The sequence below is a fragment of the Anabrus simplex genome, chromosome 3 (assembly GCF_040414725.1).
Source record: "Anabrus simplex isolate iqAnaSimp1 chromosome 3, ASM4041472v1, whole genome shotgun sequence".
Classification (NCBI taxonomy): Eukaryota; Metazoa; Arthropoda; class Insecta; order Orthoptera; family Tettigoniidae; genus Anabrus; species Anabrus simplex.
Genome location: NC_090267.1, coordinates 261,099,791 through 261,328,612, shown reverse-complemented (window position 1 = coordinate 261,328,612; position 228,822 = coordinate 261,099,791). Strand labels below are relative to the sequence as shown.

Sequence of the window (228,822 nt, the reverse complement as noted above, 5' to 3'; positions counted from 1 at the left end):
TTGTCAGTAAAAACCAAAGATATTATGAGAATTTATTTCCGTGCACATCATATTTATGAAATTAATATTATCTTTGAATGTATTTTTCATGCATGCGCAAGAGAACGGCGCGATGGTTCATTAAATCAAGCACAGCACTGATGGGCTCCAGCCGACATCACCCGCAGATAAGAGCTCATTTACCGAGATTCCCAGATGACCAAGCCGTTAACCAACGGAGAACCTGTCCACAGAAGGATGTAGCAGAACAAGCAGCGATCCCGGCAGCAGACAGACACAGAATAAGATAACTTTCACAATTTATTTTAAGATCATTTATATTTTTCTTTGTTAAAGATAGTTGTTGAATGATAATGTTCGGATGGAATAGGTCGTTATATCTTCGTGATTTGTTTAATAACATTTAGTTTCTACGCGAGTGATTCAATAGTGATGCATTAAGTAAGGTTATTATCAGTAGTCTTCAGTAAGATTTAAATACATCCTAAGGTAGGAAAGTGAACATATGTCAGTGAAGTGTTACGTTAGTGATATTTCAGTTATTTTTCAATAAGCCATGCCAAAGATAGGAAGTTTTGATGAGAATGAAGTGTGATACATGTTAATATCAAGTTGTAGGTTACCAAGTTCGTAAATATTGACTACTTATTGCCAAATTTAAGCCAGTATAGGTTAAATATGAATATATATGGAAAAGTAAAATGTGTAGTGCTACGCATTTGATTAGCTGTTGATCCATGAAGTGGTAATTTAAGTAAGTATGAAGTGAACTGATTTGTGCCTTACACAGAATCAAATAAATAATACTGGCATATGGTGCAGTATAAATATATGAAGAAAATATGAGAACAGGAGTATGAGATGATGGAATAATGTTGTATAAAAGAAAGTAGTTGATTGCTTTCTCCATAAACTAGATTTTTATGACTGTTTTATCTTGTATTAAAGCATGTATTTTATTTTAATGAGGAACCCAGTTCAGGACCCTGACTTAGCTTTAGATTAAGTATGGCTGAAGATGCTTACAAAGCCTAAGAGAAACATGCCCCATTTTAACATATATGTAATATTTGTATCTTAAACTTAAAGACTGTAAAGTATTGGAATGGGTTTTTTTAATAAATTTGTTTGAAACTTTTACATTCTGTACTCCAATACGGCTATCATAATGAGACTCATTCCATTTAGTAATTAGAAATTTATTTTGTGTTGAGAGGTACAGCGAAGTGTAGCAAATACAGTATTTGTCGCGTGATAACAATAGCCTGTATCTGGATTAGGAATATATAAACATACATATCCCATCATATATTTTTGCTATTACTGCTTAGTATGAATAAGATCACATTTCTCTTAGCCCTGAAAATGTTATCTGTCATCCCTTATGGTAGAAATATGATTTCCAATTTGGGTCAGAGCCATCGCCACAGTTGCATGATTACAGGAAAAGACCTTGAATTCCTGAAGTTCACAGGATAACTTGTACCTTCGGGGAGCAAGCCTCAGGAATGTTCAGTTTTGTTGCCGGTTAGCAGCGAGATTGCTGAATAACATAGTGAGCCTATTTGCATTTCGCATTCCATTCATAAGTTAGAAATGTATTTTGTGTTGCATGGTACAATGAAGTGTAGTGAATATTTGTCACATGATATAGTAGCCTTTATCTGGATTAGGAACATAATCGTGTGAAATTGACCACCATGGTGCATAGCCTAGTTATGGATATGGAAAAAGTCATGAAATTCCTTACTAATGAAGACAAAATAAAAACTGTCAGAAAGTGGACTAGCGTCCGCATCTTGAAGAGCGTAGAGGACCCGAATGTTGAAATTGCGCCTTTGAGTTTTGGCTCGATCATTTGAGTTTGTCGAAGTTTATTGAAAATGGTGTCCAAAGTCATTTCTGCCAATTGCACATGGTTGAGTGTAACCAGAAAATAATGCTTAATAACCCACTGGTCCAAAATAAAAGGTTTCTACTAACATTTTTTTAGAAAGAGTACGATCTGCTATAATACTTGGATATTTTTATTGGCTCCCGTGATCTTGTTTTCATATTTTTTGTTTGGTGTTTTTCACAACTTTCAGTGCACTTATTTTATAACCCCACTGGAAAAGGTTTTCATATTTGTTCTCTTGTGTTTTTCACACCTTTAAATACTTTCCTCTCATCTTTAGAAATGGTAGATATAGTTTACACTGTACCTGTGGATACACGATGTAAAATGCCCTCATGCTGGAAAAAAAAATGTATTTACCATATCCCTGTTGGACAGATTTTATTCGTATATTCAGCAGTACGTTTTCTCACTTAAGATGTTCCTTTTTGTTGTCTCCTGCAGAAATGTCTTAATGAGGTTTCATTGTATGTACACAGGCTAGGCTTTATTTGTTAAAGTAAGTTAACAGAATAAAATTTTTCCAAGCATTCTTCTTTTGATGTGTGTAATAAGTGTTTTCAGCAGAAGTTTCATGTTTCTTGTACATATGTAAAAATAAAATATGTTTTACTGCAAATCAAATGCCTTTTGCTTTACCTTTTACTGCCAAAAAGAGGAAATGAAATGTAGCTAATGTATTGACAAAATAAAAATAGCAAAAATATACTGAAATCACTTTTTTAAATGACAAAATTAGGCAATATTTATTTACCACAAACAGGCACCTCTACTCATTGATCCTCTCAACAACATTTATACAGAATACAAGTTTCAACAAATGCTGGCTATTTCACCTCCAGTTAGGCAACCTCAAAGCACGATCATGAAAGTAATTAGTTTTCTCAAACGTTTTGTAACTCCATAATATGCTATTTGATATTCAACAACTATTACCAACAAGGAAAGGAAGGAAAGATCAAATCAATTCAGATGCAATGTTGGCATAAATTTAATTTAGGCTACATCATTTCTTCTGTAAAGTCATGTTCACATCACATTCTTGCGAGGACCACCATCTAACACAGCACTATAAACATTGTTCCAACACACCATCTGCCTTCACTTCACCATATCGGGAGAAGTATCACTAGCAGAAAAGTCAATTCAGCTATAAATAGTACGAGTTTGAATGAGCAAAACAGAGTATGTTCAGGTGAAATGGTTATGTACACAATGAAGATAAAATGTCCCCTATAGCCACCTTCCATGTTAGACAAGACCAGAAAAAAAGTCAGATGGGTTCTTGTACTTCGATGATGGAAGATTGTGACTCATGTCCTTCCTTTTCTTTGACTTCTCCTTCTCATTGACTTCCACATCTTCAAAGTATTTGATATTCCAGAACTTTATTGTGTTGTCATGTGAAAATGATGATATCAGATAACCATCATTTGATATGTCCATAGACTCAATGGAGAACTGGTGCTGGCCAACAATCCCCAGATGGCGATGAGGAAACAAGTGAGTAGCACTGAAACATTGGAATATTAATTATTACCTAATAAATAATATACAGGTTTAGTGAAGACACAAAAAGTGTAAAATCATCTTAGGAAAGAGTCTTAATGCAAAGAAACAGAAGTCCTCCTTCAGGTACACATGATCAAACAACACTCCAAATATAACAAAACTCCACTACCATATGACAATTTATCAATAAAAGACAGTAGTTCTGAGAAACTGCATGCTCACAATTACAAAGAATGGCGAATCAATGCCTGTTATTATGTACTTGTTTCGACCTTCACAGAGGTCATCCTCAGCTGGTCATAAGATCTAAAGCTAACTTAACATATAATTTAAAAACATTACTAAATCTAATGAAGCATGTCCTATGATATGAATTATGATATTAAAATATACAATGTTATTAAGTGTCCTCTGGTTTAAAAAAACAAGTGTCGATGTTTATGTGACATGTATATGCTACTTAAAATTCTGTTTGTACTGTTTGTGAGTAACACATAATTTGTTAAAATACAATTTCTACAACTTAAAATGTTTATAGTATTCTTGAGGTACACTTGGGAGTTTAATTAATGTTGGTAAAGCGTTGCATACGTTCACAGGTCTGTTTGTACCCAGCATTCTAGAAAATTCAATGATGTGAATTGTTCGTCTTGTACATTCATACAGTTAGGTTAAATGATTTACATTGAAATATTGTAGTGTGTTATTAGTTTCTTTAATACTAATCTTGTTATATGATAAGAGATGCTCCCTCTTTGTGTGTTGTTGGACATGCTAGTAATCAGCTAGAACAGAAGAGAAACAAAGAATAAGAATTTTTTCGATAGAATGTCTACTGAACGAGTGGAAAGATGCGTGCTTACATACATAGTGCTGTTGACCAGTTGATGTGTACTGTTAGGGAACACGTCGTGCACTGCTCCGTGTACATCTAGGGCTGGTACTTGTGGTTACGGAGAGGGAAGAGGAGGGGCAGGAGGGGTAATGATTGGGGAAGGTAAGGTAGAGTGGGGCGTGTCTTCTGGAGGTTCCTTGATATGTATCGGATTCTGTTTCTTAACTATTTTTAAGCAGGTGTTTTTTAAAAATGGGATAACTGCATTAAAGAGGATATTAACTCTATCTGTAATTTCATTTAAGTTAAAATTTTAGTTAGCATTTTGATCCATACTAATGTAAAATTCTCCCGTTATATTAATTAGGTGGAAGGTACCCATTCTTTTAACTGTGAATACCAAGTATCAATACAGACATGAAACTGATAGATTATAAAACTGCGTGCTGTTTAGGTTACTTTCTCAAATGTAAGAAATGCCCTTCAGTGAACAGTTTCCACTGTGCCTCAAGCTGCCTCTTATTGCTTTCCCCTCGCCCCCGTGATGTATATTCGGGGATGAATGCTCTCATGTAAGAAAAATAATAAGGGTACCGTAGATCTAACAAAATAGTGAAGACTACGATAAGTTCTTTCTCACCTACATGTCATAGCCAGTGCTGAAAGTGATTTAAAAAAAGTCACTGAGGCACACCTGCAACCTTCAAAGAAAGTATCGTATGACACTTCTGTAAAGTCACTGAGCACTCTTCTGATTTCATTTTCCAGGTCCTTAAGCAATTTTCAGAATGTTTCAATATATTTTCTGTTAAAGATTTCCTCACAATTAAATGACATTTTATGAAACTGTGGAAACAAATTGGTCCTAGGCACTCTTGTCACATAATACACTCCTAATTACTTGCATGAAGTATACAGCAACATAGATCAATTGGAGAAGTAGTGACAGTGGATATTATTTTAAGGGGAGATGATGGCTGAAAAGTTTGAAAAAATGTTATTTAAAAATATACCTTTTTTATGAAAGATCTATGCTGTGAGAAAATAATTCCAAAATTTCATACCTGAAATAGAATTATCAATGGGTTAATTATAATTAATCTAAACTTCCAAAGTCTTGCAGGAGCTATGCACCCTGTTCTTTCATATGTCAGTGCAGTAAAATCCCACTTTGCTGAAACCTGGCTTAACCAAAACATTGCAAAAAGTTTATTTTATGATGGTCCCTCCATATATAATGTGTAAATGACAGAATGTCTGCCCTTCTCAGTGCACGAACATGAATGGCCATTTTAGGAATGCAGTAAATCTCCATGCCCACGGTGTTTTGTGACAAGATAGTGTGCGTTGAATGCATGTTATTTTTGCACCTGTTTGATCCTCTTCTCCACCTATCCTCTACAAATTTTTACCTAGAATTCTGAAAGCAGACTTGCAGGCAAATTTAACATGGAAATGATTCTGCATTTGCCTGTTTAACCACTTCTGGGGTGCTTTGTATAGTGCTTCTTAATTTTTACAAGATTTTGTGAATACAGTACAGTTAAATTGAAACAAGAAATAAAGTGGTTCAACCTATTCAATACAAGTAAGTAAGAAATGTAGTGATACATTCTTATTTGGTTAAAAGTGGTACCAGTATCGACCACCAATCTGGGTCATCATCAGCTGATTAAAAATACAAAATCAGTGCATAGGAAAACCAAAAATTAGAGGATAAGTCTTTCATAAAACGAGTTCAAGAAGCAATATAAGACAATAGGGCTGATGACCCAGTTTGGTTGTCGAAACCGGTACAGCTTTTAACTAAATAAGAATGTAACATTTCATTTCTTATTTACTTGTATTGAATAGGTTGAACCACTTTATTTCTTGTTTCAATTTAATTGTGATACAGTTCAATACAGAACATTACGAAATTTTTATCTTTAAATACAGTTCAGTGTCAACGGAAAAAAAAAAATGGGTGGTAAAAGGAAAACTCAAAGTTGTGAGATGATCAGACAGTGGTGTGATTTTACAAAACATTGCAAATGATTATGGAGTACATATATCAACAGTTTCTTATTGCGTAAAATGAAAGTCGTAACCAGAAATAGTTCCCGTGAATTGTTTTAAAAATTTATCCAAAATAGTTCCACCCCCCCCCCCCCTTTATTTTATGTAAATGGGATTCCAATGTACCTATGTTCTTTTTTTAGAAGAATTCTGATAGACGATCTGGTATGAAACAGATCCAAGACAGCTGTACCATCGTCCTCTACTATACCTTTAGGCTCCCCACTTCTCTCAGCTTGCGTTTCTTTGCGAATATCACGTGGGGGCCGCTGTGGCGCTAGCAGCATGCAGCAGACCCCCGCTGGGGGCAATTACGGACAACAAGAAAGAGGGAGTAAATAAACAATATGTTGAGTGTTGTTTATTTCTGCAATTTAGTTACCGAGATTGTGTTGTGATATTAGCGGAAGTAAGGACGACTTATTTCTTCACAAGAAGGTATGTAATGGCAGTAATTTATTAAAAGAAGTAATTACAGGATATGCTTAAATTTCACGCACCATTCAACTTTCACATTCCCTTTTCATCTAATTTCCTACTTCACGGAAGACTACCATGACATATTTGCTTTAATTAGTTATTGCTTATGATCATGCCATAGGCTACATTAACTTGGCATATAAATGTCTTAGGCCTATTACAGGTTTCAATCTATCAATAGCAATGGTACCTTGCTTCACAAGCCAGAGTAGTAAAGTGAGAGGGGTATCATTTCACGAATTTCCCAACCAAACTGATCTTAGAGAACAATGGCTTAAAGCAATAAATATCAAGAGCAGATTTCAGACCCAATTTAAATTCTAAATCTTCTATTGTATGCAACCTTCATTTTTGTGAGTCCAGCTATCAACCTGGATTGAAAATTATGAAACTGCAGGATGCTGCTGTTCCATCTTATCATTCCTACAAAGTTCAACAGATCAAACAAGAATGTAGACCTAATTCAGTCAATGCCACAGTCAAGAAATGGAAATCTGAGCCAGCTGTGAAGAAAGCAATACCTCCGATGTCTCCCAGCACGAGTATACTGGAAATGATGTCTGTCATCATTCCGTTGATATTCAATGTGATGTTTTAGATGAGAAGATGCTCAAAATGGAAAAAATAAATTGCAACTGAAATTGTGGAGAGCGCGGGCTAAACTTTCACGTCTTGAAAACGAACTCAATAACTATCCAGGAATTAGAGACTTATAACAATAACTATCGTAAAGCCTTGTCATGAATAACTTAAATAGCCAAGCAAGATCCCTCAAATGCCAAGTCTTCATTTCTTCTTGAGCAAATAGCAAATTTTGAGCAATGCTCTTCCAGATGGACAGAATATACTGTAAAATACAGTGTAGAGTGGGAATGCCTATGAACCAAAAGTTACAGGTATGCTAGAAAAAATATACTAAAGTTGCCTTCTAAGAGCACACTGTCCAGGTATTTGGGTGATACTTCACACGACACAGGAGTTACAAACCTTGTGAAAGAGGGATTAACCCTAGAATCTGAAAGAATATGTTTCCTGAAAGTGAATGAAATGGAAATAAAACAAAACCAAATTTGTTCCAGATAATACAAGTATTATATCTAAAATTAAGAATGTGAGCGAATCTAAAATTCTCGCCAATAATGTGCTTTGTTTTATGATAGTGGGATTATGCACTAAGTACAGACTACCAGCCACGTACTTCTTTGCCAAATGAATCTCAGACGACGAACTGTATAATTTGACACTATCTGTAATCGCAGAGATTGAGGTTTGTGGATTTCTTATAGTGCATCTTTTTTTCCGATAATCATAAGACTAATGTTAATGTGATGAGACGACTTTCCAATATCAAGATTTTGAAGCGGCATATTCACCCAAATGACCAGAACCGAGCCTTATTTCGTGCATTTAACAAATGTCACATTTTAATGAATGTAAGAAACGCATTTTCAGAGAAAACTATGTTTAACACAGAGGACACAATAAGTTGCTCTCACGAGAAGAATTTATATGATTGCAAGCAGATCAAGTGGTAAAACCTGTCCGCTTTCTGACTCAAAAAACATGTAAGAACATTTTACAAAGGAAATTTAATATGTCCTCCTATTCAATATACACATCTCCAACATTAGAGTCCCGCTCCATGGCTAAATAGTTAGCGTGCTGGCCTTTGGTCACAGGGGTCCCAGGTTCGTTTCCTGGCAGGGTCGGGAATTTTAACCTTAATTGGTTAATTTCGCTGGCATGGGGGCTGGGTGTATGTGTCGTCTTCATCATCATATCATCCTCATCACGATGCGCAGGTCGCCTACGGGAGTCAAATAAAATAACCTGCCTCTGGCGAGCCAAACTTGTCCTCGGACACTCTCGGCACTAAAAGCCATGCACCATTTCATTTTTCCATTATTATTATTTTTTATTTATTTTATGAAATGCTTCCTCTCATACAGAGGCTGCCTTGTGACAAAGTATACTTTTACATTTATTTTTAGAAGAGAAATAGATATACTTGAGAAATTTTGAAGGTAACCTAATTAATTGTAACAATAATTTCTTAGAATTATCAGTGAGCCCCTTAAAGCTATGATGGCAATCTCCCGTAACACTGTAACTGGCAGAGGCATCTGTTTCCAGAAATTAGCGGCAAAATCGGGAATTGTTCCCCTCGCTCCAATCATCAGACCCACTATGTCGATTTCCTCTAGCTGATATTTCTCCCTGTATAAGGAATTGTTGGTAAGTAAATATTCCTCTTCTTGAGGTTAACATCTGAGGGCTGCAACTTATGGCTTTCAAGGCGAATTGTGAGGTCTATGATACATGGTGTGTGGCCTCTAGGGAGGCCTGGTGCAGGTCTTTCAGTTGGATGCCTTATGTGCGACCTGCGTGTCTGTGAGGATGGGGCCCTGCTATGATGATTTCTAATGATGAAGATGGCACACACATCCAGTCCCTGAGCCATTGGAATTAACCAATTAAAATTAAAATCCCAGACCCGGCCAGGAATCGAACCTGGTACCCTCTGGACCAAAAGCCAGTGCGCTAACCATTTAGCCATGGAGCCGGACGGGTTGGTGATGTAACCTCACTTCTTAATCTTGAAAGCAATGATGTCGATCCTTCTGTGGCTTCCGTTGTCCGCAAAGCCATGAACCTCTTCAAATACCTGGAAATCATGGTCTTTCAGCGTTGTCGCAATTAATAAGCAGATGTTATGATGACGCGTATTCCTTAAAAGTTCACCATGAGGACAAGATCCCAGAAGGTCAGGCCATTAGTGAGGACAACTATTTAACAAATTTGAACTTCACTGGCAGTTTCCACTATGTGTCACATACATTTTACCTGGCATTTGTTATCTTCTCAAACATAGTTTCTCAATTTTTCGCTGCCTTCTTGACTATTTAAAAATAAGGCAAACACAGCTGTGCCAACATTAGTCACGATCAGTGAAAATGGGACCACTAAATTTGAGAAGGTCGGGCCTTTCGAGAGGGCAACTATTTAATAAATTTGAACTTCATTGGCGGCTTCCACTATGTCACATAAATTTTACCAGGCACTTGTTTTCTTCTCAAACATAGTTTCTCAAGTTTTCGCTGCCCTCTTAACTATTTGTGATGATGACTCAATGAAGACAGACTGTCATTTTAAATTTTAGCACAGTGAATTCGTCCTCGTTTTTTAACTGTAACACACTGCACGTTTTAGACTAAGAGATCCACAACCTCGCCATAATCACTTACTGTTTTAATTCTGCCATGTCTCATTTGTTTTCATTCTTTTCTTCATTATGTTTTAACACATTTTTAGCATCAATTATGTAAAAAACTTTAACCTTTTTTTCACTGAAGATGGCTCAAATGAGTTGAAACATGCATCACTATTATTACTCCATCTAATGATGGAGATGTGTATGTACTGAATAGGAGGACATATTCAATTTCCTTTGTAAAGTAAAAACCGTCAATACAGAATAATTCTAATATCTTTTAATGTAAGAACATGAAAGAAAAAAAAAAATGTATGTGAAACGACTGAAGAACATATTTTAATGTCTCCACACAGACGCACACGAGATACCGTCAGTTAGTACAATTAATTTTATTCATATATATTCACAAATTAGCACACACACAACCTTAATCACAGCATCAAAACACTTCACTTCGAGAATATCAACAAAGCCGCCATTATTAACAACAACTGCCAGCACTTCAATATGGAGGTTACAACTTTGAAACACACTTGAAAACAGATGACTGTGTAATTCAATATGGAGACTGCAAATATTGCATGTCAGCCCGGGATTTATACTTGCTACACCATAACTCGACTAAACAACAACAAAGTTTCACAGTCAAGATCGTCCCCTTATATATGTACCTGGACAGGCTTCTAGAAAGTTGCATTACAAAATATATCTTCGTGAAAATTCTAGAGTGCGTAATACACAGTTTAGAATGGATGAAATATTCTCGATTATTCTCGTCATCTATTACCATTCTGGACTTTACAATTTATATATACAGGTAAGAATAAATTATGATATTAATTCACAGGTATTTACATTAACTGAACTGTTATAAATGTTTATATACAGTGTTTGTTTCATGACATAACCTCAAAAACAATGCGATCATATTGCATGTACACATGGTGTAATAATAATAATAATAATAATAATAATAATAATAATAATAATAATAATAATAATAATAATAATAATAATCATAAAATTATTATTATTATTCGAGCATTAGTCTGCATTAGTTACCCATGGGTGAGAGAATATTGTTTTCAAGTTACACCTGTTATTGCACTTGCGTCAATTTCCACCAATAATAACAGCTTTGGAATATCTCCAAAAGCCCTCTCATTCCAAGACTGCACAGCAACCATATACTTCACGAAAATGATTCAGGACGTTTCAATATCCATGATGTTAGCAGTTACAACTCTAAGTTTCGCCCTGACAAAGTCAATTTTTTTCAACACAGATGATGACAGACTTCACTGGCTGGAGAGTGATTTCCTGGTATATTGTGAGGATGTGTAGGAACCATGACATGACCAAGGAATGAGTTTTCTCACAATGAAATTTACGAGGGAAATCGGCTGACTAATGCGTTCTACAGTTCTCTGTGTCCGATACGTGTAGCCGCCAGGCGTTCATTTTGTGCTAACTAGAGTATTTAAACAGCGATTCTCTAGAAATGATCTTTAGCATTTTGAGGAGAACTTAAGGCAACAATGAAATGCTGGATTAAAGGGCTACAGTACTTGCCTTCAACAGAAGTTAGAAGATAGGAATTACTTTGAAAAAGTGAAATCTACATACTTATGAGATGAATGTTATTAGCCATATCAAGTCATCTCGATCAGTCCCGTCGGAATACATCCCTAAAATTCCAGAAACAATGACAAAAATCCTGCAAAATCTTCACAAGCCCCAGTGTACATATAGTCGCTTTACAATATGTATTTACTGTTGGTTGTTAGATAATTTATAAATAATAACCATACTGTTATTATGGAGTAAACCTAATACCCTTATTTCTTTTACAACTCTGGAGGTAGTGTCTATTAAACTTGCAACACCTGCTTTCCTCAGTGGTTTCGCTGTGAAAGAAATAAGAGTAACTTGTGAATAATGCTATAGGCTAATTCAACGAGAAAAATCCAGTTTTTCGCTAGTTGACATTATTTTTAAGCAAGGTTGGTGTGATGTATTTATCTATCAGTATGGTTAGTGTGGGTTATACAGATCGTAAATGATTTTGTATGTGAAGCAGCAAAATTTGTTAATACAGGAGCTTGTACAACTTTAACTACTGCAAATCCCCCTGTTTTGAAGAGTTGGGAGGAAGTGCGACTCAAGTAACAGTTCAAATCATGCTTAAAAAATTAGGTCTCGTAATCTGCAAAACTCTTTATCCCAATTATCTTTTTAAAAAAAGACACTGGAGATGAAGTGACTGAACGTTTCAAGAGTGTGAATTATTTAAATAGCAAACCAATCAATAGGAAAATCATCTGAATGCAACAGCTGTGATAACTGCGTGCCGCTTGTTCTGAATATTGCACGCTAGCAACACTCCGGTGGAGAAAGTGAGTACTTCTTGATGTTCACATTTATTCTTAAAGTGGGGAGGCGTTATGTATACTACAGGGTGATGGCTGTACTTATTCAATAGGTTTGTTTCAATCAGTGTACTACAAGTCAGGTGCCAACTGTAGAGGCCTGTTGTTCAGTTTGTTTATAGATGTTTGGTAATTATTTCTTGAGAAAACAGTGACATAATCTTCATTTGTCTGTTTAATAGTAAGTTACCCACTGATGTAGAAATAAGGAAAAGAAGACGGGGATGTATAGGACACACATTAAGAAAACAGAATGGGGTAGTTGAAAAGTCAGTTTTGGAATGGAACCCAACGGGAAAGAGGAACTGTGGAGGCCCTAGGAACACTTAGAGAGGAACTGATTGGGTTGGGAAGACATCATGGGCACCCATAGGATAGTTTGTAGGGGAGGGGGGCTAGAATGTAGTATTTTTAATATTTTGGAAGATGAATGTCGACTTGTATTCCACGGTAGAATAGCACACACGGTATCCCCTATCACTTCTACGTAATACCGATTTTTAAACCATTTTCTTGAAAGAAAAACAGCTGACTATATTAGATTTTTTCCTTTCCCCGAGAGCTAGGGGGGGAGGGGGGCGTCCCTACGTTGCCCCTGGGTATGGGCGCCCTTGGAAGACATGGGACAAGGACCTAGCTGCAGAAAGTACCAAATGGAGAGCTTTCATGGATGCCCTTTGCTTCAAATGGAGAAATAAGAATTAGATTAGATTAGATAGTTCAGAACGGCAAGGTATACAAGTGTGCAAGAAAGTAAAACAAAATGTCATTGCTGAGTGAAGTGATTGCTATTGTGTGGGAACAATGCAAAGAAAGAGAGAAAGAAAAAATTACATCAACTTGCCAGTGCAAAGTTTGTAGGAAGGGATGTTAATTGCATTCCTCCTCTTTCTTATGATCATCCGCACTTCTCTTATTTTTGTTTCACGTTCATACCTTTTTCTCTCGAAAACTACTCACAGAAGTTTGGTGAAACAAGGCACCCTCTTTCTGCATTAAATAATATAAATTTTACTGGAAGTTTTCTTTAATATATTTGTTATGTTCATAACTGCAGTCTTACGAAGAAACAAAAATGAACAGTAACTTCTAAAATCTATTAAAATGAATTTAATAAAAATATAAAGAAACTTAGTGCCTCCATGGTTCAGCCGACAGTGTGCTGGCTTCTCACCACTGGGTTCCAATCCAGTCACTCCATGTGAGACATGGCAGAGGCAGGGCAGGTTTACCTCCAGGCACTCTGGATTTCCCTGTCACCTTACATTCCAGCAACATTCTCCAATATCATTTCATTTTCATCTTCAGCCATTAATCATTACCCCAGAAGAGTGTGACAGTGTTCAGGAGCATGCACAGTTCCTATCCTTGCCACTAGATGGGAGCTTCATTAATTCAATTCCTGACCCAGTTAAAACCATAAACAGGTTGTGGATTTTCATTTTCATAAAGATACTTACGTCATAAACTAAGCTTACATATTTTCTAAGCGATGTCTCTGGGTTCTTGACAAAAAAAAAAAAAAAAAAAAAAAAAAAAAAAAAAAAAAAAAAAAAAAAAAAACTATATGAGTGGTGTGATAAGTAACTCAAATAAAAATTGGCTGGAATTAAAGAAATGCCAGAAAGTATCACCAACAGTGCTTAACCTATTGAGAATGTGTATACAAAATTTTGTTGGTCTATCTAATACTATATTTACTTGCAACATCATATTTTTCCTTTTAACCCTTGAAGTGGCAGTCATTTATCCTGTAGTGGCAGGGATATTTTACCGGTGTTGCAGACTCTTAGTATAAATTGTGCCAAAATTTGTTGACATGTTATACATTGATAAAACAATACACCCTTTAATTCACAAAAATACAAGGATAAGATGATGATGATACTAAAACAGTTATTTATTACCCAAAACACATATGACCAAAAATATATTTACACTGACTGACAGAGCAAATGCAACACCAAGAAGGAGTGGTTCGAAAGGGATGAAAGTTGGGGAAATAACAGAGACGGCACGGACGAATAATTGATGTTTATTTCAAACCGATATGCAGGTTACACAATGCGCACGGCATCGACTCAGTAGGATGTAGGACCACCGCGAGCGGCGATGCAGGCAGAAACACGTCGAGGTACAGAGTCAATAAGAGTGCGGATGGTGTCCTGAGGGATGGTTCTCCATTCTCTGTCAACCATTTGCCACAGTTGGTCGTCCGTACGAGGCTGGGGCAGAGTTTGCAAACGGCGTCCAATGAGATCCCACACGTGTTCGATTGGTGGGAGATCCGGAGAGTACGCTGGCCACGGAAGCATCTGTACACCTCGTAGAGCCTGTTGGGAGATGCGAGCAGTGTGTGGGCGGGCAATATCCTGCTGAAACAGAGCATTGGGCAGCCCCTGAAGGTACGGGAGTGCCACCGGCCGCAGCACATGCTGCACGTGGCGGTGGGCATTTAACGTGCCTTGAATACGCACTAGAGGTGATGTGGAATCATACGCAATAGCACCCCAAACCATGATGCCGCGTTGTCTAGCGGTAGGGCGCTCCACAGTTACTGCCGGATTTGACCTTTCTCCATGCCGACGCCACACTCGTCTGCGGTGACTATCACTGACAGAACAGAAGCGTGACTCATCGGAGAACACGACGTTCCGCCATTCCCTAATCCAAGTCGCTCTAGCCCGGCACCATGCCAGGCGTGCACGTCTATGCTGTGGAGTCAATGGTAGTCTTCTGAGCGGACGCCGGGAGTGCAGGCCTCCTTCAACCAATCGACGGGAAATTGTTCTGGTCGATAATGGAACAGCCAGGGTGTCTTGCACATGCTGAAGAATGGCGGTTGACGTGGCGTGCGGGGCTGCCACCGCTTGGCGGCGTATGCGCCGATCCTCGCGTGCTGACGTCACTCGGGCTGCGCCTGGACCCCTCGCACGTGCCACATGTCCCTGCGCCAACCATCTTCGCCACAGGCGCTGCACCGTGGACACATCCCTATGGGTCTCGGCTGCGATTTGACGAAGCAACCAACCTGCCCTTCTCAGCCCGATCACCATACCCCTCGTAAAGTCGTCTGTCTGCTGGAAATGCCTCCGTTGACGGCGGCCTGGCATTCTTAGCTATACACGTGTCCTGTGGCACACGACAACACGTTCTACAATGACTGTCGGCTGAGAAATCACGGTACGAAGTGGGCCATTCGCCAACGCCGTGTCCCATTTATCGTTTGCTACGTGCGCAGCACAGCGGCGCATTTCACATCATGAGCATACCTCAGTGACGTCAGCCTACCCTGCAATTGGCATAAAGTTCTGACCACTCCTTCTTGGTGTTGCATTTGCTCTGTCAGTTAGTGTAATTTGTTTATATACCTCAGTGACGTCAGTCTACCCTGCAATTGGCATAAAGTTCTGACCACTCCTTCTTGGTGTTGCATTTGCTCTGTCAGTTAGTGTAATTTGTTTATATTATTTATTTTTGCAAAACATTTGCTATATATGTTTAAATTTAGGTAATTTTTAAAAAATGAGATATACAAAAGAAGTACCAATTCATAGTAAATAATTACGTACTGGTTTATACACAGTACTGCCATAAGTTGTCAGTATTTTCAATGCATGTAACTACTAAATAAAACTATGCAAACCCATGAATATACATAATTCTGAAGAAGAAAAAAAAAAAGCTTCAGATTGAAGTACTCTTATTCAAAATGATCACCATGTGTGACAACACAGCGGCGACGATGTTGAGGCCATTCATCAAGAGCTGCACGAATCCTGTCTAATGGATTTTTTGACAGCTGATGTGATTGATTTTTTTTAACATTACAATATTGTGATACCGTTTTTGATATGCTATCACCTCAAGCTTCTGCCACAGAGAATAATCCAATGGACTGAGGTCCAGACTTCCACTAGGCCATCAACAGCAGCGAAGAACCATGGGACATTGGTTGCCAACCATCGTTTTTGCTTTGTGGGCAGGAGTGCTATCCTGCTGAAAAATCCACTATTTCCCTTCAAACAACTTTGAATTGATATCTTTTCCAACACTACAGAAGTCTTTACTCCAACTTAGCAAAAATGAACCTCTGATGTCCATACTGCACACATGGAACTTTTTCTCTTTCTTCCTTGGAGGACAGTGCATACACATAATCATTTTGCTTGTTAAACAACTCTTGCACAGTGAATATTTTTTCATCTGTGAATAGTATGCCCCGATACTGGCACTCTACGTCATTAACAAAGCCTAGATCGAACCCAGCATATCTCCTTTAATATTTCAGTTAGTAAATGCCGTGTGTATCTTTTATATGCACCAACACATAAATCATCCTTCGAAATACGTGACATAGTGTGTGGAGATATATTCATTTCACGAGACAAAACTGTTTGTTTACACAAAAGATTGAGTCGGGCTTGCACGAATAGCGTTCACAACTTCTTTTCTGTGTACACACTTAGGACGGCCCGATCTGCCGTGAATAACAGTTGCACCTATTTGTTCAAACCACGCTATTGTCCAAAACACAAATTGTTCATTGATACTGCGAGGTTTCAGCACAGAAAAAATTCCTTAGCTCGTTTTCCGCAACAAAATAATGTCAACAAAGCAATATGATTCTCATACACTCCCGGGCACTCCAACTTTCACTCCTAGATTTTACTGACAGAACTTATGGCAGTACTGTGTAGTTTATAGTACTATTCTCAGCTGGTAAAAATATTGAGGGTGACATGAGTCATATCTAATGCTAGTAGCCGTTTGAGTTGGTTTTCTGTAAATACTATAAGTAAAATAGGAGGGATGTTTATTAATTGTTAAATCCAGAAAATTGATTGATCTATTAGTTTCTGATTCCAGGGTGAATTTGATGTGCTGATCTATGCTATTAAGGTTTTTTAGGGTAGAATGTGCGTCAACAGAACGTTCATCTATGATTACAAACGCACAAGAGCGCCACATATTATACTCTGGTAAATCACGCTTTCCAGATTCCCATGTCCAAAACTGATTTGAATAGAGAATTAAAAATCATCCGTTCTATAGCTAAAGCTAATGGCTTCAAAGAGGCCTTTATTGAAAGAATTAACAAATTTAGATATCGTTCTAAAACCACCTTACCAAGAAACAAACCAAATCTTGTTGTTTTCAACATTTACCTTTAACAAAGATGTACGTAAAGTCACAAATATTTTCAAATAACACAATGTTAAGATTTCTTTTCGTACTACCAACAGAAATTTGGATACTTTGCACAGCCCCCTCTATTAATAAGGGAAACTCTTTTACAAAATCAGGAGACTATAGGTTTAGCTGTAATGACTCTTCTTGCTCATATGTAGGTCAAACAGGTCGTTGCTTCAAAACCAGGTATGCCGAATACATTAATGCAATAAAATATAACAGGTTTTCTGCAGTAGGCCAACATATGAAGGATTCTAATCATACCTTTACTGAATTCGATCAAGGTCATAAACAAAGGTCCCTTGCTTGATGCTACAGAAAATTGTTACATTCACTTGGACCAATATATTTATGCAGGCCTAAATTTAAATGACATCTCCAAAAAAACAAAAATTCTGTTTTTCTTATTTTACTTCTTACCAATAACAAAACTCCTAACTGCAGCTCTATCTTTCGTATTATGCATAACACTTTCTTACGTTACGCATAGCCATTGCTATACCTGACGCAAGTGTGATAAACAGATATAAGCTGAAAACAATATTCACTCACCCATGGGTAAATAATGCAAGAACGAGGTTGAATAATAATAATAATAATAATAATAATAATAATAATAATAATAATAATAATAATAATAATAATAATTGTTATTATTGTTATTTTACAATTATCATCATTACTTGCATGTATAGCTAAGAAGTGTTACATCCAGTTAGTATTTGTATTATTATTACGATAAGATCACGTTGTTTGTGAGGTTATGTCATGAAACATGTGCTGTACATAAATATTTATATGAGTTCAGTTAACGTAAATACCTGTAAATTAATATTATAATTTATTCTTACCTGTATATATAATTTTTAATCCATAATTGTGAAACACACTGTAACTTCCAGAATGGTAATAGGTAGACAAGAACGATGGAGAATATTCTGTATATTATAATCTATGTATTAGGCACTCTCGAATTTTCGAGAAGGTATATTTTGTAACGTAGCTTTCTAGAAGCCTGGTCAGGTACATATATAAGGAGGTGGTCTTGATGGTAACGACGAGTTATTGGTTGTGAGAGTTATTGTTCAGTCGAGTTATGGTGTAGCAAGAATATTTATCTTGTGTTGACATGCAATAGTTGCAGTCTCCATACAGAAAGGTCAGGCAGTTGTTTTTTAAAATGGCGGCTTTGTTGATATTCTCGGAGTGAAGTGTTTTTTGTTGTGATACTGTGATTAAGGTTATTTGCGTGTTAATTTGTAAATAGATGTGAATAAAATAATTGTATCAACTGACAGCATCTCGTGTGCGTCTTTGTGGATACGTTATACTCTTCATAGTTCCGTTCTCTCTCTTACCTGTCTCACATCTTCTTGTCACCCTACGTTCTCTTTCCTTTTCAACCTGACAATTTACTTAATTTTATTTTCAACTTTTACTTCCCCTTGTTTCTTTCTGCATTATTTTCTTCTCTTTATTCTTCTTTTTACTCTTTTGACCCAACATTGAACCGAGATAAATTCCCTTGAAGTTCTTATTAATGTTACAACTTCCACCTTTTTAAATAGATTTCAATATTCAAATTAAAGGAAACTATCCACAGCTGTAATACAGTTTCCATAGAAACAATTTACAACATTTAAAACAGGCAACTGTTCACAGTTTGTTTCTCAAGAATAATTTTAACGTTTATAAAGGAACGTTATACACGTTTCACTCTTTGTACTTCTGATCAATTGTGACAAGACCTTTTATTTAAATTGAGAATCTTCCTATTCTAAGTAGAACTCAGAACTTTCAAGATTCTATCTTGAGTTAAACAATTGTGTTATGTTAAAGTGTCGTTCTAATTGCGACTGTCATATTTACAGAGAAATGCTATATGCGGTTCGACCTTTGTATAACATTTCATCTATGACAAGACTTTTTATTCATTTGAGAATCTTACAGTTCTAAGTCGAACTCAATACTTTCTGTCGCCTATGGTGGGACGGAGAACTGGAAATAAGCATTGCGTTTCGTGAAATTATATTATTGAATTCAAATGTAAACTACTATTTACCTTTTATTTTAAAATCATTGATTATAGTATTTCTTAATATGTTGTTTTACCATTGTATTTTTTTTGGACAGATCAAGATATTATTTGGAACTGTAAATGAACATTGCAAGAAGCGAGAATTATTTTTGAAGTGATTTTTGTATTTAAATCTAGTTGTGTTTTATGTGTATTATTTAATTTTTTTAAAATGACTGTATGAAGAAGAAGTACGAAAGGTATTATTATATATTATGTATATCAAGAATTGTAATTTTTTAAAGGTACTTTATTTTTGAGGCATCCAATACCGCACTCGCGGTTTCCACTGTTTTTCACAACTGAAATGTTCGAGAACTTGTGAAATTGCTAACTATCTTAAGCTGACCATATATGGTCATGTAATTGGATTGGTCAGAATAACAACCTTTCCAATTGACGAAAAATGGGAATCTAGAGGAATTCGGTGTCCTATTGGTTAATTGTGATTTGATCATTTCTGGCCCTCTGCCGGCTTTGCGTGCGTGATGGGATTCATCCGCGTCATTTCCATCCGACCGCTCTCGAGGGCTCCCCTTGGGGAACCCTTCTCCTTCTTGGTAAGTGCTATTTCCACATTTTTCTATCTGCTTGATGTTATTTAATTCTTTCTAGTGTTTCGGTATTTCCTCATTTAATGTAATTTTCAATGTTTTAAATTCAACGCGTCGGAGTTTGCCCTAGATTCCCGTCGCCACTAATTCCACTTTCTGAATGACTCTGTTTTCTGCAGACAGTCACCAGCATTTTGTTTTTGACAATACATTGTAATTCAGGATCACCTTTCTATGTTAAAGCGTGTGTTTTACAAATTTATTTAGAGTATCCTGATTATGTCTTTATTTTGGTTTCGTGGATCTGTATCTTTTGTTAAAGTCTATTTAAACATTCTTTGCTTTGATATGTTAAGTATCAGCTAATCTGCAATTATTTTATTTGTTTCTTTTGAAGTTTTATTTTGTTAATGTTAATAAGTAAGAGTTTGAGGGTAATAATCGTGACCCTTTCCTTCCCAATAACGTCATACCTTCCCATGGACCTCATAGGGCTCCAACACGTTCCACAATCCTTCCTTAGTTGTCGTTTATTAGGCCTGTATGTTGTTTCCCTTGCATATGGTTTGATTTTGCGCATTTATAAGTTATCTGTCACGTTTCCAAGCTTAGATGTTCATTTTCATTATTATTATTATTATTATTATTATTATTATTATTATTTGGTGTATGTGCCTGAAAGATTTTGAAATTGTGATTATTTGAAGTTTTCTCCAGATACTTTTAGGGGCATCATAAGTTCCATATTAAGAGTGTTTATATGTGCACTGATATAATTATACATTTATTTACAATTGCCTGTTCTCATATTTGGCTGAAGATGACGCTCACCAGCATCGAAACTTTTTTTTTTTTTTTGCTAGGGGCTTTACGTCGCACTGACACAGATAGGTCTTATGGCGACGATGGGATAGGAAAGGCCTAGGAGTTGGAAGGAAGCGGCCGTGGCCTTAATTAAGGTACAGCCCCAGCATTTGCCTGGTGTGAAAATGGGAAACCACGGAAAACCATCTTCAGGGCTGCCGATAGTGGGATTCGAACCTACTATCTCCCGGATGCAAGCTCACAGCCGCGCGCCTCTAGCATCGAAACTAGTTCCAAGTAAATGTTATAACTTATTTAGTTTAATATTAGTATTTAAACGGTGGATTTTTAATTTTACTTATCTATTATTCTCGGTTCAATACAGACTTAAAAATTAAATTCTTAAATTTAAATATTTCAGAGTTACAGTTGCATGTCTGGGGGATTGAGATTTAAATTCTATTAATTTGATGATTTTGAGACTTACTAGAACATCACTACCAAATTATGGGCATTATTTCACGACTCATTTTCCCAGATTTCCTTTATAAAATCGGTATCCTTGTGATTCCATGGATTCTTGATCGCTGTTTCTAATTTCTTGCAGTTTCACAATTAGAATTGTATGTTTGTTCATGATGTCAGTGATGATCTTTAATTTTCTAGTTTGACCCAGGGAGTTAATATTGTGTGCCGAGAAGTAGAGATTTGTTTAGGTTTAAATTTTTATAATTTATAGTTGCAGATGGTGGAATTCTTCTTCAACACACATTTCATGATTGACTGTCTAAAGTGCATTTTGAGAACAGGATAAATCCTCAAATTACAATTCTGAATGTTATTCAGGAAGGTGAATTATACTAGGCCACACCTAACATAAGAGTACAGATGCCTGTTGCAGCCGCTCCTTACATGGAGTACATAATGTATTTCAGTGGCATTTATTTCCTCCACCATGGGGACCATCATCCCAGCCAAAAGAACTCATCTGCCCAAAGCTTATATGTAGAATGGTTACAAAAATAATATTAATTTGCATTTACCTTGCAAACTAACCTAGACATAAAAAATGATGAAGGTGATTATGGTGATGATAGCTGTGGAATTTCCTACCCCTGAACAACCAAATATATCAAGCTAATTAACAAAAAAATTGAAATGGGATATTTCACAATTTTTCTTACCGTATCAAGCCATCCTCACAACCAGTAATTACAATATTCTCCGTAATGGGTATCAGCATATTTATTGCTTGTTTTGGACCTGGGAATTCATCACTGTGGTACCCAAATTCACCCCAGTTAAATAAGTACATCTTCCCTTTAGAAGATCCTGTGACCACCTTCGTATCACTTCGTACTAACGCCATGCTGGTTAGTTCTGCATCATAAGGTTCTGACTGCAACAAGTAAAGCAATGTACAAAATTATTTTAACAGTTTAGTGTAAATGACATGTCATTGTGTTTCCCCCTAGGTGCATTCCTATCTGCTGCTGTGAATTATTATTAGAGTTTTTATGTTAAACTCTTGAGGAGAAGAAATATACATACCTCACTGATGTTGCAGGTAATGGTGGGAGCACTAATCTAGCAAACTCATAGCACAAGGGTGAAGAGCGAGTGGAACGTACATTGTGTGCGCTACCTAGTCATATAAGTATGTTGCAAAAACCATCAGCACAATGCCTAAATATCATGCATCTTAGTTGCTGTACAACAATGGAGCCAGATGGTTGCACAAGGAAGTCAAATTAAGTGACTGACAGCAGGAAGAAAGACATTATTGGAGGAGTATTATTGATAAATGTAATAAGGAAACCAAAAGTAAGTTTTAGCAAGTAACAACTTTGATGGTAATTCCCTGCTATCCATGTCAGATGAACAACAGGTTGACTGCAACTCTCTGCTGTCTTCGTCAGAGCATGCAACAGCCTTGAGAACTCCCTAGATTAGAAGTAATGAACTTCATTTCAGTTCCATAATGACTTTAAATATCTAAGATAAAATTCTAAAAGGATTTAATTGTATAAAGTCCACCTATTCAATACAAGTTTGCCGTTTAATAAATGGTCTGTCAAACACGCTACATACTGGGCGAGTTGGCCGTGCGGTTGCATCGGGGAGATAGTAAGTTTGAACCCCACTGTTGGCAGCCCTGAAGATGGTTTTCTGTGGTTTCCCATTTTAACACACCAGGCAAATGCTGGAGATGTACATTAATGAAGGACATGGCCGTTTCCTTCCCATTCCTAGGCCTTTCCTAACCCACTGTCGCCATAAGACCTATCTGTGTCGGTGCGATGTACAGCAAATAAAAAAAATAAGCTACATAGGACATGTTTTGACCTAGCCTAGAGGTCATCTTCAGCTTAAAATAACACAAAGATAAAAAACATAACAAGAACAGTGATACATAGACAACTTAATAAGATAAAATACAATCAACAAGTGCAATGAAAATCTATGTTTAAAATGTTCATAGCTTCAATCTTGTTGTAGACTAATCTAGTTGTAACAGGTGTGGGTTCAGCCATGTTTACCACAACTATTGGTTGGCTGAAAGAATACTTTGAAATTATACTGTCAAATGTTATGTTTGTTATGCTTCTGGAATGGAGTGAAGTTTTGAAGTCTGCTATAAAGAGTATGGCATATAGCAAGCAATGTGCTGTAATAACAGTTTTTTTCTGTCCCTTGAAAATTCCTGTATTAAACTGTGTATTATCCTTTGGTTACAGCGAGAACCCTATCACTGTCGCATCCAATACGGTATTACGAGCAATTAAGCATTGTTATGACTTCTGTTATCAATATTTATTCACTCCAGTGATTATACTGAATGCGATTGATCATCTTCGGTATAGTTTTCTAGCTATGTACACTAGTGAACTCTATCATTGACATTCAAATTCGAAGGCGATGTCGGAGTCCATTAGTAATACTCAACCACAATTTGAAATGAAAGAGAACATGATTTTGTAACAAATGCATAAATAAGATGGCTGGTAGAAGTAGTTAAGTCATTAGATATAAAGGCTGAAGGGAACGATGGCTTAATTTTGATTGATGATTGATGTTTGTTGTTTAAAAGGGCCTAACATCGAGGTCATCGGCCCCTAATGATATGAAATGAAACAAAATGAAATGACAACTTAGAAGTACAAAATCCTCCACTGACCAGAATTCAAAGCGTGAGGACGAAGAATGAATGGATGGACGGATATGAATTCAAAATGATCAGTGGATACGACCCACAGTGCCTCACATGCACAGAAGCTGGCACAAAACAATATTATTACTGATCAAGGGACTGCTTCTATAGCATGATGTGGAATCGATTATGCTTATAGTCGAAACGGGTCCAAAATCCAGTTCATTGGCCCCTCATAATGGTATTTATCGTTAGGAAAGTAGAACCATGCTATGTGCAATATTGTGATACTAATCAAAAGTAGCAGAGACTCGCGGTATTCCACACATTATGGTACTATGCACAGGTAGTGCGATGTGCACATGTAACACACATCTATGGTGTTTCACACATTGCAGCGCTATTTACAGGCAACACAAACCTATAAAGGCAACACATAAGTGCACTAACCACACAGACTCGTACTATCCCGTGGAATTACTCACATAGTGGAACTGAGCATAGGTAAGGCAGAACAATGGTGTCTCTAATCCCATGGTGTCGCTCATATACGGGGCATGAATCACAGGTACTGTAGGACCTACCTCCTGATTCACACACTGTCGCTACTAATCACAAACCTATTACGTACCCAACATAGTGGTACTACACGCAAGTAAATGCGACCCATGGTATTTCATGCGTGATGGTACTAATTACAAGTAGTCTCATGGTTCTAATTGGATTGTCCCTTGGTCGCCCCTTTTAGTCGCCTCTTATGACAGGCAGGGGATACCGTGGGTGTATTCTTCCTCTGTGTCCCCCACCCACAGGGAGGTCTTGTGTTTGGTCCACGAGAGGTAGTTTTATTTCCCTCAAGTCCCCCGGCAAGCCGGTTAGGACCCCCCTATCCGCCACCTGGGACGTGCCACGTGGGAGTATCACCTCTCCCCCTACTACGCCAGCGTAGTAGGTTCATGGGGCTTAATTTTAATGCTACTGTATGTACTGAAATTAAGTAAAAATGTGATACACCTCAAAATACGGCATACAGTGGATGACTGATTTCAGAGGCTTGTTTATTCAGTAAAGCCTCGTTAGGACATTTCTGCAGGAGACAAGGAAAGAGAATGTGTTAAGCAAGAAAACATACTATTGAATATATGAATAAAAACTATCCAACAGGGATATATAAACACTTGATATGTTTTTTTCGTCGTATATGTATGGGTACAGTGAAAGATATAGAATCTCTACCATTTGTAAAGATCAGATAAGAGTAATGAAAGGCATGGGAAATGACAGAACAAATATGATAACCTTTTCCACGGGGGCTTAAATAATAACAGTGGTGTGTAAAACATTAAGCAACAAATATAAAAACATTTTCACTGGGGCCCATAAAGGTATCAGCGCATTATTGCAGATAACACTCTTTCTAAAACAAACGTCAGCTGAAGCCTTATATTAAGGACCAGTGGATTATTAAACATTGTTTTCTGGTCACACTCTTCAACCATGAATTATGTGGAGGTAAAACTCGGTCCTGGGCGAGATAATGACTGTTATCTTGATGCGACATCACTTTGATCGACTCAAGTCGAAAGTTAACAAATGAAAAAGGTTCCAACTGATCGATGCTTTCCTTTTCTTTTTTTCTTTTTTTCTTCTTCTTATTATTATTATTTAGCCTTTGGCTAAATTTTTTGTCATTAAAACTTACAGTACATGTTTCGATTGCTGGTTACAGGTCATATTCCAAACTATCCAACTTAACGAAACCTGAATAATTCGACCAGCAATGAACATAATCTTTTCCACCGGACAGTAACGTGATACAAGAAAGGTCTAGCAAAAGACGGAACGGCATAAAACCAAAACAAGTTTGCAAGAGCACCATGCTAAAAACCGTCAAATTTAATAAATAACCAGTGCAAGAGACATAGAATGAAACCAAAGACTTTTTAATTTAAAATAGTTCTTTTAATTTGTATAAGTTTTTAAGCATTAACTAACAACTGCCTCCCCATCCACCCTTCACGTACTTCCCCCCTCCCCCACCACCTAACTGTCCCTTACTAACATATTTTTTAATTTTTAATCTTAATTATGGAATTGTTTTATGCTATTTTTCACCTAAGCATTATGTAAAACACCTGATGATGATTGCTAAGCAATTGAAACATGTACTGTAAGTTTTAATGACAAAAAATTTAGCCGAATGCTATTAAAAAAAAAAAGTATCAATCAGGTGGAACCTTTTTCATTTGTTAACTTGATTACAATATCGATACGGAATGAAGTGGATAGTATGTAATCAAGTCGAAACTTGAAGGTGCTAGTTTTAACATACGCGCCACCATTAAAAGAAGCAGATGCCTGTCCACTTCCTGGATTTTAAATTTGTCTTGAACTGTAAGCAATTTCACAACTTTTTTTCAGTATCCACGCCAGTCAACTTCACATGATTGTTCCTAATCCGTACGTACGCTATCACACAACAAATATTCACGACCCTTACTGTATCACTCAACACAGAATTAATTTCTAACTTCTGAATGGAATGCAAAATACAAGCACAAAAAAAAGAGAAAGGTTTACTGGGTTATTCAGCTATATCAATGAAAACTGGAGAGCAAAACTGAACTTTCCTGAGGCTAATGGCTTGCTTACCAAAGGTGTAATTTACCTTGTAAAGTTCAGGAATTTGAAGCCATTTCCACTTTTCGCATAACTTTGCCCGACCTGCCTCCTGTGGTGAGGGCTCTAACCTGTGTTGGTAAACATGTTCCTTTCACAAGGGATGACAAAGAGCATTTTCAGGGCTAGGAAAAATGTGATCGTACTAAGCAGTAATAGTGAATTTTTTGTGATGCAATAAGCGAGGTATTTTTTATATAGATTTAATACAACATGAATCGTGACTTTGAATTTACGATGTGCTAAACGAGAAATCATCTTAATGAGGAACACACTGACAGGGTTTCACAATTGTACAAATTTTCTTTCTTTCACTCTATTCTGGGTTTAATCTCTCTACCACTGCATTTTCTCCAAAAACATCAATCAGCATCACAATTAATGACCATTGTGAAACTGCAAATAACCTCAAGTCCTTGTGGGTGGGGTTAACTTCCAAAAAGTAACCAGGGGAACCTGACCCCTACAGAGCGCATTCCCATCTGAGGGATGGGGGCCCCTGCAGGTATGCAGGGCTGGTTTGAAATAACTAATACAACCCGTGGACCAACAGGTAGCTCAATTCCTGGGGGCTTTAGAATACTGGGACACCCTCCCTCCAGGGGTCATAAATATGGAGGGCCCTTGCCCTGGGTTAAGGGTGAAGACCTAAACGGCATTTTCAGCGAAGATGGACTTCAGTACAGTGGAGATGGCGGAAGAGGCAACTCATCCTTCTAGGGGTGTACAGATGGAACCTACTGCCTTGTAGGACGAGGAAGACATCCTCAAAGGCTAACAGAGTAAACACTGAAAGAAAATCCTCTTATGCATTAGGCCTAGCAAGTCAGCAGGAGAGTATTGAGTACAGTCGCTTTCAACAAGAAAAAGAGCCTCGGAAAGAAGATTATAGACCGGACTAACACGTCCTCTCAGACAACTGTAAAGTATGATAACCATAAGGCTGATGATATACAACGTTCTGAAAAGAAACCCAAAATAAATAAGAGACTCAAATACCGAACTGGAACTATGAACATTCTATCATTAACTGGAAAAGTAGAAGAACTCCTAGACATGATGGATAGAAGAAAAATATCAATATTGGGATTAAGTGAGACGAAATGGAAAGGGACTGGAAGTAAGACACTTCGTGGAGGATACAAAATTATACTGGAATGGACAGGAGAAGGTAGCGAAAAATGGTGTTGGATTCTTAATTAACGAAGTACTGATGCTTCAGCTGAAGTTATCTGCAAAAGTGATAGAATGATTAAAATATTCATGAAACTGGAGAACACTAAGTACACCCTCATACAAGTGTATGCCCCACAGACAGGCTGCAGTGACAAAGACAAAGATAAATTTCGGCAAGACATGGAAGATACAGTTAATGAGGACGTTATTATTATTATTATTATTATTATTATTATTATTATTATTATTGGAGATCTAAATGCGCAGGTTGGGGTAGACAGACTGGGGTAGGAGAACATCATTGGTCCACATGGATTTGGACAAAGGAACCCAGAAGGAGAACAACTATTATATCTGTGCAGAAGAAATAATCTTATAATCAAAAATACATTCTTTAAAAAAAGAGACAGTCACAGAATAACAAGGGACAGTTGGGATAGCCAGTATAGAACACTGATTGACTACGTAATCACGAATAAAGATGGTGGTAGATACATCACAGATATAAAGGTCATCCCTAGTGAAAGCATGGACAGTGACCATAGACTGCTGGTAGTAGATAGATAGATAGATAGATAGATAGATAGATAATGCCTTTATTGGTGGCGAAGTTAGGGCTCAAGGCCCTCTCTTACACTTAACCACTAGATGAGTATACATATACATAACTTATAATTTCGAATACAAATAAAACAAATAATACTAATAGCAATAATAATAATAATAATAATAATAATAATAATAATAATAATAATAATGAAAGAATCCTTAATTTTAAAATACACAAAATAACGTACACTTAAATTATGTAACTGCAGTAATCCATTCATTCATCCCATTCATTCCTTCATTCACTCAACAATTATCCAGCAAGTCAGCGGGATCTACCCAGCAAATGCTCCCGGCAAGCCACTTTAAACTTGCGATGAGAAGGATTTTCTCTAATGTTCGCAGGTAGCGAATTCCATGACCTAGACACAGAGATTATGAAGGAGCGGTTGTACACAGCAGTACAGTTTATAGGTATGGCAAGAGAGGAACCAGATCTTGTATTGTGTTCATGATAGGACGAGAGGTAAGAAAAAGATGAAGACAGATAGTCGGGAGTATTAGTGGAAAGAACTTTGTGCAGAAGCGATAGCATGTGAAGTTCACGGCGCTGGTGCACTCGAAGCCACGACAGCTCCTTATAATAAGGTGATATATGAGCATCATATCGCAGATTAAAGATATATCTTATGCAGCTGTTCAGGCTCCGGTCCAGTTTCTTGTTACTGTCCCAGGTTATTCCAGTCAACACAGTGTCACAGTAGTCAAATATAGGTAGTATAAGAGAGCGAATTATTTGTACTTTAAGTCGAACAGAGAATATATTAGCGAACCGTTTCAGGGGATATAAGCTTTTATGTACTTTATTGCATGTGCTTATCACCTGTTGAGTCCAGTTTAGAGTCTCAGTCATGATAATTCCTAAGTAGGTCACTGAAGTAGAGTAGGGTATGATTTTATTGTTTAAAATTATTGGGGGGATGTTCTGTTGCTTGAGGGAATAAAGGTTTTTACTGGTACCGATAATAATAACTTGAGTCTTATTTGGATTCATTAATAAACTGTTTTTATTTGCATAGTCACTAAGATGTTGAAGGTCAGAATTTATTTTAGTAATTGCAGTATCAATATCACTCGGTTTTGAATGATAGTAAATCTGTATATCATCCGCGTACACTTGCAATTTGCAGAATTTAAGAGCTTTTGATGTATCATTAATTTGGATGATAAATAGCAGTGGTCCAAGAACCGACCCCTGAGGGACGCCGAGGGTCTTCCTTTGCCATCCTGAACTCAAATTTCCAACTGTTACACGTTGCCGGCGATTTTCAAGATAAGATAAAAAGAAACGAAGTGATACACTGTTAAAATTTAGCTCTCGAAGTTTCTGCAGTAGTAACTGAGGATTAACAGTGCCGAAGGCACTACTGAGATCTAATAATGTCAATACAGTCACGTCCCGTTGGTCCAATGCACGTCTGATATCATCTGTCACTCGTAGTAAAGCTGTCGCAGTGCTATGTCCTTTCCTGAAGCCGGATTGAAAGGGATTCAAGAGGGAATGCTTGGTAAGGTATTCAGTAACTTGTGTATGAACTAGACGTTCAAGCACCTTGGATAAGGGTGGTAGAATGGATACTGGACGATAATCTGAAGGAGAATCCAACTTGGAGCTCTTCGGGATGGGTCTAATTAGTGCATCTTTCCAAACATCTGGGAAAACTCCGTTTGTCAGGCAGTAGTTAAATATATGAGTTAGTATTGGCAGAACAGCTCCTAAGATATCCTTAATAAGCGATATAGGAATGTCATCATTACCTGTGGCATTAGATGTTATAGCGTATATCACACGTTTAACTTCATTCGAGCTGACATTTCTAAAAGAGAATTGCTCATACACAGGCTGCTCTTGTAACAAGGGTAGTGAATTTTCTGGGAAGGAGGTAGAGGCTATTCTTGGCCGTGCGAAATGATCATTTAAAACATCTAGCGATATGCTTGGCACATGTTGCTCTACGGCTTTACCTATACCTAACGTGCGTAATTTATTCCATTTTTGTCTCGGGCTGTTATTGTTCATCAGTTCCTGATAGTATTTATATTTAGCATTCCTAATTAACTGCTTTGTTCTGTTTCTCAGAATCTTGTATTGCTGGTAATCATCTGTGTCATGCGTCTGTCTGTATTGTCTGTACAGTTTGTCACGACTGGCCATAGCAGATCTTATCTCAGCCGTTAGCCAAGCGGAAGAATGGCGGGTGATTCTTACCTGTTTCTTTGGTGCGTGCTTGTTTGTAGACTTCAAACATAAGACTAATGAAACGCAGACAATTATTATGAAAAAACCAAGGGTTAAAACTAGGAAGTTGCAAGAAGTCCAAATAAAGGAAGAATACAACAGGATTCAACAGAGTCTGCCGAAGGGTGAAGTAACCAACGTTAATGAAGAGTGGAAAACTGTCAAAGACACCTTTGTGGGAGAAGCCAAAAACCTATGTGGAGTTACAAGTTCCATCAAAATAAAAAAGGAGACACCACGGTGGAATGATAGAGTGAAAATAGTGGTGAAAGAAAGAAACCAAATAAAGAAGGCACTGGATAAGGAAAAACAAAAACAGGGACAAGAACGCAATGAACAAGAAATACAAAGACTCCAAGGAGTATACAGGAACAAGAAACTTGCTGTAAAGAATATTGTAAGGGAAGAAAAAGGAAAGAAATGGAATGAGTTTGCAGACAAACTGGAAGAGGACAATAGAGGAAATATGAAATTGCTATACAGAGTAGTGAAAAACAAGTGAAGGGATCACGAGACCATAAAAGCAATAGTACGTGATGATGGAACTCTGGCACAAGAAGAGGGAGAAACTAAACAGGAACTCAAAATCTATTACAAAAGGCTGCTGAATGGAGATACAGAAAACGTAACGGATAGGGGAGAGCCAAGTCGAGGAACCACAACTGAACCACCAATTACATGGCTTGAGGTTGAAAATGCGCTCAAGAACATGAAGAAAGGAAAGGCAGTAGGCATAGACAAACTAAGTGCAGATATGCTGAAAGCAGCAGGAATTCCAGGAATCCAATGGCTCTACAGACTGCTCAACAAGATATGGGAGGAAATACTATTCTTGAGGACTGGAAGATGGGCATCAATGTACCTCTGTTGAAGAAAGAAAACTGACGAAAATGTACTAATTATCGTTGTATTACACTACTGTCTCATGTCCTGAAAATATTGGAAGAAATAATAGAGACCTGAATCTGAGATATTGTTGAACCAATCTTGGAAGAAGAGCAGTATAACCATACTACAGACCTTATATTTGCAATTAGGATGCTAATGGAAAAATACTGGGAGAAGAACAATCCTTTATTTCTAATATTTTTGGACATCGAAAAAGCCTACGACAGTGTACCAGGTGAAACAATCTGGCAATGCATGAAAGAACTTCAAGTGCGAGACAGCCTCATAGACAAAGTGAAAATGTTGTATAGTGGGAATAAAGTTGTATTCAAGTAGGACATGTGTTGTCGGACTGGTTTGAAACAAAGAGAGGAATGCAGCAGGACAGCTCATTGTCACCACTTCTATTTATAATTGTGATGGATGTAGTAATGAAATCTATTTAAAGGAAAGAACACGGAGATATCACAGCCTTCACATTTGCAGATGATGTTGCGATCTGGAGTGACTCAGAAGAGGAAATGGGAGAGAGAATGCAATGCTGGAATGAGGAGTTTAAGAAATATGGTTTAAACATCAGTAACACCAAGACGGTGGTGATCAAAGTGTATGGGGAAGGAGCAGAACCAATAGTCATGTTAAATGAAGCTCAACTGGACAGCATTCCAGTTTTCAAATACTTGGGTAGCGTTCTATCAAATTACAACCTAGCAAAATATGAGGTGAACAATCGAATCAATAAGGCAACACAATTTTACCACCAGGTAAGACACCTGCTGTGGGATGAGCAATTACCTATGAAAACAAAAATGGCATTGTATGTCCTATTATACACCAATACTTACACAGTCTCAAAACCACAACACTGACCAATAGAGATAATTCCAAACTCCAGGCAGCTGAAATGAAATTCCTACGCACTACGATCCAGAAAACCAGGAAAGACAAGGTTAGGATTGAGAAAATTAGAGAAGTAGGAATAGCTGATTCTCTCCTCAATAAGATTCAGATATCAAGACGGAAGTGGTTTGGTCATATGAAGAGGATGCCAGTTAACAGAACTGCAAGGAAGGAATTTGACAGAAAAGTAGAAGGAAGAGGACTCGTGGGAAGGCCATGAAGGAAATGGATAGATTTAGTTAAGAACGATTTGCCGCAGACATGTCTATAACATCTTTTTTTTGTTATTTTAATTTTACTGTTTAACTTTCGTTCTTTGCCAGGCTGAAGATATCCCCAAGAGGGACGAAACATGTACTTATAACGTCACTTTAAGAATAAAAACTTTTGTAAGTATTGTAAAGGTGGAACTTTTAATGTTAATACCTTTAGATGGAAATAATAACACACATTTAATTGCTGGTAATAGCAGATGCAACAGTAATAGGGTTCTCACTGTAACTGAAGGATAATACACAGTTTAATATAGGAATTTTCAAGGGAAAGAAAAAAAAACCTGTTGTTACAACGGAGTTCTTGCTATATGCCGTACTTGTTACAGTGGACTTCTCCTGTATTATAGTTTAAATTGGATGTCTTTTCTGTGTTCTCCTTGTCAGTCCAATCTTCCCCGTGCAGCTCTCCTTGACTTGGTTTAGTTAGTCCAGCCTTCTCTCTCTAATGACGCTGCTGCTGCTGCTGCTTGCCTCTACTTGCTGTTCTATCACGTCCTGCAAATTTTAGTGATTTATTATTCATCATATTATGTTCTTGATAGTACAGTATTTCGTAACTCCACGTATTCTGGGTAGTCTAGCAAACTACGCAACTCTACTTGTAGTATATTTTGAACGTCACCCCAAGTCAATCTAAGTGAGTTAAGCACTAGGATCCGCGACACAATACTAACCCTCTTACGCATGAATTATTTTTCGCTGGCATTTGGTGTCGAAAAAAAAAACACTCGTACATGACAGCATATGTTAACGAATTTTAATGAATAATATTCTAAGCTTTAAACATTCAAAGATAAATTATTACTGCCTACCGGCCATGGGTACATATTGCAAAGCGCAAGTATACTTGCAAGACCGTAGGTCTGTAATGTCTTTGAGGTTTAGCCAAAAGTACTCGTGAAGCCTGTGGTAACTGGATGGCGATGGTCCATGGGAATAAATGGGGGTTGGTACGTGTCGATATTGGCGGGGTGGAAGGAGTATCTTTGGATGTAGGGCTGTTTTGCCATCTGTTATGTAAGGGAAAAACAAGACATCGCTGGTATAGGTGTTAGATTGACTGTGAAATTGAATAGGTGATAGGGAAGATGTAGTACTGAGATTAAAAACAATAAATAATGCATAAAAATACATGAACTTCACAAGAGGTCCTCATGCACGAGAAGGCTAAAGGGTTAAATGCCGAGTTGCCGAGTAACCAAAAAATCCTCGATCACTCAGGGCTAAAGGGAACAGAGAAGGTGGCACATTACACAGGAATGAGCAATAACAATTGTAATGATGAAGATCTGTAGTGTGCCAATACTACAGACATAGAGACTGGTGATCTTGACCAACTGAGATAGGCCTATACAAGTACACAGAAACAAATATGAAGACAAAGTTGGAATTTAAGAGGACAAATTGGGGCAAACATTCGTTTATAGGAAGGGGAGTTAGGGATTGGAATAACTTACCAAAGGAGATGTTCAATAAATTTCCAACTGCTTTGAAATCATTTACGAAAAGGCTAGGAAAACAACATATAGGGAATCTGCCACCTGGCCGACTGCTCTAGAAGCAGATCAGTATTGATTGTTGAGAGGTCTTTGAGGAAGTAGCATGTGCTGCCAATGCAGGAAGTACTAGGCAGATTGATGTCACAACCACAGACAGAGAAAAGGGCTGTGCATTTGTACTTGACCTGACATATGGAGGTTTGAAGTCGGCAATGGTCAGCCTCAACAGACTGACAAATTGAAAAGGATGGTTTTTAAGCCTGTAATAAGGAAGATAGCAAAGCCAAGACGAATAGTGTGATACACTATCGTCTATGCATTACAACTGTATGCCGCTAAGAACGTAAATGCGCATCCAGGCCTGCATCCAATAATGCTATAACAACTATCAGTCCTTAGAAACACTTTAAAGGATTTCTATTAACAAAATTGCAGGAATTCTTATAGAGGCTAAGAGAATGACTGGAAAATTTCTTGTCTATTACATCAAACTGTTGGGATTTGCAAAATGCTTAGCAGTTTTAACAGTTACAGAATTATTTTATGGGAATATTTTACACAGGATGAGTCTCTCCTGTATGACAAGAATGAACTATATGCTGCTTAGAAAGCAACTGCGCATCAAAGCATGTATTTTATAATGCTATAGCAACTATCAGATCTTATCCTAACATATGCAATTTAAGTGTAAGTATGAATAGTGGATGTACGAGACCTTCTTGTACTGCAATCTGCAGACAGACTGCTGAAGAGTACGCCTCAAGTACCAGTCTACACTGGGCCAAGTGATAGCTTTCACAGTAGTTAACGTTGAGTAGACCTGCTTCGCTTGCTAGAGCCAATGCAACACAATGCATATTTTTCTCCAGGTTTGATTAACTGTAATTAACTATAGGGGAATCACACTTCTCTTCCATGGTCTGAAAATAATGGGAAAAATTATTGAAACCAGACTGTGAGCAGTGATAGAACCTGTCCTGGAAGAAGAATTAGAACCAATGAAAGAACAACAGACCTGGTCTTCACCCTTAGGATGTTAATGGAACAGCACTGGGAGAAAGGGAAAGATCTAATTTTAGTATTCTTAGACCTAGAAAAGGCATATGATAGGGTGCCTAGACCATGTATGGAAGTGCCTCAGAGAATTGGGAGTGCCTGAATATCTAATAGGCAAGGTTCAGATGATGTACCACAACTGTAGCACCTGCATACATGTTGGGGATGGCCATTCAGAATGGTTTAGAACCACACAGGGTGTCCAACAAGGGAGAGAACTCTCACCATTGCTATTCATTACTGTCATGGACAGCACTCTAAAAATACTGAAAAGAGAATGAGATGGAGAACTACACACATTGGTGTTTGTTGATGTACTGTCATGGACAGCACTCTAAAAATACTGAAAAGAGAATGAGATGGAGAACTACACACATTGGTGTTTGGTGATGATATAGCCATTTGAGGACAGACGGAGGTAGAGATACAAACTAGCTTGAAGGTGAAAACATTCAATGTGCACAGGTATTCAAATACATTGGGAGTATGATTTTCAGCAGGGGTACTGCAGATAAAGAAATAGTAAACAGAGTGTCTAGCAGTTCTAACGTCTACAACCTCGTAAAACATCTACTTTGGGATAACAAAGTGCCCATGAGAACCAAGATGACTGTGCAAGTCATACTTCGTGCCCATTCTCGCATACAGTCCAGAAAGAAGGCATTTCTGGACAGACACCGATGGCAAAGGCTCATTCAACACCACCCTACCCGGCATGGTGGAGGGGTTCTATGATGATGATGATGATGATGATAAACAGTGGTAGTGCCATACTTGTTGGCTTACTATCCTCGTTATCACCCCAGCCAACTCCCTGAGTTTCACCACAGAGGAGAGACTCTTCCTGTACAGTAATTTCAGCTAATCTTCATCGTGATGAATAGAACATTGCAATCAGCTTACATAATATTTTGAATCACACATGGTTCTTTTTTTTTTTTAAACTGTGGATAGATGGTTAGATACTTACCTGGAGATGCAGTTTTCTTGAGCCAATGTTGATGGATGTGAGAGTTCCATCTCCACTAGAGCACAGTAGATACCTCTGAGCCTCAGTTGTGAGCATACAACTTACAAAGTCATCTGTCTCTTTAATAGAGAAAATAGGGTCTTTCTTCCTTAAATCCCACACTAAAAACATAATACCAGGAGTTTAGCTTAAAATATTAAATAAAAATCGTGTAAAAAATAATAAATCAACGAGAACTTACGTTTAACTGTTCCTTCATCATCTCCAGATGCTATGAGATTTTCATCCATCACCAACATACAGTAGATTGGATGTCTAGAACATACAAAAATGAATCCACACATACTATATCTCCTTCAGTACGGGTACTTTTAAAACCTCAATCCACAAACTCACCCGATATTAGTAATAAACCTTGATCTGATAGATTTCAACAATATATTGTCTCAAAGTTTCCAGACTTACAGCTTAGCAATGCAGGATAAATGGACCTAAGCTATACCTGAAGCTCTGTCCTCCTATGCTACAAGGGGACAACCACAAGCAATGACTCATTACCAAATTATCTATGACATTTACATCTCATGTACTCCTAGCAACCTACCTAAACTACTAGGCTTATTATTATTATTATTATTATTATTATTATCATCTATATATATATCAAATAAGAGTTTGGTCTGTACATTGCTCAGAATTTAAAAAGGATGGTATTTCTGTATCGGTCGTGTCCACAGTAACAAGAAAATGTACTTTTTAATTTTCTGTAATTTCGGTTTTGTCTGTCTGTATGTACATGCATCACTAGAAAACGGCTAAAGAAAATTTAGTGAAAAATCGATATGCAAAGTCGGGGAATAAATCGCTACAATCTAGGCCATACATAATTTTATTCACGCTGAAAGAAACGGTAGTTTAGGGAAATGCCTAAAATTTAATTTTCAAATATTTATGTTATTACTGGTCCTATTTTAAAGAAAATTGGTCTGCAAAGTTGGGGAATAAGTTGCTACAATCCAGGTTATAAATAATTTTATTCACGCTGAGTGAAATGGTAGTTTAGAGGAAGGCCTAAAATTTGATTCTTAAATATTTATGTTATTAGTGGTCCTGTCGATAAATACTACATAACTAAAGTTATATAAAATTTCCAATCATTTATATCTTCAGTATTTTTACCGTACCGGCTATGATAACACAGATATTCATAAACTTGGATTTTTATTGCTTAAGTCCATATTAGCGCCACTTCATGAGAAAATGGGTGAACAGAATATAATGCAAATCGGTATGTAAAGTCGGGAAATAAGGAACTACGGTCTACGGTATAAATAATTTTATAAGACACCCTTATATCATATAGTCGAAAGAAACCTTAATGTGAAGGCCTACAATAAAGAAAGCTCATAAAATTGTACAATAATAACATTACATTGACCATTGTTTGTTGTGATATGCTTTGTGTCTTCTGTTGCCACTCATCTCCGATAGATGGGATTACTGCTGCGTACCAAGTAATTTTTAAAAATTTGCCTTATGTCGCAAAAACACAGATAGGTCTTGTGGCGACGATGGAATAGGAAAGGGCTAGGATTGGGAAGGAAGTGGCTGTGGGCTTAATTAAGGTACAGCCCCTGCATTTGCCTGGTGTGAAAATGGGAAACCACGGAAATCCATCTCCAGGACTGCCGACAGTGGGGTTCGAACCCACCTCCACCATCTCCTGGTAGCAAGCTCACAGCTGCGCACCCCGAACCACACAGCCAACTCGCCTGGTTGTACCGAGTATAACAGCCTGCCTGAATATTGGTGGGAAGTATAGTAATCGCCGCGTAAGGAAATACCCCAGAAAGTAAATATCGCCGCCCGATGCTCTTCTTTTCTCTTTTTTGTAATGGCTGATCACTGCTGCCAACCTGCCTGGTTTCATATTAAAATCACCAGACATAACCATAACAAACTAACCTCAATGTAAACACCGATAATGAATGTTACCCTACCCTAGTAAATGATAAAAGTTAAGATGAAATAAATCAAGATATTCATAATTAAGTCGGTTTCTACGCTCAATGAGGAATTAAGGAAATAAACACACTTTCTCACTCAAATTAATGTTACATGTAACTGTCTTTATTTTGATATACAGTAGGCGTACTAACCATATTCTTGAAAAGAGGGGCGTGTTAAACGATACAATTTATTTAATAAGTCTTTGCAGTGTGATTTTTGAAAGTTCCAGACATCCAATGACTTTTCTTTCTTTTGCGCGAACATTTCCTTCTCTCTTCAATACCGGTAACCAGTACGGAGAGAGATTACTGGGCATATTTTCAGCCTGCAGGCTGGTTATATCTTCAAGCTTACCAGGAAACATATAGGAATACTAATGTGCCAAGCTCCGTGAATGGAAATTAGGTCAGCTTTCAAGTTCACTACAGCTTTGAAAATAATAATGTAATAAGTTTTACTGCCAAATTTCGTCCCGCAAGAGTTATTTCATGTACCGGTAGATCTAGACATGACACTAGCGTATTTGAGCACTTTCAAATACCGCCGGACTCAAACCCACCATATAAGAACACTAATGTGCCAAGCTACGTGAACGGAAATTAGGTCAGCTTTCAAGCTCACTGCAGAATTGAATATTACTTCTACTATCTACTTCTATCGTTTTTATATACGCCGAGGTGCCAGTATTACGTCCCGCAAGAGTTCTTTATGTACCGGTAGATCTAGACATGAGGCTGGCGTATTTGAGCACTTTCAAATATCGCCTAATTCGAATCCGCCAACCTGAGCTAGTCATACATTCTCTCCTTTACTTGCTTAAATTAATTTTAAACATTTCCTGCCTTTATTCTGATGTACGCATTACTATAACTGCATTCTTAAAGGAAGGGGGGAGGGAGTATAGATTGTATAATTCATTGCGATTTCTGCAAGTTCAAGGACTTACCACATAAGACATATCTGTCCTTCCTTTTAATAATAATGCTAGCAGCTTTACATCCCACTAAGTACATTTACGGCATTTGGCATTTGAAACATATTTTCAGCTTACAAGTTGGTGTATCTCAAGCTTACAACATTACAGAAACCAATGTACAGGAGCACTATGAGTCAAACAACATTACCAGATTTTTACATATACATTGGCTTAAATCACATGAAGACAGGTTTTGAGGCAAGAATGGGATAGGAAAGAGGGCTAAGATTTAAAACGTTTAAAATGTACATAAGCGTACAGACACAGCGCTAGCCTGAAATGAAAATGACGGGCGAAAAAAAAACTTCAGACCTGCCGAGTGTGGGGTTCAAATCCATCACCATCTCCTGAAACCAAGCTCACAGCAATGTGATCAAACTGCACAGCCAGTTCACTCAGTTTCTTATGATGCGTAATAGGCCTACCACATGGGCGACCCACTTACCTGTATATGGATCTTCAGTTCTTCAATTATACACGTATGCAAAAACATTATGCACCTTAGTAAAAGGTACTTCCCTAGTTGGTTCTCTGATTGGTGCACGTATAACAAATATGTTTGGAAAGAAATACTTTTATTTATTTATTTATATCATAAAGAAGTCATGTCATAGCAAAAAGAATATGCAATGAAAAAATGAATCCAAAGAGATAAACGTTATTTACTGTATTAAATATTAGTTTATTTACATGTTAAGCGATATGTAGTTGTAATAATAATAACAACAAACATGTGCAATATGGAAAAAGGAAATAAATACAAGAGAATATAAATTACAACATTTAGAGCCATTCCATGGTCACTGAATTACAAAGCAGGGGTATGAATAAACAAACGTAATAAACATGAATACTAATATTTAAAAAGCAAAAAGCAAAGTCATCTCCGTACAAACCATGAAAGCCATTGGAAGGGTGGAGGGTGAAGGCTTCCACTATCCATAACGTTGGCACTTGGTGGGGTGGAGTGGTTAGCTCTACGCATGACCACCCTTGCCCCCCCAGTAGTTAACCTGGTACTCATTTATCATACGCAAAACTTTCCTTCCAAATTACGTTAAACCCCTGTCACTCATTATTATTATTATTATTATTATTATTATTATTATTATTATTATTATTATTATTATTATTATTAATAATAATAAATTGCAAATGGGAAATATCCCGGTGGCAACGGTCACTTACAGTAATGTAATAATAAAGTAAAGTTAACATAATTACCCAACAACAACAAACAAACAAACAAACAAACAAAGAACAAGAGTACAAGAAGCAGATATATGGAAGGAAAATATTACAAGCATTACTGCTGGTTTAATATTCTAAATCGAGCAACATCATATACAAATTCACACACAACTTAAGTATTTATAGTGCTTAACAATATAGCTTACAATATTATAGGTTGATCTTACTACTAGCTTAACATTATAAGTGATAATAAAGTGAAGTTAAACTGTAATTACCCTACAACAACAACATTACAACAAGCAAGAAATACTAGTAATTTAACTTTCTAAATCCAGTGTCATTATATACATATTTGCACACAACTTAAGTATTTCCAGTACTTAACACTACAAATTACAATACTACAGATTGAACTTGCTACTAGCTTAACACTACAAGTGATGATAAAGTTAAAACATACTACCGAACAACTACAACAACTCAAGTACCGGTACAAAAAGGAATTCCATAAAAAATATTACAAGAAATACTACTAGTCATTCTAAATCCAGCATCATGTACAGTTTCATACACAATTTAATTATTTCCAATACTTGACACTATGGCTTACAAAACTATCGATTGAGCTTACTACTAGCTTAACGTTACAAGTGATAATAAAATAAAGTTAAAAACATTGTTAATTAACCAAGAACAACAACAATTACAAAAACATGAGTACAGCAAGCAATTTCCTGGAAAGAGAATACCACAAGAAAAAACCTCCCAGTTTCACAATCGAATCCAAGCACAAAATCACAAATTCAGTGCCCATAATTTACAACTTTTACTTTTCACTTTACACAAACACTAATGGTCTTCTTAAATGACTTGATACCAGAAGGGAATCTATCAAAGACTGCTGCAGGTAATTTATTCCAATCCCTTACGGTCCTGTTGACGAAAGAAAACTTGCCCACATCCGTATGCTGGTTTTTATGCTTATGATAATTTCTCGATAAGTATGCGGGAGGTTCCAACCTATTCCTAATACAACTCCAAGCAGCCCTTTCCGTATAGCTCTTATAGAGACCACACAGGCGAGCTCTAGTTCTTCTAGATTCAAGACTTTCCCAATTAATGGTATTCCTCCTATTCCCAGTTACGAAACGCATCGCTCTTCTTTGAACTTTCTCTAGGGAATTTATTAAACCCATCCATCCTGTACGCATCCCAGCATGCAGATCTATATTCGAGAATGGGTCTTACGAAGCATTTATAAGGTTTATTTAAATCTACTAGGGTGGTGAACACATAAATAAGAATTCCAATGAAAGTATTTTCCTTCTGGACCTTCATGTCAGACAGATTTTTTTTTAAACAAATTTTTTTCACTATAATATGATTTATCTATAGAGCGAAACCGCTATGCAGTGTGCGTCTCATAGCTATCGAGATGGAATTGGTAATGTACTATGTATCTGTAGAGCCTATATACAAGACTTTTTACAATTACCTCTAAAGTGACATTTCAGCTGTGTGACAACGCTAAAAAGACTATGGACTTTGAGATTGGCATTCCTGAAGAGGGTTTTCTGCACTTTCCCATTTTCACACATTGATTCAAGAGTCTGTATTGGCTTGTGACAAAACCACTGTATTCTTTCGAAAACCACTGATAGGGACAGGTTTGGTTGTGATCCACCGAAAACAAATTAAAATGACCGGTTAGGTTGTGATCCACCGAAAACCACTGATTGTCGCAGGGTTAGGTTAGGTTCGACAGGAATTGTACTCGAGCGACTGTTGTCATCGAAAGCACTGCCGTGACGACTGAAGGCAATAAACATAAAACTGAATCCATTGATCTACAAAGTTTTCATTCAGTAGATACGCTAGGAACTGGCGAACCAACACCGTACATACAAAGTTTACAGGAATCAACAAAACGGGATATTAATTCGTGGTACTCATTGTTCTTTAAAGAGAAGAAATATCCAGTCAACAATAGCTGCAGTGAACGTGGTTTTTCACTATTCCTGTCCGGCCCCATGGCTAAATGGTTAGCGTGCTGGCCTTTGGTCACAGGATGCGGGTTCGATTCCCGACAGGGTCACGAATTTGAACCACCGTTGGTTAATTTCTCTGGCACGGGAGCTGGGTGTATGTCGTCTTCATCAACATTTCACTATTATTGTGTAAAATAGAAACTTACTAGTTTTGACAAGTACAGTATGTTCAACAGCGACTCATGAATGATGACGGGCAGGATGTCCAACCTCACTAATCTATGTTGACGATGTATTTCATGGTAAAGACAGCTGCCTCTGTGGATCAGTGGTAGAGTGACGGCCTCCGGATCCCAAGATAGTGGGTTCAAACCCGGCAGAGGTAGTCGGATTTTTGAAGGGCGGAAAAAAGTCCATTCGACACTCCATGCCGTACGATATCGGCATGTAAAAGATCTCTGGCAACACATTTGGTGTTTACCCGACAAAATTAATTAAATCTCTGCCATAGACGCCCAAGAGAGTTTCGGTTTACTCGGTCTGCCATCTAGTGGGCATAGAATAAAACAGAACGTCAAAATTGACGAGCAGACAGCCAGATGGCGTCAACTTGAAATGTCTACACACGGTAACTGAGGCCATACGATTATTATTATTATTATTATTATTATTATTATTATTATTATTATGATAAAGATGAATTACTTTGCAATGCTATCTGTCTTAATGGTAATGTACTATGTACCTGTACTAGTGTTGGCTACTGAGTGCATGATTCGAAGCAGTGTATCGATTCATTCAAGTGTCCGAGCGAATCGATTCACAGGAACGGCAAGCTCACGGCACACAAATCATGCACAATCACTGCTCAGTGAGCCACACGACACACACGGCTCCTTATCGGCACAATGGACACTGGCGGGGAGCCGAGGTTCCGTTGCAGGGAGACACAGTGAATCATGGCACACTGAAAGAATCGTACGCAGTCACGGATCAGTGAGACACAACACACACGCGGTTCATTATCGGTACACTGGACATTGGCGGGGAGCCAAACTTCCTCTGAAGCAATACATACAGAGTCATGGTACACTGAAAAAATCATATGCTACAATGGACTCTCGAGCTCAGCTCATTTGAAAATAATACCCACTCGCATTCACTGTCCTCTTCTTACAGGGAGTTTTAAATAACAGATGGATTTATTTCCAGTGTTAAAAAGATAGTCAGAACATAATTCCAAAGTACCTAGTTTGTAAGTAGGTAGGCAATTAGGTTATTCTAATTACCGTATTAGTTTAATCAATCAGTATTTTCATAACTAGTTGACGTTCGACAATTACTTAAACTCAGCTCTCTAGCCTCCACGCCTGGCTGAGTGGCTCAGACGGTTGAGGCGCTGGCCTTCTGAACCCAACTTGGCAGGGCAGAGCTCAGCGCGATGGCATTTGAAGGTGCTCAGCCTCGTGTCAGTAGATTTACTGGCACATAAAAGAGCTCCTGCAGGACTAAATTCCAGCACGTCGACATCTCAAAAAAACCATAAAAGTTGTTAGTGGGACATAAAGCCAATAACATTATTATTTGGCCTACCCTATGACTATGAGTTATGCTCATGACCACTCGAAATTGTCACAGTTTGTATGTCGCATCATTGCACAATGCTTCAATAATCGAATCACCAGGTTACCGGTATACGTGGACAGTGAGTATGTAAGTAGACTGATGCAATAGCTTAAATAAATGATGTTTAATCAGAAAACCAGTGGGCTACTGTACATCTCGCGTAGCCTATACAAAATATGACGATTTAAAAAAAGCCTCTGCTGATAGAAAAAGACATTTTCAAAGATGACCGAGTTAGTTGGCCGACTCGACAATCTTCTTCTCAGTGTGTTTCACTTCATTTCTCCACATCTCTGCTGTCACCTATAGGATATATTGAAGTATCACCACCTGACAAGTATGTTATAAACTCCACTTGCCTATATCCAATAAATAACATTTCCACACAGCTGTAGCTCTGTCCAATCCGTGACCAGGTCTTGAAGCCACTGTTTTGTTATAATACTGTTTTGCCACAGACCATGCAAATTCAAAGGCATTGAAAAATGAGTGGTATGGAGGAAGTTGTAGGACAGTATGGCCTTCACTGTGCAGCATCTCGTCAACAATGTACCTGGTTTTAAAGAAACAGAGAAATATTGTTATGCATAGGCCTACATGAAAGTCAACAACATGAATGTAAACATGTTTAGGTGCTTCTGTACCTCTTTAAGTGACTTTGATTCATATTACACAACCTTTGCAGCTCATCTTTTGTAGCATAATCTTGATTTCTCTTCAAGTTTGTAGCAAATATCAAATCAGCACCTGTAAGAATTTTAAGTTTTAGTATGAAGTTATTTCTTCTAAAAAAAAGTAGGCCTATTCCCTAAAAATATGAGATCACCCCTTTTCAAGGATAGGCCTATTAAATGATAAAAAATTTGATTTCTGTTGAATGATACAAAAAGATCTCTGATTTTAAGTGAAACCAACTACTGTGTAGCAAAGTCACCTGATGATGAAGTCAATGAATTACTACTTACACTACTTTATCCTAACATCTCTCATGAATGTATTTCCATTAGTAGGCCTATATCTGGATTAGAAGTCCACGATCACTTGCATTAAAGATATAAGTATAAACACCCATTTCAATACCTTAGAACAAATGTAATTGCTGCGAACACTGAACCTATATCAGGCAGTAAGAAATAAGAAGCTTGGAAGGTGTTCAACAGTCAGGTATCAAGCACTGATTCAGGTGGAGATTGTCGAATGCAGAATAAACATAATAAATAGGCCTGCAATACAAGTAATTTACTGATACAAATATCCAGTAATATTATATGAAAATACACTGGGGAAGTTTTGATTGAAGTACCTCTCTAAGGTTAATCATTGGCCTAAAGTGAATACCTGCTAGTCTTTTTAATAACCAAGAGATCCCTTGACAGTGGAGAAGTCAAAATCAAAAACCACGTACAGAACCCAATGAGCGGTAAGTTATAATGCCACTACCGATCTCGTGCCAGTCAATTTCAATCAATCGGGCACCACTCATCTGCACTTAGGACAGTCGCCCAGGTGGAAGATGTAGTTTCAAGGATAGGCCTAGTCTTTTCTTCAATAATTGCAAAGAATTTGGAAATTTATTGAAATCTCCCTTGGTAAATTACTCCAATCCCTAACTCCCTTCTTTAAAAAAAAAAAAAAAATTGCCCCACTTTTCATCCTCAACTTTATAATTGTACTGTGATCTTACCTACTTTTAAAATACCACTGAAACGTATTCGTCTACCAATGTCATTCCACACCACCTCTCCACCGACAGCTCGGAACACACCACTTAGTCCAGCAACTCGTCTCCTTTCACCCAAGTCTTCCCAGCCCAAACTCGACAAAATTTTTGTAACGCTACTCTTTTGTCAGAAATCACCCACAACAAATCGTGCTTCTTTCTTTTGAACTTTTCCAGTTCTCAAATCAAGTAATCCTAGTGAGGGTCTCATACACAGGAACTGTACTCAAGTTGGGGTCTTTTCAGAGACTTACATGCCCTCCCCCTTTACATCCGTACTACAAACCCTAAATACCCTCATAACTATGTAAAGAGAGATCACCTCACTATAATAAAATGAAGTAAAATAAAGTAAGAACATACCAGGTACAAAGCCATCTTTCGTTCCAGCATGAACAATAACCAGTCTTCCTCCATCTTTCGTTCCAGCATGAACAATAACCAGTCTTCCTCCCTCAGACACAGGTCGACGAATTACTCCTTGAACATCATGTCCAGATTTGTGTGGTTTATTTCAGGAGTATGTGGGTGACCCTGAAAGAGAAATGCACATTTGAAACCAAAGACACGTGATGAAGATAAATTATCCTAAGATTTTTAAATAAAATATAATATATAACATATATATTCACCACTACCCTGTAAGAATACACACACAAAAATATATTACATACACATATACCGTAAGTCAACAGGAATACACAAAGGTTAGGTCTACAAACCGTATCGAAGTAGACACAAGACATGGTATAGGCCTACATGATTAGGTTAGGTTAGGTTCAGAATGAAATACTGCTCCATTTGAACTGATTGTCATTATGTCAGAAACTTATCATAGAAACAAGATAAAAACGAACACTTACCCCAGTTAATAATAAAACTCTTGCCATTAGCTTCGTATCACTGCAACTGTTACCTTCTTCGTCATAGTTCGTGTTTCAATTGCTCGTAGCAATGTACAAGCATTTCTTGACCTGATGTTAGTAAAGGACGTAACGTTGCTTTCCTTTTCGGAGGAGTTCTTGCAGATTTTTCTTTCTTCTTAGACATCACAATCGAATTCTGTTCGTATAAGTATGGTACGAAATAGGAACGTAATTAATAAAATGTTGTGCTCATCATTTCACACAAACTATGTTATTAAATGAATTATCCGAACATGCCACAATTCTACTTACCTGGTATTAGCCAAATAGATTTACAATCCCACAGAAAAAGAAAATATGCTTTAAATATTCTCGCAAATGTATCATTAGTGACTTTAACACCAATGCGGTGGCAACACGCAATTCACGCTAGAACAGTGATTGAACGTTGCCAACGTGCCAGATTAACGGTAAATGTAAGACGTTGTATCGGCAAGTAGGGTCCCTAAACTGTATGGTTACCGACACTGAAAAAGACCCAACAGCAAGAAAAGTTACTATAAATCAATACTTTAATATTACAGGGGAGAAAGGGTAAGGTTGCACCCTTAGGGTACGTCCTTACATGGGGACGACTATAGCTCGGGATTTACATAACTTTCTTCTTTAGCATGCAATTCCTCTGGTTCATAAACTTTCTGATACTACTGGTATTAACACACTGGATCATCATAGCATTCGAGCTATTCAATCCCTACTCTGTGGCACTGACTGGAATGAGCAGTGTGCACACTTGCATAGATTTTGGCAGAGGTGTGTTCACGGCTATGTGCGTCCTTGTCATTCTAGCACTGGGACAATGTACTGTCAGATCAGCACTGTAGTACTGTTCATTAAAGTGAGAAAATGTGGGGGGTTTAATTTGGTCAAGTATTTTATATTATAACATTGCTTTTAATCGCTACATTCCTCCTGATGTTTTTGTAATGACCTATGCTGACTTCAGTTAGAAAACCACAAAGACAGTCTTTCTGAGAATCCTGTAGTGAAGCACGGGTACATCAGCTAGTTAATAATAATAATAATAATAATAATAATAATAATAATAATAATAATAATAATAATAATGCAAAGCCTGCCTGCGTGGCTCAGGCGACAGCGCACCGGCCTCCCACCGCTGGGGTCCATGGTTCAAATCCCGATCACTCCATGTGAGATTTGTGCTGGACAAAGCAGAGGCGGGACAGATTTTTCTCCGGGTACTCTGGTTTTCCCTGTCATCATTCATTCTGGCAAAACACTCCAATATCATTTCATTTCATCTGTCAGGCATTAATTATTACCCCAGGAGAGTGCAACAGGCTCCAGCAGTCGGTACGATTCCTATCCTCAACAATTAACAATATGCTTAACGTTGCACCAACACAACGATGGAACAGGAAGTGACTGGGAGTAGGAAGAAAGCGGCCGTGGCTTTAATTAAGGTACAGCCCCAGCAATTATCTGCTGTGAAAATCGGAAACCACGGAAAACCATATTTAGGGCTGCCGACAGTGGGTTTCGAACCCACAATCTCTCGAATACCGGACACTGGCCGCACTTAAGCGACTGCAGCTATCGAGCTCGGACTGTCAGATAGGGGCTTCATTCATTCCATTTCTGACCCAGACGAATGACTGGAAACAGGTTGGGGATTTTCATTTAATAATAATAATAATAATAATAATAATAATAATAATAATAATAATAATAATAATAATTGGACCTGTGTTTGTGGTATTTGATTAAAAGAAGAAAATTATTTATGTAACTTGAAGAAATTACGCGTATAAGATGGACATCGGACTTAAAGTTTACTATGCTGTTTAAAATATTATTTTTGATTTATTGTAGAAAAAAATACGTATGGTAATTTTGATTTTAAAATGGTTACGGTGAATTATGTGTTTGTTTGAAGAGATTTTGTATTGTGTAACAGAATGTTTTAATGAGGTAGGTAACTTGTGAGGCAGGGTGTACTGCCACATGTCATTTCTAGGGGTATTTTTCCAGTAGTTTCCTGTAAGTCTCTGGTTCATCAGAATGAATATTCTCGATAAGCTCTGTGATAGGTTAGAATAACAAACTTTCTTATTGGTGAATGTGAGAACTGCGAGTGTACTCCCATGCCCTAATTGTTTATCTCCTGATTGCCCCATTTCCAGCTCATGGCGATTTGGCCAGAGCCACTCTTGTTTCCGTCGTCATTAATATCTGACCGGCGAAGTCAGCAGAGGTCTTCTCCGTCTGTCCCGCGATGGGATTACCGGCCCTCAGGGTGAGCACTGTTCCTGTTTTTGGATTTTAACTTTAAATGTTCTTTTTAATTCGTGCACCGGAGTTTGCCCGCGGTATTTTGTATTCAACAATTTTTAACTTCAAAATGACTTAGCCCGTTCAGATAGTTATACCTATTTTATCTTCGGAGGCAATTCCCTTTTCTTGTTTTGAATATTCTAATTAAATGAAAATGTAACGCTGGTTTAAGGAAGTAATATGTAAGGTTTTAATTTCACATGGGGTTGTCTCCGGTAGTTCAGTTTCAATTTAATGTATACCAGTTGAAACTATGCACCTTTTACTTAAGTGCTTTAGAAAAGGCAGCAACTTAATTGGCCTCTGTTTAATATTTTTTTTATTCTTGCAACTATGGGTCTCTTAGTAAATGTTTCAACACGCCCCTTTCTTAATTTTGTTTTGTTATAGGGGATTAGCCCTTGGTAAACTGTATAATTTTCACATTGATTTAATTTTCTTTAAAGTAATTTCAAATGGCCATCGTCAGTAATTCCGATAACTGACTGTCACGATTTATTGTACACAATTGTAACAAGATATGCTTGTATTGAGGTTAAATACTGCTTCAAGAAGAGAGCAAGGTAGAAACGTCTTTCGCAATGGATGTGCGGCAGCACATACATTTGGAATATATAACTGTCTTTGATCTAAATGTTAATGATATGAACCTTGTGTTTTTTCTTTATGGAACAATTTATGGAACCCGTTTTCGTTTATTTTGGTTGTTTTGCTAGTTAATTTGTTTTGTACCTGAATCTTCTTTCATTAATTCAATAAAACTAAGTGTTCATAAAGGGATTACCGTTGATTTCTGTTTCACCGCAACGCACAATCTTCTCATGGACCTTGTAGGGTTTTCAGGCTGTTCCCCATTTCCTTTCTTATACTGTAGTTGTCGTGTTGGTAAACCTGGTATTTATTTCTCTACGCTGTTTCTGGAATATTAATGGTGTGTGTTTTATTTAATTTAATGTGTCCAAATCTTAATATCCTTGTTCTTGTGTCATGTCACCTGAAGCGGTTATAATAATAATAATAATAATAATAATAATAATAATAATAATAATAATAATAATAATAATAATAATAATAATAATAACAATAATAATAATCCCGTGTGGGGATTTACCGGTTACCTCCATCGGGCGCGTCCCATTGGAATTGGGGAAGCTAGCTGGCTCTGCCGCCAGCAGAGTCAGAGTGTAGTAGGGAAATAAAATACCACCGTGAAAAAAAACTGGTCCCTTGCCAGGGTTACGGCGAAGACTGGTAAATGACCAGAAGCCAGAAAACATCTTGAGGTAACCTATAGGGCTAACAACCCTAGTTGTAAAAGGATGGGTACCCATCCAAAGCAAAGTCAAGTCAAAAAGCATGATGGCACAACATTTCAAGAAACATACCCCAGGGGGTAAATCTTCGGATAAATCCCTCGTCGTGAACGCCACGGCGCACGAGTCTCGTGCGGATTCTGGGGGAGACTAGACATTATGCAAGAGACGAGTCGGAGCGTCTCGGTGTACCCCGAAGAGTCAAAAACTCAGGCCAAAATCTAAAACCTTTCTAGCAACTTTCAGTGGTGGTGGTGATTTTTAAGAGGAAGTACAACGAGGTAATCATCCTCTCTGAACAAATAAGTGGAAAAGAAATTTGAAATATAAAACAAAATTATTTATTCAACAAAGGAATTTGGAAACGCAGTACAAAATAAAACAAAAAACAATTATAGAACTAGGCCGAAAGGATTACTAACGTATCAAAAGGGAACGTACGTTCCCCGAGTAACAGTGCACTTGTAATTTATATACCCTTGATAAGTCCACTGTCACACATAAAGCGGATGACGAGATCAGCAGTAGTTGCGTCATCGGCTAGTATGCGTTCGAGTGTTTCCTGCAGGCCGAGGCTCCGTCTTAGGCCAGAGAGATCGGCGCACTCTGTGAGGATGTGGGTCACGGTGAAGTCGGCACCACAAGAACACACTGGGGGGTCTTCCCTCTTTAGGAGATAAGAGTGCGTGGATCGTAAATGGCCTATCCTCAGCCTGCATAGTACTATGGCCTCTCTCTGTGAAGGTCAGAAAGAGGACCGCCACACGGTAGTTGTCTTCTTATTTGTTCTCAGCTTGTTGGGAGTTCGGATATCTAGCCACTCCGATTCCCAGAACGCCAAGATGGTTCGACGTAGCTGAGAACAAATATCCTTAGCAGGTACATTGACTGGTCTTAGAGGTAAAAGTACAGCTTCCTCTGCAGCTTCATCCGCAAGTTCGTTTCCCGCAATCCCAACGTGGCTTGGAAGCCACGCGAAAGTGATTCTGGTGCCAGCATCCCATAACCTGGCTAGAAGGTCATGTATCTGCTGTACCAGTGGGTGTTGCGAGAAACAGGATTCAATAGACTGCAGAGAGCTTAACGAATCGGTACACATAAGAAAGTGGCTTCTTTCGTCACACAATGCAAACTGCAGAGCTTCTAAGATGGCATAAAGCTCTGCAGTATACATACTACATGCTTTAGGGAGCGAGATCTTCGTGCTCATATCATCAATGACGAAAGAGCAACCAACATTATCTCCGATTTTAGAACCATCCGTGAAGATAAGTTTCGCAGCTGGATATTGGTGAACGAAGTTCTGGAAATACCTCCGATAAACGGAGGAATCCGTGTTCACCTTGGGTCCACGGAGCAGATCTAGACGTACATCCGGTCGCGGAACCAACCACGGAGGTACCTCGCTAAGCGTTTGTTCAAGATAACCACCGATATTGATATTCAAATCATGACACAAGCTATCAATCCGAAACCCAACCAGCTGTGTGGCATTCAGCCGGTCTTGGCGCCTCTGGTGGTATTGGGTACGAAGAATGCATTGATAGCTTGGATGTAATGGCATTTCAAGAATTTTGGCAGCGTACGTGAGAAGTAACTGCTGCCTCCTTATCCGCAAAGGTGGAACTCCCGCTTCAGCGAATAAGCTGGGAATGGGGCTAGTACGGAAAGCTCCCGTTGCCAGCCTTACTCCACTATGGTGAATACTGTCCAAAAGGCTCAGCGTAGATTTTGATGCCGAGAAAATGCATTCCCTACTCGGACTCGAAAGAGACGGAGGGACATGAAGTTCTCAATAAAAGTTGGCAAATTTCCCCGAAATCCCCACTGGTGTAGTGTTGAGAGAATCCCATATCGCCAGGTAGTGTCGTAAGCTTTCTCCAGGTCAAAAAACATAGCGACTAGGTGTTCCTTCCGGAGAAAGGCCTCCTGAATGGCGCTCTCCAGTCTGACCAGATGATCAGTGGCAGACCGATGAGAGCGAAAACCACACTGGTAGTTAGACAAGAGACCTTCCTTTTCCATGGCCCACACAAGACGCTGGTTAACCATTCCTTTCAAATAGCTTACAGAGGCCATTTGTAAGGCATATTGGCCTATAACTATCCAGGAGTTTTGGATCTTTACCTGGCTTGGGAATTGATATCACAATTCCCACACGCCATTGAGATGGAAATACTCCCTCACTCCATATTCTGTTGAATAGGGTGAGGATATCCTTGAGACATCTGTCACTCCACTCAAATGCTTAAGCATCTGATTATGGATTTTGTCCGGTCCAGGTGCCGTATTCTTGCATAGCGCGAGTGCACTTCGCAACAATCACTCCGTGAAGGGCACGTTGTAGGGATGCGAAGCACTGGAGGCGAAAGAGAGATGGTGTGCCTCTGCTTCGCACTTAATTTGAAGAAATGCAGGGTCGTATCTCACAGAGCTGGACGTATCTGCAAAATGTGACGCGATGTGGTCAGCAATGACAGAAGGATTCGTAACTATATCTCCATTAATGGAGATTCCGGGTACTGAGGGCACATTCTGTACACCGACAATACGGCGGAGTTTCGTCCACACTTGTGATGACAGAGTATGTGCCGTCATAGAAGACACATACTTTTCCCACGTAGCTTTCTTACTTTCTCGAATCAAAACACGGGCCTTCGCACGCAGACGCTTAAATGTGATATGATTGGCCATCGTAGAATTCCGACGATAATGCTTAAAAGCCCATCGGCGATCACGTATTGCTGCTGCAATTTCGTCCGTCCACCATGGGACCTGTTTCCGGCGACGAATACTGGACGAGGAAGGAATTGTTTCCTCTGCAGCAGCCAAAATTTCCGTAGTAATGGAAGAGACGTGGTCGTCAACAGACTCCAACATATCATCGGCCATCACTGCGCGTTTTGAAAAATCTGGCCAGTTTGCCCGCCGAAGTAACCAGCGCTTGGGTACTTTGGACTGTCTTTGATTCAAGATAGATAGAATTATTGGGAAGTAGTCACTGTCACGGAGGTCATCGTGTACTTGCAATCATAGCTGGGGAACTAGCGCACGGCTGCACAACGTGACATCCAGGTGTGAGAATGTGCCATGTGCGCTGCTGAAGTGTGTCGGTTCCCCTGTATTAAGCACGCAAAGATCAAACAGATTGATCAGTCGCTCGAGCATCCTCCCCCTAGCACAGGAAGACGGAGAACCCCATAGTGTGTTACGGGCGTTCACATCTCCCAGCATGAGGAAAGGAGGAGGCAACTGAGCGATCAAATCTTGTAGTGCATGCGTTTCAAGATCGTAGTCCGGTGGAAAGTACACGTTGCACACGTTACTGGCACTAGCGAACTAGGGTACAAATGCCCCCAGTTGCCGCGCCATCCACAGTTAATCTATCTTTGCAATAAAGACGATATCCTCTCATAGTCATGTCGTGTCCAGGTCTCAAACGAGATTCCTGTAGACAGATTATGGAGGCCGCATAGACGGATATCAATTGATGTAACTCAGCTAGGCGACAGTGATAACTACTGCAGTTCCACTGCAATAGTGCCATTGTGTGGATAGGTAGCGTTAGGAAATTAGGACAATTGCTTGCCCTTCTTTCTATCAGCTACCTGCCAATTTCCGCCATCTCTGTCGGTGTCCGTTATGTCATCGTCACCATCTACAATAATAATGGCTTCAGCCTCCATTATGTCCCCAGCTGGGGGTGACTTGGAGGCTGAGCCCTCCGTTGATGGCGTGCTCTCAGATTTTGAACGGTGGGCCTTCTTCCTGGGAGAACTGAGTTCCCCAGAAAGGGATCGAACATGAGACCGTCGGGGCCTCACGTTTTTACCCGCCGTTTCCTTATTCTTTGAAGGAGAATCGGCAGATTGGTTGCCGGTCTTCTTCGGGGATCCTGTGACCCCCGATGGGGTTGGAGAAGACTTCTTCTCCAACTTCTTAGGGGAGCACTGTGGCTTCCCTTTCTCCTCCTTCTTGACCTGTGCTTTGGTAGGAAGGCTGGAAGAAGGTTTTCCAGCCATATTCAGGGAAGTCGTTCCCCCCGCACTTGAAGTAGAGGACTTTCCAGCTGAAGGTGTCTGAGAAGTGCTCTTTCCAGAATTTTTTGGCAATAACTTGCTTACCGATGCTTTTGTTGGGATTTGTTCTCTCTTTTCTTGGTTACTGGTGCTGTGAGGAACTGTCTGCTTGCTAGTTGATGGTTTCTCCGGAGCAGTTGCTACAAAACTTGTTGGTGTTATTGGTACTTTCGCTGCCTTCTCAGCAAAGGAGACGGAGAATTCCGGAGGGGCCATTGATTTAAATTTCCTCCGAGCATCTGGATAAGATAGTTTATCCAGTGTCTTAATCTCCTGGATCTTCTTTTCTTCCTTGAATATAGGACAATTCTTGGATCGCGGGGCATGCTCACCTGTGCAGTTTACACACACGGGTGGTTGTGTGCATTCTACACCGGTATGTGCCCCTTTTCCACATTCCCCACAAGTTGCTGAGCCTTGGCAGCGCGGTGATGTGTGACCAAACTGTTGGCAGTTGCAACAGCGCATAGGTGCTGGAATATACGGTCGAACTGTCAGCGTATACATTGAAACTTTGATTCGTTCGGGCAGTGTCTGTTTGTCAAAGGTGAGTATAAAAGCACCTGTGTCGTGAAGATTAGCTCAGACACGCCTCTTGAGCCTCTTGACGTCGGAAACTCCCCGACGTGCAAGGCTTCGGATGAGATCATCATCAGAGGCTTTGACTAAGTCCCTGTGAAAGATGACTCCTTTAATGGAGTTCAGGGACTTGTGCTTTTCCACCTTAACAGGCACTGGTCCGAACATTGCAGCTTCCAGTAACCTCTTACTCTGTACAACCGTATTAGTCTTGATAAGTACGGAGCCGTCTCGTAGCTTCCGCATCTCATCAACCTCTCCACTAACAATATCCTCCACAGCATTACTGATTAGAAACGGATTTTCTGGAAGGAAGCTCTGTCCATCGAATATGAAGGCAACCAGGAATCGAGGCAGATTTTCCTCAAACGTTTCCCTATTGAACAAATCATCGGCTCTGTTGAAGCGTTTACGTTTCTTTGCGGTACAATTTAAAGACGCAGTTTTAAGGCCTGCAGCCTTCGAAGAATTAAAACCAAAATCAAACTCAAAAACCATACATGTCCCACGAGTACCCGGGATATAAAAGGTCCACCTTCGGCAGAACCCTGACGTACCGAAGGCAAGGCTATATACTCCAGAGGGCGCCCGGTATCTGGAGGGGGGTCACTAGGAACTACTCTTCCAGTAGCCATTCATCACCTCGCCACGCCCCGAAACTTGTGATTGGGTTGGGCCGCTAAGAACTACTCTCCCAGGAGCCATGCATCACCTCGCCACGACCCGAAACTTGCGACTGGGGGAGGATAAAACCTCCATACTGGATAGTATGGATAGCTGACGACAGCTTTCTAGGCAGTTATGAAGTTCTAGAACATAGTCAATAATCATATCATTAAACTGACTATAAGTATTTCCTTTACCAATGGTTATAAAGCATTTTCCTCATTCCATATTTCTCACAACAAGTATGGCTACTTCAGCCTTCCTTCAGCAGAAATAGTTTTGATGAAGGCTTGAGAAGAAACAGAAAGTGAACTGAGAATGAAAAGGAGAGAGCCTTTCTCCTTCAGCATACTTATGTTTCTACCCTTTTCTCCTTTGTGTTTCTCCTTCTACCCAAAGGAAGAGAGGGAAGCGTAATCACAAGAACATTTTACTACCTAAGCACCTAAAACTACTAAAAATGAACTATACTTACTCATGAGCATTTTCATAAACATTCTTGAACTTGTCTTTCTCCACATCATATGAAACGATGGATAGATCCTTTGATGATGAAAACAGAGTACTCCCATCATCACTGAATTCAATGTCTCGACAAGCTTTCATATGGAGCTCAGCTGTATTTATAACAGAAGTATTTTCATTGGTATATTTGTAACTAAAGAGAGGACAGAGAATAATATTATCATTACAAAGTTTTAAAAAGACAAAGTCAAGAAGAGTCCAACACTAAGTGCATGCTCGATCACTCTACTTAAAATGAAAATTGGTCATAGTTTTATAAAAAATCATGAAATACACTGCCTGCCAAAAAAATGTTAAGCACCCAGGAGTGGTCCAATATTATCCCATTTCGGTATACATGCATACCACTGATGTGTGAGTAAATGGTTAGATGTACAAGGATCTGTAATGTGCACAATGCCCACCATAGTGTATTCGAGATGGCACTGTCCTGTTGTAGATAAGTTGTTACCAGTCAACTGCTGTGAGTCAGACAGTTAAGCAAAATGTGCAGAGAAGACTAAGTAGGAAGCACCCGAGATGCCTTGCAGACGCATTAGGCAGCCTATCCACCAATTGACAGCATTTGACAGAGGCCGCACTGTGGGACTGCATGAGGCTGGTTGGTCGTATCATGCAATTGCTAGACATGTGGGCCATTCAGTCGTCACAGTGGCCCGATGGTGAACTCAGTGGGTTCGTGAGGGCACCCAATCACGTCGTACAGTTTTGGGTCGATCAAGAAACACTACCCGGAGGGAGGTTCATCGAATTGGGAGATCGCCATCCGCGAATATGTACTGGAGACTCTACATCATCCTGTGAGTTCCCGCACAGTGTCTGGACGACTAGCATCTGCCAGATTGGGGCCCTACTGCCCCATGCGTCAGTTGCCATTGACACCAGAACACCGACACCTGCGTTTGGAGTAGTGCCTTGCCCAGGAGGCATGGGCAGAGGACGACTGGCATTGCATCATGTTCAATGATGAGTCCTGCTTCTCCATATCCTCTGATAACCATCATGTGCGGGTTTGGCGGCATCGCGGGCAGATCCTGCTCATATTGTGGAAAGACACACAAGCGTAATCTCTGGCATCACGGTGTGGGGAGCCATAGGATATGAGTTCAGGTCACCTCTAATAGTGCTTCGGCAGACTTTGATGGCACAGCGATACGTCACAGACATTCTGCGTTGGCACGTCCTACCCCTTATGGCACAGCACCCTGGGACAGTGTTCTACGGACTGCCCAGAGCATGCTGAGGACCTCCCGTTACCAGCAAGAACCCCGGACCTCTCCATCATTGAACACGTGTAGGATGACACTGGAAGGGGACTCCGTCCAAGTACCAACCTGTGGGATCTGGAGGGACAGCTGCAACAACTGTGCGCGAACTTGCCTCAGGAGAGGATCCAAAGACTGTTTGACACCATTCCGAACTCCGAACTGCATAAGGGCATGCAGAGAGAGAGAGAGAGAGAGTGTGTCTCTCTCTCTCTCTACTGACCTGGTGCCAACATTCCACCTGTAACTGCCAATGGCCTTGTCTCTTTCATCCTATAATTTAATCAGTTCAGTAAGGGCACATGGTCTTTCAACATATGTAGTTTCATTCACTTTCAACCACTCTTTCTGGGTGCTCAACTTTTGTCAGGCAGTGTATGTCTCCCATATATCTCACAAGAGATCATGAACAACCTACCAACACTTTTCATGAAAATAAGAGTTCTGGCAATCAAGCATACAACCCCACATACACGGATTCAAAAATATCACACATTCCATTATGTATTACTTTTGAACATGGAATGAAAGTTACATTATCTTACTTGGACCAATATTATCCCATGAGGACTGCATGAGGCTGGTTGGTCGTATCATGCAATTGCTAGACATGTAGTCGGCTAGGAAAATCAACACAGATTGTTATAATACATGTTACAGATCTGTGGAAAGCAGTTGGAAATATATGCTTCTCGGATGAAAATTATATTTAAAATTTTGAGCAAAGTTTTGACCTAGCTTACTACTGACTGCATTCTTACATGATATGCTGCAGTACAAAATCTGAATAATAATAATAATTATAATTATAATAATAATAATAATAATAATAATAATAATAATAATAATAATAATAATAATAATAACAACAATGATGATGGTGATGATAATAATAATAATAATAATAATAATAATAATAATAATAATAATAATAATAATAATAATAATAATAATAATAATAATAATAATAATAATAATAATAATTGTACCGGGCGATACACCTCCATGCCGCTTATTTAAAATTTGCGCCAGTTGAAACTCCTCTGCTGGAGGAAGTCTGAACTTTATCTACGGTATTAATTTTCTACTTTCTCAGAAGATGTCACTACCTGGAAATTTTGGAGTTTTTGAACTGTGTCATTTTCGAAGTATTTTTGTTTTGCTTGTAATAAGAAGTGTGAACTTTCTCTTCTAGAGGACACTACTGAAGATCAACAATAGTGCACCCTAGTGCGGAGTGAAAGAACTGTTTTTTTGGAGAAAATTTAATTTCAAAAGGTTGTTCTTTGCTAAATTTCTTTCAGTCATTGTTTAAGTTGGCAATATTTACCCTTTCTTTCCCCTTCTTTTGAATTTAGCCAATCCCGAATTTCTTGAATTAATTTTCCACCAATTATGTGTTTCTTCTTCATATTGTGTAGGGGTTTTCTTGGTTAGCCAATAAAGTTTTTGTGGGAGGGTGTTCTCATTCCCCAAACGCCTCGAACCTTCCGCGAGAGTATATAAACTGCTGATTTTGGGGTCTCCGGGCCACTTCTGTTCCATCTTTTCGTGTGTAAAGTACATAGCAGGGGGCGGGAAGCGCCTCTTTCTTCGGCGGCAGTCAACAACCAGGTAATGGCCGATTAATTACTTCTTTTCTTGCTTGCTCAGCAGTTTAACTCTCGGGGCGGGTCCGAAGTTTTTCCATTATGTAACCTTCCTTAAAATGTAAAGAAACTTGTACCTATTCTATCTTTTAAACTACATATTGGGATAGAGAGTGCTTAACCCTCTCGAGCTCCCACTCATATTGTTTTGAGGTGAACTTATTTTCTCAACCTATTCTTCCTTAACATTATGTAAATTTGCTTCTTTTCTAAAGTCACCTCCGTAGTATGGGATTAGCCCTTGCATCAGTGGCCTAGAGCCAAATTAGGTTTTGAAACAAATACATTAGGAGTGCAGATCGCCTCCTCTCAAACTGTTATTTTAGAGGTCATGTAATTACCCTTTTTCATTTAATAGACCTCAGTAGGTTGGGTATGTTACCCCTGTGTCTATGTCCTGAGAGGACAACTTGAAGGTGGAGTTTGGTGTGGCCTTTGAGAGGCTTAAAGTTTGAGAGCGTGTGGCTCTTTCTTGAAAATTAAGTGTTGTATGCCTCGAGGAGGCTTTTCTGTGTAATTTGGAGCAAGTGCTCTTGAACATGAATGGGGTTTTCGGCCCCTCTGGTAAAACTTATTTTGGAGTAAAGTTGGGCTAATTGCCCTAGAAGTGTGAATTCGGGGCTCGAAGCCCAAATACTGTAAATACTGTAATTGCACCTTTTGTTGCCTTGCTACTCTGTACCTGCCGTAATTGTTATTTATTAATTTTGAAAAGAAAATATAACCTTGTTAAATTTTAAATTAATTTTACTTTCGTAGCTTGAGACCTGTTCACCACCCCGCACCTTCTTTCACCTCTAACTACCACAAAAACACGGTAACAAGTGGTAGCAGAGCGTGGTTGAATGGGTCTCATTTTAGCCCCTTTTGACGGCTAAACATTGTTTTGATCCGAACTCTAACCATTTTCTCAGTTGCTGGAATTTTTTGAGTTTTTCAAAATTGTTCTGTCATCATGCCCGGCCCTCGCGATGTTCTCCATCTTAACTATTTGCGCAAGGAGGAGTTGATCTATGAATTGACTATTAGAAATGTGCAATCTGGAGGCACGGTTGCGGTAGACACAAACAAGCTTAGAGAGTCCCTTGATTTGCCCATTTCCATCCCCACCTTGGGAGAGAAAGAAATTGACGACTCTCTTCCCACGATCGTCGAGAATATTACTGGGCTAGCATCTGTAGTTAGTTTTTTTGATGAAAATGATCCTTCTCCTAATCAAATTAAGCGTGTGCAAGCCAGGCTGTTTCATTTTTCAAATAGAGTTAACGATCTGTTGTCTCTAAAGCTGAATGACGTTCAGAAGAAGGAAGCTAGTACGCTGCTTGAAAATATTTCTGAATTATCTAGCAAGGTCACTCAATTGTTAACTGGGGAGGTTCCTCCCAAAAGCGATCTACCCACTACAGTGAATGTAGGTAGCGAGGAAGAGCCTCCTAAGGGAGAAGTAAATAGGGAAACCATCGCTGCTCAAACAACCTCTGCCCCATTGGACGAGTCTGAACGCCGTAACTCATTAAATAATGTACGTTCTGAATTAACTTCCTTGCCACTGAAACCTTTACCTACTATGTCACCCGGATTCAGCAGTTTGCCTCATCCATTGGCAATGTTGCTCAGAGGTATCTCTAAGTTTTCCGTTAATACCACCAGTGAAGTAATTTCCTTTTTAAGATTTTTAGTTGAATTTCAGGATCATGCCCTTGTGTTTTCTCTTTCTCCATGTCAAATTTTGCAAATCATCTATCCTTATGCAATTGGTATTCTCTCTGACAAAATAGTAAGAGCCATAGCCGAACAGTCATCTATTGAAGATTTTCATGCACACTTGCTTGCAAATTTTATTCCCGCCCGCGCGAGGTCATCTCTGATTCAGAAGTACTATTATCGAGTACAGAGATTGGATGAAAATCTGGCTGATTTCATACAAGACATTAAGTTTTATACTAGGGTGTTTGCCCTTCATTTTCCTGAAGATCAGATTGTACAGGCTATTGTAGAAGGAATTTCACCACCCTATAGGTCATATTTGTGTTTCGCGGCGTGCCCGCAAACTTTCTCTGAACTTGAAGCGTTGGCCGTCTCAGCGGAAGGAGTGAGATACGCCGATTCCTTGCGTGTCGCGAAAGAACCCCCGCCTTCTTTTAGTAATACTCGGCATCCACCTCGCCGATCAGTCACACCTCATAAATGTTATGCTTGCGGGTCGCCTGACCATCTTCGCAATAAGTGTCCACTGATCAAGTCTAGTAGGGCAAATAATGGAGCTGGTTCATCACAAGGCTGTTTTAAATGTGGGGCTTTCTCACATATCGCCAAGAATTGCCCAAACTCAAATAGCACCCCCTCCTGCTCAACTTCTGGTGCAAATTCCACCAATGCCAATAATAAAATGTGACTAGCGGCTTCGGCTGAGTCGACTAATTCTGCTTCCCAAGGCTCAGCCCCTGGCAAAAAGGTCGTGAATTCAGGGAACGTTCAATTTGCAAATCCATCTTTCGAATGCCCCAAAGAATGTCTTAGGATTGCGGCGGATACCCCCGTACCTGTTCCTTTTCTTAAGATTGAGTTAAATAACGAGCCTATAACCGCTCTATTAGATTCAGGCAGTGTTTGTTCAATTATTTCGGACCAACGGTATTCAAAATTGAAGTCTGTTTGTAAATTATCTGACTATGGCTCATCTACTGTTCAATATGTTTCGGCTAATTCATCTCCATTAGAAATTCTAGGTTCTGTACAGGTCAAAATTCGTATTTTTAAATTTACATGGAAAACCAAACTGTTTGTGGCTAAGCACTTGTCTTGCCCCATCATACTGGGAGCGGACTTCATTTCTCACACTGGTCTTGTGCTCGATCTTCAGAGTAAGTCGTGCACATTCAAATTTGCGTCCAATTGTAAAATTCCCTTGTTAAAGTGTAATTCTGTATCATGTTCATCTATTTCGCCTACCCAGGATGAGATGTTGTTAGACCTTAGACATCTACCTGAGGAGCAGGCTGATAGTATTCGTAAATTATGTCAGTCATTTCCAGAGGTGTTCTCGGATACTCTTGGTGTTACTGACCTTATTGAATACAAAATTGAGGTCACAGATTCGATTCCTGTCCGTTTTCCACCTTATAGGCTATCTCCACCTAAAATGAAGGCTCTGAAAGAAATCATCGATCAGATGACGGTATTATTAGGCCCTCTAAGTCGGCGTATTCGTCACCTATTTTTCTAGTCCCGAAACCCCAAGGAGGCTTCAGGCCTGTCATTGATTATAGGGCTCTCAATCGGAAGGTGGTGTTGCAATCCGTGCCCCTTCCTGACCTTCATTCTTGTTTTTCATGGTTTCGTAAGGCCAAGTTCTTTACTATCTTGGACTTGAATCAGGCCTATAATCAAATTCCCCTTGCCGAAGAGTCTAAACATCTTACAGCGTTTGCCACGGACTGGAACTTGTATGAATACAACCGCGTGCCGTTCGGGCTCCCCACGGGAGCAGCTGTACTCACTAGGCTACTAGATAGGGTCTTCTCCGACATCAAATTTGAGTACTTATATCACTACTTGGATGATGTCGTCGTATTTTCAGAGACTTTTGAAGAACATCTAGATCATCTGCGAGAAGTTCTCGATCGCCTTCGTAAGGCTGGGTTAACTGTCAAGTTGTCCAAGGTTGCCTTTGCTAAGCCCTCTATGTCATTCCTAGGGCATATTGTGTCACCTGATGGTGTAGCAGTCGATCATTCTAGAACACAGGCCATCCGTGATTTTAAACCTCCCAAGGACATTAAAGGTATCGCCAGGTTCATTGGTATGGTGAATTTCTTCAGGAAGTTTATTCCTAACTTCGCTAATAGAGCGGCGCCCTTGAACCTTCTTCGTAGGAAAGGCATCAAATTCGAGTGGGGACCTTCTCAACAAGCCGCTTTTGAAGATCTTAAATTAGCTCTCTGCAATGCCCCTGTCCTTGCTATGCCTGATTTCTCAAAGAAATTCATTGTCCAAACCGACGCGTCGTCATCAGCAGTAGCTGCAGTCCTTCTTCAAGAGACTGAACTAGGGAGGTGACCCATCGCCTATGCATCTAGGACCTTGTCGGCTCAAGAAGCCAAGTATTCTATCTATGAGCTCGAAGGTTTGGCAGTCTTATTTGCCTTAGAAAAGTTCCGTCTCTATCTTGAACATGTCAAATTCGACCTGGAGACAGATAATCAAGCCTTAAGCTGGGTCTTAGGTAGGCCGCGTCGTACTGGCCGTATAGCCCGTTGGGCCATCCGTATTTCTGCCTTCCAATTCGATGTCAGGCATATCAGAGGCACCGAAAATGTTATTGCTGATGGACTCAGCCGTATGTTTTCCAACGACGTCGAGACCCATGAACCGGTCGACAGTTCATCACCTTCCGAGTCCATACTATCTGATGTTAATGCCATCTTAACAGATGCTCCCATGCTCTTTAGGGATATCGAGAAATACCAACGTGAAGATCCGACGCTGGCTCCGATAATGGAAACCCTTTCTTCTGGGCAACATGTGGTCCCTTATGTTCTGAGGAATGGTGTTTTATGTTGCCCATCGAGGCATGATAAGATGATGAAAGTTGTCGTTCCAGCTGTTCTTGTGCCTATGATCTTCAAGTACTATCATGAGACCCCATTAGGGGGGCATCTTGGAATCTTTAAAACTCGTGAAAAGATTCGTGAAAGGTTCATCTGGAAGGGTATGGACGGTGAAATCCGTGAACTAGTAAAAGCTTGTAAATCTTGTTTGCTCAGTAAACCCACCATGTCCACCAAGGTAGGCCTTTTGTCTTCGCATCAAGCGTCGCGCCCCATGGAATGCCTGTATATTGATTATGTAGGACCCTTCCCCCAGTCAAAGGGAAATGCCAACAAGTTCATCTTTGTATGCGTAGATGGCTTTACTAGATTTTCCTGGTTATTTCCGACTAAGCTGGCTACCGCTCAGTCCACCATTACTTGCCTAAATTCTATTTTTGCTTCTTTTGGTCCGTGCCAATATATTGTATCTGATAATGCTAAGGCTTTTACATCTAATTTATTTCGTAAATTCTGCTTTGACCTGTCCATCTCTCATGTGACAACTTCTGCTTATTACCCTCAACCATCTATGGCTGAACGGGTTAATCGTAATCTCAGGTCCGCGCTTATTGCCTATCATCATGAAGATCATTCCAGGTGGGACACGTCCCTGCATTGGTTAGCTTTTGCTTTGAATTCGGCGGTTCATGAATCTCACAAGTTTACTCCAGCTTCTTTGATGTTCAAGTTCGTTCCCAACACGCCGCTCTCTAACCTCTGGTCTCTGAGTGACATTCTACCCGAGACAATAGATCCGGATAACATTAAAGATCTTTGGAAGAAGGCTAAAGCCAATCTTAAAGTCTCTCATGAAAAGGTTAGGGAAAGATATGATCGTGGACGGAGACCCACCCATTTGAAGGTAGGTGACCAGGTGATGGTCAAGAATTTTGTTCCCGCGGGCAAGCTTGCCCCCAGATTTCATGGGCCGTGTATCATTCTAGATTTCCTTACGCCGGTCACATTATTATTAAGCAATCCAGCCACCGAGAGGATATTTAGGGTTCACCTGTCACAGGTGAAACCGGTGTAATTTCTGGGTTAACTTGCTTCATATAATCGTGAAAGGAATATGAAGGTTATATTTTTTTTGAGTTTTCACTTTTAAGGCATTCTGCCCCTTCTATAATATTTTGTTTCATATGTAAGTTTTTGTAAACCTTCCCCGCACGGTTAAACTGCCGTCCTATCCTTGCCACGGCCATTACCACGCTCCCGTCTCCTGCTCCACTACACACAGTGGCTCGCATCTGAAATGAATTTCTGCACGCCGCTGGCCCCTCAACCTCTCCACAAAGCCTATGCCCTCAAAAAATGATGATGGTCCAACAATTCTGCCGCCTAGCTTTAATGTTTCAGTGCCCCCGCAGCCGCGCGGCGCCGTGCTGCGACTGGGTTAGAGGAAGGGCCCCCTCTTCCCCAGCGAGGACCACATGTGCACGGCGAGCCGGAGCCCTCCTCCCGGCCAAGGCTGATGTGCGGCGCACGACCTGCTACTGGCCCGCAGCCTGTATATGTTCACCGCGGGCGCGGCGTGATTCAACACCTCTACTCCTCTCATAGTGCGGGCGAGCGGTATCTCAGGGTACTTGAGGGGTCCGAGCGGCCCCCTCTGGACACAAGCTGCAGCGGCCGGTCTGGCCATCCAATTTAATTAACTACATGGACAATTACTATCAGCAATTACTATACCTGAGAATTCAACAACAATATCTGGTGGACTTAAGAAAATTTTTCCTCAACTTTAAAACTAAAGTTTTCCTTCTCAATTCAACCTTCTACAAACATTAAGACAGTACTTCCGCTGTTACTAAAAGAAATTTTGAACCTGATTCAAACTAAATTTCAGCCATTTCGATAAATGCTTCTGCAATCAATCTTCATATCCACATCATAACTTGGACCATGTTTTCAAACAGATTTCATGTGTCACCCCTGGAGGAACCTTTGGGGGGGGAGGTCTGTACCGGGCGGTACACCTCCATGCCGCTTATTTAAAATTTGCGCCAGTTGAAACTCCTCTGCTGGAGGAAGTCTGAACTTTATCTACGGTATTAATTTTCTACTTTCTCAGAAGATGTCACTACCTGGAAATTTTGGAGTTTTTGAACTGTGTCATTTTCGACGTATTTTTGTTTTGCTTGTAATAAGAAGTGTGAACTTTCTCTTCTAGAGGACACTACTGAAGATCAACAATAGTGCACCCTAGTGCGGAGTGAAAGAACTGTTTTTTTGGAGAAAATTTAATTTCAAAAGGTTGTTCTTTGCTAAATTTCTTTCAGTCATTGTTTAAGTTGGCAATATTTACCCTTTCTTTCCCCTTCTTTTGAATTTAGCCAATCCCGAATTTCTTGAATTAATTTTCCACCAATTATGTGTTTCTTCTTCATATTGTGTAGGGGTTTTCTTGGTTAGCCAATAAAGTTTTTGTGGGAGGGTGTTCTCATTCCCCAAACGCCTCGAACCTTCCGCGAGAGTATATAAACTGCAGATTTTGGGGTCTCCGGGCCACTTCTGTTCCATCTTTTCGTGTGTAAAGTACATAGCAGGGGGCGGGAAGCGCCTCTTTCTTCGGCGGCAGTCAACAACCAGGTAATGGCCGATTAATTACTTCTTTTCTTGCTTGCTCAGCAGTTTAACTCTCGGGGCGGGTCCGAAGTTTTTCCATTATGTAACCTTCCTTAAAATGTAAAGAAACTTGTACCTATTCTATCTTTTAAACTACATATTGGGATAGAGAGTGCTTAACCCTCTCGAGCTCCCACTCATATTGTTTTGAGGTGAACTTATTTTCTCAACCTATTCTTCCTTAACATTATGTAAATTTGCTTCTTTTCTAAAGTCACCTCCGTAGTATGGGATTAGCCCTTGCATCAGTGGCCTAGAGCCAAATTAGGTTTTGAAACAAATACATTAGGAGTGCAGATCGCCTCCTCTCAAACTGTTATTTTAGAGGTCATGTAATTACCCTTTTTCATTTAATAGACCTCAGTAGGTTGGGTATGTTACCCCTGTGTCTATGTCCTGAGAGGACAACTTGAAGGTGGAGTTTGGTGTGGCCTTTGAGAGGCTTAAAGTTTGAGAGCGTGTGGCTCTTTCTTGAAAATTAAGTGTTGTATGCCTCGAGGAGGCTTTTCTGTGTAATTTGGAGCAAGTGCTCTTGAACATGAATGGGGTTTTCGGCCCCTCTGGTAAAACTTATTTTGGAGTAAAGTTGGGCTAATTGCCCTAGAAGTGTGAATTCGGGGCTCGAAGCCCAAATACTGTAAATACTGTAATTGCACCTTTTGTTGCCTTGCTACTCTGTACCTGCCGTAATTGTTATTTATTAATTTTGAAAAGAAAATATAACCTTGTTAAATTTTAAATTAATTTTACTTTCGTAGCTTGAGACCTGTTCACCACCCCGTACCTTCTTTCACCTCTAACTACCACAAAAACACGATAACAATAATAATAATGTTATTGGATTTACATCCCACTAACTACTTTTACGGTTTTCGGAAATGTAGAGGTGTCAGAATTTAGTGTTTTATGTGCCAATAAATCTACCGACAGGAAGCTGATGTATTTGAGCACCTTCAAATACCACTCATCCCGGCTACAAAATCTGGAATTCTCCATTCGTATTAAAATTAAATACACCTGCAGGTTTGGTAAGTATCTGAATTACATACTGTATATCCTATGAAGGTACTGCAATTCTGAATACAAAACAGTATTGAAGATAAACAATCAATGCAGAATATTCTTTTAATATCTATATAAATAAAATAAGAGTTCAGATCCTTTAATAATGTAAATAAAGTACTCCCATCCTCACTGATTTCAACGTCTTGACAAGCTTTCATACTGAGCTCAGGACTGAAGTTCCTCGAAACAGAGATAGGACGGATTGAGAGGGTCAAGAAGATCAAGTACCTTAATGAGATCATACAGGAGAATGGACTAGAAAAATCAGCACAGGAAGACTGGATCTCAAAAACAAAAAGAGCATATGGATTAACAAAAAAAAATCTGAAATGCCAAAATAAAACACTAAACAGACTGCCTCCATGCCAGTGAATGCCTGTCCATGAACTATAAGTTCTGAGAAGCTAGAGGTCTTAGAAAGAAGAATCCTCAGAAGTATTATGGGCACTGTACAGACTGAAAGCAGGTGGAAACTTCGGAGCGACAAAGAAGTTTACCAGAAGGTGGAGAGAATCTCAGAGACCATAAAAAGGAGAAGGCTGGCATTTCTAGGAGATGTGTTCAGAATGAAAGGAAATAGATTTACTAAACAAGTATTTGATTACTTCTGGAAGAAGACCACTACAGCATGAATTATGGAAATGCAGAAAGATATGGAGAGATTAAACATCTTGGAGGTCCAAATGTTAAGACAGAAATAAATTTAGGAACACAGTGAAAAATTTGTAAGGGTTTAAAGGCAAAAGAAGAACTAAGATTACCGGAAGAGCTTGGACAGAAGAACATAGGAAGCAGGCCACCAAACGCGTGAAGGAGTACTGGACAAAGAGGAAACTCCACACAAAGAGAAAGAAATGAGGTTGTAGTGAGATTCTAAGAGATCAATTCTCTAGTAAGAAGAAAAAAGTTCTGTCTCTACTTTCGTCAGTTGGTACTTGTGTCGTGTCCATAACAAGAAGGAAATGCAATTTTTAAATTTCTGTCATGTATGTATGTACGTACGTATGAGCATCACGAGAACATGAACCAAACCCCATGGTGCAACAGCCCCGAAGGGCCAAAGCCTACCAAGCGACCGCTGCTCAGCCCAAAGACCTACAGATTACAAGGTGTCATGTGGTCAGCACGACGGATCCTCTCGGCCGTTATTCTTGGCTTTCTAGACCGGGACCGCTACCTCACCGTCAGATAGCTCCTCAACTGTAATAACGTAGGCTGAGTGGACCTCGAACTAGCCCTCAGATGCATATAAAAATCCCTGATCTGGCTGGGAATCGAACCCGGGGCATCCGGGTAAGAGGCAGGCATGCTACCCCTACACAATAGGGCTGGCATCACGAGAATATGGCTGAACATAATTGAATGAAAATCGGTAATGAAGGTCAGGGGAGAAGACACAACAATCCAGGCTATAAATACAAAGGGCACTAGGAAAGTTTTGCAATACGCAAAAACAGTTTGCTGGACACCCGTTATGGTGGGGGATGGAAAGAGGGGTGAAAACCGGTCTAGAAGACAGCAAGGTGCGACCTTCACACCAATTGTTACAAAGCAGTGGGAATGAAAGCAAGTTAAGATGTCAGTGTGGTCTAAAGGTGAATATCGCGCAATTATCCACTACAATTTTGCTCGTGGATTAACTGTTGACCAGTGCCTGGAGGAAATAACCCCTGTGCTGGGGAAAGACTGTCCTCATTGGACAACAATTTTCTGCTGGTACAAAGAGTTCCAGAGGGGAAATCTTGGGGGTTGCAAATTAATTTTTTTTTTTTTTTTTTTTTTGCAATTCGCTTTACGTCGCACCGACACAGATATGTCTTATGGCGACGATGGGACAGGAAAGGGCTAGGACTGGGAAGGAAGCGGCCATGGCCTTAATTAAGGTACAGCCTCAGCATTTGCCTGGTGTGAAAATGGGGAAACCACGGAAAACCATCTTCAGGGCTGCCGACAGTGGGGTTCGAACCTACTATCTCCCGAATACTGGATACTGGTCGCACTTAAGCGACTGCAGCTACCGAGCTCGGCAATCTTGGGGTTGAAGACGATCCTTGTTCTGGGTGACCGTCTGAACCAGTGACTGAGGAAAACATTGAAGCTGTGAGGAAAATGTTGCAGCAAGAGGGGCGGTTGACATATCGGCAGGTAGAAGAGACCCTCCACATCCCTGCATCAGCTATTCATTCAATTCTACATGACCATCTCCATGTTAGAAAGGTTTGATCCCTTTGGGTGCCCTATTCACTTTCAGAGGAACAAAGGGCACATTGAGTGAAATGGTGCCGAAAAAAATGCTAAACCAGTTTGAAAATGGGACTTTGCGTAACATCAATAGCATCGTTACAGGTGACGAAACTTGGCTTTATTATTATGATGTCCCAACAAAATCCCACAACAAGGTGTGGCTGTTTGAATATGAGTGTATTCCTGTGACTGTGCAAAAGTCAAGGTCAGTGAAGTAAAGGATGATTGCAGTATTCTTCAGTAAACGGGGCATCCTGACTCGGGTTGTGCTAGAAACGCAAAGGACAGTTACTGCGAAGTGGTGCAGTGAGACTTGTCTGCCTCAGGTCATCCAGACTCTCAAGCAGCTCCCTCCAAGGTCACGGCTAAACACTTGGCTCTTGCATCACGACAATGCTCCAGCACATCGTGCTAATGTAACAATGGATTTTCTTGCAAGATGAGGGTTGACTGTGCTTGATCACCCTCCATACAGTCCTGATCTTGCCCCATGTGACTTCGCAACTCTTCCCAGAAGTCAAGATGAAGCTGAAAGGGCGGCGTTTTGCATCCGACAAGGAGTTTCTGGCAGCATGGGATCAAGAGTGTGAAAATGTAACTGAAGAAAAGCGGCAGAATTTGTTCAGTAACTGGTTTCAACGTATGGAGAAGTGTATTGAGTGTGATGGAAGTTATTTTGGAAAAAATCTAAAGCGTTCACTTACACTGCAAAACTTTCCTAGTGCCCTTGTACTTGTATTCATGCTGATTGATACAAGTTTAGGAGGAGGTCTAAAAATGATTTCTCAAACATCTCTGTTAACATTGGTCCTACCGATAAATGCTACATAACAAACATTGTAGAATATAAAATTTAACGAAGTGAAACAGGTGGAGATGAGCTGGAGAGCTAGGTGAATTTCCTTTTTTATCTTGCCATTCCTCTGGATCATACATATTCTGAAAACAACCTGTACCGACCCACTAAGCCATCATAGAATTTGAACTATTTGATCCATGCTATGAAGACGCTGGTGGCTGTTTACACATTGGATGGAACACTGCAGAACAGTCTTCACCACTGGATGCTATTTGACGCAGACTTCTGTTAAGACACTACTTATTGTAGCAAGTAGGACAAGAGTGGACTAAGTGCAAGCTTTACTGAAGAAATACTACCCGACTTAAGAGGCTTTTTCTCACAACCAACATATATATGCAACTTGGCAGTCAGGTAGAAGAGGAATTCAGCCAGATACTACTGAAAATCAAACATTACAGGGCTTTGGTAGTAATATTACCATTCCAGCATCATTGACTAACATCATTCAGTTTCAGGATAACTTAACTGATGGTACTTTTCAAAACATTCACATTATCCATGATGCTTGGAATATGTGGGTTTGTGATTGAGCTATTTTGGCTCTGAACAATGAATAGGTCATAGAAATAAATGGGGAGATCATGGTTCAAATTCTGGACAAAGAAAAAAAAAACATATGTTGGTTACCTTGGGTGTGAACAACAATGTGGTTTATTATCCAGTTGAATTACTCAATTCTATTACTGCATGGCACCTGCTGACATGACATTATGTTAAAGAAGATGGCTGTGTGTAGAGAAATGGAGTTAGTTCTTGTCCTTTTCTGTTTTCATGTTTCTTCTTGTGTCTTCCCTTGCTCCTGCTTCCACAAACTGACCTTCCTATCCTCCTTTCTTTGATGAATACATGAGAACTGTTTTAAGGACCAAGGCACCCGCTATCACAAGGACCAAAAGACTTAAATATTTAACATTTGCTTAAACAGGAATAATATAGCAAATCAAAGTGAGCACAATGATGATTAAGATTATCGTATTGCCCTGTTGAGTACAGAATATTAATAGATGAACAGATTCTTCCAAACAGCTAGATATGGTAAAATGCACAGTAAAGAACCTGCTCTCATTAAAGAATGTAAAAGCATGCTTTTCGACGGCTTCTCTCAGAGTAATACCAATATAATGGTCCGTTATTGGACATTATAAATTTTCCAGCTAACTCATTCTTGGTTGCCTGCGTTTCGCCCTCGTGTGCTAAGTTAGGCTCGTCAGTTGGGACTTAGCACACCACCCAAGACGCAAGGCTAGTGCATACCGTGGAGGCCACTGCATAGGCTATTTGAAGCCACCAGCAGTGCCAATGCACTATGAGAGCTATGTCTCATTTTCAAAAATAGATGCCTGCCTGGCCATCAAATGATGTAGATGTTGATTCCCATAGGGAACCTAAAATATTTGTCCTGAATGAGTAAATTTATAATACCAATATAATGGTCCGTTATTGGACATTATAAATTTTCCAGCTAACTCATTCTTGGTTGCCTGCGTTTCGCCCTCGTGTGCTAAGTTAGGCTCGTCAGTTGGGACTTAGCACACCACCCAAGACGCAAGGCTAGTGCATACCGTGGAGGCCACTGCATAGGCTATTTGAAGCCACCAGCAGTGCCAATGCACTATGAGAGCTATGTCTCATTTTCAAAAATAGATGCCTGCCTGGCCATCAAATGATGTAGATGTTGATTCCCATAGGGAACCTAAAATATTTGTCCTGAATGAGTAAATTTATAATACCAATATAATGGTCCGTTATTGGACATTATAAATTTTCCCTATGGGAATCAACATCTACATCATTTGATGGCCAGGCAGGCATCTATTTTTGAAAATGAGACATAGCTCTCATAGTGCATTGGCACTGCTGGTGGCTTCAAATAGCCTATGCAGTGGCCTCCACGGTATGCACTAGCCTTGCGTCTTGGGTGGTGTGCTAAGTCCCAACTGACGAGCCTAACTTAGCACACGAGGGCGAAACGCAGGCAACCAAGAATGAGTTAGCTGGAAAATTTATAATGTCCAATAACGGACCATTATATTGGTATTATAAATTTACTCATTCAGGACAAATATTTTAGGTTCCCTATGGGAATCAACATCTACATCATTCTCTCAGAGTGTCGAAATACACTTGTTCAAAGGTATACATTCTCATTGGAGAGTCCTCCTTACAAGACAATCTGAAAAAGAAGCTCAACCTTCCCTCTACACCTAGTTGGAAGAAAGGAAGAGAGAAAGAGAGATCTAGTTACAGTATTACTTGACAGAGGCTATGATGAATCAATCAAGGTTTGGTACAAACTAAGAGTTCCAAGACTTTGTGATCTCTGGTAGTGCATGGGTACTACCATAAAATTTGCAAGTCAAAAGTCCTTCCATGAACTGGATGGAATTTGTGTCTCTGTACTACGTAATGAAATCTGTGACCAGTATCACGTTACTAACTGCAAGATACACTAAAAGTCAGAGAATTCTTTTGAACAAGTTGAATCCTAATTATCTGCACAATTTGTGCACATCATTAACTCAATGTGGGTCAGGGCACAGGATATTTTTTCTCACGGGAAGTTCCACAGCAGTTATGACGCAATATATTGCATGTTGAACTTCCGAGTGTCATATCTTTATTTCTTTGAGCAATGATTAAAAAATATGTAAGCTGCCATATACTGATTACGTTACTGAAGCTTGCGCTTGTTCGTATCCTCATGGGAAGTGCTTTAGATTTAGTTTGTCTATGTGAATGTCTAACGTTTTTCAGAATCAACTGCTAGCTGACAAATATGGCCGCTCAAAGTCGAGCTGAAGTAGTACTAGATGGTGAGAAAGTGTTCAAAATTTTGATGAATGATGTAAGTGAGAATTCTAATTTTCCCATACAGATGAAGACATTGATGATGACTTTCTTTCCTGAAAATATCATAATCGAGGTTGAAGGAATAAGTGATAGTGACTAAGAAGAATTACAACCACCATCTGCAAAGAGGCGCAAAACTTGTATCGTGCACAGTTCGTGGAAAATAATTATCCAGGAGCTCCCCTTTCAGCCTAAGTACAAAATGGACTGATGTAATTGTAAAAGGACTGCGTTGATTTTTTAGGAATTATGCTGAGGGTCATGTACACAAATATACCATAGCTGTATAAGAATACCAGTCTAGTGATCCAATCATCCACACTCCTATATTTTCTCGGCTCATATTATGTAATCATTATAAAGCAATTTTACACTTCTTTCATTTTAATCATAACAGTTCCCAACCTCAAAATGACAAGATCATCCTAAAAAGAGAACCAAAGGACCATATTATATTAGTGCAAAGACTGTAACAACATGCAGTGTCCACCACCAGATTTTGTAATATACTACACAAAAAATATTATTAATCATGAAGATTGTACAATACAATACAATACAATACAATACAATACGATGGACTTATTTTGTCTAGCAAACTTAAGGCCATTAGGCCCTCTCTTCCATCTAACCAGAAAATACAGTATCTACATGTGCAAAATTAAAATAAATAGATTTACAATTGAAACATCTTGCAACTACTAAATAATACAATATTATGATGAAGAGCAAAAATAAAGAATAAAAAAATAGGAAAAAAACAGGAAAATGCTTATCACGATGAGGATGATGATGATTATTTACACAATTATGACATTACTACCTAATTTCTATTAACCTTGATAATAACAGTTAGATTATATAAAGTCTATAGTTTTAGGAAGGCTATATCTACAATATTTCCGTAACATACGAATAACAATTTAGGACTTCATCTATTACTTAGTAGGTATCGGTGACAAAGTTGCCTAAAACTAGCAGGTAAGGCTCCTCTGATAGAGACGGGTAGTGTATTCCATTGTCGCGCCGAAGAAATAACAAATGAGTTTGTGTATTGTGCGATGCGGTGAGGTGGAATAGATAAGACTGTATCAGATTTTGACCATGTTCCAAAACTGTGATTGGATATGTTCGTCTATCATAACACCAAGATCTTTGACAGATATATACAGATAAAAAAGGAATTCCACCTTATCAATACTGTTTATTGTAAAAATTTTATCTTACAGTACCGGTTTCGACCTAATCTGGTCATCATTAGCTGAACATAGTTTTGTACCTTTACATATATGTTAGGAGATGCCGTGAGGAAGCAATATATCAGAATATGTCCCAATCGGGCATGCTAAATGTGAACTGAATGTGTTGTTACTATTTAGATTTTCGGGTACGTGGGTGTAAAACTGTCTTCTTTAAGACTTAAAATTTGACTATGCAACCTATTCTAATGCTTAAATCTAAGTTGTATGTACAAATACAATAAACACATTAAAATACATTAAAACAACATGTGTAAAAACACTTCACAGATTTGAATGTGCGTGTCTTGCGTATATCTTCATTAGACTCCCGTGTTAGAGTTTTTATCCATAGTTTGCATCAATTGGTGCTTGTGATCATAGGCAATAATGTGAGTCTCTTAAAATGTCCTATTATTTGCTTAAAAGATGTCTTCATGTGTACATATGATAAAACACTTCTGTTGTTAACAAGATCCGGTTATGTGGATCGAGGTAGGTATGTGCAGCTCTGCTGTAAGTGGAGACTTGTTCCTTAAGTTAAAAGCAGATGATGTGGTCCTGGTCATTCATAAGTTGTTTAATATTAGACTATGGTGGAGCCTCCCTCCTCATCAATATCTGTGTGCTGGTGTTATAGTTATCTGTGAAAGATGAAATAAAGTGGAAACAATGAATTGTAAATTGAAGGAATGCCTGAGGATGTGTGCTGATATGAATGTGTACTTACTATTGTTGTCGTGGTTGGGTTGTGCTCGATCTGAGAGCTTGCCGTGTACTACTTTGCGTTCGCCTTGGGCTTATGTCAGCTGTTGTGAGGGGAGTGAGCGGAGGGGTAGGGAGAGTTGTTGTTGTTGTGGGGGTAGGGGTGGAGCTGGGCATGTCGTTCGAAGGTTCTATGGCACGTGTTACGTTCTGTTTATTAATTATTTTAAGGTAGTCATTTTTTAGGGCAGGGATGACTTTATTGAAGATAATATTAGTTTTTTTCTGTGATTTCATTTATATTGAAGTTGGGATTGGCGTATTGATCTAAGGATATATAAAACTCTTCTGTTATATTGAGCAGGGGGCCCTTGGGATTTACGTTTAGTATTTTCATGTCATTTTTGATATTCGTGAAACTGAGTTTATATTCTTCGATGTGCTGGCATATTGCAGAAAAATTATTATGCTCCATAGCATTTAAGTGTTCATTATATCGAATAGTACAGTTCCTGCCGGTGCATTCAATATAGCTGGTCTCACAATTGTTACACTTAATGCGGTATACTCCTGATTGGTTGTATTTGTTGTTGCTAATGATTGTCTTGAGATTGTTTGAGATTGTGTAAAATATTAGTTCAGTTATATGTGGTTTTAAATGCTATTTTTAAGTTATATTTTATGAAAACATTAAACTTAGTTATGGGATATATGTGTGCGTTTTTGAAAGTAAAAAGTATATTATCTTTCTTATGTTTGTCTGTTTTTGTCAATTTGGTTTTGGGTTCAAATTTGATTTTGTGAATAATTTTATTGACCATTTCTTTCCTGTATCCACTGTTTTTAGCTATGTCGTGTATTAGTTGTAATTCATTGTTTAAATCTTCTTTTGTTAACGGTATATTAAAAGCTCTATATATCATGCTGTAATAGGCTGCTTTTTTATGTGTATCGGGATGGATGGAATCTATTTTAATCTTGTCTGAAGGGTGTGTGGGTTTTCTATATGTTTTGCAGGGTAAGAGTTTTTTGTGTCTGGTTATTTTTATGTCTAAATAGTTTAGGGTAAGGTTGTTTTCAGTTTCTTTAGTGAATTGTATGTAGGGGTCTATTGCATTAAGTTTGTCCAATATGATGTTTTTATCAGTGGATCTGTTGTCGACGATGACAAAGATATCATCAAAAAATCTGCACCAAAAGAATATGTTATCTATTTTGCTGACTGATGTGTATTCTAAATAGTCTACATAAATTTTGGCCAGTATACCAGAAGCAGGAAATCCCATAGGTAGGCCCTGTTGTTGGTAGATAGTATCATAGAATTTAAAATAGTTGTTTCCAAAGGCAAATTCAAGTAATTTTATGAATTCTTCTATTTCTAAAGTTCTCAAATTGCTGTGGTTCCTTAGATTGGATTTGACTATTTCTATAGTTTTCTTGGTGGGAATGTTGGGATACATGTTTGTTATAATGAATGATGCGAGGATATGGTATTGCTCAATCTTTAGATCTTTGGTTTTATTACAAAAATCTATTGAATTCCATATAGTTTTGTTTGCTAAGAATGAGTATTGCTTCTTGAGGTATTTTTGAATGAATTGTGAGAGTTTATACGTTGGGCTTTCTCTGTACTTTATGATGGGTCTCATTGGTACATTTTCTTTGTGTATTTTGGGGTAGGCTTTGGCAGTCTATTGCTATAAGTTTAGTAGATTCTGTTTCAGTGGGAAGAAAATGTGTATTCTTTAGTAAAGATTTGAGATTTCTTTGGGTCTTTACGTATGATTTGAAAAGTGTTGTCTTGAAAATATTCTTTGTTTTTCATTATATATTCATCTTTGTCAATGATAACAGTGGTTTGCCTTTGTCAGCTTTCGTTATAAGTAGATTATTCTATTTTATCTTGTTTTTGAGTTTGTTTATATGCGATTTAATCCAAGGAAGGAGAGGCCGTGGACGACCATGAATGAGATGGAAGGATACCATCCAATGCAGCATTATAGACAGAAACCTGGACTAGGACACAGTGTTGGAGGAGGAGTGGTGGAAAGACCAAAGAAAGTGGAGAGGAACCATATTTGCCCTTACCCGGCTACAGCTGGCTAAAGGGAAATGATGATGATGATGATGATATATGTGATTTATTGACAATATTATTATTTAGGTTATTGTTGTGACTTTTATTAATGTATTATGAAAGCCTTTTCTTGGTTTCGTATCTGACTTCTTCGCGAAAATCGTATGGTATTTTTTGTATGGCATTCTCGGTTTCCGTGATGGTAATTGTAATGTTCTGGAAGGTTGATGTGTTACCCCAGTTATGTTTGGGACCAATATAGCAGTTTCTGTTTCGTTAAATGTGGTTTTTGTAAGATTTTTGACGGGTGGGTGGAATTTGTGTTCGATGACTTTGTTGGGATATGTTAGACTATTCATGTTCGGAATTCCAGCTGGTGATTTCGGTTTGGATGGTTGCTTTAATGCTTCCAATTTCTTGTTTAGTGTTTTTTGATAGCTAGATCTTTTATTTTTTCTTTAGAAATATGTTGAAAATAATCCCAGTGGCTAAATAATAACACATATTCAGTTCACATTTAGTATGCCCAATTTGGACACGATCTTTGACAGATTCACGTAGAAAATATTTCAGAGAATACAAGTAGAAAATAAATCTAAGGGACACGGGTCTAAAATATAAATAGAGAGGGCTTCAAAACGTTACCTCAGTAACAATAATATGATGCCTTTAAGTTGAGTTAGGACCTCTAGTGAAATGTACAGTATATCAGGCAATACATAAAGAGATTACTTCATTGCTTGCAGTCCTAACTCAACTTAAAGACATCATATTATGACAAGTAGATCACAACCATAATTTTTGTTATTATATGTGTTTTAATGTTATAATTATTCCTGTAACATTGTCTTTATCTGATACACATATGTTTTAGTTATCACATGATCTGTTTAATGTTTATTTTAGCTGAAGATGGCCAGTAAGTGGCTGAAACTAGTCCGAAGACTAATGTAATATTATTTACTTGATGTATTGTATTGAAAAGGTGGACCCAATTGTCATTATTTCTTATATACTGTGAGCATTCCTTCAGTAGGACCGAAGAGACAAGTAGGGCAATGGAAAACTGGGGTAAGTTGGTAAGTTATTTTTTGTTTTCTCATGCAGTAACAAATAGGAAGGAAGTGTATTGTATGAAATGAATTTAATTCATTCATCTAAAAGTATAAATATGTCAAATTACTAAAAAAGTACAATTTCCAATCACGAAAAATTGCACTGATTATTTGATTAAAATAAAAATGTCTAGATATACCTTTCAATACTCAAATTAAGCGGTTTATTTCCCTTGCATTTTTCACAACGATTCCCTTGCAGCTGTCCATTAAGAAACAGAGTTTACTGTTACAGTGTACGAATGCTTGTAAAATAAAAAAGCTAAGTTATTCATGTGAGGAAACCCAAGGATCATTCAGATAAGTGCAGTTGTTCGGCAAAGACTGGATGGGTCACGTGATTTCGCTCGTTCGTGAGCAACCCGGGCCTGCCTTTTTTGTTCCATTAAACCATAACTGATGAATGTTGCACCCTTCTTCTCACACTCTTACCCTTATAAAATATGAAGGTGAACATCAACTGATGCCAGGGATGTTTTTCAATGGATTGAAGGGAATGAGTCATTCCCCTTAAAAAGTTATCAAAAAAAAAAAAAAAAAAGCCTAACATCTTGCAAGACAAGAACTTCCTCTCAGAGCGCATGCAGAAGATAAAAATTCCTTAAACCGTAGAAATAACATAGAACTCATAACACTGCTGAGCATGTACGGCACACTGACAGTTATTATTGATGAAACTACTGATATTTTTCTCCATTCCCAACTTTCAACTGTTGTCAGTTACACGTCTGCTGATGGAGAAGTATGAGAAAGATTTCTTTGATTTTCTGAAGCAAGCACCGATCTCAACGCTCTTGCTCTTGCAGATCACGTGTTCCACATAACGGATGAGTACAAGTGTTCCACATAATGGACGAGAACAACTGAGGTTCTAAACTTGTCGCTCAATGTTACAATGGAACCCAGTGATGTCAAGAGAACTCAGTGTTTTACAGGAAAGAGTGAAAGACAAATATCCCGGCGCTTTATTCATACATTGCCTTGTTCACAGATTGAACCTTGTATTTGCACAGTCAATCTCTAATATAAAAAATGTAAAATATTCTTCATGACTGAGTACCTTGGATTCTTCCTTTTCTAATCTGACGAAAAGAATTACGGCATTAGCTAAGGAAATCAAGAGACGATTTCCTAAAGTGTGTCCAACATAATGGAATTCAATTGAAGACTTAATGAAACAGTTTGTAAAGTAATCAGTTATTCAAGAATACCCTTGATAATCTAGAGTAATGTAATAGTCAAATGTATCACGAAACTTGAGGTTTTAACAGTGTTCTCTCAGAATTCTAGTTCCAATTTCTTTATATTAGTTTTCATTGAAATATTTTGCATGACCGATCCTCTCTTTGAAGTTCTTGAAACAAAAGCAATCATGAAAAACAAAATTCAGTTGAAAGCGAGTGGAATAAATTTCAAGAGAGCTGCAAGCTCCCAAAGAAGAGGCAAAATCAAAGTGATATAAGTGACATAAATTCATGTTACCACTGCATATATTGCAAGATCTCAGAGTATGGTTCGAAGCACTTAAGAAATTAACATTTTTACCATTAGTTGATCAAAAGAACATGAAGAAAAGTTTTCCTGAAGCAGCATTCTGTTCTTTGAAATAAATTTATGGTCAACATTTTGGCTTCGCCTGTCTCAGAAGTGAGCTCAGTGTAGCTTATTCCTCAGATGAATACCTTACGATGTACAGTCTAGAACTCTTGTTTTAATTTCAATAATATTGGTTTGTTATCTTTTGTCTTTTTTTTTAATTGCTCACGTAATTTGCATCGATTTCAACCATCCCAGTGTTCAGTGCTACTGCCAAATGTTCATTTTCGGCACTTTGGATAATCCTCACCTACTGCAGGAACACCGAGGGACAGCAAAGGCTCTCGAACTTGTTTCTGCTGACGATTGAGAAGACATTGGCTAAAATTGACATCACCATAGAATGAAGAAGAATCTACAGCCTTGCCATAGTATTCCAATACCAGACCAATTATATAAGAAAAGACGGATGGAATTAACTTTCAAATAGGACAAGACAATGTGAATTAGAACATTTATTTTAATTTTATATCTTCTTATCTTTTGGTGTGTACCTCCCTTACTATTAACGAGCGAATGCGAGGGATGGCATTCTTGCACAACCATCTGCTGCAACTACTAGTGTGTGCTGTCACTGCAATAAAATCTGTGCATCCAGAATCGGACTGTTCAGCCATCTGAGACGACACAATTAATATGTCCAAATGACATTGTATTTATATACTACATATTCGTTGACGAATAAATGCCTATGATGATGTTCTTACTATTAAAGTAACGTGCTGCAGCTGACTAATACTCCAGACTAAGGAAGCACATTGCCTTAACTTAAGATCATCATTCTTTTTTTTTTTTTTTTTTCCCATTCTCTTGTATCTCCTATTACTTACCTCATAACAACATCTACTATCAAACAATGCTCACTTCCATCCTCCACTGAAGGCTGCAGCTGAAAATGTTAGCATTTGTTTTATCTACTTGTGCTTACATGGTAAGTCGCTGTTCTCCCTCTTTCTATGGATATATCTTTCATACTTGTTTGTCCTACCACAGCATTTATTATTCTACTTAAAATTAACCCAAAAATGAAAAGGAACAGAAATATTTTTTGGTAAAATTTATAACCACAACATTCACAGCCAAAGAGTTAACATTTGGTAGCAATTTACAGGTATTCATGTATTTAGGGAGTTCAGTAAGGCAACACAATTTTACCACCAGGTAAGACACCTGCTGTGGGATGAGCAAATACCCATGAAAACAAAAATGACATTGTACAAGTCCTATTATACACCAATTCTTACACACAGTCTCGAAATCACAACACTGACCAGTAGAGATAATTCCAAACTTCAGGCAACTGAAATGAAATTCCTACGCACTATGATCCAAAAAACCAGGAAAGACAAGATTAGGAATGAGAAAATCAGAGAAGAAGTAGGAATAGATGATTCCCTCCTCAATAAGATTCAGATATCAAGACTGAAGTGGTTTGGTCACATGAAGAGGATGCCAGTAAACAGAACTGCAAGGAAGGAATTTGACAGAAAGGTAGAAGGAAGACGACCCATGAGAAGGCCACGAAGGAAATGGATAGATTTAGTTAAGAGCGATGTACTGCTGAGAGGTCATGATTGGGACAAGTTGGTGGAGGAAGAATGGTACAAGGACAGGATGAGATGGAGGAGGCTCATATACCACAACCTGAAAACTGGAGATGGTTTAGGATGATGATGATGATGAGGGTGTAGTGTATAAGCTGATGAATACAGGTTTTTTTATGCAGTCTAGAGACTCAAATACAAGATTTAGTCACTGATTATTTAAGCATAATTATAATGATCGAAACAGACTTTCAACCTATTAGGTCGTGTTACGTACATTTAGTATGTGTAGAAGAGATGTTAAGTACAAAACAAAAATGGCCAACCGGACACCAGTGCAATCCGAACCCACAACCCACAATTTCTTCAACATCTGCTTGGACATCAATAAACGAGACCACAGCTCAAAACTGTTTCCTGTTTCCGCAAAGTGAGCTTCATTCTTTCAGCAACTGATGACTTTTCAACAGAAATAATGGAAGGCACTGATGATCTACATGAAGAATGTGACCAGCTTGGGACAGACGAAGAAGACGTGAATTTTGCTGCATATGTTAAATGTGATGACAATGTTGCCACCTGCAAACCCACAACCTCCCACTGGTGTCCGGTTGGCCAGTTTTGTTCTGTACTTAACATCTCTTCTGATGATGAAAACTTACAACCCGATTTTCCAGTCAAAGATCGGGTCAGGGATGGGATGAATGAAGCCCCCAAGTTAAAGCAAGGATAGGAATTGTGCCGGCTGCTGAGGCCTGTTGCACTTCTCTGGGGCAATGATTAATGACTGACAGATGAAATGAAATTATAATGGAGAGCGTTGCTGGAATGAAAGATGACAGGGAAAACCGGAGTACCCGGAGGAAAACCTCCCGCCTCCGCTTTGTCCAGTACAAATCTCACATGGAGTGACCAGGATTTGAACCACAGTATCCAGCGGTGAGAGGCTGGCGTGCTGCCGCCTCAGCCACTGAGGCTCACTTAACATCTCTTCTACACATACTAAATGTACGTTACACGACCTAATAGGTTGAAAGTCGGTTGCAATTACAATGCGGCCGTAAAAATCAATTTTCATAATTATAATGGGCATCTTCAATATAAACATTCTTGAACCTAACTCTCCTCAGACAACCCAACTTTTAACTTCTTTCAAAGCTTGCAACTTAATGTTTCTCCTTCTCAATGATGCACATAACACACCTTAATTGATCTCATTGCCACTAATCAACCTGAATAATATTCACCAGGGTCAAATAAGCGTCCAAGGTATATCGCAGCATGATGCCATATTTATCTGAATAATTTCATATTGAGATCTACGAAGAAGTGATAAGAATAAATTTTTACAAGACACAGATGCAGTGCCATGGCAGGATATACAGTTGAAACTGGTTAGGCCGTCCCTCTTTAGCGTGTTTCCCTGGTTATCACATCATTATTCCTAAGTCCTAGTTCATGTCCTATTAAATACATGCTAAAGAAACCTGGATAGCACATTTATGTCACTCTTTAGTACGTTAACTCCCACCATAAGGAATTTAAATTAGCGTTCCGGGCCACGTTGCATGCAGGTCGCTCCAGCCACAGCTGGTGTGCGTAAGAATTTGGCAAAGAACTTAATTTCACGACGGCAGACTACTCAGACAACACAGTGCACTAGCGTGTCGGCGTACGGCTAGTTGCCTTGGCTACAGGTAGCGTCAGTCCCAAGGCAGTCTTTACTGTGGTTGTTTCGATAGCGCAACAGTACTTTGTCTGAGTGTTGTTTCTTAATCTTGGTGCTTAATTTTCATTTGTACATGAACAGTGTAACGTATTAAATTAGGCCTACTGTACGAACGTATACAGCTGACGTGTAGCGCTTATCTCTACGTTCAATTAGGCCTATTGTACTTAAACATAGGACTAGTGATTTGCAAGACATTACCAACGAGGAAAAATCGAGAAAGTAGATGCTAATCCACACATGAAACGTGTGCAAATTGTCCGGATGTTCAACATTCCTACGACAACTTTAAATACACTAGTAAGCAATCGTGTTGTTCATGATCACTGTGCCGTGCACCCACTTGATACATCTTAGAAATGTATGTGTGGTGTTTCTTCCCGCGAACTGTACAAGCCATCTCCAACCAGTGGACCAGGACATGGTCCAGTGTGTGAAGCAGAAATATAGAAAGATTCTCATGCACAAGAGATTGGCATTCCTGAAAACAGCTTCATGTAAAATCACAATTCTGGATGCCATGCATTTCTTAAAATCTGCTTGGACATCAGTAAATGAGACTACAGTTCGAAACTGTTTCTACAAAGCGAGCTTCGTTCGTTCAGCAACTGATGACGTTTCAATGGAAATCTGGAAAGCACTGATGATCTAGATGAAGAATGTGAACATCTTGGGACAGATGAAGAAGATGTGAATTTTTCTGCATATGTTGAATGTGATGACAATGTTACCACCTGCGAAGTGCAGACAGTAGACAAAGCTGTCATCTTTGGATACCCGAAAATACTCGCGAAGATCAATCGACCAGAGATTCAATCTATAATGTTACATAATACTAAGATACTATTCATGTCATCAGTAAAAGTCTTAGGCGTCACTTCTGATGATGACATATCATGGAAAACACATATTATGAACATCACCCAGATAACATTCTCTGCACTGCACATGCTGCGTGCTATAAATACTTATTTCATGAAAAACTGTAAAAAAAAAAAATGTAAAATTAAAAAAAATTGTGGTAGAAGCTCTGGTTTTCCCTCATTTCGATTATTGTGATGCAATTTATACAGACACTGGGCGCATGTTATTGAGCAGATTGCAACGTAATCAAAATGCATGTGTGAAATACGTCGGTAACCTACAGTACTATGACCATGTAACTCCTTCATATAACCACATATCTTGGCCCGAAGAGATATCCGTTGCACTGTGCATACCCTATGCCATCTCCATAAAATTATTCTTCAGAGCCATTTTACCTTACTTCATATTTCAAATATCTCTCATCCTATCACTAACACTAGATCTACTAATAAATCTATCCTTGCTTTACCTATCCACAGAACTGCCACTTACGATAATTCATTCCAGTAATTGCCTACCACGTGTGGAACTTCCTTCCTGAAAGTAGTAGAAGGTTAACTGCTATTTGCACTTTCAAAGAAGCACTTATGTAAATTTGATGCTGCTACTCACAACCATTCTATTGTCATGGATGCCCTTGTAGAAGATTAGTTCAAATTCTTAATCATTTTATTTTTCAAATGTTATTACGTTTTATGCACTACCTCTTTTTTTACACATAAAACATCAGTTTTAAGAATTTTTCCTTTTATTATGTTGAATGCATTTCAACTTAATTTCGTCACTCATCATTTTTGTATTATTTCAAATTTACCTTGTATTTAATCTACTTATTGTAATGTGATACAATGTAATAAACATATATTTCAGTGGCTGCTTAGATGGAAGAGAAGGCCCGAAGGCCTTAATCTTGCCAGGTAAAATAAAACATTACTAACTAAGATTTCATAGCCATAGTACTGAAGCAGAAACAAGAAAAATTAGTCAGTTTGTTAGAATCTGCTAATTAAATGCATGTAAGTGTGAGGGTACTCACAAGACCACATCTCCACAAATGGTGGCTGCAGCAAGGATGTCCTTCTGAGGATGAAAGCATAAGTCCACGACGTAATCATCACACTGTATGTCGGGAGGATGTTCTCTGACTCTCTGCTTCTCCTGTATTATTGCCTTCACTAATTCGTCTTCTTCTTCTTCTTCCTCTTCATTTTTGTTCTATAAAGATGAAGGAATCTTTTGAAATAATTCAGAGATGTTGACACTCAAACTTTATCATATACTGGAAAATCTTTTGGAACACATGCCCAGTTACTGAGTTTTGAAATACTCGCCAACTAAAATAATGCCTCAGCTCTACACTTCAGACTTATTTTATTTATTTATTCCTGACTTACATTTGTGGCGAAGTTAGGGCTCACGGCCCTCTCTTACACTTAACCACTATAAACAAAATTTAAAAATGTAAACATAAAAGTACATAGAAATTCTAAAAAGAAATAATACTACGGACAGATAATTCTAAGTTAGGCCTACATATCAGTACAGCAGTTAATGTGACACTACTACTACTACTACTACTACTACTACTACTACTACTACTACTACTACTACTACTACTACTACTAATAATAATAATAATAAATGAAGAAAACCCATTCTCACAACATACACACAATGACACACAACTCAGTTTTATGTTCTCAGGAAAAACTTTCTGCAAGCAGATTTGAATTTATGAGAGGAAGTAAGGTGCCGAATGTCCATTGGGCGTGTATTCCAGAGTCTCGATGCGGTAACTATAAAGGAATGATTGTAGGAATTCGTTCGACTTAGTGGAATTTCAAGTAGAGAACCCGAACGGGTACTAATTTCATGGAATGAGGAAAGGAAACGAAAATTAGAAGAGAGGTAAGTAGGAGTGTTCGTCGAGAGCACTTGGTAAACAAGTGTCATTAGGTGAAAATTCCTTCGTTCATTTATGCGTAGCCATTCCAAGGTTTTGAAATATGGTGTAACGTGAGCGTCATGTCGCAGTTGGAAGGCATATCGTATGCATGAGTTTTGTGCTTGCTGAAGTCTCAAAGCTTGGTCAGCATTTAGATTGACTAGTACCGTATCACAGTAGTATAAAATTGGGAACAGTAGTGCTTGGATTAATTTTAATTTAAGTTTTTGAGGAAAAGAATTCTTGTGACGTTTCAGGGGATATAGAGCTGCATGAACCTTTCTACATACATTTGTTACGTGTTCATTCCAGGTCAGATTCTCATTGATGGAGATTCCAAGATTAGTAACATTTTTAAGGTACGGTACAGCAATGTCATTGATTATGATTGGAGGAGGATTGATATTGCTTATTACATGTAATAATTTAGAGTTTCCTATGATAATACTTTGTATTTTACGAGGATTTAGGAGAAAGTGGTTGTTTTTAGCATAGGCAGTAAGCCTTTCAATATCCGAATTAATATGCTGAACTGTTTAATGTAAATTGTTTGTAGTGGTGTGTTTGTATATCTGCATATCATCAGCATATAAGTGCTAGTTGCAATACTGAAGTGTGGAAGATATGTCATTAATATGCAAGACGAACAGTAAGGGCCCTAGAACAGACCCTTGAGGGACACTGGATGATTTTACAGCCCATTGGGATCTTTGATTGTTTACCACTACGCACTGGTGACGATTTCTAAGGTACGACTTAAAAAAATTAAGGGCTAACGGGCCGATACGCAGAGAGCGTAGCTTGGATAATAGTATGTCTATATTTACCGTGTCAAACGCACTACTAAAGTCAAGGAGTGTCAGTATCGTCACCTGCCGTTTGTCCATTGCTAGTCTTATGTCATCTGTTACCCGAAGAAGTGCAGTCGTAGTACTGTGTCCCTTTCTGAAACCAGATCGCAATGGGTCAAAAAGAGAATGTCTGGTTAAAAATTCTACTAGCTGCTCGTGTACAACTCGTTCAAGAACTTTCGAGAGAGGGGGAAGAATCGAAATAGGCCGGTAATCAGATGGCGCATTTGGTGTGGTACCGGTATGCTTTAATATTGGGGTTACTAGAGCATCCTTCCATGCAGTTGGAAACGTCCCTGTGGTGAGACAGTGGTTTACAATGTGGGTAATAATTGGTAGGACCGCGCCAATAATGTTTTTTATAAAGCTTATTGGGATGTTATCTGCTCCTTTAGCTTGTGACTTAACTGAATTCGGTAGGACCACGCCAATAATGTTTTTTATAAAGCTTATTGGGATGTTATCTGCTCCTTTAGCTTGTGACTTAACTGAATTCAAAATAAAAAAAGACTTCAGGAGCCATATAAGCCTAATTCTCATTTGATCTTCGATAGGCTACATCTAGGAGTGTTGCTGTAAGGTCTGTGGTAGGAAGTTTAATACCAAAGATAAGGACAGGTATCCAACAGCAATTACAGTTTGTCTTGAGTGACCTGAGAAAGATTCACTGATCTCCAAACTGTTTGGAAAATCCTCCCAGTCAGATCATATGAGATACATCACCACCACCACCACCACCACCACCACTGGTCGTCATCTATTCGACCTGCAGCACTATGGACTATCGCCTAACATCAAAGTTTCCATTGAAGCAAACTCTAGTGAAGCACAAGCATGGAAATTCTGTTCCATTACTCCCTGTAAGCTTTCTGTAGATCATCCAGGGTGATGGACAGTGATGCTGGAGACACCTTTTCAACAGTCCAAATGTGCAGATATCTAATGGACTAGCGCCAGAACTCTTGAAGAATTTTTCCTTTTATTATATATGAATGTATTTCTCTTGACATGAATTACCCACATAACTGAATCCTCTGACAAACATAAACCCACATGGGAAACTGTTCTGGCAGTATGGGTGACACTTTCCTTGGGGCCTTCTTCCTGGTGCTTTTCATGGGCAAATATTTCGCCAAGGGCTCTTGTTGTAATGGTCCACAACAGCTTTCGCAGTAGTCACCCTGAATGCGAGTTCATTCTCCCAGTACTGTTTCACTAAGAGAGTGTACAAAAAATGTGCACGAAAAAGGGCCATAACATACCCTTCCCAACAATGGTTGATTTGGTGCCATTTCCAAAAAAAACATAACACCAAACCCATAGTTCCAATGGCCACTCACCAGGTGGCAGTACTATTATGCAATCTGTCAGATATAAACCAAATAGTTCAATGTTTATCTAGAAAAGCTGAATTTAAAAGGTTGGTTGTTCAAGAGGTTGGTTAAACACTGGATACTGAGATTTGATATTTATTAATTCTTGCATCTCACCACCAACTCTTGCTAGCAGACCTGTTTCTTCAAAGTTCAGTAATAAGCAGTAGCAGCGATTAGGGGGGGCGAGGGGGAGCAGTCGCCCTCCCCGTCCCCACTTTGTGGAGACAACATTACATATTCCATTTCATATAGCAAAAAATAAGAATTGTGGGGATCATTTAAAAAAAGTCATTTACACAAGCCCTATTATCTTATCAGCTAATTCTTTCCTTTATTTTATTGAATTATTAACAGAATTATTAGCAGAAATACGCATAAAATGTTGTTCGTCGTGGCCAACCTATTTGTATAGCGCCACAGCAATTAGTGGAGGCTTTGCATGTGCTGGAGGAAGGGTGGCAGGAGTATATATTTTTTGCCTGGATCATGGACACAGAAGTATGATACACCCGCTTGCCACGAGCATTCATCAGTCTGGCAGTCTCTTTAGTGTCTGTTAGTTTCTTAATGTGTAATTAAATACTAAATTATTTTTAATTATATAATCTGCCGTACTTCTATTTAATTGTAATTCATGTGTAATTATTTTTCCTTTGGTGAAAGTTTTATTGTATTTTATTGAATCAAAATCTCAAAAAAAAAATCTATTATTGGCCGGGTTGAGTGGCTCAGGCAGTTAAGGCTCTGGCCTTCTGAACCCAAGTTGGCAGGTTCGATCCTGGTTAAGTACGGTGATATTTGAAGAGGCTCAAATACGTCAGCCTCGTGTTGGTAGATTTACTGGCACGTAAAACTCCTGAGGGACAAAATTCTGGCTCCTTGGCATCTCCTGAAACCATCAAAAGTAGTTAGTAGGACGTAAAAATAATAAAATTATTATTTAACTATTATTACCGCATTTAAATTACTAAACTGTCTCGAACTTTCCCCGAGGGTTTATAAACTGCGGATTTTCACGTCTCTTGGCCAACCGATCGTCATCTTACTGAGTGTGTGTGTCAAGCAGGAGGCGGGAGGCCCCTTCGTCAGCTGCTAGAGCTTCCACAAGGTAATGGCCATATAACATCTTTCTTTCTTTCTTTCTTTCTTGCTAGCTCCGCAGTTTAACCCGAGGGAAAGGTCCAAATCATCAATTATGTAACCTACTTTTCTGAAAATGTAACTTTCTGCCAGCTAATGTAATAACTTCATAAAATCTTTAACTGTAAATCGGAGATAGAGAGTGACGTACCCTCTCGAGCTCCCCTTCATCTTGGTTTGAGGTGACTACGTTTGTAACTGTTTTTCTTCCTTTCCGTAATGTAATAATTTACCCTTATACGATTCACCTCAGCAGGTTGGGAATAGCCCCTGTTTCACCGGCCTTGTGCCCCTTAGGTTTTTTAGTTTTCACTATCTTGGAGCACTGTACGTCTCCATTCAGTTTGGGTTTTGGGCCATTTTACTTAACCTGTTCTTTTCCGCAAAAGCCCTGTAGGTTGGGTACAAGATACCCCTGTTTTACATTGTAAGCTGGGCCATGGAAGGCCAGAGTGTGTACGATTTTTGATGTTGCCCCCAGGAGGCTGAAAGGAAACGGAGAGCCTGTTAGCTCTTTCTCTAATTTTGTAATTGTAAAGTGTGCCTCTGGGAGGCTAGATATTGCATATTTAAGAGCAAGTGCTCTTTGAATTAGGGGATTTCTGCCCTTTACTAAAGTTGTCCTTCTTTAAATTGTAAATTTGAGCTGGGAGCTCAAGCATTATAAAGTGAAGGGCTCGAAGCCCAGGACCTGTCAAATTCTCTAATATTGTATTTTTCTTGACTTGTTCCAAAATTGCTAAATGTACCTGTTATATTGTTATTTGTTGATTTTTAAAAGTCTAAAGAAATATAACCTTTGTTGAAGTTTTAAATTAACTTCGATATTGTAGATAGACCCATTCACCTCAGCACCTTCTTTCACCTCTGCGATCCGCGATAAACCCCGGATTGGAGAAGGTGACTCCAGACATCTGAAGGATAGCACCTACAGTAGATAAATAAAGTGATACCACGTTTATAGGCTTACCTCCAAAATGAAAGTTTACACCCTTCCCGCCTTCCCTGAAAATCATGCATATAGTTTGATGATTGATTAATATTTGTTGTTTAAAGGGGCCTAACAAAGGTCATTGGCCCCTAATGGTAAGAAATGAGACGAAAAGAAAACTTAAAAGTCCAAAATCATTCACTGACTGGAATTCAAAGCGTGAGGACAAAGAATGAATGGATGGGCGGATATGAATTTAAAACGATCAGTGGATCCGACCCACAGTGCCTCACATGCACAGAAGCTGGCACAAAACAATGGTACTAGTTTCACCAAACTAAATTCTTTGATCGCCATGGGAAAAGGAAAAGAAATTAAACATACACGAAACTGATCATTTTAAGCAATAAGTACAAAGGGTTAAGTTAAGAGTACAACTAGTTTTTATATATAGGTTAGGAAATGGCCAAATCTGCTATATTGGATGTTTAGCTTAACAAAAATAAATAGTTTAAATCAAGATAAATGGTAGTAATACCGATATGTATGAATATGTATGAAGCATCAAATGTTTACCCTGAAAGTGTTCTTTACCAAAGCACGAGATTTCACATTTTCATAAACCTGATTATAGGAGTCAAGTCAAGCATCTTGACTGAATTATTCTACTGCGATTTAACACAAATTAAACTTACACTTTATGATTCACTGTTCACAAACTTGTAAGCATTTTTAAAAACTGAAAGCCATGATTTGTAATTTGGGCAGGCTACTTATTCACTAAGATACAGAAATCAAGGTAGCTACTGTACATATTAAAAGTTGAACTTTTTACTACTAGGAAGTGTAGATAGAGACAGCATGTGTTCCACAAGGAAAATTCCTAGCTATCATTTCAGCCAGCTGCTGTAGTGATCTCCTTCACCCCACTCAAAAAAAATATAAATAAAAAGAAACAAAGAGATTAAGCCTCATATGATTTCCAATAAAAATTTGAGTCAGTTTGGTAATGATCGTCACCATAAGACCTATCTGTGTCAGTGTTACGTAAAGCAAAGTGTAAGTTTGGTAACGAGCATCTCCTAAAAATTCAGATGAAATACAGCTATCACAGGCTCGAGTACAAGGCAACTTTATCAGAAATTAAGTTCCCAGGAGAAGACCAATGTTCTCCCTTTCCACAGTTTGAGATCTAGCTCAAGAAGCCTGCAGTTCTTAATACTGAAATTCTGAATGCCAAAGAAATTATTTTTTGATTTCAAATGCCTATCAATAAGCGAGTTAGAACAGGTGTCGTCAATCGAGAGCGAAATGCCTTCGGAGTCAGTTTGCTCCCTGCTCTCGAGGAAAGAGAGCACCTTAGCAAGTAAGTAGGGGAAGTGCATGACATAGTATGTACTGCAGGTCAGTGGCGCAAAGGTATAACAAATCTTTCTGCACAGGTTAGATTGCAACACAATACACGTGAACTCATGAGAGGTGACACTAGTGTGTTACCGTCTTTATCCTCACACCACACGACGTTCAACTCTAGTCGGTTAATGTTGCATTTACTATGGAAGAGATTTCAGCACAGTGTAGGCCATCGACGCCAACAAGTTTCAAACCTTCTTGGGAAGAAGAGTATTTAATAGTTCAAGAAAATAACACACCAAAATGTGTAATATGTAATAAAATATGGAATCACGTTAGAAGAACATAAAGAGGTTTTAACATGAGAGTAGGTTTCAGGATATACAGGCGTTAGAAAAGGATCTGCAGGTGTTCGGTATTCCCTTCTCAGTGGATGTGCAAACTGTTATACCAGAACTGCAGCCTGAACTGATTGGCTTACAGTGCAATACTCAAATGAAAGACAGGTTTGCAAACACAAACAGTACGACTGAATTTTATGTTCGTTTTCCATGGGAGAGATTTCATAAAGAGTGTACACATTTTATTTTTATTTTTGCTATTTGCTTTATGTCGCACTGACACAGGTAGATCTTATGGCGACGATGGGATAGGAAAGGCCTAGGAATGGGAAGCGGCCGTGACCTTAATGAATGAAACCACGGAAAACCATCTTCAGGGCTGCCAACAGTGGGATTCGAACCCACTATCTCCCAGATGCAAGCTCACAGCTGTGCGCCCCTAACTGCACGGCCAACTCGACCAGTGTACACATTTAATGCTCATATTGTAAGTATATTCGGATCAACTTATTTATGTGAAAATATGTTTTCATTAATGAATATTTGTAAATCTAGACACAGATGTAGGCTCACCGATGAAAACCTGAAATGTGTTTTGCAACTTGCCAGTACGCAAATGATAGTACCGAACATTGACACACTACTATCTAAACGAACCCAAAGGTCCCGTAAAGGAGGAGTACACCACTGATATGTTTCAGTTTGTGTTTAATTTGCTGTCATAGTCATAAATGCCATACAAATATTGAAATGTACGTTAATAAGAGTGCAAAGAATGTCACAGGTGAACAATGTAGTGGAAGTGGAAAATGTTTATTGAAGCCTTTATTTGTAAAGTGTGGCAATGTTTTATTTGAAACAACCTAACCTGTACAGTATAATATTTGTAACATATGTATTTGTAAAAAGTAGATTTCAGTTCTGTACTTAATGGAAGTATCCAGAAAGTTACATGAATGTTTGAACAGGGTGTGTTGCCTTTGTTGGTTATGTGTTCTAGAAGGCATTTTCTAACTATTCTGGAAATGGAAGATTCGCGAACGTGCGTATTCGAGAAGTTTAGTTAAAGTTCGCAACTGAAAGTAGGAATTGTGTTTGGTGAAACTAGGTGGGGATGGGCGGACTCATGCATTCTGATTGGCTACTCCAAGGCCAGGGTTTACCTATATATAGAGAGCGAAGCTGCGTTCGTGATAATTCGGTCTACGTTGTGTGCAACGTCTCAGTTCCGGGATGGGCTCCCTTCGGGTAAGCACTCTTGAATTCCGTTCCGGCTAAAATTTCCGTAATGTTCGGTTGCTAATTCGTATAGGAGTCTGCCCTAGCCGAACCTAGATTCGCCAAATTAATTTTTTTATGACGCCTTAGCTTTTCAGCTGGGGTTGCCGTTTGTTTTCGAGGCATTCCCATTTCTTGTTTCAAGAAATATGTAGATTGTAGTTTAATATATTTAGCCTACCTTGGGGTTTGCCTCTGGTAGTTCAGTGTCACTTGAAGTACGCTAGAGTTTTGGAGAGTACGTTTACTTCACTGTAAATTGCATTGTACAACTGCATTGGTAACTAGATGTATAGTTGGTTTGAAATTTTGAACTCGCAGAAAAGCATTATCAAAGAACCTCTAAGTTATGTGTATCACAGAGTTTATAGTTCGTAAGTTGCAAATTGGTGGATTTTGTTTCGGAATGTATTTGTAAAATTTCATTTGTAAATAAAATTTTTCAAATTTAAGGATCACGGCGAATTATTTCGGAAACTGCAACCTAAGCCATGTCCATGCCCTCGGTAGAGTCCTAGCTCCTTCCACCTTCCTGGTTTATTGTCCACTAGTTGGCCCTACTGACATTTACGTATTATGTTGTTGTTGGCAGAGATCTGCGTAGTTCAGCTGATGTTTCGCTGAGTGTGTAGTGTTTTCTGACATTGTGTAGTTGCTCTTACTTCCCCCCCCCCCCCCCTTATGGTGTTTAGTGCTTTGTTTTGTGTAACCACTGTAGTAGCGTGTTTAATTTGCTGTCATAGTCATAAATGTCATACAAATATTGAAATGTATGTTAATAAGAGTGCAAAGAATATGTACAATATGTAGAAATACCATAAATTGTATTTTCTTTCGGTAAATGTACATGTCACAAAGCTTCAGTTAATCATGAAAATGTATTTATTCAGGAAATATTGCACACTGCTGTATATTTCCTTTGTCGATGAATAATTTTCTTGTCCTGTTATACTCCGTAATCTGTGTCCTGTTCGTCTCATATGATTCATGCTGAAAATTATTATTATTATTATTATTATTATTATTATTAAAGCTGTTGTTCATATGGTAACATTTCCGAGCGGCAAGTACAGTATGGTCAAGGTATGCAACCCACCTATCTGTTGCTCTCTTGTCACGTGATCAACACCCGTCCCGAGTGGAGCAAGTAACACCGGCTACCTAGAGCAACTACGTGATGACGTCTGAGTTAGAACACTGCAAGTACAGTACGGTCAAGGTATGTAACCCACCTATCTGTTGCTCTCTTGTCACGTGATCAACACCCGTCCCGAGTGGAGCAAGTAACACCGGCTACCTAGAGCAACTACATGATGACGTCTGAGTTAGAACACTGCATAGTGCCTGAAATAGCAGTATAATAGTTTCCTTTCATTTGCTTTCCCCTCCCACTTTATGATATTCTTCATTGTGACAAGTAAATAGGACAAATATACCGATGCATTGTCTCCGGAGGTATGCTGAACTGCTGTGGGACTGCTGCTGCCATCTTCATTCTCCATATCACTACTGTCACTGTCCAACATGCTTACATCACTGCCAGAATCGTCAGAATCATCAGTTATACATTCACCTTCATCCACACACATTCTGATATCTGCAAAAGATAATATTAAACACCATATAATGAGGAAATCACAAAGAAGCTGGAAAAAAAATTATTATGAATTACAAAATAAAAATAGAAAAAAAAAAAAAAAAAACATTAAGAACACAAGTAATAATCAAAGGAAAACAGGAAAAGGAAATCTTTCTGACCAAAGGATATTGGTTAGCCTAGTTTTCTTTTCAGTACATCCTTTATGATACCTGCAATCACTTGAATCTTTTACAAACCAACATTGTCTATGACCCGTTGAGGTGTCACTTGGAAATCTATCAACAGCGTTCAACATATTAGTTAGTTTACTGTAGATGCAAGTGACTTGTCTTCACTGCAAATAGCTTACATATTACGGTAACTGGTCGAAATGACCACCATTGTTTCTAATACACTTAAAACATCTGTATATAACAAACTGACCAATTCTGTCAACAAATCAGGACTGAACACTTCTGAAAATAAACAAAATCAGGACTGAACACTTCTGAAAATAAACAATCTATAACTTCCTTCAATAGTTCCAAATCTAGTGGTGTCTACCAAAAAAAAACCACTTGTTTTTCATTGTACCCCCACATGGAGAAATGATATGGAGTTTCATTCTTATTCAATGACTGCATTTAGATCCACATTTGCCTAGTTAACACACTTATGCCTATTAACCCTGACAGTAACACCATACGTTTTTCTGATGTGTTGTGCGAATGAATGCCATCTATTCCTCTTAAGGAGGGGAGAGTTATCCCCTCCACCACCTCTATTCCTTGTTCATTCCATCTGGGAACTTTAATGTAACTTTAAATAATAGGCTTTGAGTGACACGTCTTCGAAACGTGTGGTGTAACTAAAGCGATATTTATAGACGTGTTACTGTCAGGGTTAATATGTCCAGTCAATTTAAACACAGCTTTGTTGTTGCACAAGATCCGATTGAAGAACACAGGATAACCTTCATTTTAAATTGTATTCACTTCACAGAACTGACAGACTGTCTTCATGCATAGCTTGTAGTAGGAGGAGCTATACCAGATGAATGGAGAGTTGCTATAGTAGCCCCTGTGTATAAAGGAAAGGGTGATAGACATAAAGCTGAAAATTACAGGACAGTAAGTTTGACATGCATTGTATGTAAGCTTTGGGAAGGCATTCTTTCTGATTATATTAGACATGTTTGTGAAATTAATAACTGGTTCGATAGAAGGCAATTCGGTTTTAGGAAAGGTTATTCCACTGAAGCTCAACTTGTAGGATTCCAGCAAGATATAGCAGATATCTTGGATTCTGGAGGTCAAATGGACTGTATCGCGATTGACCTGTCTAAAGCATTTAATAGGGTGGATCATGGGAGACTACTGGCAAAAATGAGTGCAATTGGACTAGACAAAAGAGTGACTGAATGGGTTGCTATATTTCTAGAAAATAGATCTCAGAGAATTAGAGTAGGTGAAGCTTTATCTGACCCTGTAATAATTAAGAGGGGAATTCCTCAAGGCAGTATTATCGGACCTTCATGTTTTCTTATATATATAAATGATATGAGTAAAGGAGTGGAATCGGAGGTAAGGCTTTTTGCGGATGATGTTATTCTCTATACGTAGAGTGATAAATAAGTTACAAGATTGTGAGCAACTGCAACGTGACCTCAAAAATGTTGTGGGATGGACAGCAGGCAATGGTATGTTGATAAACGGGGTTAAAAGTCAGGTTGTGAGTTTCACAAATAGGAAAAGTCCTCTCAGTTTTAATTACTGCGTTGATGGGGTGAAAGTCCCTTTTGGGGATCATTGTAAGTATCTAGGTGTTAATATAAGGAAAGATCTTCATTGGGGTAATCACATAAATGGGATTGTAAATAAAGGGTACAGATCTCTGCACATGGTTATGAGGGTGTTTAGGGGTTGTAGTAAGGATGTAAAGGAGAGTGCATATAAGTCTCTGGTAAGACCCCAACTAGAGTATGGTTCCAGTGTATGGGACCCTCACTAGGATTACCTGATTCAAGAACTGGAAAAAATCCAAAGAAAAGCAACTCGATTTGTTCTGGGTGATTTCCGACAAAAGAGTAGCGTTACAAAAATGTTGCAATGTTTGGGTTGGGAAGAACTGAGAGAAAGAAGAAGAGCTGCTCGACTAAGTGGTATGTTCCGAGCTGTCAGCGGAGAGATGGCGTGGAATGAAATTAGTAGACGAATAAGTTTGAATGGCGTTTATAAAAGTAGGAAAGATCACAATATGAAGATAAATTTGGAATTCAAGAGGACAAACTGGGGCAAATATTCATTTATAGGAAGGGGAGTTAGGGATTGGAATAACTTACCAAGGGAGATGTTCAATAAATTTCCAATTTCTTTGAAATCATTTAGGAAAAGGCTAGGAAAGCAACAGATAGGGAATCTGCCACCTGGGCGACTGCCCTAAATGCAGATCAGTATTGATTTGATTGATTGATTGATTGATTGATTAATTGATTGATAGGTCTGTATGGTTTCATTCCCAAACATTTAAGCATTTTTCTTACCCTTGTATACGATATGCCAATCTCTCTGGATGCTTTTACAACAACTTTGATGAATTAACAAACATTTTATTTTTGCAATTTACATGTCGCACCGACACATATAGGTCTTATGGCGACGATGGGTCAGGAAGGGGCTAGGAATGGGAAGAAAGAGGCCGTGGCCTTAATTAAGGTACAGCCCCAGCATTTGCCTGGTGTGAAAATGGGAAACCACGGAAGACCATTTTCAGGGCTGCCGACAGTGAGGTTGAACCCACAATCTCCCGAATACTGGATACTGGCCGCACTTAAGCGACTGCAGCTATCGAGCACGGTGAATTAACAAACATTGCACCCAGATGTATATTCTGTGCCCAGAATGCAGTGCATTACCACCAAACCCAATGTATCAAACTTATGCCTGTTGCTCACGGTAAAATTTTCTGTCAAATTTATTGTACAATAATTTAATTTTATAAAATTTCTTTTGCTCACGGTCAAATTCAAGTTTTATAAAACCTTTGATAAAACTTTTCATAAAATAGGACATGTTCTATTCCGTAAAATTTTTACAAAACGAACCAATCCACGAAGCTGACAGCGCAATGATGCTGGTGCTACGTCGTGAGAAGATTGTGAAGCTCGATTGTAAACAAACATTTCTTTCTAAAATGGCAGGATCTGGGTGGACTAAGGAAACTGTTAGTGTTTTACTGGACGAATACCAGAAATATCCTTGTTTGTACGAAGTTAAAACACCACTTTACCACAACAGAAATGCAAGGAGAGGGCAGAAAACACAATCGTCAAATTCCTATATGAATGCTGGTCTTCTAACCGCAACTAATTTTTGACCAAGGACAGCAATCCTCTACCCTCTTCTCTTCCTTTGATCCAATCCCGAGTCCAGCATTTTCTGGCATTTCTTTTCTTCCTTTTTACCACTGTACAACCTATAATTGCAGCTAAAGCAGTAACTTTTGCTTTGTTTGTTGGAGCCATACTCTCAAACACACTGTTAGTTGAACAGCTGATTCTTGGTTTAAAAGTTTATCGATAGATGGCAGCACATACACATCTTAGTTCAGAAGTGAGTTCATAGATGGCCATCCTGATGCTTCCATGGATTTTATAAAATAATTTCATTGTGAGCAACACAACTTGTTTCCACCAAATTTTTATAAAATTAATTGTACAACAAATTTTACAAAACATTTTACCGTGAGCTATAGGCATTAGAGAGCTTATATAAATTCCTCAACAAGTTGGAATTTCACAATAATGAAATTTTTGTTCAAAAGCTGATTCACTTCAGAATGATTGCAGTCATACAAAGAAAGCTTGCGTTGCAATGTGAGTTCAAGTCCATTGTACGCATGCCACATGGCTGCTTAACGTACATTTCCATGAATAAACAATCACTTAGCACCTACTAATACCAAGAAATAAGCATCAAACACAAGCACACCATGGGTTTCAACCGGTGTCACTGTAGTGTACTTGATATGATGTGATCCTATCAGCTCAGAGGTCCATGTTCAAATCTCTATCCTGGCAAAGATTTGTTCTTCGATTGGTGCTCTCAAGCCACATATAGATTCAGTAACACTGCCTCGCAAAGCTCATTTGAATTTGCCCATGAAGCAACCTGATTAGCAAACTTTAGCAGCTGATAAAATGACAATGCTGTGATACTAAATTATTTACCAACACTCTTATGCTCATATTTTATTTATTTATTCTGAGTATTGTCCCAATGAGCTATTAGCTCGAAGAACAGACTGCCCTTTACAGTTTTAGCTTTAGAATTAATGGTAAAAATGTTTAATAATCATAATATATGTTGATCACAACAATGTTGGCAGTATACTGGAGATAATAAGCATTATATTTAACTGTGTCACGTGCACGTGCATGTGTGTGTGTAAAAATAACATACTACCATCAAAAAGTTTAAACTCACCTCTGAAATTCTATATACTGTATATTCTTAAAACTGATGTTTAACTGAGATTTATCGGATTTCTGATCTATTTTCTGCTGGAGGTATATGGTTGTTCTGATCTATTCTTCTTCTTCCTGATACGTTTCTGCTTATGCAGGTCGTTCACAGAGCCTCTTCCAATCTTCTCTTTTTTCTCACATTCTATCGTTCACCAGTCATCACTGTCTGCCACTGTAGTCCTCTCCGATTTACGTCATCCTCCATCTCATCCCTCCATCCTGTTCATGGTCTTCCAATTGGTCTTCTTCCAGATTCTGTCCATTCCAGAGCTCTTCTTGGTAATCTTTCTTGTCTCAATCTTTTGATGTGGCCAAACCACTTCAGCCTATTTCTCTCGTAGCATGTTTCGTACGGTTTCATTTCTTATCTTGTCCCTCCTTGTTTTACACAAGATCCCTCACAGAAAGCACATCTCTGTCGCTTGTAATCTACTCAGATCTTCTTTTTTTTTTTTCTTTTTTTCTTTTTTTGTCCAAGTCCAACATTCTGATCCATAGGTCAATATTGGCAAATAATACGATTTATATATCATGATTTTTATTTTGGTAGGTACTTTCCAATTTCTAATTATGTCTGATACACAGTAATAAAATTTTGAGCAATTTCCTATTACCTCTGAAATTTCTTCCTTATGTTTCCTTTCCCAGTTAGCTTACTTCCTAGGTAATTAAAAGCATCTACCTGATCTATTACACATTAAAATATAATTATTATTTGGATGTTACATAGCTATGTATGTGGAGAGTGATACCTGTTCAGTTTGTGTGTACCAAAGGACAACCTTTATTCTGTTATATTGCTATACCAAATAATTTATGAGCTTTAACCCTTTCACTTCCAAACATTTCGGCAGGGTATGTGCAAGAAATCCCAGGCCCTCTTCTTGCTTTATTGTAGTATTTTACTAAAATATGCATGTTTCACTTATTTATTGTCCAAATTGAATAATGTTTTTAAGTTTTATTTGTAAATACCTACTCTAAAAGATACTAAATGCAAAAAGTAAATATTCATGCAAAAAATATATATAATTTTCCAAAATCTACTGACAAAATCAGAAAGTTTTTTATTGTTTTCACATTTCTTCAAAATTTAAAATACAAAAACTAGCTGGCCTCCAACCATCCATATCACTTAAAAGAACAATTAAAAATGTACAAAACCACTAAGTTTCAGAACTACAGAATTGCAGAATTACAAACAACACCACTTTCCTCGAACAACGTAGTCAGCTAGCGCACAAGGTCAATGCCTTCTAGATTTCGCTCACTTCTTTTGGCACTGTATACTATACTAAAATTTGTTTAAGCGGTTGATATGAGTAGAACATTTCTTCCCTATTAATTTGGTGTATGTTACGCGTATATTTCAGAGCGCACTATATTTTCAAAAAATTATTTACGAAACGTCTGTGTATATGGACGTTGGGATTTCTTGCACATACTGCCGATGTCCGTATATACAGACGCTGGGAACGAGAGGGTTAAAAAGACACTATTGTCACTGCTGTTGAATTAATCTATTGTTAGCTGTAATAAAAGCTATTTTCCCTCCTTTTTGAATGTCTCTGTTGGTTTTGACTGTTTTCCAACACTGACTTCTCTTCGGTAACGGTCCAATTTTTGCAGCATACGGATTTACTGCAGAAATGGGAAGAAAAAAAAAAAAAGCTAGCATAAGTGAAGAAAAGCGTGCTATGGCATGTAGCTACTAAATAGTTGTTTGGTCAAACCAGCAGATTGCTGCAAAATTGGAAACTTCTGAATTTGGTGTTTGTTCTGCTTTGAACTGAAGACAAGAGGCAGGCACTCATACAGATCAAGTACATTGTGGATGTTCTAGAACAACATTTGCTTCTGAAGATACACACACTGTGATCTTAAGGTTAGAGTAACAGAAGATTTACAGCTGTGGAGATTTATACTGAAATCAACAGAACTAAAGAACAGCCAGTGTCAGCATCGACTGTGAAATATCATGTATGTGATGCTGGGTTGTATGGATGTACACTGCCGGCCAAACGTTTCCGGACAAAACATATGTACCCCACAAGAATATGTTTAATGATTGTTTAATGCCAGATTATATTACTGTAACCAAGTTGTGAAGGTTTTCGGGCAACGGCGACGAGTTTACGTTTGACGTTCAGCATCGGAAAAAATGCATCCTACAGTAGAACACCTACAGTGAAACATGAAGGGGGCTTTGTGATGGTTTGGGGTTGTTTCACATTCAGTGGAGTTGGAAGACTGCACCGAATTCAAGGAACACCGGACAAAAACAGGTACCATTCAATCATATCTCGTTACACTCTTCCGTCTGGACAGCACGTGGGTTTGTCCTCCAATAAGACAATGACCCCAGACACACATTTCGCTACTGCATGAATTATCTGCAAAACAAACAAAACTCTGGAAACTTGTTTTTAATGATATGCACCCCCCCAATCCCCGGACTTAAATGCAATTGAGCTGCTGTGGGAGGAGTGGGAACGGTAAGTCTGAAAAGTGTGTCCTCCTTCATCGGAAAAGCTGTGGGACATCTTGCAGAATACCTGGCAAAGAATACCTGCATCAGTGTTAGAAAAGCTTATTTTGAGAATGCACAGAATAGTTAAAAGTGTACTTGCAGCAACGCGGGGTTTCTTTGATAAGAAGAGAGTTTGATGTGTATTGGTGATCTGTGGAAGTAAATGTGTACATATTGTCCACTTCTTGCTCAGATATAACATATAAACGTAGGTTTATCGTAAAATATTAGTTTTGCATAGGTATGTTGTTGTCTTTTAATCTCAGTCCATTCTTTAACAGTTCAATGCTTGCCCGGAAACTTTTGACCGGCAGTGTACGAGGACAGTTTGAAAAGTTCTCGGAATCACCGCTAGATGTCAGTGCTAGAGCAACGAGGTTCCCGCGCAATAATCACACATCCTTTGTGAGTGAACACGTGGCGCGTCAGTGCTCTAACTGCAGGAGTGTGGTAGTGACGACTCTTTGTTGTTGTTCCCGCGTAGTGATTTGTGACAATGGAAAGAACTGAGATTCGAGCAGAGATTAAATACTTTGTAAAGAAAGGTATGAAAGCAAAGGAAATTTATGCTGACTTTCAGAACACACTGGGGGATTCTGCTCCTTCATTTTCAACTGTTGCCAAGTGGACCAGCGAGTTTAAATTTAGTCGGGAGAGCTTGGATGATGATCCGTGTAGTGGACAGCCAAAAAGTGTTACGACCCCAGAATTTATCGCAAAAGTGCATAAAATGGTCGTGGAGGATCGTCGACTAAAAGTGCGGTAGATTGCTGAAACTGTAGAGATGTCTTCTAAATGGGTATATTATATTTTAACTGAAGAATTGGGTATGAAAAAATTATCCGCAAGATGGGTGCCGCGGCTCTTGACACTGGACAATAAACGCACCAGATTGGAAATGTCTGAACAAAGTCTGGCCCGTTTTCAGTGCAACCAACAAGATTTTTTGTGCCGGTTTGTGACTACAGATGAAACTTGGGTCCACTACTATACCCCAGAGACAAAACAGCAGTCAAAGCAGTGGAAACATGCTGATTCACCACCACCAAAGAAAGGAAAGGCAGTGCGTTCGGCCGGAAAGGTCATGGCCTCAGTTTTCTGGGATGCAAAAGGCATTCTGCTGATAGATTATCTTCCTACTGGCCAAACAATTACAGGGCAATACTATGCAAACCCCCTAGACCAACTACAGGAAAAGATACACGAAACAAGGCCAGGTTTGGCAAGGAAAAAGGTCATCTTTCATCAGGACAACGCTCCGCCGCACACAAGTGTTATTGCCATGGCAAAACTTCATGAACTGGGGTACGAATTGTTGCCACATCCACCTCACCACATCACCTGATTTGGCACCATCAGACTTTCATCTATTCCCCAAGCTGAAAATTTTCCTCGGTGGACGGAGATTTTCTACAAGGGAAGAAACAGCGGAATTGGAGAGGTATTTTGCAGGCCTGGAGGAATCTCATTTTCGAGATGGGATCAAGGCACTGGAACATCGCTGGACCAAATGCATTAGTCTACAGGGAGACTATTTTGAAAAATGAAAGCAATTCCACCGAGGTAAGATACTTAATTCTAGTACATTCTGGGAACTTTTCAAACCACCTACGTATATCTGCCAAAAAAAGCCTCTGTTAACACGCAGACATAAATCTCAAGAGACAAGTGGGCCAGACAACACGGGATTGGACGAGTGATAGTGGAAATGTGCTATGGACTGATAAGTCAAAATTTGAGAACTGAGGGTCAAATCAGCATCAGTATGTACACAGCCATCCAGGCAAAAAAAAGAATGCTAGAAGGCTGCCTAACATCAGCTGTGAAGCATGGGTATGGTAGTATTGGTGGGTTGTTTCAGTAACAATAAAGCAGGAGATTTGCTGATAGTGGAAGCTATCTTGAAGGAGTAGTACCATTGTATTCTGTCGAGCAATGCACTACCATCTGGAACTTTACTTATTGGAAGAGGGTTTGTTCTGCAGCAGGACGACAGCCTGAAACACAAGTCAGTGCTGTGGAAGAAGTATATAAGAAACAAAGAATCAACGGGAGCTCTACAAGTAATGGCCGGGTCCACTCATTCACTCAATTTATCATCCATCGAGTTGTTGTGGAATGAACTTGACTGTAAGTCAAAACAGTCTTCTGTCAACAATTGTGAAGATCTCTGGCTCCCACCATCGTCAGCCCTGAAGATGGTTTTCTATTCTCACACCAGGCAAATGCTGGGGCTATCCCTTAATTGAGGACATAGCCATTACCTCACCAATTCTAACCCTTTTTCAACCTTGCAGTGCTGTAAACCTTTGATGCGTTAGCGTAACGTTAAACCACTAGCAAAAGAAAATCTCTGGAAATGCCTTTTGGAAGCATGGGGAATTATTGTATAACCACAGAGATGTTGGAAAATCTAACCAGAAGAATGCCACCTATTTGTCAAGCAGTAAGGATGACACATAGAAAACCACAGAGTTTGAATAGTGTAATTCAAAAATATTTTATTTCCATTATTTGAATCATAAAGTGCTTGTGAATTTGCATTGAGCATACATGGGACTGGTTGAAAACACCTGTTTTTGATCATCCACAATTCCACACACTCTCCCAGACTTCATTACAGTGGCCTGCATGGAATGGAACTTTCTACCACAAGAGGCCATATTAAAGATGGGGTGAAGAAGGGGACAACCTTCACTAAATTGTAACCTTTTCATTATTACTGTTAATTTGTGTTAGATACTGGAAGAAAAACATTGGAGTTCGTAAAAGTTTACATTCCCAGGATATGTATCTCTATGATACAATAAACAACATTCTCAAACTTTATTTTTGCATTACATCCTTGATATTCCAGACCTTTTTTGTGGTTTAACACCCTAAAATTGTTTTTCTGTCTGTATATTTCAAATGTTCAGCTAATACCTTTCTTTTTATCTTGTATGAGGAGTACAATGATCAATTTCAATTTAATATTTGTCTATCTGTTTTGTAATTTATTATTACAACATTGCTAAATAGAGGCCGGGGAGAAGGGGGGCATATATTTCCACAACAATTAACTTCTTTCAAAATGCATGGAAGTTGTAAGAATAAATATTTTACACACTTTTTATCCATTCATTTTCTGATAGGATGGGTCATCTTGCTAACATAATAAGAATGGAGTATTTGTCTACATAGTCCTTTCTTGTTGAAGTTTTAAAGAGGTTGATAGCATACACGATGCGGAGATGATATCCATCATTGTTTAGATTGAATAAATGCAAACAGAAGCCAATCCATTTTTCATGAAACTTTCCAATATTTAAGAAGAAACATCCAGAATTTCCCTGCACTTTGCTTTATCTCTATTTGTTATGCAGAAACTAGAAATTATGTTATTTTCCCTGACAATAATACCTCTCAGCTAGAGAGCAGCAAACAGTGAATTCAGCGAGTTCCATCCCAGGCCACGGATACTAACCCCAGGTCCAATGTTGGTTTCTTGATAACAGTAGCGGTTGTGTCTGGTACATTCTTGCCTTCTGCTTAGTGTGTAGAATACAAAACCATTCAAAATAAAGTCTTAAACATCCTGACTGTTAAGATTTGTTTTTTTCTAATTGTTGCTTCACTGAGATTTTAAAATTTAATTTCCTTACAGAAGTACCTACAGAAACCCTAGGCCCACACAAGTTGCAGTGAGACTTCAGTGTTCATGCCGTATTACTTTGGGATACCAGTACTAGCGTCCCATGTTCAAGTGTAAGCCTTTCAACTGTAACTCACTGCATAGAACTCATAGGCACCCTAAGAACCTAATTCTGGCATCACACATGTTTTGAGACCTCTTCAAGGTACCCGCAACATCATTTCTTTTTTTTTCTGATCATGATGTTATATGCCCACCTTCAGTGATTGTCTATGGTAATGGCTTCTTTACACCTTACATTTACTTTTCTGAAAACATTCTGCTCTATCAACAAATCAACATAAACCAACAAGTTCTAAAATTACTTTTAAAATACTGAACACATTCTGATACAGGTCCCAGTGTTCATCAGCTCAATGGTCATAAAATTAATTTCCATGCAAGCAAAGCCATGTGCAGAAGCTAGTTATTTGAATTTCTTTTATTTATTTTTTTAACACTGAAAAGTGCAAATACTGTATTATTCAATGATCTAGCTAGTCTTGAGTGTGTTTTTCTTCCAGGGTATCTGATACTCTCCAGGAAAATGCTGGGGTAGTACCTATTTCATGTCTGTCTAGTCTTAATAATTACAGTACACAAACTACCTTAGCCACTACAATATCAATGGTTACTGGAAACACAGAAGTTCACAAAGACAATGGCCTACAATGCTCTAAGTCCCTAAAACTAATCTGTACTACAAAGATTGACTGCTGTCCTGCTGCCAATCATATTCTCTAGATGGCATTACTCCTGCAATCGCACAAAAGCTAAATTGTCAACAACAAATATAACAGCTAGTAGATTCTCTAAGCAAACATTTCCTCCTTGACAATGCCCAAATGACAAAGCTATGTTGTTCCCACAAGCAGGGGATCATCATCATTGATTTTCCACTCCAGCAAGTGGGTGTGGGTGTTTGCGAACCTCTTTCAGTTCGTCCTGTCCATCCACAGCTGAAGTTCTACCTTTTGCTGCCAATTTACATCATGTTTGGCAAGGTCTTTGAAAATATGCTTTTCCCAACTATCACGAGGCCTTCCTCTGGACGCCTTACCAACAACATTCCTTTCATAGTATGCTCTTAGGGTCCTAATTGGAGCCATCCTTCTCATATGTCCATACCATTGTAATCTGCTTAATTCTAAGGTTACCGACAGGCTCCTGTCCAGTCCAAGTTGTTGCCGAATACTTTCATTCCTTATTTTGTCTCTCCTTGTCTTTTGGAGACATGACCGAAGAAACTTCCTTTCAGTGGCCTGTAGGCAAATTTGTGCACATCTAGTCAACGTTGCTGCTTCCAGTCTGTATGTTAGAATTGGTACAAGATGTTTTGTACAGTGTGAGCTTGCAAACTTGGGGGAAATGTGTCATCCCAAAGTAATTGACAAACGGAGTGGTAGAAATTTTGATGCAGCTTGTATTCTATTGCCTATATCTTGGTTTATGGTATTGTCAGAAGAAACGAAGATCCCTAAGTACTTTAAATTATTGTTAATGCCTACTTCTTCATTTTGCACTTGCAGATGGACTGCTTCAGGATTTCGACTTATCACTAAACCGAAGGTTTTAGTTCAGCTGAAAATCATTCCCATTCTTTCAAATTATTCTTGCCAAACATTTAGTTTAGCTTGAACTTCTGCTTCTGTCTCACCCCACAGCATAACATCATCAGCAAATACAAGTACATTTGTTGTCTGATCCTTCATTTTTACTGCTTTTATAACGTCATCCATTATAGTAATGAAGAGAAGTAGTGATCGACAACTTCCTTGTTAGACTCCGTTCTTGATTTCAAAACAGTTTGACCTGCCTCCTTGAATTTGCACACAACTCTTTGTCACTCAATATAGTTGTTACACTCGAGCTATAGTCTCATCTGGCAATTCTTTATGTCTTAGATGTTCCTATACGTGCTTACGGGATACATGATCATATGCCTTCTCAATATCCAAGAATACAACTATAACCGTTCTATTCACATCCCAGTATTTTTCAAAGAGCATTCTTGTCAAAAAAATGAGGTCTAGCATTGATCTGTTTGCTCTAAATCCATGTTGTTCTTCCTCAAGTTAAGGTTCAACAAATTTTCTGATTTTTCTCTCCGGGATGATCTTATATTTTTAACCCATGAGATAAAAGGTTACGCCTCTATAGTTGTTACACTTCTTTCGGTCACCTTTCTTAAATAGTGGAATAATCACTCCTTGCATCCAGTCACTGGGGATTTGATTTTCTTCCCAAATTTTATTTAGTACTCTGTACAACCCTTGTATTCCAGGTTCACCAAGTGCTTTGATCATGACCACAATGAACTCATCCAATCCTGCATCTCGTGTTTGTCTTGCCCTATTCTATTGGCAAGATCTTCTTTGCATTTCTGTTTTTCAATGTCAACTATTCTTTCGACCTGTAACCTTTTTTCTCTGTAAAATGATAGTTTATCCTCGATTTCACTTGGATTTCCTCACTTTGGCATGGCACAAAGCTCTTCTTGCACCATTTCTAGCTTTGACGACTGCTTTTACATCCTCATTCCACCATGCTGTTTTTGAATTTTCTTATTTGGCTCTACCTTCCACATACTCTCTCAGCTGTCTTCACCAATACTCTCCTCAGGTTATCCCATTCCTCATTTGCATCTCAGGTCTTCTTTTGGTAAGATCCAAACATTTTTTTGAAACATTACCTTCACCCTTAGTTCAGAAAGTCTCCAAATTGTTATTTTTGGTGTTCTTTTGTTGTAGACTTTAAGAGATTTTCTCTTTGTGATATCTGCAACCAATAGCCTGTGGTCTCCATCCAAATTTTCACTAGGAATTACTTTGACATCATTTACAATCTTACAAACTTCTTGATTGGCGAGTATATAATGAATCACAGTTCCATATTGATCGTCCCAACTATATCTTGTGATCTTATTCGTGTCCATATTCTTGAACCAAGTGTTACTTACAACCATATTGTTCCTCATACAAAGATCTAGATGATGTTTGCCCTCTGTTGTCCTATTCCCCATTCCATGAGGATCCAGCGAGGATTCATAGCCCAGTCTGTCTGATCCAACCTGAGCATTACTGCCAAATTACTACCAAATTTCCACAATCCATATGTTCTTCCACATTGGAAAGGAAGGCTTATCTTTCTTCATTTGAACATCCTGATTGTGGAGCATAGGCCTGGATTATATGATATTTGTCTCCATTCCAATTAACTGAGCTTTAATTATTCTATCACTGACAAATTCAATCTGGCTACAAACAACAATATCTTTATACAGTATAAAGCCCACTCCATTTCTTGACTCCAAGTTACTTCCAGACCAGTATAGTTTATAGTCTAGATGGAGGTGTCTTATTCCTGTTGCCTTCCGTTTGGTTTCGCTCATCCCCATGATGACAATTTTCCTCCTTTCCATCATATCAATTATTTCTTCAGTTTTATTTGTCAGTGTTAGAATATTCAAGGTTCCAATCTGGCAACTGGGTCTTGATTTAGGTTTCGTAGCCGGTGAAGCTTCAAGCTGTAAGCCGTCATAAACGCCTAGCTGTTGTCGTTGTCTTGGGTTCTTCGATCCGAGGCTCGTATTTGTCTTGAAAGCGATTGCAATTACTCTTGCTAGGCCTAACGTTAGAGAAGATTTTCTGTCAGGGCTATCTCCCTTAGCCTTTAGCAGTCCTCTGCCACATCTGCAAGGCAGCAGCTTCCTGTTGAATTTATGTGTAATTTCCTACACAAAGGCTTCAACAAGCTCTCTAAGGGTACACTCCTCTGCCCATAGCCATTGGTTTTCCCTTAGTTTGTCAGGTTTGATAACGACTGCCCAACCCTTGACCAGACAGTCGCAGGTAGTACCATCTGCTGCTGCATGCGGTAGCAGGATGTACCTGACCTGACAATATAACAGGGGATGAGCCACATAAATATGCCTCACTATAGACTTTTTTTAATTCAATGTACTGAATGTAATAAGAACAGTTAAGTGGCTAATTACATACGATATTACAAAGAAGGAAGATCACCTCCAAGAATGTGTCTCTCTAATGTAACAATTAGCGCTATTAGCTGCCATCCTTGGGGCCTGGGTTTGATTCCCGGTACTGGCAGAGATTTAAGAATGGCAGGAGGGCTAGTATTTGGTTAAAATGGTACGTGCAACTCACATCCATTGGGAGTGTGCCTGAAAACAGCTGCATCATCTAGGGACAAGGACACAAGTTTGTACACCTCCGTTGCGTAACAATTTGTACTACGAGCTGCTGTCCTCGGTGGTCCGGGTTTGATTCCCAGTACTGCCAGAAATTTCAGAATGGCAGGAGGGCTGATATGTGGTTAAAGTGGTACATGCAGCTCACCTCCAATGGAAGTATGCCAGAAAAGAGCTGCACCACCTCAGTATGATGACACAAGTATAATTTTTTCTTTACCTCCAAGAATGGCAGGACCTCTAAGCAAACACTTCCTCCTTGACAACACCCAAATGACGAAGCTATGTTCTTCCCACAAGTAGGGGATGACTCACATAAATATGCCTCACTACAGACTTTATGATTTCAATGTACTGAATGTAATAAGAACAGTTAAAAGTGACTAATTATATAGGATATTACAAAAAAGGAAGATCACCTCCAAGAATGTCTGTCTCTGCAGTGTAACAGTTAGCACTATTAGCTTCCATCCTTAGGGGCCTGGGTTTGATTCCCAGTACTGCCAGAAATTGCAAGAAATCAGCTTCATTTCCTGTATCAAATCCTATTTACAATGAATCAGTAACAGTAAATTTCCACCTTTTTGATACTTACATTTGCACTTAGCAAATCAATTAATCATATACAGTAGATGTTTCATTCCATTTGAAACATTGCCTGCTGTATTACAATGCTTAGGTGAAATTACAAAGTATTTATCTTCTTAAGAACATCTTAATAAGTACCTCGTTTTACTTTGAAATAAATTAAAATCAATGTGGATGGTTGAATGGGGTGGTGAAATGGGAGGGAAAATGGATTTACTTTTTTGCCTATTTTAAAACTATATCTGTTCATTTGTACAGATGTTATAAAAAATGTTTTTGTGTCAAGCACTTTTTTCACTTTGATATATGATATTCTGCTTGTCTACTAATAAAAAGTTTTTGAAAAATAATTTTCCTTTGTCACAGTTCTATATTTTACAAGGATGTTCTCTTCATTTGCTCCTTCCAAGGTAAAGGTTGTGTGTGTTAATTTTATAAAAGTGTCTCTTGAATTCAATTAATTCAGGATCCCTGAAGCTGATTACTGTCATAAAAAAACCAAACCAAACCCCATGGCACTACAGCCCTTGAAGAGCCTTGGCCTACCAAGCGACCGCTGCTCAGCCCGAAGGCCTGCAGATTACGAGGTGTCGTGTGGTCAGCACGACGAATCCTCTCGGCCGTTATTCTTGGCTTTCTAGACCGGGGCCGCTATCTCACCGCCAGATAGCTCCTCAATTCTAATCACGTAGCCTGAGAGGACCTCGAACCAGCCCTCACGTCCAGGTAAAAATCCCTGACCTGGCCGGGAATCGAACCCGGGGCCTCCGGGTAAGAGGCAGGTACGCTACCCCTACACCACGGGGCTGGCTGATTACTGTCATACTATTATTAAAAGAGCTTCCCCGAAATCTGGAAAGAGTGAACAATAGTGATAATATCCTCATTTTTTTAAAAAATTTATTAGATTCCAGAGTAAAGTTTACTGTAGAAAAAGAAGGTTCCATAAACTTTTTAGACATAAATATCAGACAGGATAAGGAAGAGTTTATTTTTAAGATATATAGAAAGCCCACTTTTTCTGCTGTTACGATAAAGAACCACTCATTACATCTGGAATTACAAAAAAGATCGGCTTTTGATAATACCTCTTTCCCACGTCGAACGAGAAAAAGAATTGCTCTTTAACTGTAAACAAGCCCAATATAACGGTTTTGGATTTAATATGGTAAACAAAATAATCAGAAAATTCAAACAGAAGTTTCATACTAATCTAACACCCAAAATAAAGAAGAAAGATGAATATGCCAGGTTCACTCTCAACAATCCTAATATTTATGCAGTAATGAATTTGTTCAGAAAACATAACTATAAGACTGCATACTCAACCAGTAATAATACTAAGCAAAATTTTTTTTAACAGCAAAAATTCTCTCCGGAAAGACAAACATTTAGATTCAGGGGTTTACAAATTAAAATATCATCAATGCGAAAAATCTTATATTGGACAAACTGGACGCAGTTTTACGGTAAGATACTTAGAGCACGTTAATGCCCAGAGGCATAAAAAGTTTCCTCAATAGGTCAACAAATGAGTGCAACCGGTCATCAGTTCACCGAGAGCAAGATTTGACAATGTTGCGTAAAACAAATAAAGGCGGTCTTCTAAATACACTAGAAAATATACACATTTATTTAGATCAACAAAGTACTCACAATAGTAACCTGAATGGTATAACTGATAATAGGAACCCTTTATACGAAGGGATATTATCACATCTGGAAGCATTAGGCATTAAAAACAATACAGACAATAAAAGAAAGAAAATGAAAGAACTTCCGTCCTCCCGTATATCTATTCCCCCTACCCCTTCTTCTAAAGCCGAAACCGTGACCGTAAGCGATACGCCTCCTCCCCAGTCCACAGCCTAGCGTGCCTCGAAGGTGAAGCAAGCTTTGGAACACACACATCATTACTTCACAAGACGGAAAGCTGCATCGGCCAACACTCCTCCAAGGACACAGTAGATTTTGTCAACAACAAGGTATGAAATCACTCTTATGTGTTAGGTTTCCTTGTGCAGAGTTAAAACACGCTTTTAAAAGCAGTCTCCTATTTTATTCCATTTCAGATTTCGGGGAAGCTCTTTTAATAATAGTATGAAAGCAATCAGTTTCAGGGATCCTGCATTAGTTGAATTCAAGAGACACTTTTATAAAATTAAAACAAACAACATTTGCCTTGGAAGGAGCAAATGAAGAGAACATCCTTGTAAAATATAGAACAGTAACAAAGTAAAATTATTTTTCAAAAACTTTTTATTAGTAGACAAGCAGAATATCATATATCAAAGTGAAAAAAGTGCTTGACACAAAAACATTTTTTATAACATTTGTACAAATGAACAGATATAGTTTTAAAATAGGCTAAAATAAGTACACAAGAACCTTGTTTATCTGGATTAAGTGGGAACGGAACTGATCTGGATTATCGAAAATCTGGATAATCTGGTAAAACTAAAAAACAAACACAGTACATGTTGTATAATCTATTAACATAAGTTGTACAGTAATACGTTTTTCAATTGTACAAAAAAATATAAGAACACTTTTCTTACATTTATGACTGTTTTATGCACAAAATAATGTAAGAACGTTTTCCTATTGTATAGCGTTTGCACGCAGCACGATCACAAAGACGTTTTACTAACATCACTTCTGCCAGTGTGGTTTCAGTCTGGGATTCTAAATAGGCTATCAGTTTGTCCAGCTGCATCGTTGTCTCTCCATGAGTCATTGTTTCTTCTCATGGAGCGCCGGTTTCATGTTCTAATTCACCATCAGTGAATTAGTAGTGCATTGCATTCAGAAGAGCGTGGGTTCGAATCCCACCTCAGCCGGCCTGGGAATGGTTTTCTACGGTTTCCCATTCTCAATTCCAGGTGAATGCCAGGGCGGAATCTTTGATAAACCGTGGCCGAATTACTTCCAATTCCCGTCCTTAACTATCCTTGGCTTAAAGGCAGTCAAGAAGAGTCAACCCTGTAAAAGAAATACAGTACTGTACAAATGAAAATATTTTTTTATAATTTTTGATCCGGATAAATCAGAGATCTGGATTAATGATGGCCGGATAAACGAGGTTCTTGTGTAAATTCATTTTCCCTCCCATTTCACCACCCCATTCAACCGTCCACATTGATTTAAATAATTTCAATTTATAAATTCACATAGATTTGAAGTAAAGCAAGGTACTTATTAAGATATTCTTCTTAAGAAGATAAATACTTTGTAATTCCACCTAAGCATTGTAATACAGCTGTTCCAAATGGAATGAAACATGTACTGTATATGATGCACTGCCACAAATTTCAGAATGGCAGGAGGGCTGATATGTGGTTAGAGTGGCACATGCAGCTCACCTCCAATGGAAGTGTGCCAGAAAAGAGCTGCACTACCACAGTATGATGACACAAGTTTACTTTTTTTTGCCTCCAAGAATAGCAGGAACTGTGACATTGATGCAGACCAATTCAAGAAACATACTGTGTGCCCTTTGGTTCTGAATAAATACACTTCCCTCTCATAATTTGTTTTATACTATGTAACTGTACCGCGAGGTACACCCGCCCTGTTCATTCAAATGAAGCGCCATGAAGAATGCCATCATCTATATAAAACTTGTAACAACTTGCACAAGGAATTTGAATTTTTGTCAACAGATGTCTCTACTGCAACTTATGTTATGCCCTCTAGTGTGAAGAGGAACTATTAAAATCCTAAAGTATTTTATTTTTTTATTTTAAGGTTTACTATACTGAGTTGATTTTTCTTTGTTTATGGTATGTTAAAGTTGTCGATATTTTGATCTCTTCCCGCCAACTTTGGAGGCTGGCCAACAGAAAATTTTGTATATTTGTGGTTTATGCTATAGGTTACTGTAGTCACGTCCTAGTATGTGAACCATGGGCAACGGCCGAGTGGCCTAGTAAGTGGTCCTGAGAGTCGGGATACCAGTTCTAGAATGGGAGTGGGCATCTCGGACATATTCTGAGTCATGGCCCTCCTTGCGCTCAGGCGGCTAGGATTACACAATTCACCGGTAATCCATAACCCGTTAGAGGAGAGATCCTCACTTGGACTATGTGCAAGTAGGGTAGCATCCTGCTTCATGAATTTACCGAGCTCAGAACGTTTTAAGCAAGCCTCGGACCTATGGGAGTAATGGAGTCCCACTCCCATTTGACAGGCGAGGGACTCCTTGGAAACAACTTGGCAAACAAAATGGAATTCGATGGGGAGCTATCAATATTAATGGGGCTTATGGAAGAAAGAAAGTAGAACTGGCTGAGTCAGCAAAGAGAATGCATCTGGATGTGCTAGGAGTAAGTGATATTCGGGTAAGGGGAGATAACGAGGAAGAGATAGGAGATTATAAAGTGTACTTGACATGTGTTAGAAAGGGAAGGACAGAGTCTGGGGTAGGGCTCTTTATCAGGAATACCACTGCACGCAACATAGTTTCTGTTAAGCACGTAAATGAGCGAATGATGTGGGTAGATTTGGCATTTGGAGGAATTAGGACTAGAATTGTCTTTGTGTATTCACCATGTGAGGGTATAGATGAGGATGAAGTTGCATTGAGCGACATCGTGGTCAGGGTCAACAGCAAGGATAGAATAGTGCTAATGGGCGATTTCAATGCGAGAGTTGGGAATAGAACTGAAGGATACGAAAGGGTGATTGGTAAATATGGGAAAGATATGGAAGCTAATGTGAATGGGAAGCGTTGGCTGCACTTCTGTGCTAGTATGGGTTTAGCAGTTACTAATACATTCTTCAAGCATAATGCTATTCACCGCTACACATGGGAGGCTAGGGGTATCAGATCCATAATAGACTATATCTTAACCGACTTTGAATTCAGGAAATCTGTTAGGAAGTACGAGTTTTCCGGGGATTTTTCGATGATACAGACCACTATCTGATCTGTAGTGAACTAAGTATTTCTAGGCCTAGGGTAGAGAAAGTGAAATCTGTCAGCAAACGAATAAGGGTAGAAAATCTCCAGGATGAGGAAATTAGACAGACGCACGTGGATATGAGTAGTGAGAAGTTTCGAAAAGTAGACAGTAAGCAGGTTCAGGATATAGAAAGTGAATGGGTGGCATACAGGGATGCTGGAGTAGAAACAGCAAGGGAATGCCTAGCAACAACTGTGTGTCAAGATGGGAAAAGGCGAACATCCTGGTGGAATGATGAAGTGAGAGCAGCTTGTAAACGTAAAAAGAAGGCTTATCAGAAATGGCTCCAAACAAGGGCTGAGGCAGACAGGGATTTGTACATAGATGAAAGAAACAGAGCGAAACAAATAGTTGTTGAATCCAAAAAGAAGCCGTGGGAAGATTTTGGTAATAACCAGGAAAGGCTAGGTCAAGCAGCAGGGAAATCTTTCTGGACAGTAATAAAGAAAGGAAGCGAGGGAAAAAAGAAATGAACAGTGTTTTGAGTAATTCAGGTGAACTCATAATAGATCCCAGGAAATCACTGGAGAAGTGGAGGGAATATTTTGAACATCTTCTCAATGTAAAAGGAAATCATCCTGGTGGTGTTGCGAACAGCCAAGCTCATGGGGAAGAGGAAAATGTTGGTGAAATTATGTTTGAGGAACTGGAAAGGATGGTAAATAAACTCCATTGTCATAAAGCAGCAGGAATAGATGAAATTAGACCCGAAATGGTGAAGTATAGTGGGAAGGCAGGGATGAAATGTCTTCATAGAGTAGTAAAATTAGCTTGGCGTGTTGGTAAGGTACCTTCAGATTGGACTAAAGCAGTATTTGCACGTATCTATAAGCAAGGGAACAGGAAGGATTGCAAACAACTATCGAGGTATCACATTGATTAGTATACCATGCAAAGTATTCACTGGCATCTTGGAAGGGAGGGTGCGGTCAGTCGTTGAGAGGAAGTTGGATGAAAACCTAATAATAATAATAATAATAATGTTATTTGCTTTACGTCCCACTAACTACTTTTTCGGTCTTCGGAGACGCCGAGGTGCCAGAATTTAGTCCCGTGGGAGTTCTTTTACGTGTCAGTAAATCTACCGACACGAGGCTGACGTATTTGAGCACCTTCAAATACCACCGGACTGAGCCAGGATCGAACCTGCCACGTTGGGGTCAGAAGGCCAGCGCCTTAACCGTCTGAGCCACTCAGCCCGGCAGGATGAAAACCAGTGTGGTTTCAGACTACAGAGAGCCTGTCAGGATCAGATTTTCAATATGCGCCAGGTAATTGAAAAATGCTACGAGAGGAATAAACAGTTTTGTTTATGTTTCGTAGATCTACAGAAAGCCTATAACAGGGTACTGAGGGAAAAGATGTTCACTATACTGGGGGACTATGGAATTAAAGGTAGATTATTAAAATCAATCAAAGGCATTTATGTTGACATTGGGCTTCAGTGAGAATTGATGGTAGAATGAGTTCTTGGTTCAGGGTACTTACAGGGGTTAGACAAGTCTGTAATCTTTCACCTTTGCTGTTCATAGTTTACATGGATCATCTGCTGAAAGATATAAAATGGCAGGGAGGAATTCAGTTAGGTGGAAATGTAGTAAGCAGTCTGGCCTATGCTGACGACTTGGTCTTCATGGCAGATTGTGCCGAAAGCCTGCAGTCTGATAAATTGGAACTTGAAAGTAGGTGCAATGAGTATGGTATGAAATTTAGCCTCATGAAGACTAAACTGATACCAATATAAATGGTCCGTTATTGGATATTACAAACCTTCCAGCTAACTCATTCCTGGCTGCCAGCGTTTCGCCCTCATGTGCCAGGTTGGGCCCGTCAGTTGGCACCCAGCACATCCACCAAGACGCATGGCTACTGCATACCGTGGAGGCCACTGCGTAGGCCACTTGAAGCCATCAGCAGTGCCAATGCACTATGAGAGACCCGTCTCACTACCAAAAATTGATGCCTGTTTGGCATTTCACCCTCGTGTGCCAGGTTGGGCCCGTCAGTTGGCACCCAGCACACCCACCAAGACGCATGGCTACTGCATACCGTGAAGGCCACTGCGTAGGCCACTTGAAGCCACCGGCAGTGCCAATGCACTATGAGAGACCCCGTCTTACTACCAAAAATGATGCCTGCTTGGCCATCAGATAATATACATGTTGATTCCCATACGGACACGAAGGCGAAACGCTGGCAGCCAGGAATTAGTTAGCTGGAAGGTTTGTAACTTCCAATAATGGACCATTTATATTGGTATTATAAGTTTGTTCATTCGGAACAAATATTTCAGATTCCCTGTGGGAATCAACATCTCTATCATCTGATGGCCAAGCAGGCATCAATTTTTGGTAGTGAGATGGGGTCTCTCATAGTGTATTGGCACTGCCGATGGCTTCAAGTAGCCTACGCAGTGGCCTCCACGGTATGCACTAGCCATGCATCTTGGTGGGTGTGCTGGGTGCCAACAGACGGGCCCAACCTGGCACACGAGGGCGAAACGCTGGCAGCCAAGAATGAGTTAGCTGGAAGGATTTTAATGTCCAATAACGGACCATTTATATTGGTATTATAAGTCTGCTCATTTGGGACAAATATTTCAGGTTCCCTATGGGAATCAACATCTATATCATCGACTAAATTGATGTCAGTAGGTAAGAAATTAAACAGAATTGAATGTCAGATTGGTGATACAAAGCTAGAACAGGTCAATAATTTCTAGTATTTAGGTTGTGTGTTCTCCCAGGATGGTAATATAGTAAGTGGGATTGAATCAAGGTGTCGTAAAGCTAATGCAGGGAGCTCGCAGTTGCGATCAACAGTGCTCTGTAAGAAGGAAGTCAGCTCCCAGACAAAACTATCTTTACATCGGTCTGTTTTCAGACCAACTTTGCTTTATGGGAGTGAAAGCTGGGTGGACTCAGGATATCTTATTCGTAAGTTAGAAGTAACAGACATGAAAGTAGCAAGAATGATTGCTGGTACAAACAGGTGGGAACAATGGCAAGAGGGTACTCGGAATGAGGAGATAAAGGCTAATTTAGGAATGAACTCGATGGATGAAGCTGTACGCATAAACCGGCTTCGGTGGTGGCATCATGTGAGGCGAATGGAGGAGGATAGGTTACCTAGGAGAATAATGGACTGTGTTATGGAGGGTAAGAGAAGTAGAGGTAGACCAAGACGATGATGGATAGACTCGGTTTCTAACGATTTAAAGATAAGAGGTATAGAACTAAGTGAGGCCACAACACTAGTTGCAAATCAAGGATTGTGGCGACGTTTAGTAAATTCACAGAGGCTTGCAGACTGAACACTGAAAGGCATAACAGTCTATAATGATAATGTATGTATGTACAGGTATGTTATTTTCCAACCAATGAGATCCCTCCTATAGCTATTTAATTACCCAATGAAGAGTGGAGTTGTGTCAGGCCTTAGCCCAGAGTTCTCTAGAACCTTCCTCTCGAGTATGAAAGCTGGCACATTTTTTGACCAGGTGGTCTTATTGATTGTCCAGTCTACTGGGTATGTGTTAATAGACGAGGCGGGGGCGTATCCCCCATCATCGAGTATTACATCAGATTAAGGTAATGGCAGCCATTTTATAACTATGTGATAGTCTCTGAAAGCTAGCTCGAGGGGGAGGTTTCCAATCTTGAATAATGTAACCTTAAATTTCCAAACTTTACTAACGTAACTGTAATATTGTAAAATCTAACTTTCAAACAAGCCTAAGAAACTTAGCCAAAATTCGGGAATAGAGAGTGTGACACCCTCTCGCGTTCCCTATCAACTTGACTTTGAGGTGACTATGACTTTGTAACAGTTTTCTGTCTGTAGCTTTTGTAACTTAAATTTTCTCCATCTAGTCACCTCAGTAGTATAGGCTTAGCCTCTGTAATGTTGGGCCAGAAACCTAAATAGGGTCTTAGTATTTTAAGTACAAATTTCAAGGAGTGCAAGTGTCTGCCTCTGCATCATTTTGATTTTTGGGCCAGTAACTTTAACCTGTTGTTTTCTTTTTTGTTTCTTTCCCCCACCAAAGGCCTGGTAGAATGTATATTCGATACCCCTGTAAAATACGATTTCATTCTTTTATGTTAAGAGGTTAGACAACTGAGTGTTTAAGACAGTGATTACTGTTTGAACTGTAAAATGTAGGTTGTGCCTTTGGAAGGCCTGGACCTTTTTGGAACTAGGTTTCCAAGTGAAAAAATTTTATAGAGCAAAGACGCTCCTTCTTTGTAAAGGTTAAATGGTACTTTTGAAAGGCTGGTTTGGAGAATAGTGTCCTAGATAATTCTGTGGAGCAAAAGGGTGTTCTTGAAACATTGTATATTTTGAACACTCTGTAAAAGAAATTGGGAGGATCGTCTCCTTGACGGTTTTTGAAAGGAGCTGCAGCGCTTATTGGAGAATGTATAATTAGTGAGCTCAAGGTGGTTGTCATTCGAATTTCTAAAAGTTGTTCAATTAGCTTGTAAGTAAAATTTGGTACCTGAATTTTGTAAAATCTTGTTTCTGGAAGAAAAAAAAAAGATAACCGAGAAAAGATATATAGGCCTAACATTAATTTTAAAATTTTAATTAATCTTTTGACTGTCTTAAATGCCCGCACCTTCTTTCACATCTGTCCACCACGGTATCCCCGTAACAGTAACCATAATATTTACTAAACTGTCAACTACAGAGATTCAACATTTCTTACTGCCACAAGTAAATGGAAGCAATGTCAAAATCAGCCAGGGTCCCCTGGTTGCCAATCCATGTTCACAAGATGTGGGCCCCTACAGGATAATGGTTTTAGTGGAAGAGAATTTAAAATTGGCTGTTATAAAAGTAAAATCAAATTAATCTTTGCACATACCCAGCAGAAAAATGTTCACATTATCTGCACTAAACATACAACTCACTACACCCTTTACGTTATTAAGACAGATGATTTATTCGAACTCTTAAGCTCCCACTGTGAATCAGTGTTAAGAGTGTCGGCCTCCGGATCCCATGATAGCGGGTTCAAACCCAGCTTACTCGGATTTTTGAAGGGCAATAAAAAGTCCATTTGACACTCTGTGTCGCACAATGTCAGCATGTGAAAGATCTCTGGTGGTACTATATATTTGGTTCATAATTAGAACATGTACGCAACCTAAAGGGTGTCAAATCAAAATGTCTGTGCACACAAGCAGAGGCCAAATTATTATAATAATTATTATTATTATACTGACAGGAAAAAAGAATGCCACTCTCAATTTGTTTTAACATGGATATGATTTAGGGCTGGAAGTCTAGCTGGAATTGTCACCAATTTAGCATAGACAATTTTGCATGGACAGAAAACTGATACCATGGCGACCAGTGTTCATCATTCAGTGTTCTCCCCAGAAATTTTCATCAGCTGGGTGGCAGGAATGAGTAGCCGGGCAGGGAATAATACGTAAAAAATGAATATCCGAAAGTTTCAATTTATTCCCCTCAGGGTATTAACAATAATATCAGATAGGTAAGCATTGACTGCAAAATACAACTATTGTAGTGTTATTATTCTACTGCTCATTTTTATATATTTTTTATATTTACAAGTTGATTTACGTCACATCGACAGACAGGTCTTATTAATAATATAAGAGAATTTATTATTGAGATTCTTTCAATACGGAAAATAAAATGATTTTCATTACTTGTAAAGACAGGTCTTATGGCGATGATGAAATAGGAAGGGGCTAGGAATGGGAAGGAAGTGGCCGTGACCTTAATTAAGGTACAGCCCCAGCATTTGACCGGTGTGTAAATGAGAAACCACGGAAAACAATCTTCAAGGTTGCCAGCAGTGGGATTTGACTAACTGCTCGTTCTTAATCATGTAACACCGGGGCTTACCACTCTGTTACTATGGAGTGTCATATGGGTTTCTGACGTTATGCAGAATTGAATTCTCGCATACAATTCCACGCTAATCCAGACACTGCTCAAGCACTACACTACATGACAGTCAAGCTAAACATTTAACCTCTGATATAATTGAAGCAATTATACTGATAATAATGAAGATTTTTCACGTAAATAAACAGTTTTGCACTATGTACAATTTAATTTTGAGCACCTAGTGATTCAAAAATGTATGAATATTATGTAATTACCTAGGTTATGTTAGCCAGGCGGCCTGTAAAAATGGCAGGGTGGTGCGCCCATCAAAAAGGTCTTAGGGAGAACACTGATCATCTATCTATACTATGTCTTTGTCATCTTCTTCCTCAAGTTATTACCATGTGCCACAACTTGGCCTTCTATTGCAGTAGGTACAAATGGTGCCGTGTTTTAAATTAGTTTCCACAGCCCTTGACTGGCGTTTTGTCTAGGTCACAGCAAAGCCCCTTACACATGGTAGCATCACCGAAGGCAGCAGAATTTTTCTCATAATACGTATCTTGCAAATATTTATGGCCATAAAACTGTATGCTAAATCAGACATCTTGTGACGTGACATGACATGGGAACGGTGTACGCAGGATCAGCTGCCATATTGTTGGACGTAGATCATGATACTACATATTTCTTTTGATTTATTGGAACTCTTAAGCTCACACTGTGAATCAGTGTGTCGGCCTTCAGATACCATGATAGCGGGTTCAAACCCGGCAGAGGTAATCACTAAAAATATATATTTGTATTGAAAAGGTGGACACAATAATTTTATTCTTGAATCTTATTGTATCTTCAATACGGACCAAAATGAGATTAGTTACTTGTAGAGGTAACTTATTCGGATTTTTGAAGGACAATAAAAAGTCCATTTGATACTCTGTGTCATACAATGTCAACATGTAAAAGATCTCTGGTGGTATATTTCGTTCACCCCAAAAATTCAATTCAAACTAAGCCATAGACGCCCAAGAGAGATTTAGTTTACTATGCCATCTAGTAGGTTTAGAGTAAAACAGAACACCAAAATTGACAAACAAGCAGCCAGATGGTGTCAAATTAAATAGCTTGCACACGGTACTGAAGGCCATACGATTATTATTATTATTATTATTATTATTATTATTATTGGAACTCTTTATCTCCCCTGTGGGTAGAGTAAAGGGATGCATTATCTATACCACTTTTATGCCATAAGAAGCTACAAAGAGGGAAACAACCAAAGAATCTGTACTCGCTCCCTCATCTCAAGACCAAAAACTATCCATAGTTACATGCTTTTCCATGTAGCAGAGAAATTTATATATTTTTATATATAAATATATATATAAATATTTTTTTTCTTTTACACTGGAGATGTATTTTAAGTTCTTGTCAGCTTCGAGAAACTAACATATTATTTTATGATATAGGCAATACTAATACTCAGACATTTTCAAACTTGAAAATGAAAAAATGAAGGAAAAAAAAAATTATTGAACATAATTTATATGCACACCTCTGGCACACTGTAACACTTTAGTGACACCTTTTTCTACTGTAACACTTCCCTTCCCTTTACTCCTTCCGATTTACTACACTTCACTGACACTTCACCCCAACTTTAGAAGTTTGTTATGCCACCTCTTGGTTTAACGTATTAGGCACACTCCTAATTAATATTGCAATTCTACCTGTGGAATCTGCTTCCATCCTTTTTGAAGAGCTTCCTACGGGTACTGTATGGTGTGTGGATAATGCAGCCGGTCCCTTCTTCCCAATACAGCCTGTAGAAGATCTGTGGGATTCAGATCCTAACTACGAACAGGCCGTACCACTACATGAATTCCAATTTCATCCAAGTATTGTTACACATATTGTGCAACAAGTGGACGAGCGTTGTAACATATTAGCTGGTTAGACGGTACAGTGCTGGCCTTCCGAATTCAAGTTAGCATGTTTGATCCTAGGTCATATAGATATCGATTCCCATAGGGAACTTGAAATATTTCTCTTGAACGAGTAAATTTATAATACCAATATAGTTGGTCCGTTATTGGACATTATAAATTTTCCAGCTAACTCATTCCTGGTTACCAGCGTTTTGCCCCAGTGTGCTAAATTACGCTCATCAGGTAGTAAATAGCACACCTATCAAGACGCATGGGGTAGTGCGCACCACGGAGGCCACTATTTCTAAGGTCGATGGAGCCACCCAGGCTCCCTTTGTGTTTGGCTGGGGTTTTAACGTCAGATGCCCTTTCTGAAACCATGCGATTTACACTGCCCGACATAAAAATTGAAGCACCCAGAAGAAATGGTCGGATGTCAATGTAACTTTGTATATGCACACACCATTGGCGGGTATGTAAATGATTAGAGTTGCAATTCACTGTGACTGATAGAACAGCCACCAGAGTGCATAAGTTTTGTTACCAGGCCTGGTAGGGTATATATGGGGCATGAACAGCATCAGATGGTGAGTGATCGCTGTGAAGGACACAGAGATGTCACGTATTCATGTGAGACAGCATTATCAGCTTCTGCAGGTTATGAAAGCAGCCTCATTGTGGGTCTCCATTTAGCTGGCTAGTCGAATCATGCAATATCCAGATTTGTGGGGCATTCAGATGTGACGGTGGACCGATGTTGGATTGCATGGGAACGTTAGAGCAGGCACATTCGTCGTCAAGGTTCCAGTCGACCACGTCTGACCACCACAAGGGAGGATTGCCATATTGTGCACCAAGCACATCGTAATCCCTTCGTATCTCCACGTACCATTTTATTATTCTTCTTCTCCAACGGCCACTCCTTCTTCCCCTCCACCTACATCCCCCTCCACAGCTAATATGAGCCCCAGACGCACTCGCAGTAGAACACAACAAGCCTTCAAACACATCGGCACAAGACTTACACAACAACTATAGTAAGTACTCTTTCCATACACACACCAGGCATTCCTTCATACACACACTACCGGCATACTTATATCACCTTATCTTTACAGACTACAACAGCAAACGTAGACGAGAGAGGTGTTGCCACCAACTACTTCTAAATACAAGCTCGAGACCTGCTGTATGCTATACTGAAACTTGCCATAGTATATCACAAGTTGGGATATATAACACAACAAAATTTCTTCATGACAAAGGCCCATATCAATATGACGTACACCAGTTTCAGAATGTTCTCGAAGATTACCTTACGCAGCTAAAATCAACATAACTTAGAAACAAAAAGAACTGCACAGAGGACAGAAGAATGGAATCTATGTAGCATGAATTAAAAATTTTAACAAGTGTCTACCTATACGTACCATTTTAATGTGTTGAAACTTTTTAAGTGTTATATATTGTGGCCTGTGTGTTTTAATATGTTTTACATACTCATGTTCTAATTTGTAACTTTTTACCCTGACTACTGATATTTTAATTATATGCTATTGTATACATTTCCATCCCCCATTAGATATCCGGATGCCTAATACAATAACAACTTGTGAATTGTCTAATGGCTAAAACAAATTATGTACTAGCTGATGATGGCTGTTAAAGAGCCGAAACCGGTACTAGTTTAATCTATTAAAATAAATTGTGTATTGATTGGTGGAAAAACACATTTCTTATCTATACTTCTCCACGTACCATTCGAGAATAAGTAGTGGACTCACTGAAACATTCTGTGTCATCCCGCACCAATGGTTGGAGGCCAGCAGCAGCCACACTAGGGAATTACTGTCCCAACACAGCACAAACTACTTTGTTTGGAGTGGTACCATGACCGGGAAGCATGGACTGCTGATGAATGGCACCGCATTGCATTCAGCGATGAATTGTGGTTCTACACTACACTGGTCGACCATTGTCTGCCAGTATGGCAGTCGCAATTGAAGATTGAAATTAATAACTCATGCCAATATGGCGGCAACCTGGGGAAAGTTCTGACTCTTCCAAATGTTTTGTAGAGGCACAGTGGTGTTACTCCTGGCATCGTAGTGTGGGGAGCCATCGGGTATGACTTCAGGTCATGGCTGGTAGAGACCGAGGGAATTCTGACGGCACAGCGGTATGTCACGGACATCCTGCGTCCTCATGCGTTTCCTATCATACGACAGTATTGTGGTGCCATGTTTCAACAAGACAATGCTCATCCACACATGGCACATGTGTCAAACTGTCAGCATGATGGTGAGGTACTCCCGTGGCCAGCAAGATCCCCAGATCTGTCCCCAATAGAACATGTGTGGGACCAGCTCAGACATCAACTCCATCCCAGTGCCAGCATCCAGGATATCAAGGACCAGTTACAACAGTTGTGGACCAGCTTCTCTCAGGGGAGAATACAACAGTTTTATGACACCCTTCCCAACTGAATCAGTGCATGCATCCAGGGCAGGCGGGGTGCAATGTCGTACTGATGGGCTCGAACCGCTGAGTTCTTTGTTAATTTGACTTTATTTTGTAACCACTGAAATAACATCACATACCCTCTCAACACGTGAAATTTCATTTCATTTCCTTCTCCCCTTCTGGGTGCTTCAATTTTTTTTTTTTTTCCAGACAGCGTATCATGTGAAAATTCCAACCCCAACTGTCTGGGTGGAAAGCCAGCAGATAAGCCACTATGCTAATCACACCCCCAAATAATTTTCCATCAAATAAACCTCATTAAAACAGTGACGCAGAGTAGAATAGAATAGTACTTAAAAAACAGTGTTCATAGTGGATTCTTTTCAGAATAAACTTCTTTGGCCTGTGAATTGTTACTTGCAAACCTTATTGTTGGATCAACAACAACGCCGATGTTTCTCTTCCTGTCAATCACGACAATATCTGCGCATTTACTGGATCCATCGCTAAAGATACAGTGTACTTCTTCAAAGACTTCACATCTATCGGATTTTTTGAGAAGTTCTGCAATACTGCTCCTGACCCTATGGTGTCTGTTATTTCTCAATAGTTCCCTTTTCGAGCAGAAACCAAGGACATGAGGGAGGGTTTCCATTTCGTTGCAATGATGGCAACGGTTTTCTTGGCTTCTACCGGGAACGCTTCGGACTGCTACCACATTACAGTTCATTTTAATGGCATTAGTCCACACTGAAGTTGAAAGCCCTTTCTTTGTTGTAATCCAGGTGTTTGATTGTGTCCATTCTGAAAAATGTGAGACACCTTTTCCACAGTGTGGTAGTATTTTCCATGTTTCAAACTGCAGGTCTCTCAAGTTTTTCCGAAGAGTCTGTACCTTAGGTTGTTCATTGGGAGCGAAGCCAAGGCTTCTCAGACTACCCTTTATTTCTAGTTGAAAATTTCTTGTTTGTACCAGAAGTGGGTCAACAACAAGAGTCCAGCCTGTTACAAATGTTAATGTGTTGAAGGAAAGCTTCCCACGACGCTCTCATAATGCCCAATCCATGAACTTTTTTTCAGCTGTAGAACATACAGTCAGGACAATCCATTGGTAAACCAATTATTTCCTTTACTGTATTTCTGATTAATTTATTGACATCACCTATAAACCGCATCTAAGTTTTGATAAGGGTGCAAACTGTAAAGGATAGCCTAAATCAAACTCGGCCAAATGAACTGATCTATAATATTAATTTTCTGATCTGGCTTAAGAAAAATTGAGTTTACAAGTCTCGGTAAATTATCATTTACTTTAGTTATAATGTTCCTTTCATCTAATATTATTTTGTTGTATGTAACACCCAAATATTTAAGGTTTTCCTGCTTATCAATAGATGACACCTGCTGTGCAATGACAGACCTGATAACAACGTTCATCAATTGCCCATTCTAGCTTGAATTATTCTTCACTTCAGTGGGAGCTTTTAACATAATGTAGTATAATGACTGAGTGACATCATACCTGACTTCTCACAATGGCAACCACTGTTTACACATTGATCAATACATGTGGGATACTTGTAATGAAAACCATGTTTCTGGGATTCAAATTTAACATACAAGGGAGATCTCACAGCTATGTTCACAAAATAAACAATCACGTGAAACTGTAAGTTTACTTGTTGTCAAGGGAACATGAAGAAATTAAACGATCATTAAAGAAAGGAGTAACATATAGTGCAGAAGGTATAATTTCGGGTGCTTCTCGCCATTACTCTGATTTGAAAGCAAGGCACGGCCTTGAGGCCACCAATCACATGTCAACAGTGTGCAGGATCTGCAGCTGTTCCAGTGTAGGGGACCCACACCAAGATTACTTGATACAAGAACTGGAAAAGATCCAAAGGAAAGCCGCATGATCTGTTCTGGGTGATTTCCGACAAACGAGTTAGTATTAAAAAAATTTTGCAAACTTAGAGAATGTTGCCAGCTGTCAAGGGAGAGATGGCATGGAATGACATTAGTACACAAATAATCTTGAGTGGAGTTTTCGAGGCACCGATCGCGTGTCAACAGTACACAGGATCTGCAGCTGCAACAACCCAAATGACACAAAACGAGAAGGCAAACTTGCACCAATCATATGTCAACAGCTTGCATAATCTGCAACTGTGACTGATGGCCTCAAGGCCATGTCTTGTGTTCAAACCAGTGTAGCGACAGGAAGCACCCAAGTTATACCTTCTGAACTAGGCCTATACAAATATTTAGTCTTCCTCTGGTTGTAACTTTCTATTAGGATTCTATTAGAGTTTTAAAAATGATTTAGATAGAATTTAAACCTAGTTGTTGGCAACACTGCCAATTAAGTCAGTACAGTTTTATGTACTTAAACCAATAATTATTCCTTTTCAAAAACTCTGGCATGATTTTATCTTCACTTACAATTCCTGATTAAGTCATTCCCCCTTTCCAAACTTCATAGAAATTCATTCTGAAATGATTCCCGAGTAAGATAACATGTGGTATCCAAAACTTCGGCGCTTTACAAAAGAATGTCATTTCTTCATTTACACAACAGTATAAACCTAGAAGGTGCCAAGTCCGGAAGTCCACAACCAATTCAACCATCGAGGAGACTCTAAATATTTTCAGACAGAGGTGGTAACAAATTCCTTTAAAAAAATTTATAAATCACTGAACCAAGTAAAGATATCAGACAACAAATTGAGTGTGAAAAGAGAAAATTCTCCCAAATATGGAGAGTGAGGAAATTAAAACACCAGCATCAAAATAGTCTGTCACAACACAAATGACATACAATGAGAATGCCAACTTGCAGCCATTTAAGTTAGGTGATGCTATAAAATATTAACAAACTTATAATACGAATAACTTTTCTTACAATATTCTTGAAGTGAGAAATGATAAATCCTTATAATATGATAGAGTGCATTCTACTGGATGTAGAACATTTGCGGGAGGGGGGGGGGGGGGGGAGGCACCAATTAGGTTTATGGCAGAGACAACATAGCAAATTGTGTAATACAAGCACCTCTACGATGGAACAACAATCTTATCTGTAATCAAACAATACCACGAAAATTACTAAATTCATAGGCCTATTTAAATCCCAAATTCCCGGGCGGCAACCCATGTTCACTTCGTTATAAAATTTTATGCTTATTTCACTTATAGTAACTGTTCTGTTAGAAAAACAAACAATATGTACACTGCCATAGCTGAAATATTGATAAAGCGATATAGGCAAAGCAAATTTAATCGTGCGTACAGCCCAAATACAGGTTAGGTTACTTTGAAGACTACTTTTAACGCATCTTTACCAAGCACTTTTCGGAATTATACCTTGTTTCTAATTGCAGTAAATGGCCTACTTCTCACCAATACCACTAAAACAGAATTATTCAAACATTTTACAGTAGTTTTTAAGCGACTTGACAAGTTCTACCTATGACAGCTACTGCACATAAACCAAGAACACGTACTCTTTATTTTGCACATAATGCTGAGGACAACACCCTACCCGGCTCGCTGGAAGGGCAAACCGATGATGATGATGATGCTGAGGACAGATCTTTGATAAACAACCACTCACGGTTAGCATTTAATCACAACAATTCAAAAACGTCTTTCTATATACAGAGAATATCAGAAATCAATGTCATACTTTATTCGTTTCCTCGATATTTTTACTCCTCGCACACGTGCAGTGAAGTTGTACCATCATTACAACATGAAATCATTTAACCGCATCGTCCGCAGCACCAACACCAACCCAACCACTCGCGAATTTCTGATAGCGCACGGAAGCTGAAAGGTTGAAGATATGTATCCTGATTAAAATCCATAGTGGTTCACATTACAAAAATCCTTGGTAATTATATTTGGGATGTGATACAGTACTATAAGTCGAGTTCCTACTTTGAAAATATTGTTTTCAATTGAGTGTTATTTTGTCATTGTCATTTCTTTTTATAGTGTCGCATAGCAGTAGTTCCGAATACTCTTGTCGCATGGGGGGGTGGAATTGGCATTACATTATTTCTTAACAGTATTTATTTAGCATAATATACGTTATTTTGCATGAGCGCTCAACCGTGGATGTTTTCCAGCTGTTAACATATAAGATTTGGCTCCTCTACATCTTTTGGAAGGTTAAAAGCATGTGCGGTTTACAGTCCACCCCTAAGAAAATTTTCCTACTTGCTAATATCGTATATTAATATGAGTGTTGGTAATTAAATTTCACTATTGAAGTCCATATTCGTATTCAGATTCGTTGTAATATTTGCCACTATAGTAGTGGAGGGAGGTGAATTACTCCTATTAGATTTGTGTTACTGTTGGGGGCCTAACCTTTTGAATTTTTTGTTTCTGTAGGGCGAGGACACTCCGTGATACTTCTCATTAAGCTCCACATGACAACACTATGGATACAGTCTTGAAACCATATTTTAATGTCTCTCACAAGAAGATATTAAAGAAAGTGGCGTATACCTGCAGTCAGAGAACGGATTGAAACTCAAGTTCATCTTGCAGTGGAACATTTCTGGCCTGTGAAAATGGAAGTTAATTCAGTCTGCACTAAGGCAGCAATATTTTTCATGATAAGTTTTCGCCAGTTATGTCTTGTGACCGTGTCATTGCCACTTGGTGCTTTGCTCTTTTGTTTTGTTACTGCCTATATCTTCCAACAAGATGACATTCATGAAACACATTGCAGGGTAAGTCTTCAATTAGCTTATATATTTCATTCATTAAAATTTTAAAATTTTTCTCCTAAATAGGCATTGATGGAGGAATGAATGTGGTATTGGTAAATCACTTGAACTTTACTGATCTCGTCAATAACTATCCGTAGCTTCGCAGGATAGTAACCTGTATGTGGGATTTTCATGCAAGAAAGACCTGTACCTGTGGTTATATTGTAGATTGAACTGCAACTCCTGTGGCTTATAATAACAAAATTTAACACTAGAACAACTGAAAATCGTACATTCCTAGAACAGCGGTAATGGGTCATTTCGACCCATTGTAAGAAATGCGTGGGAACGTTCAAATTAGAACTCAGTAAGAGATGTATTTTCTTGTACTGTGTTTTGACATAATTATTTGTTTTACTCACAAAGACCTGATATTAGTGTATGGACTAAGGCTGCTCATCCAATGGAAGTGACTAGGTGTGACTATTTGATCAGGCGACTTTGATTCATGCAACTATACGTGACTGGGATTGTCCACAGCTGGCAACTTTGCACGACTGTCAGTTGGCGTTTGTACTCCATACAGGTCTGTATGAGTTTCTGTGGTAGGCGTTGTTAAGTTATTAAAATTATTAAAGGAGGTGAAAAACAAGCTGTGGCATCATTACATTGATAGTCACAATGAGAAACCAGTGGTGCACCCACCTGATTTGCTTCACTAGGTGAAAACAGAAGTGTAACTACTGCTTATGGCATCAGAGACAAATTTGTAGCATACTTCCGTGAACATGAACTGAATAATTGAAAATGTTTAGGTACTGTTTCCATTTAAATGTGCTTTTTCCAATTTCTTTTTCATTTTATATTATAACGGGAACTGCTCATGTTACTATATTGAAATAATAATAATAATAATTGTAACGGAGGTACACCCACACCTCGTATTTAAACAGAGCACCTTTTAGAAGGCCATCTGTAATGCGATCAGTAAACTTTCTGCTATCGGCAGCCCTGAAAATGGTTTTCCGTGGTTTCCCATTTTCACACCAGGCAAATGCTGGGGCTGTACCTTAATTAAGGCCACGGCCGCTTCCTTCCAACTCCTAGGCCTTTCCTATCCCATCGTCGCCATAAGACCTATCTGTGTCGGTGCGACGTAAAGCCCCTAGCAAAAGTAAACTTTCTAGCTGAAGAAGTTTTGAACTTTATCTTCAGATGTCTCTATTGTCAATTTATATGCCCCCTCTGGTGAGAGGATGTACAATTAATTTTCAAGACAATTTTTGTATTTATTATTTTGCTAAACCACAGCGTTTTTTTGGTCTTAGATTACTAGCACTGCTATCCCTTCTAAATTTTCAACTAATCAAGAATTTTGGATATTTATTAAATTAACCAATAGGAATTCTGGAACTTGCCTCTCCGCTATAAAAGCTGGGACCTTTTGGGCAATGTTGTCTTTCCATTGCTCCAGTCAAGAGGTTTAGAGTGTGTTCATAGAGGAGGCAGGGGGCAAGCCTTGCCCATCTCGGGAAGGCCCACCACCAGCTCAAGGTATTGGCAGATATCTTTTAATCATGTAATAGTTTCAGAAAGCTAGCTTGAAGGGAAGGTTTCAAAATTCTTTCTTAATGTAAAACACAATCCTTCAATGTAAACTTTCGAACAATTCTATAGTTTTCTTGGTAAATCTTCTGTACCCGGTGTGCGAAAGTGAGGTTAGACATCCAACATGGCGTGGCACGGGCGACGTCACGTAACACTCGGGAGGCTTGCCAACTTACGCATTCTTAGTGACAAGACCAGAGCTTGGCCTGGATTTGCAAAGATAGGTTAGAGCTGCTAAATTACATTTTAATTTCTTGCCGTGCAGGCAGTATGCGCCGCAGCCATAGTTAAGAGCCTGGGGGCCACTGTTCTCATGACAGAGCTTGGCCTGGATATGCAAAGATAGGTTACAGCAAGTTAGGAATTCATGGTTCTTTTACTTTTAGCGAATATGGCAGCCCTGTACTTGCACACGATGCGAGCTCTTTCGGAGACATTAGAAAGCTTGTCCGGCGAATATGAACTCTTCGCGAACATTAGCCGGCCAATAGGAAAACAGCACATGGTCGCTATCATCTCATTTACACAGTCTCAGTTTTAATTCTTCTATATAAGTAAGAATACTTTCTGGGGCGGGATGGTGGGTTTCTGGCAAGCATGAAGGATTTTTCCTTTCTGCTACTTAAGGTATCGTTGCACATCATTCTTATATGATTTTTATCATCCCCGAGTCTGCACACCGGGTACGGAAGCGGCACCGTTTTCTTTTCTAACTTAGGGAATGAAGAGTGCAAATCCTCTTTCTGTTCCCATTCAGCTTGGTATTGGGGTGACAATGATTTCGTAAACTTTAAAATTTATCTCTTCCTTTTGGAATTTAAATTTTCACTCCATCTAGTCACCTCTCTAGTATTGGCTTAGCCTCTGTAACTTCGGGCCATAAGCTCACGTAGGGTTTTTAAGAATTTTCAAGTGTATTTCACAGGAGTGCAAGTGTTCGCCTCCTAGCATTTTGGTTTACGGCCGATAACTTTAACCTTTTTGGTTGATCACTAAGGCCGTGTAGAATGGGCACTTATTGCCTCTGTTAAAGTTTAACCTCCTATTTAAATGTAATTTAGGCTGTTGAGTGAGTCAGTGAAAACTGTTTATAGTCCATGTAATATAAAAATTTAGACTGCGCCTTGGAGAAGCTTGATCGTAATTAGTTTTGGAGAGTGAGCTTCAAGCGCATTCTGCACACGATTTTTCTAGGGTTTTCTAATACTGTTACTTGAGCTGACAAGCTAACCTCTATCTATCCAGTTGTTATTTGGTGTTGTTCATCCAAGTCAGTTCAAGAAAAAATAGGGAAGAAATAAAATTTCAAATTTTTGAGCTTTAATTATACTTCGATCTTTTCTCTGTCCGCCCATTTGCCCGCACCTTCTTAAACCTCTGTGTTCCATGGAAAGTCCATAACAATAATAATGGAACCTGTTTTCCAGTCAATGACTGGGTCAGGGATGGGATGAATGAAGCCCCCAACTTGCAGCGTGGATAGGAATTATGCCGGCTGCCGAGGCCTGTCGCACTCCTCTGAGGCAATGATTAATGACTGACAAATGAATTGATAATAGAGAGTGTTGCTGGAATGAAAGATGACAGGGAAAACTGGAGTAGGGACTACCCGGAAAAAAAACCTGTCCCCCCCTCCGCTTTGTCCAGCACAAATCTCACATGGAATGACCGGGATTTGAACCACGGTATCCAGCGGTGAGAGGCCAGCGTGCTGCCATCTGAGCCATGGAGGTTCTTAACAATAATTATAATAAAGGATGATAGGAAAAACTTAAAACGGTCCACCTTTTTAAGTTTTTCCTATCATCCTTTCTCAGTTCAATACGGACAAAAATGAAATTCCTAGGTTTAAATTATAATAAAGTTATTTGTATTATGTCCTGCTAATTATTTTTTATGGTTTTTGGAGACGCAGAGGTACAGGAATTTTGTCTTGCATAAGTTCTTTTATGCACCAGCGAATCTACCGACACGAGGCTGACGTATTTGAGCACTTTCAAATACCATAGGACCGAGCTAGGACCGAACCCGTCAAGTTAGGCACAGAAGGCCAACGCTGTACCGTTTGAGCTACCCAGCCGGTCATGTTATATAAATAATAATAATAATAATAATAATAATAATAATAATTTAATAAGAGTACTTATCATTATTGACACCCACTTCCTCTGCAACTTTCGACCATTTGAGTCGTATATCTCGAGAATGATAGTGTTTGTTTCATATTCCACCGAGCAAGTTGGCCGTGCAGTTATTCGCGCAGCTGTTAGCTTGCATCCAGGAGATAGTGGGTTCAAATCCCACTGTCGGCAGCCCTGAAGATGATTTTCCGTGGTTTCCCATTTTCACACCAGGCAACTGCTGGGGCTGTACCTTAATTAAGGCCAATGCCGCTTCCTTCCCACTCCTAGGCCTTCCCCATCCCATCGTCGCCATAAGACCTATCTGTGTTGGTGTGATGTAAAGCAAATAGCACGATTATTAGTGTTTCATATTCCACAGGGGTGTTCTTTCACAAACTGCACTTAACTTTTCAGTATCTACATCCATGACAAATGTTGATTGATACTGTAGTAATAATAAAAATAATGTTGCATATGACAACAGACAACTGGACGCTTGCCAGAACCTTGGAGTACAGACTACTACAAGTGGCAAATCCCATTTGAGGCGTACTGTCGCTTGTTACCTGTTGTCGGCTATAGTCGCATGAAGTCGGCTGTTGGAGGTTGCTTGCAGTGGATGCAGTTTCCTTACAATCTTCGCTTTGGGATCAGTCACGCTAGTGCGCACGTAGTTGTCAGATCCCATAATCGCGTGTAGTCGCTTCCAGTGGACGAGCAGCCTAAGGCAACACCATTGGACACATGAATAATCATAAACAGCTGCATCATGTTTCTGTAAGGAGTTTTCACAAAATTAATCAATTGAACACCTTTTGTCAGTCAGTTGTCCGCATTGCAACAATTATACATTTTCAGAAATACTTCAAGAAAATTGAAAACAACTTAAACACATTTTGCACACAGCTACTTTTTATGCCTATTTGCCGGACACGGTAGAAATAGAGAGAAATATAGAAATGACTGGAGAAGAGATTAAGAAGTTTGAGAGTGTCATGGTGTCAGACAGTAACCTTACACTTTCTCAATTCCTCCTTTAATCTCCCAGCTTACGGCAAGAAATAAAGGTCATTTATTAGCTTTAACATATTTTTGCACATCTAAGCCAATCTCTGTCATGAGAACAGGGCCACACTCCCTTCGAGAGGCTCTTTTGTATTGCCATGGCGCATACTGTCTGCACGACAAGGAAAAAGTTAGCCATATTAAACCAGCAGTTGGCAGCGGTGCTATTCGACTCACCTCTACTTACCTCAGCACTACCAGTGGAAACCTAAGTATTAAACAAAGAACTGTATAGCTTTGCCGCTGCACACTGCTTTTGGGCACTTGCTGCAGACATTGCTAGACTTGTTGCTTTTACGCAGACCAACTTGGCACTTCTGGTTTTATGATGGACACAGTCCTAGAGCCTCCTCTTGTTGTTCTTGCACTTGCTCGTCCTTCCTTGTTAGTTCACTTCCCAGCTGAAGGATGAACTACTTCCGCTTTATCTTCCTACCCGTTACTTGCTTGTAAATGACCCAAGCTTTGCTAGCTGTTAGGTCTAGGATATTGCGAAAGACATGCATTGGCCACCATCTGCATACAGCCTTGGTGGTAGATTTACAAGACATATGGTCGACCACATCTACTCCATGTTTTGTGCCATTGTAGAAAAATACAGTTTCTGGCTTCTTTCGTTCTGTTCTCATTATTACTTGAGTGTGCCGTGTGCTAAAAAGACATTCTTCTTGTTCTTCCCTTGGCACACTGTCAAGGTGCAAGCTGTGTTTCCAGTCTGTCACAAGATGGTTGGAGAGTATAATTCAGACTTGGACTTCTTCACCTCAGTAACAATTTCACAACAAATAGGGTTGATTTATGACACTGGTAATAGGAACCTCGATACCAGCTACTTTCCTATTCACTTCATTTCTGATCTTGTCCTTTCTGGTAGTTTGGTTCATGGTTCTAAATAATCTCATTTCAGTTGCCTAGATTCTACTGAAGTCTTTGTTTAATAGGGTACACGTCTCTAAACCGTACGTGAGGATTGGAATGAAGTAAATGTGGTACATGATTGTTCTAGCTTTTTGTGGTATTTTGCAGTCCCAGAGATGATTTCTGACTTGACTGTAGAAATTTGATGCTTTCTGTGTCCTGCTGAGTATTTCCTGCCTAACAGTGTTGTCTTTTGAGATTGTGCTTCCGAGGTACTTGAAGTAGGAAGCTGATTCAACTTTTGCTGCTTCCAGAAATATATTTGAGCTTGTTCCTTTCCTGTTGATGGTCATTTCCACTGTCTTTGTTTTGCTCATCTTCAGTCCAAAATTTTTGAATGTATTGTTCCATTCATTACGTTTCTTCAGAACTTCAGCTTCTGTCTCTCCCATAAAAGCACATCATCAGCAAATACCAGGGCGTTTGGTTAACTGTCCATTTTCTTGATAGATTTGATGACCTTGTCCATTACTATTACGAACAGGAGTGGTGACAGGGCACTTCCTCCATCAAAGGCTCTTTTTGCTTCTTAGCAAGTTGGAGAGATGTGAAGAAGCTGTCTGTTGTTGCATTTCTCCCTTTGTTTAGAAATGGCTCCACATTGCAAAACACCATGTACTCTCCCATTGGCTGTTTTTCTGGAAGTGTGTTGACCTTACCACAGTATGAAAAGGTACTGTAGATAAAATTTGATGACCTTGTCCATTACTATTACGAACAGGAGTGGTGACAGGGCACTTCCTCCATCAAAGGCCTTTTTTTTTTTTTTTTGTGCTTAGCAAGTTGGAGAGATGTGAAGAAGCTGTCTGTTGTTGCGTTTCTCCCTTTGTTTAGAAATGGCTCCACATTGCAAAACACCATGTACTCTCCCATTGGCTGTTTTTCTGGAAGTGCGTTGACCTTACCACAGTATGAAAAGGCACTGCAGATGAAATTTTTTGTCACATTTGCAGCAATCTAAAATTGTAGTCTATACTTGTCGTGCTGTTTGTCATAAATTGGGTAAATCTGCAACTGATTTTGCTGGGAAGTAACTACCGCATAATCCCGAATACTACCCACACTTCTTTCCCCAAAATATTGGTTCTAAATCTTGGGTGCAGGTCGTATTCAAGCCGTTCATCCTCGTAAATATTTACTGCGTTTACATGAGGTTTGTTCCAACAAGAATGGGAACAGTTTGCAAACTGGCAGACGCATGCGCAGTGCGGAAAGAGCATTTCAACAAACTTCAAACTCAAACGCGGACTCGGAGTCGGTTGTTTCAACAGACTATGGACCGTTCCTGAACCAGTTTGCGGACTGGCAAAGCAGTTTGTGCTCCAGAACAAGTACTGTTCGTCAGAGACATGCGCAGTACACCAAAATAAGTGTGAGCTGTGCATTGCGGTCCATAGCTTTCACTTGGTGAATCGTGAACAGCTGATTGGTATCATCTGGCACGAGCAGACGACACGTTACACGTACAATTAAATAGAAGTACGGCGTTGTTTTATGCAGTAATAGTTAAAAAGTCGTATTTGACTACACACTAACAAATTAAGAGGCACGAGGTAAAAACGAGAATGATGCATGATGATTTTGAAGGCGGTTCCTTGAGCCACTAGCTCACTGGGACATAAGTAAATAAATAAATAAATAAAATAAATAAATTCTGATGATGATCTTATGAACTCGGACTCCAGTGAAGATGATCTAGGGATATATTACAATATCCCAAAAGCGAAAAATGAAGATTATTTAGGCAAGTTATTATAATTTTTTTTTACTTGTTTGCAATTATGTTTAAATGATATTTATTTTCACTACATGTATGAGTAACTCATAATTTAGTAACCACCGAGCTCGATAGCTGCAGTCGCTTAAGTGCGGCCATTATCCAGTATTCGGGAGATAGTAGGTTCGAACCCCACTGTCGGCAGCTGTGAAAATGGTTTTCCGTGGTTTCCCATTTTCACACCAAGCAAATGCTGGGGCTGTACCTTAATTAAGGCCACGGCCGCTTCCTTCCCACTCTTAGCCCTTTCCTGTCCCATCGTCGCCATAAGACCTATCTGTGTCGGTGCGACGTAAAGCAACTAGCAAAAAAAGAAAATAATTTAGTAACCAAAAATTCTCTTTCTCTCTCACTCTCTGCCTATAGAAGAAACAGTTGCTCGCTATGACAATGAAACGTTCAAGGAGCATTTTCGCGTCAGTAGGGAGATAATGGAAAATATTTACAAATATCAGTCTGGCCAATATGGAAAACTTTCTGCACTGAGTCAGGTTTGTCTGCAGCTGCTGCAATAATAATAATATATATATACATTTTTTAAAAAAATTTTTTACAATTTGCCTCACGTCGCACCGACACAGATAGGTCTTATGGCGACGATGGGATAGGAAAGGCCTAGGAGTGGGAAGGAAGCGGCCGTGGCCTTAATTAAGATACAGCCCCAGCATTTTGCCTGGTGTGAAAATGGGAAACCACGGAAAACCATTTTCAGGGCTGCCGACAGTGGGGTTCGAACCCACTACCTCCCGAATGCTGGATACTGGCCGCACTTACGTGACTGCAGCTATCAAGCTCAGTAATAATAATAATAATGACTAATAATAATTTTAATAATAGTTAAGTATTGCTTTTCCAATAAAGGTTCAAATTTTCCTGTGGTTTATTGGGCATCAGACTGCAAGTTTCCGGGATGTTGCAGATCAGTTTGACATTTCTTTGAGCTTTCTACATAGAATTGTCAAACGATTGACTGTCTTCGTTAGCAACTTAGCTCCAAAAGTGATCACTTGGCCTACAGAAGATGAGAAAGTAAATATTGAGCAACATTTCAGGGAAAGTGGATTTCCAGGTGTCAATGGTGCCATAGGTGGCTGTCATATTGAAATTGATAAGCCTGCAAATGATCCCAACTCTTATGTAAATAGAAAAGGACACTATTCCATTCAGGTATATTTTATTTATCAACATATGTCTTCATAGTAAACTACTGTTATTATTAAATGAATGCAAGCTTTGTGACAACAGGCGAAAAATTTTGGGTGTGTTTGAGTATTTTTTTAAATGCTATTTGTTCGGGGCGTCGACCCATGTGGATCTTTTGCCACTGCTGGCACCATATTGTATGAACCTGCATGTAATTGGAATGGTGGTAGTGTGGAATGTTATGTGTGAGGAAAGGAAGATTAAGGACGCCACAAAGAACATCATTACAATTTTAAAACTCTGACTCGGCCGGGAATCGAACCTGGGGCCGCCGGGTGACAGGCGGACACGTTGCCTCCTACACCGCGGGGCCGGACTAGCAGAGTATTTAGTAGTTCACCTCTTGGCAATAATTTAGAAGAAAAAATGTGATCAGTATTTTCTTTTAGGTGACATGGTTATCCCCTGAAGAGAACCGTCTACATCATCGGTTTTTACGCTGCCATTACTCGTGGTAGAATATTATAAATTCATGTAATTCTGGAATAAAATAATTATTATTTTCGAAACAGGTCCATTAGTCTATATAATTTTATTAGTTGAGTCATTTTATTGCTAATTACCTTCCATTGAGTAGGCCTAACAAGTTTGGCAGAGATGAACAAGAACAGCTGTTTGTTTATCCTCAAACAGGAATCTCCCGCGTAATTGTGAACGCATGCGCATTGTAGTTTTTCTTGACCATTCACAAACCGCTCCAACAGACTGCTGTTTAGCGACGGTTCCCAACGAGTACATAGCTCACGCATGCGCTTATATCTGTTCATGAATCGATACCAAACCGTACACAAACTGCTTGTTGGAACAAACCTATGGAGTATTGAAATAGATTTGAATATGGTTACCGTACTCAATATACCACATGCAATCGGAAATTCAGGTGTTATTGTGTTTTAGTTGCATTCTAGAAAACAAGATCGAGTTTTTCTCGATACGGTTACAGTGGAATGTAATTGCTAAATGTAAGGTAATGAAATGCGGTGAATCAAAGAATATGGGTAAATATGCAGTAAATATGAAAGCCGCTGCTGCGGATGCTTGATAGTCATTTGTTTCACAAGTGTTGCTGGCATGCTGAGTGCGCGAACAGCTGATCTTGCAGTATATCGTACTTTGTGAGAGTCAAAACTGTTGGTTACATAAGTCTACGTCGCTCACATTCGAGTTCCGTATCTGTCCTGTGAAAGTGCTGTCTCGATAGTAAGCGATGGATTCAAAACGGCGTCTGCGGTCATTTACTGTGTGTGAGGAACTTAAAGTTGTAAGCAAAGCTGAAATATGCGGAAAGCACGATATTGATGAATCATGTATTTGTGATAACGGCGATCGCAGAGCGTTCTACGCGCGGAGTACAGTGTTTCTGGAAATTTAAGAACGACTCCACAAATTTGTGATAGAAAAACGTGAGTTAGGATATGGTGTTTCTAGTGAAATGTGTCAATTGAAAGCACTAGAGATCCCAAAAGAACTTAAAACACAGGGTTTTACTGCAAGCTGCAGATGGATCCGAAACTTTTATCGGAGAAAGGGATTGTGCATTCGGAGACATACGTCTATTTCACAACATCTCCTTGGGGCGTATGAAGAAAAATTATTGGGCTTTCAGCATCACATTATTTATTTGAGGAAGCAAAATTCTTATTTTGTCGCAAATTGGGAATGCTGATCAGACACCTGTCTATTTTGAAATGCTGTTGGAAAATACATTGAATTAAAATTATAAAATCCTTTAATTAACAACCACCTACTCAATACATTACTCATTGAATTATAAAATAATCATGAGGTGTCTTAAATAATGGAACATGTTTCGTTCGACATAGCAAACATCATCAGCCGTTAATTTACAAAGATTAGGTCAGGGCCCTGAGCTGAAATGGTGAAAAATGTTAAAAGAGTGACAATGCTGTAATAAAAAGTAAAATGATAACATTAGACTTGAAATTGTAACAATATGTTCAGATTAACAGCAAGTATTTGTAGTGGAATACATTGAACGATGGTAGTCTGTAAAGTTAAAACAATCATGAGGTTGTTAAAGTAAAAAAATAGGTATAGTGGACCTTAAAATATATGTCAATGCGTGAAGCGTGGATTAATTATTGACGATGGAGTTCTGTAATTGTGCAAAAACAAAAGTTGAATTAGAGTTTATTGAATAGTACGAGTCAAACTGAACCAGTTAAAAGGCGCATGGCGACGAAACTAAGGTTGATATGACGTGAACTCCAGTAGTTAGGAATTCTGTAGGAGAGCCAAATACAATGCCAGAAGGAAACACAAGTTGAACTAGTCCGTATTTACACGCAGCAGCATACAACACTAGAAGCAGCAATAAAGTTACTCGCCAGTTTGCTTCACGCAGCCAACGCTAGCGAACACCTCACACTAGTCCCAAGGATTTCTAACTCCAATTGTGCCATAATCTGCTCCATCCATCTCTGGTTTGCTGGAACTCTCCCTACTTTCAAGATTATAGTTACTCTTTAACGAGTCCACCATTGGTGTCCTACGTTGTATACGGTTAATTTTATTGCTACAATGAGGCTAAACACTGGTCATTTCACAATTGAAAAGGCCTAAAGAATGTTTTTTTCTTTCATTTTTTCTGTTCTTGCCTGTACCACTGAAACATTTCCTTGGCATAATCAGCGAATCACATTGATTCCTTGATTTTGTCAAACTTAGGCCCTTTAGATTCTTGTGGGAAGAAGGTTGTTTTACAGTCCAACAGTACTTCCACTAATTTGATTGATTTTTAATAATTATGCTACAGAGAGAACCACTACTACCAGGCTGAGTGGCTCAGATGGTTGAGGTGCTGACTTGACCCCAACATGGCAGGTACAATCCTGGTTCAGTCTGGTGGTATTTGAAGGTGCTCAGATACGACAGCCACATGTGGGTAGATTTACTAGCACGTAAAAGAACTCCTGTGGGACTAAATTCCAGCACCTCAGCGGCTCTGGAAACGACAAAAATTAGTGAGACATAAAAACAATAACATTATTATTAATAGGACCACCACTAACCAGATATAGGCCCATGAATTCCATGACTGCATACCTGGCTAGCTTCCAAAATATTTAGGCTTTCGTATTAAAAGCAAAACAAACATTCCATAATTAAAATCAATTCGGATTTGTTTCACATACTTTTTATTATCAGATATGTACTGTAGGTAATATTCTTGCCAATGAGTTAGTGGTATCATCGACCCCTCCATTGCCTCTTTTCTGTCCTGTTCTCCGTAGCATTTTAAATTTTGAAGATCTTCATTTAATTCAAAGTCGGATATCAAATTCAGTTTTAGATATTTAAAATAAGCATATAACATTTTTAAGATTAGCTGTTGTCCCCGTCATTAACAGGTTAGTTTTTGTATGTTTGCAACAGTAATGTCATCTAGCAAAAATGAGTGGCAGCAGAAGACGCACCTGTCTTAGGGGCTGTGGAAATGTAGGTCATCACATTTTGTTTTCTTCCATTTCAGTGATATTAGTGCATCCAAAGCCTATGAAGTCTCCCACTCATGTATGATTCCTTCTCCTCTCGTTCTTGGAGTGCCCGATCTTTTATGGATTTCTTCTCATTCTGATAGTCATCTTTATTAACTGGTTAAAAGGGGCAGATGATCATATAGTTATGCAGCTTACAGAGACAATTATGACTACAACCACCACTATCCCAGTGATGATTTAGCAATATTTCCATGTTACTGAAGCTCACCATTGATTGATTTGGCAATAAAAATTTTAATTGGTGGATATTTCCATTAGGGTTGGCTTTATCAAGAAAGCTGTAATGGCATGAAAAGTTCAAAATGAAATTCAAAAGCAAGCTTTGAAAACAATTTCAAATAAACCAGAGCATAAACGTATACAAAGTGAGCATTTCATTCCTTTAGCCTTCTTTTCTCCTCTGAATTTTTAATGCCAGTTAGCCCAGCATCTACTAAGGTAACACGATTGAAAAATATATGCAGGAGTTTCATAAAAGTGTGCCCTGCTGTTTATACGTAACACTCCAACCTACATACATACATAAATTGAATTGGTGGTCTCTGCAGTCTTTTGTATTACATGAAAGGATTTTTTAGTTAAACAAAATAATCATTTTCATAATGTACAGACAAAACATAAATTTTATACATAGAGATGGCGAAGAGACATCAAGTCCACTAGTCAGTCCTTCATGATCCTGTTTTAATTTTGATGCCTTTCTTTGGTTTCTTTTGTCTGAATTTAATGTACTTAAAAAATGTCAAATTTATATCGATTGCAGAATAGTTGAATTTGACAATTATCTTAAGAATCTTACTGAGGAAGCCCCTAAAGAGGGCAAGGCATGTAAGTTATAGCTCATTTAAATAAAGATCGCATTGACTGGTGGATTTAATTGTTTAAAATTTTAAATACAGACTAAAATATGAATTTGTATATGCTCAGTGATAATACCTTTCTCTCTTCATAAGCTTGATTCTAAGCACATTTGTTATAACATTTACAGTAAATCTTGCTAGGCTACCAGTTTTGTTTATTATTTTTCTAGGTGTACAATGTGATTCCATCAATCAGTGCCATCACTGGCATCAGTCCACAGAGATACTTGTGGAGAATTTGCATAGCATTTCATATTGGTCCCCGTGTGGTTATAGCTTCTGTGTACCGCACTTATTATCGGGAACTGCTCTCTCAGTCATCTGAACAATTGGACGACAAAGGCAATAAGCTCCTTAATGTCTGTTACTGGCTCAGCATATTGGAAATTGTAGCTCTGTGTGGGGTCACCTACATCTCCAACAGAGAGAATTACCGTAAGTACCTAGGTAACTTAATACATTTGTCTATAGTGATATAAGATTTCAAATATCTTTCACGATGTTAATAATTTAATGTCAGTCTAACAAAGTAAAACATGTCTTCAGGTATTTCTGGAGTCACTGGAGCCACGCTGACTCATTTGGAGTTTTTGACCAGAGTTTGGGATCAGAGAACAAAATGGTATTCTTGATCTGTAGTTGCGTACATATTTTCTTTAGGAGGTAATTGTGAACAAAAAAAATGCAACATATTCATAACTTTGTTTGAGTCTCCATGAAATTATAAATAATGGAAGAGATTAATAATGAAAGTTCTGGGTGCAATAAAATTTGACCAAGACATGATGGATCTGATTTCACTTTGTAATAATTTTAGATTCCTACAAAAAATATGAGGGTTGCGCATAAGTCGTGGCAGCTATCTCTTTTTCTTCTTTTTTTTCTTTATTTTACCCCTATACAAATGCAAGATCTACCAGACAAATGGAAATATACAGACGGAATATGACATAATGTTGCGAATTTTGTAGTTTCTTGTTTTACAGTGTTGGCAGTGTCCTAGCTTGTCCCAAACAGTCTCCCATGCAATGGTTCTTTCACTTTTGGCATGATGAAAAGAATACCTATTGAGATCACTCACCGAGTTCAAGTGCGCTCCCGCAGAGCAGCGCTAGTGGAGCCAATCACCAACGCTACATAGTCAGCTGTTTCAGTGAAGGTCACACTGATATGCAAATAACCAAATACAACACCCAATTGTTTAGACTTATGAATAATACTGTCAGAAAGTTGTGAATAATATTCTCAGTCCCCGTGAACTTTAATAAGAGAACACAGGAGATAAAAGGGAATATTACGAAAATCGAAAGCAACATTGTGCTTTACATACTTCTAAAAAATATGTTTTAAACACAGCACGTTAAACATTCCCTGTTCTTAATCTGTCCTGTAGGAAATTAATCCTAGCTTTGACTGATGAAAGAGACATTAAGCTCGCATTAAATTACAAGTTGCGTTCTTTAGTCGCCTTTTGAGAGACACTGTTGGCTTTTGGGCATCAGTAAAAGATTTAGACTGGCCGTGAATTTGACTTCAACTAGGCTGACCTTGAACCTTACCACTCACTATTACCATCACTGCTTCACTCACATAGTAATTCTTGTTCCTTATCCTCATGATATGCCTTCATGCCTTTTCCTGCTGGGTGCATTTCACAATTTTATCTCAGTGGATGGGTATTTCGCCGGCCCCGTGGTGTAGGGGTAGCATGCCTGCCTCTTACCCGGATGCTCCGGGTTCGATTCCTGGCCAGGTCAGAGATTTTCACCTGGACCTAAGGGCTGGTTCGAGGTCCACTCATCCTACGTGATTAGAATTGAGGAGCTATCTGATGGTGAGATAGCGGCCCCGGTCTAGAAAGCCAAGAATAACGACCGAGAGGATTCGTCACGTTGACCACACGACACCTCATAATCTGCAGGCTTTCGGGCTGAGCAGCGGTTGCTTGGTAGGCCAAGACCCTTCAAGGGCTGTAGTGCCATGGGGTTTGGTTTGGTTTTGGATGAGTATTTCAGTAAATTTGGCAAATATGAGGCACCGCTCCTGGTTTTAATTTCCATCTCACATGAGGAAGTTCAACGTTTTTACCACTCACAACGAAAACATTCTGCCCTTATAAGTTAATTAAATCTGCCAAAAAAAGTAGGTCACGCAGTCTGCTTTTGACTGACAATTGCTTATCTTCTCGCGGAATAGCTGTCGTCCACTTCGCAAACAGATTATATTCTTTTTGGAGGTATAAAAAATAGTCTACCATTAGGATTCCTTCCATAACCCGATTTACAATCAGGATCAAAACAGTATTACATTTTCTCTAAATAATAGGAAACTAGTTGATTGCACACACAAAGCACTGCACAGATATTAATACAGACTTTTGGAAAATATTAAAATTGGAAAATATTAAAACAAACAAATTCTCTCAATAGGGGTTAAAATTGTTACCATGACTTCACGAACACTATTACCTTTGTCAACAATTTGGTGCACGTGTTATTGCAGCTGGTTCGTTGCACTGCAGCGCCACACTCTGGTGGGGCCACCAACGACAATGTTAAGAGTGCGGAGTGGTCACACTAGGTATTCTATTCATCATGCTTTTGGGATGAGGTTTAAATCACACAGATCCAGTGAGTATGGCAGGTGTTCCTGTACTTCCCTCCCCCAGTGCTGCTTGTTTCACATCTGTGCTAAAATGCTGCTGCCTATCTCACAATGGTTGAGTACGGAAGGGCATTATTCCCCCACAGCTTGTTTGGCATTGCGAGCCTGGCAAATAGCCAGTTTAATCAATGCACGCTGGTCTTGCCTGGTCACATCCATCCTGCACAGAGCCTGGCTTATTGCTCCAGTCCCGTCACCCTGTGCATGGTACCTGTCCAATGCATTGTGTTCATGTACTATTGAGTGCCATGCTTTTCAGGACGTATGAGCAATGTATGGTAGCATCATGCAAATGTGAGAAAAAAGTAGTTAAGTAATAATAATAATAACTTAAATGTTTCCACCTTTTCAATACAATATATTCACAAGATTACAAAATTATACGGTACTAGTTTCGACCCATCTAGGGGTCATCATCAGCCGTATTGGAGCAAAGATCATTTGTGGCGAAATCCTAAGACAATATTATTTTAAAGAATAACAAGTGAAATGAGATGTTATGGTAATAGTTAATAATACAAGGAATATACATAATAAGAGGTTTTTAACAAAGAATAAAGTATAAATGGGGTGTTGTAAAAATTATAATCATGGAAATCAGTAAGTTCTTGTATTGAAATGAAATATGGCTTAGGAAGAGGGCTTAAGGTGGGGCTGAAGGGTGCGGGAGAAAGTGTAATTGTCTTGGAAAAGTACCTTTGATTAAATTTAGGATTGAGTTTAGGTTGGCTGCATTATTGTTTCTGAGGAAAGTGATAAATAGATCGAAGAGTATGTTGGGTTTCTCTGAGATTTCATTGAGATTGTGACTGGCATTAAAGTATTGGTCTAGGTGTATGTAGTAATTTTCCATTATGTTCAGTAAAGGGCCCTTGTTTGCTAATACGAGGATGTCCATGTCTTGTTCAATATTGGTGAAATTATGGTTATAATCTTGCATGTGTTGGCCGATGGCTGAAAACTTGCTGTATTTTATTGCGTTAGTGTGCTCGTGGTATCTGATAATGAAGTTTCTCCCGGTTTGCCCGATGTAGGTTTTTTTACAGGTGGTACATTTGATCCTATAAACTCCTGATTTTAAAAAACTGCTGGTCTTGTTGATGTGTGAAGTATTGTATAAAACATTCATGTTCTTATTGTTGGTTTTGAAGGCTATTTTAACGCCTTGTTTCTTAAAGATGTTGGTTAACTTGTAGATATCATTGTTGAACGTGAAGGTGGAAAATGTTAGAGGTTTGGTTATTTCTTTTTTGAGGGTAGTTTTTGGGCGATGTTTGTGTTTATTGATTATCCTTTCTATAAAATGATTGCTGAAGCCGTTGAATTTTGCGATTCCGCGGATTGTGTTGAGTTCGTTTTTTAGATCTTTATTGGACATAGGTATGCTGAAGGCTCGGTGAACTAGGCTGTTGTATGTGGCTCGTTTGTGGGACTGGGGGTGCACTGAATCTTGGCGAATGGTAGAGGCTGTTTGAGTGGGTTTTCTGAAAATTTTATAACTGAAAGAATCTGAGTTTCTAGTGATGGTTAAATCTAGAAAGTTGATTTTTTGATTTGATTCGGATTCTAGTGTGAATTTGATATGAGGATCAATATTGTTGAGTCTTAAGAGGGTGGTGGGTGCGTTAATTGATTTCTCATTCATGATTACAAAGACATCGTCGACATATCTGGCCCAAAAGAGAATGTTTTCGAATTCGTTGTCAATTTTGGTGTATTCGAGGAAGTCCAGGTATATTTCTGCTAAGATACCTGAGGCCGGTGACCCCATTGCCAAACCATTTTGTTGATATATGACATTGTCAAAAGTGAAGAAGTTATTGTCGATGATAAGTTTTAATATTGTGATAAAGTCTTGTATCTCTAGTTTGCTTAAGTGGCTGTTTTTGTTTAAATTGTTTATAATTATCGGAATTAATTTTGATACTTGTATGCTTGGGTACATGTTTACAATATCGAAAGAGTGGATGGAGTGATCCGGTTGCAAATTGAACTTGTTTAGTTTTTCTACTAGCTCAGATGTGTTTTTAATAGACTTTTTGGATAAGAATTGATAATTTTTTCTTAAGAAACATTGGATGAATTGTGATATTCTGTATAAGGGGCTCGGTCTATAGTTGATAATTGGCCGGATGGGAATTCCGGTTTTGTGAATTTTGGGAAGAGCTTTAGCAGTGGGGAGTCCTGGGTTCATATGTATGAGTTTGGATTTTTCCTGTTCGGTAAATAAAAATGAAGTGTTTTTAAGAGTTTGTTTAAGTAGTTTTTGAATTTTTTGGGTGGGGTCTTTTTTGATTATGGAAAATGAGCTGTCTGTGAAAAAGTTTTTTGTTTTTTCAATATATACTTTTTTATCCATGATAACTGTTGCATTGCCTTTGTCAGCTTTGGTTATGATGAGTTCGTTGTCTTTAATTTTCTTCTTGAGGGCGTATATGCGCTTTTGTTCAGCAATTTTTTCTTTATTATTGAGGTTATTTGCGGGGTTGGTTAAATTGTGGAGGATATCAGTCAGTTTCCTTTTAACATCGGTTCTAACCTCATTTTGCGTGTCTTCCGGTATTTTGCTGATGGCTAGCTCTGATTCTGTGATCATAGTAGCGGCTATGTTGAGGCTGTTCAAGTTTGGCCAGTTGTGTTTCGGTCCTTTGGATAAAGTTAAGTGTTCACTTTCACTTAAGGGCGTGTTAGATAGATTTACAACAGCTGGATGAAACTGCGTACGAACGAACGTGTTACTATTGGAGTTTCTAGTTTGTTGGTTATGTAGTTGGCAGTTTTTTAGCCTGTTGAGTTTATTCTCCAAATTTGACTGTTTTTTGGCTAGTTCGTAGAATAATTTGTTCTCTACTTCTTGATAGAATAGTGTCCATTGTGCGTTTGGGTCGAAACTAGTACCGTATAATTTTGTAATCTTGTGAATATATTGTATTGAAAAGGTGGAAACATTTAAGTTATTATTATTACTTATATATTGTTCAATACGGACCAAAAACATGAAATTCATAACCATCAATGATGTAGCTTACCAGGCAAAACAGAAAGCCTTTCAATATCTAGGCCTAAAATTAAAGATAGCCAAATTACGCAAAGACATCGATTTCCTAAAGCAATGTATATCACTTAACTTGACACCTAATTTTCTAAGAAGCAATAAAAAGAAACATCGGACTTCACCTCAAACCATCAAAACTCAAAACAAAACAAACAAAATATGGTTAAGAGACGAAATTAAATTCTTGTACAGGAAGAAATATTTTTTGAATCAGAAATTATACGACACTCACCTCGCAGCGACTAAACTACTTTCAAACGCACAATGGACACTATTCTATCAAGAAGTAGAGAACAAATTATTCTACGAACTAGCCAAAAAACAGTCAAATTTGGAGAATAAACTCAACAGGCTAAAAAACTGTCAACTACATAACCAACAAACTAGAAACTCCAATAGTAACACGTTCGTTCGTACGCAGTTTCATCCAGCTGTTGTAAATCTATCTAACACGCCCTTAAGTGAAAGTGAACACTTAACTTTATCCAAAGGACCGAAACACAACTGGCCAAACTTGAACAGCCTCAACATAGCCGCTACTATGATCACAGAATCAGAGCTAGCCATCAGCAAAATACCGGAAGACACGCAAAATGAGGTTAGAACCGATGTTAAAAGGAAACTGACTGATATCCTCCACAATTTAACCAACCCCGCAAATAACCTCAATAATAAAGAAAAAATTGCTGAACAAAAGCGCATATACGCCCTCAAGAAGAAAATTAAAGACAACGAACTCATCATAACCAAAGCTGACAAAGGCAATGCAACAGTTATCATGGATAAAAAAGTATATATTGAAAAAACAAAAAACTTTTTCACAGACAGCTCATTTTCCATAATCAAAAAAGACCCCACCCAAAAAATTCAAAAACTACTTAAACAAACTCTTAAAAACACTTCATTTTTATTTACCGAACAGGAAAAATCCAAACTCATACATATGAACCCAGGACTCCCCACTGCTAAAGCTCTTCCCAAAATTCACAAAACCGGAATTCCCATCCGGCCAATTATCAACTATAGACCGAGCCCCTTATACAGAATATCACAATTCATCCAATGTTTCTTAAGAAAAAATTATCAATTCTTATCCAAAAAGTCTATTAAAAACACATCTGAGCTAGTAGAAAAACTAAACAAGTTCAATTTGCAACCGGATCACTCCATCCACTCTTTCGATATTGTAAACATGTACCCAAGCATACAAGTATCAAAATTAATTCCGATAATTATAAACAATTTAAACAAAAACAGCCACTTAAGCAAACTAGAGATACAAGACTTTATCACAATATTAAAACTTATCATCGACAATAACTTCTTCACTTTTGACAATGTCATATATCAACAAAATGGTTTGGCAATGGGGTCACCGGCCTCAGGTATCTTAGCAGAAATATACCTGGACTTCCTCGAATACACCAAAATTGACAACGAATTCGAAAACATTCTCTTTTGGGCCAGATATGTCGACGATGTCTTTGTAATCATGAATGAGAAATCAATTAACGCACCCACCACCCTCTTAAGACTCAACAATATTGATCCTCATATCAAATTCACACTAGAATCCGAATCAAATCAAAAAATCAACTTTCTAGATTTAACCATCACTAGAAACTCAGATTCTTTCAGTTATAAAATTTTCAGAAAACCCACTCAAACAGCCTCTACCATTCGCCAAGATTCAGTGCACCCCCAGTCCCACAAACGAGCCACATACAACAGCCTAGTTCACCGAGCCTTCAGCATACCTATGTCCAATAAAGATCTAAAAAACGAACTCAACACAATCCGCGGAATCGCAAAATTCAACGGCTTCAGCAATCATTTTATAGAAAGGATAATCAATAAACACAAACATCGCCCAAAAACTACCCTCAAAAAAGAAATAACCAAACCTCTAACATTTTCCACCTTCACGTTCAACAATGATATCTACAAGTTAACCAACATCTTTAAGAAACAAGGCGTTAAAATAGCCTTCAAAACCAACAATAAGAACATGAATGTTTTATACAATACTTCACACATCAACAAGACCAGCAGTTTTTTAAAATCAGGAGTTTATAGGATCAAATGTACCACCTGTAAAAAAACCTACATCGGGCAAACCGGGAGAAACTTCATTATCAGATACCACGAGCACACTAACGCAATAAAATACAGCAAGTTTTCAGCCATCGGCCAACACATGCAAGATTATAACCATAATTTCACCAATATTGAACAAGACATGGACATCCTCGTATTAGCAAACAAGGGCCCTTTACTGAACATAATGGAAAATTACTACATACACCTAGACCAATACTTTAATGCCAGTCACAATCTCAATGAAATCTCAGAGAAACCCAACATACTCTTCGATCTATTTATCACTTTCCTCAGAAACAATAATGCAGCCAACCTAAACTCAATCCTAAATTTAATCAAAGGTACTTTTCCAAGACAATTACACTTTCTCCCGCACCCTTCAGCCCCACCTTAAGCCCTCTTCCTAAGCCATATTTCATTTCAATACAAGAACTTACTGATTTCCATGATTATAATTTTTACAACACCCCATTTATACTTTATTCTTTGTTAAAAACCTCTTATTATGTATATTCCTTGTATTATTAACTATTACCATAACATCTCATTTCACTTGTTATTCTTTAAAATAATATTGTCTTAGGATTTCGCCACAAATGATCTTTGCTCCAATACGGCTGATGATGACCCCTAGATGGGTCGAAACTAGTACCGTATAATTTTGTAATCTTGTGAATATATTGTATTGAAAAGGTGGAAACATTTAAGTTATTATTATTATTATTACTTATATATTGTTCAATACGGACCAAAAACATGAAATTCATAACCATCAAAAAAGTAGTTGCCATGACTTATGTCCCAACCCTTGTACTTATCTACCTTTTGTTTGTGCTGAATATATTCTGTTTGGCAATATCAGAAATTTTTGGTCATAAGGAGTACAAAATAGTGAAGAGTTTCAATTATTTGGGAAGCAAACTGATACAGGTTGCAGGGCTGGACATGGAGGTTAGTAAGATTATTCAACAGAGAAATGCATTTGACAAGAGTGTGAGAAACCTGGTGTGGAGGAAGGAAGTATCGATGAAGTGTAAGGAAATTATGTATAAGATGTACTACTGCCCAACACACTACTGACATATGCAGCAGAGACCTGGACACTGACACAAAGACAGGTAGATAAAATTTAGGCCAGTGAAATTCAATTTTTAAGAGGTATGATAGGGAAGATAGAGTAAGAAATGAGGATGTCGGGAAGGAAATTGGAGTGGAAAAAGCTTTATGGCAGAATGGTCTGGACATGTTAAGAGGATGAAAGAGGGGAGGATGCCAAAGCAGATGAAGACCCAGATGCCCTGTCTTTTCCTCCTGTGGCTAGTACAAAGGCGGACTGATATTACTGTTGTTTTACCTCTTAAAACATTACTCACACAGCTAAGAGGAAGGAGTCAAATCAATAGAATAATACAAATTTGAGATACTGATATTTTTGTGGAAAACTTCAACTGCACTGACCAGGAGTATAAACCAACATTTCAACTTTTCTTTTAATTTTTAATTTACTGACTGACTGTTGGCTGGTGTGATATATTTATTGTTTTATGCATTTTACTGAATTAGCAGTGTTTCAATGTCCATTGTACATGGTTTTGATCAAGATGTTGCAGTCTGCGTGACTTTTGTAATGCTGTTGGCGATCTCCATAAGTAACACTTTATGGTCATTGTTTATTAGCATCCTAAAGATAAAAATTTCATGATGTTCTATATTGAACTGTATCACAATTAAATTGAAATAACAAATAACATGGTTCAACCCATTCAATACAAGTAAATAAGAAATGTGGTATTACATTCTTATTTAACTATAAGCGGTACCGGTTTTGACCACCAATCTGGGTCTTCATCAGCCGAATAAGAATACAAAAAAGAATAGGAAAACAAGAAATTAAAGGATGAGTCTTTCACAAAAGCAGTTGAAGAAGCAATATAAGATAATGTGGATTAGCACTGCACGATTTTAAATCATGAAATCTAGAAGAAGTAGAAGGTCAGTCACTTATATGAAGTAGGGCGCAATCTTCTGAAGAGTAGCACAACACACGCGACGTTCGGCACTGTGCCTCAAAATGTTTACGAGAAGAGGTGAACAGTTAAGTGAGCCAGCCTGCATATACTATCAGGCACGAAGTCACAACACAAGTCCCAAAATTGTGTAGAAGTCGAAGACGAGTTGTTTGATTGAAGCAAGATGCTAGCTCCTGAAGATCAGCACAACATACTCAATGTCCAGTACTATGCTTTCAAATGCCAACGAAACTCGGTGAATAGCTTAATAATCAAGCTTGTAATTGTTTTGGTTGCGAAAATATATATAATAATACAATATAACTGAAGTATGTAACTAGGATCTTGTAGATTCTTTAGAACAGTTGACATAAAAAACAATTGTGAAGAGAAAAATGATAAAAAGTGCAATACCAGAAACAAATGAAAAACGCATATGCACAGCACGCTACTTCTTGAAGATAAGAATTCAGTTTGTAATTGAGGTAGTCCAAGGCAGCGCAACACATGATTCTAAATTTGAATTCAATTTTCCATGCCTTACACAGTTCCTACCCACATTTCCTACCTCCTAACCCACCCTAAACTGCCCCTTCTTTATTTCCCTATCCTATCCTTTCCCATCCTCCTTTAACTTCCAGTCCTTTTAATCTTCTCTTATATCCTCCTCCTTTATTAACTTATTCTATCTTTTCTTTTCACCTCTCCTCTCGATTAAAAAAAAAAACACCTATTTTCTGAATTGAACTGTATACTATAGTGCCACCTGCATTGTGGGTCTTTGCAACATTCAAATTTAGAATCATGCCTTGCGCTGCCTTGGACTACCTCAATTATGATCTGCAATCTTATCTTCAAGAAGTAGCGTGCTGTGCATATGCGTTTTTCATTTGTTTCCAGTATTGCGCTTTTTATCATTTTTCTCTTCACAATTGTTTTTTACGTCAACTGTTCTAAAGAATGTACAAGATCCTAGTTACAAACTTCAGTTATATTAAATTGTATTATTATATATATTTTCGCAGCCGAAACAATTACAGGCTTGATTATTAAGCTATTCACAGAGTTTCGTCGGCATTTGAAAGCACAGTGCTGGACATTGAGTATGTTGCACTGATCTTCAGGAGCTAGCTTCAATCAAGCGACTCATCTTCGACTTCTACACAATTTTGGGACTTCATATTTATTAAATTGTGTTGTGACTTCGCACCTGATAGTATATGCAGGCTGGCTGACTTAACTGTTCACCTCTTCTCATAAACATTTTGAGGCACAGTGCCGAACATCGTGTGTGTTGTGCTGCTCTTCAGAAGATTACACCGTACTTCTTATAAGTGACTGACCTACTTCTTCTAGATTTCATGATTTAAAATCGAGCAGTGCTAATCCCCATTATCTTATATTGCTTCTTCAACTGCCTTTGTGAAAGACTCGTCCTTTAATTTCTTGTTTTCCTATGCATTGTTTTTTGTATTTTTATTTGGCTGATGATGACCCAGATTGGTGGTGTCGAAACCGGTACTCCTTCCGCTTATAATTAAATAAGATGTAACACTACATTTCTTATTTACTTGTATTGAATAGGCTGAACCACGTTATTTGTTATTTCAGTTTAATTGTTATTAGCATCCTGTACATCATGAGATGAAAATACAGGTTTTTGAGAGCCTTCTTACAGTTTCCAAAGCAATCTAAGTTCAAGAGATGCTGCGAGAGCAGTAGCACTGATTGAGGCTGGAAGAAGTTACAGTTATGGTGTGGAAGTTTAGGAACCACAGATTCTACCACATGTCGAATATTGGAGAGGTACTAGAAGTCCTTTTCCTACACTAAGAGATCGGGCCAGAGTAGGTCAACTTGTGCAAGAGATGATCAGTTTATTACCCTTCAGATCTTACGTGATCGCTGTACTACTGCCATTAATGTGAAAAATTGGCTCCATCATATTCCTTATGTGAGTGAGAGTGGACAGATGTGAGGAGAAAGAAGCAGCAAATCTCAGCTCAAAGAGATTTATTACAGCTCTGTCCATGAGTCAGTTCTGGATAGAATATCTTTGTTTCTTGCAGCAACATTAGGATTGGACAATGAAGCAGTGTGGGTTTATACTCGTCTCAAACAGGTCTTGTTTCAACCCGTGATCTCTGGGTGGAAGGAAAAAAAAAGTTTGGAGGAGACTGGGATAGTGATATTCTTTCTGCAATTTTTCTTCAAGAATTCTATTTCATGAAGGTTCTCTTGTGGTGTGGCCGGAAGTACCGTATAATCCCAAGTATACCACCCAACCCTGAATAAGCCCCGCACCCTATATTTTAAAGGAAACTTTTTTTTTTTTAAGTTTCACTCAAATTTATTTACATTATTTGCTACAGAACAAGAATGCCATTTCACTACGTATGTTTCATGAATTTAAAATATTTTCAGACAGATTTTAAGTGTCCTTGAAATAATACCCTGTAAATTATTTAAAATACACACAGAAAAAGTTATCAATCACAGAGCTCCTCCATCTCATTCTAGGACATCCCCTAGGCCTCTTTCCAGTCTCTGTATCCATAAACATTCCATTTGGTATTCTCTATCCTGGCATTCTCATCATGTGCCCAAACCATTTTAGCTTTGCTATATTAGTCTCTTCTTGAAGTTTACACACTCCCACGCTTCTCCTTATTTCCTAATTTTGTATTCTATCTCGTCTTGTCTTTCCCTGTATGCTCCTCAAGAACCTCATTTCAGCTGCTTGTATCTTACTTCGGTTCCACATAGTTAACATCCAGGTTGCTGAAGCATAGGTCAGTATAGATTTATAATAGGACGAGTATAAAACCTTCTTGAATTTCATTGGCACATCCTTGTTCCATACAATGTCCCTCACACACTGGTAGAAACTTGTAGAGTATTCATAAATCAATTTCTCCATCCAAATTTCCATCTTGTGATGTCACGCTGCCCAGATTTAAAAAAAAAATTCACTACTTCAAGAGGTTCATTTCCTGTTTTTAACACTCCTCTGGATTTTCTGTTTCCTCTTGTCATGATCAAAGTCTTACTTTTCACAGTACTAATCTTCATTCCAAAATTTCTTATCTCCTCATTCCATAAATCAACTTGTGTCTGTACTTCCTCTTTATTATCTCCCCAAACTACAATGTCATCATCAAAGAGCATAGACTTTATTTGCTCGTCCATCATCTTCTCCTTGATATTATGTAGAATTCTATCCATGATGATAATGAAGAGTAAGGGAGACAATACGCTTCCCTGTCTTAAGCCTGTCTCAACTCTGAACCATTCTGTTTGACCCACTTTGGTTCTAACACAGCTTTTGCAATTTTGATACAATGCTATTACCATCTGCATTGTTTCATTCCCAGTCTGTGCCTCTGTCAATGTTTTCCATACCAAATTCCTTGGGTCACTGTCATATGCCTTTTCAATATCTAGAAACGTTACTACCATGTCCTTTCCATATTACCAATACTTTTCCATCATTTGATGCAATGTAAATATTGGGTCAAATGTGGACCTGCCTCTTCTGAATCCGTACTGGTGTTCTGCCAATTTTCCCTCTACTCTGCCTCTTATTCGTCTGTCAAAGATTCTTTCAAGGATCTTAGCTATATGAAGTATCAGTGTCACTCCTCTGTAATTTTAACATTGCTTCCTATTTCCTCTCTTGAAAATTGGTATAATGTCTAGAGTCTAACGCACTCTATCGGAGCGATTGGCTGTTTATTCATTCACTTAGCCTCCGCCAAAAGGCAGCACTCAAATGTTAAGTCGAAACTCTTAAGAACTGAACTATAAAGGCAGAGGACTTGGACTGGAACATTGTGATGGATAGAAACTTATTTTCATTAACCCAACTACATCAGGATAAGGAGAAAGATAGTTATTGAGCCCAAATTATGTAGTAGAGGTATAAACTTAACTTACACAGGCATCTTACTTCATTGGAGGCCTAATAGTATTGTTAAAATTTGTGAAATATTTTATTGGCTGATCTTGTCAGTGGTAAATGATAGATCTAATTGTTGATACTATAGGTTTCCTAAGGGACAATGGACTCTGAAGGAGAGTGTGAGAAGTTGAGAAAGGAAAGTACTGTTTTGACTCGGGTGGTTTTTTTGATGTAAGAAGTATGGAATCAGAAGAGACCATAATGTTATCTGTAAATAGACAGTTATTGAAGCTACCAAACTGATAGCTTCACATGCATCAACATTGAAGGGCTGTGACCACAATGTCCAGATCCTCTCATATGAAGCAACAACTATTATGAATGGTCTTGGTTTATTGACAAAAGGCTTGCATATTTAACATTTAAATCCATGACTACCTATTATGAATATGTATGTACACAAAAATACTAAAAATCATTTTTTAATTTCATTCCTGTTGCAGCTGTCCATGAAAAGATATTTATAGTGTTTATGATTTGTTCGCTGAGCTACATGCTTGCAACAATTAAGGTGTTCAAACTGGTGCGGCCTCACATGACTGAGACAGAGAAGCATTCGTACCTATTAAAGAAGTGTTTGTTCATTACTTCACTTGGTAGCACTGCAGGATTACTTATCTTCTTCCTCAAACATCGTCTTCTCTGCCATGAAATGGGTGAGTAGTGACTTATTGTCAGAGTAGTGTCTCCAAGTTGTCCTTCCTGATATGTTTATATTTTGCAATCTAGCAATAGTTGTACATTATATGCAATCATTTCTTGTTCAATGGAAGTTTACAACTCCCAGTATTCATTTGGATTTTTATATGAGTTGAGACCCAGAATTCTTAAATAATTATTATTTTGCAGATCATGTAACTGTTAAAATCTACTAATTGCTACCTGGAAAATTAAATGTTTCACTCAGTTTGATCTTTGACATCCATACTCCCTTCACTTATTTTTGATTCTACTGTACATCAGCTGACATAATCACTTTGAATGCCTGACTAGCAGTCATATACACTTCCCAGCATACGATTTGAGCTCCAGAGATTTTGTTATGAATGTCCTGATGGGAGTAATGTTCAGGTTCTTGCATTATTCTTAGGTTAATATTCAAAGGCACCAAATGAATAATCATATGAATGTAGTTAGGAAACTTACACAGTTCAGTGTTCACAGTTATGACTAATGGGTAAGTTAAAGAATGCCAAAAGAAAAGAAGAAAAAAAAAAGCACTGCAGCATTATTTGCTGTAACTCTATATTTACAGTTGAAATGTCAAGCGTTTGAATTGGTGCCATTATTTTTCATTAGGCCCTAACACTGGACAGGGATATATGAAAAACTAATTAGAATGCATTTGCTTATATACTGTGTGACAGACACCCTCTATGCCTATCTCACTTGGCTAACTGACTATGAGAAGAGCTGTTCATTTTGTAACAATGGTCCACCACAAACAAGCAGTTGAGGAGAGAGTTGTTGGCTTTTTCAAGGCAGAAAGTTAATTGCCCCTGAAAGCAGACCAACAATTCAAGACAACACAAGGGATTACACAGTTCAGGGAAAGAGGAAAAGTAACTCATTGTGGTGACTCAGGTTCATAGTGTGTTGTCCCAGGACAGACAAATTTTTGGTTGTTTAGGCCCATTTGACATCTTTTGAGAATGCTGTGTAGCTAAAATAGGCTACTTCTTTACCTGACAGCAATGGTCCTGAGGCTTCTAAGTATAACATATAGTTAGGGAGTGGATTTTTACACAAATGAATATATTTTCATGTAAATATACCTGCATATATTCAGTAATTTTGACTTTTAAAAATATTTTCAATAATTCTGCAATAAATTCATAAATTGTTCTTTTTTCTTCCTTCAGTTTTTTCAATTTAGTCCAAAAACACATTTCAAATACTGCAAGTATTAACAAAAACACAATATGTATGTCATAACTTATTTTTAACTTTATAATTTTGGCTGGTTACAATGAATGAGTATTGAATAGGTGGAAACTTTCTAGCTCTTGCTTTCACATTTGTAATTGCTCTTCAGTATGGATCATCATGATGTTTATTGCTTATGATTATAGCAGTAGTGTCGAATTAATGGAATCGCAACTTGGCACCCGAGTACAAACGAACATTGGACAGCTCTGATCTAGAGTAAACCATCTAGTGATGAGTATATGAATTTGGAAGGAAAGTATTTAAAGATAGATAATAATAATGAAATGTAGATAATAATAATAATAATGAAATGAAATTTAAAAAAAGGTGAAAGACAGGAAAGAGACCTACCTATGTAAATCTTTAATGGCTGCGAATCACGTTTAATTGATAGCCAGTGTCCCTGTTGATATTAGTATTTTTACATATTTCCACTGCTTTCCATATAATCCTAGACCTGTAGTGTTTTGTATTAGTAATGGCTTGAATATCTTGGAACACAATATCATGACCAAATGACAGGGCGTGCTCAGCTATTGCTGACTTGTCTGGCTGGTTGAAACAAATATTTCTTTGGTGTTCCTTGATATGAATACCAATGAACTATCATATTTGACTAATGTAGCAAGTACATGGAATTTTTTGTAAGCACCAGGGTGTAATAATGGAGACAATTTCTTGCTCAAGTTCTAATTCCAAGGTGGATCAAGTGTGTTCAAGTTTGAGAGAGTAGTAGTGGCATTGCATAAGCTCTCATTCATTATCACTAGAGTGCCATCCACATATCTGGCCCAGAACTGAATATTATAAAAAATGTTGTTATTGAAAATTTTGGTGTGTTCCAAATTATCAAGGTAGATTTCATCAAAAGATATGGAAAGCCATCCAACACATTGTCGAAGTCATATTGTGCATCCGTTTGAACAGTGAAGATTCTGTATTTGTGCATATTGTTCAGGTTGTTTACATTGTGCCATTCCCACTATTAGCTTGTTGCAGTGGGTCCTGTTGCTGGATCTACAGGCACTAAATTATCATCTCTATTTTACAGCAATGTTGATTCTCTTTGGGCATAATCACTATCCCTCTCTTATAACACTCCTGCAACTGTTACTTCCATTACTTATATATGTGATCAGAATCTTAAGCACTTGTTGGAGCTGGGGATGTCTAGTCCTTTTAAATTCCTGTGATTCCACTCCATGTGCTTATTTGGAAAAGAGAATAACAGGTAGAAGACCAAGAGGAAGATGGATGGACCAACTGAGGGAAGAAGTGGAGAGAAGAGGATGGAATTGGGAATCTGTCATGGATAACAAAATCTTTTTGAATAGGCAACTTCGGAAGACGCTTGTTTTCAAACACCCTACCCAGCTCGCTGGAAGGGCAAACTGAAGATGATGATGATGAAGCGGTGAGAAATCAAACAAGCCATTGAAGAAATTGTTACATCTACATCTTGGTCAATATTCTTGGCTAAGTTGAGCGTGGGGCTATGCAGATGCAAAACAATTTAAAAATAAATCAAAAAATCTTTCAATAACAAATACTTTCAGAGAAGCTATCCTCTAAAGCTATTGGTATGTTTCAATAACAGAGAGCATATGTTCTCTTATGTATTCACCATTCTAGAGGAATCAGTTCATGCCCCTATGTAGGTCATGGGATTCTGGTTTTAGTCTGAGGGTGGTAACATAATTAGCTCAATTGTATTAAAATAAATGAGAAGATTATTTTCATAGCAACTGTATACTTTTTCCTTTTCTTTTTTAAATGTACATTTATTGTAAACAGTTGTGTACCCTTTGTTGATGAATTAATTTTTGCAACTGTAGTAGTAATGCCATCTATTGGAGATGAGGATCTGCAGAAGCAACAAAGCGCAGCTCAACTAAGAACAGTTAGTTAGTATAATGGTATTGTCAAGTTTTAGAGGCTTAGGGTATTGTATGCCATCACATTCTGTTTTCTTCCAGCTCTTGGATATTGAGTCATTCATGGCCTAGCCTACAAACCCCTCTAAAGATTCATTTTCCCTGTCATCCTTCTCATTTCAATAGTCACATTCATTACATTCCTCATTAATATCATCAGCTTTGCAATTTTACATCTTTTGTTACCATGACATATTGTGTACCTAACATAGTGGTACTACTCGTAAGTAAAGGGACCCATGGTGTTCCCTGTGTGATGGTACTAATTACAAGTAGTCTCATGGTTCTAATTCTATCATCCCTTCATGTTAATGATGCTCACTGCTGATAGACTTAGCAATAGAAGTTTAAATTCTGAGTTATCTCCATTGTTATAGCTTATACATAGGGGCCTTATTTTTTGGTGAAATAAAATTGTTGATTTCGGTGTTAAAACTGACACTATTTCGGTAGGTCTTTCGTGAAATAAATTGTTATACTGATCGATGTTTCCTGCGAAATCTTCCTTGTAGTAGCGTATGGGGTAAATGTAACTAACTTTTTGATAAGGGGTTTTAAAGTAAACCCTTGTAATGTATGATTATTATTAAATCTTAGAAAAACCAAATATGCAAATTGTTATTGAAATAAATATATAAATCGCTGATAATTTGAAATGAAGTTAGGTGATCTGCCCTGTGATATACATTTATACATAGCCTACATTTTTAGACGTTGAATTACTTGTCTCCAAAGTACAAACTAAGCATGGTTTCAACATTAACAGCATGCAGAGTTGTGCGACAGTCAGGAAGTGTCTTTGTGCAAGCAGAGAAGCTCCTCTCGCTGACCACATTAGATGTCGGAAATCATAATGCTTGCGAACACTTGGATGCAAATTCACTGTGGTCTTTTATAAAACCTCCTAAAACTTTGCTAACACTGTCTTCTTTCACTTCCTCAACCAGATGTGCTTTCATTGCATTTTGCAAAGTCATATAGCTCTGGAAGATGTTCATGGATATGCTCTTTTTCCCCGGTCGGGGATGAGTATTTCAGATGGGTAAAGCGCTGGCTTTCTGACCGCAATTTGGCAGGTTCGATCCTGGCTCAGTCCAGTGGTATTTGAAGGAGTTCAAATATGTCAGCCTCGTGTCAGTAGTTTACTGGCACGTAAAAGAACTCCTGCGGGACAACATTCCGGTATCTCGGCGTCTCCGGTAAACATAAAAGTGGTTAGTGGGACATAAAAACAATAACATTATTACTACTCAAACAGGCGATTTATTTACAATAGGCCTACCAATACCGTCATATTTTACAGTAAAGACAGTATTATTTACCTTTCCTTTTATATTCATTCTCTTCCTAATCCAGGATTATCCTATTTTTATAGAGGAATGTTGGCTTGCATGAATGCTTTTTTTGTGTCTATTACAAATTACTCTCTATAATTTTTCAACACCTTTATGATCTGTAAAGTATAGTAGATTGTTATTTGCCGCTTAGAATTATGTTCATTTGCTTCATTCTGATTCTCTGCAGTGTATATCGCACGTTTCCACTTTACGAATATTACCGGTACACTATTGGTACATTAGAATCTTTCTTGCAGCATCAAATATAGTACGCGAACCTTTTCTTGAGCCCTGAACTCCATAGTGCTGAATGGGAACTAGGGCTCAAGAAAAAGTTCGCGTACTATACATAGAACCCCTCACAGTTGTATTCCTCGGCCCTCGAAAAACCTGTTGTGACTTCAGTTTTCGGCATTTTTATACTTAATTGTTGGACATTTGCCGGTAAATGTTTGTAAGTAACGAACTCTTATTGCGCACTGCTGTATCTACGACCGGTCTTGTATCTTGTTACGACCACAGCGCTATTTGCTGTAATCGATAACAGATATTGATTTTTATCGACTGCTTTAGAGATCACAGAACTAAATACACATACTTTCGATACACAATGCGTACTGCTTTGTGTGCATTTGTGAGGAGAATATACAGCGCTATCTAGTAAATGAGATGGAAACTACAGTAGTCAAGTTCTCAGAAGCATTTAAACATTTATTGGAGAGCTCTTCCGGTGCCATTTCGCATTTTTTGCACCAAATGGTGTGTATTTCATGATTATTTGTGCAATTCACGCAATAAATCAAATTTCGCAATATTTCGCGAGTTCGTTTTGCTAAAATACGATGTTTTTAGTACCTGGGAAGGCATATATAGACAAGAAAGAAGATATATAAAAAAACTTGTGCATATCGTTATTACCAAAAAATACGGCCCCTACTTATACAATAAAGAATATGTATAAAACACTAGCTATAGTACCTGGTTCTGCTTGGGTACTTTCTTTGAATATTTAATTGTAGGATTTGTATTAAGTGTCTGAAGGGATATTTTTTTGTAGATTTCTTTATTGTGACATTGACTGATAGTTTATGAATTATTTTGTAAATTTAGAGTTATTGTTATATGTTCAATTTTAAGTTTTAAGTCCTAACCAGCTTGCCGTCGGACTTGAGCGAAATAAAATAGCTCTCCCGGACCAAACACACAACCCCCTGTGGGTGGGGCAAGCAGACCAAGAATACACCCACGGTATCCCCTGCTTGTTGTAAGAGGCACTAAAAGGGTTGACCAAGGGATGATCGAATTAGAACCATGAGACTACTTGTAATTAGTACCATCACACAGGGAACACCATGAGTCCCTTTACTTGCGAGTAGTACCACTATGTTAGGTACACAATAGGTTTGTGATCAGTAGCAACAGAGTGTGAATCAGAATGGGATTTACAGTACCCTTGATTAGTACCGCTACATAGAGAACACCACGGGGTTTACGTTGCCTGTAATAAGTACCACTATATGAGCGACACTGTGGGTCTGCGTTGCCTACTATTAGTACCCACTGTGTGAGGAACACCATGGGATAGTATGAGTCCCTGTGATTAGTACACCTATGTGAGAAACACCATAGGTTTGCGTTGCCTGTAAGTGGCGCCGCAATGTGAGAAACACCCTAGGTCTGAGTTACATGTACGTCTTATGTTACCTGTGATTAGTATCATAATGTGTGGAATACCGCGAGTCTACGCTACTTTTGATTAGTACCGCAACATTACAAATACCATAGTTTTACTATACTAGCAATAAGTACCATTATGAGGGGCCGATGACCTGGATTTTGGTTTCCTTTAGACAACAAGCATCATCTATTCAGGATTGTGCTTTAGAAGCAGTCCTTTGGTCAGTAATATTATTGTTTTACGATAGTTTCTGGGAATGTGGGTCATTTCGGGTTAGATTCACTGATTGTTTTAAATTCATATTCACCCATTCATTCTTTGTCATCATGTTTTGAATTCTGGTCAGTGGATGATTTTGGACTTTTAAATTGACATTACATTTTGTCTCATTTTTTTTACCATTAGGGACCGATGACCTAGATGTAAGTCCCTTTAAGCAACAAGCATCTTCATCATCATTTCGCATTAAACCATTTCCTTGTGGCAGCCCAGATTGTCAGGTAAGTTATAATCAATCAATCACTACTGATCTGCATTTAGGGCAGTCGCCCAGGTGGCAGATTCCCTATCTTGTTGTTTTCGTAGCCTTTTCTTAAATGATCACAAGGAAATTGGAAAATTATTGAACATTTCCCTTGGTAAGTTATTCCAATCCCTAACTCCCCTTCCTACAAACGAATATTTACCCCAAGTTGTCCTCTTGAATTCCAGCTTTATCTTCATATTGTGATCTTTCCTACTTTTAAAGACACCACTCAAACTTATTCGTCTACTGATGTCCTCCCACGCCATCTCTCCTCTGACAGCTCGGAACATACCACTTATGAACATTAAAACAAGAATAATAGTTAACACCACCTTTCCAATACTTATCTTTCCTTATATTTAGGAAATAAACATTACAACAGGCGTTGTAAGATGGGACATGTTTCGCTTAACAGTCGTAAGAATCATCAGCCGAAAATAAATCTTAGCCTAAAGTTAGGTCATGGCCCCGAACCTAGTGTCCTTAACATATATGGCACTCTAAGAATCAACATTTATATTTAGAAAATCAAAATAGGCTTAAAACTAGTGTGAAAAAAACATAGAATGATACAACATGGCTAAGAGAAAAAAAAACAATCGTATTGAGACAGAGGATAAGAACAGAAAGTACAATACAGAGCTGGTAATAAAATAATTAAAATCATTAGGATATCATTGCTACCAGTCAGTCAATCAGAATGTTCAAACATAAAACAAGAGTGAAAATATATGAGTGTTCATCATGGCTGAGTTAGAAAAAACACCTAAACGTGTTGCCAGAGGTTAAAAACATAAGGTACAACACAGAGCTGTCAGTGTAATAATCAAACTCATGGCTGCCAGTCAGTTAATAAGATGTTCATACATAACAAAACATGATGGTTATATTCTTTGAAGTGAAGAAATACCACAACAGGATGTAAATGGATCAGAGAAGTAAGAGAGGATCTGAAGGAAATAGGCCTTACAACAGAAGACACCAAAAATAAGATAAAATTGAATACAAAACTCAAGAATACAAACCTCCGCTTTACCCTTACACAAAACAAACCAACAACACGCACATTTTCAACTGAGGAAAGGGCACGAAGATCGGAGCGTCTGAAGAAGTACTGGGAGGACCGCAAAGCCCGAACAATCCCTTCAAAGTGACCTGAACGACGGACTGACTAAAGTGATCCTATGTGGTCATAAAAGAAGAAGAAATAATTAAATCGCACTCTTGTATAGATACGTGAGAACAGGCAAGAGAAATCGTATATTGTAGCAGGCATGGAGTAGTAACACTTCAAACAGGGTTGATCACGCCTGAAGCCGCTTCATTTTTGCTGGGAGTTCAAGACCAAAACGGAAAAAAATAAGATGCCAAGTGCATGAACTGAAATCTGAAAATGGAGAGGAAAAAGATGTACTCGGGCCTTGAAAATAGGGTGTACAAAATGGGAGCCATGTTAGCCATGTTGTAACATTCTATGTTTTTTTTTTTTTTCACACTAGTTTTAAGCCTGTTTTGATTTTCTAAATATAAATGTTGATTCTTAGGGTGCCATATATGTTAAGGACACTAGGTTCGGGGCCCTGACCTAACTTTAGGCTAAGATTTATTTTCGGCTGATGATGCTTACGACTGTTAAGCGAAACATGTCCCATCTTACAACGCCTGTTGTAATGTTTATTTCTTAAATATAAGGAAAGATAAGTATTGGAAAGGAGGTGTTAACTATTATTCTTGTTTTAATGTTCATATTCTGATGTCCAATATGGTCTACAATGAGATTTATTACTTGTAACATACCACTTAATCAGGCAGCTCGTCTCCTTTCTCCCAAGTCTTCTCAGCCCAAACTTTGCAACATTTTTGTAACGCTACTCTTTTGTCAGAAATCACCCAGAACAAATCGAGCTGCTTTTCTTTGGATTTTTTCGAGTTCTTCAATCAAGTAATCCTGGTGAGGATCCCATACACTGGAACCATACTCTAGTTGGGTCTTACCAGAGACTTACATGCCCTTTCCTTTACGTCCTTACTACAACCCCTAAATACCCTCATAACCATCATATTTATGTGATTACCCCAATGAAGGTCTTTTCTTATATTAACACCTAGGTACTTACAATGATCCCCAAAACGAACTGTATGTATTTACGCCTCGTGCAACAGATATGATGTACACAATTCCAACTGTCACCAATCAGGCTAGGGACCCCGAAAACTGTGGGCTCATCACAGATATTGGTCATTTTTGACATATTCTTGTTCACCCTTCTCAACCCCCATGGCGATGGAGGCTGAACTTGGACTTAACCAGCACCCATTGTGTCACAATTCATCTCAGCGATCCCGAAAGCCATGGATCCGATATTAATATCAGTCGTTTTTTGCTTATTTTTACATATCAACCCCTCCCTTAGGGGTGCTAGTGGTGTCTTACCCCCACAATATTTTGTCCAGATAGTAAATCTTGTGTGTATTGAGTTTGGTTGGGAGCTGTTCTGGAACATACACACATTCATCTGTAATTTCCATTATTTTGTACATTTTCTTTTTCATCCCTTCTAACACCTATTCCACTTCGGGCTGAACTTACACGGCATCCAGTGTGTCACATTTCACCTTCGTAATCCTGAAAACTATGGATTTGACGCTAATATTGATAGATTTCAATTATTTTTACATTTCACCCCCTCCCCTAGGGGTGTCTTACCCCTACAGTACTTTTTTCCAGATAGTAAGTCATGTTTGTACCACATTTGGCTGAGAGCTATGCTGGAACCACTGCCGTCTCAATCTCTATATACTGCCTGCTCTATGCTATGCGGTTAACATGCTTCTCAGCATGAGTTCTTAGTGTTGCAAACCTTCACTAGGGGCGCCAGCTAACGCACCCAACTTACCTCCGTACCCACGTTGTTGAGTTCCAGTGCGTTTGCATCGAGCATTTGTGTCTGTGTCTCTGGTTGTAAAATGATGAATTATTGTGTTCCTCTCTGTACAGTATATCATAGGAAGAAATCCGAATTCTTCAGGTGAGGATTTCTGAAAGCCCCCCCCCCCCCAAGTAAAGAACTTGAGGAAAATTGGTTTAACGCTATCAAGGCAAGCATCAAGCAAGGGTAGTCAGTGGATTCCATCCGATTATTCTCGTGTTTGTAGCCTGAATTTTAGAGATGGAGATAAAAGAAAAAAGAAAAGAAAAATATATTGAAGCCAGAGAGCGTGCCTAGTCGGTCTTCAAATTATCCCCATTACCTTCAAACCAGAAAAATAGCTCCACGAATGACCAGACAGTGACAAGATATTTCTTCGGAAGAAATCTTGATGAAACAAGCTCTTCAACTGCAGGAAATACATTGGAGGACGAGTACGAAATTCATGTGAACGATGTCTCAATTCAAGTCAATATTCAAATGAGTATGAATGACAGTAGTGATCAGAAAATCAGACAGTAGAGACTGCGATCGAGAATTCTGAGACTGTGATAAGCCGATGACTAATCATAATGAAGTTGTAAGACTACAGAGGAAATTCAAAGACAACCCAGAAATTGATCGTCTGGATAAAGTAAAGGAAGCAGCTAAATATAATGAAAAAAAAGATCGTTCATCTTTAAAATCAAATCCATAATTTTCGCAAGACAAAATCCACGCGGTCAGAACAAATCACACAGTACTATGTGGCGTGGGGAATAGTAACCCAAACGGTTAAGAATATGGCAGGACTTCTAGTCTAGTATCAGCTCCGTCACAAAGTATTTTGGAGAGGTAGTGTAAGTGGAAAATGTTGATAGTGTTTGTCGGGATTTCCCAATTGGTGAAGGAAAGACTGAATGTAAAACCCTCAGAGCAACAGAAAGGAGTGTAACAATGATTGCCGATTAAATGGCTAATTGGGTACGGCTCCTCTACTACCGAACCAGTGACAAGTTCGCTTGCGTGATCAGTGTTGAAGGTGTATGCGGCACAGATAATGAAAAATCTCCTGCTCTCGCGAATAAACTGTTGTGTTTTCTTGTAAACGGACTTTCCTCATTAAAGATTTAGAAGTCTTCGATCTATCCCTTTTAGTTCAAAAATGATTAATGCCGTTGACTGACAATCATAGAGCCAATGTTTAAACATTTTGGAGATGGAACGTGTGTAATTCATCCATTCTATCCTAGTCGTAAGCTTCTTTTCAGTTTTCACTATTACCATTTGATAAATGTGAGGTCCCAGTTCTTAGGCAGTGAAATGACAGCAATGGCATCATCACCTCCAAATATGTGAAAGAAGTTCATCGCCTCCAGAGAGACTTGACATCCAATCCTGTTTGGTATTACGAAGAAATAGAGTAATTTGGAATTGATGAATGTTCTGCTGTACAAATATTTCCCTAGCAGTCACTGCTGCTATTCGCTTCATGACAGAAAACCATGCCCATTTATAAATACATGTTTAGAGTTTTCATACGCGGAATCAACGGTGTGTTTCATGGAAAGAATTTACAAATTTTTCACATTTCACGACGTCATTGACAGAACTCAGCACATTCGGCAAAACAATCCAGATTGAGTGCATTTCTATTCACCTTACAATTGTTGAATGCTGATTTCATCGATTACATTAAAATAATTCAGTTGGAATCGAAACGTGAAAAACTGAAGTGTCTGACTAATGGGACGGCAGATGCTGTCTCGCTAACTGTGAAATCTGTAGTGGAATGTGTCTCTTATCTGTTATGAAATCGGTTATTTTATGTTCTCACTAGATGATTTTCTGGAGACGCAATAGAAGCTCTATTTAGTGCTGTGAGATTTTGTGGTGGATATAATGACATGACTTACACACGCACTGCATTATGTGCTGTAAAACGTATCCTGAAATTTGGTCATGAACAAAGGGTCAGTGAAATAGTGATAGAATTTTATTTTTGGCATCCACTGCTGGTAAATAACAGTAAGAAAAGGACTGAGAAGGTGCTCTGTTACTTGTGTCGAGAAAAATCTGATTTTTTTTTTTTTTTTTGCTAGGGGCTTTACGTCACACCGACACAGATAGGTCTTATGGCGATGATGGGATAGGAAAGGCTTAGGAGTTGGTAGGAAGCGGCCGTGGCCTTAATTAAGGTACAGCCCCAGCATTTGCCTGGTGTGAAAATGGGAAACCACGGAAAACCATTTTCAGGGCTGCCGATTGTGGGATTCGAACCTACTATCTCCCGGATGCAAGCTCACAGCCGCGCGCCTCGACGCGCACGGCCAACTCGCCCGGTGTGAAATTTTCATGTACCATGCAGTAGTGGGGTGATCCTAATATAACTACTGTAACTGGTAAGATTGTATACATTTTACGTATCTAAATCTTAAGCCAAGCTCAAATGTGAAATGTTAGTTTCTGTATGTGCATTATCTTCTCAATCAATTAGTAGCGTGTTAAGGATTATTTTTCCTTTTTTATTGGTGTTGCGGATGAACTCTCATTTAACCAGCATGTGCTCTGGGTGCGGTAAGTGCTGCCATCTGCATTGTCGCCGTAAACGCAATTCTCGCGGCACAGAGCAGGCAGTATATAGAGATTGAGACAGCGGTGGCTGGAACATACACACATATATATAAAATAAAGAGTTTTGTCTGTACATTGCTCAGGATATGAAAATAATAGTATTTTTGTATCGGTCATGTCCATAGTAACAAGTACAGTAAATGCACTTTTTACTTTTCCGTAATTTCTGTCTGTCTGTGTAAACACGCATCACGAGAAAACGGCTGAAGAGAATTTAATAAAAATTGGTATGTGAAGTTGGAGGATGAGCCACTAGAATCTAGGCTATAAATAATTGTACTTGCTCTGAGTGACATGGTAGTTTAGGAGGTCTAAAATTTAATTCTCAAATATTTATATTATTAGTGGTCCTATCGATAAATACCACGTAACTAAAATTATATAGAATTAAATTTCCGATCATTTATGTCATACATTGTTACTGTATCGGCTTTGATAACACAGATTTCAAGAATTTGTATTTTTGTTGCTAAGTCCATATCAACACTGAACCACGAGAAAATGGAAAAACAGAATTTAATGAAAATTGGTATATAGAGTCGGGGAATAAGAAACTACAGTCTAAGTTCTGAACAATTATCCACCCTGGATGAAATTGTAGTTTAAGGGAAGGCGCCTAAAATTTAATTTTTAAATACCTGTGTTATTGGTCCTATCAAAAAGTACTACATAACAAAAGTTATGGAGAATACAATTTCCTACCATTCATGTTTTATTCACTTTAACTGTACCGACTATGATAAGAGTGGTATTTCAGAGTCGGAAGAAAACTAAATGCGAAGGCCTACAATATCGAAAGCTCATAACATTGACCATTGTTTGTGGTGATGTTCTTTGTTCTTATGCTGCCGCTCAACTCTGATAGATGGGATTACTGCTATGTACCGAGTGTAACAGCCTGACTGAATATTGGTGGGAAATAGCAGGGGAGCTAGAAAATTTTCTTCTGTGGCATGTCATTCCTCTGGTTCTTACAATTTCTGATACCGTACTGCTGGTACGTAACACACTGGTTCATCATAGTGTTCCAGTTATTCGATCTCTACTCTGACGTGCTGTTTTGAATGAGCGGTGTGTATGCTTCAGGCAGAGACTCACTTGGTAGTAGTAGTAGTAGTAGTAGTAGTAGTATGACCTGGTCTAGAATTACAATTTAGGCATATTCCAAATTATAGCACCACAGTTCACAAAATAAATCAAAATTCAACCCTGAAACGAGCCATTTCTTAAAAAGAGCTTCTTCCTCTTCACTGTTATTAAATTCTACATTAATTTTATTCCAAATCAGCAGTGAAGAAAATATTTCCCCTCTGGCTTGGAGGAAAAATTTGCCTCCAAGTCAGATACTTGTCCGCCGCCAGTGTAGTGAATTGTGATTTTCCGACTCATCGGGTACTCCTAGGAAACAGATTAGTAAAAGGGCATATTTTTTGCCCTGGGACTCTCCACTATTCGACATCCCCCCCCCAAAAAAAAGACGACAGTGTTCATGTATCACGGCTGTCTGCGACCTGGTCATTCCAGCTTTGGACTGTTAGATTGGAAGCGTAGTACTGTTCGTTAAAAGTGAGAAAATGTGTGGTTTTTCATTTGATCGAGTATTTCATGTGAAAGCATTGCTTTTACTCACGCCATTCCTACTGATGTCATTGTAATGATCTATGTTCATTTCAGTTGGGAAAACCACTAAGACGGTCTTTCTGAGGATGTGAACAGGCAGGTGGAGAGTGAGTGTCTGCCATTATAATGAAATTCCCCAACCTGATTGTGACTGATGGTAGGAAAGCGGACCTAACCATTACAATGAAAATTCCCTAACCCAGTCTTCATATGAGAAAAGACTTTTGGTTATTTCTCCATTGCCTTTCTAGGGTACTGTTAAGAGCTATGCAATTTAATACAGTCTTGCTCACAACATGTACACTACCTAACCTACAATTCTGTATAGGCCTACAATATAGAATTTCATAGCGAAGCCCGGGTACATCAGCTAGTACATCTATAGTCTTGGTCATTTTTTGACAATTCCTTCTCACTCCCTATGCCGATGGAGGCTGAACTTTGACTTGAACGGCATCCAGAGTGTCACTGTTCATCTCAGTGACCCCGAAAACTATAGATTTGACTCTATTTTTCTATTATTTTTACATGCCACCCCCTTCTAACTCCCACCCCTAGGGGTGGCTTCCCCCACAGTGTTTGTCTCCAGCTGGGCTGAGTGGCTCAGACGGTTAAGGCGCTGGCCTTCTGACCCCAATGTGGCAGGTTCGATCCTGGCTCAGTTCGGTGGTATTTGAAGGTGCTCAAATACGTCAGCCTCGTTTCGGTAGATTTACTGGCACATAAAAGAACTCCCGCGGGACTAAATTCCGGCACCTCGGCGTCTCCGAAGACCAAAAAAGTAGTTAGTGGGACGTAAAGCAAATAACGTTGTTGTTGTTGTTGGTTGTTGGTTGATGTTGTTGTTTGTCTCCAGATAGTAAACCATAGTTGAAATTGCTCCAGTGCTTTAGGAGATGGTGTCGTAATGTACTTCATAAAACATGGCGGCATGTTCCCATCCTATGTACAGAAACAGGGTTGCGTGAATAAATCGTATCCATGAAATTTCCTTGTAATTTTTGTCTTAAATGGAGGATAATAATTGCTTTCACACAAATCAACAGTAAAATTAGCAGTAAATTAATAAATACCATTATCACTAGAGAAATATAGATACATAACTACGGCGACTATTTCGGTATAGACACGACTCTCTTCTGTGGCATTTCGCTTCATTGTGCCGTCTTTTGTTTCCTTCCTGAGATCCAGAGCTAGCACCAACGAATGGAAGTGCTATGTCTGTAAATTCTCAATATCTTTGTCCATCATGACTAGCGCAGACAGTTCAAACGGGAAAATGGAGGTGAAAAGTATATCGTAACAAAATTATTTTTGTTGAAAGGAAAATAGTATTAATCCCTGGACCAATAATTATATTAATTAATGAGTTATCAGCACAAGTCAACAATACCAATATATATGGTCCATTATTGGACATTATAAATTTTCCAGCTAACTCATTCCTGGTTGCCAGCGTTTCACCCCCGTGTGCTAGGTTGGGGACATAAGTTGGTACTTAGCATACCTACGAAGACACGTGGCCAGTGCATACCGTGGAGGCCACTGCGTAGGCTACTTCGAGCCACCGGCAGTGCTAGTGCACTATGAGAGACTTTGTCTCATTACCAAAAATTGATGCCTGCTTGGCCATCAGATGATATAGATGTTGACTCCCATAGGGAATATGAAATATTTGTCCCGAATGAGTAAATTTATAATACCAATATAAATGGTCCGTTATTGGACATTATAAATTTTCTTGGTAGGTGTGCTAGTTACCAACTGATGAGCCCAACCTAGCATACGGGGGTGAAATGCTGACAACCAGGAATGAGTTAGCTGGAAAATTTATAATGTCCAATAACGGACCATTTATATTGGTATTATAAATTTACTCATTCAGGACAAATATTTCAGATTCCCTATGGGAATCAACATCTATATCACAAGTCAACAGCTCGCCCCACCAAGTAATATCAAGCAAAGCAAAGAAGTTCAGAGAAGTTCACAAAAGTGTTACATGAACAAAGGACATACTGAAGCGCTGTGATGTTATAGAATTGATAGTCTTAATGTAGCAAAGTATGTATATATTTCTCTAGTAATAATGGTATTTACTAATTTACTGCTAATTCTACTCTTAATTTGCATAAAATCAGTTATTATCCTCCATTTTAAGATAAAAATTATAGTGAAATTTCATGGATACGATTCGTTCACGTATCCCAGTCACGGTCATGAAACTCCTAGCAAGAAAGGTACTGATAAACGTGGCAGTATGTTCCCATTCTCCTAGCATTTCTTACCAAACTATCATGATACAGAGTAAGTCGCTGTCACCTAGCAACAGTCTGTCCAAGGTCGATCCAAATCTTGGTGTGGCTTTGTGATTAAATTCATTACTTAAAATTACTTGTTATAAAAAAACTACCTGTCGGATCCCATTCAAATAACTTCCTAAACCCTCTCGGAAGTAATAAGAACAAATTGTGAAATTTTCAGCGAAAATGGTGCAGTCGTTTTTGAGTCCATTAGAGATGAACAAACAAATATTCATTTTTATATATCAGATAAAAGATTATAACTTTTGTTATGTACATTTTTTAGATAGAACTAATATTTCCGCAGATGTTCGAAAGTTTGTGAGAAATGTAGTAATCAAAAAGTATCACTTTCATTATTTCTGGCACAATAAATATGCATGAAAATAGATCAGAAATTATATTTTGCACAGCTTTTATTATGTATAGTTTATTGATACAGCTAATGCATAAATGTCATTTCCTGTTTTGGCACCAGGATATTGGTATGCCACTGTATACTAAGTAAATAATATACAGTTGAGACTGGTTTATATGTAACCCAGTTCCATGTAATTCTGTTGTATATGTAAATTTATTTAGGTCCCAACAGAGTTAAAATAATGTTGCCAACATACGAGTACACGTTTCCTCTGATCAAAACACAGGCGAGCTAGAAACATGATGCCTTAGAGCAGGCCCGGAACTAGGGCGGGGCAGGGGGAGCATGTCACTTGGGCGGCAGGTTTCAGAGGGCGGCAAAATTGGAAAAATTTATTAAAAAATAATAAGTTATTTAATTTTTCAAAATAATACCGCAATTGATATTGTTTAATTTTATTTAATTTTGTTGCCCAATTCATCAACTTTATTACACTGACACTGTATACCAAGTTATTTTCTTCATTATAAGACACGACACAAGAATTAACGTAATTCATGGGTCTGGAGTGAGTCTTATACTGTTATGCCTACTGAGCGCTCGGCAGCGGGGTCGGGGACTTGAAAACAGTCTTGCCTTGACGCGATGCGCGAGCGTCTCATCTACCTCACCCCCTTTCTCCTCATGCTCCCCTCTGCTTCCAGTAAACAGTAAACTAAACAGACACCTGCAGTCATCGTTGTCGTTGTCGTTGTCGTTATCGACGGCTACACATGTAGCTTGCGTACACTGTTGTCTGCGTGTGTTGATAGGAACCGACAGTTGTTTTATTTTATTCGCATTTAGTATTCAGTTATTAGTGTTCGGAGTGTTGGTTAGTTATTCATGTTACCGTTTATCAGCGTTTGGAAAACGGAATTGTTTAGTACACTTTGAGCTGCGTTTTTATAAGTTTCCAAATTATGGATGGCAGAAAACGACTCAGTGGAGCCGAGTATAGACAACTTGCCAAGAAGAAAGAAAGCTTTGTGCTGTCACAAACACCAAAATTAGAAGCATTTTTTTTTAAACCTAATGTTAATGAAGTGAAGGCTCAAAAGAAAAATCAGGTAAGTAAATAATTTTTATTTCAATAATTAAATTATAGCACATTAGGAAAGAGGTGAATTAATTGTGCCTTATCGGACTCTACGACAATTTTTTTAATACTTCATTTTGTAATATACCATATTACTGATTGAATTTTAATCCTGGCTTTTAATATTTTAGATGACGTTGAAGCTGGAGAGGAAGGCACGCAACATGTCGAACTTTGCAAGAAAGTCCTACTGGTGAAGCAAATGAAGATGAATTATTATCTCATCCAGACTCTACAGCTGGTCTTCAAGAAACGTCCTAGTTTTCCTTTGATTTTAGAGATCCTGGTTCATGGTCACAGAGTTTTTCAGATTCTGAAAGGTGTTACCGTACATAACAAAAATGAGCTTTGAAAACCTGATTGAGCCAAATTTAAGTAATAGCAGCAGAAAACAAGGTAACTTAACCAAAAATTGGTTTTATAAAGTTCTCAAGAGCGGAGAAAAAGTAAAGAGATCATGGTTAGGCTATATTGAAAGTAAGAAACCTCTATATTGTGTTCCCTGCAGGTTGTTTTCACACTTAGCATCAATTCAAGTGCCTTCCTTAGCTAAAGGAAAAGGACTCACTATTTGGAGAAAACTCAGTGAAAAATTGCCTGAACATGAAAATGAATCTCGTCATGAAAATTCATCCAACCATAAACTTTGCTTTCGTTAGTGGGAAGCTTTAGAATCTTGTTTAGGAAAGGGAGGTATTGATGCAGAACTCTAAAATCAGATCCATCAAGAAGAGTCTCACTGGAAGGCGGTATTGCGCTGCATTGTCGATGCTATTCTATTCTTAGCAAAGCAAGGGAGTCCATTCTGAGGAACTATAGAAGACTGTGAATTCAGCGACCCATCCAGTCGAAATTTCGTATATCTCATTACAATGTCCTTCCTCTACAACATATTGAGCGGCATAAGAAAGGGCAGGTATCATATTTCTCACATAAAATACAATATGAGTTCCTTGAAATTATTGCCAATAACATAAGGCAAAAGATAATGCAAGACATTTTGGATGCGAAATATTATTCCTTAATATTTGACTGCACTCTGGATATCAGTCACAGTGAGCAAATGACTCAAGTAGTTCGTTACGTCAAAACAAATACATCGGAGGTAGAAGAAAGTTTTATTGATTTTTCTCAGTTAGTGACGAAACAGGTGAAGGTCTCAGCCACGAAATCCTAAAAAATTAGACAAAGATGGACTAAACTTAGAGAACTTTAGAGGCTAATCCTACGACAATGGTGCAGATATGACCGGAAGGTATAAAGGAGTTCAGTCCAGACTACTTCAGGAGAACGAGGTAGCATATTTTGTCCCATGTGCTGCTCACTCCCTCAATTTAGTTGGTGCTAATGCGGCCACTGCTACTATTGAGGCTCAGAATTTTTTCGGAACTGTGAACAGTATGTATTCTTTCTTTGCGGCTTCATCTTCATGCAGGGAAGTTCTCCGAAAATATGTGCCACTGACATTGAAACCTGAAAGCAATACAATATGGTCTGCAAGATTAGATGCGGTCGAAGCTGTGTATAAACATTATGGTAAAGTTATGCAGGCTCTAGAGGATCTTAAAAACCATGATCTCTCAACACCTCAAACTAAGAGTGAGGCCAGCTCCCTTTTGAAAGATATTGGGAAACTTGAATTCATTGTTTTCACATGTTTTGGCATGCTTTGTTCAAAAAGATAAATAATGTCAATAAGGTTTTGCAAAGAAAAGATGTAACAGTAGATTTGGCTGCCCGGAATCTTCAAGGTCTTTTAACGCTCTTGAAGTCTTGCAGAGAGTTTTCTCCATCTGAAGCCATTACTGAGGGTAAATTCTTGGCAAGCATGAGTGATCTACCATCTGAGTTCTCAGAAATAAGACAACGAAAAAAGGAAAAAGGTCTGATGAGCTGTGTGGTGATGAAGCTCCGACAAGTAGAGAATGTGTACCAAGTAGCTATGTTAGAGGTTATTGACCAGATGATTACGGAACTCAGTGACAGGTTTAAGGCTTTGGACAACATAAACAGCAAGTTTGGATTTTTGAATGGCATTCGAATTAAAGAAATGCAAAATGAAAGCAGAAGAATTGGCAAATATCTACACTGCTGATCTCAACATTGAAGAATTTAAATTTGAAATAGAATGTTTCAAGCACCACGCTTTATCAGTTGACGAAAATTTAAAGGAGGCCACATCAAGAGAAATTTTAAGTCTTTATAAAAATAAACTAGAGGAATGCTACCCTAACATTACTACTGCACTGAGAATGTTTCTGACGTTGCCAGTTATCGTGTCATCTGGAGAACGAAGTTTTAGCAAACTCAAAATCATCAAAAACTACAAGAGAAGTACAATGGGACAGGAGAGACTCTCTAATCTAAGTATAATATCTACTGAACACAAACGAGCATCCCTTATCAACTTTGACGACATCATCAGTACATTTGCAGCTAAGAAAGCTCGAAGAATTCACTTTTGAGGTACAATACATAATTTGTTTTGTGTAGTTACAATTGAGTTACACTACAAACAAATTATTTGTATTAGTCATGTATAAGTGTATTATTATAAGTGTTTTTCAATATAAGTGTAATGTATGTATTAATATGTATAAGTGTATTAATATAGGTGTTTGTCATAAATAAAACTTCTTAATAGTATACATATGGTGTGTAATTTTGACTGCCGCATCTAAAAAAATAGCTTTCGGAGGTATTATATTTCAGTGGTAGAGGAGGGGAGGGAGGGGGATGGGGGGTGGCAAACTGATCTTTGCCCCCCCTGACAAATCTTCTAGTGATATAGATGTTGATTCCCATAGGGAATCTGAAATATTTGTCCTGAATGAGCAAATTTACAATACCAATTGGTAGGTGTGCTAGGTACCAACTGATGAGCCCACCCTAGCACACGAGGGCGAAACGCTGGCAACCAAGAATGAGCTAGCTGGAAAATTTATAATGTCCAATAACGGACCATTTATATTGGTATTTTAAATCTTCTAGTTCCGGCCCTGCCTTAGAGAGCTGCAAATTTTGGACGGATGCACTGCAGTAGTGCAGGCCTAAGGAGTTGGTCTCTTTTCTAGCTCTCAGTCCCTTTTTTTGGGGGGTTAGTATCTCATAGTCTCCTTTTTTAATAATAAGTCTCTTCTCTAACTTTTTCACCTTTGGCAGGTGAAGAATTTTTTTTTTAAATATGGAATTGGAGTAGAAAAATTTTGTGTGGTGTTATTCTCTAAATAGAATAAAGGTATGTGGTTTGTCTTATTATATTTAAGGTTGACTAATATCTTTCTTCTGAAGTTTCTTATGGTAAGAATATCCATGTAATAAACACAGAAATTGTTCTTTGTGATACTCTAATGAAACTAACCTGAGTTACAGAACGGTTTAAAACTGAGTTTTTGTGTAATGTACTTTTATTTTATTTTTTATTTTATTTTTATTTATTTATTTTTATTTATTTTTTTATTTTATGTTTTCCTTCCTGTTCAAGTTTTATATTGGAATGGTTAGTTGCTAATCTGTGAACAGAACTGTTAATAATGGGAAAGTGCAGTTTTAGAACTCGTTGGCTACTTAAAAACGACAGAAATGGTTATTTGTTGTCAACAGGAGCATCAGGACACAGCGGAACTGAAGTAGTTTGCAAACTTTGTGTGTGTAAAAAATATTTTCAAAACAAGGGGTGTTCCTCTTCAACACTCAGACTATGCTTAACGTACAAAATTAGCCTCTGATGTTCTAAAGTTTAGGCAGTTAGTTTTATTTGAAGCGAATTCCGGTGATCCTTCTGACACAATCCAAAGTGAAGATACTGAGTCAAGCTGTAGTCCTTCTCTGCTTGTTATTAAATTCTATGCTATAATTCGAAGAATGTGGCAACAGTATCTGTACTAATTTGGTTTATGAAGTCTGTGCATTGCAACTTTAATGCACCCTATTGCAGTGGGGTTGTTCCAACTGATTTTTCTTTAAGCCTTAAAGAAGATACAATATTTAATAACTGATGCACTTGGACCATATTGTCAACAGATGATCTGAACAGATGAAACTGAAGACAAAAAAAGAGGTTCTGATATTGATGAGATATTGGTCAGAGTCAGATAGTAGAGATGGAATGAAGACATTTGCAGATATTCATCAGGAAAAATTATGCACAAACTCTTCATGAAAAAATTCACTCTGCCACCAGTAATTCAAACCTACCTCTTCACAAACTTATGATGATGATGATGATGATGATGATGATGATGATGATGATGATATGGCCTCAGCTACCGTGTGCAAGCATTTTAATTTGATGCCATCTGGCTGCTTGTTTATCAAGTTTCGACATTGTTTTACTCTAGGTTTGCTAGATGTTGCAGTAAACTGAATCTGTCTTGGGTGGCGTCTGTGGCTGAGTTTCATAATGAATTTTGTCGGCTAAACACCAAATGTGTCCCCAGAGATCTTTTACGTGCCAATATTGTATGACATGGAGTGTCGAATGGACGTTTTTCCACCCTTCAAAAATCCACTACCCCTGCCGGGTTTGAACCTGCTATCTTGGGATCCTGAGACTAACACTCTATCACTGATCCACAGACAGAGCTGCAAACTTATGATGATTGGCACAGATGAACCAAATGTGAATAAAAAAATCCATTAGACCTTTCAATATTTAATTAATGAGCTCTCACAGATTGGTTGATATCGGGACCTGTCCCATTCACATCGTTCATGATGCATTTCTAAAAGATTTTTTGGGAAGATGCATCTGAATTATCTGGTGTTGCTGTTTATCACTATTTTGATGGGTGACCAACCGAGCTGGAGGAATATGAAATGATTCAAGATCCTCGTAAGTTACACAAATTATGTTTGAAAAGAAGGTTCCACCTTCAAATACTTAAAATATGTTACCCTTGGAAGATATTGTTGCTTCACAGAAAATTAAAAATGAACTTTTAAATCATCTGGAAAAAGAATTCTTGGTTTTCATGGACAGTGCCAAAGAGCATTATGTTTTCAGAAGCAATTATTCATCCTACTATAAAAGATTGTGATTTGATTAAAGGTCTGAGTTGTCCGGCCCCGCGGTGTAGGGGGGAACACGTCTGCCTGTCACCTGGTGGCCTCGGGTTCAATTCCCGGTCGGGTCAGGGTTTTTTAATTGTAAATGATTAATATCCCTGGCCTGGGGACTGGGTGTTTGTGTCGTCCTTAACATTCCTTTCCTCACATTCAACACTTTACACTTCCGCCATTTACAAAATACACGCAGGTTTCTCACATATGGTGCAAGTAGGGGGATAAGATCTTTCTATGTTGATGCCTCACATAAGTAGCATTTAAAAAGAAAGGCTGAGGTTGTACCTCTGCTTGATGATGCGTTTTGCATAAGTATGTTGATTACTGTTCTTTCTGCTGATATTCTGAATACTGTGCACATGTTTGTCGCGACTGATGTGCTGTTGAACAGTGAAACTTTTTTGCTGCTGCCACTTTCACTTCACACATTTTACAGAATAGTATTTCACCATCTGTAGAAAAGGTATCTTCCCCGAATTCAGAGACAGTTTGTCTCAAATGACCTGTCTTGGATGGTTTTACCTTTCGCTTTTTAACACACACTCGAAATGGTTACACACAACTGACATCTACAAACTGCACAGCTAAAACTGACCTGAAGGAACAAGGAAATACAGTACACTGGCAGAAATACCTCAATGCTGACGTCACACTGTGAACACACTTCCCTGGTTAACTGATAATGGTCACCCAAGAATAGCTTAGCTCTCACCTCCTGTTAAGACACAAAGGTGAGGGATGTACAAAGCTACGTACTCAGCTCACAACTAAGTGCAGAACCGGGCTGAGTGGCTCAGGCGGTTAAGGCGCTGGCCTTCTAACCCCAGCTTGGCAGGTTCGATCCTGGCTCAGTCTGGTGGTATTTGAAGGTGCTCAAATACGACAGCCCCATGTCGGTAGATTTACTGGCACGTAAAAGAACTCCTGCGGGACTAAATTCCGGCACCTCGGCGTTTCCGAAGACCTTAAAAAGTAGTTAGTGGGACGTAAAGCAAATAACATTATTATTTATTACTAAGTGCAGAAACTTTCAAAAGTGAACCTTCACGTAAACCTTCAAGTACGTCAAGATATAGGAACTGGTTGGTTGATGATGTAAAACATGGATTCTTATTTAAAAATAACAAATAAGAAAAATAAAATAATTAAAAATGACAAAATTATGACACAAAAAGCAAAAAAGTGACCTAAAAATCAAATACTTCAAAAAATGATGAAAAATCACTAAATGACTTAATATATACGCATTTCTGTAATCTGGGGGCCATGAACAGGATTTGTATATAACTTAGCAACTTCTGTGATGCACCAATTAAAAGATGACATGTCATTGAAATTTGGGCCCTGGTTATTAATTATATTCACTAAAATATCCATAAAGAAAAATAATAAATTGCATCTTGACATAGGAAATTCTTGGTTATATTGATCCGAAGGATCATTCTATACATTGGTTTTTGTTTACTTTGCTTAGGACAAGGTTTGTTAATACATGATCGTTATTTTGGTTTCGTAGCATTTCAGTATAAGCTTCTGGAAAAGATAAGTTTCTCACTCGACAGCACAAATCTGCTTCTATTCAAGTTAAAATTATTATTGATGAATATTGAATTTTCACACATTGCGGTCCTGAAAATTCAATATTCATTGACTTGGCCCTCAATGGGCGACTTAAGCGCACTCTAACAGTGTGATGGTAGTAGTACCAGACCTGTAGCTAAGATACTTTCGAGCAGAACAAAGATGACCTAGGCCACCATAGCTCAATTGGTAGATCAACCGTTGCAAAATCGGGAGGTTGTGGGTTCGGATCCCACTGGTGTCAGGTTGGCCATTTTTGTTCTGTACGTAACATCTCTTTAACATATACTAAATGTACGTAACATCACATAATAGGTTGAAAGTCAATTTAAAAATTATTATTATTATTAACCATCATCATATTTTATATTAATTCATTTTAATGTAAATCAACATTGGTTATGTATAACAAGGTAATAAGATTCTCAAATGTGACCAAATATATCAATAAATGATCTAATATGAGAGTTATTCTAATTATCTTGCCTAGGGAAAATCATTTCTGAAGACACTATGTAATATCTACTCTCAATTATATTTATCACACAATATGATAATAATTATCCATGTTAGTCTCAGTTAAGCCATCATTATTTGGGAAAAAATGGATTTCAGAATAAAATATTAAATTAAAATATCCAAGTACATAACCAATCAATCTTATAAAAGAGTCAAATTTCATCTCCTTACAGGCCATGAAGGCCCTGGGAGTGTTGGAAGGTAAAGGCTTCCACTATCCGTAACCTCGGCACTTGTACTTGATGGGGTAGAGTGGTTAGCTCTACGCCCAGCCGCCTTTGCCCCCAGGAAAATTAACCTGGTAATCATTTTTGGTGTAGGCTGAGCCACCACAGAGTTTCGCCGAGTGACATTGTTGACCCTTATTTACTAGCGGCTTAACAAAGGCGAGTCCCCTTCGCTCCTCCTCTACCATCGTCGTTTTTGACACGCTGCCAAAGATTAAGATACATTACAAGCAAAGCGAGTGGTTTCGGTGCGGAAACAAAAGAAAATTCAGTAAATTTGTTTGAATATGAGAATGTCTTTCATGGAAACAACTGAGAATTAAAATGTCCACGGTGCCGGTATCTGGTGTTTACTGTTGAACAGTCGTTTTGTCATTCAGTTGCTTTTGATTAGCCACGGAGAACTGAAAAAGGAAACGTTATATGAGAAGTGGACGATAATCCACACAAAACAAAAACTGAAATCGCTTCAGACTTAGGGATTGCTTATACCACGCTATGTACAGTCATCAGTAAAAAAAAAAAAACCCGCTATTTTGGATGAGTTCTTAAAACTGGGTTCAAAATCAGCAAAGCGCAGCCGTCAGCAAGAAGAATGGTACGTAGATTTGGAGAAAGTACTTTTCACATTGTTCCAGCAAAAGCGGGCCGCAGCTCTACCAATTAGTGGAGATATGCTGAAGGCAAAGGCGATAGATTTAGCTAAAATGATGAGTATCACTGCTGCTTGGCAGGCTTCATCAGGATGGTTGCAAGGATTTAAAGAAGAGATGGAAAGAAGAGGTTCTGCCGGTTATCGTAAGTGATTATCAGCCTCCAAACATCTACAACTGTGATGAGACCAGCCTATTCTACAATCTCCTTCCTAATAAAACATTAGCTGAAAAAGGTGACTCATGCCATGGAGTGAAGAAAAGTAAAATTCGTGTAACAGTACTTGTCGCCACCAATGCAAATGGATCTGACAAACTTCCTCCACCTGTGATAGGAAAATCGAAGAATCCGAGGTGTTTTAAGGGTGCGAAAACAAAACGTAAGGAATATGAATCCAATGGGACAGTGGTTCAAAAAACTGGACATTAAAATGAAAAAGAAACAGAAAAGATCCTTCTTCTGGATCGTTGTGCAGCACATCCACCTCAAATCGTTCTGGAGAAAGTCCGAATGGAATTTTTCCCTCCTAACTGTACCAGTGTTCTACAACCGCTTGATTTGGGCATCATTGCAAATTTTAAAGTGCATTATAGAAAAATGCTGGTTCAACATTTAATAACACTGAGTGATGCAGGAAATGAACCTCTCTCCATTAATTTGCTACAAGCCATGGACTTTATTTCGGCTGCCTGAAAGCAGGTGTCATCCTCCACAATCAGCAACTGTTTCCGCAAAGCTGGTGTCTTACTAGAAGAAGCTGCCTCCAGTGATGATTATGGGGACGAAGTTTTGCCTGGCAATGAGCTAACGCTACCGGAGGGTGTAGAATTCGATACTTTTGTGCATTTCGATGACAATCTGGCTGTATGTGGAGAACTACCGGATGAAGCGATTAATGCTGGTGTATGCCAACAACGCGGATGGACCAGCTACAAGCGATAGTGACAATGGAGATGGAGATAACGACTTGAATCTTGACACCTGAACTGAGTGAATTGTTAAGTGCAATCGAAGTGCGTAGGCGTTTCATCAGTGCGAAAAGTTGTAGTGAAAATGCTTTGAATTCATTGCAAAGTTTGCTAAAGGAGTTTTATACTCTTAATGCAAGAAAAGTTAAACAAGCCGAACCATCAGATTTCTTTAAGGCTGGGCCAAGTTCAAAATAATATTTTCTTTCTTAACGTATTTATTATTTGCAAGGATTTACACATGTAGGTCTATTCCATTGGTTTTTCAGTAAATTTGTGATGTATTGCGTAAGTCTGACTTCTAAGTAATTCTGAGTTACAAGTAGTTTTTTCGTTTCCCCTTGATATACGTACAAGTCAGGTTCAACTGTATAACCACGTCGCCATTAACATAGGATATGGATTCTCAGACATTACAGTGTTACTGCGTAATAAACATACATGATCTTACTGTGCATCAATATTCCTTTCCTCACTCTTCAAATACTTCATTTATATTTCATTACGTTTTCCTTCAATACATTCTTCATTCTCAACATAAAACATCGTTATGTCTTCATCATAACTCATTTTACCTTATATCACTTCATATTCTTTCATACATTTCAACTATATATCTTATCTGGCGCTCAGATAACCTTATTTCCAAATATGCCTAGTATCGGATCAATATCTTCTCAAATAACATTGACATGTCTTCAAACTGCCATTTATTCATATTACGGTAATTTATTACGGTAACATATAACCTCTACATAACATAATATCACTTGGCATTGCATATCGAAGATCCTAAAATTATCCTTATAAACATTTCACATACGGTACACTATAACATGGCTAATTGGGATTCCTTGCTTTCATTGGAACATTATTAACACTTTATTCCACTCCCTAACTTGGGTTTGTCTTATTTTTGATGAAGGCTACCTATTCCCTTATCTCATTGGCATAAATAATCACTCGCAAGAATCTAATATAATTTAAGTCTTTCTGAAGACTATAAACACATACAGTAGTCTCTTGATTATCCGACCTAAACAGGATCTGAAGTACATCGGATCACCAAAAATGTTGGATAATACAGAATAACTTTAAAAATGAACTGAAACAAACAGGAAGGCTATATTGTAGTACTAAAACAATGACATGTTTTACGGTAGGCCTACTCTATTTATTGAATTATCAATTCAATTGTACAGTACATGCAGTATTGAACGAAAACATTCCAAATGTCTTACGAAAAGAAACTTGTCAACAGTGCTTGCCCGCTGATCTAAGTTTTCTTGCTGCGAGATCCCACCATCGACGAAAGATCAACACCTCCGTTGCGCTTGCTTCTGGCTGTTGCTCAGCGTAGGTTAATGCCATTTCCAATGCACTTAATCCTCCACTGTGAGTCATCGTTTTCTCCTTTTGTTCTACAATGCCTCGTTCTTCTTCTTCATCATCCTCATTTTCATTAGCATTCATAACATCAATAATATCAGAGTCAGTTAGTTCAAACATCTTGAGTCATAGCATCCCCACAGCCAGGAATGCAATTCAGTAAAGGTACAATATTTTCCATGTCTTCTTGCACCACCTCCTCTCGATGTTCAACCTTGCTCAACAATATGTTCCAAGACTTTGCTAATGTCATTGTTTCAACTTCTTCCCAAGACTGCGCAATCCAGTATGCCACGTCTTTCATGTTGATTCGTTTTTCTATCATATCGTTGCCATTGTCCATTTCCTTTATCAGGGATGAAATGAGTTTCCACCAATATTTCCTCTTCAATGTTTCCAGCACACCTTGGTCCATTGGGTGGCATAATGATTTCACGTTAGGAGGTAGGAACATGACTTAGATGTCACCACTTCTGAGTTGCTCTTCATTTGGGTGTGATGGAGCATTGTCTAGTAGAAGAAGAGCTTTTCTAGGGAGATTGTTCGAAGCTAGAAATTTTTCTATGTCTCAAACTGTATTAAAAAAAAAACAGTCTTTAAAGATGTCAGCAGACATCCAGGCAGCCTTCTGATCCGTGTAATGGACTGGAAGAGCATTAACAGAAATGTTCTTAAATGCCCTAGGCTTCTTTGCTTTACCGATCATAAACAATTTTGCTTTTAAGTCCAGTAACATTACTACAGGCAAGAACAGTAACTCTTTCCTTGCTACACTTGTACCCAGGTGCCGGCGTGTCTGCTTGGGTTGCGAGAATTTTTGATGGCAGTATCTTGAAATTTAGACCATTCTCATAACAATTAACAATCTGATCACCGGTTAATCCTTCAGCAAGAATTATTTCTTCAAATTCCTTTTTGAATTTCAGAACCTCATCAGATTTAGCTGACAGTTTTTCTCCACAGATATAAATGCTGTACCGTTATTTCCATCGATCAAGCCAACTAGCACTGGCAGTAAAATTAGGGTCCTCTTCATTAAATTCCTTCTGGAAATACACCGCTGTTTCTTGCAGAATGGAGCCAGATATTGACAGGCCCTTTCCTGGTTTTGAGTGAACCAAAGAAATAGTGCTTCACTTACTTTTTTGTACTCATATTTTTTCATTGTATTTCTAATTTTCAGTGCATCACTTGTTGCTCTGGCAGAGCACCACTTTTAGATTTCTTCCCTTTTTTTTTTTTTTTTCTCCACTGTAACACGTCCAACACCATAATCTGAAACCACTTTTTGAAGAGTTTCCCCTTTGTCCAGTCTCTTTAATGCATTCAACTTGTCTCCCATAGAAACAATCACTTACTTCTGCTTACTCGCCATACTCACAGAGGATATGAAAACTATAACATCCGCACCCAACAAATACTACAATGAACAATGACTGAAAACTTGCCGCACCTGTCCTCGAGGAAAAAAAACTGGTCCTATCTATAGTGGTCAGGCCAGTGATTGTCCCACGCTCGCACACTCCACCCGGGTGTCCCTGATCTCCACTGAAAAGTTCAAATTAAGTCTACCAATGTCGGATAATACGGAATGTCAGATGAGCGAGACTCTACTGCAGCCCTGTCCAACGCGGCGCCCGAGTTGCCCTTTTATGGCGCCCTTCGCAATGAATTTCCAAATTAAATTTTACTTAATATTTGAAAACAATACTTTTGCATTTCAATAAATATTCTTACTTTTCTCGTAAAAATACCGTCCTCAAAATCGGGAAATTTGTTATATCCATACCTCCAAATACACAAAGAGCTTTGAGTAAGCCATAAATGTGATCTAGGCCTAACTGACTCGTGTCCGCAATTAGTGAAGAGATAGAAGAAAAGTTCAGAAAGAGAGCTATTCAACATTTAAGTAGTTGCGACAAAGGGAAATCCTCCACAAACCTCTCACTGTGGGCGGGGGGGCTAGCGCCAGGTATAAGGCCCTCTCTACTCACGGAGCCAAATATAGCTGCATATTTATTCTGCCAAACAGAACCGCTTCCTTATGATTCACTTGATTGCAATGCCATAAACTACCTACCATGACAGAGTTTCACCAGGACAACAATGAAGACACCCAATTTGCCCACAAAGTAACTTTAATCCCAACAAAGCTGTGTCGTAAACAATGAACAAACGATTTATGGAAGTCTTGCAATTGGAATGTTTCCAGTTCCTAGCTTTCAGGTGAACATTCAGTATTACTTGTGAGCTTATGCAGGGCTTATGGAATACGTTTTGAGTTCCTTGTGTTGTGATTAGTTGTACATTCAACATGTCTTGTGTGCTTTTTTTTTTTTTTTTCGTTACTATTTAAACTTTAAATTATTCAGTTTATAATCAGTTATATTTCATTAAACATAACTCTTCTTAACATGGCCAAAAGGCAAAGAAATTATAACTTAAACAGTGAATGGGAAGACCAGTATTGCTTTATTGAAAACAAAGGAAAGTCTATGTGCCTATTGTGTAATGCTAGCGTGTCTGTTCCTAAAAGAAGTAATGTACAGCAACATTTTTTGACTAATCACAAAAAATTTGACAGTGAATTTCCTCTTAATTCTGAACTAAGAAAACACAAAGTGAAAGACCTAAAATCTAAATTAGCATTGCAACAATGTGCGTTTAAGAAGCCAGTTCAGCAAACGCGTAACGTGACAATAGCTTCTTACAAAATTTGTTACGTCCTAGCTAACAGGAAAAATGCTTTCAATGATGGGGAAGTAGTGAAAGAAGCTATGCTAAATGCCGCTGAATCTCTGTTCGAATCTCACAAAGATAAATCTCAATTGATATCTTCAATCAAAGGGCTTCAGTTGTCTCACCAAACTGTTGCTAGGCGGGTTGACAGATTTCTAATAATATGGAATCTCAATTACATCAGGATTTGAAATCGTATGAACATTTTTCACTCCAGTTTGATGAAAGTGCTGATATGTCTGACACTGCTGAGTTGTGTGTATTTGCTAGAATGGTTTTTAATGATTTTACAGTAAAGGAAGAATTTGTCAAGCTATTGCCGCTAAGGGAGAAGGCATATTTAATGCTTTTGTTAAATTCACCAAAGAGAGTATCTTACCACTGTTAAAGCTTGTCACTATAACAACAGATGGGGCACTGTCTATGACTAGTAGAAATAATGGATTTCTTTCTCTTTGCGCTAAGGATGAATCATTTCCAGAATTCCTTTCTTATCATTGTATTATTCACCAAGAAGCTTTATGCACAAAGGTTTTAAAGTTCGATCATGTCATGAAAATTGTAACTCATGTCGTGAATTATATAAGATCGTCATCTACTCATCAGCGATTGCTCAGAAATATTTGAAGTATGTCAGATTCAGAGTATGGTGATGTCATCCTTCATGCAGACGTAAGGTGGCTTAGTAGGGGGAAAACACTCGAACGGTTTTGCTGCCTGTTGGATGAGATACGAGACTTTATGAAATCATCTCCTGGGAAATATTATCACAAACTTGATGATATATCTTGGCTAATCGAATTAGGATTCTTGACAGACATCACCTCAAAATTAGTTAAATCTCGAATTGCAAGGAAAAGATCATAATATTTCAGGTATGATAAGTATTGTCAATGCATTTGAAAGGAAACTTTAGGTATGGATTGTCCATTTAAATAGAAATTCCCTTTCACATTTTCCAAATTTGAAATCTATGGCAGGTACAGTAAATGGTGGCAAGCGTGATTTTTCATCTCTTGTTAAACATCTTGAAACTCTTGGGTCCGAATTTGGTAGCAGATTTAGCCAGTTTTCAATGCTTGAACCAGTGATCATGTTTGTCAATAATCCCTTCGCTTCTGTTGACGTTTGTGAGCTTTGAGGGAGGGTGTGTGAAATATTTGAAAATTATAATCCTGAAGAATTAGAAATGGAAATTTTAAGCCTTCAGTCAGACCTTTCTTTGAAATCCTCCTACGCAACATGTGGCAATTTCTGGACTCTGGTGGACGGTAAAAAGTATCCCATTACCCGCAGTGTTGCTCTGAAGATGCAATCTTGTTTTGGTTCAACCTATCTTTGTGAAGTTGGGGTTTCGACTATGAACGTAATAAAAAACAAATACCGATCCTGCCTGACAGACTCACACCTGGATGACGCGTTAAAAGCAGCCTGTTCCAGTTACACACCAGACTTTCCTCAACTTGCAACGAGCATGCAGTGCCAGATTTCACATTAATTATGTGAGTAAATATATTTTCATATAATTTTTAATTCTAGATTTATTATTATTATTATTATTATTATTATTATTATTATTATTATTATTATTATTATTATTATTATTATTATATAGTCGTAGTACCAATAACAGTAGTCGAATTAGTGGAATCGTACCTGGCGCCCGCATACCCTTAGTCATCATGTGAATGTGCTCGTGTAGAAACGAACGTTGGACAGCCCTGCTCTACTGTATCTACCAATGTAGGCTTTAACTACAGACATCCTAACCTTGTTACTACTTATTGTTATACATGTTGTTAGAAAAACTTATCTTTTTCCGTTGCTTTCTGGAATGATATCTATCATTTGATCGTCCTCTACAGCTCTGGATTCTGGTCATTCTGCTTAGCCGGTCGTGATGTCATCGGAAATAGGGGTCATCTTTGCCATGTCAGTCCAGCTCTCAATCATCCAGATAGTCAATTCCCAATCTTCTTAGAAGCCATGGTTTACTTCAAAAACTTGATTGAAAATACAAAATGCAATGATGAAATCAACTGTGACATAATAACAGTTTCAAAGCCTTCTAACGTGATTTACCCACTTGATTCCACTTAATATTCCTTCGTATAATATCAATATCTCTATTAGATCTCCAATATGTCTGCAAATATTTCAATTTATTCTCGTGAAGAATGGCTTTACTAGTTGTTAATCGTTTATATTGGGATATATTGAATATTCTTTCTTGTAGTCACGACCTTGTCATTGCACTTTCCGTATGCCGCTGCGAATCAATTTATAAGTTGAGTATTTTGTTATTTCACATGTATTTGATTAATCTTTTATATCTTCTTCTACTGTCTGCTTATTTATATGCTATAAGTAGTGTTCTTCTCTCGTTTTAATAATTTGACGTGATTTTTACAGCTTCTTCATTGGAACACGTCCACTCATTTGAGTTAGTCTTTCATTTGCAATTTTAAAGTGTCGATCGTAACAATTTGAATATCTATTTTGTCTTGGTCACTGCCACCGCGATTTTATTCATTATGACTTTGCGTTACTCTCAGTTCCTTGATATCTTATATAATTTATTCATTGTGTCTAACTTCATTACTAGTAATCGCGTCCGTCTTCATTCGATCGAGCTTGATTGCTGGAATAGTGGAATAGCACAATATATATTTTTTATGTGATAACTTGTGAACATCAAGCATTTGACCATATTGATCATTTAGCAATCTTTGTCTCTTTTTCTGCCATTTTAGTATCTTTTTCCTCTTTTTATGGGGTGGTCTACCACTCCTAGGCCTGAGTAGTGTAATGAAGGTCGCAGGAAGTGATGCGCAGCTTTTGAACTAAAAGATTACGGGCCAAACACCTGTTCATGGAATACAATTGATTTGCACCTTACAGAGTTCAAATAATGCTGTAGACATATGAATTTCTTGATGTTACTAAAATATAGGTGATTAGAAATGCGACCATTGCATTTGACTTCGTTTGTGGGCAGGACTTCAGATGCAGACATCAAAGGGGTGTGTTGTGGTGGTATAGCAATGGTCGTGGGAGGTGACCGTGTGGCATAAAGTTAAAGTAAAATGATTACAAGACACAAGGTCGGGACATCGGAGAAGCTTCTGCTTTAACTGCAAGCAGATTATTTCAACGAGACACATTAAAATGATGCAGACTGCTGACATTTGCTGCGTTGAGTAATAAAAACTGTAGTTCAGTCAGTAGAAATTGTACGTTGCTGTCAGTTGGCCATGGAGAACAGAAAGAGGAAAACTTACACATGCTGGACTAAGAAGTAACTAAAAATTGAAGTAGCAGAGATTTAAGAATTGCTTACACTACATTTTGCAAGTCATTATTAAAAGAAACACTGTTGTCGACAAATTTTTAATATTTGGGTGCAAAATCAACAAAATGTAGACGCCAACAACAAGGAAGATGTACAGATTTGGAAAAAGCTTTTCTTACATGGTTTCAGCAAAAAAGGCTGCAACTCCATCAGTCAGTCGCGATATGTTGAAAACTAAAACAATAAATCTAGTTAAAGTGATGGGCATCAATAAAGATTTTAGGGCCTCGTCAGGATGGCTGCAAGAATTTAAATATCTTTATGGAATCTCCAGAAGAACAGTTTGTGGCGAGTCCAAGACTGTGGATAAAGTCATGTTGCAGCTCTGAAAGGAGAGATTCTACCAAAAATCACAAAAAAAATATCAGCCTCAAAACATTTACAGCAGTGATGAGACCGGCTTATTCTACAATCTCCTTCCAAGTAAAACACTAAACTGAGAAGGGTGAGCCATACCATGGAGGAGGGGAAGAAAAAAACAAGTATGTGAGATTGACATTTTTACTGTTCTTCTCACTTGCAATACAGATAACTCAGACAAACCGCCTCCTGTTGGGATAGGTAAATGTCAAAATCCAAGGTGCTTCAGGAGTGTCAAAACAAAACCTAGTGATTATGAGTCTAACAGAAATTTGTGGATAATCATGGTTATTATGGAACAATAGCTAAAGAATTTAGATCTTAGAATGAGAAGAGAAAAGTAGAAGATACTGTTCCTAATGGATCAGTGTGTAACCCATCCACCCAAAATGGCCTTGGAAAATGTACAAGTGGAATTCTTCCCCTCAAATTGCACCTGTGTTCTTCAGCTGCTTGACCTGGTATCATTGCCAACTTCATAGGAAAATATTGGTACAGCATGTAGTAACACTTGCAAATGCAGGAAATGAATATTTGTCCATTAATCTACTCCAGGTCATGGAGTTCATTTCGGCAGCTGCCTGGAAGCATATGGCATCCTCCGTAATTAACAACTGCTTCCATAAAGCTGGTCTTTAATGAGAAAAGGGCTCCTTTTGCAAGGATGTTAAAGAATTGTCTGGCTTTAAGCATCCAGTTTCACCAGATGGGATTAATTTTGGTATTGAAGATGCACCTGGCAGTGAGCAGCTAGATTTACCGGAGGGAGTTAATTTTGATACCAATGTACACTTTAATGATTATCTGGCTGTATGTAGAGACTTGCAGAATGAGGTGATCATTCCTGACAACATAGTACTGTTCAGGGGGATGGTGCTTTTACAAATGATGACAGTTCTGATGACACTTGAAGACGACTTGAAACAAATGCCCAAACTCATTTCTGTGTTAAATGCAGTGGATGTGTGTAGGCATAACATCAGCAAAGAAAATTGTAGTGAAAAGGCTGTTAATCTGCTGATAAGTGTGCATAATTAGATGTATACAAATCATGCTATAAAAGAAAAACCTACTCTTACGAATGACGTAGCATCTGTTTTATTATTCTAACTTATTTCAGGATGACCCAATAAATGTACACACACTATTCTGATCAGTCATGAATGGCCACACTCACTAATTCCTGTCTATTTACGAGTATCTCTTTACACGGCAGGCAGTCCAGCCTGTTGGTATTACATGGGACGCTATAATCCTTACTTTAACTTCTCCAAGTCCAGTCTCATACAGCAACTGTGTGTTGACTGCTGGATTTGAACACAATGCTACTGGCTACACAACACACAATTACTATTACGTGGTTCGACTCCAGAGACAGTCCAGTAATTCACACAGTCTCGTGCAGTGAATAACTAAACAGCAACAGCTCAACAGTATTCGACAGGACGATACCCACAACAGCAAATATTAACAGGTCCAATTACTCTCACTCTTAAAATAGAGGCTTCCCTCGCTGACTCATGACGATCCTCAGTCCACAGAAATACACAAACACGCAGTACTCACAGGTACTACACATTCTTCTGTTCCGCTTGCAGTAGCCTTGTATTTATGCCTCGATGATGGGCTACTGGAATATTCAGGGTTCGGCTAGAGATGGAACCTTCTCATTGTACCCTCCAGAAATTGCGTGGAGAAACTAGACGTAGGGAACAATAGAGGAAGGGCTGCAACATGTCCTCGGGCCGACTGGGAGGTTTCCCGAGCTGGCTTAGTCATCCCTTTCAGGAAATACCAAAGGGGCTGCAACAAGGCTGTCAGTCGCTTGAGCACATAACAATACCAATTTGTCTAATTTCTTTAAAATGGGCGAAGTTCGAATGAATCATTTTCTTCAATGTTCCTTATAGCTTTACTAAAATTCTGTGTATGTTGATGTTGTTGTTTGAGTCATCAGTCCATAGACTGGTTTGATGCAGCTCTCCATGCCACCCTATCCTGTGCTAACCTTTTCATTTCTTCGTAACTATTGCATCCTACATCTGCTCTAATCTGCTTGTCATATTCATACCTTGGTCTACCCCTACCGTTCTTACCACCTACACTTCCTTCAAAAACCAATTGAACAAGTCCTGGGTGTCTTAAGATGTGTCCTATCATTCTATCTCTTCTTCTCATCAAATTTAGCCAAATTGATCTCCTCTCACCCATTCGATTCAGTATCTCTTCATTCGTGATTCGATCTATCCATCTCACCTTCAGCATTCTTCTGTAACACCACATTTCAAAAGCTTCTATTCTCTTTCTTTCTGAGCTAGTTATTGTCCATGTTTCACTTCCATACAATGGCACGCTCCACACGAAAGTCTTCAAAAACATCTTTCTAATTCCAATATCAATATTTGAAGTGAGCAAATTTCTTTTCTTAAGAAAGCTCTTCCTTGCTTGTGCTAGTCTGCATTTTATGTCCTCCTTACTTCTGCCATCGTTAGTTATTTTACTACCCAAGTAACAATATTCATCTACTTCCTTTAAGACTTCATTTCCTAATCTAATATTTCCTACATCACCTGCCTTCGTTCGACTGCACTCCATTACTTTTGTTTTGGACTTATTTATTTTCATCTTGTACTCCTTACCCAAGACTTCATCCATACCATTCAGCAACTTCTTGAGATCTTTTGCAGTCTCAGATAAAATAACAATATCATCGGCAAATCTCAAGGTTTTGATTTCCTCTCCTTGGACTGTGATGCCCTTTCCAAATTTCTCTTTGATTTCCTTTACTGCCTGTTCTATGTCAACATTGAAAAGGAGAGGGGACAAACTGCAGCCTTGCCTCACTCCTTTCTGGATTGCTGCTTCTTTTTCAAAGCCCTTGATTCTTATCACTGCAGACTGATTTTTATACAGATTGTAGATAATTCTTCGTTCTCGGTATCTGATCCCTATCATCTTCAGAATCATAAATAGCTTGGTCCAATCAACATTATCGAATGCCTTTTCTAGATCTACGAATGCCATGTACGTGGGCTTGTCCTTCTTGATTCCCGATCCTCTAAGATCAGACGTAAAGTCAGGATTGCTTCACGTGTTAAAATTTTGCAGACATGAGATACTAAACTAATGGTGCGGTAGTTTTCACACCTGTCAGCACCGGCTTTCTTGGGAATAGGTATAACAACATTCTTCCGAAAATCGGAGTGGACTTCTCCTGTCTCGTACATCTTGCACACTAAATGAAATAACCTTGCCATGCTGGTTTCTCCTAAGGCAGTCAGTAATTCAGAGGGAATGTCATCAATTCCAGGTGCCTTGTTCCTATTGAGGTCACTCACAGCTCTGTGAAACTCTGACCTCAGAATTGGGTCTCCCATTTCATCAGCATCAACAGCCTCTTCATGTTCCAGAACCAAATTATCTACATCTTTACCTTGATACAACTGTTGGATATGCTCCTGCCATCTTTCTGCTTTGTCTTCTTTCCCTAGAATTGGCTTTCCATCTGAGCTCTTAGTATTCATACACCTAGATTTCCTTTCTCCAAATGTTTCCTTGATTTTCCTGTATGCAGCATCTACCTTTCCCAGGACTATACAACCTTCGACATCCTTGCACTTCTCCTTCAGCCATTCTTCCTTAGCTACCTTGCACTTTCTATCCACTTGATTCTTTAATCGCCTGTATTCTTTTCTGCCCTCTTCATTTCTAGCATTCTTGTATTTTCGTCGTTCATCAATCAGGTCTAGTATCTCCTGAGTTATCCACTGATTCTTAGTTGATCTTTTCTTCCTTCCTAACATTTCTTCAGCAGCCCTACTGATTTCAACTTTCATGACTCTCCACTCTTCCTCTATAGTGTTTCCTTTGCAGCTTTTTCCTTTAGTCCTTGTGCAACATGTTCCTTGAAACAATCCCTCACACTCTTTTCTTTCAACTTGTCTAGATCCCATCTTTTTGCATTCTTTCCTTTCTTCAATTTCTTCAACTTCAGATGGCATTTCATGACCAACAAGTTGTGGGCAGAGTCCACATCTGCTCCTGAGAAAGTTTTGCAATCCAACACCTGGTTTCTGAATCTCTGCCTAATCATAATGAAGTCTATTTGATATCTTTCAGCGTCTCCAGGTCTCGCCCACGTATACAGCCGTCGTTTGTGGTGTTACCAAGTATTGGCAAGGACTAAATTATGATCAGTGCAGAATTCAACCAGCCGACTTCCTCTTTCGTTCCTTTGTCCCAATCCAAATTCTCCTACTGTACTACCTTCTCTTCCTTGGCCTACTACTGCATTCCAGTCTCCCATTACAATTAGATTCTCTTCACCTTTAACATATTGTATTAAATCTTCTATCTCCTCGTATATTCTTTCGATTTCTTCATCATCCGCTGAACTAGTAGGCATATTGACCTGCACTATTGTGGTGGGCATTGGCTTGGTGTCTATCTTGATGACAATAATTCTTTCACTATGCTGGTCATAGTAGCTTACCCGCTGCCCTATTTTCTTATTCATTATTAAACCAACTCCTGCATTTCCCCTGTTTGATTTTGTGTTGATAATTCGGTAGTCGCCTGACCAAAAATCTAGTTCTTCCTACCAACGTACTTCACTTACACCAACTACATCTAACTTTAGCCTATCCATCTCCCTTTTCAGATTCTCTAACCTACCACAACGATTCAAACTTCTAACATTCCACGCTCCGACTCGCAGAATGTCAGTATCCATCTTCCTGATGATCGCCCCCTCTCGTGTAGTCCCCACCCGGAGATCCGAATGGGGGACTAGTTTACTTCCGGAATATTTTACCCGGGAGGAAGCCATCATCAGAACATCATTCATACAGAGAGAGCTGCATGTCCTCGGGAGTTAGCTACGGCTGTAGTTTCCCGTTGCTTTCAGCCGTGTAGCAGTATCAACACAGCTAAGCCATGTTGAGTATTATTACAAGGCCGTATCAGTCAATCAACTAGACTGCCACCCTTGCAACTACTGAAAGGCCGCTACCCCCCTTTCGATGAACCATTCGTTAGTTTGGTCTCTCAACAGATACGCAAGCCTCCCCACCGCGGCAAGGTCACATGGTCACATGTACAATAATCTGGTATAATTTCTTTATCTTTCAGCACTAAGCAGTTTGTGACTTTTTTCATTGACAGTAATATTACCACAAAATACAAATTTCATGTTTCCGTATTGGCACCTAAACTAATAATAATCATCGTTAATTTACTATAACAATGATTTATTATTAAACCATACCTTCCTTATTCAATACATTGGTATAGCTTGAATTTAAAAACCTTAAATTTCACATTTGTCACACCTATACATGTTTCAATCCTAATTGGACCGGGCAAGTTGGCCATACGGTTAACCCAAGAAGAAACCACTACGCGGGCTCAGGTATTTACAGACTCACCTGTTCACAATGCAACTCCTCGTACATCGGACAAACTGGCCGAAGCTTCCAAACCCGTTATTTAGAACACTACAATGCCCAAAAACATAATAAATTTTCCGCAATGAGCACCCACATGAGGGACTCTGGCCACCACTTCACCACAATAGAACAAGACTTAACAATCCTAAAAAAAAGTCGAGAAAGGCAAATTAATGACTGAGTTTGAGAACCTATACATCTATCTAGACCAACACTTCAACAAGGATAAAAACCTCAACGAGATAATAGATTTAAAAAACCCCCTTTATGAACAAATTCCCACCTTACTACAAAAAATAAATTTTCAAGGCAACAACTTGTCTAAAATCTTCAATACCACATTAACTAACTCACCCAGCACGTCGACAATTACCCCCCTACCCCCACCTCCCCCTTTCCGACCAATTCCCCCACACACAACGACAGCAAGCCCACACATCCTCCCACCCAAGCACCTCCCCCTCCACCACGACCCCACCGATACAACACGAGAAATAAGAACCACTCGACCTTCAAAAACAATACAACACCCAACACAAGCAAATAACATTCATCACATTAACAAAAAAGGCATCAGTATTATCCGCGTAACTTTCGGTTCCTTATACCTCCCCCCCCCCCCTCTTTTTATAAACCAACACTACATCAACCTGCACTCCCAATACACAACAAGCTCGCCCCTCCACTCTACCTTCCTCTATTCTGACAGCTCACCTTTGCGCATGACTCCGCCCATGCCCCTCCCCCCCCCCCAAAGCTCTCCACCCCTCCCGCCGCCATTGCTAACCGCATGTGCGTATTACCGACTGAGCCTCCTTCATAGCCCACCAATACTCATCAACAATTACCTCTCAGCGACACATCAGGTATGTAACATAACATTCACTCTTCATTACTTACCATAAACCTTTTTTACACACCAACTAATACTATTAACATCTCAATTACAGATAACTTCCACTTCATACAATACAACTTTCAACAACACGCCGGAACCCAGCGCACATCGGCACAAATATGGCGTGCCACTACGGCTCCTCTTCGCAGTCAGAATGAAAAGATGCCTCACCCCAGCTTTAACGCTCTGACTCTGCAGTTGCCGTATACATTCTAATCTCTCCACAGCAGTTCACAACACAAGCAACTCTATTCTATCTCACCAGACCAGTAAAGAACAATAACTTCATCCCGAAGTCCGCCATACTTTATTCCACGGAACAATATCAATTTGTCTCACCGGCATTTCACACCGATGTCTTCACATCACATTCGATGCTACAGAAGTCAACTAAAAGAATAAGCGAAAGTTTCAACCCGCAACATTTTCCTAATTAGCAATTACCCACTAATAACTGTCACCATTGTTGCCGTTCAAACGCACGGAATACCCATGAATCTCCATCCACACTGACCAGTCTCCGTACCGATCTTGGCGCTGCAACTGGAAAACTTTCAGCTTGATGCCTAAAAAACCTCATTTGGCTACGAAATATTTCCCTACCCCCGGTGATTTTAACTAAAATAAACTGCTCTACATATTTCTGAAATGTCAATGCTAATTCCTCCTTCCAACCTCTAAAACATCAGGACGCACTTGGTACTAAATTTTTTTATCCTTGCGCACCAGCTGCTCTTGTGTAATTATGTATATAATTGTAAATTCTCAACTATTCAATTAGATAATGTAATTATTATAGTTACCAACCATTGACATTAGTTTTTATTACAAACATTTACGCTGAATGTTATAATGTAAATATTTTTAAAACTTTATCTCAACTGTTCAATTGAACAATGTAAATACTGTATAGTTACCAACCTTTGACATTAATTTTTGGTTACAAACATTGACGCCGAACACTACACCTTTTCTCCCTTAATTGTTATAATGTAAATATTTTTAAACTTTTTATTTTCCTAAGATTGCGTCAACTGTTTCTCCAGAGCACCACTGCCGAATCTACTATGTTAATTTTAGGCATTGGTGCTGACTTTTCATCTATAAACCTATATGTTCAAACATCACTTTTGTACAACTATTTCCCATACTTAATTTTTGTAGTTGTATTAATAATATGTATTAATTTGTACATGTCAACTACTAACCAGTTACCTGATTTTTTACCTTGAGGTGATATTTTGACTGATGATGCCCTCAATGAAGGGCGAAACATGTCTCAAGTGGAATCAATAATAAATTCCTAATTTATAAAATTTATATGTATTGAATAGGTGGAAAAAACAAACCTTTTAGCATCCTACATACGGTTAGGAGCGTGCAGCTGTGAGCTCGCATCCAGGACATAGTGGGTTCGAACCCCACTGTCGGCAGCCCTGAAGATGGTTTTCCGTGTTTTCCCATTTTCACACCAGGCAAATGCTGGGGCTGTACCTTAAGGCCACGGCCGCTTCCTTCCCATACCTAGGCCTTTTCTCTCCCATCGTCGCCATAAGACCTATCTTTGACAGTGCGACATAAAGCAAATAGCAAAAAAAAAAAAAATCCTAATTGGATCATCTTCAGTAGATTATTAAAAATTGATGTATGCATATCGTAGTTAAAAACATTTAAAATTGAAGCAAGGATGGTGTTATGAATGTTAAAATGTGAAATCAGACCTATAATCAATTTTAGAGGAAGCCCCACTTACAAGTTATCTTAATTTGTTCAAAAGTTCCTTAAATTTCATTGTCATTTACAAGCAAATACTTCAATTAAAAAAATAGAATTTGCAGACAGAATTAAGCTTTTTAACATTTCACCTCATTACACCATACATTCCTTCGACATAGTTAATATGTATCCAAGTATACCTATCAAAAGTATGATTAAATTTGTTTTTTTTAAATCTAAGTAAACACAGCAAGCTTAGTAAACAAGAAATAGAAGATAATAATTATTTTAAGTTTAACAATGTAATTTATCAGCAGAATGGCCTACCAATGGGGGCTCAGGAATCCTGGCCAATATATATATATATTTGGTTTATCTCAAGGAAAATAAAATTCTCAGTGCCCTCAAAGGATGGTTGCCTAGTTGTACTTCCTCTTAAAGCAATAATCACCACCACCACCACCACCACGCCCTCAAAGGATTTGCTTATTGGGCTCGTTTTATAGACGATGTCTTCACTATCATAGACCAACAAGTTCCTATCAGTGAAAATGTCCCTAATAGATCCACGTGTATAGTTCACTAAAGAATCTGACAATCTCGGGTCAGGGGTATATAAAATCAGTTGTCAATCCTGCAAAGCATCCGATGGTGGTCAAACTGGGAGAAACTTTGCAATAAGATATCAAGAACACTTAAATGCTAATAGATATAACCATTTCTCATCCATAACCATTATTACATGTCAATTGAACAAGATTTAAATGTTATCAGTTTGGTACAAAAAGGCCTCTTATTCCATATCTTAGAGAGCATACATATTCACATTGATCAATATAACCCTGAATACAATTTAAGTGAAATTAACAAAAAATTTGATTCTTTATTTGAAACTTTTATTCTGATTCTTCGTAGATTTGCATCCTATAGTGAAAGGTTCCGCTCTCAACCAATGATAACTTTACCGGCTCTGCCTACAATTCCTTTATCAATCACATCAAGTTCAGTCCCCTCCCCGTGTGCCGTTCCTTCTCAAGTCCTTGAGCTTACAGCATATGATAAACCCGCTTAGTGTGCACAAAACCACGCACGTAAACACTTGTTCAACTGGGCAAAGAAAGTTGGTAAAAACTTTCTCAACACATGAGACTACACTTTTTGCTTTTCTTTGGCATTCAGTTAACTTTTATTTTCTTATTACAGGCAATCATACTATTGAGACATATGCAATTATGGTAATCCTTATTGGTTAGCAAACCAAATCATGAATTATCAATTAATAATCAGATACTGCCTAGTCCAATTAGCAGACTTTTAACTAATGAAACTATCAAGAGGATATTATGACAAGTGGTATAACAGTGCACACTGAAGATTTTAACACACCCTTATAAGAGCATGAATTTTTTCTTAATAAGAACATTTTAACATTCATAACACCATTCTTGCTTCAATTTTAAATGTTTTTCAACTACAGTACGATATGCATATGTCAATTTTTAGTAACCTACTGAAGATAATCCAATTAGGATCGAAACATGTATAGATATGACAAAAGTGAAATTTAAGGTTTTTAAATTCACGTTATACCATAATGTATTGAATAATAAATAATAATAAATCATTGTAACAGTGATTTAACGATTATTACAGTAATATTTTGCGAGTTTCCTTGTTCATGTAAAAAACCTTAAAGGTGAAAGTTTCTGATTAATATTAAAACTAAAAGTTAAGCAGTTACTGTGATGTTCATTGTGTAATTCATTAATAATATTAAACCTGATGTATTAAAAAGAATCACATGTACAAATTACGTTAAACCTGTCTATTAATCTTATTCATGTAAATAGAGAAATTAATTATCATAATTATAGGGCATAATATCTAAACCTGATTTGAAGTAATTCTTAGTTATACGTAAAGTCTGTTCTTCACCGTGATATACGTATAACTCAGGTACAATTGTGAGAAATACTGGGAAGCTGTTTTACAGTGATGATATAGCAAACAGAGAAAACTTGGCTTTTATCTTGGATTAGACATATGAAAGTAAAGTATTTAGCAAAAATTTGAAGTGAACAGACATAATTATAATATTACTTATCTAGATTGTATTTTGGATGTGGGCTAATTTATGTTTTACTTTATTTTCAGCTTTCAGCTGGTTTTCACTCTGTGAGTATTTGATTGCATCGGCCAACATGGCGTTCCATGTTACTGTGATCTTGGACTTCCCTACAGAGAAACTGGTGGTAGCCCGTGGGATACCACACCTGTTACTGAATGCAAACCCAGGCTCTCCACAGATACCTCCTCATAGTAAAGAAGACTAGTTGCTTTCCATGAGCCTACTGACAGTTCTTGAGTATGACTTCCAGACCTTGCTAGGCTGGACACCACGGATTTCTTTAATTGAAATGCACTATACTATATTTAACACAGGCAGACCTAGATACCTCATGGCAGTTTTAACATATTGTATTAATATGGCCTTACGAGCCTGAGGGGTTTGTGGTCTCTATACTTGTTTGAGATAGCTCACCTGCAAAGTTATGTACAGAAATGGTGACTATTCTGAAATCATTTTAATTTGAAAGTACAATTGTTTGTATGAATCTCATCAACACTACGTACTGCCTTCATATGCCCAAGATACTATGAGAAAAATAGCCTTTTCTCTATACAAGACAAGATATCCTTCAATTAGTTCTGTTGAGGGAAGCAAGATATTCACAGTGTAGGGAAATTGTAGGAGATGGGAAAAATTGATTACTGTCCATAAACCTCAGAAGTACATCATTGTAAGGGGATATTTGCTTGTTGTAAATGCAGCATAGTATAGGTTTATTCACTGTTGTGAAGCTGCTGCATTGTGTCATAAGAAGCAATGTTTTAAAAAATGTGACAGTATAATACTAAACATGAAATGGACATAATTGTCATTCCCTCTCAGTACAGTATGTGTCAACTGTGAATTACTTGATCTCTTGTTTGGAGTATAGGCCTGGCCGTATGTGTTGCTGTGGAGCTCACTGTTTTTTGTTTTTCTTTTTTTAATTCTAGCAAACTAGCATTTCTTTTTTTAGATGTTGTGTGTCTATTTTTTTTTTTTTTTTTTTTTTTTTTTCCTCAAAGGATAGTGAGTAGTATATTACAGTCATGGAATGAGATAAGAGGAAGTTAAAGCTGTTGGAAATTGATGTGAATGTGAAACAGCTGCTTGAAATTACTTCCTTTTTAATTGCTAGTCCTGATTGATACCTTTGTAGATATTCCTTGAAGCTCACATTTTTAGTAGCGGTTTTACTAGAAGAATGCTTCTATAAAGGCAATAATTGAAGCATTTTGTAATATGCCTTATTTATTTTATTAATTGAGATAAAGTACAATCTAGTCAGGAAGAAGGGCGTACCTACTTTTAGAGGTGGTGTTGATTGATGAAGTGCTTGAGCACCATGTTCACTCTCATTGATGAAATCTGTTACCTTTATTGTTAATATTTATTTATTTAATTTTACTATTTTATGTTAATTGTTTACATTACATAGAAGAAAGTACAGAGAGCAACTCCTTATTGGCACACACACAGAGCTGAGACAGGACTCTACAATTGCTGAGTACCAAACTACAAAGGTTTTATTTATGTTTGTTAATTTTTGGACAATTTAGAAATATCCTGTTAGTCCCACCAAACTAGGACCTAGGCTTGTTTAGTTACCAGCTTTTCTGGTTGACTTGTTGTATTCACTGGAGTTATATTGGAGGATGTCCATATTTTGTTCATACTTGCAAAAACTCTCTCTACAGGTGCATTAGTACCTGGCAAGGATAACCCAAATTCTACAATCTTAGAAACAGAGCTCGATAGTTGCAGTCACTTAACTGCAGCCGGTATCCAGTATTTGGGAGATAGTAGGTTCGAACCCCACTGTCGGCAGCCCTGAAAATGGTTTTCCGTGGTTTCCCATTTTCACACCAGGAAAATGCTGGGGCTGTACTTTAATTAAGGCCACGGCCGCTTCCTTCCCACTCCCAGCCCTTCCCTGTCCCATCGTCGCCATAAGACCTATCTGTGTTGGCGCGACGTAAAGCAACTAGCAAAAAGAAAAAAAAAACTTAGAAAAAGTACTGAATGATATTTTTTGAGAAGAGAAATACTGAAACATTTCTACCCATCTCAGATGGGCTTCTTTTCCTTCATTATTCCATTGAGTGATTTTGTCTGCAGTAGCAAATTGCTTAACATAAACAAATTCACTGAAAATAGCATTATCATCAACATTTGATTCTCCAGATACAGTTTTAATCATAGGTATACATATTTCAACATCATTCCATTTCAGAACATTGTTAAGCAAGATCCATTCAAATTTCTTATATACTTCAAATCTGTCAGTCCAGACTTTTAAGTACTGAATACATGAATCATAGAAACTATTAGCAATTTTTTGGAAATCCTCTACTTTCACCTTACCCTCATCTTGTAGTTCATGCTAAGCACATTTTACAACATCTGGGATAAAATTGTTCTCCTTTTTCTGACTCATATTTACTTTCAACATAGAAAGTGCCATAGCTACTTCAACTCTTGTTGTTAACTCTCCTTCTACCTGGAGAACTGCCTGGTGGAAAGTTGTAGCTGGGTTTTGCAGAAAAAGAACAACAATTTTCGCCAATGGGTTTTCAAAAAAATCTTTCATTATCATTGGACATTTTTTCTGACTCAGAAAATATGACCTCAGTCCTTCAAAAATTGCAAGAACTCTTCCAAGTGCTGGCATCAATGCTAACCACCTGGTGTTACTATAACCTAACAATTTCCTGTAGTCAATCTCAGCAAAATTGCAGAAATCTTTTAGTGATTCTACTCCAATAGTGTATGAGTGAAAATGGTAATATATTTTGTGAATAACAAGTGCATCGATAGATAAACAATCAGCAGCAGTCTTAATTGTGTTGTGCACTATATGCGCTGCACATCCAATGCCAAGGATTTCACGATGTAATATCCTAAGTTTGTGGAAAATATTTCTGGATCCCTTACGAGCTGCCCCAGCAAAATTACTATTAGTATTGTCACCACAGAATGCAATTATCTTGTTGTTAAGATTATTTTTTGCAAACATGTCAGTCAGATGATCGGTAACAATATCTGCTGTTTTCGCCAGGACGTTCATCAATTTCCAAAATTCGAACACTGACACCCTGTAGTGGTAAAAAGTACCTAACCATAACAGGAAAAAATCTTTTTCTCCCCATGATTAGAAGCATCTGTAAACACTGTAACAAACCTGACTTCATTCAATTCCTTCTGGAATATTTCATAAGAATGAGGTGCAAGTACGTTCACAACAATGGCTTCACGCTTCATATGACCGCAAGAGAACTTCTGTTCAAACCAGTTTCTTATTAGTTTCGAAGCACAGTCATTTGAGCGAAAGCTATGATTTTCTTCAACCATGTGGTAAGTCCAGGCTTCTTCAATTGCAGCCAAGTGCAGTTCACGGTCTGTTGCTGAAGTTGGCCGAAAAAATTTACTTACACTTTTGGATGACGATGCCGCAATTTCTGCGTTTTAATGCTTCCTTGATTTTAGATGTTGTTCAATGTCGCTTGTCTCTCCATGGGACACAGAGAATTCGGTGTTACAAATGGTGCAATGAACATCGCAATCACAATCGGTCAGTGTTTTCTTTATGAATGTGTACCTACGATAGAAAATAAGTATTTGTTGATCTATACATAATTACTGGGAGTTGAATTGCATTAAATTCGCTATAAATTCTAAGTTAATAAGGCACTTACGTTTCTTGCAACGCAGTAGTGAATATACATTTTCGTTTCGGCGTCTTTAATCCTGCATCATACGACACTAGAGTTGCTGTTGTTGAGGGAATTAACCAGGGACTCGCGCCAAGCAAGGAAAACAAATGCAGGCAGAGTAGCAGGGTTGCCATATTTGTTGTTGCTCATAACGAATATTGTCACAGCCTCCTATATTTCCTCTTTACTCTTAGCTAGCTTAGTTGTTATGGACATAAAAACAGTTACCTTGCCATACACAAATTTCAGTATCTATAATAATTTAAAATATTACGTTGACAAAAATAGAGATTAAAATTAAAATTTCTAACAAAACGGGACAACGAGGACAACAGGTTGGAAAACGGTACTGTCCCGCTCAAAACGGGACATCTGGTCACTTTATGAAAGCAGCCATCAATAAATGCAAACTCCATGTTTACCATGCTTTATGCAACAGACACTAACTTGACAGCAATTAATGGTGCAAAACTGATTTGCATTCCAAATTATACTTTTCAGCTAATACCTGTTATTGTGTCAAGTCAAAATCCGTGGTAATAGCATCTATATAAAGTAGCACCAAAAAAAAAAAAAACGAGAGAATACTAGCCATTGTGCGTTAGCATAGGCGTTCAGGTTTGCTAGTTTATCCAAAACCCTTGGAAGAAAGGAATGCAAAGTTGCTGATGTAACTTATGAAGACATAACTTTCTGCAATGTGCAACTAGTTTAAATAAAATTAGCCAAGGAAACGTTTACACTTCTGTTCAAGAAAGGATGGACAATTATTACCCATAAGTGCAGCTACAAGCCAGGGAATGTTTCCAGTTGCAATGTGAGGAGATGCAAGTAACTTGAAAATAAATGAAACTACAGAAGCTACTCAGAATGACATAAAACACATACATGCAGATCCACTATGTAAACAAGAAGTTGGGGATTTTTATGTACTGGTGTTGCTGAATATGATGAAAATATGGAGATTCTTTTGTGTAAAATGGAATAGAAGAGACCTTCCTGTAAGCTTATTGGCTGTAGTCTACTTCGTCCCATAGCGGGTAACCCTGGCCAGATATAATCATTTAAAATTCTCTTTGCTGATACATGTCTAGCTTGTAAAACTGGGCTCCTAAAAGTAAAAAATAAAAAGCAGCATTTAGATAAGAAAAATTAACACAGAATGGTTCACAGGTTGCAAACACAATAGGACCAATCCATTTCTACACTGTTAGTGAATGAAGTCTTGTATTCCAGACAAATTAGGTTATAGAATTTGTACATTACAATTCACTCACGAAGTCAGGCAAAGGAAAATACTGCCTTTTATAATTTGCTGGAAGGAGGATCCAAAGGATGCTGTTAAATTACCATTGGTAGTATGTTGAATACTCAGCCCAAAGACTGGTTGAAACCTGAACAGTTCCACCATCAGCTATCATAGATGGTTCAGGCACCAGTGAAGAGATGTGTACTAGGGAAATGAGCAGTAGAGAAGTTTCCCATTACATTCCTTACTGAGCCAGACATTGTTATTGCACATTGGACTGCCAAGCCCACTGAAATCGATGTACCAACTGGCCCTGTGAGCAAATTTTTCACACCATTCATAACAGGTAATGATGCATAAGGAATGAATGGTAATACTAGTATCATTCTTACCTCAGTCACTTTCATATTTTCAAAGAATAAGACAGATAGGTCAATGAAAGTAACAGATTTGTTCTAGCCCACACTAGATGACATAGTGCACTGTAAACACTATGTCCAGCCAGCAGATGGTTCTACTGAAATTCATTTATTTTCATATCTCTTTACCAGTAAAAGTGAATGCTCTTATGTTGAATATGCTTTAGTCTCTTTTAAACAAAACAGAAAAAATAAGATATTTCAAGTTTGTCTAGTGCCCTCTTTCATCAAGGAAATATGTCGGGTGAAATCCATCACCATTAATGGTTTATTAGTGGCTGCAAGAACAACTCACCAGAATTGATGGTTGACATCTGTAAGAAACTTCAATTAAAAGAGTGCTTCCTATCGGTGATAGTAGATATGGCTGTAAGGAGGTCAGTGCTTCTTCTGAAAAACCATCTTTATGCAATGTAATACATTTGTTTAACTATAAAATGTCTTGTAGCAAGCCTATTGTGGTTCAGTTTCCTTAATAAATGATTATCTGGTACTTCTTACAAAATTGTACAAAACTATTTTAATCCTCCTAGTCAATACTATATATTTTCCGTCCAATTAAGACGAAATTTCATGTATAACTAGACATGTTTTGACCCGGCATTGGGTCATTCTCAGTAAGACGTGTAAAATGAATTTAAAACATAGAAAACACACAAAATGAAATGTTAGTTAAAAGAACTTTTTACAAAGCATGATGAAAGTCAAAAAATTGTGAATTGTTGATTGTTAAAACAGTCTTTAGCTGGAGGACTTTCTGTTTCATTGTTTTTGTTGTCATTTGGTGTGGTTCAACTGGTATCTGTATGCTGTTGCCTTAGTCTTTGTGTTCCGATCTGGGCTGATATACATAAGCATTATTGGAGTTGAACTGTCTGATTTTAGTCTGTAAAAGAATAATACAAATTGAATTAAAGTTGAAAATGGTGACTAACAGGAACAATATTTAGATTAAATTATGAAGAACGAAAATTAACTTACATTACCTGGCCCACTTGTATCACCCATGTTCTCTGACTACGGAGTCCAGCTCTCAACTGACTTGTTCCCACAGTTGAGATGCAAGACATGTTGCTATAAGGAAGTGGAGTGGGGAAATAGGGCAGGGCTTGCAGAAGAATGGGAGTGTGTGGAATAATGGGGGCTGTGACTGAAACAGAGTGCAATAATTGTGAGTTCTTATGTTCCTGTTCTTTTACTTCAAATGATCGGAATAAAAGTTTCCCATATTAATATATATATATTTCCATTTCCCCACTCCACTTCCTTGTAGCAACACGTCTTGCATCTCGACTGTGAGAACAAGTCAATCGCGAACTGGACTTCTTAGTCAGAGAACACAGGTGATACAAGCGGGCCACGTAACGTAAGTTAATTTTCATTCTTCATAACTTAATCTAAATATTGTTCCTGCTATTCACCATTTTCTATCATAATTCGATTTGTATTATCCAGTTTACAGACTAAAATCGGACGGTTCAACTTAAATAATGCTTTTGTATATCAGCCCATGTCGGAACACAACAACGAAGCCAACAGTACACAGATACCAGTTGAACCACACCAAAGGACAGCCAAAAAAAAAATTGAAACAGAAGGACCTCCAGCTCAAGACTGTTTTAACAGTCAACAATTCAGTTTTTTAACTTTCATCAAGCTTTTTAAAAATCTCTTTAACCAACATTTCATTTTGTGTGTTTCCTATGTTTTATGTTCATTTACATGTCTTACTGAGAATGACCCAATGCTGGGTCAAAACATGTCTATATGTGAAATTTTGTCTTAATTGGATGTAAAATATATATAGTATTGACTAGGAGGATTAAAATAGTTTTGTACAATTTTGTAAGAAGTTCAACCATCAATACGGATTCAACATGAGATTCAGAATCTGTGTTGATTATCTAGTACATTAACTGTTTTGCGGTCTTTCAAAATACAGCTCACATTTCGTGACTTCCACAAGATCTGCCACAAAATTTTATAATCATTGGCAGATTCCTACAACAGAGACCTTGTTGAAATATTCTTAAGTGTGAAAATTCAAACCAGTAAGTCATGAGGGCATCTCTGTTTTCTCCAAGAAAGAAGCCACTAAGAAATTTTGCATGGATATTATTACAAGGTCCACGTTGAATGTGCTTTTTGTGTGAATTTGAACTTGTATGAAATAATATACAGTGAAAGTTGTCTAAACTACCATTTTCAGTTAGTAGTCACCCCTAATAATTGGTCAATTTTCTCTGGACCCTTTTAATTTTCCCATGAATCTGATGTCGATATTCCCTCATTTAAAGGGGCACCTCACACTGCAGTTAGCGGGCAGACACATTTCACAAACTGCCGTGAATGAAACCGCCAGTCGTATCTGTTCCACATGCTTTGTTCATCCCTGAGACTGTCACACAGTAATAAAGCACCTTTTTCACATCTGCCATCCATATGGTACTGTAGCTTTTTTCTGGATTAGGCCTACTATAAATATCGCCCTTCTTCCTCATCCTCTCATTTCCATAGTCTGTGTAAATGAAGTTGTAAATTACCTGCAACAGCAAACAGGTCTGCATGTTTGAAGAAGCAGACAATATGTGAACTCATTTAAAGATGTTTCTGGTTGGAATTATGCTTACAGGCAATACGGCAAGAATACAGTCTTGCATCTGAATAAACTTTTAGAATCTTTTGAAACGTGGCACTAAACAGGGATGTGCAAATACTACTAAAGAAACCATTTACTTATTGTAAATCAAGTGAATTAAAAAAATCTCATTCTATAGTACATTTAATCAGCCTGCTTTCTATACATATCCTACTGTTATTATTCAGTATACGCGTACTCTTTATTTTACCATGCCAGGGTGAATGGCTCAGACGGTTGAGTCGCTGGCCGTCTGATCCCAGCTTGGCAGGTTCGATCCTGGCTCAGTCCGCTGGTATTTGAAGGTGCTCAAATAAGTCAGCTTCGTTTGGTAGATTTACTGGCACGTAATAGAACTCCTGCGGGACAAAATTCTGGCACATTGGCATCCCTGAAAAATGTAAAAGAGTAGTTAGTGGGACATAAAGCAAATGACATTGTTATTTTACCGTAATTTACATAAATTATATAAGATATCTTGTCCATGCATATGTATGCTACTTTTAATGTACTATAGGTCCTACTGCAGGCAATTGTGATGAAATAGACCTCTTCCCCAATTCTATTTTGCAACCTTAATTTGGTGACCACCTGTACTAACAGCTTTTTTTTTTTTTTTAAGAAAGCCTGATGGCTGTTTTAGGCAGGATTCACTGTACTTATATATTTTCTTGTGCTTTGTTCCAACTCTTCTGTATCAGCATGATAAGTTCATAAATTAGAAAAATGAAAACCTACATTTATCAACTTTTGAAAAATTGCTTCTTAGTTGGCTTATCCATCTCTGGCATGGGCCACACGTATAAATTAGATTTGGGGGATGTAAAGAGAAATGGCTGTTTGTAGCATTTAGCAGTGAATTTGTATCCAGTGAATAATCTTGCAAACAGCAACTTTTAGTCTTGCCGTGCCTCATAGTGTCCAGCACAGTTGACTTTTGCACTCATGTTTATTGGAGGGGCAGCATGAATTTGTTTCTTGATCCATTGTAAAAGGATGTTTCTGAATTGCATTTCAAGTTGGTGGCCGTGCAGTTTACAATGTCATGGACTCTGAGCCAGTAGTAAATGATGTTCAGTTGGTCTCCCTTCAGTGAATCTTGCTTGATTATTGTTTGGGCTGATGACCTAGATGTTAGGCCCCTTAAAACAACAAGCAGCAGATTATTGTTCATTTGTTCAGTGTTTTTTCTGTTGACAAACTAGTAGAAAATATTCCGGAAGCTTCTCATATTTCTAATTCTGATGATAGAAGGCAGTCATCCCCATCCATCCTTGTTGTGATTTCTGCCAGAAATACAAAGTCTCTCCCTTACTGGTTTGGTATTAGTCCTTTGGTCAAAGTGAGCCGAGATCTGTCATAATAATCTCCATGCTTCTACAGAATTTCATCAGTACACTGCATTCTTATGTTGACCACATAAATAGTTTTAAGATACAGGTTCTCCCTTTCATATTGATGTCATTAAGTAATCCTAAGTATTTAATGTTAATTCCTAATGGCAGTAATCTCAATGCACTTTGCCCTGATAAATTTTCATGCTGTTAACTGGTACATTAACAGTACATCTGTGGGGAAAGGTAGAATAAATTGCAGCTACCTACTTTAAAACTTGATTTATGATCTTGCATATTGACAGTTAATTAATCTGACGAACAAGATTTGGTTATGGTTTTCTGGTAACATGAAAAATGAATAGAGAGAATTTGAGATTTTGAAGACATTTGGAGCTTACTTTACTGTCAGTCTGTTAGGTTATCAGCTCAGAGACTGATTACATCCTTAAATACCACCACCATAGGCTATACGATTACAGTAATACCGCAAAAAGAAATGGCATTGTCAAAATTGGGCATACTAGGCAAGATGAGTAGTGAGGTAGTTTGCCATTGCTTTCCTCACTGGAGCAGAAAGTGCAATAGTAACATGACTGACTCTATGAACAACGCCTTTCTTAACACTCACACACTAGTTGTGCTCCGAGTGTCATTACACAACACCACCCAGCTATTGTCACAGCCATGGATGAGATTGGGACTACAGTGGAAACTGCAGTTTTCTCTGGCCTGTGCCACAAGACGGATGCAAAAGTACTGTATCAATCAAAAAATAGCAACCATACTAAGAAGTTTGGATGTCTCTAGAACCTGTCAGGTGTCTCAGTTCTGTGTGTGTTAAGTAGCTATTTTTCCATCTTTTATGTATTTCCTATTATTTGTATTTTATTTTATTTTTAATTTTTTAATGTATTCCCGTTCCTATGTTGTGTGTAGTCTCTTAGTCATTAATATTAGGTGTGTGGAATTCTGAAGCTCTTGTGATAGAAAGTGATATTGGTAACTGCTATTTCCAGTAAAATTTTAGATTAATGAGTTCTAATGTTATCTTTTATCTCGTGTAGGGTATCCTTAGTTTGTAGAGGTGCACATGCTTCTTCCATCTTATTAAGGGTATCATATACATAGTTTATTGTTCTGTATCTCAGAGGCTATTGAGGGTGTAAATTGCAATGTATTATTATTAATGAGTTGAAGTTATAGTAATTGTTGTCCTCAAGATTATCTTGCCTTCTGGAATGCACTTTTTAACTCATGTTACAGCAAGAATGTTGACATAAAATATTACAGAATCCTGTATTACCTCACTACACACACTCAGGCTGAACAAGGAATCAGTTTTGAGTAACAAGACTTTTTGAATTTGCTTAATGGGATTGGTGTCTCAGTTGAAAGAACATTTGCATAAAGATCACTTCGACCCATGACTTGCATGTGTCTTTTTTTATGGGTTAACTTGAACACACAAACAGTTCTAAAATAGCACAAATTCTTCCTTTCATGTTGATGTCATTAAATAATTCTAAATATTTAATGTTACTTCAAAAATTGTGCTGGCAATGATCACAATGTACTGTTAGTTTCTTTCCCCCATTTCTGCCCTTACAAAAGAGCCCTCAAAAATGGTGTTCTCACTCGCCAGTGCACCAGATGGGGGGGGGGGGTCAAAAAAGTGAAAAATTTCTTTGCAGGCTTATCCATCATGCCTTTCCTAACGGGATTTGGAGTGAGTGGTCTTGTGGCCACTGACATGGCAGTGTCTGGATAAGAAATACAATTTGTCTGTGGCTACACCAGGGTTGAAGTCTTCCAAGAGTGGCCCTTTTACTGCCAGCTATATGACATCTCCTTGTGTAGTGATGTCCAGGGGAAATTCTTGCTTCCTTTTTATCATGTTAACGAAATTGGATCCTCATTCACAAGACACTGTTGTTATAGCAAAGTATGCACTCCTTAAAACACTTTTTTTGGCTCGCTTAAGCACTCGGGAAACTTTGTAGTGCTTTTTATAACTCACTTAACCCCTTTGAAGATATTTGCACTTCTTTAACCATATTCATGCATACTTCATTCTCAGTTGTATCAAGGCGGCACTTCAAGCAGTGAACTGTACTTCTGCTTAGCACTGGCAAGTAGGCGAGTGCAATTTTTGAGGACTGCCTTAAAAATTGATAAATTTTGAGAAATGATTCCAGTGTTACCTTTGACGTAAATGACTATCGTTTGTGTGATATAATTCTTATGTTCAAATTTGTTACGGACATTACATGACAAGTTATTGCTCATAAATGAGGCCTGGTGGGAGAGCAGAATTTTCTCAAATTGTTTCAAGTTATGAAGAAAATGTGTTACTTTAAAAAAAAAAATCTAATTTCAAGGCCACACTTCATTTTTCAATAGGGCCAACTACTTACTCATTATTTTAGTTGATGTAGGGCAGTAACTGCCCGAATTTGGGGCATTCTTCTTCGTTTTGCCTCATGACTGAGGTGTCGTGACTATCATAATATTCAGCCCTCTAGCCGATGAACCATACTTCGCCATTCTTCCCTATCTAAAGCTTTCAATGTGGTTACTCTGAGAGAACACTGTAGAGGGCCGTTCACCATGTCAATCCATCGCGTTGGTATTCGTCCTCGTTGTCTGGTTCCCTGGACTTTGCCCTCAACAATCAGCTTTTGAAGACTACCATCTCGGCGCATTATATGTCCAAAGTAGCGTACAATCCGTTGAGAGACCTTACACGATAGACGAACTTTTATCTGAAGTTGGTTCAGGCTTGATGTGTTCGTGCGATGAGCTGTCCGAGGAATCCTTAACATTTTCCTCCAGCACCACATTTCAAAGCTTTCTATCCGTTCACGATAACGTTTGAGGATGGTTCACGTCTCTGCGCCATACAAGAAGACTGAGAAGACTAGAGATTCAACGAGCTTCTTTTTCGTCTTAATGGTGATGTTATCTTTCCAGATCTTCCACAGACGGATCATTGCTACCTTTGCTATTTCAATTCTTCGCTTTATTTCATCTTTGGAACCACCAGAATTGGATAGTAAGGAGCCTAGGTATACATACTGATGTACAACTTCACACCCTCCAATCTGTTTGATATGTGGACTGTTGTTGTTCTTACGATCAACAATCATGACTTTGGTTTTCTGTCGATTTAGGCGTAATCCAATTTCTAGGCTTGCTTCCTCTACTCTCTTCATCAGCTCTGTCAACTCCTCTTCAGATGATGCTATCGAGGTGGTGTCATCAGCAAATCTCAAGTTGTTGATCTTGCATCGCCCAATGGAAAACCCTTTGTCCCAGCCATCTAATGCAGTTCTCATTGCATATTCACCATAGATATTGAAAAGTAATGGTGACAGGATACATCCCTGGCGAACTCCAGCCCTTGTACGAAACTGCTGAGACTGTTTGTTTTGAATCTTCACAGTGGCTGTATTTTCCTTATACAAGGACTTGAGGAGATCAATCAAATGGAGTGGCAAACCCATGTCATCCAAAATTTTCCAAAGATGGTTCCATTTGACAGCATCGAAGGCCTTTTGGTAGTCAATAAAACACAGATATACCGGAACATTGAATTCTCTAGCCTTTTCTATGATTTCTCTTAGGCTTAAGATCTGTTCTCGAATACCTTTTCCTTTCATAAATCCAGTCTGGACTTCAGGAATTTGATACTCTAGAAATGCCCGGAGTCTCTTGTGCAGGATATGAGGCATAACTTTACTGGCATGTGAAATCAAAGCAATTAAGCGATAATTTTCACATTTTTTCCTCGATCCTTTCTTGTGGATTGGGACAAAGATTGACTGTACCCATTCCTCGGGCCATCTTCTAGAATTCCATATTGCTTGGCAGATTTTCAACAGCATTTCAATTCCAGCACCGTTTGTAGCTTTCAAGACTTCTGCACATATTCCATCAGGTCCACACGCTTTTCCAGTTCTCAACATTTTCAAAGCCATTTCTACTTTATCTCGGAGGATGTCAGGTTCAGGATCTGACTGCTTGTCTATCTTCACTTGGTCTTGTGCATTACATTGTTCACTGTACAGATCCTGGCAGTACAATCTCCATGTTTCCAGAACATTCTCTATATCCACAACATCATCCCCCTTTGAGTTCTGTATATTCCAAGAATATGGCTTGAATTCTCGAGTGATTATTCTAATTTTGTCAAAAGGATCCTTGCTGTGGTTTTGATTTGCATGGTCTTCAATCTCAAAACAAATGTTACTAAGGAAATTATTCTTATCTCTTCTACAAGAAGACTTAATCCTTCTATCAAGATCAGACATTTGCTCTCTTTTTTCCTTAGTGTTAATGCCAGATTTTTTAAGGCACTTTCTTTCTTCTACAAGCTGAAGGCTCAAGTTAGAGATCCACTGTTGCCTTCTAGTATGTGGTACTCGAGATTCATTCAAAGAGGACTCTATCCAGTTTTTTGTCACATTCCACAGCCCTTCTGCAGTTGTTGCTGGATCCTGTAATATGGAGGCTCTTCGCGCCAATGATTCCTTGAAAGACGACATATTAACTACTTGTGGTATCCTGTGTGATCTTTTAACTGGTGTTTGAAGTTTTATTCTTATTTCTGTTCTAAGAAACTGATGATCACTGCCACATACTGCACCTGGAATTCCTCACTAGTTCAAAATGGTGAAATATATCAAAATCAAAAAAGGTATTCCTTGTGTGACTTGGGATTTCACGATATATCCTTATAAAATTTCAGCTCAATCGTTCTGGTAGTTTTCGAGCCTATATGAAGCAAATACCATCTCATTTTTGTTAATAGTATAGATTTCGTCCACTACGTATTTAAGAGACTTTGCTCTATCATCAGGTGGTGAAATGGCTGCTCTACTAGATACACAATTGTTTTCAAAGAATATTACAGTGAAACCTCGAAATGCATGTAACTTGGTCTACGAATGTTTTGCAAGATGAGCAAACATTTTAAATAAATTGTAACTTGATAAGCGAGTGAGGTTCCGCAATACGAGTGTCACGTGTGGCTATGTTTTCACCTCCCCTGTTTGTTTGTTGAATGGACGAACGAGGTCTTTGGTCCTGTAGTGAAGAAATGCCTTTCAGATAATAATCTGCCGCTCAAAGTCTTGCTAGTTATGGACAATGCTCCTGCCAGTCCTCCAGGCCTTGAGGCCTTGGGGACGACTTACTGGAGGAATTCAAGTTCAATAAGGTTAAGTTCCTTCCTCCTAACATTATTCCAGCCTATGGATCAGCAAGTCATTTTGAACTTCAAGAAGCTATACACCAAAGCACTATTTCAGCGATGCTTCGAAGTGACCGAAGGAACAAACCTTACCATCCGCATTACTTGTGCGAATGCCCCTGACAGTCTAGACAACACATCAAATCCAGGAAAACAAAAAAGTATGAGGGGTGGCATCTAGGGAACTAGCCCATAGTTAATAGTTCAATAAGTTAGCTGCTATTATGCTGTGCAATGCAGCAAAGATTTATAGAGTCAACAACTGTAACAAATCAACAGCTATCGGACAGGTATCTCACGATTCCAGAAACTGGGCATAAATCATATACAGAGAAGAACAAGAAAGGAAGACTTAACAGGATGAACACAATGGTAGGTCAGTGTGGGAAGAGGGAGTGACAGGAATACGAGGAGAGTACATCATGGAAACACAAAATTATAAGAACAATCTCCACATCTTCATACACTGCCATTTTCAAATCCGTAGGCTCTCTCCTCTTCGGTACCAGTTCTTTTACATCCATCTCTTCTCAGCCTCCAATGTGGCTCATTTCTGTTTCCCAGCTTCATCAGGAAGGTGGGCAACAACACTCATTGAGGGGCCATTTTGACAGATCTGTAGTCTTGATGTGGAAGTGTAGGATAAGAAGAAAGCCAGATAAGTACAGGAAAAGGGAAGAAACATAAGGCAAATAAGTGTTCCTATCTTTTACCACCTATATTTAACTTTGTGTTATATTTCTTCCCTTTTCCTGTATTTATCCGGCTTTGTCCTTATCGTACACTTCTCGCATCAAGACTGAAGATATGTCAAAATTCCCCTCAATGAGTGTTAATGCCCACCTCCATAATGAAGCTGGGAAACAGAAACGAGCTCATTGGAGGCTGGAAAGAGATAGATGTAAAAGAACTGGGATTGACGAGCAGAGAATCTATTATTTGAAGATGGCAGTGTATGAAGATTTAGAGACTGTCCTTATTTTGTGTTTCCATATTTGTACTTGTCTCCTTTTTCTGTTGCTCCCTCTTCCTTCCCATTATGTTTGTCCTTTTATTTCTTCCTTTCTTGTTCCTCCCTCTATATGTGTCTTGATTTGACATTTGTTTACTCCTTTCCTATACTAGTCGTGTGATGATTACTTTAGAAATTTGCCCTATTGTAGTGTGAGAATTTTGTTGTAAATGCCTATTCTTGTCCTTAATCGAAGAATGCAGGCTCTTTAGTTTTTAAAATGATTTTAGACCCTTTAGCAAAGTAAAGCAATCTCCGTACAGGCCATGAAAGCTGTGGGAAGGGTGGAAGGTATAGGCTTCCACTATCCGTAACCTTGGCACTTGGTGGGGTAGAGTGGTTAGCTCTACGCCTGGCCACCTTTGCTCCCAGGAATTAACCTGGTACTCATTTTTGGTGTTGAATGAGTGAACCTCAGGGCCATGTGCACCTCCAAAAGTGGATATCTTCTTTCTTTCCTGATGGGGAATTGAACCAACCAATTGGCTGTTTGCATTCTATGAAGTAGAGAAAAATTCCTCTCAGATACCGATATATAATATTTTGTGCGTAAGTATGGGTCACATGAAGCCATGTTCATCATCATTTGTGTAAATTCACCGTTCATTTGTTAATAGGCCAGCTGAAGAATGAGCGTGCCATGCTGTGGAAAGTGTTTGGAGCCTACAGTTGTATTCTTAAGAGTGCTAAGTGTGCTTATTCATATTATTGAGAACTGCTGTGGGGTATAGTTTGTTTATTCAGCCATTATCATCATCATCATCATCATGTTATATTAATATTCCATGTTTTTTATCTGTTTTATATTGTGTAGGTTTAGTATTCATGTTTAGTAGGTATATTTTTCACATTTCATTTGGCATAGTCTTATTTGGTTATTCTTTATCTCCTGTTTTTATTTATAGTTACAGCCTTTCTAATATTTTATTGTGTGGTGACCATTGGCCCCGAACTGAGTCGAGCATTGGTGCCTCTTATTTATGTAAGGTTCTTCTTGTAGTCCTTTCTGTGCAACCTCCCTTTGCCAACTCATGTTCTTTTTCGACCACGATGGTATTAGAGCATTTGAGGCCTAAAGGGGCTTTCATTTTCCCGCCTCTCACGGTTCTTCCCTTTTCTTTGCTGTTATCTTCATTTGTTGAAGGTTCGCATTCAAGGCCTAAAGAGACTTTCATTTTCCCTCTTATCACGGCTCTTTCCTTTTCTTTGCTGATGCCTTAATTTCTTCCTCCTTCAGGTTGTTTTAATTATTTGAATGCTGAGTTGGCATAACATATTTATGTACCCAGCGAGGTCATAAATACTGTCTAAAAGAGCGTGTTGCAAGATGCACACATACTTGCAGGCCACCGTCATTTAAATCGCTTTAATCCTTGCTCATAAATACATACGAAGAGCAGGTACCTTAGCTAATCATTTCAGTAAACTTGTAACTGGCAACAGTTTTTAATGATTCCATAAAGATATACATTTATTTATGGGTCTGACTCGTTGGCTGAATGGTCAGCATACTGGCCTTCGGTTCAGAGGATCCCGGGTTCCATTCCCGGCCGGGTCGGTTATTTTCGCTTCTGATTATTTCTTCTGGCTCGGGGACTGGGTGTTTGTGTCTGTCCCAACACTCTCCTCTTCATATTCACACAACACACTATACTACGAACCACCACAGAAACATGCAATAGTGATTGTTTCCCTCCATATAGGGTTGGCGTTGGGAAGGGCATCTGATCATAAAACAGGGCCAAATCCACATGTGCGACACAGTTCGCACCCGCGACCCCACAGGTGTTGGAAAAGCGGTAGGAAGAGAGACATTTATGGGTTGCCTTCTTCACACACTGACCTGCCCTTATGTTCATCATATTTTGTGTTCCTTCTCTTGTTACCCCTATTTATATACAACTTGATTTGACACTTGTTTGTTCCTTTCCAATATTTATGATTTGGTTTGGAAAAGGTGGTCAGATTGAAGTGCTCCACTTACTGGTTCTGTGACCTGTGCTTTTTCGTTGCATTGACATTCAGCTGTCGCTCAGTTTTTTTAAATTCACTGCTCCACATCATGAAGATTTCCTTCATGAAACTAGAACTAGCCAACTTTGTGCAGTGTTGCAAATAGTGCACATGTGAACTTGATGTTCACTCAGCCTGTGTCGCATAGTTCCTAAAGTCCATGAAGTCTTGAACAATACAATATGTAAGTCCATCACAAGCAAGAGACAGAGCAGGAGTCGGTACGTCACAGAGTTTGGTTATCCTTTATTACTAAAAGAGATTGTGATGCTGCAGCAAAACTAGATGTGTAGCTCACTAGATAGGTAATGACTCTAGGTGATGAAGCTAGTGGCACCCCTCCAAGATAATCTAGGATGCAGCAGTGAAAGTGTAGTAGTTAATTGTCACTGAGGACTCAGTTATGTTCCACAGCTTTTATTTTAAAACTAACTTGCAGTTTGTTAATGTGTATTAGAAAAGTCAATTCCAAAATCAATAGACCAGCAACTTAAAATGAGAATCTGTTTATTTTTTTTTATTACTTCCCAATTTATGGGTTGCCAAATATGACAAATTATATATATCAACAGTAATTACAATGAAGAAAATTGACAGCCATTGTTAAAATTGGCTGTAGTAATGATTCTATATATTATGCTTCTTGTTTCTCATGTGTTTGCAATTCACACCCTTGAAGAGTCTTAATAGCATACATGACTCTCTTCTGGATACAGCACTAGTATGTTTAATGTTAATCAATTAAACGTTGAAGATATAATTAGAATTTAAGCATTGAGAGGTTATAAATCAGTAAATCAAAAATAATAACTATGGTAATAGTGCAGTTTTAAGATACCTGAGTAAAGGTTTCTAGTCAAATAGCTGTAGGTGATTTAATCAAGAACATCAAAATTCCTGCACTTTCTGATTGGGCTGTGTATGGTATGACAGTTAGCACAGGTAGCTTGACAGAGGAATAGATTTCAAGTCAATTTTTAATATGACACATTGAAAGTTGTGCTTTTAGGGATTGTTTGTTTCTTTTTAAGGACTGTACTTTGGTACTGTTAAATTTCTTCAGGCCAACAGTGGCCATTTCTCTTTCTATGTGCCTCGTTAACATCATGCTGGTTATGGCAATTTTTATACAGCCTAGCTCTAGTCATAAGAAAAGCACATTTGTCAATACTCAGCTCATTTTGTAATTACATATTGCTCATTAACCTTGCACTCTTGTTGTATCTTGAGGGGTATAAGTCGTATACCCCACTCCGAGTAAGTTTGTGGAGATTGTTGTGGTAGTGCAGTCATGGAATAATAATTAGGAAGAACAACTGCAGAACAAGTTATATTAGATTTTAATATTTTTTCTAACTTTGTATTATTTATTTTCAACTATTAGGAATCATGAAAGAAATATTGTGAATTTCTTTTACATAGGCTAGAGGAACAGTAGCACAGTTCTGCTGGCTCCAAGTGCACTTTTAATATGTAACCTGCAAGAAAATTATAGCAAGATGGGAGATTGTGTAAAGGGAGTTTTACCAGGCATTACCCAAGAGGCAGTTTCCTAGTCATTCAGTTATTACATATATCTCTCAAGTCCAGAAAGCAATCTGGTGATTTGTCTTTGGTGGAGGTTTTAAGATATGTTGCAGTTTCATAAAACACAATTATTTCAGATGTTCATTTTACATTGATATCACAAATAACTTCAAGAATAAATTTAATGATGATGCCGGGCTGAGTGGCTCAGACGGTTAAGGCGCTGGCCTTCTAACCCCAACTTGGCAGGTTCGATCCTGGCTCAGTCCGGTGGTATTTGAAGGTGCTCAAATACGACAGCCCCGTGTCGGTAGATTTACTGGCACATAAAAGAACTCCTGCGGGACTAAATTCTGGCACCTCGGCGTCTCTGAAGACCTTAAAAAGTAGTTAGTGGGATGTAAAGCAAATAACATTATTATTAAATTTAATGGTGGGCGAAAAGGAAAAGAAAAAGTGCTTTGAGGAGATCTTTTTGACAACCATCTCCACAAAATGTGCAGTTGGGATTCCAATTATTTATCCATGATATTACTTTGTTAGTACCGCACTAGTGTTCTAGTCATGACCGAACCTTTAAGTGAAACAGTGATGTTGATTATTTTGTATGTGCGTAAATTGTTCAGCTTTGTTTCGAGTTTAATGTATGTATTTTTCTTAATGTGCTCTTTTCATTTCGGTGCCAATAGCAATTGATGGCCATAGCTAATGCTATGTTATCTCTGTGGAGTGAACTTCAACTTCACAGACTGCATTGCAGTAGCTTTGGTGTGGTGCACAAACTTCAATTGTGTGCTGATGAAATAAAGAAATAGTGAATAAGATATTATTATTATTATGGAATAATATTGTACACAGAGACTGGTATTTCTTTTTCATTGGATGTTTGGCAGCTGTGGAGAATGTTTCTGTTTTTAAATCTCTGTTGCTGTTTACAATATTTATTGGTATCCTTCAGTAAAGAGAGAGGAGGGACAAAAATATGTTGTAAAGCCTATGGTTTAAGCAATATTTTTCTCTTTTCATTTATGTAGCTGCTTATAAGAACATATTCAGAGTAGATCTTCCTTTGCAACCATTTCTGTTGAGATTGAATCCCAAATGAGTCTGGGAATTTCATTTCCTTGTAATGCACATGCCTAAATTAAGTTCACATCCTTTGAACCCATGTTGAATTGATTGTATAATAAGTTAACATAAGTGTGTGGAATAATGGTCATCAATAAGGAAAAACAGAGCTGCTGTGTTATTCATATTGGAAATCGTATGAAAAAGACCTTAAATTTGCTTGTTTCCATGCTATCTTTGAAACAAAACTTGCCTCGTGTGTTATTCTTACAGTCCCAGCTCCTCACAGTAGGTTGGTGACAATCTTGGGGTAAGTTTTCCTGTTTTGTGTATCGCCTTATCTTGGATATCAAACCACTATGGAGAGTTTTTGCGTCCAGGATAATATTCTCCGACCACGTTCACGCTCACCTTCTATCTTGTGTGCTATGATCAGTTGTATCAGGCTATATTTGTCATTTCAAAAGATGTGACCAGAATAGGCTGCTTTCCTGAGTTTTACAAGATAATCGTATGGTTCCCCAGCTCGATGAAGTACCTCATCATTACTGACATAATCTACCCATGAGATCTTGAGCATTCTGCGATATATCCAGATTTCAAAGGTTTGCTGTCGATTCATTGATGAAGCCTTTAATATTAATTCACAATGTCACAAAATGTCAGTGGTAATGCATAACACTTCATGACACTTGGAGGTCACAGTTGCACCAAATTTTAAATTCAGAACACATTTGTTGAATGCTGATTCTGTGTTGATTTCTACATCCAGATCCTTATCTTATGCAGGCCGGTCCTAGGTACTTGAAATGTGACACTGTTTCAGTGGTGTTACCGTCTGGGGTAATAACAGCTTTGGTGATTTTCTGCTTGTTGATTATCATGATTTTGTTTTTTTGTTTTTTGCATTTTTTGAAAAAGTTATGTCAGTAATTCAACTTTTGGCCTACTTCTCAACAGGAGTTGGTCCAAAATAGGTACACTGTCCATTTTGAACTGTACTGGATATGCAAACTGCTGCAAATTAAATAGTCATCTTGCTTCTTCGATTTTCGTGATCAGAGCTAATGCTGTTGTTCATGGATGGTGCTTTGGGCTGTTGTGCCACATCCTGTGTTGGTGAGTGGCTACACGTTACACCATGATTCCAGTAGTTTTGGACAAGGCTGACTAATAGTGCAGTCCTCACCATGTCGCCTACCTGAACTGAATTCAGTAATCTACTTGCTCAATAATTGCAAGAATATAAATTCAAAGTAAACCAGTGACATTGCTCTTTTGACAGTCATTTTCATACTATATCTTAGATGACAGTTTATTTAATGCAACTTCCAAGAATACCCTGTTTGAGCACATTTTTTTGCCAGAGGGAGATAGGAATAAGCTGAGGCATACAAAGACTCTGAAATGATTCAGTCCTTGTGTATATTATCATCATTGTTGCAAACTGCTGATGTTTTAATTTATTTTGAATGACATGTTCATGAATTTAATGATATTGGTATAGAGATGTAGCGAAGTATTATTTTGGACAATGAATTTGAGTGAGAGTTTATATAAATTCTTTAGCCAATTTTAAAATGATATCTCTCAGCAATCAACAGGTGCATGTATGTTGTGACCTGTGAAAATATTTTTGTTGTTGATTTGGAAGATGTGGTTGGCTCTTAGCTGTGATATTGTTTTTATCCTTTCATATTATTTTAATGTCAATGTGTTTTTAATATAACTATTTAGAGAATTAGATTTACCATTCTTAATTGCTCTATCACTTGTTGAGCATCTCCACAAATCACTGGATAGTGCCATTAGTGCACTTGGCTTTGCATATCCTTCTCTATTGCAGCAGACTGTTTGCAGTTTTTGCAAGTTGGGCTCTATTCAGATGAGGTCTACTTGTTTTAAATTTCAGGTGGCTGTTAGGTCATTTTTAGAATTCTCCAACCTTATTTGTGATGTAATTCTCAAAAAAGAGCAAACTTGGTTGGAATGAACAAATTTGTTCCAAGTTTGCTCATCTCCACAGCATGAAGTAGGGTGTCCCAAATTTAAGCTTGATGTTCAGTCCATATCCTGTTGTTCAAAATTAACTACTGTAATGTTGTCTTGCCACAGTGGAGTACTTATTGCTAGGCCTCAGTTTGCTGTGTGGAGCGAGTGAAAATTTCTGTCAGTATGCTTCTCTATTGAGGTATTAGCAACATAGTTGCGTTACAGTCACATCAGACCTTGTGCTGGAGATTTTTTCCTTCTGTTTGTTTTTTGGAATGGGGGTGGCTGCATTGCAAAGTGGGAGTTTTTAATCATAGTGTCATAATTGAAGCTGTGTTATAAGAGTTAATGCATTCAGCCCATGCTTTCAGCTGTTAACTGTAAACTGCAAATAATCACTTTCCCTAAAGACATTTACCTTTAATTTGAAATTCTTCACAAATGCTTTACAGCTATGTATTATTTAGTACCATTTACTTACTCTCTTCTTGTTAGAATTGTAAATGTTCTGCACTTTTGTAGATTGGTCTTAAAAATTGGTGAATGGCCTTTCAGAAAATATGACAAGTTCTTGTCATATAACACTGCAAGTGAATAAATAATTTTATAAAGCAGTTTTCTCCTGCTCTCATATTTTTGCTGTATTTTAGGCTCTTTCTTTATTACCTTACTCTTGAACTTCAGTGTTTAGTAGACTTATTAATTGTTCCCTAACCTGATAAAATTTTGTAACATATAAATTTTCAGTTTGCAGTTGTTGCAATTTGGTCTCTAATCAGATGTGGTCTGTTTGTTGTAAATTGCAATTTACTAAGCCAAACAAGCTTGTTATATTTGTTCCGTTAATGATACCTGAAATATATAGTTTATCCCATTTCATTACCCAATTTAATCCACCTGAAACTTCTTTGATCAATGAATTTATTGTTGCTATACACTTTCTCTCGTTGCTACTAATTAAAAGTGAATAGCCAGATAAATTGTCATATTTAAATTATCACTTTTTCACCATTCATCTCTCAGACACAATGACAAAATGACCCCACAAACTTACAAATATAGTTGTGAGAGAACTGCTTATAGTTAGAATTGGAACTGTTGTTGTTAACCAGGACAGTGCTATTCGTAGGCAACACTTACTGGTCCCAAATGAGATTTGGAATCTTACTGATTGATGTGCACAAATAATAATAAATTTGCTTTTTTTAGTAAATAGTACTGAATTGTCATGTGTGTCCTCCCAAGTTATGGCGTTAGTGGGCTGATGACCTGTATGTTAGACCCCTTTAAACAACAAGCATACTACATTACATTTGCACTCACCTTATTTCAGTATTTGTTTCTGCTGACAAGAAGCCATTTGCTTTGATGTGATTTGATAGTGGAGAGCGCAAGATCATAAATTTAATACTGTGTCTTGCTCAAACGTATGAAATAAATGTGCTTTTGTTTAGTTTATCTGTACTCTGGTGATAACTGACCTGAAGTACCATGAAATTCTCAACTCAAAAATCAAAGGATATATGGTAATAATATAATTGTAGAAGATATAACTGAATGCCATTAAAAATGCTGAAGTTGGTTTAAAATTAAAATAAAAGCCTTTAATGGAAAGACCAGCTGATGTACCCGTGCTTCACTACAGGATTCTCAGAAAGACTGACTGTGGTTTTCCTGACTGAAGTCAGTATAGGTCATTACAAAAACGTCAGTAGGAATGTAGCGATTAAAAGCAATGTTATCATATAAAATACTCGATCAAATGAAAAACTGCACATTTTCTCACTTTTAATGAACAGTACTGCGGTGTCGATTTAACAGTCCGAAGTTCCAGAGCTGGAATGTCCAGGCCGCAGACAGCTGTGAACACTTCTCTGCCTTTATTCCGTTAAATATACACACTTCTCATTCCAATCAGTGCCTCAGAGTAGGGATTGAATAGCTCGAATGCTATGATGAACCAGTGTGTTACGTACCAGTAGTATTGGAAACTTTATGAAACAGAGGAATGACATGCTAAAGAAGAAAGTTACCTAACTCCCCAGCTACTTCCCGCCAATATTTAGGCAGACTGTTACACTCGTACGACTGGGCGAGTTGGCCGTGTGGTTAGGGGCGCGCAGCTCTGAGCTTGCATCCGGGAGGTAGTAGATTCGAATTCCACTGTCGGAAGCCTTGAAGATGTTATTCCATGGATTCGCACATTCATACCAGGCAAATGCTGGGGCTATACATTAATTAAGGCCAAGGCCGCTACCTTCACACTCATAGCCCTTTCCTATCCCATCGTCGCCATAAGACCTAACTGTCTCAGTGCGACTTAAGGCAAATTAAAAGAAAATACTCAGTACGCAGCAGTAATTCTATTTGTCGGAGATGAGTGGCAATAGAAGACAAAGCAGATAACAACAGACAATGGTCATTGTAATGCTATTGTTGATCATTTTTATAAGCTTTCTATAAGGTAGGCCTTCAAATTTAGTTTTCTTTCGACTCTGTCATCCTAGGGCGTCTTACACAATTATTTATAGCGTAGACTGTAGTTCCTTATTCTCCGACTTTAGTACCGATTTTCATTAAATCCTGTCTACCCATTTTCTCGTGACTCAGCGCTGATAAGGACTTAGTAACAAAACTCTGAATTCATAAATATCTCTGATCATAGCCAGTATAGTAACAACGTATAAGACATAAATGACCGGAAATGTAATACTATATAACTTTAGTTATGTAGTATTTATCGATACAACCACTAACATAATTATTTGGGAATTGAATTTTAGGCCTACCCCTAAACTACAATTTCATTCAGCATGAATAAAATTATTTGTGGCCTAGATTATAGCGACTTATTCCACGACTTTGCATATCAATTTTCATTAAGATAGGACCACTAATAACATAAATATTTGAGAATTTCATTGTAGGCCTTTTCCTAAACTACCATTTTTCTCAGCGTGAAGACAATTATTTATGGCCTAGATTGTAGCGACTTATTCCTTGACTTTCTCTACCGATTTTCGTTAAGATATGACCATTAATAACAAATATTTGAGAATTAAATTTTAGGCCTTCCCATAACTACCATTTCACTCAGCTTGAGTAAAATTATTTATGGCCTAGATTATAGTGACTTATTCCCATGCTTTGTATACCGATTTTCATTAAGATATGACCACTAAGAACATAAATATTTGAGAATTAAATTTTAGACCTTCCCCTAAACTACCATTTCAGTCAGCGTGAATAAAATTATTTATGGCCTACATTGTAGCGACTTCTTATCCGACTTTGTATACTGATTTTAATTAAATTCTCTTCATCCGTTTTCTCGTGATGCATGTACATACAGAGAGAGAAATTACAGAAAAATAAAAAGGGCATTTCCTTGTTACTGTGGGCACGACTGATACAGAAATACCATCCTTTTTAAATTCTGAGCAATGTACAGACAAAACTCTTATATATATATATATATAGATAACCAATTTTGTATAATGGCCATTTATTTCCTTTGGGAAGGTAACCTGCCTACCAAGCAGCTGCAACCACCCCTTCAATCTGTTGGCAATTATAGACAGCCTAGAAATGTTTGTTGATCAGAGCCACATTTTCAGATTTAACAGCCTCTTAAAAAAAAAAAAGTGCTTCACTGACCTAA

General features: G+C 38.4%; 2 protein-coding genes across 5 annotated transcripts; one reads left to right on the top strand and one right to left on the bottom strand.

The window, feature by feature from the left end:
- Positions 1–257: 257 nt before the first annotated feature.
- LOC136866214 (WD repeat-containing protein 55 homolog) lies at positions 258–129,769 on the bottom strand. Of its 3 annotated transcripts, XM_068226652.1 has the most exons (9): positions 129,554–129,675; positions 129,468–129,496; positions 95,070–95,230; positions 85,455–85,633; positions 56,343–56,525; positions 36,737–36,810; positions 36,496–36,656; positions 22,238–22,452; positions 258–3,410 (listed from the first exon to the last, which is right to left on the bottom strand). In XM_068226652.1, the coding sequence occupies exons 2-9, from the start codon at positions 129,481–129,483 to the stop codon at positions 3,149–3,151; spliced, it is 1,251 nt and encodes a 416-aa protein (XP_068082753.1). In that variant the 5' UTR covers positions 129,484–129,496; positions 129,554–129,675; the 3' UTR covers positions 258–3,148. The 3 variants fall into 3 exon arrangements, with proteins under 3 accessions (XP_068082753.1, XP_066999096.1, XP_066999095.1); XM_067142995.2 differs by lacking the exon at positions 129,468–129,496 and having other exon boundaries at positions 129,578–129,596; XM_067142994.2 differs by lacking the exon at positions 129,468–129,496 and having other exon boundaries at positions 259–3,410; positions 129,650–129,769.
- A 25-nt stretch (positions 129,770–129,794) lies between these two features.
- Positions 129,795–205,075, top strand: LOC136867203 (post-GPI attachment to proteins factor 2-like). Of its 2 annotated transcripts, none has more exons than XM_067144332.2 (5): positions 129,795–129,856; positions 130,363–130,706; positions 143,931–144,195; positions 157,993–158,205; positions 202,987–205,075. In XM_067144332.2, the coding sequence occupies exons 2-5, from the start codon at positions 130,545–130,547 to the stop codon at positions 203,163–203,165; spliced, it is 819 nt and encodes a 272-aa protein (XP_067000433.1). In that variant the 5' UTR covers positions 129,795–129,856; positions 130,363–130,544; the 3' UTR covers positions 203,166–205,075. The 2 variants fall into 2 exon arrangements, with proteins under 2 accessions (XP_067000433.1, XP_067000434.1); XM_067144333.2 differs by lacking the exon at positions 129,795–129,856 and adding an exon at positions 130,179–130,216.
- Positions 205,076–228,822: the final 23,747 nt, after the last annotated feature.

What these genes read in the sequence shown, in the direction of transcription:
- LOC136866214 (XM_068226652.1), bottom strand. An exon ending in GTTTATGAAAATGCTCATGA is followed by an intron (nt 36,811 to 56,342) that starts GTAAGTATAGTT and finishes TGTATGTTCTAG; the next exon opens with ACATCCAATCTACTGTATGT. An exon ending in TGTGAGGATGGCTTGATACG is followed by an intron (nt 3,411 to 22,237) that starts GTAAGAAAAATT and finishes CCAATGTTTCAG; the next exon opens with TGCTACTCACTTGTTTCCTC.
- LOC136867203 (XM_067144332.2), top strand. Translation starts at nt 130,545, where the DNA reads ATGGAAGTTAATTCAGTCTGCACTAAGGCAGCAATATTTTTCATGATA. An exon ending in CTCCAACAGAGAGAATTACC is followed by an intron (nt 144,196 to 157,992) that starts GTAAGTACCTAG and finishes TTCCTGTTGCAG; the next exon opens with CTGTCCATGAAAAGATATTT. An exon ending in TCTTCTCTGCCATGAAATGG is followed by an intron (nt 158,206 to 202,986) that starts GTGAGTAGTGAC and finishes CTTTATTTTCAG; the next exon opens with CTTTCAGCTGGTTTTCACTC.